The 286102-nt window shown below is 33.2% G+C and overlaps 19 protein-coding genes across 30 annotated transcripts; 11 read left to right on the top strand and 8 right to left on the bottom strand.

Annotated features, from left to right (window-relative positions):
* Positions 1–16468: 16468 nt before the first annotated feature.
* Positions 16469–36557, bottom strand: LOC144840862 (uncharacterized). 5 transcript variants are annotated; one of them, XM_078696923.1, is made up of 22 exons: positions 36237–36557; positions 34449–34562; positions 33515–33849; positions 31504–31617; positions 30917–31144; positions 30254–30367; positions 27132–27245; positions 26574–26687; positions 25732–25845; positions 25213–25326; positions 23753–23866; positions 23458–23571; positions 22838–23179; positions 22444–22557; positions 21105–21218; positions 20485–20826; positions 20091–20204; positions 18752–18865; positions 18132–18473; positions 17737–17850; positions 17434–17530; positions 16469–17220 (listed from the first exon to the last, which is right to left on the bottom strand). In XM_078696923.1, the coding sequence occupies exons 3-22, from the start codon at positions 33531–33533 to the stop codon at positions 16950–16952; spliced, it is 3123 nt and encodes a 1040-aa protein (XP_078553049.1). In that variant the 5' UTR covers positions 33534–33849; positions 34449–34562; positions 36237–36557; the 3' UTR covers positions 16469–16949. The 5 variants fall into 5 exon arrangements, with proteins under 5 accessions (XP_078553049.1, XP_078553047.1, XP_078553050.1 ...); XM_078696921.1 differs by lacking the exon at positions 36237–36557 and adding an exon at positions 35060–35156; XM_078696924.1 differs by lacking the exon at positions 36237–36557 and adding an exon at positions 35060–35156 and having other exon boundaries at positions 33515–33846.
* Positions 36558–40564: 4007 nt separating this feature from the next.
* On the top strand, positions 40565–42682 carry LOC144839447 (uncharacterized). The gene is made up of 2 exons (XM_078694806.1): positions 40565–40802; positions 41315–42682. The coding sequence occupies exon 2, from the start codon at positions 41327–41329 to the stop codon at positions 42308–42310; it is 984 nt and encodes a 327-aa protein (XP_078550932.1). The 5' UTR covers positions 40565–40802; positions 41315–41326; the 3' UTR covers positions 42311–42682.
* Positions 42683–44400: 1718 nt separating this feature from the next.
* LOC144840104 (uncharacterized) lies at positions 44401–47685 on the top strand. The gene is made up of 2 exons (XM_078695766.1): positions 44401–44528; positions 45915–47685. The coding sequence occupies exon 2, from the start codon at positions 45929–45931 to the stop codon at positions 46880–46882; it is 954 nt and encodes a 317-aa protein (XP_078551892.1). The 5' UTR covers positions 44401–44528; positions 45915–45928; the 3' UTR covers positions 46883–47685.
* A 9734-nt stretch (positions 47686–57419) lies between these two features.
* Positions 57420–59945, top strand: LOC144839597 (uncharacterized). Its single transcript, XM_078695029.1, has 2 exons — positions 57420–57551; positions 57789–59945. Exon 2 carries the CDS (start codon positions 57795–57797, stop codon positions 58746–58748), a length of 954 nt encoding a protein of 317 aa, XP_078551155.1. The 5' UTR covers positions 57420–57551; positions 57789–57794; the 3' UTR covers positions 58749–59945.
* A 5583-nt stretch (positions 59946–65528) lies between these two features.
* LOC144839339 (E3 ubiquitin-protein ligase TRIM45-like) lies at positions 65529–67649 on the top strand. Its single transcript, XM_078694654.1, has one exon. The coding sequence runs from the start codon at positions 65529–65531 to the stop codon at positions 67647–67649; it is 2121 nt and encodes a 706-aa protein (XP_078550780.1).
* A 7374-nt stretch (positions 67650–75023) lies between these two features.
* LOC144839446 (adhesion G-protein coupled receptor G7-like) lies at positions 75024–89803 on the top strand. The gene is made up of 17 exons (XM_078694804.1): positions 75024–75214; positions 78324–78449; positions 79359–79628; positions 79844–79954; positions 80455–80706; positions 81800–82042; positions 82477–82725; positions 82967–83068; positions 83230–83357; positions 84053–84199; positions 84728–85037; positions 85249–85418; positions 85723–85875; positions 86434–86555; positions 86670–86932; positions 87123–87189; positions 87298–89803. The coding sequence occupies exons 1-17, from the start codon at positions 75121–75123 to the stop codon at positions 87833–87835; spliced, it is 3345 nt and encodes a 1114-aa protein (XP_078550930.1). The 5' UTR covers positions 75024–75120; the 3' UTR covers positions 87836–89803.
* Positions 89804–90661: 858 nt separating this feature from the next.
* On the top strand, positions 90662–96061 carry LOC144840355 (ankyrin repeat family A protein 2-like). Its single transcript, XM_078696144.1, has 8 exons — positions 90662–90788; positions 91593–91789; positions 92532–92620; positions 93225–93288; positions 93797–94089; positions 94691–94838; positions 95155–95213; positions 95799–96061. The coding sequence occupies exons 2-8, from the start codon at positions 91624–91626 to the stop codon at positions 95802–95804; spliced, it is 825 nt and encodes a 274-aa protein (XP_078552270.1). The 5' UTR covers positions 90662–90788; positions 91593–91623; the 3' UTR covers positions 95805–96061.
* A 27999-nt stretch (positions 96062–124060) lies between these two features.
* Positions 124061–129801, top strand: LOC144839707 (hairy/enhancer-of-split related with YRPW motif protein 1-like). The gene is made up of 5 exons (XM_078695172.1): positions 124061–124517; positions 125911–125959; positions 127244–127327; positions 127721–127793; positions 127999–129801. The coding sequence occupies exons 1-5, from the start codon at positions 124429–124431 to the stop codon at positions 128664–128666; spliced, it is 963 nt and encodes a 320-aa protein (XP_078551298.1). The 5' UTR covers positions 124061–124428; the 3' UTR covers positions 128667–129801.
* A 3478-nt stretch (positions 129802–133279) lies between these two features.
* Positions 133280–165561, bottom strand: LOC144839794 (uncharacterized). 7 transcript variants are annotated; one of them, XM_078695292.1, is made up of 20 exons: positions 162486–165561; positions 153658–153726; positions 152867–153269; positions 152030–152596; positions 148017–148333; positions 147224–147403; positions 146844–146948; positions 145527–145742; positions 144855–144992; positions 143314–144285; positions 142505–142876; positions 142013–142180; positions 141539–141793; positions 141171–141350; positions 140400–140477; positions 139545–139742; positions 137781–137866; positions 136333–137560; positions 135890–135942; positions 134701–134828 (listed from the first exon to the last, which is right to left on the bottom strand). In XM_078695292.1, exons 1-19 carry the CDS (start codon positions 164640–164642, stop codon positions 135922–135924), a joined length of 7710 nt encoding a protein of 2569 aa, XP_078551418.1. In that variant the 5' UTR covers positions 164643–165561; the 3' UTR covers positions 134701–134828; positions 135890–135921. The 7 variants fall into 7 exon arrangements, with proteins under 7 accessions (XP_078551415.1, XP_078551411.1, XP_078551416.1 ...); XM_078695289.1 differs by lacking the exons at positions 135890–135942; positions 137781–137866 and adding an exon at positions 137905–137939 and having other exon boundaries at positions 133280–134828; XM_078695285.1 differs by lacking the exon at positions 135890–135942 and having other exon boundaries at positions 133280–134828.
* Positions 165562–167120: 1559 nt separating this feature from the next.
* On the top strand, positions 167121–264365 carry LOC144839799 (ATP-dependent 6-phosphofructokinase, platelet type-like). 2 transcript variants are annotated; one of them, XR_013611784.1, is made up of 23 exons: positions 167121–167322; positions 168234–168307; positions 169110–169187; positions 169459–169648; positions 169915–169970; positions 170060–170169; positions 170460–170613; positions 170979–171074; positions 171356–171448; positions 171744–171869; positions 172526–172590; positions 174264–174354; positions 174705–174851; positions 175170–175240; positions 175758–175845; positions 177043–177195; positions 187371–187535; positions 188079–188140; positions 188280–188391; positions 189080–189182; positions 190437–190542; positions 191757–191996; positions 264350–264365. XR_013611784.1 is itself a non-coding variant. In XM_078695297.1 (22 exons), exons 1-22 carry the CDS (start codon positions 167157–167159, stop codon positions 191875–191877), a joined length of 2427 nt encoding a protein of 808 aa, XP_078551423.1. In that variant the 5' UTR covers positions 167121–167156; the 3' UTR covers positions 191878–192914. The 2 variants fall into 2 exon arrangements, 1 of the variants encoding a protein (XP_078551423.1); XM_078695297.1 differs by lacking the exon at positions 264350–264365 and having other exon boundaries at positions 191757–192914.
* LOC144839801 (lathosterol oxidase-like) lies at positions 199657–202924 on the bottom strand. The gene is made up of 4 exons (XM_078695299.1): positions 202882–202924; positions 201309–201527; positions 201055–201187; positions 199657–200736 (listed from the first exon to the last, which is right to left on the bottom strand). The coding sequence occupies exons 2-4, from the start codon at positions 201516–201518 to the stop codon at positions 199796–199798; spliced, it is 1284 nt and encodes a 427-aa protein (XP_078551425.1). The 5' UTR covers positions 201519–201527; positions 202882–202924; the 3' UTR covers positions 199657–199795.
* Positions 206611–214423, bottom strand: LOC144839800 (adenylyl cyclase-associated protein 1-like). Its single transcript, XM_078695298.1, has 12 exons — positions 214215–214423; positions 213371–213580; positions 212740–212840; positions 211956–212177; positions 211485–211561; positions 210896–211001; positions 210502–210679; positions 209874–210064; positions 209026–209146; positions 208450–208532; positions 207933–208076; positions 206611–207790 (listed from the first exon to the last, which is right to left on the bottom strand). Exons 2-12 carry the CDS (start codon positions 213534–213536, stop codon positions 207707–207709), a joined length of 1473 nt encoding a protein of 490 aa, XP_078551424.1. The 5' UTR covers positions 213537–213580; positions 214215–214423; the 3' UTR covers positions 206611–207706.
* Positions 215534–219651, bottom strand: LOC144839795 (uncharacterized). Its single transcript, XM_078695293.1, has one exon. The coding sequence runs from the start codon at positions 219517–219519 to the stop codon at positions 215692–215694; it is 3828 nt and encodes a 1275-aa protein (XP_078551419.1). The 5' UTR covers positions 219520–219651; the 3' UTR covers positions 215534–215691.
* On the bottom strand, positions 219768–225938 carry LOC144839337 (phenolphthiocerol/phthiocerol polyketide synthase subunit C-like). The gene is made up of 4 exons (XM_078694653.1): positions 225638–225938; positions 221940–223387; positions 221319–221415; positions 219768–221146 (listed from the first exon to the last, which is right to left on the bottom strand). Exons 1-4 carry the CDS (start codon positions 225936–225938, stop codon positions 219768–219770), a joined length of 3225 nt encoding a protein of 1074 aa, XP_078550779.1.
* On the bottom strand, positions 231031–240902 carry LOC144839336 (mycocerosic acid synthase-like polyketide synthase). Its single transcript, XM_078694652.1, has 4 exons — positions 240590–240902; positions 238701–240175; positions 236865–236958; positions 231031–236477 (listed from the first exon to the last, which is right to left on the bottom strand). The coding sequence occupies exons 1-4, from the start codon at positions 240900–240902 to the stop codon at positions 231031–231033; spliced, it is 7329 nt and encodes a 2442-aa protein (XP_078550778.1).
* LOC144839335 (patched domain-containing protein 3-like) lies at positions 247847–250417 on the top strand. The gene is made up of 2 exons (XM_078694651.1): positions 247847–248678; positions 248769–250417. Exons 1-2 carry the CDS (start codon positions 247847–247849, stop codon positions 250415–250417), a joined length of 2481 nt encoding a protein of 826 aa, XP_078550777.1.
* LOC144839633 (coiled-coil domain-containing protein 60-like) lies at positions 252068–262986 on the top strand. The gene is made up of 17 exons (XM_078695076.1): positions 252068–252201; positions 252782–253130; positions 254494–254669; positions 255130–255199; positions 256072–256196; positions 256541–256588; positions 256999–257196; positions 257731–257841; positions 258210–258318; positions 259067–259268; positions 259386–259479; positions 259832–259904; positions 260478–260581; positions 260753–260890; positions 261129–261284; positions 261494–261683; positions 262074–262986. Exons 2-17 carry the CDS (start codon positions 252849–252851, stop codon positions 262176–262178), a joined length of 2181 nt encoding a protein of 726 aa, XP_078551202.1. The 5' UTR covers positions 252068–252201; positions 252782–252848; the 3' UTR covers positions 262179–262986.
* Positions 264110–268422, bottom strand: LOC144839804 (small ribosomal subunit protein eS8-like). The gene is made up of 6 exons (XM_078695303.1): positions 268330–268422; positions 267811–267917; positions 266442–266541; positions 265597–265772; positions 264773–264902; positions 264110–264287 (listed from the first exon to the last, which is right to left on the bottom strand). Exons 1-6 carry the CDS (start codon positions 268331–268333, stop codon positions 264178–264180), a joined length of 627 nt encoding a protein of 208 aa, XP_078551429.1. The 5' UTR covers positions 268334–268422; the 3' UTR covers positions 264110–264177.
* Positions 268423–268443: 21 nt separating this feature from the next.
* On the top strand, positions 268444–283449 carry LOC144839796 (gamma-tubulin complex component 5-like). Its single transcript, XM_078695294.1, has 22 exons — positions 268444–268587; positions 269969–270075; positions 270256–270364; positions 270701–270797; positions 271018–271103; positions 271807–272021; positions 275500–275589; positions 275842–275935; positions 276139–276349; positions 276981–277183; positions 277582–277697; positions 278276–278457; positions 278807–279020; positions 279430–279592; positions 279852–280006; positions 280876–280966; positions 281122–281242; positions 281371–281522; positions 282257–282471; positions 282862–282962; positions 283060–283158; positions 283432–283449. The coding sequence occupies exons 1-21, from the start codon at positions 268513–268515 to the stop codon at positions 283128–283130; spliced, it is 2868 nt and encodes a 955-aa protein (XP_078551420.1). The 5' UTR covers positions 268444–268512; the 3' UTR covers positions 283131–283158; positions 283432–283449.
* Positions 283450–286102: the final 2653 nt, after the last annotated feature.

The raw sequence follows: 286102 nt of genomic DNA, 5'->3' as shown, positions 1-286102 counted from the left end.
AAACTACTGTACCATAGGCCTACTAAAGAACAAAAACAAAAATGCACTTTCTACAACTGAGTGATAGAAAAATTCATAATAGTGTTCACATAAAAACGGTTCAATCTTTATAAATGGAGTTTTCCCCTTTCGAAATTAGTATTTTACAATGTTTTCGCCGAAACATAACTAACCGTTGCACTGTGTCTTTCTATTAACACATATAAAAAAAGGATTAATTGATTGAATTTAGAGGACAGAACCCACAATATAGTATCGAAATTAATATTTTTACAATTAATAAACAGTAATATTGAATTATTTAAAAATTGAATAGCAAAGTTACCTTTTAGAACATCCACAGGGCCTGTAAGTCGTAAGAGCTCCATTTTAGCAATGAACGGTTCCATATTTCCTTCACGGATTTCTTTTCTTTTCTCAAGGTCCATTATCAAATGCCATGTATCCTTATAATCCTGGTCTGCGTCATTAAAATGTGTATTCATTTTCTGCATATTTTCCTTGGTCAGACAATCACCAAATTCTATCAACATCAGTCTGTGTGGAGTAAACTTTGAAATGGCAATATCCCCAACATTTGGGAATGCTCCGATATTATATTTAATTTTAATTGCCAATCCAAATTGTTCCGTTACTTTTATGGTTTCATAAAGCAAAGTTAAATCTTGTATTAGATGTCCTCTGTCCATTAAGAAATGTAGTAGCTTAGTTGTGATACGTGCCTCATCTAACTCACCAGTTGGCAGGAGGTCTGTATACAACAGTTTAAGCTTATTGAGTAAATGACGTTCATCATACTACTGTGAAAAGGTTACTTTGACACATTTAAAGTTAAGCGGATGAATTCCTATTAAAATAATAAAGATAGAAACACACTACACACGAACAGTTACAGAAAAAAAAGTAGAAATACTATTTATATTCACACTATTACTATTAAGAAAATACACCACCCAACAATAAGAATATGATTACAATAATACGTTCATTATATTTGACTAATTAGTTATGCTATTGGTAACTTTAGGCCTATAGAACAAATATTCAAATCATTCACTCAAATCCAATTGCCAACACAAGTATGGTCATCAATACATTTACTAAGTATTGTAAAAGGTACATCCCAATAAACTTGTTTAAAAAAAATATTTCTGCAGTCAAATATGTTGTAATATATAGGCCTATTACAAACAGTCTATTCGTTTATTCGAATTAGAATTAGACATCGAATTATATGAGTAATATTTAGTTCTTCTTACCATTATTAGTTGGCTTCTTGGTAGTTTTGTTCTCTTGGGTGTTCACTGAGGTTGTAGTTTGATAACTAACGACCGGCATACTGTCAGGAACAATTTTTGGGCTTTCTGGTGATCTAGAATCCTCAACAGTCATGTTTTCTAGGCCTAGTTGTTGAGAGTTGGTTGTACTGTTACTAGCATTCAACGACTTCTTTTTGAAATAGTAATATCTGAAAGAAAATCATTTTTTGTGAAAGTCGAGCCTGTGAGACTCAAATAAAAACTAATAGTCTGATGATAAAGCAACGCAAAAGTACCGCGCTTGGCTATAAAATCTAATACAAATAAACCTTCGGCATTTTCACAACTGAAATTGCTTTAAAAATTGTAAAAAATATATAAAAGTATTCATCACGATAACACATACGTAATAAATGCGATTGTAAAGTACCAACAGAAGAATGATGCATAGAATAATTGAAAGCAAGGACCAAGTGAATGATGTATCATCATTTGCGCCAACATCATCATTGCCAATAACGTCGCCAATACCATCTTCGACGTCGTCTTTACCTAGGTAAACAAAGAGCAATAACAATATAATTAATCAGCGAACGTGAAGAAGAAGAAGAAGAAGAAGAAGAAGAAGAATGGAGATACAAATAAAAAAAGCGAAAAGCTAAATCAAAACGATAAAGTAAACAGCCAGAAAAGTTAGCAGAGCTTTCGGGCAACACTAGCCCTTCATCAGTGCAAGTGAGGGAATTTGGATAAAGTCATAGCATATGAGTGCTGCCTGGGTGGACAAGAATAAAAGAAATATAACAATAGAAACAGCGTGTTGAATAGTGGGTGGAGACTGAATAAGAGTAGAAAACAAAGAAGGTAGCTTGGTAGAGATATAAACAATTTTGGACTGGAACTAAAAAAAGCTAAAATGGTGGTTAATATTGAAACTTAAATTTTGGTAGTCAATGGAATAATTTTACCGATCTGGGAGTATGTTCCTAATGTTAAGTCCAAAAGGTTTTGTGGTTTTAAGTAGTAATTCCCAGTGGTTTTCTTTGTCTTTGCGAGTTTTGTCGCTCCATTTGACGTCGTGGTCTATTGCAATAACTCTGAAATTTGCAATCGAGTGACCAGCTGAATTAAAATGTTCGGCTACAGGTTGATCAAGCTTTAATGTTTTGATAGCTGATCTGTGTTGTGTCATTCTCATACGGAGAGTGTTTTTTGTTTCTCCGACGTACTGTTTGCCACAAATATTACAGTATATGAGATAAATGACGTTTTTGGTTAGACAATTAAGTGATTGTCTTATCCAAAAAATGCGGCCAGTTTGGTTACTCTGAAATTTTTCAGTAGAATCAACCAATGAACAAGTTTTGCAAGATTTGCCGCAAAGGTGACTGCCCAAATTTGGGCTGTCATGAGAGTTAATTTCACTCTTAAATTTGGATCTGACTAATATATCACGAAGGTTGGGAGGTCTACGAAATGCAATAATGGGTGGTTCCGGAAAAACAGTCCTGAGACGTTCTGTGGACTGTAGAATGGGCATGTTTCTCAATAATAGCCCGTAATGGAGGCAACCTAGGGTGGTAGGTTGTGACCAATAGCACTCTGGTCGATTTTTTTGGCTGACGTGGTTTGTACGTCAGTGTTTGACATCGAGGAATATCTTTTGCTTTCTTTATAGCAGTTTCGATGTATTCCTTCTTGTAATTTCTATTCCGGAGATGTCCGGTTAGTTCTTCGGTACGATTCTGAAAATCTAAATCTGAAGAACAGATACGTCTGATACGTAATGCTTGACTGTACGGTATGTTTTTAGTACAGTGTCGGGGGTGACAACTGCTAGGAAGCAGGTACATATTTTTATCCGTGGGTTTACGGAACAGGTCAGTTTTGAGTGTACCATTTTCTATGGTCACTATAGTGTCCAAAAAATCAACGCTACTAGTGGATTTGGTAGCTGTAAATTTGATAGTTGGGTGGGCTGCATTAATATTGAGAAGAAAAGATTCCAAATTATCTTCACCATGGGTCCAGATCATGAAGATGTCGTCAATGTATCTAAACCAAACAAGTGGTTTGTTTGGTTGGAGGGACAGAAAATTGGCCTCAAATTGTCCCATAAATAAATTTGCAAAAGATGGCGCCATTTTTGTGCCCATCGCTGTGCCATGAATTTGAAGGTAATGGTCATTTCCAAAAATAAAATTGTTGTTGGTTAAAATCAACATGACCAGTTCTCGTAAATGAGCTTTAGTATAGTAGGCGTTTTGCCTGGAATTTGTATGTAATTTAAAATACATGCGTCGGCTCCTTCTTCGTGAGGGATATTAGTATACAATGATGAAACATCTAATGTAGCCAGAACAGAATTATTAGGTAAATTTTGAATTTGGTTAATTTTGCGGATAAAGTCCGTGGAGTCCTGAATGTATGAAGGGAGATCAGTCACATATGGTCTAAGTAAATCATCCACATATTCAGAAATTTTCTCTGTAGCAGTGCCATTGCCCGAAATAATGGGTCTACCAGGATTGCCTGCTTTGTGGATTTTAGGTAGGAAATAAAATCTGCCTGGAACTGGATTGACCTGTGCCAAATGAGGTCCAATCTTAGGATCGATGGAGTGTTTTTTTACCATCACAGAAACAGATTTGGCCACCTTATCCGCAATTTCCGGGGTGGGATCCGTTGTAGTTTACGATAATGAAGAGGATTGTTTAGCTGTCTTAAGGACTCCTCTTCATAAAATTTAATGTCCATGGCAACAGTGGCAGAACCTTTATCAGCGGGTTTAATGATAATATCATTACGCTGACGCAATTTGGCAATGGCCAGTCTCTCTTGTTTTGAGAGATTGTCACGTTTATCTGGACTCGGGACGTAGTTTTGTACATCCTCCTCAATAGCCTGAATAAATGTTTCTAAATATATATGGCTGTTTACTTTATCGTTTTGATTTAGCTTTTCGCTTTTTTATTTGTATCTCCATTGAGATCCAGCCACTGATACCCACAGCATTGTCATTTTTTTCAGTAATTTGCCTTTGGATTTCTAAATATATATATATATATATACAATAAAATAAAAACTATGAACTTGGTTACTTTATGGTGCTTTATTACTAAAAATTTGTTTCATAAGTTCACACTCATCAGGTAATGTACAAAGTATGAATTTGTATATATATAATGTAAAATTAATGTAATAAAAATAACGGGGCAGCCACCTTATATAAGTAGATTATGGTATTGATATTACATCTAATATTACGTATTGTAAAGGCTGCCCCTGTTGAAATTGTGTATAGGCCTATAACATTAACAATTAGCATTCACCATTTGTTATTTTACTTTAATACATACCAACAATATGCTTATAAAATAACCGATAATATATAAAAGTTATGTCTCAACAAAATCGTAACTAAACATATCGTAGAATTAATATACATTAACAAATTTAGATATAATTATTCTGCGCCTAAAGCTCGTATTGCAGAGAGGGTTCCGCCCAGAAAAGTATATCGAAAGCCCAGAGCTTTCCTCAATAGGTCTGCCTGAACCACGAATGTTGTAATGAAGTACATGCGTTGTGAGCCACAGTTCGAACAAAATAATTTTGTGCATGGTGTAAGTGAAAGCTAAATAAAAATCTGACATGACGGGACGATAAATGGAATTGGATTGGTATAAGATCCGCCAAAACATTATCGACGCCGGGAATGTGCATTCTTTACGCATACGTAAGCCTGCTGTGGTTTGATTCATGTACTATTTTCAGTTATATATTTTGAATCCGGTCTAACAATTGGTTTTTGTGAATTGTTATGGCACATGACAGCCAGATGATCGACAAAAGGTATGAGTAAGTAGATTAATTGGACCAAAATAGTCAATAGACCTATTCATATCAAGTAGACCATGAAAGGAAGTAAACTACAACAAATAATGAATGCCAAAGAATTGGTGTAAAAACCGCGATGCGACAAATACAATATAAAAGAAAAAGCCTCAATACTGTATTATGTTTCATCCACGATACCACAGTACGTTATGCAGCGTTTGGAGGTTTAATAAGGAAAATTATTGGGTTAATGCATTCAACATTGTTATCATACCGTAGTCCAAATGCAATACTGTACACACAATTTCTCATAATAAGGCATATTACTTGAATACATAAAAATGATTTAAATGTCCGAATAATCTTCTTGACTTCAGATATGCAAAATAATACACATACACTATAGTATAAGGGCATAATGTTAAACACTCGACTTTTTTTTTATAATATCATTATAAATCAATAAGAAAGATAGAAACTATAAATAGTAGGCATATATACAATCTATAAGTAGGCCCAATACGGTTGCTTAACCAATTTTGTAGTTCGCTTTCTATTGTCGAATTTGTTCTTACGGTACGTTCGTAAGTGCTGTAGTTTGGTCTGTTAGTTTAGTTTCTAATTAACTTATAGTGTCACATTAGTAGGCCTATCACATTCTTCTCTATTTTCGTCTTCAATTTGCACGTGACCAGCTCTTCCATATCCATTGGTTTCCGCGTAATTGAAAACTTCGTGCCAAATGCGGCGTTTCTCGGCTTCCTGTTTTGCGATATATTCTTGAGTTGTAAAAAGTACTGATATTAATTTAGGAAACGCTCCCATTACTAATGTTAACATAGACTTACTAACTTCAGTAAATTTGTTTACATCATCATAAGTTAAAACAATGGTAAAATATGAGAATACAAAGAAAATTCCAACAATCACGTTCCGCAAAATCAACTTTGCCTTCTCAGCACTCGTATCTTTGTATTTATTGATGACGTGAAAGAATAGTGTTTCTGGAAGTGTTGGAACCAATTCTATGTAAACAACGAGCGGTTTTGTTACAACAGGAGCGTTTCTTAAAGTAATACAATGGTGCCTTTGAGCATCTAGTTCACTATTATTCGGATTGTAATCGCGTTTATCTTGACCCGACTGCCAGGCCTCTCCTGCATCAACTACGGTACGCCAAAGTGCAGCGTATGAGTTGTAATATTCTTTAAAGCTACTGAGAATGTACCAACCAAACAAGACAATTGTAATAAAGTGTAATACAACTTCCTCGTCTTCACCGTACTTACTTACTATGCCTATAGTTGTTAGAACAATCATCTGCATGATAATATATGCAATGGCCATTACTTGTAGTGAGAGAATTGCTACAAAAACGGTAAATAGTAATGCACGTATGACAGACCATATACAATACAATGTAGTACACACTATAGGAAATCGTCTAGTCCTATGCGGTTGACTGTAGAATAATTTGAAGATTGATAGTATTGGTGCTGATATAAAGTAAAAAACAGGAAATAGGCACCTTAGCAGACGAAACACAGTGACGAAACTATTGACAATAACATACAAAAATTGAATTCCTGAACTATTCGAGGTTGTCTCGATAAATGGCCTGTCCCTCCAAATCTTCCAGTTGGTCACAAGTTTAAATCGATGTATTATCTGAAGATAAAGGCATGTGTATCGGTTGCTGTCAAATTCAAATCGACAATTATTATCGCATCCATCTTTAAAAACTGACAGCGATGCCGGATGAAAAGTAATGATTAACAACGCAACACACGACATGTACTGTGGTATAAGAGATAAAGTACGTAATTCAGTAACAAACTTTTTATCATAGACCATTGATTGTACAACAGGAAATACAAACATAATTACTGCGCATAATACAAACACACGAAACCTCAATAGGTATTTACGTGTGTTACCCCAATGCAAGATAGCATATTTTACACCAACAGGTAACTGAGTATCCAAAGCTAATCTTGGTTCATGGGTATTATCTGTTATTAAATTTACAGATTCTTCTTGCTGAGATAGGTTGTTTATACTTGAATTTACATTTGAAGGTTTGCGATGGGTATTCCTCAACAACAATCCCATTAACAAGGGGCAAAATAACATCACAACAGAGCCGATTACATTAATAGGGATGGTCCCGTAAAACATGTTCAGCTGTGGTTGGCAACCTAGTCCATCTATAATTGTAAAGCACGAGTGATCATTATGTCCTTGAAATGCATTGTATATATATTTGTAGGCTGTCATAATCGAAAAATCATCAATACCATTGTTGAAGCAAAATATATCGCTTTCGCTACGATTACTTATTATCCCTTTAATTGCAAATATTATGTTGTCATAGGTGAACCTACAGGAATCATCTGTATAATTAAATTCCATCACCACATTTATACGATTAAATGTTATTGTTCCGATAGACAGCAATTCATAATTTTCTGGATAATACATAATAGTTTTTCCAACTTTATTGCTCACCCAAAGCACTTCGGCATTCACATCGACAGTACCAACGATTAGTAATACAACATCAATAGAATCCATTTTAACACGATATTTCAGTTGTTCTGGGGTGATTGGTAATAATGTGTCAATGTCTTTCATTGTTGGTATTTGTAGCTTGCAGAAATTATCAGGTTTATCAGCAGGTACTTTTAGCCAAGAACAATTTACAGAAGGTTGACTCTCAGTAAGACAATAAACATTTCTACCAACAATACAAAGATATAGGGCAAAGAAAATCAAATACGGCGCCATGTTCCCAATTGCTGTTATGTTCCCGATTGACGGTTATTCTTGTCTTTAGGTGCAGCAAAGTTAGATAGAAGGCAAGAGGGTTTCTTTGTACGTATGTCTGGATCTGTCAACAACTATATGCGAATCTGACCATATTATAGTTATATATATATATGATCTGACTTATAGTCACGCGATATCGTAAAAATACACTGTATTGTATTTCATCAATGACACGTGATCAATTGCGATTGCAAGGTTTTAAACTGCTTTGAAAACCACCACTTTCGGAAAATGGGATTACATATCTGCACATCATACTATATTCATTCACCTCATTCTCCTTATAAACTGTCTTATTGTTGTAACCTCCTGCCACACATAAATACTCTAGGTACTGCAGCGTTCCATTTTTTATGTACGTCGGAAGGCTATAGGGGTAATATACTTTATTCGGCTTTCTGGCGGTGTCCTTTTGTACGAATCGCTCGCTGTAGTTCGGTATTCGCGTCAATATCCAGGAACCAAAAATTTGTATTTATTTTTCAGGTGAAAATCGTCAATTCACTTGCAACTCTTAGAAATTTAAGACACGTATCGCTTGACATACGCTCTTTTTCAATTTACGATTAACCCTTTGTACTGTACTTTGGGGCACGTATTTGGAGGAATTTCAGAGTTGAGGTGAGGGTATTGGGCATGTTAGGGATGGGGGTTCGCAGTCGTTAAGCGGTGGTCGCCTAGCCTAGGCCTATATTTAAATAATATGCAATTAAACTCACTTAAATAGACATAGACTAAGCCCTAAATCACACAGTGCATCTTAACTGGGAAAAAAAGTAAAGTCAATCCTTGACTTGTAGTAAAAGTCCTGTATCCAGATCTGAACTGATCAGAGATGAATTAAAAACAAGGCAATGCAACATTTGTCATCATTTTAGCTAGTATTTTAAAATAATTGTTATAGCTAGGTGATAAGTCAAGAGCAGGCTAGCCTAAGCGCCCTTATTGCTGGCGAACAGAGCGGTGATGACCGGTTAAGGCTCAGCATAGGTTGCCTCTTTTGTTATTTCGTCGGGTTAATTAGGATTTATCTCATGGCTTCAATCTTTTCTTTCAACGATGCTTTCAATATACTGCTCATGTCATGCTCAGGAATAGAATAAGTAAATGTCAGAGAGCTTTCTATGCATTATTGCAAGGAACTGGCATGTGTAAATATGGTTCGTCTACAGATGTAAAACTACATGTCTGTGAAAACAGTCCTGATACCAACTCTAACGTATGGCCTACAATGTGTAAATCTGAGCAAGAAGGATATTCTTGAATCGCTATTTACTTTGTGAAAAAACACAAAGTAAATAGCGTTGGGTTTACCTAAATTCTGTAGAAACACTGCTCTCCTTCACTCTTTAACATAAGTTGTCCAACATTATTAAATGTAACCAAGTGAATTTATTAGTGATTCGAAATCTAGGTCTTTTACTCGTATCTATTAAATAGAAATTTAGGACATGTAAAAAACACCCTAATTGATAACATACAAAGCAATGACTACCGCCATAATCTTTTAAAAATGTATAAATCTGTGGATTGTGTCAATCATGGTATCTATCCCTTTCTCACAATGATGTTGACACCTTATTTAACTTGTTTAAATCATTTTAATCTTTTGATTCGTGTGAATCTTCATTTTGATGTGTTTTATTTTACAGTTTTTATATGTTTCTCCTAAGGGAGGTGAATAAATTTGAATTTGTATTTTGAAGTCATTACCAAAAAAAGTGTGTTGGTGCCATATAGGCTAGAACATTTATTTATTTATTTATTATTATTTATTTTTCTAATATTAGCAAAGGGTTGGTATAAGACAAGTTCTTTTATTTCTTTTTCCGATCACTGAAACAGTTCCCTGTTACAATTTAACTTATTGTAAAATGTATGCTCGTTTCAAATAAATGTTAATGAAATGAAATTTGTTGATTTAGCAAAAAGAATTGGAATACCTAACCTGTTTTTTCTAAATATTGTGTGCCTATAATAAGGACAATACAATAGGTTTGAACAACTCAAATTCCAGTATGAAATTTTTATAATAGGGCCCAGCTTTACTATATTTCTTTATAGTAATTATATTATAAAACTGACTAACGAGATATAAGAAAAGAAATAATACAAAGTAATAATACTACTGTACTAATGTTAAGGTTTAAGTGAAACTCATACAGTGCTATTGATTTAAAATAAATGTTACAAAACATGCTTTGAAGATGCGTTAATAATAAAAATATGACAATCAATAAAACTGTTTTTAATCACAAAATTCATGTTTGCAATTTAATAAATAATTTCTGATGATTTTTCAAAAATATAAATGCATTTTAGAAATAATAGTATATGCTATTGGTCTGCCACAATACATTTTTCAATTATATGATTTTATCCTACGGAAACATGTAAATGCATTTAATACTGAATACAGAAAATACAATTTGTTTTATAATAATGTATTTTATACTGCATTTACATGCAAATTAGTTACATCACAATATTATAGAGCCAGATTTGGATATGCTTTATGAACAGTGTAAACAAGCAAAACAGTAAAGTGGCCTACGTTACTGTTTGTTTAAATAATCCAAATTACGAATATCAATGTAATATCAAGGTAATAATTAATCAATAAAACAAAAACAACTTTTAAAATGTGTAATGGATTAGTAAAATCTTTACACACACGCAAGCCTGTTGTGGGGTTGTTCATGTACTATTTTCCGTTATATATTTTGAATCCGGTCCAACAATCGGTCTTGTGATTTTTATGCCTCGTGGCAGTCAGATGATCGACAAAGGTATGGATTAAGTAGATTAATGGCCCCAAAATAGTCAATAGACCTATACACATCAACCATGAAAGGAAGTAAAGTACAAAAAATAATAAATTGTCGTATATGCCAAAGATTTGGTGTAAAAACCGCGATGCGACAAATACAATATAAAAGAAAAATCCTCAATACTGTATTATGTTTCATCCACGATATCACAGTATCTTATGCAGAGTTTGGAGGTTTAATAAGGAAAATTATTGAGTTAATGCATTCAACATTGTTATCATACCGTAGTCCAAATGCAATACTCATAATAAGGCATATTACCTCAATACATAAAAATGATTTAAATGTCCGAATAATCTTCTTGACTTCAGATATGCAAAATAATACACATACACTATAGTATAAGGGCATACTGTTAAACACTCGATTTTTTTATAATATCATTATAAATCAATAAGAAAGATAGAAACTATAAATAGTAGGCATATATACAATCTATAAGTAGGCCCAATACGGTTGCTTAACCAATTTTGTAGTTCGCTTTCTATTGTCGAATTTGTTCTTACGGTACGTTCGTAAGTGCTGTAGTTTGGTCTGTTAGTTTAGTTTCTAATTAACTTATAGTGTCACATTAGTAGGCCTATCACATTCTTCTCTATTTTCGTCTTCAATTTGCACGAGACCAGCTCTTCCATATCCATCGGTTTCCGCGTAATTGAAAACTTCGAATACGGCGTTTTTGGGCTTCTTGTCTTGAGATATATTCTTGACTTGTAAAAAGTATTGACAGTAACTTAGGAAACGCCCCCATTGCCAATGTTAACATCGATTTACTAAGTTCAGTAAATTTCCCAAAATCATCATTAGTTGAAACAATTGTAGAATAAGCGATTACAAAGAAAATGCCAACAATAACGTTCCATAAAATCAATTTTGCCTTCTGAACACTCGTCTTTTTGCATTTATTGATGACGTGAACGAGCAATTCTTTTGTTGGAATCAATTCCGTGTATATAACGAGCGGTTTTGATATTACATGAGCGTTTCTTAACGGAAGAAAGTAATGCCTTTGAACATCTGTTTGTCACTGTTGTCACGACCTGACTGCCAGGCCTCTCCTGCATCAACTATGGTGCGCCAAACTGCGGCGTAAGAGTTGTAGTATTCTTTTTAACAAAAATCGAATTCCTGAACTATTCGAGGTTGTCTCTCCAAATAAACGGTTTCTCCAAATCTTACGACTGATCACAAGTTCAAAACGATTTATTATTTGGAAATAAAGACACGTGTATCGGTTGCTGTCAAAGTCTAATCCACAATCAGATCCATCGTTGAAAACATACAAAGATGCAGGATGAATAGTAATGATCAACAATGCAAACAACTGAATGTACGATATTGGACCAGCACAATAAAAGTAACACCAGAAATTACATAGTATGTAACCAAAGTTATTTCCCTCATACATGACTTCCTGATATACGACTTTTGATTGCACATATGGAATTAAAAACATAATTACTGTGCATATTATCCCCACTCGAAGGCTTAACATGTATTTACGTGAGTTACCCCAGTGTAAGATGGCGTACTTTGAACCTATAGGTAACGGATAATTCAAAGCTAATCTTGGTTCGTGAGTAGCTGTTATCAAATTTAGAGATTCTTCTTGAGTGTATGTACTTCGAATAACATTATACATTTTACGATGGGTATTTTTTAATAATACTCCAATTGACAAGGGACAAAATAACATCACCAACAAACCCGATTGCATTAATAGGAACGCTCCAGTAAAACATGTTCAGCTGTGGTTTGCAACCTCCATCTGTAATAGTTAAACACGAGTATCGACTATGTCCTTGCAATGCAGTGTAAATGTATTTGTAAACTGAAATAAGCGGGTCAGTATCATACATAAAATACGCCGTCTGAAGCAAAAAATATCGCTTTCACTACGATTACTTATTATATTTTCTATGGCAAAAACCATATTCTTATTGGTGAGCCAACAGCCATTCTCAAAGTGTAGATAAACTAAGACTCTTTTATGTGTTATTGTTCCAAAAGACAAATAATAATAATTCACTGGATAGGACATTATACTTTCTCCAACTTTATTAACCCAAGTAAATGGAACATTCGCGTCTTGACCTTGAAAGCTATCAACTGAAAACTCTACAACAGAAACATAATCTTTTTTAACACGAGACATCTGTTGTTCCGGAGAAAATGACGTCATATTGTATGTGTTTTGTAATTTTATTTATTGTAAATAGAAATGTTTATGGTGTTACCAACAGTACTTCTCCCATTGAGAGGTGTTCATGGGCACAGGAACCCGCCGAAAAACCTGATGATCCTAATTGGACATTATGTGAGATGACTATACCAACTATTTTAGGATTTGATTATTCCTTGGAAAAGAGTTTTGTGATTCTTACACTTGCAGTGTTCAGTTTATAAATTAAAGTACAGTACAACTATATGAAAGCGGTTTTCGTTGGAGAATTGTTTACGTGTGTTTGAATCCGTCAAACGTTTTATGACCAATAATTTATAGTCACATGATAGCAGGATAGTTCAATTCAATACATTGGTCTTTTGAAAATACTGAATGCTTGTCAAACAAAACCTATATCAAACATTCAGACTATGAAAGTTAAATCAGTGAGGTATGACCTATTATTAAAAAAATAACAATGACAACTATACATTTAAAGGGAAAACAGAAACGCATAGAAATTGGGACCGATTTCGAACTTCCTCATTCCTTATTAGTGTCATGGGGATATGTTTAATTGTCTTTGTATTTGACAAATAGCCTGGGTGCAGAACAGTTAATATACACATTTGCGGGAAAAAAGTATAGGAAAATTTTTTTTTGGTTTTTCTGATAGAGTATACCATATAGAATGTCAGAAAAAAAATCCCCATCCCAGGGTCTTGGGGAAAAATTTTTACGGCACTTTTAAATTTTGGCCTATATAACACACACAAATTCCTATTAACACACACAAATACCTATATATAGGGGATAGGGAAAATCAATTAACAGTTTTTATTACTTGGAGTTGTGTTTTAATGATTAAAATTAGTAGAGGCTTACTTTAATAACTACTTCTCATAGTAGTTGATGAATCAAGTCGATACGATGACATCATCATGCCAGAATCCAATATGGCGTCCAATTTGGCGGGAAAAATAGGGTATTGCTAAACCCCGCAAACCTCCAAAAAAACATAGCAAACCCCACCGAACCAACATAAAAGTGATTGAATCATGAAGTGTACGACCCACTGGGTATATAAAATATTAAATTTCTACCGTTAACTACTTATTTTGGGGATAAAACATCATTTTTTGGTTAAAAATTAGAAATCATTTTTTACCAAAAAATGATGTTTTACCCCAAAAATAAGTAGTTAACAGTAGAAATTTAATTTTTTTTTTTACATGGATATACCCAGTGGGTTGTACACTACATGATTCAATTACTTTTATTATGTTGGTTCGGTGAGGTTTGCTATATTTTTTTGGAGGTTTGCAGGGTTTAGCAATCATTTTTGACCAAAAAATTATGTTTTACCCCAAAAATAAGTAGTTAACAGTAGAAATTAAATTTTTTTTTTACATGGATATTATCAGTGGGTCGTACACTACATGATTCAATCATTTTTATTATGTTGGTTCGGTTAAATACTTATTTTGGGGATAAAACATCATTTTTTGGTTAAAAATTAGAAATCATTTTTTACCAAAAAATGATGTTTTACCCCAAAAATAAGTAGTTAACAGTAGAAATTTAATTTTTTTTTTACATGGATATACCCAATGGGTCGTACAATACATGATTCAATCACTTTTATTATGTTGGTTCGGTGGGGTTTGCTATATTTTTTTGGAGGTTTGCAGGGTTTAGCAATCATTTTTGACCAAAAAATTATGTTTTACCCCAAAAATAAGTAGTTAACAGTAGAAATTTAATTTTTTTTTACATGGATATACCCAGTGAGTCGTACACTACATGATTCAATCACTTTTATTATGTTGGTTCGGTGGGGTTTGCTATATTTTTTTGGAGGTTTGCAGGGTTTAGCAATCATTTTTGACCAAAAAATTATGTTTTACCCCAAAAATAAGTAGTTAACAGTAGAAATTTATTATTTTTTTTACATGGATATACCCAGTGGGTTGTACACTACATGATTCAATCACTTTTATGTTGGTTCGGTGGGGTTTGCTATGTTTTTTTGGAGGTTTGCGGGGGTTTGCGGGAAGTTAGCAATACCCTGTTTTTCCCGCCAAATTGGACGCCATATTGGATTCTGGCATGATGATGTCATTGTTATCGACTCGATTTATCAACTACTATGAGAAGTAGTTTTTAAAGTAAGCCTCAGCTAATTTTAATCATCATAACACAACTCCAAGTAAAAAAAAAACGTGAATTGGTTTTCCCTATCCCCTATATATAGGTATTTGTGTGTGTTAATAGGAATTTGTGTGTGTTATATAGGCCAAAATTTAAAAGTGCCGTAAAAAATTTTCCCCAAGACCCTGGGATGGGGATTTTTTTTCTGACATTCTATATGGTATACTCTATCAGAAAAACCCCAAAAAAATTTTCCTATACTTTTTTCCCGCTAAATTTGTACTGCACCCAGGCTAAAAGGCCTATTTTTATTATTCATTTAAACATCTTTAACGATGGTGGTCAGTCCAGTTAAAACATGTAAATTGTTATGCTTATGTATGCTTATTCTTTTTGGTCGAAATAAAATAATGTTAATTGAATTGAAAACAATCACATGCTAATTATATAATACAAAATAAACACTACTGTGCAAATGCTACTATTTGTTTAGATTTTTTAAATAACGCTAAAATAATAGCCTTTACACAGGTAAATATACATTATATCAATAGTTGATATCAGTTGATTAAATAAACATTCATAAAAATTGACAATAAAGTCAGGGGTTCCACTCCAATTTGTGCAAATTGGACATTCCTGAACTTTTTCTAACATTGTAATATAAAGTAGGATGGATAGAGTATTCATGCGCATAATCACACGAATAAACAGTAGGCCTACTAAAGCTGAACATTTAAAGAGAAAGTTGAAGAAAGAGTATATCAAAGGACGTAATGAATACAAAAAACTCACATTCCTCTGTCACAGTGACTGGTATATTTGGCAGATCTGTCTGCTTCCTATATTCCAGAGAAAAGATAAGGAAATTGAACGAATGAATTATACTCTGATGATACGACAGCATACAAACCAAGCCTGCATACCACTTAGGTTTTTTTTAAACAACTAATGCTATGCATTACTATATCTTATTACAGTATTATTATTTTAAAAGATTAATCAGCTAAACTAAAATTGAATGAAATGACATACCTTCTTAATATTCATTCTCAAGCGCGGAACCAGTCTCTAGCCGATAACAAGACAACATCCCAGGACGCATACAATGAGAAATGTAACTCTTATAATCAAATCTTTAAATTAAAGAAGTTATTGTTCAGTTTATTTGGAAATAAGTTATACACAAAAAGTGGTACTGTTAGATCTTGAATATTAACTTTCCATATTAAAAAGTGTTTTTAAAAATAATGTTTTCTCTCCATATTATGCTGATCAAGTTTCTAACCCATTTAAGTATGAAAGAATATAAAGCAGTGAAATACATACCATCATGAATGCTTTGACACGTGTCATCATAAAATCTAAACCAATCATAGATACTTGTTATGATTTATGAAGACCTCACAATTAAAGACAATTTCACTCAAATCAGGACCGTTTTAATATAATATGTAATTTATTTATTTTAAAAAGCGAAGATCATTAATTACAAGTAAATATGAAATGAAAAAAATATACAAATAGGCATAAATCCATGTATTCAACCATATCCAATCAAAGTAATATATTCCATATACCAACGTCTGTGTAAAATAACTACATACCTTTTCAATTCATTATGAAGTTTGGATTATGATAATTAGGTATAATTTCTGTTTTCACAGTTTGACAAAATAACTAAATAATACGCCTAATGGCAAAACATCATTCCCTGTAGGATTCTAAATAATTCTAATTAACACAAGTGTAGAAATGTGGGGCCTATACCACATGTAAAAGTTCTTATAAAGTTTACGATAATATGATTTGGGCACGGAAACCTATAAACAAACCAATGATCTGTTTCCCTAATCTTTTTGTAATTATGAATATTCAAACTAGTGTAGGCTCTGTTACAGTAGTCGAGTAGTATAGACAGTCAGCAAATATAGATTGTTCTTCAGGGTGCCAGTTCACGGAGACGGTTGTAATTTGGGGTTCATCTTTACCAACGCTAGCAACAGCTGCTGAATTTTCGTTGATGGTCATGTAGAAATGGCTGTTTTCACTATTTACTGTTGCATATCCGGCTATGTTTTCTAAGCTTATTGAGTTGGCTGCATTTGTATCATTTGAAGACTGCTTCTTATATAAATAGTAATATCTATATATAAAAAAAAAACAGTTTGTAAACTTTTATCAACTAGATAAGCAAAAGAAAAACAACAAAGTTACTAATCATTAGTTTTAGGCCTATTAGTCGATACTCTTGAAAGTTGACATAAAAACAAAACTATTTATATACCACAACCTCATTAAGAATAAAGTTAAGGATTAAATTGTATGTGAAAGAAAACTATATCATTATAACACGAACCTTTTTAACTTTTTAACATGAACTAATATCCAAAGAAGGATGCATGGGATGATAGAAACAATAATGAGCGTCCAGTTGATCAAAGAATTGTCACTTTCTACATCACAAAAACATAATATACACATATACATATCTAGCAATTTAAACATAAATCCAATCTCGCTAACTTGATTAATTAACAAAATTAAAACACTAGAAATAATCTGTAACAAATTATATGTTAAAGTTACTAGAAAACATACACACGCCAGAGCAACATCATGGTCATTATTTCAATTAATGTTTAAAGTAATAGTTTTTTACCTTGGCCGCAAACAATGCCAGTGTAGCCTAATGGACAAAAACATTCAAAGGTGTTGCGTCCATCATTGCAAACTCCTCCATTCAAACATGGTTGGCTAATACATTCATTTACATCTGAAAAAAAATGAAAAACATTCAATTTGTTGTTATGTTATTTTCTCTAAATAAAAAATGTAATCCACTCTCCTTATAGTAGGAATTATAACATACACACAAAATAAATCGATGGAAACATCACATATGCCTTGGGAAGTTTACTAATTATAACTAACACAACAAATCTACTAAAACTTGGTAATCCTATATTTTAGACAGTACACCAGTAAATGTTGGCACTGGTCACTAGGTATTAAGCCTACTATCAGTTGTAATACAAATAACATAACATACAGTACCTCCATCACAATTGTATCCTTCCCATCCTGGTAGACAGTCACATGTGTAATTGTTGGCTAAATCATTACACTGACCACCATTTCTACAAGGGCTACTACTGCACTCATTGATGTCCAGCCCACAGTTATATCCTTCCCAACCAGGTTGGCAACTGCATGTGAAATGGTTTAGATGATTGAAACAGGCTGCTCCATTTTGGCAGGGGGCACTTTGACATTCGTCTATATCACTTTCACAGAACTCCCCTGTGAAACCTAACTCGCACATGCATGTGAAATGTTGTTGTCCGTCTATGCATGTTGAACCATTTTGGCATGGGTTGCTATCACATTCATTAACATCTAAATGCAAAATAGTTTGTGTTATTTTTTAAAGGACAACTTGACCGAGAACCATATTTTAACGTATTAGGGATGTACTGTACATATGATTTCAGAACAATCGCAACGCAAGTTGCAAATCGCGAAAATTTCTAGTAAATAGTTTGTGTTATTTTTTTTTTATAAAGTTGAATAATGTGCTTATATGTACTCTGGCAAAGCAGAATAATCCTGTATTATATTTTATGGCAAATTAAATAATTAAATACATGAATATATTTTATAATGATAGGACTTACCAATTTTACAATCTGGGCCATTCCAGCCAAGTACACAAAAACAAGTGTATTGATTTTGACCATCCAAACAGGTACCACCATTCAAACAAGGGTCACTTGCACATTCATTAATATCTATAAAAATAATAATAAAAATACTTCTAAATGTAAAATGTATCACGCAACATTGAAATGTTAGCAATTTACAGGAAAAGGTAATTTTTTAACTAACATCAACAGGAAAACAGGCTTTACTCAAAGACATCAAATATTACAATACACCTGATTTGATTGGGTTATTACGCATCATGTGCTGTTTATAATGAACAAAGAACAGCACTATTTTTTTGAACATTATCTGTCTTGTGAGGTTGACTGATCTGCATTTAAAAATCAATCTCTAGTGCACACCAATGTCCTACTTTGCATCCAAAATTAGAACATTGTCTTTTTTAACGGTCTAGGTTCCTGGCCTAGTTGGACAATGATTTAACATGAATAAAATTTTATCTTAGAAGAGTAGGTGTGTTACAAAACAAATGATAAAAATTCTGTGTATTTGTTGAATGTTGAGAATCAATCTTTCAACTCATAAACATTCAATATTTGTACACTAATTTAATATCTAGGATTGTCGCCTCTCAAATATGATCTCCGATTGACTCAAGTTATTCAAGTAAACAAAATACATACTTAGTTGACAGTTTGTGCCTGAATATCCATCTAGACATGAGCATGTATATCGGTTCACTTCATTTGAACAAATGCCACCATATAAGCATGGGTTGCTATCAAATTCATTAACATCAAAATGCAAAATATTTTAGAGAACCATATTTTAACAACGTATTAGGGATTTACATAATTATGATTTCAGAACAATCGCGAGTAGGTCTGGAAAATCACAAAAATTTCTAGTAAATTCAAAAACATTTTACTCTCTGTGAAAACTTTCTTTCTATTTGTATTTTCTTATTAATAGTTGCCCTTGTGCCTTTTTTTCATATTTCTATTTATATATATTGTTTTGTAACAGGGGTTTTCTACTTATTATAAGCTGTGCTTCAGAGATTCCCCCTTCCCATTCTTTTGTTTTGTATTATGATTATTTATGTATGTTTATGATTGTGTGAATGGAAATAAAGAAAGATTTTTTTTTATTGTTACTTTTGCTTATCTGGATATTGAAGTGTTTCTTCAAAATACCAAACTAAACATTTTGGCAAATTTAAGCCTAATACAGGTAAAATTAGCAATAGAAGTGACGGTACCTATCCTATTTTTTAATAAAGTTGAATAATGCGCCAGAGCAACATCATGGTCATTATTTCAATTAATGTTTAAAGTAATAGTTTTTTACCTTGGCCGCAAACAATGCCAGTGTAGCCTAATGGACAAAAACATTCAAAGGTGTTGCGTCCATCATTGCAAACTCCTCCATTCAAACATGGTTGGCTAATACATTCATTTACATCTGAAAAAAATGAAAAACATTCAATTTGTTGTTATGTTATTTTCTCTAAATAAAAAATGTAATCCACTCTCCTTATAGTAGGAATTATAACATACACACAAAATAAATCGATGGAAACATCACATATGCCTTGGGAAGTTTACTAATTATAACTAACACAACAAATCTACTAAAACTTGGTAATCCTATATTTTAGACAGTACACCAGTAAATGTTGGCACTGGTCACTAGGTATTAAGCCTACTATCAGTTGTAATACAAATAACATAACATACAGTACCTCCATCACAATTGTATCCTTCCCATCCTGGTAGACAGTCACATGTGTAATTGTTGGCTAAATCATTACACTGACCACCATTTCTACAAGGGCTACTACTGCACTCATTGATGTCCAGCCCACAGTTATATCCTTCCCAACCAGGTTGGCAACTGCATGTGAAATGGTTTAGATGATTGAAACAGGCTGCTCCATTTTGGCAGGGGGCACTTTGACATTCGTCTATATCACTTTCACAGAACTCCCCTGTGAAACCTAACTCGCACATGCATGTGAAATGTTGTTGTCCGTCTATGCATGTTGAACCATTTTGGCATGGGTTGCTATCACATTCATTAACATCTAAATGCAAAATAGTTTGTGTTATTTTTTAAAGGACAACTTGACCGAGAACCATATTTTAACGTATTAGGGATGTACTGTACATATGATTTCAGAACAATCGCAACGCAAGTTGCAAATCGCGAAAATTTCTAGTAAATAGTTTGTGTTATTTTTTTTTTATAAAGTTGAATAATGTGCTTATATGTACTCTGGCAAAGCAGAATAATCCTGTATTATATTTTATGGCAAATTAAATAATTAAATACATGAATATATTTTATAATGATAGGACTTACCAATTTTACAATCTGGGCCATTCCAGCCAAGTACACAAAAACAAGTGTATTGATTTTGACCATCCAAACAGGTACCACCATTCAAACAAGGGTCACTTGCACATTCATTAATATCTATAAAAATAATAATAAAAATACTTCTAAATGTAAAATGTATCACGCAACATTGAAATGTTAGCAATTTACAGGAAAAGGTAATTTTTTAACTAACATCAACAGGAAAACAGGCTTTACTCAAAGACATCAAATATTACAATACACCTGATTTGATTGGGTTATTACGCATCATGTGCTGTTTATAATGAACAAAGAACAGCACTATTTTTTTAAACATTATCTGTCTTGTGAGGTTGACTGATCTGCATTTAAAAATCAATCTCTAGTGCACACCAATGTCCTACTTTGCATCCAAAATTAGAACATTGTCTTTTTTAACGGTCTAGGTTCCTGGCCTAGTTGGACAATGATTTAACATGAATAAAATTTTATCTTAGAAGAGTAGGTGTGTTACAAAACAAATGATAAAAATTCTGTGTATTTGTTGAATGTTGAGAATCAATCTTTCAACTCATAAACATTCAATATTTGTACACTAATTTAATATCTAGGATTGTCGCCTCTCAAATATGATCTCCGATTGACTCAAGTTATTCAAGTAAACAAAATACATACTTAGTTGACAGTTTGTGCCTGAATATCCATCTAGACATGAGCATGTATATCGGTTCACTTCATTTGAACAAATGCCACCATATAAGCATGGGTTGCTATCAAATTCATTAACATCAAAATGCAAAATATTTTAGAGAACCATATTTTAACAACGTATTAGGGATTTACATAATTATGATTTCAGAACAATCGCGAGTAGGTCTGGAAAATCACAAAAATTTCTAGTAAATTCAAAAACATTTTACTCTCTGTGAAAACTTTCTTTCTATTTGTATTTTCTTATTAATAGTTGCCCTTGTGCCTTTTTTTCATATTTCTATTTATATATATTGTTTTGTAACAGGGGTTTTCTACTTATTATAAGCTGTGCTTCAGAGATTCCCCCTTCCCATTCTTTTGTTTTGTATTATGATTATTTATGTATGTTTATGATTGTGTGAATGGAAATAAAGAAAGATTTTTTTTTATTGTTACTTTTGCTTATCTGGATATTGAAGTGTTTCTTCAAAATACCAAACTAAACATTTTGGCAAATTTAAGCCTAATACAGGTAAAATTAGCAATAGAAGTGACGGTACCTATCCTATTTTTTAATAAAGTTGAATAATGCGCCAGAGCAACATCATGGTCATTATTTCAATTAATGTTTAAAGTAATAGTTTTTTACCTTGGCCGCAAACAATGCCAGTGTAGCCTAATGGACAAAAACATTCAAAGGTGTTGTGTCCATCATTGCAAACTCCTCCATTCAAACATGGTTGGCTAATACATTCATTTACATCTGAAAAAAATGAAAAACATTCAATTTGTTGTTATGTTATTTTCTCTAAATAAAAAATGTAATCCACTCTCCTTATAGTAGGAATTATAACATACACACAAAATAAATCGATGGAAACATCACATATGCCTTGGGAAGTTTACTAATTATAACTAACACAACAAATCTACTAAAACTTGGTAATCCTATATTTTAGACAGTACACCAGTAAATGTTGGCACTGGTCACTAGGTATTAAGCCTACTATCAGTTGTAATACAAATAACATAACATACAGTACCTCCATCACAATTGTATCCTTCCCATCCTGGTAGACAGTCACATGTGTAATTGTTGGCTAAATCATTACACTGACCACCATTTCTACAAGGGCTACTACTGCACTCATTGATGTCCAGCCCACAGTTATATCCTTCCCAACCAGGTTGGCAACTGCATGTGAAATGGTTTAGATGATTGAAACAGGCTGCTCCATTTTGGCAGGGGGCACTTTGACATTCGTCTATATCACTTTCACAGAACTCCCCTGTGAAACCTAACTCGCACATGCATGTGAAATGTTGTTGTCCGTCTATGCATGTTGAACCATTTTGGCATGGGTTGCTATCACATTCATTAACATCTAAATGCAAAATAGTTTGTGTTATTTTTTAAAGGACAACTTGACCGAGAACCATATTTTAACGTATTAGGGATGTACTGTACATATGATTTCAGAACAATCGCAACGCAAGTTGCAAATCGCGAAAATTTCTAGTAAATAGTTTGTGTTATTTTTTTTTTATAAAGTTGAATAATGTGCTTATATGTACTCTGGCAAAGCAGAATAATCCTGTATTATATTTTATGGCAAATTAAATAATTAAATACATGAATATATTTTATAATGATAGGACTTACCAATTTTACAATCTGGGCCATTCCAGCCAAGTACACAAAAACAAGTGTATTGATTTTGACCATCCAAACAGGTACCACCATTCAAACAAGGGTCACTTGCACATTCATTAATATCTATAAAAATAATAATAAAAATTCTTCTAAATGTAAAATGTATCACATAATTTGTAGATTAGGTTAAATTTAGAAACTTTTCCAACATCTCATTTTGTCAATATTAGCTCATTTTATAATTTTCATCTTTTCTACTACATTTTTTACCAATTTACGATTGTTCCTATAAAGTGTAACTTGCCATTATCACAGTTAGCTCCTGAGAATCCAAGTAAACATACACACGTATACAAGTTGTCTCCATTGATACAGGTTCCTCCATTTTGGCATGGGGAGATGTCGCATTCATTAACAGCTGAAACAAATAAAAAGCTGTTGAAATGATGATTTAAAATCTGGGCTACATATAATTGTTAAATAACAGCATTAAAAAATCTCCAGAATTGCCTGATAAAGCATGTTTTTCTTTCGACGTTATCGTTAACAATAATCAGCGATCTTCTACGCAACATTGAAATGTTAGCGATTTACAGGAAAAGGTAATTTTTTAACTAACATCAACAGGAAAACAGGCTTTACTCAAAGACATCAAATATTACAATACACCTGATTTGATTGGGTTATTACGCATCATGTGCTGTTTATAATTGTGCAATAATGAACAAAGAACAGCACTATTTTTTTAAACATTATCTGTCTTGTGAGGTTGACTGATCTGCATTTAAAAATCAATCTCTAGTGCACACCAATGTCCTACTTTGCATCCAAAATTAGAACATTGTCTTTTTTAACGGTCTAGGTTCCTGGCCTAGTTGGACAATGATTTAACATGAATAAAATTTTATCTTAGAAGAGTAGGTGTGTTACAAAACAAATGATAAAAATTCTGTGTATTTGTTGAATGTTGAGAATCAATCTTTCAACTCATAAACATTCAATATTTGTACACTAATTTAATATCTAGGATTGTCGCCTCTCAAATATGATCTCCGATTGACTCAAGTTATTCAAGTAAACAAAATACATACTTAGTTGACAGTTTGTGCCTGAATATCCATCTAGACATGAGCATGTATATCGGTTCACTTCGATTGAACAAATGCCACCATATAAGCATGGGTTGCTATCAAATTCATTAACATCAAAATGCAAAATATTTTAGAGAACCATATTTTAACAACGTATTAGGGATTTACATAATTATGATTTCAGAACAATCGCGAGTAGGTCTGGAAAATCACAAAAATTTCTAGTAAATTCAAAAACATTCTACTCTCTGTGAAAACTTTCTTTCTATTTGTATTTTCTTATTAATAGTTGCCCTTGTGCCTTTTTTTCATATTTCTATTTATATATATTGTTTTGTAACAGGGGTTTTCTACTTATTATAAGCTGTGCTTCAGAGATTCCCCCTTCCCATTCTTTTGTTTTGTATTATGATTATTTATGTATGTTTATGATTGTGTTAATGTAAATAAAGAAAGATTTTTTTTTATTGTTACTTTTGCTTATCTGGATATTGAAGTGTTTCTTCAAAATACCAAACTAAACATTTTGGCAAATTTAAGCCTAATACAGGTAAAATTAGCAATAGAAGTGACGGTACCTATCCTATTTTTTAATAAAGTTGAATAATGCGCCAGAGCAACATCATGGTCATTATTTCAATTAATGTTTAAAGTAATAGTTTAACTTTTTTACCTTGGCCGCAAACAATGCCAGTGTAGCCTAATGGACAAAAACATTCAAAGGTGTTGCGTCCATCATTGCAAACTCCTCCATTCAAACATGGTTGGCTAATACATTCATTTACATCTGAAAAAAATGAAAAACATTCAATTTGTTGTTATGTTATTTTCTCTAAATAAAAAATGTAATCCACTCTCCTTATAGTAGGAATTATAACATACACACAAAATAAATCGATGGAAACATCACATATGCCTTGGGAAGTTTACTAATTATAACTAACACAAAAATTAAAAAATCTCCAGAATTGCCTGATATTCTCAAGGATTTAAACATTACATTTGCTTCATCACAGTTGAAAACAAGTTGGGTATTATCTATAACAAAGCTTCATATTTCATAATAACCAATACTGTACAAACCATGAGACACCCATTCAAATGACTACTGTCATAATCAAACACCTGACATCCATAAACTGACAGAAAATAAGAATTTGGAGTGTTAAAAGTAATTTTCATTTATTCTTACTTATTTGACAGTGTGTTCCTTGCCATCCTTGTGCACATGTGCAGATATAGCTGTTGATGAGGTCAACACAGGTCGCTCCATTCAAACATTGGTTACTTGCACATTCATTATAATCTGAAATTAAAGATAAAATAAAAAAAAAACATTTATTGCAATTAGTTACACAAATAAATATTGATGCTTATAAATCTATGCTGGGAAATCTACTGGAATAAACCAACATATACAGTACCATTGTGGAACAGTGCAGGTGAAGTTTATATAAGTATCTAGGACTTATTTATACTTTATATTTCAAGATCCAAGGGTTGAAGCTGTTTAATTCCCTCAAAGATGATGATTGTTATAAATTAAACAGTTATGATTGTTATATAATATAGTGATGATAGTAGTTGATGGTTATGATAGTGATAATAGTCATAGTGAAGGTTATGATTATGATGATTTTGATAATAATGATATTGATGATGATGATGATGATGATATATATATATTTATACAAACAAAATATTTTGTTAAAAACATACGAACAATTTCTCACAATTGTTCTCTTCTATTGTTCCTGAACTTTGTCTAACCTTTTACCGTATCATATAGGCTTATATGATGATGATGATTACTGCCTCTCCGCTGGAAAGTCTGCCGACATTTCCGCTTGGTCTGCTCCGGATATCTCTTTTACCAGTTTCTTCCAACCGGATCTTTCATTGGCTAGTTGTTTAAGTTGTTTGATGTCTTTATAGGCTTATTATTATACTGTAGATATACAGACTCGCCCAAAATACAGTGACAGTATGATAAAACTAAGCCTAAATATGTGTAATAGAATATAAGATACCAACCTTCATCACACATATCTCCTTTCCATCCAGATACGCAGGTACAAACAAATTCATCGATCAAATCTGAACAGGCTCCTCCATTCTGACATGGGGAACTATCACATTTATTCATTTCTACAAAGAATAAAATAATATTGTATTGCTTTAATTGTGTCATTAGTTAAAACAGTATTTTTAACACTTGTGCAGTTAAAAACTTTGTTTAGTACATGTTCCTCAATTCAAACAAGGCTGAATCAAAGAAATTAATGGTCAATTAATCATTTTTTCTAGCCAGAAATGTTGTACCAGCTACTAATGACTGTGGTCCGTGTGTTTTGAGCATGTAGTATTTGGGATTAAATTTCTGAATTGCACATTTGTAACACAAAAAATAAAAACAACATATTAACTGAAAAAGAATTATATTAGTTTTTTAAATTAAAATTTTAACCAGCTTGTTAGTGGCGATGATTTGCTGTTGGAATGGATTGAAATAAATAAATAAATTACTTAGTTATTTTTGTGTTAAAATCCTATTGCATTCTATCATTGTGTATAGTCAATAACTTGACTTACCAACTTCACAGTTAATACCAGTATAGCCAGGATTGCATTGACATTCATATCGGTTCTGCATATTAGTACAAATACCTCCATTTTGACACGGAAAACTTGAACATTCATTGAAATCTATTAATCATAATCAAAATAGAAATTGTATAAAAACATTATTAATAGTTAGGACAAAATAATAATATCAATTCATGTGCGGAACATTTTTAAGTTAATTTAATTTAAATGTTAATTGCATAAATACAAAATTATGCAAATGAATGTAAACATACCGTTTACATTCATATTATATTTCAGGGGCATATCTAGGATTTTGATAAAGAGGGGGCTGATATGGGAATTTTTTAATTTTCAAATCGTTAAAGTTGAAAATAAATAACGATAACGATGATCGAGCAGGACCGTGAATATTTTCACATTTTTACGTGATCGTTAATGGTTTCTTAGTTCTTTCGAGCGTTGCTGGACATGAAGTTTTGCAAAGCCAAGGCCGGTCATACGCAGATGGGTCCGCGGAAAAATTGATGCTTCAACCTAGCCTAGGACATGTTTTCGATGATATCTTACTCTAGGCTTTACACTAAAGACAAACATTAAATTAAATTGTTTTTATATTTAGGTGATCATTTAGAATAAAATGATCACCTATTGTTATTGTATCAAATCTTTATTGTTATTATTGTTTCTGGGCACTATTTTGTGTAACAAATATCTAAAAAAGTTTAATGTCAATGATTACCAAAATTTCACAATGTCTTTCAAATACTTTAACTTAGTCCTAATAAGCTTTTCAGCGTGATCACTCATCCGTGACGTCATTTATACGCCATTTTGTGAAATCACATTATCAATCATATCTCCATAATTCATTATTACATATTAATGAAATTTATTACACGTAAACTTCAGGTCAAGGGTAAAAATATTAGCAAGTAAAAACGCACGCGCACGTAGGGTCATGCGCGTAAAATCGCGCGTTCAAAATTTAAAAAGCTCAAAATTAAGTTTTAATCAATTTAGAGCATGAATTAGGCCATTTGCGTGTTTCAAAAAATTACTGCGCAAAAATGCGTTTTTGAGCGCGCGATTCTTAAAAAGCGTAAAAATACGATTTTTTTGTAGAAATCGCATTCTACTCACCATCCTTAGTACATTCACCGAATTTGAGTTCGTTACGACTTAAAATAACGCTATACGAGCATGTTAAAAATGACAAAATGCGCACATTAATTTCACAAAAGTTCTGAAATTGGTGAAAAATATGTCTTTTTTAAAATGAAAATAACTCTTCAGAATGGACGATGACCCCTAAATTTTTTAACTTATTCGGGAAGCCATTGAGTTGTAGATATAAATGTATATACACATTAGACGTACAAAATGGTATTACGTCATCACATGGCCACTTGAATTTAAAAATTAGGTTTTTTTCTCTTTTGTCATAGATTATCACATTCAACTGAGCGCATCTCGGTTATTTTGCGCCCGATTTTCGCTCAATTTTTTGTATATGATTGCTCATTTAATTATCTTTCTCATGAGTTGTCAACATTTTTATTTCGATGACGTCATCACGCGTAAAAATTTGAATAACCTAGGTCGTGTAATTTTAGCTACACCATACATTTGAATATCTAATAGCTCTTCAGAATTAAAGGTGACCTTGAAGATTATAACTTATTATGAAAGCTGTTGAAATGTAGATATGAATTCATATAAAAATTAAGCCTATCGGATGTTGTGATGTTATCATATGGCCAGTTGAAGTTAAAACGTAGTTTTTATATTTCTTTAGTCGAAGTTATACAAATTTCAATGAGCGCGCATTGCGCTTCTACGTATCAAATTCTCTTCCAATCCTTATATTTATTTGCTCAATTCATTATCTTTCAAAATTGTCATCTTCGAGTTTATTTTGATAATTCCATCATACCAACAAATTTGAACATGATGTGGGTCCAGTAATTTCACCTATGCTACACTGTATATAGATATACAGTATATACTGTACATAATAGGTACAACTCAGCACTCACTATAAGTGTATATGCATCCTGTCATAGGATGGCGTACATCAGCTTTTTACGATCGTATGTTAACGTACGTGCATGTTTAAAAAATGTTAATTTCATTAAAATGATAAAAATGATCACCTATAATTCGTCAAAGTGACGAATTAAATTCTAGTATAATTTAGTTTTGCTTACACTTGTTATTTTGAAATATCAGACTTTAAAAGAGTACAAAAAACATTGTCGCGTTGTAAAAATTCAAGAATTGTCAGCATGTACATATTTTTTCACAAAATACTATGACATAATTTATGAACTATTTGATTGGTCAGTCAGTTTTAACGATCGTAACGTTGAAAAAAAAAAATGAAGATTTTAACGATTTTTAATGTTGATTTATACCCACTTTTCCCGATAAAATCGTATGTAAATGGAGGCATAATCTATATTATAAGTGAGAGAGTTTGTACGTTTGTTTGTCTGTTTGTTTGTTCGTTATACAAATTTCTGTTTCTGCACGTAACCTTACATATGGGGTATCAAAATGACCGCAATTGTACCGGGAATGTTCTAAACTATATTTGAACATCATCCGCCATCTAGGATGAGGGGGAGCAGAAATACTGGCGTAATGAAGTATATGATTGGAATTGTACTAGGTAAGGTAAATTTTGAACTGTCCTGGGGTAGAGTTAAGGTTTGTTAATTGTGGCTGGGATGGTTAGAGGAGAAAGAAGGCTGGGGGGCCCAAAAATTAGATATTTCAATTATCAGCCAATATGACACCTATTCATTTACACAGTTTACAACATACTTAAACCATAGCCCTATCATAGCTATGTATACCCCTCTCACTTTGAAGCTGAAGTTGAATTAAATTTGTCCTGGGAAGAATTTGTTTTTAAAAAATGAGTGTTGGGTGTTATTGAAGAGGGTGGGTGTTGGTAAGTATAGGGAGATACTGGGTACTGAGAAGTCTTTAAACTAATTTTGAAACCCGCCCTGGGGCGGGTATAATTACTAGTATATATATATATATATATAATATATTACAAAAGGGGGGGGGGGGGGCAGCCGGTAAGATTTAATGGCTACTATATATAATTTGCATACCTTGGTCACAATTGGCACCTGTCCAGCCAACTGCACACTGACATGTGTAACCATTGACCTCATCGCTACATGTACCACCATTATAACAAGGGTAACTTTCACATTCATCTCGATCTGAAGCAAATTTAAATAGGTTTCACACAGTACACATATTTTAATCACTTATGCACAAAAACATTCAGAAAGCAACTAGCCTGAGCACATATTATAACATACCTGAATATATTCTTCTCATTTAATTGAAGGAGTGTGTGTAACGTAATATTTAATAAACCTATACTGTTGAACTCTTAATTACGTCATTGAGAGTGCAATAGTCTTCTTCAGCTTTTTTGAACAAAAAAAAAATCTCAAGCCAACTATACTGTTATTCTTAGTTTTAGTTGCCTAGGAATGTGTTGTTTAGTTGTTGACATAAACCTCAAAGTAGGTGTGTTATGAAACAAATAATGAATGTTATATATTTATGAAATGGGGCAAATAATTTCATTTGGCCCCATTGCCCTCATAAACATTCATTATTTGTATACTATTCTCTATATTAGTATTAGAGTTTTTAGTTTTCATGATGTGGCACTAAGACTACCGAGTCTGTCAGCCTGTGCTCACACACAAACATGTGATTGCTAATTATTTAACTGTTTATTGACTTATAAAACTAACCTGTTTCACAGTTGAGTCCAATGTAGCCAACAGCACATATGCAGCGGTAGTTGTTTTGTCCATTTAAACAGTTTGCTCCATTCTGACAGGGTGCGCTATGACACTCGTTGATGTCAACGTTACACAATGTACCAGTCCAACCAGTGGTGCATGCACAAATGTATTGATTGATGCCATCTAGGCATGTACCATGATTATGGCATGGAAAACTAGTACATTCATTGACATCTAACAAATTAATATAACAGTACAGCATATAAATATTATTATTAAAATACTCCTGTGCTATGTATACTCCCATTCAATTTACTTATGTCAAACTGTTCCCTACAAACAAAATATGCCCACTGTATGTAGGAACCCACTCTAACCATTCACACCATGTGTTTCCAAAAATAAAACAGCAAGTAGCATAACAAGATGTTCATTCACAACTTAGTTTCCTTTTTGGAAACCCATGGTGTACTGCATACATACACTATGCACATTAATAAATAGTAGCAACAACATGCTTATATATGGTAATCACATGACTGTTGTATACAGAATAATAAAATATTTCTGTTATTCACTATTCATGTACCCACCTTGATCACATCGCAATCCGGTCCATCCACTTAGACATGAACATCGGTATGCGTTAATATTGTCACGGCAAACACCGCCATTTAAACATGGGTTTGAAACACACTCATTATCATCTATTGAGAAAACAAAAGTTTAAAAAAAACTTATTTTGTTGTTTGAGAAAAAGGCCTTTGCTAATATGGGTATGATAAATTGAGAACTGACAACTAGTGTGAACCTATGAAACCAAAGATTACAGGCGATCTACTATCTGACAGGACCTGCTTTCTGGACTAACTATTCTATCAATAGAGAGAAAAGTCACAGAATCTATCAGCTTTTGCCACGCTATACAAACTTTTGCAGAGATGCGACCATGCAGGATAAAATTAAACTAAAGAGGGACAGAGGGTTTGTAGTTCAATATGTCACATAAAGCATACAGATTTTTGTTACTGTATTACATTTGTGCAGTATACGAAATCCGTGCACAAAACTGAGGTTTTTATTTTTAAAAGTTAACCATTATTGTTGTACTCAGCAGCAGTTGATTTTGTTGTTGATGTGGGTACAATTTTGATTGTGTAAAAAAGGAAAAGAACCTAAATCTAAAACCTAAAGAAAAAAGGTAGTAGTTAAAATCATGTCTACAATTCAAACTAGTGAACTCCACTGTAAGACAACATGAACTATTATGCAGTCCTAGAACATAATTATATTGATCACCACCATGTATTGGAAATGACAGTAATTTTGTCGGCAAATTCAAAATGATCCTGGATACGCCACTGATCAGACGCGCTGAAATGAGTCACATGTTAACTCTTTATTTGTTCACTATCATGTGCATGTGCATGCAAAAAGTGCGCAGCAAAAAAGCATAATTGTGAGTACAGGGGCGGACGCAGGGGTGTTGCCCCGGACTGGGCAACACCCTTAATTTCATACTAAATGTTTTTTCTGCCACTAAATTAAAATTTAGATCCCCTTTCAACATATTATATATTAACTAATAACGTTATACAAGTCCAGGGTTGGAAAAGACTATATTTATCTTCATATTTCCCTACGTCCGTAATATTTGGGCGAATTTCCCTAATTAAATTACGGACGTTCCGAACTTTGAAAAAACAGTATTTAATTGCTTCTTTCTGCAAATTTCGATGGTGGTTGTACAGTTTATAGTGGATAAATGAAAATGGAAATTGTGGTTTTACTGACTTATTTACCATTTATTTCAAAATAATACAATTTAACGTTTTGCTCAATATATTTATAGCAGCAGCTTCACATTTTTTTCTAAATTGTTTTAATTATTAATTGATAATAATTAATTTGTATTCATTGATTTTAATTGCTAGAATTTATTAAATTACTGGAAGTACCTACCAAAAAATGTTATCCTATTGTTTTTCGCTTGTGTTTTACCGGCGGAAAAAACAGGCGTGATACAATCTGTTTGCTACTGTGTAGCCCGATATAGTGTCATTTCTATTTATCGTGAATGTTACGTGCTAGCGTACCATTTCCAGCCATCTAGGGGTGTCATTTAACAAAAATGTTTGTGCAAATACTCAGTATCTACGGCCCTCTGAGGACTCTTGGGCAACCCCCTAAAAATAGTTCTGCGACCGCCCCTGGAGTAAATCGTATTGCAGAATACCGATCACGTTTGGCTCTCTGCAATTATTTAAGAATACGAACCATGTCAAAAAAAAAAAACACAAACCATTCTCAATTCTGCTACACGACTATTGCTAGGCCTAGGCTAGGCTCTGATTTTGTTGCCGAGCAGTAGTGCTTGCCGTGGTAGGCCTAGCTTCTTTGTAGGCTAGGCCTAGTCTACATTAGTATTCACCCAAAAAGGTTGTGAAAATAGACCCATGTTATAAAATAATGCACAAGTCAAGTTGTACATTAGTGGATATGCGGCGCACTCGCGGGTATTCACACACACGCACTCTGACTTGTGCATTATTTGTATAATCACAACATAAAAATGCTTTTGAAAAATAACTATACTGTACCTACATTGTATGTAAAATTCCATCCAGAAAGAGCAATTGTTGGATCCGAGCTGAATTGCAGCCAAAGTTGATCTGTATTATAGGTATATGTAAGCACAGAAGGAGACCCCATTAACTGCGTGACCATTGATGCATCCGATTGCGTCGGTCCAATACCAATCGATAAAATATCTTTTAAATTTTCTGTCTCAAAGCTTATAAACTGTAACTCAATTGTTGTGGCACCATGTGCCCGTATAAGGTAAAAGCATGTTTCTCTCACATTATAATTGTTCGGAAAATTTGAGCTGCTAATGCTTCCTGTCAGGGAATAGTGGTTTGTACCACAAATTACACCTGCTAAATTAAAAAAGATAAACATTTATTAATATTGTTAAAAAGAAAGAAAAAATCTCCCAGTCTCCCAGTGACAATGATGTAAAAGACACAATTTTTAAACCCAGCTTCTTAAAATTTTATACAGTGGCCTTACCATGAGACCATTATAACAAAATTCCAGTAGTTATTGTTTATTAAAACATGGTTCCCATTAGTGACGCAATGCAATGAAATTGAAACACAGCGACGTATTGATACAAAGTGGGAACGTCAACGCAAGTGCTGCAAACATCGCAGATTTAATTTCACACAGACAGGGGCAAACACAATTACTGGAAGGGCATTTTCTTACGTCTTCTGTATTTCAGTTAAATGATTTTTTTTTTTTTGACTAATTTTTGGTGAAAGTTAATAACTCTTATGATACTTCAAAATGACCCAATTTTTTTCGAAATTTTTATTTTTTTGGGATTAGTCAAATGGACAATACATCTTTAATTTTTTTTAAAATGAATAACAAAATATGCTGTATTTAAAAAAAAAATTAAAAAGGTGTATAAACAGTGTACAACATCACTCTACAATAAGTTAATGTAAAATAATATTGAAATATAACATACTTTTTTGTATTTCACAATTTGTACCTTCCCAGTAAGTGGCACATTGGCAGGTGTAATATCCATAGTCCTCGTCTACACAAGTTGCCCCATTCATACAGGGATTGCTAAAACACTCTGAAAAAATAAGTCAGGCCTATGTATACTATTATGTCCTAAACCACCATTCTGCAACCTATGGGTCGCGACTCATTGCTTGGGTTGTGTAAAAAAAAATTGACCAATCGCGAAATTGTCTACAATACTTTATCAATCATACACATCTCGAAACCTGTCGCTTAATTTTAAGACTGCCTGTATCATTATTAAATGCCTTGTTATATTCATGATCACTCGTAAATTTGGGGGCATTGTAGATGGTTAACAAATATAATCAATAATTTATATTATAATTGTATAACAGTATTAAAATGAATTTGTATACATATAATTTATATATTAACTTCTTACAGTGTCAATCACAATCTCAATGGTTATACATGTACTATATAAACTTACTAGTAACACAAAGAAAAATATCAATAACATTAACAAGAACTTGAAACAAATTTCTTCCCAGAAAAGTGTAAGCGAAAAATGTAATGATCATTACAATTAATGTAGTTTTTACCTACCATTTATGCTTGAACAGGGACAAAAGCTCAAAAGAAAAAGCAAAATTAACACAAAATGTATTTCAAAAATCATGACAACTAAGAAACTTCCTTATCATGTCTACTACCATGGAGGAAATAATTTTCATTTTCACACGATTATATTAATTCCAATTCCATGCTTCTATTGAATTTCTGAAAGCAAACCATTTAATTTCAAAGCTTGAATTATTATAAATACATATTATTTAGTGTTTTAGAATGTTTAATGAATCATACAAATTCTAATTCTTTATCACAATTTAAGCATAAGATGACATTATTGCATAGAAAAAATAATAACAATATTATATGCCAATACAAACAATTCTATTATTCTATACCACTGTCCCTGAAACTTTCTTCTTGACTGGAACCCAGACCACAATTTCTATGCTACCATATACCTTACTGTGCAACAGAATGTATGCACATCTACATCTACAGTACCATAACACATTAAGTTATGTTTAAGCATTAAAGGACTAACCCTTTCTTTACCTGCTCAGTAGCGTAATGTTTAATTTTATGAGCGCTCACAAGAACAAATTGAGAATACAGTAAAGTAAAATAGTTTGTCTGTGAAGCTCTCATTTTTTATCAAAATTTTGTAAAATCACAAAATGGATAAATTTTTAATGGTAGTTTTTGCTTTTTTTAAATTTTCATACCTTTATATTAATTGCAATTAAAGTTGTTCCATGTAAATAACCTCAGCCTATCTTTTTAATTGTCTGCCTTTGTTTGTTAACAGTAATCTGAACTTAGACGATAAGACATCGAACATGTTAAAAAACCAAGTAATAAAATAAACAGACATTTAGCCATTTATTTCTAAATAAAAATTATTTTTATTTTAAACAGAAAACAAAATTCATTAATGTGTGTTAATGTTAAATGTTAGTGTTAATATGAGGCAAGGTGGAAGGCTTTAAAATAAGCTTTAATCTCTTTCTACACTATCAAACTAGTTTGACAAAAAAGTGTGATGTGTCCAAATAATGGTAGTGATGTGTCCAAATATGGGCACATTGCATTTGAAACAAAGTTGATAGTGTAGACAGAGCTTTAGTTTATTACAGAGTTGGAAGAAACATCAATTGCATCCACAACTAAAAAATATGCTTGTAAACCATTAATTAAATCCAGTTTTAATTACCCTCCTCCAGCCTGGAGTGTCTGCCATGAGGTCCAGAATATTCAGGTGCTTGCAGTCTACTGGTGGATGTATCAAAATAGCCACATGGCTTGTTACCTCTCTATTACACTGCTGGAAGGCTGGAGCCTCACTGCAACAAGCTTCTTGGTGTTGCAGAATGTACTGGGGTTACACCTGCAAATGATTTCCATAGTACAGTAGTTACTCATGTCGTTTATTGACATTTTACTGGGCAATTTAGAAAAAAAATGTAAAATGAAATTGTCATGTTTTCTCATCATAAGCGCAATCTGCATTCTTTACTTGTATTTCTTTTAGTCTAAGTTCTGAAATAAAAATAAGAAAATGCAAGCCCTTTCTGGGGAAAATTGTTTTTTCTCCTAGGCTAGTATATAGTATTATTAATGGATGGTTTTTGCATCTTTTAAAAATAGGGCATAGCCTAGCTAGTAAACAAAGAAATAGTAAATTATACATTAAAAGTGATCATATTTCAGAAAATTATATTACATATTTAATGATCTATATAAATAAATACTAGGCCTAGGCTAGGCTTTTGTACATAATATAAACTTATAGATAGGAGACACAACCAAGAGAGGCCCACCCTTGCAACCAATCTGATCACCATCCTAGATTCAGGCCTCTACACTTTCCTATTCCTACACTGCAGGAGTCGAGATAGTTAGCCAGAGTGGGCGCCCCTCATACTAGGTAGTAGGCCTAGGCTAGGCCTAGGCTTAAAGGGATCCAGTCAAGTCGCCCCATCGCAAAGTCGCCTCATACAAAGTCGCCCAATACAAAGTCGCCCCATCGCAAAGTCGCCCCAAAACAAAGTCGCCCCGGCACAGTCGCCCCATCGCAAAGTCGCCCCATTACAAAGTCGCCCCAACGCAAAGTCGCCCCAACGCAAAGTCGCCCCAACGCAAAGTCGCCCCATCGCAAAGTCGCCCACGGTTTTATTTCGGTATGATTATGAAGCGCCGCCGCTAGTAGTACGCTGTAGTCGGTTGCGTTTGATATCGATTGCGTTGTTACTTTGGTCGCGCTAAAGTAAATGTCGTATATACATTATAATGTTTATCCTATTATATACATAATTTGTGTTTTAATTTTTATTTTACAGGTTTTAATGGAGTGATGTGCTTTTTAAAAATCATTAAAGAAATAGTCCCTTGTTTGAAAGTTCTAAAAAGATTATCCCTGATTTATAGTTTCGAAAATGTTAATTTAATATGATTTTAAAATTAGTTACCAGAGCCACTATTACGAATCTTTCTTCAACCTACGCGTGGATACCAGCTCATTTTTAGGATAATATAATAAATGTGTAGTAGGCCTTCGTATAGATTTACAGTAGTTAAAACAATAACAGTGTTGTAAGACAATGAGTGTTATAGGCTACTTATTGATCATTTTGCATTTATTGACAAGTTATGTGTCTTAATTTTATGACTTTTCAAAATGAAGAAAAAAAAAAAAAAATTTCATCACCGATATGATTGTTTTACATGCAGGTATTTTTGTAAAATTCAAAACGCTACATTTTGACCATGGAATAACCATCGTACAGTATCGTGTGCGTGTTTTTTAAAAAGGGGAATCCCCGACGGTCAGCAGAAAGACGTAGCAGCTGTGAGGAAACAGATACCAGAAGGCGCAGCTCCGATTGGTTTCAGAGAATGTTTCAGATGGCGAGTCGCCTTTTATTCAACAGCACAATGATCATTTTACTGAAGAAATTCTTTTCAACCCTTTTGGTTATAGAACATTCTAATTATCATGCCTAATAAATATCCTCATATCGGGTGTTTATTTAATTTTAAATTAAACAAGACAGTGAAGAGGCACGGAATAATACGTACACGGACGTACGACGAATACACACACGCACGTACACGTACGTCATCATTTACGACATATAGTGGTGATATGATGCAATTTTATAATGGATATAATGATGGGATTGCCTTTCCAGGCTTAGAATCAATGTTCATTGTAATACTATGTATATAATAGTAAACTGAATGTTTATTATACAGATATTGACTGCTTAGAGGTTAAATATAAGATTTGACATCCCCGAGGGAATGATATTATGTTCGAGGGAATATATATTTCCCGAAGCGCCAGCTGAGGGAAATATATATTCCCCGAGAACATAATATCATTCCCAAGGGGATGTCAAATCTTATATTTAACCGATATAAAAGGCAATATCTGTTATATTATATAGCCAAGAACAAGTCTGCTGGTGAAGCTAGGCTAGGCCTCCTATTCTATAGTATTTGTATTGTATGTAAACAAGCCTCCTGCCTAGCTAGACACCTTACCTTGCGAAGAATAATATACAGATAATTACTAATTAATGATTCCTTGGCAATAAAATATTCACTTAGGCCTAGGTCGTTTAAATTAACAGAAGAATTTCCATCAATAAGCCTATTAATAATAATATTATAATCAGGTAGGCCGAATAAACAATTCATCGTCTTCTCTTCGAGAAGCCGAATCACCGGATGTTCAGCGCGTACTAGTTACTAGGTTACTACCGTGAGTATTGACCAATCACAAACGGTGTTTCATCACATTTAGGGAGGACTAATAACAAATGAGGGCGCTATGTATGCATAGTTTAAATAGTTTAGATGAATAATTTCTTGAAGCAACTTCCGTGGCGCAACGGCGGAAGCGTTGTCTTGCGATGGAGTGACAATTCCCACCCGAGTTCAAATCCAGTAGATGACTTTTGTTTATTTATCGGCGAACGCGAGTGTTGCCACACGAAAATTACACAGTCAATATCATCGAACTCGAGAATGTATATGATTAATGACAGGGGACACGATAATTACGCGAAAATTACTCAGTCAATATCATCGTTCTCGAGGATATATACGATTTACGATCCTCGAAGCGACAGTCATGTGACGCAGTTTCAACCAATCACGTTCACGTATTTACATAGGCTATGTAATATAAATAAATTGTTTTACGTAATTTGTTGCATATAAAATAAAAGACACAGACGCAGCCTACGTTTCCTATAAAATATTTCACATTTAAATAATTATGTACTGTTAAATGACATTATGCTGGATAATACTATAATCTTAAACTATGTTTACAAATTGTCATTTTTTAAGGCACACATCTTTCTCATCATACTGACCTGTAAAATAAAAACAAAAATCAATTATTAATATAGGCCTAATAATAATAATAAATATTCATCGACCAAAGTAAAAATAATCTAGATCGTATAACATCATTTTATCGCGACCAAAATTAAACGCGACCGATTTCGAACGCGACTGATATCATCGTAAAACTCCGGCGGGGTTTCCCCATCTTCAGATGGTGCGTTGTAGTGCGACAACGGCGGAGTAATTACGGGGGTTTCCCTCTGGTAAGCTAGCACGTTAGTGCGACCGCGGAGTGATTAGTCGGGGTTTCCTCTCTGATGATGGGGGTGCGTGCCGATTGTGTAACCTGAGACTACATGGCGGGGCTTCCCCTTTTATGCATACACGTTCCGTGTTATTTTGTGTATCATTGCGACATTTTACGCACTTGTAAACTATTTTTTAACGTTTTGGGGCGACTTTGCGATAGGGCGACTTTGTGATGGGGCGACTTTGCGATGGGGCGACTTTGCGTTGGGGCGACTTTGCGATGGGGCGACTTTGCGATGGGGCGACTGTGTCGGGGCGACTTTGTTTTGGGGCGACTTTGCGATGGGGCGACTGTGTAAGGGGCGACTTTGTATGGGGCGACTTTGCGATGGGGCGACTTGACTAGCATCCGGCTTAAAAAGGTACTACAGGCCTAGCCTACGCTATTATTTAGGGGATGATCGATTCAGGTTAGTTTTACGAACACAAATTCATAGATTCTGAACGAATAATACATAACTAAATTCAATATCGAGATTAATAAAACAAAATGTATGTTTCATATCATGTGTAGCTAGCTCGATGTCGAACTACAGTACAAAAACAACAACATACGCTGGTGGTGGGTGGTGGCGTCGTCTGCTTCTCTAGTTACGAATTTTCAAGAAAATAGTTTTGAAACATTTTTTTAAAAATATTGTTTTAAAACATGTTTTCTCATGAGTATAGTGGACAATCTAGCGTAATTATGAGTCATGAGCTACTGTACCGGCGGCGAGGATGTATACTATAGGTCTAGGCCTTATATAATGTGTTTTTTTAGTGTTTAATTATTATATGTTTCGGAAATTCCTAAAGTATAATTTTAACTTCTACGTCACCAAAGCGGGAATTCCCAAACTAATTTTAGATTTCGGGCTCTTGCAGTAGTCAGGTGTATTTACCGTCCAAAACGGAAATTCCAGAGTCTAAATTTACTCACTGGAAAGTCGAGACGCGACTAGATACATAAATACTGTCTAGCAACGAATGCAAGCATTATTTCCAAAGGATATTGGCGGCACACACCACAAGAAAAATGTCCCGGGGTTGGAATTGACAAAGGTTTTAGTTCCGGCGTATTCGCGAAATTGTCAGCAGATACGTTCTTGAAAACCAGCGGCAGACTAAGGTAAGTTTTGTAAGACATTTATTTAGGCCTCGAGGATCCGAGGCATAATGGCATTTCGGCTGAACGAGCACTCACAATCCTGTGTCGACTAGGAGCGCTGCATATAATTGATATTCTGTCAAAAATAGATAGGCCTATCAAAACGTAGTTCTAATTTCATTCCTCTGGGCATTGCTCATGGACCCTATAAGCTCCGGGCCCTTGGGTTTATCCAGTGAGCGCGCGCATAGCCGTTACGCCACTGGTGGTAGGGGTGCGCGGCCCATGCACAACCCCCTGTGTGATCCGCCCCATTGTTGTCAGTAGATTCACACCGCCTTAAAACAACCTAGCAAATTAACTCATTTAATTTTCCTTGTCAATAATTTGCATACCATAAATATATAATGTCTCCACATTTCTTTTCTCCATCTAAGTTTTCACTATGGATCCATGAATATTAAGATGTACGCTATTTAAAATATGATGTTTTAGTGATCATGAACTATAACAATATTTTGTTTTTATTATAGAATAATTGCATCATGAGTTGTAGGCCCGGCTGTAGACCTAATAGGCCTAGACACCTCTACTCACGGTATGAAACTCTGGTGTGTCATTGGTGTAAATCAGAAAAGGAGTTGTGCCAGAAGGTGACGTCGTTAGCTTATAAAGGTCTTACTAATCCTTTGAGTTTTCTTCCGTCTGGCGAACTTAAAAATGAAGTCCAGAAAAAAATTGAGCAGCTTGGGTTGATCCATGATATCCAACCGAATATGAAAGAAGTAACGGAAGAATTTCGAAGAGTCTTTAAAGAGTGGTCAAAATATCGCTTGGAGGTTATTGAAGAGTTGACCAAGTTTATTGGTGAAGTCATAGTAGCTAATACTGGGAAAAAAGTAGTAAAGGTCTGTGGTAAGGTTACCAGTATAATCGGAGGATGTTTGGCTATCGGGGCTCTTCTACTCGCCCCCGAGACTGGAGGAATTTCATTGTCTGTTTGGGGAATTCGTGTAACCCTAGCATCCAGAATGATTCAGATAGGAGCAGAGGTTGTAGACGGTGCCTTCACTCACATCCAGAGCAAACGAGTGGCAAAGTTGCTAGAAAAAGATCGTAAAATGACAGAAAAAATGGAAACTGCTGTTGAATCTTTGATGACAACCAGTAAACTCTTCAATGATGCTGTCGAAGAGTTTGAAAAAAGACATCAGTGGTTTGGAATGGATGAACTTGCCGAAGGAGTCAACAATCTAAAACTGGAGTATTCCGAAGCGAAATCAGCTCTTGATGTTGTGGGAACAGCTCTGAAAGCAAAACCGTTCGAAATGCCTTCAAAGACAGTCCGTGGCGTAACTGGATTTCTCATTGGAATTTACGTAATAATGGACGCTGTAGATTTGATGAAAACTATAAAGGACATTCAAAATGGATCTAAATCTGACCTACAGGAACATATCACGGCATTGTCAGCAGTGCTGATACGTGAACATGAAATATTGCAAAAACAATATGAAAGTTTCTCATAATGTTTGTCTGAACTTGTTTGGGAAGTCGGGGGTAAGCTAGCTATCGACGCATATTAAAGACATTGGCAGCCTGAACTTGATTCAAGTCAGGGTATAGCTAGCTATCGACGCATATTAAAGACATTGGCAGCCTGAACTTGATTCAAGTCAGGGTATAGCTAGCTATCGACGCATATTAATGACATTGGCAGCCTGAACTTGATTCAAGACAGGGTATAGCTAGCTATCGACGCTTATTAAAGACATTGGCAGCCTGAACTTGACTCTGAAGCCAGACGATGCTATGACATTGCGTTGTTGAATTAAACTATCCATAAACATGGTTCTATGACCAAACAAATCAGGAAAAACTAGGGTATTTCCGAGAAAGAACTTTATTTTAAATAAGGATCTTTTTTTTTATATCAAATGTATATTAAATGTGTTGTACTGTTACTTTAATATTGTTTTTAAAGTAGTGTAAAATTGTAATACTTTATTTTAATTGACATTCAGCTACTATTACCCACAGCTACTATTTTCCAGTATAGTTTGCCATTTGATTATTTATATTGTATATTTTATATGTACGTTCATACGAGAAACAATGTTCACCAGCAGCAATAATGAAAATAAACAAATAATGAAAGTGAAACTAATCGACCAATATTGAAAATCGTGACTAAGATCAATCATTATTTAGGATGTTAATATTGTATTATAATTAGACGTTAATCGATACAGTAACAAAACAAATAATATAATTACACATAATAGGACCTAATTAAGAAACTGGAAATTACAATAATTTGATAACTGATTTAAAAATGTATTCATGTACAGCACAGACCGTGACAGCATGTTTGTATATAATTCACCGAGCAATTTAAATAGTGTTGTTATTAACACAGGAACAATAAATGATAAGTTTGTTTGAAACATGATTTTGCTTTATTTGTTTTCACTACGCGCACACAAGTACTTTTAATTGTTATAGCAGTCCTCTATTTCTCAACATTGTCTTAGCTCAGCCCTAACCATGCAGGCAGGACTGGTCCAGTTGGAGACGTATGCCTAAAATATTTTGTTTCATATTTCCAAGTCATAAGAAGTCCAATTTCCAAGTCCAAATTGTTGTATTTCAAATCATTTCCAATTTTCGCACGCACCCTCCCCTACGCCTCAGGTTACGTTAAGGCCAACTCAGACAGCGTCGTACGACTAGGCCAAACGAGTCGTCTCGTCGGGAAAAAATGGAACAATCATGTTTAAAGTTTTCCCGACGACCTAAAAACTACGCCCGTCGCCGTCGAAAGAGGACTCGTCTCGTAGGGATTCAACTCAGACAGCACCGACGAGTCGAGTCAAGACGTTTCGTTGGCCTCGTCGAACGACGCTGTCTCAGTTGGACCTTATAGAACAAATTACTAAAACCGGTTTCAGGGGCCTGTTTCTGCTGGCAGAAAAACGGTTTTTTCTCTGGCACTGAAAATGGCCCTATATGGTAAAATGGTTTTTCTGATTGAAAATTGATTAAGCTCAATTGTAAAAAACGGTTTTGTGGAAATTTTTTTAGCTGCAACACATAACAATTGACGTGGTCTCAATTTGATCAATCAGAAGGTCATTGACTGGCGGGAACATTTGATCTCTAAAATATGTATAGTATAGTATAGTATATATCACATACAAGTGATTAAAAAAATGGTTTTATTTTAAGTAAAAAGTAAGCTGCAACATATGGTCAAAAACGTTGTTATAGGATAACATTGAATTAGATTAAATAGTCCTCTAGTCTTCATCGTAGTTTAATTAATACATTTTGTTTGTTACCGACTACGAAATTGATGCCGTACCTCACGCCCGTCATTTCAATTAATTTCCAACCACCCTATACTTTTGACATTAAAAAAACCCCTGATAAATTCCATTTGACTTATTTAAAATAGGACGAACGGAAATTCCCCGTGCACCTATTTTTCCGTAGGCCTACTGGAAATTCCACAATCTATATAAATTTCCCCTAATCTATATGAATTTCCCCCAATCTATATTTTGACTAATGACATTATAAAAACGCGACACACAAAGCGCTGACTGTATTTGGCTGCTGAATATTGATAGAGCTGTACGGTACGTAAATTTTCAACAGACTGCTCTTCGTGACGTTTATCATATCGAATACTAAACGTGAGAGACAAAAGGTTTTTGGAACCAACTTCTTTAGTCCAGCAGAAAGGTATGTGTCACAGCCTAGTTAATATGCAGCCGTGGATCTAGGATGATTTTGGGGACTTTCGTAAAAATAAATAATTAAATACTAGTAGAGCTTCTATCATAATACGCATTTTCACGAAACGGAAGACATCTTCGATCGATCGATGACTCGACAATGCTGTGCAGGGAAGCGTAACCAACATAACAGCGTTTTCAGGGGGATTTCAGGACGTAACTAACTTCTTAACGGAAATGGTCGTATGAGAGAAAAAAGATTTGCCTACATTACTGAATGATTACAAAACAATTTTGTCACCTAAAATTCAACGGAAAAAAGGACACAGTGTTGAAGAAGCGCATAGACACACTGTCCATACCGTTTTACGCCGCGGTGCCTATGCCTGTGTTTTACTTATCATCTTTGTTACGTTTTAAATCATACAGTGATGTAGGCTAATATTTTAGGAACATTTTACAGTAAAAATTGTGTCCATATAAGTCTGTCTGTTAAGGAAGTACGAATTTTTAATAACTTGTCCTCCGAAAATAAGTTCGACGCGCTATTATTATTTCTGTCGGTTACGCTTCCCTGCACATCATTGTTTGTCATCGATCGAAGATGTCTTCCATTTTGTGAAAAAGGCTTATGGTCTAGCTATTGATTATGAACAACATTGTATAATAATGTGTATAATCAAGAGAAATTAGTAAATTCCTCCATGGTATAAAACTGTGATCACATGTCTATCAGGCAAAGCATATAACTAATTTGCCTATTATTATGTTCCACCACACAAATTACATTTAGATGTCATGTGCGAGTGTATCAGGACGTATACCTTTTCCCCCAGAATGTCCTACATTGTTATGAATTGTTTACTCCAAAACAATTGCGGTACACAATTGGTCGAAAGACCACACACATTAAGACCCAATAACCTACTTTTTACTCCTATCAAATTCTTACCTAAAATGCATATCGAAAATTAACCAGATTTATGTGCCCGTCGTAAACTGATTAAAACGACCTACAAATCTTGGTTCCCACTAGGACGTAACGCAAGGACGTAGACGCAACCCAAGCGAGTTGACCAATCACACGCGACTGTTCGAATAATCCACCGCTTGAGATTGGTCAAATCACTTTGCGTTGCGTTACGTCTTTGCTAGATCCGTCAGTGAAACTGATCATTTGTTTTTTCTTTCTTTTTCTCTTTCTTTTATTTATTTCTCTAATTGTTTCTTTTGCTTCTTTTGGCCCATGTGATAGCGATTTTCATCTTGCACGAAGTCACGTAAAGCTAACATTATAGATTGCCTTAGAAATGTGTCCATCTATGAATTAAAAAATAATTCAAAATCAAGAGGTTAGGGTTATAACACTTAATTTTTCGTATTTTTATTTTAGAACTCAGTAGCATCATGAGTAAGCATCTTTACCCACGATACGAGACAATGATGTGTCACTGGTGTAAATCAGAAAAAGAGTTGTGCCTGATGGCTACGTCTCTGGCAGAGAGTGTTATGAAAAATCCATTAAGTTTTTTTCCATCTGGAGAACTTAAGAAACATGCCAAAAAAGAAATTGGGCAGCTTAAATTAATCCACGATATCCAACCACAAATAAAAGAAGTAAACGAAGAATTTCGACGTATCTTTAAAGATTGGTCAAAATATCGCTTAGAAGTTATTGAGGAATTGACCAAGTTTATTGGTGAAGTCATAATGGTAAAGACTGGAAAAAATGTAGTAAAAGCCGGTGCTAAGATTGGAAGTATAATTGGAAGTGCTTTGACTATTGGGGCACTAGTGTTTTCCCCCGTGATCGAAGGAATTTTGTTATCTGTTTGGGGAATTCGGGTCCTACTAGCATCATGTGCAATTCAGCTTGGAGCAGAAGTTGCAGACGGTGCCTTCACTCACATCCAGAGCAAACGAGTAGCAAGTTTGCTAGAGAAAGATCGTGAACTAACGAAAAAGATGGAAACTGCTGTTGAATCCTTGATGACAACCAGTAAACTCTTCAGTGACGCCGTTGATGAGTTTGAAAAAAGACATCAGTGGTTTGGAATGGACGACATTATTGAAGGAATTGTAAATCTGAAATTGGAGTACTCTCAGGCTGAGTCTGCCATTGCTGGTGTCGGAAAAGCCCTTAAAGCAAAACCATTTGAACCACCTTCAGTAATGGCCCGTGGTGTCTCTGGATTTCTCAACGGAATTTACATAATTATGGATTCTATAAATTTGATGAAAACTATACAAGACATACAAAATGGATCTAAATCTGACCTACAGGAACATATTACGGCATTGGCAGCAGTTCTGATACATGAGCATGACACATTGCAAAAACAATATGAAAGTTTCTCATAATGTTTGTCTGAACTTGTCGTGGTAAGCTAGCTATCGACGCATGTTAAAGACATTGGCAGTCTGAACCTAATTCTGAAGCCAGACGATGCCTATGGCCTTTGAGTTGAACTATCCAAATCAGAAAAATAAATAGAGTATTGTCAAGAAAGACCGTCCGAATATACACGTTGTTTTAAATAAGGATCTTTTTTATTGTACAGGATTTCTGTTTTAATTTGATAATATTTGTTGTATTTAATATGGTTTTAAAGTAGTGTAAAATTGTAATACGTCCATACTTTATTTTAATTGAGATTCAGCTACTATTACCCACAGCGTTATTTTTTTCCAGTAGTTTGCCATTTGATTATTTATATTGTATATTTTATATGTACGTTCACACGAGAAACAATGTTCACCATCAGCAATAATGAAAATAAACACATACTCAATGAAGTGTAACTAATCGACCGATTGCAACTCGTGACTAAGATCAATCATTATTTAGGATGTTAATATTGTATTATAATTAGGCGTTAATCGCAACACAAATAATATAATTACACATACTAGGACCTAATTTAAAAAACTGAAAATTACAATAATTTAATAACTGATTTTGGAAATATTTATCATGTATATAAAAAATATGTATTCATGTACAGCACACACCGTGACAGCATGTTTGTATATAATTCACCGAACAATTTAAATAGTGTTGTTATTTACACAGGAACAATAAATGATGATGAATAACATGATTTTGTTTTATTTGATTTTACATACGCGCACACAAATGCTTTTAATTGTTATAGCACTGCTTTATTTCCACCCGATTCTGTAGCTGTTAGTACACTCAGTGTGGAAGACTGTCGACAGTCTGCCAGAGACCTGTCTGACTGTATTAAGTACTTTTAATACACGATATCGCTGTCATTAGGTTCATATCTATAGACAATTTGTAACGTTATAATATGTATTCAATATAAAATCCACTCGGCAACCAGAATAGTATTAGCAGGTTTATCGTATTGCCATGCATGGATAGGTGTTTTCCGCCGCTTTTAGGTTTTTTAGGCCTAGGCTAGTCAATTATTGTTATTGATTATACGAATTACGTAATTAGTTTAGTAGCTCATCTACCTTTTTAGCAGGGCATAATGAATATCGTAGCTAGGCTAGGCCTACTAGCGTCAAATCAACCAATTATTTGGGTGGTACGAGTTTAGGGAGTTAAGTACGAGTTGGCATGTACGAGTCGACCAGGGGGTGAATCGACAGGGTACACCTACTAGAGCATAGGCTATAGTCCTGCGAGAATGGGAAATCTGGCCTAGATAGGCATAGGCCTACATTGGGTATGCCCAAAAAAAAGCTATCCTATCATATCCTATGAGCATAAAAAGGCCTCGTAGAGCCAGAGGTGTTAGCCTACTATGGATCACTATTATTTAGGCCTAGCTAGCCTAGGCCTAGGAGTTAATTTTAAATTAAGTAGGTAGGCCTAGGCTCCAGTAATTTCGGTCGCGTTTTCGGCCTATTTTTCAGGAAATGTGAGAGGTGAGGTGGGTTAGCCCAGCTAGGCTAACCTAACCTGTAAGTAGTATTCTAGACCATCCATGATGGGTACGGGTTGGCATTTGTACGGGTTGACCCGTATCTGTATTCTAGCTAGGGTGCTGGTCAACCCGTACCCATGCCAACCCAACTTGGCTAACTCGTACCCAAATCATTGGTCAACTCGTACCCACTTGGGCTAACCCGTACCCAAACCAATTCGTATGTAATATAAATATACTTTTAATAGCATTCGCCATTAAACATAGGTACGGGCCAGCCCATGATTAGTACGAGCCAGCCCATGATGGGTACGAGTGAGCCAAAGTGTTGGGTACGAGTAAACCAAAATTTGGGTACGGGTTGACCTGTACCCTTCTAGCTAATCGTACTAGGCCTCGAGTAGGTCTACGCTAAAGTCCGGCTACAATAATAGTCTATTCTGTTTATAGCTTTATTGATAGCTGGGTTCAAATCTGGATTGGGACGGCTTTTCCTCATTCTAAAACAGATTTATGGAAGGCAATCGCCGCCAAAAATACAAAAGTAAAACAAACAACGTACTTTCACGATTTCCTTATCATAATAAAATAATATATGAATTTAACTGTAATTATTGTATACATAGTAATTGCCATTGCATATATTATTATTATATATTATACGGTTTGGCTTTATTTGCTCTTATGCTTATTTCCTCCAACGTACAGAGTACGTAGGGCTTCCAATTTGCTTTTATACCTGTTAATTTAAAAATTGTTTATGCCTATTGTTGCATAACGTTCAAATTTAGACTGTAAATACTGGGATGATCACCCTAAATTTTCTTTTTCAATTAACAATTTTATATTTCACAGCTAGAAAAAAGCATACAGAGTTTTTTTTATTCATAACTGTTGAATTGCATCCCAATACATGGTACCTATTGGTATTATATCTATCAATATAAAGTACTCTCTTATAAATAGATATCCAAACTACTCCAACTACCTAATCTAATAATAGTACTATTAGCATACTACTGTACACTTTGTAGACAAGAAATAAGTTGTATCCACCTAGAGGACTTATGGTAGTACTGTGTACAGTCGATCGTCCTCTCACTGGCCCGGTCAACATAATCTACGCCTAGATTATTACAGTAATTAAAATACATATTTACAGAGATTTTTTTATTTTTGCAGAAAAGTTATGTGTAGAGAAAGCAGTACTCGTATTAAAAACTAAGCAGGTTGTACTCTTGAACGCAAACTGGCAGGATATTTTAAATATTTTTTATTGTTGAAATGATGGAATCCTAACTTCATTTTCCACGAATTGGAGACAAAGACATATTACGATCCTTTTATTTAAATTTATTTGGATAGACCTCCATGTAAATTCATTAAAGGCTATATGATTGTTTTATATTTTAATATGTGATAGAAAATCATTGTGCATAATGAGGACTAAGAATCTAATATTTACTTGCATTCTCATCTTTTTAAAATTGTATTTATAATGCTGGTAATGAGTTTACTATTGAAAAAGTCATGTTTCCACTTATCTCAAATTGTGGCACACCTCTAACCTTGTTAGAACTGACTGTGTTCTACATTATTCTGCTATATAATAGTGCTTCCACCATACTTCAACCTGGTAATTGAATAAATTTCACCGGGGTAAAATTTAAACTAATTATCATCCTTTAACATAAAGTATCCTCCTGAAACATGTATTTGTACTGTACTTCATCTAATATCCATTACTTAATACTAATTTGGGTGATTTATGTCTAACTTCAGGAATGATCTGAGGCTAGAAAAACGAATTTCTGTACATATAATTTATATAAAAAATAAACCAATGTTTTCCTAATAACTTAACCCCTAGGTTGATAACTAACAAAGAAATTATTGAAATTGTGTTCTTACAATATAGGTGTACTGTATCTACATATGCATACTGCGTTGAAAAGAAGAATGTTTTATAGTTATTATAGGTTACTTCCAAATATTAAAGGTCTGATATCTAACAGAAACTAAATGTTACCAAACTATGTTTTTGAAAATCTTTATGATATAATAATTATAATAATATGAACATAATATTAAATTATATTGACTATTTTTGATAATCATCATGTCCTTATAAATTCATTTATATTTATTTTGTGGTAATATAGTTCATATATTATGTATTAAATAAATTGGTAAGGCCCTATACTGTTTATATTTAAGGAAAGTTTATAATACACTATTATTTTATGCCTACCAATATTAGTATTAATTGTTTATGTAACTATTTTGTCTAATTGCATTGAATTTGTGTATAGGCCAATGGCATTAATGTTTTTCTCAAAGTAAATTAGCCTAATAATGCCATATTTAGACACATAATTCATTGATTTCTGATATTCTGTACTTGTGTATGCATTACTAAAATAGTAGTTATTTTATTACTTTTTACTCTTATAATGTATGTATAAACATTTATTCATTTTTTTTTACATTTTTAAATTTAAAAATTATTAAAATACCTATCTACCTTTCTGTTATTGTTACTATTATAATATTTTTTGAGGCAGATTGATTTCAATAAAAAAAATTTAAAACAATTAATTTGACTTATACTGTACTATGTTAGTTCAGGAGATGAAGTGTGTGTGGGCAGAATCTGGTGTGTTGGGTGTTGGTGATGTGAGGTGTATTTTTGTCACTTTAAGACCTAAATTAGATGTTTTCTGAAGAAAAGAAGTAAGCGGATAGGCTTTCAAACAACTTCAAGAAGATTCACACAGAAATAATTACTTCCCAATAAAATAGTATGTAACAGTTTATATTACAGTACGTTGAATAAACTCGAGCGGAAAAATAACACACATAAAAAAACATTCATTTTCTTGTCGAAAAGCGCCCTCTCTAGTTTTCTATTAATTTATTAATAATTATTATTAATTAATGAGTAATATAAACATATTTTTAACATTTAATGCTTGAAGCTGATTCTACTCATAACAAAGTTTCATACCTCCAAATTTCATGAACGTATTCAAAGCACTTCAATAAATATCACATTGAACATTAAAAATTAGGGTTATGATAGAATTTTGCTTAAAAACATATACAAAAAACATCGATAAAAAATACTTTCCGAATTTAAAAACATTTGAAACTTTTTTAATATGTTCAATATAGGTTGCTCTATTCACAGAAACAAAATTTCATTCATGAACGTTTTTTTTTTCGTTGTTTTTTCAAAATCGTTATTAGGTTTAAAAAATGCGTTGGAGTTGTATGATCTTTCATAAGTGTACATTTTGTAAAAACGTAAATTTAAAAAATCAGTGATATGGCTCGATATTTATTTATTTTTTGCAATATGGATGGAGCAACCTATATTGAACATTTCTACCAAGTATCAAATGTTTTTGAATACGAAAAATATTTTTTATCGATGTTTTTTGTATATGTTCTTAAGCAAAATTCTATCATAACCCTAATTTTTAATGTTCAATGTGATATTTATTGAAGTGCTTTGAATACGTTGATGAAATTTGGAGGTATGAAACTTTGTTAGGAGTAGAATAAGCTTCAAGCAATAAATGTTAAAAATATGTTTATATTACTCATTAATTAATAATAATTATTAATAAATTAATAGAAAACTAGAGAGGGCGCTTTTCGACAAGAAAATGAATGTTTTTTTATGTGTGTTATTTTTCCGCTCGAGTTTATTCAATGTACTGTAATATACACTGTTACATACTATTTTATTTGGAAGTAATTATTTATGTGTGAATCTTCTTGAAGTTGTTTGAAAGCCTATCCTCTTACTTCTTTTCTTCAGAAAACATCTAATTTAGGACTTAAAGTGACAAAAATACACCTCACATCACCAACCTCCAACACACCAGATTCTGCCCACACACACTTCATCTTCTGAACTAACATAGTACAGTATAAGTCAAATTAATTGTTTTAAATTTTTTTTATTGAAATCAATCTGCCTCAAAAAATATTATAATACTAACAATAACAGAAAGGTAGATAGGTATTTTAATAATTTTTAAATTAAAAAATGTAAAAAAAAAAATGAATAAAAGTAATAAAATAACTACTATTTTAGTAATGCATACACAAGTACAGAATATCAGAAATCAATGAATTATGTGTCTAAATATGGCATTATTAGGCTAATTTGCTTTGAGAAAAACATTAATGCCATTGGCCTATACAAAAATCCAATGGAATTAGACAAAATAGTTACATAAACAATTAATACTAATATTAGTAGGCATAAAATAATAGTGTATATAAACTTTCCTTAAATATAAACAGTATAGGGCCGTACCAATTTATTTAATACATAATATATGAACTATATTACCACAAAATAAATATAAATGAATTTATAAGGACATGATGATTATCAAAAATAGTCAATATAATTTAATATTATGTTCATATTATTATAATTATTATATCATAAAGATTTTCAAAAACATAGTTTGGTAACATTTAGTTTATGTTAGATATCAGACCTTTAATATTTGGAAATAACCTATAATAACTATAAAACATTCTTCTTTTCAACGCAGTATGCATATGTAGATACAGTACACCTATAGTGTAAGAACACAATTTCAATAATTTCTTTGTTAGTTATCAACCTAGGGGTTAAGTTATTAGGAAAACATTGGTTTATTTTTTATATAAATTATATGTACAGAAATTCGTTTTTCTAGCCTCAGATCATTCCTGAAGTTAGACATAAATCACCCAAATTAGTATTAAGTAATGGATATTAGATGAAGTACAGTACAAATACATGTTTCAGGAGGATACTTTATGTTAAAGGATGATAATTAGTTTAAATTTTACCCCGGTGAAATTTATTCAATTACCAGGTTGAAGTATGGTGGAAGCACTATTATATAGCAGAATAATGTAGAACACAGTCAGTTCTAACAAGGTTAGAGGTGTGCCACAATTTGAGATAAGTGGAAACATGACTTTTTCAATAGTAAACTCATTACCAGCATTATAAATACAATTTTAAAAAGATGAGAATGCAAGTAAATATTAGATTCTTAGTCCTCATTATGCACAATGATTTTCTACTATCACATATTAAAATATAAAACAGTCATATAGCCTTTAATGAATTTACATGGAGGTCTATCCAAATAAATTTAAATAAAAGGATCGTAATATGTCTTTGTCTCCAATTCGTGGAAAATGAAGTTAGGATTCCATCATTTCAACAATAAAAAATATTTAAAATATCCTGCCAGTTTGCGTTCAAGAGTACAACCTGCTTAGTTTTTAATACGAGTACTGCTTTCTCTACACATAACTTTTCTGAAAAAAAAAAAAATCTCTGTAATAATTACTTTAATTACTGTAATAATCTAGGCGTAGATTATGTTGACCGGGCCAGTGACAGGACGATCGACTGTACTACCATAAGTCCTCTAGGTGGATACAATTTATTTCTTGTCTACAAAGTGTACAGTAGTATGCTAATTAGGTAGTTGGAGTAGTTTAGAGAGATACATCTATTTATAAGAGAGTACTGTATATATCAAACTATCTGTGTTGGCCACCTTTGTATTTTTAGATATAATACCAATAGGTACCATGTATTGGGATGCAATTTAACAGTTATGAATAAAAAGCTGTGAAATATAAAATTGTTAATTGAAAAAGAAAATTTAGGGTGATCATCCCAGTATTTAAAGTCTAAATTTGATACAACAATAGGCATAAACGATTTTTAAATTAACATGTATAAAAGCAAATTGAAAGCCCTACGTACTCTGTATTTGGAGGAAATAAGCATAAGAGCAAATAAAGTCTTGACCACAGGGTGTAATTCACTATTTTAAATCAGTAGTATGGCTGTACTTATGTGTTGGACCATACTGTAATGTGGTCCAGGTTGACGGGCCTGGAATGATGGTAGTACCAGTATACCGTGTACTGTAGTTTAGCCTCAAGAAAATACCATGTAGTAGTTGGAGTAGTTTGGAGAAATACAGTAGAGATTTACGAGACTTGGTGTGTGATGATTCAGTATGATAATTTGTGCTGTGAAAGACAAAATTGTTGAATTGTGAAGAAAATATTGTAAAATATAACAAGGAAATTATAGTTTTATACAGTACTATAGTATAATCAAGGGGTAACCATATAATATATAATAATAATAATAAATGCAATGGCAATTACTAATATTATGTATACAATATTACAGTTAAATTCATATATTATTTTATTATGATAAGGAAATCTGTTTTAGAATGACAAAAAGCCGTCCCAACCCAGATTTGAACCAAGCTATCAATAAAGCTATAAACAGAATACCATTATTGTAGCCGGACTTGGTAGCATAGACCTACTCTACTAGGCCTAGTAAGATTAGCTAGAAGGATACAGGTCAACCCGTACCCATGCCAACTCGTACCCAACATTTTGGCTCACTCATACCCTCATGGGCTGGCTCGTACTCATCATGGGCTGGCCCGTACCTATGTTTAATGCTATTAAAAGTATATTTATATTCATTAAAAAGATTCATTCGGTTGGTATTCCAAATAAAATATAATAGTTAATTATATCTCAACCGTAACAGTAATAGTAATGGTAAATAAAATAATCGTTATTTACTAATATTACTATTACGGTTGAGATATAATTAACTATTATATTTTATATTTATATTACATACGGGTTGGTTTAGGTATGGGTTAGCCCAGGGTACGAGTTGACAAATTATTTGGGTACGAGTTAGCTAAGTTGGATGGCATGGGTACGGGTTTACCAGCACCCTAGCTAGAAGAATACGGATACGGGTCAACATGTACCAATTCCAACCCGGGCGTACCCATCATGGATGGGCTAGAATACTACTTACAGGTTAGGTTAGCCTAGCTGGGCTAACCCACCTCACCTCTCACATTTCCTGAAAAATAGGCCGAAAACGCGACCGAAATTACTACTGGAGCCCTAGGCCTACTTAATTTAAAATGAACTCTAGGCTAGGCCTAGCTAGTAGTAGGGGTGTAGTAGTAGTGATGCGTAGTAGGCTAACACCGCTGGCTCTACGAGACCTTTTAATGCTCATATGATGGCTTTTTTTTGGGCGTACCCAATGCGATGGGGCGACTTTGTATTGGGCGACTTTGCGATGGGGCGACTTGACTGGATTCCTGTAGGCCTATGCCTTCTAGGCCAGATTCCCCATTCCCGCAGACCTATAGCCTATGTTCTTCTAGTAAGGCTAGTGGTTGTACCCTGGTCGACTCGTACCATGCCAACTCTTACTTAACTTGAGTGTAGTAGGCCTAGCCTCTACTATATTGAGTATGCCCTGCTAAAAAGGTAGATGAGCTACTAAACTAATTACGTAATTCGTATAATCAATAACAATAACTGACTAGAAGGCCAAAAAGCAGAGGAAAACGCCTATCCATTCTTGCATGGCAATACGATAAACCTGCTACTATTCTGGTTGCCGAGTGGATTTTATATTGAATACACTATTATAACGTTACAAATTGTCTCTAGATAGGAACCTAATGACAGCGATATCGTGTATTAAAAGTACTTAATACAGTCAGACAGGTCTCTGGCAGACTGTCGACAGTCTTCCACACTGAGTGTACTAACAGCTACAGAATCGGGTGTTATTTCTCAACATTTCTCAGCTCAGCCCTAACCATACAGGTAGGGCTGGTCCAGGCTGGAGACTTAGGCCTATAATATTTTGTTTCATATTTCGAAGTCCTAAGAATGTTTATGTATTGTACATATTTATTTTTATTGATCAGGCACTAAGTTATGAATATATTCGTATTCGAAGACTGAGCATGACATTTATCATAGGCTTAACAGGTTGTTGCTGCATATAAATACATTTTTTTTCTTCAAATTATTGGTATAATAATAATCAGGGGGCTTACCACCTATCTGATAGGACAGAATATTCTCTGTTTAGTAGGCATACAAGTCTTATACAAATTTGAAGTAAGTTTAGTGACTCTGCGCGGTCACTACGCGTTTTCACCGGAATGACGAATCAAGACCGATTGGTGGACAACGTATGGTGTGAGCGAGTATTTTTATCAACATGACTATGCATACAAATTATCTTTCGCAGCAAACACATTTTGTTTTTAGTCGCGTGGACGCGACTCTATAGTTCACTATGTCGGTCGGTCGGTCTGTCGGTCTGTCTGTCGGTCCGGTATCACTATGCGTTTTATCGCTTTTCTGTACTTTTTGAACTGTTTTGATGTACAGAAAAGTTTTAAAGTACATTACTTTTTGAAAGTTCATTTTTTTCTGAGAGCACGCGACTTATGGCTGTTGGCCTTGTTCTGTCTCACTTTAACCGACAGACTATGGGAGAAAATATGATATGGTACACCTATATAAGATTCTGTAAACAAGCACTGAATATATACAGTATATAATTCATAAATACAATAGGTATAAGGTGATCTAAATTCCATCCGATCACACTATTTATGATCAATACTATAATATACTTCATAAACTGTCATCAATACTTAATTGATAATAACGAGTGTATTTATATCTGTGCTGACAGTAATCCTAATTTCACGCAATGCTTATGCAAAGTCTTAATAGTTTAAAGTAGATTTAATAATAGGAATATAAAAATACCGTTACTTGTCTTACAATTTCTTTCTGTAAATAATGGACACTAAAATAAATCATTACTACGATGCAAACAAGGGTAACGATACGAACGTCACACAATCGAAATTTTCTTTAAAAATCTAACTACTGGATGATAACTATTATAGTGGATTTTCCCGACACACACATAACAGCTGTTCCGATTACTGTTATCTAGACTCTACATTCAAAGGTAGGAATTACAGTTTGTTTATGCTAAACTACATAACAATAGGATACTTACTGATAAACCAATCATATCAATGCATTTGAAGTTGAAGTCTAAACTAAAAATACTAACATTCTATGGAAACTACAGCACTAATTATAGGTGGGGACGAGCCAGTTGTTCCAACAGAACGGACATTCTTATACACACATTTCCAAGTGTACAGGCTCTGCTAAGAGTTCCGAGAACTATTGTACTACAACAACTATTTCATCAGGTCAGTTTAATTTTGTTGACAAATCGAGCGTACAAATTAGTATTATTAGGTTAGGTCTATAGAGCTAAACTATGTGAATCACCCAACACTATACAAACTTGCACAGCTAACATTGACTGGACCGCTAGGCCTAATGTGCTGTTTACTATTCAACCGGGCACTAATGTATTCGATAATTATACGGTACCCCTCTCCTACTGGATTTTTCGATTAATTATGTATTTGATTATTTTGCAGAGCACTATGAGTAAGCACCTTAACCCGCGGTATGACACACTGGTCTGTCATTGGACGTGTAAATCAAAAAAAGAGTTGTGTCAGATGGCAACAGTTTTGATAGACACTGTTCTGAACGATCCCTTAAGTTTTCTTCCATCCGGGGAACTTACAAAACATGCCAACAAAGAAATCAAACAGCTTGAGTTGATCCATGATATTCAACCGCAAATAAAAGAAGTAACGGGAGAATTTCGAAGTGTCTTTAAAGAGTGGTCAAAATATCGCTTAGAGGTTATTGAGGAATTGACCAAGTTTATTGGTGAAGTCATAATGGTAGAGACTGGTAAAAATGTAGTGAAAGCCGGTGCTACGATTACCGGTATAATTGGTGGTATCATTGTTATTGGGTCACTTTTGCTTTCCCCCGTGACCGGAGGACTTTTGTTAAATGCTTTCGGACTTAAAGTAACCCTGGCATCCAGTGCAGTTCTTATCGGAGCAGAGATTACAGACGGTGCCTTTACTCACATCCAGAGCAAACGAGTAGCAAGGTTGCTAGAAAAAGATCGTAAACTCACGGAACAAATGGAAACTGCTGTTGAATCCTTGATGACAACCAGTAAACTCTTCAGTGACGCTGTCGATGAGTTTGAAAAAAAGCATCAATGGCCTGGAATAGATTACTTTATCGGAGGGATGTTAAATCTAAAAATGGATTACTCTCGGGCTGAATCAGTCATTGCCGATGTAGGAGAATCTCTTAAAGCAAAACCATTTAAAACGCCATCAAAATTGACCCGTGGTATCTCTGGATTTCTAAACGGGATTTATGTAATTATGGATTCTATAAATTTGATGAAAACTATACAAGACATACAAAATGGATCTAAATCTGACCTACAGGAACATATTACGGCATTGGCAGCAGTACTGATACATGAGCATGAAATATTGCAAAAACAATATGACAGTTTCTAATGAAAGCCTGATCTTGATACCACGAGTACACTGAAATGTAAATTCGGGGTAATTATGCACGTCTCGCAGTATTCTTTTTCAAAGAACAAACTATGAATGAGAACCAAAACGAGAAATAGATAATTAACAGCAAAAAAAGAAATTTAAAAATCAAATCTATCATTTTTGTTACAATTTTGCTTAAGCTTGGTTCCCACTATCGACGCAACGTAACGCAATCTACGCAACGTAACGCAATCTACGCAACGTAACGCAATCTACGCAACGTAAGACAATGCCCTTCTAAAGCGTGGTTCCCACTAGCGACGCAACGCAAGGACGTAACGCAACGCAAGTGAATTGACCAATCACAAGCGATGGCTTATTCGCTTGTGATTGCTAACTGTCTATAACTTCGCTTGTCATTGGTTAAAACGCTTGCGTTGCGTTTACGTCCTTGCGTTACGTTCTAGTGGGAACCAAGCTTAATAATTGTGTGAAATCAAATCTGCGATTGCAGCACTATTGCGTCGTCGGTTCCTATTTGTGATTACGCAATACAGCACTTTCCGTTGCGTTCTAGTGGGAACCACGCTTTTTTCTAGGCCAATTTGCATTTAGATATAATAAATATTGATTATTGTTATCATTTCATCCTATATTGGACGACGATGAAAACATCTTTTATTTTGTAGGTAAATTATTTTGTTTCGAAAAAGAAAGTATTATTCCTTATAAAACCAAATACACGTATTTCTATATATGAATGTTTTGTAAGTAAGTAGTCATTAAGCTCAGTTAATGTTTATGTTTATATATCCCGGATGATTGACCCTTTCTACAGACTTGTCTGCCATACCTACTGCCAGGAGGATAAGTATAAGTAAGTGAAATCTTAATATACAAGAGAGAAATAAAAATATACTGTAGGCTATTTTTCTTTTATAAATTTATATTAAACTACCCTACGTCTACATTATCAGGCTATACATTACTAAATAACATATCGATAAACCTACACTGTGGAAATACAATTGAAAAGTTAATGAGTAACGAACCGGATGAATTTTGTCTCATCAATTCTTTTGGTAAATTCCAACTGTATAATTGCACAATGATTTGATAATCGTGCATTTAGTAAAATGCGCATTGAATTAATGTTCACACTATATTTGTAATCCAGTAATTATTATTAAATGGTTTTGAGTTTGTTTATAATTGTCTTGTATTGTTTTGTCAATGTTCTAAATTGAACAAATATACATTGGTGCGGTCAAAATACGTGTTGTCCTAAAATCTTCAACTTCCAATAAGAACATGTAAAGAATTTATGGAAGAAAATGTGTAACTGGTCAGTAGAGACTAGTTATAATATAACATACTGTACATAATTATGATTGGAATGGAAAAAAAAATAAAAAACGCATTTCTATAAAATAAATCCAAATGTAGTTCAATGTAGACATAAACCGAAATAGAATTATTAGGGTTTTTCCCAAATTACTCTAACAGCGCTATATCAGCAATTTCACAATACAGTATTTTCAGAATGATTAAGTATCAAGAATCTAGATTAGGCCTACTTCATCTATGGGATGGAAAAACCGAAATCTAACAAAATGCGAAAGAAAGAGTGTATATAGTATCAACAATTAATATGATTATATATTGAATTAATAGGAACACATTAATAATGTTGTCTTTCCATGCCTGATTGCATGTGTTGGCCTAATTTTATTTACTTCTACTATTACCTTATGTAGCTCTGACATACCCACCCACCACATCTACGTCAGCAACTCTAAAATACCAGGGTATAAAATTAACCTGTTTAGACTCGTGTCTAGTCGGCAAAACCGTTGGATATAGGATATGTAGCAATAATATATGTACAAATATACATTTGAAGAGATACCGGTATCTCAACAGATCAGTACAACTTGTCAATACACACAGATTAGATAGGCCTACACAAATGAAAAGTTATGAGGATGTACTTTGTTTGATCAATTCTTGTTGTTAAATTCCCACTGCATTTCATAATCGTGCATACTGTAGTAAAATACGATTGAATAGTCTGCACTAGATTTGAAAAACAGTAATTGTTGTTAAACTTTAAATAATATATAAATTTACGACTAGGCCTACTAATATAATTAGTTTCTCAGTGTTATATGGTGGGCATGCACTCCGCGTTTTCTTACAATTACAATGTATAGGCCTAACTGATCAGTAGAGAGTGGTTGATAATATAAACATAATGTACATGGTTGGAATTGTAATGAAATAAAAATACCATGTTATAGTTAATAATAATAAATAATAAATAACATTTATAAAGCGCAAGAGACAAAGGTTTCAAAGCGCTGTGTTTTCCAAGATCTGTGCAAGTAGTAGCGTGTGATTATGCTTCTCTGAAGAGATGAGTTTTGAGTTTAGTTTTAAATGTGATTACAGATTTTGATGAGCGTATTTCGAGGGGTAGAGTGTTCCAGAGTTTTGGGGCTGCGACAGCGAAAGCACGATCACCGTAAAACCGAGTTCTGGAACGGGGTCCAGGTTTTAGAAGAAGTCTGCAGGATGAACGAAGCGAAGAGTTGGTTGACGGAGTAATGATGTCACACATGTAGGCTGGAGCACATCCGTTGATGGCCTTATATGTCAGCAACAGGATTTTAAAACGAATGCGCTGAACTACAGGCAACCAGTGTAAGTCTCGAAAAACGGGAGAAATATGTTCATGTCGTTTAGTGCCAGTGATAAGTCTTGCGGCGGAATTTTGGATTCGTTGAAGAGGAGACAGATAAGAAGCTGGTAGGCCGTACAGAAGCGAGTTATGACAGTCAAGACGAGATGAAACAAAAGCATGAACAAGACGTTCAGTTGATGTTTTGTCAAGGTACTTACGAATCTGGCCGATCTGGTAAATTCCAAAGGAAGCACCACGACAAACATTACGAATGTATTATTTTAAACCGAGGCTGTTGTCTAGTTGGACGCCAAGATTTCTGGCTGAGCTGGAGGTAGAGACACTAGTATCTCCGATATGGACCAAAGGAAATGATGATGCCTCACGGAACTTTGAATGAAAATGGATCATTTCAGTCTTGGAGTCGTTGAACATGAGTTTATTTTGAATGGCCCATGAGCGAACATCAGTGATGCATAATTCAAGGCTGTTAACAGATTCAGAATGATGTGTAGGTTTCATGATTAAATATAGTTGAGTGTCATCTGCATAGATCATATGACGAACTTCCGGGTGGGAATCAATGATGTTGCTGAGTGGTCCAGTGTATAAGATGAAATCGAGTGGACCTTTTACGGATCCCTGCGGTACACCCCAGGGTAGAGCGAACTCATCAGACATCGAATCACCCACAATGATTGCTTGTCTACGATTCTCAAAATATGAAATAAACCATTTCAATGCGGTTCCGCTTATGCCGTATCTTTTCTGAAGACGTTGAAATAATAAATCATGATTGATAGTGTCAAATGCGGCGGAGTAGTCGAGTAGAATAAGTACCGCTTCATTACCTTTGTCTAAAGCAAGTAGTAGATCGTTTGTAACACGTAATAAAGCGGTTTCAGTTGAATGGAAGCGGCGGTAGGCTGATTGGACTTTTGAAAACAGGAAATGTTCATCCATATATGCTTTTATCTGAGCAGTTGCAATTCTTTCCAAGACTTTGAAAAGGAAGGGAAGATTTGCAATTGGTCTATAATTTTGTAGGACGTTGGAGTCGAGATTTTGCTTTTTCAACAGTGGAATAACGAGGGACAATTTAAATGCAGATGGTACAGTACCTGATGACAGCGACATGTTGACGATTTAGTTACGGAGTATTTCTGTACAATAAATCAAATAATGTATTGTTTGAATGAATCAGTATGTATGTCAATGTAGACTTAAACCAAAATAGAGCTATGTGGGATTTTACCCAAATTACTGTACAGTGCTATCAACAATTTCACAACACAGTATTTGCAAAATGACTAAGCTGCAATACATCTCCTCTATGGAAAAACCAAAATCAAAAAATAAATAAATAATTATGCACAAAGGATTTCAAAGAAGAAACATTGTAGTATAATAAATATAGGAATTATAGCAACAAATTAATTACATTATTTATTTCAATGCCCGATGCATATAAAAATAAAAGTCGGTGACAATATCTGTCACCCAATTAAAAGAAAAAATTAGGAGTTAATTTTCGTTAGAATTATTGATTATAGAATTTTAAAGGGCTTTATAAATATTCAAAGTCAAAACGACAAATATGAAAGGGGAGGAGCTTCAAATTATTGTCATAAATCTTAAGTTCAAGAACGTATAGGCATAGTAGGCTTAAATAACATTTTCTTTCTATAGGAAGACCATACTAATACTAAATACTTCCACCACCCGATCTTTGGAGTCGCGTCAATGCAGTTTTGTGGAAATGAATTTTCACAAAACAAATGTTTAAAAATGTTGATGAATAATTTGTACTCCGACAACATTTTACATTTAACATAAATAACCAATCACGTACACGTATTTCAAGTTTGATTCTAAACTAACGGATACTTATAGATAGTAAAAAATAAAGTAAAAATGTATGCGAAGTATCACAAACTATACTGATACTGGTATTATTTTATTGTCCATAGTAATATATAAGTTACTTGCCGATGATTCTAAGGAACTATGTTATAATGGTACTTACGAAAACTCACAACTTAGTTACAGGTGGTGGCGAAGCCACTGAAAATTCATAGATATAATAGGATTAACTTAGCAGAATTCCGTACTCGTTTACAGAAAATCTGTCGGATTCGTTTCTTCAAGTTATTCCTGTTGTTATCATAATTTAATCACTGGTTAGTAGCCTTTAGAGAACATTTATTTTGGTTAAACAATTAGACAATTATTAGTTTTAGAGAAGGTTTTAATTGTTTAAATGCACTAGTTATTTTTATACTACAATAATTGGCATTTGTAATGAGCATACATTATTATTTCGTAAACATAAAAAGGCATTAACTATAGTATAGCGACAAAATCCTGATTTAAAAAGGTTTGGTGTTGAAAATGAATATACTAGATATTAATGCTGACAATGTGACCTTCATAATAGTTAATTAGGCCTACGTGTCAAATGAATCAATTGCACCGTGAACTTAGTATAGAGTGATAGATACACAGTAAATGTTTTTGACTTTTGAACATAAATAGTGATAAGCATATCTAAAATAAACCTAGTAACAAAAACTGTACATGATGTAAAAACCCTGTTGCTGTTTTAGTGGGCCTACGTCATTACATTCAGGATAATCAGCAGTGTCAACAAACCTACTGATAGAATACAAATACTATTTCAATGCTTTATATCTATTGAGATTGGTACACATTAACTCTGACTGATAACGCAGACTAAATATCAGGTCTCATGATTGCAAAACCTCACTTTTCATTTTGCAACGGCCGCATCAATAACTATCGGGAAAACTTGTCTTCTTATTGACGGTAAAAACAGAAAGCTCCGGAATTTGTTTCAGGTAAATTTAAAAAATATTTTCTCCTCTTTCTGTGTCTTGCCTTTGGTGAACGTTGATTTACTATGGCCATGTCTGTCGATTAGCTAAAGTCCTGAAAACATAGTGATAGATATGATCGTTTACATGAATTGGATTCTTTGTTTTCTACTTCTTTTATTTCTAAGTAACTGTTACATGTTTATTTTCTTATATTACATAGCCTATGTAAATACGTGAACGTGATTGGTTGAAACTACCGCTGCGAGGATCGTAAATCGTATATATCCTCGAGTACGATGATATTGACTGAGTAATTTTCGCGTAATTATCGTGTCCCTGTCATAAAACATATAAAATCCAGCAAATTCTCGTGTAAGTGTAATTTTCGTGTGGCAACAACACTCGCGTTTGGCGGTAAATAAATAAAAGTCATCTACTGAGTCTTGAACGCTTCATCCGCTGCGCCACGGAACTTGCTTGAAGAAATTAATCAACTAAACTATTTAAACTATGCATACATAGCGCCCTCATTTGTTATTAGTCCTCCCTAGATGTGATGACAGACCGTTTGTGATTGGTTAATACTCACAGTAGTAACTCGGTACGCGCGCGACGTGGCCGGTGATGATTCGGCTCGAAGAAGACGAATTATTATTTATTCGGCCTACCTGATAATAATTATTATTATCAATGTAGACTTATTGATGGAAATTCTTCTGTTATTATTTAAACGACCTAAGCTAGTTAATATTTTTTTGCCAAGGAATTATCTGTATATTATTCTTCGCAAGGTAAGGTCTAGGCCTAGGCTAGGCAGACTTGTTTACATACAATACAAAAAGGAGGCATAGCCTAGCTACCCGACCAAGCAGATATTCTACTTGATGTTGGCTATGTAATATAAGATATTGCCTTTTACATCGGTAAAATATAAGATTTTACATCTCTCGGGAATGATTATGTTCTCGGGGAATTATATATTTCTCTCAGCTGGCGCTTCGGGAAATATATATTCCCTCGAACATAATATCATTCCCTCGGGGATGTCAAATCTTATAATAATTTAACCTCTAAGCAGTCAATATCTGTATATTATTTTGTCCAATGGATATATAAGTTCGTATACTTTCGTTCAGTACTGGCTGTCTGTTAGCAGTACATCTTCATTTTGTGTGAATGATCTATGTTATGTCCATTACATTTTATAAGAGCATCACTACACCACATGACTATTCTTACTCATTTTACTATCTTACAGAATAAATTTGTTTGAAAATGGCAACAAGCAAATTAAATCAGTTTTTTCAAGTTGTAGATGAGGACTTAGTATGTGCCATTTGCCAGGAAAAGTTTCAGGATCCTAAAAGTCTGCAATGCCTACATAGTTTTTGCTTGTCATGTTTAGAGAACTGGATAAAAACAAACCATGGCAAACTAACATGTCCAATTTGTTGCAAATCACATCCTATTCCAGATGGCGGGCTTAAGAACCTTCCACCAAATGCATTTCTAAACAACATGTTAGAAAACATTGACAAATTTCAAAAGAAAGGTAACATAACATGTGTTTGTGGAGAAACAGAACAGGCAACGCATTACTGTAAAGAATGCAGACATTACTTGTGTTCTGCATGTAGTAAACATCACAAAATGTTGCCAATGTCTTCAAGTCATACGCTACTTTCTGCAGAGGAAATGCAATCAATGACGCCACAACAACTTGTAGCATTAAACCCGCCGTTGTGTTCTACTCACAACAAACCACTAGAGCTATACTGTACAAAATGTAAAGAACCAATATGCATCCACTGTGCAGTAACAGAACATCAAGCAGTGGACCATCATAAAACAATAGACATTGAGAAAGCATTTACATGTTTTAATGAATCTGCACAACAACTGAAATCTGCAGCCCATCATTACAAAGCTAAACTAGAAAATGGACTCAAGGAGCTCACAGAGAATGCTGAACAACTAAAAGAAAGTAAAGAAACAAGTATCAAAGATATTAAAAATCAAGTTCAAGAAACAATACAAATAATCCAGAAAAAAGGAGATGAAATGATAAAAAAAGTTGACACAATTTATGAAAATGAAACGAAAATAAATGATGTAGACATGGAGAAATTAAGGTCAATCACCTCTGAACTAAACACAAATGTGAGTTTCCTTAATCAGTCACTACAGAGTGAACCAGCAACTGCTATGATGTCAAGTGAGACTGCATTGAATACACTGAAAGAACAAATGAATAATTCTGAAGAAATGAAACAAAATGACAATGGACAAATTAACTTCTTTGGAAACAAACATCAAATAGATTTGTTAAACCAACATGACATTGGGACTGTAACTCAGATTAATGTAAAGGTGCCGGAATATGTCATCCAAGGTGAAACACTTGTTGCAAAAATAAAACAAGCACATCAAGTTGGTCCTAATCAACTTACAGCAACATGGGCACATTCAACAGGAGAAACCAACATAAATCTTGTTAAAGAAGATAATGAGTATGTTATAAGAGAAGTATTTGAGACTACAGGATACTGTACATTAAATGTGTATATCAATGGGAAACCAATCAAACAATCACCTTTTACTATCAAAATAGAAAAGAAAGGACTGGTAAATGATTTTAAAATTGATAAGAAGCCTACAGGAGTAGTGAAGTGTGATGATGGTTGCTTGCTGGTTTCATTTATCACAAATGAAATTCACAAATACAAACAATCAGGAGAACGCATCAGCAAGATTACACTACCAGCAGGTGTGAAAGTTTACAGAATGTACAAAATGAAGAATAATAACATAGCATTCAGTGATAGGGGTAATAAATGCATTAAACTATGTGATATGAATGGTCATGTGATCAAATCAATTGGTAAGGATGTATTGAAATACCCAATAGGTATTCACATAGATGAGGCAACACACGTTATTTATGTAGCAGAATGGAACACTGGATGTGTGTTCATGTTTGACATCAATAGTGGTAAGGAACTGATGAAGATAGGATCACAGGAAAAAGTACAATATGGATACTTGGATGTAACACTTACACAATCTGGAAAAGTGCTTGTAGCAGATTGGGGAAATAGTCAAATTGTATTATATGATAATGAAGACAAGTCATTTAAAGTAATTATCAATAAAGGTGATAAAGATGGCATGGTGATGTATCCACAAGGAGTTGTAGTTGATGAGGATGACAACATCATTGTAGCAAGTCACTACAAACTACAACTATTCAGTAGTGATGGACATTTTATCAAAAGAATTGATCAGAAAAAAGATAGAATTAATGGTCCATTTCAGTTGTGTATCATTTCATCAAACCCACGTAGAATTGCTGTAACTAATTATGAAGACAGCAAAATTAAAATATTTAACTACTAAAGTTGCCCACAATTAAATGACATGAATGAATTATTCATTTAATATTGGGAGTTTTACCTAAACTTTTTTCTACAAATATTTCTTTTGCATTTTTTTGATATAGAGTATTTTTATGTACACAGAACATGGTATTTACTATGAAAAAATGTTTAGATTCGTTGAATTCTTTGAACATCAAAAGTATGAAATGAACAGACGGAACTTTTTATTTAAGAAAAAAAATGTTTATTAAAGATCAGAAAATAGTTAGTTAGATCACAGAGAAATAGTATAGTTACGTTGTTATTGCATTGTTTTAGATACAACCTTTAAGTAATTACTTTCTTGGAATTAGGTAGTATATTCATAGTCATTTATTTTCCAGAAGACATATAATACATATAATACAATCAAAATACAAACACAAGAAAACTAACACCAGTCTGGCGGATTGTAGAAAAGTGACGAAGTCACTATGTTAGTACTCTCCAGGTTAATTTATCCAGTAATACAAGAAATCTCTGAGATTATAGTAACTGTAAGATAGATATGGTACATATTAAGGTGTGAGTAGGCCAATACAAAGTACCAGAAAAATGGAAATAAATGGTTTTATAAGCTTACTAATAATGTTTGTTGAGCCTGATTGCGTAAGACCCAGTTGCTAGGACTCCAGACGACATTGCCAAAAGTGCTCCATCTGCTTGACTATGTCCCTGAAAGATTCAAATGATTTAAAAAGCTAATAAAGAATGTATTGTAAGAAAGTACGAGTACAAAACAATATGATGAACCCATGGAAGGATCCAATTTACCATTTTACACACTATCTCAACCACATAGTGTACTTATTTTATACCTGCAATGGTAACAAGATGTGACCTACTCCAATCTCAACCACATATATGAATGTTACGCTTGAATGCACTTTTGTTATGTGACTTTTGATACATCTCAAGAAATTCTAATTGACATTTTCTAATTTCTCTCACGACAGCTAATTCAACTTGATTGCAATGGGAATTATTTAAGTACTGTACTTATATTACTGTATATCTTTTCAATATTTAAACAATAAGAAATAGACTGTGCTTGATAATATCGAGAATTGGCAATCAGCAACAGTAAATCAACACATTTCATGTCCACACCAAATGTTGCAATTGATTATATTTTTATAGGAATTTGGTATGAAATAATATTTAATATCTAGATATGTAAACACAATAAACAAAGAAATTATTTGTACATCCTACCAACAAAATCAACAGTATGGCGATCTAAAAAACCTTTGCATGGAAAAAAGTCTTAAATGTAGTATTTTGCACAGTATATTTATTGAACATGGTATTTGCAAAAAAATTACAAAATTAATTATTTCTGTAACTTGTCAAACAATAATGTTCAATTTTTTTTTCAGACTGTCAAGACATTTCCTTAGATATCTTTCTGGATAAAGTTTGTAAAGTGTGCAATATCTTTCTCTTATCGGCTTCGTAATTTATCAATTGTTTTCTTCCTCATCATCTGTTTGCTTATTTCTCTAGCATGGTGTGAATTTAGAATTAACAAATGTTAGTTGAGTTGAAAAAGGCCTTGAAGCATGAATGAAATGTATTATTTAAACCTGCCTAAATAACATTTTTAGTACTCCAGTTCCTGCTGGTCTCTATTGATCTAAACAATATAAAGTACAATACTGTACCTACATAAATACTGTATTGATAAAATGTTTGATTATAATATAAATACAGGACAGATGAAATCGGTCGCCCTTAAAATCGGTCGCGTTTTATTTTGGCAGCGATAAAATCAATGGTGACTACTTCTTCGCATGCAGCTAAAGTAAAATGACGTCCCGTGGCACTTAGAGGGTTAAAGTGGGTCGTCGCAGAGTCTCATGCATATTAATGAAGCAAACTTGATGAGAGTGTTTTCCACCCCACCACACACGCGACGCGAGATTTATGGAAACCGAGCCGGCCGGCCATCATCGACTGACGATCATGTTGTTGACAATTAAAATCACGGCATATTCAACAACAAAATATAATTTTTGTCACTGCTGAGGAAAATAAATAATATATTTAATTTTAACATAACATGAAAGCCTAGATACTTCCAGTGCGAATAAAAAATAATAATAATGTACAGTATTTTAGTATGTTATTTCAGATGCTGCAAGACATGAGACCCGAAATAGGCTAGGCCTAGTGGCAGCACAGTGCATACCTAGCTAGTGGGCGGGGAGTGTAGTTAGCTAGTAAGCTGGGTAATGTTTCGTACACCTGCGATGAAATAAAAATTCAATGTCATTTAAAATTGAGGGCGCCAAACAGAAAATTTACGAGATCGAATACAGGTTGAAAAAAGAAATTAAATAAAAAAGATGGTAAATGTGCTCTCCCTGCCTCAGCACTAAGGCCCTGCCACAGCCTTTTGGGGTCGTTTCCACCACATCACCAGATGCATTGATGTTGTCGCCTCATGATGTGTGGTGGAAAGGGGGACGTATGATCTGTGAACCCCAAACACAGTGGCTCGCATAGCCTTAACTCTATTCCACCGACCAGCGTGGGAATCGAACCCACGACATACGTGTGTTAACACGACGCTCAGACGACTGAGCTAACTGATCATTTTGGTTATAGCAAGGTTAATAGGATATTAATGACGTAATGATGAATTACATAATACACGTATAAATAGACTATTATCAGCTGTTCCGTCATGAACTTTGTGGCTTAACGGGTAATGCCCAGTTTTGAGTGCTATCGGCTGGGGTTCGAACCTCTACGGATATTTTTTTTTTTTTAATATTGGGTTTTTTTAAAGAGAGATTTGTGACACTGTATTGTCGAACATGTATGGTACCATACCGGTAGGTATTCAAATATGCTTAATCGATGTAAAATACTTTTAAAATAATAATTCATCAATTCTCATCTTTTATTATCCTGTAAAAACTTTTATTACAATTCCTTGGAAGTCATTCTAAGAAATAATACATCATCTGAAACCTGTAATAATTGTATATTACACACTTTCTGTATGAGTAGGTTTAAGCGTATACACACATTCTCACGTGCATGTCATTGCGTACACATTATGAAGACGTGTCACATCAACTTACGGCTATTCACAATCTTATCGACCTGCACATTCAATGTGTATACTTTTTGTATAAACGCACCGTCACTGCGTACGTATACGCCCATGAATGACAGCCTCGTTATGAAGACGTGTCACATGACAAACGTAATAAATATTCAAAAATATTCCACTAATCAACTTAAGGCTATCCACAGTCTATTGGCCTGCATAGTCAATGTCCGACCTTTTAATAGAACGCAGCCAATGCGCACACATTATATTGACCGCCTCCGCCGTTGTTATGCAAATGAGTTTGTGCAGTTGTATTGTGGAAGATGACTGTTAGTCATTTGCGGTCAACATGCCACACTGTTAAATTTTGGTTTTGTTCATCTTTATTAGAAATTCAAATAATGTAAAGAAACAATTTTACGAGCGGAAACTTATACAGCTTCCCTCCTTTAATTTGCAAAAGTAATCTCGAAAAGAACCCCATGTGGAAAAGAAGCCTATCCGTTGAAAGAAGCGCACTTAAGAGTACTAAAAACATGAAGGAGCACATGGGCTTATTTTCGAGGTTTTATGGTAGTCTATTTAATGGAAAAATGAATGTGTTTCTGATTTTAAAAACGGTCCATTAATTCATGCTTAGTCCTGACATTTTCAACCCTCCAAATAACTCTCTTTCACAATAGAAAAAAAAAAGTATCCGTAGAGGTTCGAACCCAATCTCGAGAGAGCTAATAGTACACAAAACTGAGCAGCATTACCAGTTACGCCAAAAAGTATACATGAATGAAAAGCTGATAATAGTCTATTTATACGTGTATTACGTAATTCATCATTACGTCATAAATATCATATAAACCTTGTTAAAACCAAAATGACCAGTTAGCTCAGTCGCCTGAGCGTCGTGTCAACAACACGTATGTCGTGGGTGGAATAGAGTTAAAGGTATGCGACCAACTGTGTGACAACATCAATGCATCTGGTGATGTGCTGGAAACGACCCCAAAAGACTGTGGCATCTTTTTTTTTTTTTTATGTTATGTTTATCGCTCTCAATATATGGCTCTGCTGTTGTGGCGATCTCTACACACTGCCCTCTCTCTGCAGGTTCCTTTTAAAAATGAAAATAATAAAGTCACCCCCATAAAATATTATGAAAATTATATTTATATTATTGTTACATAAAGCACATTGTCATTTTAATAAGTGTTATTAGGAACAAATAATATGCATTATAATATGTTTACCTAGGTTTAAATTTATTTCACAAATACACGAATTCTGAATTTTAATTTTAAAAATACAGAGGGTGTGTGTTTAAAGAATGGATTTATATAAATGCCATTGTGGCGCAGCCATTTTTGCATCCGGTATCATGTCATCTTGGTTCTTTTTGGTGACGTCATTTTACTTTAGCTGCATGCGAAGAAGTAGTCACCAAAATCAACATCCGGTATTTTGTATGGTGCGCCACTAGAGCTTTAATTTTCTAGAGGGGACATAATAATAATAATAATAATAATAATAAATTAATATCACGTACGTACGTGTTATTTAATAGGTACATACGTGTTAATATTACGTACGTACGTATTATTATTACGTAAGTACGTACTATTAACACGTACGTACGTATTAAATAAATATTACGTACGTACACGTAATAATAATACGTACGTACGTGTTATACGTACGTGTTATTATCACGTACGTAAATAACATGTACGTACGTGATATTAATTTGTTTTAATTATTATTATGTTCCTTCTAGGGCTTCGTAAGTATAACTTACCTAGAGTAAAAAATATTCCTTAAAACGTGTAGTAGTTTGAACACAGAAACATAAATATTAGAAAATAACTAAAAGGCAAATATTTGTTGACATTCTATGTTATATAGAGGGAGCACTTTTGTTATACACAAGAAAGACTTTAACCCAGACACATTTGGGTTTTAGAAAAAATGCAATTAAAAAAACAACAAAGAGTTTATCTGCTATGAATTGCTTGTTATTTGAGCAGAAACACTCCATGTACTTAAGATGAGTTGGTATTACTATGCCATTGTTTTGTAAATCGAACAACACTAACCTAATTGTAAAGAAATTTCCGTCTGTCTGTGTCCAATCATTAGGCCTACATCCATAAACCAGAACGGTGCAACACTGCAAGATTAATATATATTATTTATAACATATAGACAATATAAGAAATTTAAACACTTTAAAAAAAGACAAACCTACACACAAGATATTCTCCATAAACAATCTCATATCATCTGGTCAACTGTACACTTCCTGTACGTCCAGACCAAGAGCTTCATTTTTTCCTGTCATCAAAGTCATAAACCCATGTATGATTTCACTGTATACAAGTGTTCCTCATGTTATTATTTATATTGATCACCAAGCTGGTACTATTTCAATGTACCTTCACGTATGACAAATAAATTTAATCTGAATTTTAACTCTGGTGGGAGTCAAGTTGTTTTGTTTGACAGGATTTGAATCCAGGATCCTGGCGCATAAACCAAGAACCAAGCCAATTCGAGGGCAAAACAAATCCAATTTTACTTATTTTGTTAAACCAGATTACCTTGGTTAAATCTAACATCAATCAGGGCAATTGAAGGTAAAATTTAACAGTTTACACATTTGGAACCTGATGAATTTATTTAATACTAAGAAGAATGTTTGGTAACTGCAAGACAGATATGGTACATATCAGGGTGTGACCAGAATATTATAGCTTTAATGGGTAATAAATATAGATATTCTGGCTTCTGATAGAATTCAGGGATATGTTACCGTCGTACAAATCCATACGTACTAGATATCCCAGAAGTTATGCAGGCAATGGCTTGGAGAGGCGTAGGTGTAGGACTGAAAGACTAAACAAGTCAACAATACCGTACGAATCTAGAATGTTGTAACTTTTTAGGTTTACTTGTAATTTGTGTTTCTCATATTTGTTTTTTGATGGAATAATTTGTATTGTAATCCACCATTTTCAGCTTTTGCTGCTGGTGTGGAAGTTGTTTTAAACCATAATAAATAAATAAATAAATGGTTTTATAAACTTATCAAAAATGTTTTGTTGATCCCGATAGACCCAGCGCAGACAGTCACATGATATTGCCATAAAAGTGCTTAGCTTGCTAGACTATGTTTGTATGTATTCGAATAATTTAGAAATTATGTAATGAAACATTAAAGTTCAGTTTATGAAACCACATAAAACTAGCATTTTTTCGGGGAAAATTAAGATTGAGGGCGCTGTTCACATAAGTAAAAATACACTGTTTTCCCTGTACCCAATGTTATTTTCACCAGAACAAACTGAAAATTAATTGTTGATAGATAATTAAATTTGTTGTATATTAAGTAAAATGTTGTTATTATACAACATATCAATATATATTTTTTGAACAATTTCACATAGAAACCTTTTTTACGGTCAATAGTTTTTAGACATGGGAATGTGTACTCCATGCCAGGTCAATAAAAAGAGTTTGGATCATTTTCTTCGAAAAGTTCTTATTAGTAAATTAATTTGATCTGAGCCCGATTTAAAGTTTGTCCAACTGTTAGTTTTCCATTAGAACGAATATTACCATGCATCTCCCAAATAATTGAACACTAAAATTAATTCATTTAATCTAACGCTGCAAAGATATGACCATTTCGTTTTCAATGGGTCAAATATTAAAATTATATTATATAAGGCCCTATAGCGTATAACTATAAATTGATATTTTTAGAGACGGTCTGGACAGTAGACTTGACATTTCCGGAATCTTGTAGGTGGTACTAATAACCCGGTAAAGGGTCAAACCTTCTGAGTACAGATTGGGGGGAAACCATAAGCTGTTAAACATAAAAAACATAAAATCTATATCTATACCGCCCGTCCGCTCCGCGTTGTGTGTAAATGGTCATAAGGAATAACATTGATTCTATTATGTGTATTACCGTTACCGCTCGACGTCTGTGTAAATTGGCCTTAATAAGTAGCGGTAATACAAATTATTGACTTTTCATGCAAATAAACATACAAAGCAAGAGACCTGTCCTCTTTGCTAAGTAACAAACATTCACAACAACAAGTAAAATACTTGGTATTTTGCCAAGTACAAAATTTAAGTAACAATAATCTACTTTTTCCGACTATTACAATCGCTATTATGTGTTTTACAATAGAAGTGATTTGATTTGTGTTTGGACGAATTGTGTATAGTGGATTTAACATCGGAACAATACTGACATGGCCACTGCTCAAGTGGAACGTCGTTGCTATTCACTAAACACACACCACCACTCATCGAATCATTTGAAATATTTCAGTACAAGGAGCTGTATATCCGTTTCTCATACGCTACGCTTTAAGGATTAATGGCATTTGTTCAATTACATGTTCATGGTGGCAAAATGATACAATCAAAAAAGCTATTGGCAATGACATGTTTGTTGTTGACTTTTCAACAAGGTAAGTTCAGTTATTATGTAGTAAATAAAGTAAAGTAATTGTTTTGCCTATTTGTCGTGTTATTACACTCTGGTAAAATAACAATGTGTTTCTACTGTAGTAGTAGATTTTCACAAAACAAGTAGGCCTATCATAAAACAAACATACCGTCAACACAAAACTCCACTCAAAACCATACTATTACATTAATTGTCATTTCATTGATTAATAGCTGGTAAACTCAGTTGCTGGCTATCGGGTGAAGACACACAGCTACAAACCACGTTTCGTTCCGATCTCTGGATATCAGTAGGCTATCTACAATTAAAATGGGTATGAACAATTTGTACCTCCCTCCACAGGGCCTTCTAACATTTAAACCTTCTAAAAATCGTTTTTAATATTTCAAAATAATAAACTAAATTGACAGATTATGATTTGAGAGGATGTAATTGGTGTAGTGTATTCACAGTAGGCCTACTTGTTATCGTTGTTGATGTTATATTTTGACCTTATTCTCAGAGTACTGTATTATTTGTACGCGATAGGCTATAGGCTGTGGTCAGAGGTTTTTCAGATAATCCCAAATTAAATTTATTTTTTTTAGTCAGATTTGCCTATACAACAATAAGGAGGCGTTGTGACAATTAGTGCTATTGTATACATGGTTTTTCACATTTTATACATATTTTTTTCGTTTACAATTCGTACCCAACTCGCAAATTTTTAGTGACGTCATTGCGGTTAATAATTTCCTCTATTGGGACCTGTTTGTTGTATAACTCCTCCCACTCAAAAACGATCCCTTTGAACAATTATAGTATCAAAATATGTCACTTGAATCATTCTCTTTAAGCTTTGTTTCTAAAGCAAAAATATATTGGGGTTTTCTTCCAAAATTAAAGGTCGGCTTTATTTGAGACGCCGCCGTCTAAGTTGGTATAGACGCACTTAATGTTTTGCTTGGGTGAGTTTGTCGGATGTTGGGATATACAGTATCGTAACTCCCCGCTTTATGACCCATGACGACTTGAATGTGTTATATAAATACATTAACATTGCAATAACATTACCGTTAACATTACAGGTAAGTGTATAACCTACGTACACGTAAATGAACAAAGTTACGCTTTTTGGTGGTGATATGCATTAGTTTAGTTTTGTTTTTCATTTGATTCATATTTGTTCAGTTTGATACGTAACAATATCAGCAACATTTTTTTCTTGTTGTGCTCTACTCTTCTTAAAATCATTATTCGTCTATTTTATCCACATTTCAAAGCATGTATATCCAGTATATCAAGTTGATCATGATTTTGTTTAGGCTAGAGTGTATAATATATTTCTGCATCAAATTATATAGTCTTTTTTGGATAAGAGCTATAACCCGTGTACGCATCTAGCTCATGTGCACTTTAAAGAACCTAGTACACCTTTCGGTACGAGTAGGGGGTTACCCCGGTGTACTAGTACATCACAGCCACTGATTATAACTAGGCCCTCTGATATCAACAAGATTTTTTGTTGATTACGAAGTTTCGATTGTCGACAAAATTAAACGCGTACTAACCTCAAAGATGTATTGTCCCCAAAAACATGAAAATTAAAGATTAATTAAATCATTAAATTAAATAGGTTATTTTGTAGTTCTAATAAATAATCACTTCCATAGAAAAACAAATAATGTTTTCACTTATAAATGGCATAATAAATATCAAATTAATTTTATAATAATTGGTAGGTTTACCTACTATATTTATTATTTGGTATCTTTATGTTTGTGTTTTTCAGATCAAAGAAATGTTTCTAATGTTTATAAATAACAGATTATAAAACCACAAAGCTATTATTAACTGTACAAAATAAGAGATAATCTATTTATAAACCCAATGATTATTAGTTTAGAACATGGAATGTATGTAGAGTTATAAGATTATTTTTTATTCAATATGATAATTACGTACTATTATGAAAATTAATTAATTTTAATGCCAAACTTCATTATCACCACGCATTCACATAGCAATCAAAAGATCCGACAATCACAGGTAAAGTGACCAATGACTAAAATATGAAGATTCCAACAAGTGGTGTATTTTGATCCTCAGATTATAATATCCGTCATGTTAGGTACTTCAAATCTAAAGCAATACCAAAAAATGAACTTGAAATACAATGTATGTTATACGTATTTAAGACAAAAAGATCGTCTTAACAATAGGTTTTAACTTTTAGTATTAAATAGACACGCTATATTATTATTTTACAGTGTCACTCTATAGGCCTCGGATACTTAAAAAGAAAAAAAAATATGAATTTTAATTTAAAATACTGTAAAACCTCGAAAATAAGCCAATGGGCTTCCCTTTTTAGCAGGACAATAGGGGACATGAAAATGAATGATGTAAACTTTGTGAATTGCTGCTACAATAATACGACTTTTTAGACATTACCTCCCAATTTTACCTCGGAAAACAATCCCCATGTGCTTCATTTAAAAAAGAAGATCATCTCACAAACACTACTATTTATTTTATCGAGACACCATCTCTAAAGAAACTTTTGATCAAAGAAGATGCAGCTAACTGTTTCCCTCTCCTAAGATGGCTGCCTAACCAAGGCAGGCTTAGCCGAACGTGTCAGCTTCTCTGAATAACTAGAGGTGCTAAAAGTATTGTTTTTCTATTCATGGTTTTATATTTTACACTATTTTGAGTAATTTCTTTTAAATATTGTAGACCGACATAATTTTCACCTCTACTATCGTTCAGTTTCTTAATAATTATAGAGTTTATAGTCCGTTTCCAAAAGGTCTGTCTGGTTATACGATTTTACTTGGCAGAGGACTAAGATGTTCGTAGGAATCACATAAAATCATGCTAGAAACAGAAAAATGGTGATAAAACACACAGAACAAATCCAGATTTTACAACACAAATAGAAATATAAAAATGAAACTTATTTCGTAACGTTTAGGCTATAAGCATATTGCTTAAGATGAATAGCCAAAAGTTATAATACATATTTATAGATATTTCTTTTGTAAACCAAAGACTACGTAGTAGCCTAAACCTATATAAAACAACCTTGTGATAATAAATAAAGTACTTGTATTGTTATGTTACTACAGGATTAAGTGAGAGTTGTTTAAATAGATGCGGAAAGTATGACCCCGCAAAAAGATGTCAATGCGATCATCTATGCGGATCAGCAAATGTTGAAGACTGTTGCTCTGACTATACTTTACAGTGTCTAGGTGAGTTCAACACGTTGCAATCAATTAAATTCCAACTTTAAACTGAACACGTTAGCTTCCATTCGATATATTTATAAATTTATGACACTTTCAACTTTTAAAAATTCAATCCAAAATATTACTGATTAAGTATCTTTTACCTCGAATTCCATCCATTATTTATTATATACTGTATGTTTTGTAGATAGTTACCTTATTGTAAATGTGTGTGCACTGATGTAAAATACTGTGTTAGTTGTCTTTGAATTATTTTTATTATATTGTTAATGTTCCCTACTGAAAACTTTAGAAATCAATGCTTTAGCACTGAAAGTGTCATTCAATATAAAGACAAAATAAATAAATAAATATTTTTTATAAAAGACAAAATCGTTGACAGTCGTTCTATTTTGAGAATAAGGAATCATACTTCATCGCAGTATATAGGGTATTCATTTGTTAATATTATAATAATAACAAAACTAATCCAATGCGTAGGCTGAATAACCAAAAAATACTATTACTACTTACTATATTACATTTTGAAGTGATTACATTTTGTAAAATTTTATTTCAAATCTGATTTAAAATAATATGCATGCTTTGTCTATAAATATTCAACCATTTTCATTCCTATGAGACTTTTTTTAAAGGAAGGTCACAATAATGGTTAGAATTCTTTATGTAGTCTTTTCTGCAGGCTCTAAGCATGTGACTTTATTGTACATTGCAATATGCACTAGGCCTCTATTTAGTTTTTGTTTTAGTTTTAACACTCATTGTATTTTAAAAAGTATGAAAGAGGATCACAGAGGAAATATCGCTGATTATATATCACTACTTATAACGAATAATTTATATTGAATGTAGGCCTATTTCTGTCAGTTATGTATAATATATAAATATAATAATATTATGTTATAATTAAAGATATTAGCCTATCCTGTCCAGAAGATATAAGAATAACAGTTACAGCTGATATAAATACAATGGAGGTTGGTTGGGAGCCAGCTATAGCGAAGTACCAGACAGAAAAGGAAGAGCATATTCCCTGGCTAGAAACAGCTTCCATTCAAATCGCATTAGTATGTACACATAGCCCAGGTGAACATTTTCCGGTCGGGTCAACAGTTGTCCGATATACAGCTACTGATGTTGGCGCTAGGAGCGTGAACTGTTCGTTCACAGTAACGATTGAAGGTAGACTGTTTTTATGTTTAACGTTCATATGAAAATGTTAATATTATGATATTCATAAAGCCATTTGTGTAAATGTTGTGCTAAATATTTTGGAGGTACAAACTCCTAAGACTACCACACAAAACCCAGCATATTGATACATGAGCTGATAAAACGCATTCTGCATTCAGTTCAGTGATGAATACATGCATTTTATTATTTTTCTTTTATTTCAGTGGATTATTGTATAGATGTAACTTGCCATCGGAATGTATCATGCGTAAATGGTGAAAACACCTTCACGTGTGCTTGTACTCCTGGATGGGATGGTCAATACTGCAATGAAGGTATGACATGTACACATTACAATTACAACTATACAAAAACGAACAAGTCATTGGATAGAGATAGAATGTTTTTTAAATGTTAGTAGGCTACAGTACCATCCAGGACACATCTACCCTTGCACGCGTATTGTTCGTGTGTCAATATTCCGAGGGGTCCATTACGTAACTATACATAACTACTTTATTACTCTATCTGTTAATAGTCGAAATTCGCGATAGAGCGTGCTGAATCGGTCGATGTCCACTCACAATTCAATTAAGTATTTACATTTAATATTACGGATTCTACTAAAATTATACTCTAGTAATGTTATCTAGGGTCTTCATCTACACCACCATCTGAACTGTTATGATTAGTCAACTCATTCGACGTGGGAGCCAAACTTTAAAAACGTCGTAGCTTTGTAACTATTTGTTTATTCAATTAAACTCTGTAGAATATAAATTTAAGGTATTGTTGTGTATACGTATAATTTCTTACAATATTAACTTATTTACAGATGTACAGGGACCTATCGCTATTTATTGTCCGTCAACAATTATGAGCAAAAATGAACCAGGGTTGAATTACAGCGGGGTGGTAAATTGGAAACCACCCAGGTTCTCTGATAATAATGGAGATGAACATATTTCAATTACTTCTACTCATCAACGTGGTGATATATTCTATCTGGGAACAACTCAAGTACGTTACGATTCAATTGATAAGTCGGGAAATGTAGGATCGTGTACATTTGATGTTTTTATTGACGGTATGTCTTTTTGGTAATATGAATTTAATATTGAATATTCGAAGTTGTGTTAACCGAAAAATAATTGAACTCTTATCTGATTTTACTACGATTTTATGTCAAGGAAAGTCTGTGGTACCCATAAAGTAGGTCACAACAAACATATTAACCTAATCAAAGGTTAATGTTACCAAGGAACTCTTCACGTTTAACAATCTATATATTTCCGCCCTAAACAACAATACCATTATCCCGACTGCTGTTCAATATGCTACTTCATTGTCGGTGACCTTATCATTCAGTTATTATCATATAGTTATCCAGTGTAATAAACGGAAGTATAATGATGGGTGGGATGCGATAGCTACAGTCTAGTCTGCCGCAGTAGATTTAACTGACTGAATTATATTCAAACATTTTGATTAATATACAGGCATGTTGGAAGTTATGCTATGTAAATTAATGAGTTATATTGTATGAGTAGTTGTTATGTGGTGGTAATGTTTGTGATATGTCTTACGTGTGGATTTGTTCTTTATCAGTTTCGGTAAACGAGGTCTGTGATAAATATAGGCCTAATAGTAGGAATGAGAAATAATAATAATATTTCATTGAACCCATGGAAACATAAGAATATTCTTAACATCACAAACACATGTGTGATCGATCGAGGGTTATGGAGTGTGTTCCTCAAAGCTTCATTACATTATTCTATAATTAACCGCACCCTCTAATAAAAACAGTTGTTTATCATACCATTCAAGAAGTTCTACAGTAGAAAACTATAACTCTTCAATATCTTGCATTTGGACATAACTAATAAACAACATTATAGGATTTCGAAAGTGCGTAAAAGTTAAATTCCAAAACAAGTCGTCGTGCTTCACGAGTAAAGGTTAATTTTTTCAAAAAAGTAGTTACACTATTTGAGAAATATAACCAGATCTTTCAAAATTAATTCTGAAATTTGTAAATTCACCATGATTTAATTTTATAACATAATAATAGATAAATCATTCTGAAATATAATTCGTTTTCCAAACAATGATGTTTAATTTAACTTACTGTGTTTTTTTATGTTTACTTCAAACATTTTATGTGATGGAAAAAATAGATGTTGAGCCACCAAAAGCAACCAATTGCAACAACTATCAAAGTGTAAATGTCAAGCATAATAGAGACAAAGCACGTGTTTACTGGCCGACTCCAACATTTACCGATAACTCGGGAAGTGTGAACGTGCAGCATACAGCAACTCCTGGTAGTGTATTCAAGATTGGCTTACACTATGTATTCTACAATGCTACTGATAATCATGGACATACTACTACGTGTATTATCAAAATTGAAGTGAAAGGTAATAACACGTATTATGATATTCGTTTTGTAATCATTAAAGATGTATTGTCCCCCAAAAACGAAAAATGAAAATTAATAAAATCTTTGAATATGTCATTTAGTAGTTTTAATCAAGTTAATCACTTCCATAGAAAAAAATTCCATAAAAAATAATGTTTTCACTTATAAAAAGACAGAGTAAACAGTTAAATTAAAATAAAAAATCCATTGACTATTTTTTGCTTTAAATTACAGTTTTTCAGGTATATGTCTTTGATCCAATTTTTGGTCAAAGTGAATGTGACATTAAAATAGAATATTCAGCAAAAAAATGTTGATTTTTTTTCATTGGGACAATACATCTTTAAACGATATAATTCAATTGTGTTTTTGATTTTTATAGATATATCTGGAATTATTTAAGTTTATAACCATGCAGTTTTTTGTTTTTAGATCTTACGCCACCTGTATTTACGTCATGCCCAACTGATATCTATATCCCCACTCCTAGTTCAGAAGATGTTCATCCAGTTACATGGGAAGAACCAAAAGTGACAGATAATGATGGAATAGCAGTAAAAACTATTAACTCAACCCACTTTTCTGGTGAGGATTTTTTTGTTTGGATAGAACAAGTTTCGTACACTGTTGAAGATTACTCTGGCAATAAGGCAGTCTGCTCATTCATGGTTGAAATATACGGTAAGAAGAATTGTGTGTAATTTGAAACCTACATAGTAACTTATGTGAATAGTTATGAATGAATGAAATGAATGAATGTATAAGAAAGCAATTTATTTATTTAAGTATTAAGATATAACGTGAATAATCTAGTTAATTAACACCTCACAATGAAAGCTAAGAGTCTGCAAAATTCAGTTCGTAAGATTATGTTATAATGTTAAGTATAAATATACGAAAAATATTGGTGTGTTTTTTACAGTCGGTTGCCCCGAGGTAGACGATGGCTTTTACCAGTTTCCCAATACAAGAAGTGGAAAATCTGCAAATTCAAAACAAACATGTCCGGTATACGCAAAACACAGTAAGTATAATATTCATATAATCTTCGTGTCCTCTGACATTGTTGCATTTGAAATACTAGGTCTAATCTTTGTATTAATATTAATTTTAAAGATGGAAGCACAATATACCATATATCTACAGTAAAAAAGTGTAAATTGTTTTTTAAAAATCTTTTTTCAGGTGGTACTTCTATGGCTACTAAAGTTTGCATTGGAAATGATGAAATTGCGCATTGGTCAAACAAAGTCATTGCAACAGATTGTTTTGGTAATGAAAATGTCGACGATCAACTGAATCGACTTAGTCAGGTAATGGATGAAATAAATAACATTTTGGTGAAATAGTAAGATGATAACAATATATTTCTAAATTTAGAAATATGTTTAGTTTGTCAGATGTATTAAAAAGGAGACCTTAATATACGAATTGGAAGACCTAGAAAGAAAGTAGACTGTAGGCTTACACGATGCAACAGTACTATGTTTGGGTTGCCATTGTTTGGGGTTGTTAATAACAACATCATGGGAAAGACAACATTCCAATATAAAGAATTATAGTCACACTTTTTGTATATTGGAGTCTCTCCTTTTTAATATCAGGGTTTTCTTTTCAGTATATCTGTCTTTTCATATTGTAAGGTCTCCAATTTACGCAGGGTCTCTTTTTTTGTAGTGTGGGGTCTCCATTTTCCTATTGTATCAAGTTTCTTGGGTATATCGTTTCGAAACAGCCGTATCATGTATTTATACTATTACGATGTATATTCAATCCCATTTAATAGCGTGTTGTTATAGTTTGAATTCGTCGTGTATGAACAAATTCATTTTAATCGTTTGTATATAATTTACTCCATGATTGGCCTATATATTAGAGTGAAACAATAATTGTCAGTGTCTGAAACGGAACAATACCCTATAACTGCATTAAAAACATATTAAAGTAAATATTTTAATATTGAAAGTACAGTAACTTTTTACATGCAAACCATTTTTGTTTAATATAGATTGTAGTAACTGAGTCTAACGTTCACGAAGTGTCCAATTTACTTGAAGATTTAACATCAGGTATAAACACTATTTCTGGTAATGCTATGGATTCGATTGCTGATGTATTGGAGAATGTAGTTCTTGTTCATTCAGCATCCTTCGAGGTAATTATGCTATTTCTAGCACTAAAATACATTAGGCCAAGGCAATTTAACATGACACTGACCTCCGGTAGATCAAAAGGTGCATCTGTGGTTGCGATACGATCAGGTCAGAGCTCAGCATCCTGTTGCCTTGATTGGGCTTACTTTATAAAGCATTGGAATCAAACGATATCAAATTCCATTTTTCCTAATTATTAACGGCTATTCCAACATTATTTTATGGCATTCATTTACTGAATTTGTAACATTAATAATCGTCGCACTTTAATACTTTTAATATAATATTTTTGTAACAAAACTGTCATACTTTGTAATAACTGTCACATTTTGAAATAACTGCTGTCGTGGTTTAATGTAAATCCAAAGTTATTTCTTCATGATTATTCAAAGAAAATAAACGTACTTTAGCGTGAAAGCCATTTCGAATTCCTAATTTAGATTATCTAAGTACAATCATAATTAATTTTACTGATACCAGAAAAAAGGAAAGTTAAGAAAGTAAGGTAGTTTTTATATTTATATTTTAAGGTAACTTCGTCTGTATCGGGTTCTGTTCGTAATATTATAAGAGATAAAGTAAAATTTGATTCGACGTCTAATCGCCCAACATCTACTTCAAGGATTGTGCAATCGTTAGAATCACAATTATCATCTACGGGTGACGAGTTTACTTATACTAGTAAAGAAATTGATGTATATTCATTTAATGTTGAAAAAGAAGAATTCATAAATGGGTTAACTGTTCAAGGAGAAAGTCGAGGATTGTTCGGAGAAAACAAAACTCAATCTGCTGATGATGTCACTATCAGAATGCCTGCTGAAGTTGGATCATTATTAGGTGAGTAATACCTACATAAGATGTTCACATTATGCTTGTATTTTGTTTTAGGCGAGCTTAAAATCGTTATCGTATAATCTTTATTCTTTTTTTTCTCTCTTTTGTGAGAACTTTTATTTACATCAAATATATCATCATTTTTCTTTCTATAAAATAATAATAAAGAATGTTTCTATTATAAGTTTAATTATTGTTTTTTGTCATTAAATAGGTGATAATGTATATTTGAATCACATAGTGTACCAGAATAACAAACTATTTGCTTCAAACTACGAGTATCCTCAAAGAAGTCTACATAGCACTGTTGCATCTCTATCAGTTGTTGGAGTTGATGTGAAGAGTCTCAATGAACCGGTGGTAATTACCTTTAAACAACCAAAAGTAAGTACAAAGTCAAGCAATAAATGTAAAGTTACCCGTCTTTTACGTTTTTACTACTGTAAAGCAATACAACGATGCAACAAACAATCCAAATTTACCCTAATTCCACATACAATGATAGTTGATAACGAGAGTATCCATCGCCACCCCTTCCTGATTAGAACATACCATAAATCGAATCGAATTTTCTTATCTTATAAATAGTAGAATATAATAAATTATTGGTACAACTGTTTTTGTTTGTTACTACCTACAGTACATGAATTTTCTTATAAAGATGCTTTACTTGTTCATTTTTAAATAGTTTTTCTGGGATACTTCTAATATTACAAACTGTGTATACTGGAATTTTGGAATTGGAGACTGGGCCGATGATGGATGCGAACTTGTAAATGTGTTTGAAGATGGTAGTGTTGAATGTCACTGTAATCACTTGACAAATTTTGCTGTTCTAATGGTAAGATTGTTGTTACTTTTCAAAGAGAAAAAGAATCAAATGATGCCATATTCATTCTTATAGTATTTACGATCTCCATCTCATAAAGAACGAAGTCCAAATATTATCTGGGGTAGTGGAAACAATCCAGTATAGGAAAAAATATATTTGTGTTTTTTAATTCAAGTTACCTTTCAATTAAATTAACATATTTTTTGTTTTGTTTATTTATTAAAGTATAATGATGGTTTGTTTATAATTCATTTGCACTTTTTTTATAATATTATTTTATAGAAGTAATATTAGTACTTACAGTAGCTAATAAAATATGTTCTATTTGATCTTCTAGTTCATTACAAATTATTAAACGAAATATATCTGAAATTAAAAGATATGGTTTAACGGTTCATTAAATAAAGTAATTGTATGCAACATGTGGTTTTTACATTTTTGGGAGAAAATGCAGTAGGCATGTTTGTTTAAAATATATCCTTTTGTTTCCTGATTGTAAAATTAATTGCTGCGCATTATTGTACTCGTTTTTCTGAAAAAGTGTTTTAATATAATTTAATTTTGTAGGATGTCCACGTCCAGAGTGTCAACACACAACTAGATACTGCATTAGAAATAATCAGTATTATTGGATGTATCGTGTCGATAGTTTGTCTAAGCTTAACTTTAATAACACTTTTATATTTCAAGTAAGTACAAATCTGAAATAATACTATTCTATTAACAAGTTACAATTCAGTCATTTAAAAAAAAAAATATATACATATATAGTATTTGTGATTGTGATTTCTTTTTTTCAACAGACGTTTGAGAGCAAAGCGACATCATCAGATTCTAATCAACCTAAGCATTTCGCTAATTTTACTTTATCTCACCTTTATTGTAAGTTTGTATGTTACCAATTATAAGTGGGTGTGCACTTTAATTGCGGCTCTACTTCATTACTTTGTGCTGTCCAGTCTTCTGTGGATGGCAGCCGAAGCTGTAGGGATGTATTATAACTTGATCAAAGTTTTTAACTCACACGTTTCAAGGTTTATTCTCAAAGCGAGTATGTTATGTTGGGGTGAGTACCGACAGTTAATTTATTTAATGTTATCTTCACTATTATATATATAAATGTAAGTATACCAACATCCCAGAGATGAAAATTACATCGATGATGAAAATTACATCCACCATAATGAAAGATTGCATCATATTTATACATTGGCACAGTATTAATATTACTATTATGAAATTCAATTTTATTACAGGCTTACCAGTATTTGTCATTGCAGTAACAGTGGCCATAGACAAAGAACAATATATGAATGATGTCTAGTAAGTAAAAAAGTGTATTGATATTTATCACAAAATCACATCAGATACATTATGCCTATGGTGTAAAAAGATTATTTGAAACAATTGTTCTTTTTTTTTAAATTTTAGTTGCTTCATGGTGTCTGGTCCTGGACTATACTTCGGATTACTTTTGATAATTGGAATTATTTTGCTTTTTAATCTTATCGTTTATGCTCTGGTAATGAAGGAATTATTATTTTCCCGCATTCAGCCAGCTGTACAGAAGACTGAACATTCAAAGACTAACAGAACAATGAAACGGCTTCAAAATGCATTTGCTGTCTCCGTACTCTTGGGTTTAACTTGGCTCTTCGGCTTTATATCAATGAATTCCGCTGCTTCTGTTGTTTTTGAAGTTTTATTCTGCATTTTTAATTCTTTCCAGGGTTTAATTATATTTATATTTTTTTGTTTGAGAAATCAAGAGGTTCGTAAAACATGGAAGGCGAAGTGTCTTTATGGTTCAGATCGATATATAAACTCTTCATTTCTCAGCTCTCAGAAAGAAATGATGGGTAGAAAATATAGCACAGTTGTTAAAAGTAACATAACGAGCACCACATCCACCGTCAGATGTTCTTCAATTGTAGAGTTAGATAGAGTAAACGGAACCATTAAACACTAGAAAGACAATTACTAATAAAGCTTTATATTCTATTTGCAAATTTAAACATGTGTAGAGCGTTTTAAAAGCGGGCTATTAAAACATTCTATAAATAAAATTGCTTCTATGTTACAGGTAGAAAGAGGTCCATTTATGATTAAATTCAATTTATTATATAGTACAAACAAATAAACATTCCCTCTTTTTATTCTTTAATATCATGATCATTACATAATTAATGTTACCGGTATTTGTTAATTCTACATCTTGTTGGCACATTGTTATCCTCATATCCAGAGTGGGTATCCAGAGTGGGTATCCCAAACTCATCCAATCAACCTCTCCAGTACAATTCCAGTCGACATATGGAAGAGCGTATACCTAAAGTATGAAATATTTGGATAATGAACACACTAGCCTGGGTTCCAGACGGAGTTTGTACTTAATAGTAGTAAAAAGATAAATATTTTGGTACATACGTGTACTACTTATATTATTGATTAATTTTGTTATTTATTGTTAGAGTGTTCTTGGGATGATATGCCATGCCCCTTCACGCTTTCAATGTAAAATTCACTTTCATATTTTTTTTGTATATGATATAAATATATTTTTCTATCGTTCAACAAACCATTGAATTAAATATTACTATAAATCTTGAATCTAAAATGGCCTATTCAAATTTTAATATTGTTCATGCCTCGGGGACAAATCATCTTTAAAATGTATATTTTCCATAATGTGCTATTCATTATAAATTCAAATTTTTCTTCAATTGCACCACATTATGTTATATTCATTATTCTTTTACACATTCCATTTATATAGTTTTTATTAAATATTTTGTAAATAATTTTGTTAATTATCTGATCTTTGTTTTTACAAATATCACTCCAATTTGTTTAATTTAAGTTTTGCCTATAATATGAGAAGGAATAAATTGTCTTTACTAAAGATAGTGTATGTTCTTTAGTCTACTGCGTCAGTAGAATACACTCATATTTAATATTTACAAGCATGTTATTTTTAATATGATTCATGGTTATGTTTATGCAATCTTTTGGAGCATATCCCACTGAGAGCCAGTTTACTTTTACTACGTGACTTTTCTGGAATTCCTTTAGAAGTTTAATAGTAAAGATAAATTTATTTATTTCTTTCCAACTTCTTGTTATTTTGTTTTCTTCTATTTATCTTTACTATTAAACCTCTAATGGAATTCTAGAAAAGCCACGTAATAAAAGTAAACTATAGTCTATTTGTAAATGTTAGGCAGGCTTTTGACCGTGTAGATAGATCAATTTTATTTTGTAAATTATATAATTTAAACCTTCGTTGAACTATTGATATCTATGTAGGGCCTACACGAACACTGAAAACAAAATTAAAACACCGCATGGTTTAACAGATGATATAGAATGTCACATTGATAAAAGCAAGGATGTCTCCTCTCTCCACTTCTTTTTACCCTTTTTTAAATGATTTTAAAGACACTTTATTGAAAGAAAATAATCATTATTGTCATATTATCATAACAATTTTATTTCACACTTATTATTTGCAGATGATTTGGTCTACAAAAGCAAATACATTATTATAAAAATAATTGTAATGTAAATAAGTTAGAAATAAATAAGTTATAAACTAAAGCCATGGTGTTCACAAATGGCGTAACTAGACTACAGGGGACGATAAAATTAAGTGGTGCATACACGGAGTAGATATAGTAAAAGAATATAAATATGTGGGGTTGTATTGTAATAGTAAGACTAATTTAAAAGTATACACCTTAAAAATATGTTTGTAAATAATACAATTAAGTCTTTTTGTAATTTACTTATGTAAAGCTTATGAAAAAAGAAAACCTGTATGTCCAATTGTATAGATTTTATTATGTGAAAGGGAGCGGAGGCCATGTTTATTGAAATAAATGAAAGAAAGAAAGAAATTGAAAGCTCATATAAACTTTATCAATTTCTAGGTAGTGTACATTTGTTTTGTTTTATTTATATTTATAATAATCAAATATTAATTTTGTCAAACGTTAATGAAATATGCATATTTTTCACAAAATCACTCACAACATTGGATAGAGCTAGCTGTATAGCATATTTTATGGCGTTTAATTTGATACCACATAATGTCATCGAAGGAAGCTTTAGAATTGTATAATATTCTAAACCAAAATAAATTTACACAATAGCTACTGTATACTCTACAGTATGGTAAATATTTGGCGAATGGTGTGTAGAGATGAAGAATTCTTTGATTGATGAGTACGTTTGTCGACGGTTCTACGACGAAGTTTCTGAGAAATTAAATGCTGTTTACTGGATTGTTTTGGGTATGTCGGTAACTACACGACCTTAAGTGAGTAATGCCACAACCCGGAATATGCAGAGTACATAGTTTAGTTGAGGATTATATTTTTATTCTGGCCACGGACTTTGTTCTGAAATAACTCAACTACAGAAGGAAAACTGAAACCAATAATAATAATAATAGGTCTATACAAAAACAGTTATTTAATACCCGCTGGTAGGCCCTGTTTTACAACTAAATAGAGCATTTCAGACTACATTTACGTTACAAAAATGTTTACTACTGTTACGTCAAAAAGTCGAGCGGCGTATTTATTCAGTAAAAAGATAATATAATATAATAGAATAAACAAGAATATAGACATATTTCTTACAACAAACGCCGCTCGACTTTTTGACGTAACAGGTTTAATTGAACGTAATTTTCAACAACAAGTTGCTCTAAAAATAATGGATTCCACAGAGTTTTTAGCCATCTTTTTATTGCTCTTTTGGCGTTCCATAGAAAATATTTGAATTGATTGAGCTGAGAGAGTCGAGAATGCGAAATTGGCGAACAGTGCGAGAGAAAAACCGTCTGTAAAATCATCAATTTAAAAGTTTCATTTCTTACTTTTTATGTGATTCTTCTTCATAAAAGTACTCATTCTAAGGTGTGGTATTCAGGATAAAGTTGGTTAACAAATTTGGAGTTAAAATTTAAGTGCAAAAGGGAAAACTTGCTAGGCCTAGCCTAGAGGCCCTCTAGCCTCCTACCTAGGCCTCCTAGGCCTAGGCCTAGCGCCGACCTGGGTTAGCTAGGGGCCTTGGCCTAGCTAGGCCTACTACTAAACTAAGACGATTCGGGTCTTGGACGATTTGGTCCGAGACGATTCGGCCATGAGACGATTCAGCCCACTAGGCCTATATTTTTGGACTTTGATGCATTTTTTAACATAACCATAAATAGGCCTAGCTAGGCCTAGGTAGGGCCTAGGCTAGTTTAGGCCTAGGCTAGGCCAAGCCTTTTTTCAAACTTTCTTTTGTTTTCAGAGACACTATTTGGGTAGCCTATCTCCTAGGTCTAGGCTAGCTACCTAGTACAGTAGTACTACTCTAGGGATAATGATACACTAAAATATTTTTAAAATATAAGGCCTAGGCCTAGGCCTAAAACATTGCCGAAAAGGATAAATTTTTAGCCACTCGAACGAGGTAAACATTATGCCCTCTGTTGGCCGTTTGACTGAATCATCCCCTGCCGAATTGTCTCGGCTGAATTGAGAGCTGGGGCCCACCCTGATCATCTCAGCGTAATATAATAGAAAACGCAATATAATATAGTACTGTAATAATGTCGCAGTGCCAGAACTATATAACTACAGCCGTAATTTTAAAACCACTGCAGTGTAATGTTTAGTAAAACTAGATTTATTGTTGATTCATATAGCAATTGTCTTCTGATTGATTTGTTAAAGGTGGAGCTTTACAGTTTAAGATTTCTTTAAGATGAGTGAAAATGTAAAAACAGAAGTTTCATTTCCGCAAGTTTCATTTGAAGTTGATGGATCAAAACCAGACATGAAATTATGTTCTAGTGTGGTGAAGTCAATTCAGGAGAAAGACCACTACCACGAACAAGACAATTATGAAGTGCAGTCTATCTTATTTCCAGGTAAATTATCATGTATGTAATTATAAATGTTAATGATTATTTTAAATAGTGAGAATAAAAAAATAATAAGAGAAGAATTGTATATGTACTGCAGTGATTACTTAGAATTTGATTTCAGTCTTATTCGACTGCAAAATATTATATATTTAAGAAGTATGAAACGGATAATGACAAAATTTGATATGCACATGATAATGATAGTTATTCGCAATTATAACGTCATGGGTTCAAGGATGTAGCCAATCAGACGCGCTGAAATGAGTCACATGTGCACTCTTTATTTTTTCACTATCATATCATGCACTCGAGTGCAAAAAGTGTGCTCTTGTAAATCATATTGCAGAATACCGATTGCGCTAGTCTCGCTGCACGATTTAAGAGTACGAACCAGGTCGTCGACTTCACCACGACCCCATTAAAAAAAAACAAATACACACCACTTGTATATGTTATGTCAATTCTGCACATGACTGTTTTGCTAGGCCTAGGCGGTAATTTGATTGCCGAGCAGTGAGTGGTGCTTGCCGTGGTAGGCCTAGCTTCTTGCAACATGCACTCGGCTGCGCCTCATCTCCACTAACGCACTCTGACTTGTGCATTATTTGTATAATGTACACCTATCGTCAGGGCCAATACAGAAAACCTAAAAATTACAAAACAGATAAAAAATAATAGGCATGTACACTATTTGAAATGATGTATCTGTTATATATATTTTGTCTGCCATTCAAAATCCAATTAGAAACTCGAGATTCATTGTCACTTGTAAAGCGGCCATGCATGAGTCGGTCATCATCCTCTGGTAAATCTTCAAGTTACTCACCATTGAGGGTAAGTCTGAAATCTTCAAAAAGTTTAATTTAATATAAAATCAATTATTACTTTTGCAATTGAATTTAAGGATGATAATTGTATTTACTAACTGTGGAGTAGCTTTGTGTCAAGAAGTTGAGTAAATTGGGATGTTTGCCCTACTCTGACTTAACTTTTGTACTTTATAGAAAGTATTGAGAACACTCAGGTGGGACTCGTACCCACGACCTCCAGATCTCTAGCCTGGCGTTTAAACATCTAGTTGTAATCTTTGTTTATGTTATGTTCAAATGTGAATATGTTAGTTTATTATGTTTAACTGTTAGTGGCAGTTTTCATGTCTGTTGAATATCAACTGAATAAAATATAAAATATGTGGAGTAGCTTTGTGTTAGAGAATTGAGTAATTGGGTCGTAATATTTGTAATTCTGTACTATTAAAGTACATTAACAATCCAATTTACTACTCTAATGCAAGGAGATAAGCCAACTCTAATGAGTTATGATTTCTAATAGTGAATCTTAAGTATACATTGCTTTTGCAATGTTTTTACGTAGTACAGAATACTAACATACATGAGATTACTATATCTTATAGTTTTTTTTTGCATCTTTTTAACAGTCTGTCACGTTTACGAATACCAAAAGAGGAAACAGGCAAACAGAAACGCCCTCAATATCAGGTGGTAAGTATATACTGTAAAACTGTGTTTTCATATGTCACAGCTATTCACTATAATGATGGCCAAACAAAAGCTCTTTACAAATAATGTAAATAAAGTTGTTATGGCTTGTTAAGAATCCTCTCAAATATCTACATACAAACACACACGCTAAAGCTCTGTCTACACTATCATACTAGTTTGACAAAAAAAAGTGCCCAAATATGGTAGTGATGTGACATAATCATGTCTATATATGGGCACATCACATTTTTTCGTCATATGAAGTTTGATAGTGTAGACAGAGCTTAAACAGAAAAGCATCATGCATGAATCAAACAAAGGAAAGACTTCTCATTATTAGTAGGATCAGCTATTAACCCTGTAATTCAAATAAAGATCAAAGCGTTGAATCATGGCTTGCCTCTCGTTATTTGGAGTCAGTTTTATATATGTTATTTAAATATAATCAGTGCATCTATTGGTTTTTGATATTCTTGATTATTGTATTTTAAATGTTGACATTTTACAGCGGATTTAACATTGCATCAACTAGCAGCCCAAGGGGATTGCGTCTTACTACAGGAGAGGTTAGAGAGTGGCACAGATGTGGACCAGTTAGATGATCTTAAGTATACGCCTCTCATGTGGGCTTGTGCCAATGATCAAAGAGACATTGTCAACATTCTTATACAAAATGGTGCAAATCCAAGGCGTTGTGGCCAGGACGGTGAAACCGCTCTCTCATTCGCTGTCAATGCTGGTAGCCTAGATATTATAAACACTTTATGTAAATTGAGAGTGGATGTTAACGCATATGACTGGGTAAGTTACTGTAGACACTAACATTTTTGTTTGAATAAGTTGCATTTTTATGAACCAATTTTGTGAACCAAACCCATAGGAAAATTAATATCACCATGTCGTTTTTCATACATAACAGGTTGCCTACAGCAGCGTTTGGCAAGCTTTTTATTTTGTGGCCTAAAATACGGTTCCCCGTACCAATGAAAGTATTTAAGGGTCAACCACCTCAGCCCTGCCATGGTTGAGGCTGTATCACCCACTAGCGAAACAATCAACCACTAATGGCCTGGGTGATACAGGGGCTGAGGTAATAACATTTTGGGAATATATAAAGTCTAACTAAGTTATCATTGAACTTAGCTATGTCTTCATGGCATGTAGTGACCATCGGCCATTTGACTTTAATCGCAATAAATTTGATTACAGTGTTTACAAAGCCAATTTTAACTCTAACTTGTTTCTAATTGCACTGATGGGAAAGTTGTCATGTTTTAAATAAATTGAAATATATGCCCTTCCTTCACCTCCAAGTTACAGTATGTGACTCAATTTGGAGTTTAAAGAGGAGTATGTTTATACCTTACATGGTATCAATGGATTTTTTTTTTATGTGTTTTAGAATGGTGGAACTCCTTTAATGTATGCTGTACATGGGGATCATGCAGAGTGTGCTGAGTTGTTACTTAAGTATGGTGCAGATATAACACAAGAGAATGAGTCAAGTCTTACACCATACAGCCTAGCAGTAACATTGGGAAGTGTCAAAGGTATGGTACAGTGCAATCAATTATGTATAAATATACCGTATATTGTGGCTGATGTGTTTTCACATTTGTGGTTGTTTTCACATTTGTGGTTGATGCGTTTTCACATTTTTGTGGTTGTTTTCACATTTGCGAGTTCAACAACTCTCTCACAGCGGTATTTTGTTGCTATTTTTTTGTTTTGTTTATTACAGTTTAGTGTTCATTAAAAGTTGAACCATCTGAAAGTAGTACACTTTTTCAGATATAATACTTGTTTTGAAAAGACAAGATTAAATGTTTTTAAAATTTGAATGAAAATTTATTGTTTTATTTACAGTATTGAAAGTACTGGAAGATCACTTATTGTCATTATTACAAAAAAGCTGTAAAGGAAAGGTAAGCCTGGATTTTAATCGATTCAAGTGAACAGTTCGATGCCAAATGATATTATTTATCAGTGAGAAAATCAGTAATCATTTTTACTGTGCTTATTCCTGCATTTCAGGGTACACACTAAAACATTTTGTTCACTTAAAGTGTAGCTCTACCCACAAACTTTCAAATCCCAGTAGTGAACAGCAGATGCAAGTTGCTACACGAAAATTACACTGTCAATATCAAATTCCTTAAGAATTCACTTGATTTTATATGTCTAATGACAGGGACATGAAAATTACACAGTCAATATCAAAATCCACAAGGATCTATAACTATTACGATCCTTGTGATGCCGTTTCAACCAATCATGTTCACGTATTAATAGGCTCTGTAATAATAAATATAAATTAATATATGAACAATTTGATACTAAAATGAAAAAAAAACTTGTGTCATTGGAAATTTATTTTAATTTAATATTTTTCATGGACCGAGGTTATATATTGTCAATCTCTGGATCTCCGTTTTGACCAATCACGTTCTCAGATTTATTATTTAACTGATATTGAAAAATACAAGAAAATTTATCTTATCTTATTCCAGTGTTGATACTGAAGAGGATGCTGATGTGCATTGAACTGATCAAATAACAACTTTTCAATGGATATATAACTAAACAGTGAGAAATGCAATCTTGCCGGATTATTTTAAGTGCAATTTTTATTTAATTCTAATTATGTGCATAAAATCAGATGGTTTTTATACTCACTCATGTTTCCCCAACAAAGTGCCTCTCATATACAATACATGAATGAGGGAAGGGTTTTAAATTAAATCAATGCTTTCAATAAAGTGTACGGATTATGGATGGTACTGTTTATGGTATTGGTGTCTGTTACTAAACTTTTGAGGAAGCCAATTGTCCAATCAAAAGTCAACTTTAACTTGGCAAGCAGCTGTTATCTTTCTTACCTCCTCTACTGTTAATGGGAGGTTCTTCGTTTTAACAAAATGCCACATCCTAGTAATTCCTAGATGGCACAACATATTGTGGAGCTCGACAAGGCGATCAGTTACTTTACTCGCTGAGCAGTACGCTCTAGTCATTGTGTCTGGCGGAGTATTTTCTGTACCTGGGCAAAGGTAGTTATGATGCTGTCTTGTAAAACAGACATTTGTAGGAAGCTTATCCTATATCCGTTTGATTACCTTTGGAACAGTCAGGTCATTGCAGTTATTTGGGATCTTGTGTTTGTCTAAAATAGTCTTTCTCTTTTCCAACCTCATTCTGTTAATGTATAAAAGATTACGTTGGCCAACCTTTTATGCTTAAGCAGTAATCCATTTTTGAATGAAAACAAAAATGGGATATAGACAATTTCAAATTAATTCAAACACTAAATGTAACATTTATTGTTCCTCTTTCTCTACAATACAAATTGTTCCTAAAACTGTTTTTGTAAACTTAATTTTCGCTGGTAAAGGTACGTCACAATTGAATAATAATAAAATTAAAAAACAGATTATACTCCCACTTTTCTAAATCCAATTTACTTGCCAAAATACAATTGTCATGTTTTTTACCAAAGAAAAAACTTTCTCTTTTTCAACCCCCAAAGGAAATTTCCATGAATTATCTGCGCTAACTGCTCTGCAGATGTTGGGGCTTTCATATTGGAGGCCTCAGCTCATCATCTAGCATATCCAGTAGACTAACCATTCCAATATTGCCATTCTCTTTATCAGTGTAATATCTTCTCTAAACAAGAGATATTTCTTTTTCCGTTGGTTGTTCAGCGCTTAGAGGCGCCCTGCATTTTGCTCTATATAAGTTGAACATTATTGTTATTATTGTTATTCTAATACAACTCAACATCAATGTTATACAGAACTGTAATCAACGATTAGAGTATGTATATACCTACTACACATTTGTATTTAAATGAGACAATAGATGTATTTGATTCATTCTGATTGGTGGTATCAGGTGCTGGCCGGCTATCCATGATGCTGTGTAGTCTGTTTTGCCTATAGTTAAATAAATCAGTCATAAACTTCAGTCGTACATTTGTAGGTATTAAAGTTTAACATTAGAAATTCACAGATGTTTTTCATTGTGCTGCATCCGTAGGCTTACAGCTTTTTACTTTCACGGACACAAAATCAAACAGCTTAGAATTGCTCTTGTTAGGTATAACCGTTTATTCAATGATTGAATGTATAGATGTGTGTGGAGTGTTTTTCTGTTGTTGTGCAGTGTTTTTTTGCTGTTGTTGTACAGTGTGCATTGATGATACATGTTTTGGGCTGTTACACTCACTGCATTTGACTTCTGCTTTGCAATCTCTGGCGAGGTGGTCAGATGATGCGATGCATCGAAAACACAATCTGTTGTCTTTTATTACCTTTTTCTTTTCCAGATAGGGTTTGTTTAGAAAGACTCTACATCTTTCAAGAGGATGTGATGAACCAGAATGAAGTGGCCACATTGTAGACTCTTTGCTGTTTTTGTCTTGGTCTTTAACACTGGTCTTTGTAACTCTCGCTGTTTGATTTTGTGTGTGAAAGTTAGACAGTTTAGTGAGCAGCTTGACCAGTTTGGCTGGGTATTCTTGCACAATGTTACCAAAGAGATTGTTCTGTGAAATTGGGGGTTGGCATTATTGCAAATTTCTTGGCCATACAGTATTCTAGTACTTAGATCTAGTTGTGCGCCTGGGTTAACTTAGACCAGCAATTCATCAAGATATAAACGTATGGCCTTCTCTGCCATGTAGCCTTGAATCTTCTATCCATATGTAGATGACAGAAACTGCTTACTTGCAATATCGTTGCTCATTTCAAAATGTAAGAATCAAATAATTTCGTTTTATAGAGATATGCTTTCCTTTTCTATGCCTTCATCATTTACTTTGTATTTACATCGTTTGAATGTTCTTAAGAAAGCGTGATAGTGATTCTTTCTCAATATGTTCACATTCATCCTCATCTTGATCGCAGCACATACAAAGATCTGTACATGAAAGACCAGCATTTTTGCAGCTGCATCTCTTAGTAGAGCACCGCCTCTTTGTGCAACCACATTTTACCAGATGAAGTATGGCTTCTGGAGCTGTTTTGTCTGTGTTCATAACTGGCAACCATTCATTGTTGGGTCATGTTCCAGTAATATTCTCTTATATGGATGTCAGCTCTACATTAGTCACCATATAATTATTCCATACCATCATTTGGTAATGCCTCATAATGGCATGGTACAATGCATTTTGTGTTGGGGGCAGACTTTCTGATTGTGCCTGATTTTTTCTGAACAACCACCACCCCACATCTTTGACTTTGTACATCTTTGGAAAATAAAGTTGGCTGATTGTTGATTTTCATGTTTAGCAATGCACTATGATGTTATCTGATGCGTTCTGGAATGTCTTCCAGAAAGCCTTTCCTTTTCCAGCAAAACTCCCGATGTTATCCCCTTCTCTGAGAGCGTATAATGCTGGAAAAGCTGCTGTGTTTTTTGGACCAATAGATTCCATGTACTGTACTAACCAGTATAACCACATAAATATATTGAAGGCTATAATTAACAAAGATATATAACTTTCTCTTTCTTTCTTCGTGGTTGTCATGGAAAAGACAGTACCATAATCATTTCTTCTGTAACATAAGCCCTTTCTGATTGGTTCAAAGTTTCTCAGTTAAGCATCTGCATGCATTAATATTCATGAGTTTCTTGGCATTTTTGGTATTATGACACCGCTAAACATGCACTGGCATTGACTAGGCTTAACTTGACTAGGCCATGGTCCTGGAGGTAAAGCCTGGCTAGAATGAGCATCCTACCTTTGCTCAAATAATAATAATATGCATATCTTCTAAGTAGCCTTTTGTAAACATTCCCTATTTCAACATTTGTTTATTGGACAATTATAACAAAATTGAATAATATCATTGTGTTTTGTCTGGCTGTACTGTTGTTTATTCCATGGAGGTCTCCCTGATTTTCTCTCGCAATGTATTTTCATGAGCTGGGTCAAATTGGATAGAAAGCAAACTTCCTAGCTACTGTATGGAGGTCTCCCTGATTTCTCTCGCGATGGTTCAAATTGGATAAAAAACAAACTCCCTAGCTACTGTAATTTTTGCTATTTAAAAATTTTTCTGTAAAAATGAGATGATTTCATAAAAAAGGCCATTATAAATGTAAATATTGGTTAAAATTATATAAGAATAGCTATTCATTTATATGTTTTATTGTATAGTTATTTAATGCAAGTCATTTAAAAGACGTTTTTCCCATTCTGTATAGGACTAATGGCATTTACTGTAGGCCTACTCTCTGTTTCTTGGTGACAATTCGGAATGCTATTCATTCATTCATTTCTTTTATTTCAGATAGTATATATATATATAAAAAAATCAACCAATAAATTATCCAAAAAATCTTCCACATGCACAACTTAAAAAGTTTGATAATATATTAACTATCATTAATTCTGTTAACAACTTGAGTGGAGTTCCTCCTAATTTTAAGAATAAATTAATAAGCACATGTTATTTACAACACAACAATCATTTTATACTATGTTATATTATGTAGAAATAATTTGTATTATTTAATAAAACTATTTCGTTAACGAATACTAAAACTGATATTGTAGTAGTGTGTTTATATTTACTATTTGTGCAGTTATGTAAATATTGAGTTTGAACCAGCCATCATAATGCATGTCATGTAGCTTTCGGTTATATCCCAACATCTGTTGTTTTATTTAAACTTAAGCTTACCCGCTTCATAGGCCTATTCATATGTCAACATTACAATTTTTTTATTAAGTTGTGATTTAAGCCTATATAATATTGGTTATAAACTTATTATTTGATATAAATATGTTTTCTATTTTGTTAAGGTTTTTTTTTAAATCTTGTGTGAGTTCGTCCCACTTTTATTTCCATAGACCTATACATGTTCTTCATCTCTTTACATATATTTTTTCTCTAAACACAATTTCATTTCAATACATTATACTATTATTTTATTGGCTAGAACAATAAAAAATTCCCTAAACACATTTCGTTTATTCCACTATTGATACCGATATCCTTTATCGAGTTCGTTATCGTGTCTGGTCAATGTTTCATCATCTGTTTACATACACTTTTTTTGTTGTACAGTATTCATTTTCTATACATATCACATTTTCCATTGTTTTCATTTTTTACCTAGATACATTCTACTAGAGTACTTCATTCTTCTTTTTATACATATTTTCTCGTAATCATCATCAGCGAAAATTGTAAGTGCGGAACTAAACCCCAGGCTAAGCAACCCCCTCCTCCTGGGGCTGACCTAATACAAATTTGAAAAATAGAGCTTTAAGGTATGCCCCCTGGAAATGGTACTTTACATGATTTGTTGAAATATGAAACAAAATACATTATAGAAAACCATGATTGGGACTAAGCTAAGAACAATTTGAAAAATATAGCTGATAGGTCCCTGGAAATTGCCTGGTTGGGGAGGGGTGCGGTCGGTGGGAGACAGCGGGTTATCAATTAGTAACCGGGGAACCAAGATCCTGTTACGCGGCTGACTATACATTTGCATCTTTCGTAATTTTATATATAATCTAGAACTTGGAGATTTAGATTTAGAGGTTACGAACTTTCTCAGTTATCATTGGCAATTAACTCCAGCTGCAGTTTGAATTTTTAATTTATGCATTTTCTTTTTATGATTGTTATTCAGGGATAAACGGCTAACGTTTATATTTGCTACATGTCAATAATGAATGTAGCTCCAAGGTAAAATAGTTAGGCTGACCCTGAACTTGGATTTAAGGCATCACCCTCGTAACGTATGAACCGTGAACTGTAAACTACAGCAGTAAAGAGAAGCTTAAGACAATCAACTCATCCCAGATCAAATATTATACGCCAGACTAGTGTTTCAGTAATTCAGTGATGTTAGTTTGAGTTCGGATGAGCGCACCTGTACGTACTATACCAAACGCTTTAAAGGACAATAGTCGCACGAGTAACAGCTCGGGGTAAAACAATCACAGCGTGTTCTCTATTTGGTGCAATGTTACTATTGACAATACGCTGATTTTTAGTTCGTAGCCAACAGGTATGGATGGATAGTGCGGGATAAATCTCCAAACTCGATGCAAAAACAAAGCGAGGTCATATTTCAAACAGTGTTAGCTAACAAATGCAACCTTAATCTACCAAGCTAGGTTTAGGCTCCGAGCCACACGTGCGTGACTTATGCCAGTGCTTTTCTGCTACTCTATTTTTTGCAAACCATCGACCAAACGCACTTGTCTTGTGTGTACATACTTTTTAATGAGTGCATTCAGTGCACGTGACGTGTACCTGCTGCTATACGAACGCGCGCACCTGATTTTTGTAATTTTGTTGTGGCTATACTGTTCCAAATTGGCATACGAGTCTTAGTCACAAAAAAAGTTAGGCCTATACTTCAGTGTGTGGCATGCAACATGGTGATTTGAAGCAGAATAAATAGAAATCTAGATTTTAATTCATCGTTTTCAACGAAAACGCAATATGCACGTACGTTAAAATGACCTGAATCGTGTACGTTTATAATGCTAAATTGTGTCACGTCAGATAGACTGAAATACACAGTAACGGTACATTAATAATATACAATATAAAGCTTAGTTGAAATTAAAGGAGCCACATATAAATAGTATAATAAAAATGTAGATTAGTCTACAATTTCGGAAAATATTGTTTGAGAAATAATATATTAACATTTGGAAGAATTTTGGATGCGGGCGAAAGTAATGAAAATTCTACTTTTAAAATTTGCTTATCGGACTTTGTGACGTCAATTTACCAATTGTCTATTTAAAAATGTATTGTCCCTCTTTTTAAATTGTTTGTTGTTGAATATGCCATAAGTTAAGTCACAATAATTATTCACTTTGACAAAAAATTGGATCGAATTATTTACCCTAAAAACAGCAATTTAAGGCAAAAATAGTCAATTAAATGTTTTCCTTTTTTTCTACGGAAGTGATTACTTTTATTAAAACTCCAAAATGACCTATTCAAAGTCTGTTTTATTTATCTTCTTTTTTCTACGGAAGTAATTACCTTTATTAAACTACAAAATGACCTATTCAAAGCCGGTCTCCTTTTGTATATATGCTCTATATTGTTATTATCGATGTATACATGTGATTCTGGATTGAGCAAGCTTGACGACGAACATTTAGTTGGTATTATACTCGTAAAGTGCGCCCTCTTTTATTAATAAAAGTTGGTTGTTTGTGCATATTGTATAATAATCAAAATAATAATATCAGAAGAATAAGCATCCTCGGTTTTCCCCAAAGTTCGTATAGCGCCACGTTCCATCATGTTTTCCTGTCGACGTAACGCTACGGCGAGTTGAGTTGAATTGACCGGATTCTACGATTTTACAGGGTAAAAATCAACGTTAAAAATCGTTGAAATCTAAAATCGTTGAAGTTGAACCGAGTTTTAATTAATTTATTTAAAATAATTACGTGAGATTTTGAATATTATAACGAGGATATATGAATTTTTTTTTTTATTTAATTAATTTTTTATAATTGGTTGAAAATAAAAACTGTTGTGTTATTTATCATCTCGTAGATTTGAATGCTTACGACTTCCAAACGCTCTATATATAGGCCTAATAATAATGTTTACACTTCATATAGATAGTTTTTGTGTTAATGTGTTATCTATCTTATTCACGGAATGTTCTTTTTCCGTACTGTAATAAGGAACCAACAAACATATGTTAAGAATGTGAAATTGAGGTTCACCATTTTTGAAAAAAAAAAAAACATTCAACAACAACATCAGCTAGCTCTGTCACATTTAATGTCACCTGCTTGATTCCAACCACAGTGATTTTAAACGGTGCTCAATGCGGCTAAAGTGGGTAATTAACGGATTTAACGTACTTCATGTCTAGTTGACGACTTACACGCGTGGACATAACAAAAGCTTAGAGGATTAACGTTAACTCGTTGGTTTTGTTCTTATTTGTTTTTAAACGAAAATCTCGACCACTTTGTTATTGTGTATTACCGGTAGTCATTCAAGAAAGTTTACCGCGCGCGCGTGTGAAGAAGATCTCTCTATTCATAACACTGACATCTGCCCTCTTGGACAATCGGACTAAAACCGACAAAATGATTAATCTTTTTATAGTTTCACAATTCACAGATACCATTAATTGATGTTAATTACTTAAACTTTAGGCAAACAAAACTCGCGACTAAGGATACCTTAAGTATATTATTGACTCATTCAAATGCTTATAATTCAATACTAATGAGTATTAATCTGTTTTAAGCTATCTATTTTGTACCAGGTACAGATTCCTCTCCTTTGTACACATAATAATAGTTCATTTTGGGAAGCATTCCTGTCCATTGTTTTATGTTGTTAGTGTAAGTTAAGTCGCAGCCTACATTTGCTTCCTTTCCCATCCATTTTTAGTCGCGTGCGTGCAACGCGACTCTACAGCTCACTATGTCGGTCGGTTGGTCGGTTGGTAAACACTATAATGTTACTTGGATTGCATCTTGTATCTTCTTCTTGTCTGCTTCCTTGAAAAATAAGTAAAATTGTCAGGGAATGTCTATACAATCATATTAAATTAGTAGCAAGTTACAGCATTCGTTTTGAAAATATAATTGTTGTATGTGTAAATATTGCTAGATCGCATAACGTAAATAACGAGATATTCTTTAGTATAATGTCTAAATGACAGTTTAAATTGTTAAAACTGTTGATAACACATGCATGATAAAGTAAACGATATTGCGTCGCTAAACCTAATTGAGGTAATCACTTTTAAATTGACACCTGTAAACCATTTGTGATGGTTTCCATCATATCGTGTAATGCATTAATTGATTGGAGGATTGTAGGTCACCATTATAAATAAAATTAAACTTTATTCCCCAGGGAATTTATTTAATAATAACTAATACAATCATGGGTATGTGGCCCTATACAAAACACAATGCATTTTAACTTAAGAGAGGTATTATACCAAAAGCAAAGCACTGTAGAAGTATTTTCCTAAGTAATAAACAAAGTTTAGGTTTAAAAGTAATAAAATTCGTCTTCAACAATGTTTTTATGTTAGGGAATATCTCTATATTTTCACACTTGCAAGTATCTCTAAAGGTATACTTATTTTTTTTTTAATTAATGATAATTATTGGTCAAATAGTAACTTAAACAAATATATTTTAAAAAAAAGATTCAACCCCACCCATACACTATGTTTTTTTATGTTTACAAAATTTCAGATTCATTTCGCAAGATTCAACCCACCCATACACCATTGATTTTTTCTATCGTTTACAAAAAATGCAGATTATATTTCAACCCTACGTACTACACTATTTTTCAAACAACAAATTAGGCCCGACGAATGTTTTTAGATAAATGCAGCAATTCATCAGAATGTGTTCGTTGATAGCATGCAGGTATCCATGTTGATAACGATCACTTGTTGGTGAGGTAGACCAAGCAACGTCGATGGCGGACGTCTGACACGTGGAGGCGTGCGTTGTCCACTTGTCAAATACATTAGGCCTACAGTCCGTCATTAGTGTGTAACTACCTTCGTGAGGTGGTTTCCCGAATGATCGTAAAATCAAAACGGTACTGGGTATGACCAACTAGCGTTATTGTCACCGACTAGTCATCCATTCATAGAAGTACTGATGTAGTAGCCTACCTGTACGGTGACCATAGAATGTGACCCGAGGCATGACTAACTACGACTTTTAGTTGATAGAGAGATTGAAAAAATTGTTAAGAAGAGTTGTACTGTATGTGGATGTTTAATGAAAATATGTCAATAATGTTTACACACTAGCCTAGGCATATAAATAGTAATGTTTGTTAGTAAAAATAATTTTGAGTTAATAAGAATAAGATATAAGGAAGAAAAGCAAAGAGACTATGGAGCGGCTATTCCTGAATATACAATACAAAGTATCGTAGATTTAAATTATAAATTTTAGGCGATCTTGTCAAAGGTCAAGCGCCTATAGCCTGCCACGTTTCGATATTCAATATTGAACTTGACCTGACGTGGTTCCATGGTATCTTTATATGAAAATGGTAGAGTGGATAGAAAAAAATTAATTAAAAATTTACCTTAAAATGGTTTTGAACTGAACCGGTGGATGTCTTGTTGTTGTATGGTTATAGTTTAAAATCAGGCCCGTAACCAGGGGGGGATCGGGGGGATCGTACGATCCCCCCCGCTGAACAGCGAGTTCCGCTTGGCCTCCCACTTTTTTTTTGCTGGGCATACTAACACAACACGACGATTGTTCACTACAGGCCTAGTCAAGCCTTAATAAATTTAATTAATATATATATATATATTTTAACTAAAATATAAAAACCTAACACTAAAATTTACAAGATAAGTTCTATTTGATAACTGCTGAACATCGTGGTTCTGGAGCTAGCGAGCTGTACACAGAGCATAGTTGTTTGCTTGACATAACAGGGTATTCCCCTACACAGGTCTCCGCGTGCGTGTGACGTGCCCAGCCAGCTGCTTGATAGAGAAAGCATGCAGCTCACACGCAAGTGCAAGATGCAACGGTTGAGTGAATTCAGAGATCATCTTAATTCCATGGTTTTTTACCTAAACACCACATGATGGTGAATATGCCTGTTAAAGTCTCAATGATACGATCCCTAATGTACCATGTTGTTGCTAGGAGGCTTGAAAGGAGGAGGGATCTAGCCTAATTTCGGTCGGCAAGAGAATGCCGTCCTCTGACAATATAAGGTCGGCAATTGAAATTTGTGGGCTGGAAATTACACCAACTTATACTTATAGTTCATATACAAAAGAGAATAGCCGGAAATGCGATTTGCGGCCATAGGCCTATAGAGAAAAAAAAATCGAGGGTATGGTTCCAGTGGCGGATCTAGCGGGGGCGTATGGGGCGATTTTTTTTTTTTTTTTTTTTAAATTAAATAGATTTTAAAAACACGTATCGTTTCGACGGTCATCAATCACCGATGGTTTGCACATTTTCATATTGAAAATAGTACGTCGGAGCACATCGTCAGCTTGATCGCATTCCACCAAGCATGTACGTCGACATCCTTTGTGTACTATCAATCTCTAGCGTCACAGTTAAGTGTAAAAAGAGCAAGTTGATAAAAGCCACGTGGTGAGCTTGGTCGCGTTCCACTAAGCAGGTCGGCATCCTTTGTGACCGTCACTCCCGTATTGTAGAATAGCGGTACCTCAGACGATCAATAGAGTTGATGAAGCCACATGGGGTCTGTTTCTGCTGCATAACGCAATTTAACCGGTTATTTTAAAATAGATTAAAAATAGATAACAATAACATGGTCAGTGCTACTATACTACGCGCCCATTTATTAAGTACAATAAAAACAAAGGCTAGGACTGTATAGTGCCTATGAAAATTATCCCGTTAGGGCTACATTTTATTAAAACGTATTACTATTAACATATTAACAATGCTGCAGCATTTCATGACCCATGTTGTTTTATTTGCTTTCCCGTCGATGATTCTCATAAACACATCGCGATGACATCATGACAAAAGAGGTGTTTTTGTTTTTTTCAAATCACTAAATATAATGTAATCGAGCCGGACCGCTAATTTTTAAACGATCGTTTAAACCAGGTCGTTGAATATGCCGTGATTTTAATTGTCAAAAACATGACCGTCAGTAGATGGCTCGGAGTTTCGATAAATCTTGCGTCGCATGTGTTGCGTGGTGAAAACACTCTCAGCAAGTTTGCTTCATTAATATGCATGAGACTCTGTGACGACCGCTTTAACGTGACGTCATGTTACTGCTGCATGCGAAGAAGTAGTGACCGCGATCGACCCGGCGCGCGTGTAAGAAAATAATACCGGCCTAGGCTAGGACAAGTTTATAAAAGCTGAAAAACATCGTCGCGTTGTAAAAATTTAGATGTAAAGTACAGGCAAGTTGTTAGCTTGCATTTGGTACCCTAGGTAAGTATCAGATGCATGTTCCACATGTCGTAATTTGCGAGCTTTAGAGTGTTTGGTAAATGACATTATGAGATGTTTGTAAATCGTTTTAAACGACTTACAATGCGCTAGAACGCCAAAATTTCCCCGATATCCTGGATCCGCCCCTGGGTTCCACTAAAGAACTTAACGATCCACCCCGCCGTCAAACCTGGTTACGGCCCTGAAAATACTCTATGTTCGATATTAGTGCGTGTGCGTAATAGAATGAAATGCTTGCGTACGATGTGCGTGATGCAGAGTTGTACAATAGTGTATGTTTAAAGTGTATCGTACATAGTAGTAAAAGATCGAAAATATAACATAGGTATATAATATGGTAGAATATGAAAAAGTAGTATAGAATGTAGAAAAAGGAAATGTTTGTTAATTAAAAGAATAGATTTTGAATGTGAGGAATGACTTTATGACGGTTAGATCCCACTAGAGATCTATGTCGGCTCCTAGGCCTGTATATCGTCGTGAGGTGGTTTCCCGAATGATCGTAAAATCAAAACGGTACTGGGTATGACCAACTAGCGTTATTGTCACCGACTAGTCATCCATTCATAGAAGTACTGATGTAGTAGCCTACCTGTACGGTGACCATAGAATGTGACCCGAGGCATGACTAACTACGACTTTTAGTTGATAGAGAGATTGAAAAAATTGTTAAGAAGAGTTGTACTGTATGTGGATGTTTAATGAAAATATGTCAATAATGTTTACACACTAGCCTAGGCATATAAATAGTAATGTTTGTTAGTAAAAATAATTTTGAGTTAATAAGAATAAGATATAAGGAAGAAAAGCAAAGAGACTATGGAGCGGCTATTCCTGAATATACAATACAAAGTATCGTAGATTTAAATTATAAATTTTAGGCGATCTTGTCAAAGGTCAAGCGCCTATAGCCTGCCACGTTTCGATATTCAATATTGAACTTGACCTGACGTGGTTCCATGGTATCTTTATATGAAAATGGTAGAGTGGATAGAAAAAAATTAATTAAAAATTTACCTTAAAATGGTTTTGAACTGAACCGGTGGATGTCTTGTTGTTGTATGGTTATAGTTTAAAATACTCTATGTTCGATATTAGTGCGTGTGCGTAATAGAATGAAATGCTTGCGTACGATGTGCGTGATGCAGAGTTGTACAATAGTGTATGTTTAAAGTGTATCGTACATAGTAGTAAAAGATCGAAAATATAACATAGGTATATAATATGGTAGAATATGAAAAAGTAGTATAGAATGTAGAAAAAGGAAATGTTTGTTAATTAAAAGAATAGATTTTGAATGTGAGGAATGACTTTATGACGGTTAGATCCCACTAGAGATCTATGTCGGCTCCTAGGCCTGTATATCGTCGTGAGGTGGTTTCCCGAATGATCGTAAAATCAAAACGGTACTGGGTATGACCAACTAGCGTTATTGTCACCGACTAGTCATCCATTCATAGAAGTACTGATGTAGTAGCCTACCTGTACGGTGACCATAGAATGTGACCCGAGGCATGACTAACTACGACTTTTAGTTGATAGAGAGATTGAAAAAATTGTTAAGAAGAGTTGTACTGTATGTGGATGTTTAATGAAAATATGTCAATAATGTTTACACACTAGCCTAGGCATATAAATAGTAATGTTTGTTAGTAAAAATAATTTTGAGTTAATAAGAATAAGATATAAGGAAGAAAAGCAAAGAGACTATGGAGCGGCTATTCCTGAATATACAATACAAAGTATCGTAGATTTAAATTATAAATTTTAGGCGATCTTGTCAAAGGTCAAGCGCCTATAGCCTGCCACGTTTCGATATTCAATATTGAACTTGACCTGACGTGGTTCCATGGTATCTTTATATGAAAATGGTAGAGTGGATAGAAAAAAATTAATTAAAAATTTACCTTAAAATGGTTTTGAACTGAACCGGTGGATGTCTTGTTGTTGTATGGTTATAGTTTAAAATACTCTATGTTCGATATTAGTGCGTGTGCGTAATAGAATGAAATGCTTGCGTACGATGTGCGTGATGCAGAGTTGTACAATAGTGTATGTTTAAAGTGTATCGTACATAGTAGTAAAAGATCGAAAATATAACATAGGTATATAATATGGTAGAATATGAAAAAGTAGTATAGAATGTAGAAAAAGGAAATGTTTGTTAATTAAAAGAATAGATTTTGAATGTGAGGAATGACTTTATGACGGTTAGATCCCACTAGAGATCTATGTCGGCTCCTAGGCCTGTATATCGTCGTGAGGTGGTTTCCCGAATGATCGTAAAATCAAAACGGTACTGGGTATGACCAACTAGCGTTATTGTCACCGACTAGTCATCCATTCATAGAAGTACTGATGTAGTAGCCTACCTGTACGGTGACCATAGAATGTGACCCGAGGCATGACTAACTACGACTTTTAGTTGATAGAGAGATTGAAAAAATTGTTAAGAAGAGTTGTACTGTATGTGGATGTTTAATGAAAATATGTCAATAATGTTTACACACTAGCCTAGGCATATAAATAGTAATGTTTGTTAGTAAAAATAATTTTGAGTTAATAAGAATAAGATATAAGGAAGAAAAGCAAAGAGACTATGGAGCGGCTATTCCTGAATATACAATACAAAGTATCGTAGATTTAAATTATAAATTTTAGGCGATCTTGTCAAAGGTCAAGCGCCTATAGCCTGCCACGTTTCGATATTCAATATTGAACTTGACCTGACGTGGTTCCATGGTATCTTTATATGAAAATGGTAGAGTGGATAGAAAAAAATTAATTAAAAATTTACCTTAAAATGGTTTTGAACTGAACCGGTGGATGTCTTGTTGTTGTATGGTTATAGTTTAAAATACTCTATGTTCGATATTAGTGCGTGTGCGTAATAGAATGAAATGCTTGCGTACGATGTGCGTGATGCAGAGTTGTACAATAGTGTATGTTTAAAGTGTATCGTACATAGTAGTAAAAGATCGAAAATATAACATAGGTATATAATATGGTAGAATATGAAAAAGTAGTATAGAATGTAGAAAAAGGAAATGTTTGTTAATTAAAAGAATAGATTTTGAATGTGAGGAATGACTTTATGACGGTTAGATCCCACTAGAGATCTATGTCGGCTCCTAGGCCTGTATATCGTCGTGAGGTGGTTTCCCGAATGATCGTAAAATCAAAACGGTACTGGGTATGACCAACTAGCGTTATTGTCACCGACTAGTCATCCATTCATAGAAGTACTGATGTAGTAGCCTACCTGTACGGTGACCATAGAATGTGACCCGAGGCATGACTAACTACGACTTTTAGTTGATAGAGAGATTGAAAAAATTGTTAAGAAGAGTTGTACTGTATGTGGATGTTTAATGAAAATATGTCAATAATGTTTACACACTAGCCTAGGCATATAAATAGTAATGTTTGTTAGTAAAAATAATTTTGAGTTAATAAGAATAAGATATAAGGAAGAAAAGCAAAGAGACTATGGAGCGGCTATTCCTGAATATACAATACAAAGTATCGTAGATTTAAATTATAAATTTTAGGCGATCTTGTCAAAGGTCAAGCGCCTATAGCCTGCCACGTTTCGATATTCAATATTGAACTTGACCTGACGTGGTTCCATGGTATCTTTATATGAAAATGGTAGAGTGGATAGAAAAAAATTAATTAAAAATTTACCTTAAAATGGTTTTGAACTGAACCGGTGGATGTCTTGTTGTTGTATGGTTATAGTTTAAAATACTCTATGTTCGATATTAGTGCGTGTGCGTAATAGAATGAAATGCTTGCGTACGATGTGCGTGATGCAGAGTTGTACAATAGTGTATGTTTAAAGTGTATCGTACATAGTAGTAAAAGATCGAAAATATAACATAGGTATATAATATGGTAGAATATGAAAAAGTAGTATAGAATGTAGAAAAAGGAAATGTTTGTTAATTAAAAGAATAGATTTTGAATGTGAGGAATGACTTTATGACGGTTAGATCCCACTAGAGATCTATGTCGGCTCCTAGGCCTGTATATCGTCGTGAGGTGGTTTCCCGAATGATCGTAAAATCAAAACGGTACTGGGTATGACCAACTAGCGTTATTGTCACCGACTAGTCATCCATTCATAGAAGTACTGATGTAGTAGCCTACCTGTACGGTGACCATAGAATGTGACCCGAGGCATGACTAACTACGACTTTTAGTTGATAGAGAGATTGAAAAAATTGTTAAGAAGAGTTGTACTGTATGTGGATGTTTAATGAAAATATGTCAATAATGTTTACACACTAGCCTAGGCATATAAATAGTAATGTTTGTTAGTAAAAATAATTTTGAGTTAATAAGAATAAGATATAAGGAAGAAAAGCAAAGAGACTATGGAGCGGCTATTCCTGAATATACAATACAAAGTATCGTAGATTTAAATTATAAATTTTAGGCGATCTTGTCAAAGGTCAAGCGCCTATAGCCTGCCACGTTTCGATATTCAATATTGAACTTGACCTGACGTGGTTCCATGGTATCTTTATATGAAAATGGTAGAGTGGATAGAAAAAAATTAATTAAAAATCGTCGTGAGGTGGTTTCCCGAATGATCGTAAAATCAAAACGGTACTGGGTATGACCAACTAGCGTTATTGTCACCGACTAGTCATCCATTCATAGAAGTACTGATGTAGTAGCCTACCTGTACGGTGACCATAGAATGTGACCCGAGGCATGACTAACTACGACTTTTAGTTGATAGAAGATTGAAAAAATTGTTAAGAAGAGTTGTACTGTATGTGAATGTTTAATGTAAATATGTAAATAATGTTTACACACTAGCCTAGGCATATAAATAGTAATGTTTGTTAGTAAAAATAATTTTGAGTTAATAATAAGATATAAGGAAGAAAAGCAAAGAGACTATGGAGCGGCTATTCCTGAATATACAATACAAAGTATCGTAGATTTAAATTATAAATTTTAGGCGATCTTGTCAAAGGTCAAGCGCCTATAGCCTGCCACGTTTCGATATTCAATATTGAACTTGACCTGACGTGGTTCCATGGTATCTTTATATGAAAATGGTAGAGTGGATAGAAAAAAATTAATTAAAAATTTACCTTAAAATGGTTTTGAACTGAACCGGTGGATGTCTTGTTGTTGTATGGTTATAGTTTAAAATACTCTTGTTCGATATTAGTGCGTGTGCGTAATAGAATGAAATGCTTGCGTACGATGTACGTGATGCAGAGTTGTACAATAGTGTATGTTTATAAGTGTATCGTATATAGTAGTAGTAGAAGATCGAAAATATAACATAGGTATATAATATGGTAGAATATGAAAAAGTAGTATAGGCTAGAATGTAGAAAAAGGAAATGTTTGTTAATTAAAAGAATAGATTTTGAATGTGAGGAATGACTTTATGACGGTTAGATCCCACTAGAGATCTATGTCGGCTCCTAGGCCTGTATATCGTCGTGAGGTGGTTTCCCGAATGATCGTAAAATCAAAACGGTACTGGGTATGACCAACTAGCGTTATTGTCACCGACTAGTCATCCATTCATAGAAGTACTGATGTAGTAGCCTACCTGTACGGTGACCATAGAATGTGACCCGAGGCATGACTAACTACGACTTTTAGTTGATAGAAGATTGAAAAAATTGTTAAGAAGAGTTGTACTGTATGTGAATGTTTAATGTAAATATGTAAATAATGTTTACACACTAGCCTAGGCATATAAATAGTAATGTTTGTTAGTAAAAATAATTTTGAGTTAATAATAAGATATAAGGAAGAAAAGCAAAGAGACTATGGAGCGGCTATTCCTGAATATACAATACAAAGTATCGTAGATTTAAATTATAAATTTTAGGCGATCTTGTCAAAGGTCAAGCGCCTATAGCCTGCCACGTTTCGATATTCAATATTGAACTTGACCTGACGTGGTTCCATGGTATCTTTATATGAAAATGGTAGAGTGGATAGAAAAAAATTAATTAAAAATTTACCTTAAAATGGTTTTGAACTGAACCGGTGGATGTCTTGTTGTTGTATGGTTATAGTTTAAAATACTCTTGTTCGATATTAGTGCGTGTGCGTAATAGAATGAAATGCTTGCGTACGATGTACGTGATGCAGAGTTGTACAATAGTGTATGTTTATAAGTGTATCGTATATAGTAGTAGTAGAAGATCGAAAATATAACATAGGTATATAATATGGTAGAATATGAAAAAGTAGTATAGGCTAGAATGTAGAAAAAGGAAATGTTTGTTAATTAAAAGAATAGATTTTGAATGTGAGGAATGACTTTATGACGGTTAGATCCCACTAGAGATCTATGTCGGCTCCTAGGCCTGTATATCGTCGTGAGGTGGTTTCCCGAATGATCGTAAAATCAAAACGGTACTGGGTATGACCAACTAGCGTTATTGTCACCGACTAGTCATCCATTCATAGAAGTACTGATGTAGTAGCCTACCTGTACGGTGACCATAGAATGTGACCCGAGGCATGACTAACTACGACTTTTAGTTGATAGAAGATTGAAAAAATTGTTAAGAAGAGTTGTACTGTATGTGAATGTTTAATGTAAATATGTAAATAATGTTTACACACTAGCCTAGGCATATAAATAGTAATGTTTGTTAGTAAAAATAATTTTGAGTTAATAATAAGATATAAGGAAGAAAAGCAAAGAGACTATGGAGCGGCTATTCCTGAATATACAATACAAAGTATCGTAGATTTAAATTATAAATTTTAGGCGATCTTGTCAAAGGTCAAGCGCCTATAGCCTGCCACGTTTCGATATTCAATATTGAACTTGACCTGACGTGGTTCCATGGTATCTTTATATGAAAATGGTAGAGTGGATAGAAAAAAATTAATTAAAAATTTACCTTAAAATGGTTTTGAACTGAACCGGTGGATGTCTTGTTGTTGTATGGTTATAGTTTAAAATACTCTTGTTCGATATTAGTGCGTGTGCGTAATAGAATGAAATGCTTGCGTACGATGTACGTGATGCAGAGTTGTACAATAGTGTATGTTTATAAGTGTATCGTATATAGTAGTAGTAGAAGATCGAAAATATAACATAGGTATATAATATGGTAGAATATGAAAAAGTAGTATAGGCTAGAATGTAGAAAAAGGAAATGTTTGTTAATTAAAAGAATAGATTTTGAATGTGAGGAATGACTTTATGACGGTTAGATCCCACTAGAGATCTATGTCGGCTCCTAGGCCTGTATATCGTCGCACTAATATCGAACAAGAGTATTTTAAACCACACGCACTAATATCGAACAAGAGTATTTTAAACTACACACGCACTAATATCGAACAAGAGTATTTTAAACTATAACCATACAACAACAAGACATCCACCGGTTCAGTTCAAAACCATTTTAAGGTAAATTTTTAATTAATTTTTTTCTATCCACTCTACCATTTTCATATAAAGATACCATGGAACCACGTCAGGTCAAGTTCAATATTGAATATCGAAACGTGGCAGGCTATAGGCGCTTGACCTTTGACAAGATCGCCTAAAATTTATAATTTAAATCTACGATACTTTGTATTGTATATTCAGGAATAGCCGCTCCATAGTCTCTTTGCTTTTCTTCCTTATATCTTATTATTAACTCAAAATTATTTTTACTAACAAACATTACTATTTATATGCCTAGGCTAGTGTGTAAACATTATTTACATATTTACATTAAACATTCACATACAGTACAACTCTTCTTAACAATTTTTTCAATCTTCTATCAACTAAAAGTCGTAGTTAGTCATGCCTCGGGTCACATTCTATGGTCACCGTACAGGTAGGCTACTACATCAGTACTTCTATGAATGGATGACTAGTCGGTGACAATAACGCTAGTTGGTCATACCCAGTACCGTTTTGATTTTACGATCATTCGGGAAACCACCTCACGAGGTCAAGTTCAATATTGAATATCGAAACGTGGCAGGCTATAGGCGCTTGACCTTTGACAAGATCGCCTAAAATTTATAATTTAAATCTACGATACTTAGTATTGTATATTCAGGAATAGCCGCTCCATAGTCTCTTTGCTTTTCTTCCTTATATCTTATTCTTATTAACTCAACATTATTTTTACTAACAAACATTATTATTTATATGCCTAGTGTGTAAACATTATTGACATAATTTCATAAACATCCACATACAGTACAACTCTTCTTAACAATTTTTTCAATCTTCTATCAACTAAAAGTCGTAGTTAGTCATGCCTCGGGTCACATTCTATGGTCACCGTACAGGTAGGCTACTACATCAGTACTTCTATGAATGGATGACTAGTCGGTGACAATAACGCTAGTTGGTCATACCCAGTACCGTTTTGATTTTACGATCATTCGGGAAACCACCTCACGATGCAACAAATTAGGCCCGACGAATGTTTTTAGATAAATGCAGCAATTCATCAGAATGTGTTCATTGATAGCATGCAGGTATCCATGTTGATAGCGATCACTTGTTGGTGAGGTAGACCAAGCAACGTCGATGGCGGACGTCTGACACGTGGAGGCGTGCGTTGTCCACTTGTCAAATATATTAGGCCTACAGTCCGTCATTAGTGTGCAACTACCTTTTTGATGTAAAAACTGTTCATATAAGTCGATTATAGGATGAAGTTAAGGGAGACTTTAATTATGGTTTAATAGATTTGAGAAAAAAACCAAAACAAACATGCACCGTCTTTCAATTTAACGTGTTACTTTTTATCATTTTCATTTCATTTATCTTCTCTGCCAATGTATCTGCTAAGTGTCTATTAAAATCTTGTAATTGGACAAAAATCAATGAATAGGCATATTTTTACAATATAATACATTTTTTTAAACAAATTCCATCAAACTTGAGTCCTAAAAAAATAAGAAAATATATTAAAAATGTAATGTTTTTTTAGAATGTTTTGAAGAGTATTATTATTTATTATTATATATTTATATTAACAAAAGTATGTATTTATTTAAATAACACAACACAACAATACGTGTTTTTGTATGGCTGTTATTGAGAGAAACTTAAACATCGTCGTTTTGTTGAGATACATTATACTATATAGGTCTTACCAAAAGCGATTACTGTATTTAATTAATTGAGAAGGTATTTTAATAACTAGCGGCGTTATGGATTGAATTTAAATTCAATCGTGTCATTATCGACCAATGTTGTTTGAGAGACTAATGCTATCGCATGTACAATGCTTATAATTGGCTGTAACGTATTTAGAATTAACTTAGAGATTCACAGGTGAGATATCATTAGTAAATACATGACTGCTAGCATACACGTGTGTGGTGTAATCAAAGTAGATAGGAACACATCGCGCAGTTCGGTTCTCATCGAAGAGTGCTTTTCTTTACCTCGTTAGGAATTGGCCGCAGGCTGCAGATATTCATCACTGCTCGGTGCTCTGACTGTGGGAAAACTGAATGTACAGCTGTGTTAGACACAAAGCCATCAAGAATCTGTCCACTAATCGCTTTGTGTTGCGTTACAGACATTGGTTTCTAAAAGAACTAGCCACGCGTGTTAGCTTCGTTCCCATGGAGAATCAACCAAGTATAAGGCCTTCGTTGCTTTACTCTGGGGTTATATACCCTAATCGAAAAGATGATATTGTATTGTAAACATATTTACGACTTTTTCCGCAACACGTGCATCGAATAAGTGCTGAATACGAGGTTTATTCTGTGGTGTAGAATTTTTTTTAAATCTTATTTTTTTTAATAGGCCTGATCATCATAATACTGTTCGAGAGTATGCATTGTTAGCACTAGCAATAGTTTCATTGGCAGCTCGCTTTACAAAAAGCCTTAATAACCAATCGATTATTAATAAAAGAAATTATTGCAAATTAATTAATACAGCATTTGTGTGAAGCACAGTCCTCTTCCACAATCTCGTAGTAAACATCGAAACTACGTTAGTCGTTATCAAAATATGAATTTTGTCGTGACATTTATCGAAATACATCGCAATGTGAATAAAATTCAGTCAGTAAATAAAAATCAATAATGAAAATGAATCGTGTAATCTAACATATTTACCAGTCAAAGTAATTCGGAACTGAAAGTGTGCAGAAAGAACAATGGTCGTTAACTTCGTTAAGAAATATATACTGCTGGCGGACTTTAAAAATTGTCCCCAAAATCATGAAAAATAGAAATTAATAATAAAAAAAAAGGACTTTGAATAGGCTATTTCGCAGTTTTAATAAAATTAATCACTTCCGTAGAAAGCAAAGAAGACAAAATAAATAGATTCAACCAAAAACTCTAGGCCTAAATGACTATTTTTTAATTACTTTTCAGGTAAATTTTTTTTTTTTCGATCAAATTGTTGATTACTATATGACATTAAAATGACATATTCAACAATTAAAAACAATTTTTTTCAAGAGGAAAATATATCTTTAACAGCGTAATGCTTGGTTTTCACTAGGACGTAACGTAAAGACAACAAGTGACCGTTCGATCGTTTGTGATTGCGCTTACGTTTGCTGGGGTAGTGGGAACCAAGCTTAATTGGCGTTTGAGAAATAATAAATACGTCGCTTGTTTATATAGTACATAGTGTAAAACAGACGATTGTATGAAAATTGTTTTTGACTTTGAATGACACGGGCTGTGCTTCATTCATTACACTGCTATAAAAGGTATATTTATCTTAAAATCCAACTCCCTGTATTCTACCCCTTACAAAATGTATTTAATAGAATGATGTTTACGAACCACATGTCTTTCAATCATGTTACAGTGTCATTTTGTTTGCATAGTAAGGCTTAAAGATTTGTTTAAAATATAACCTTGCAATATATATATTGATTAGTCATTCATAAAAGTTAAAAAAAAATACAATTACACAAATTATTATAAACTGTGATAATGTTTTTGTTGTGTGACAGGCTATTATTAATACAAAAAAGCCACAGGTTATTAAGTATTATATTACAACGTGTGACGATTATTACAAAGTGCTAGTAGACTAGGCCTACCACACTGTTTGCTAGCCATATATTATAACCACATCGGCCCATCTCCAAAGACAAGAGAGGCAGCCAACAGAGGATTGAGATTACCTTGCCTGGCTTTAGCCACTGTAGTCTAATTACAGCTGTCTTGGAGGGTAACCCCCTGGCCTCTATCGGTATTTATTGCCGTGTTATAACTGTCTTTTGAAGTACTTTCCCACACACTGAAGATGTTCCTTGAAATTATATCACCGTGCGACAGGCGCTTGCCAATTATGCAAAGTTCGTACATACCAGTTAATATACTCTCCCGCGAGCATAATAAAATGATATGATATTAAAAAAGAAAACATAAAGTGATAATTAGGCCTATGAAGTCATTTTGTTTTCTGAAACACTGCTCGGCCAGATATTCAACAAACACTCTTTTTCTGACGTCAATTAGCTTTAAAACTCCACTGTCAATCAATCACTACTAAATAAGTTTAAGTTTACATCAGTCTTTATCAAAGATTCTCATAAACTTTATTATTTGAATTATGTATTATAGTGTTACTATATATTCTCACAGTTCAAGCATGTTGTAGGTTTGAAAAGTCTTTCTGATAACCAATTTAAATGAATAAAGTTAAAACATTCTTAGTTTTGGATATTTAATAGAGTTTTAAAATATTCAGTAGTACTTGTAAAGGATTCTACTATATTGCTATTGTTTTATTTAAATTATTAAAGCATGTATATGTAAATTACAATACTAAAAAGAACGTTGCACTCCTTTACATTCGATCTGATGTTGAATGAAGGAACAGCTTCCCGATATCATGCAAAATCTAGTCGTATAAATTTGGGTTTATCCCAGACTAGTAAGTAAGTAAATAAATAAACGATCGTCATAATATTGGTAACTGGACCTACGGTAGCGTGTTTTGTCAACGAAACTTATAAATACATACAATCAATATGGTTTGGTGTCGCTCACAAAACGAATTTCACGTGTTCAAAATTCTAAAGCGATTGGTTAGATGGAGGTCTCGTGGCATGGAGCCGTTCGCCCATCAAGGGCATCATGGAGCACCATGCTTACGTACGTATCAATGTCGTCAGCAACAATCTAGTTTACAGTAGTGTCTCAAAACACAACACAATCATTTAAAAAGGATGTTATTACTTATTAAGTGATTAAAACCAAGCAATTTAATACTAATGGATACTTTATGTTGTTTTACACCAATCCGGTATTCATGATTATTGGATAGACTTATAAAGTAAAGATACTTAATATTCAAGTTCTGTTATCTGAAGATTTTGGCCAAATGGATACACGGCAAAGGGGTTTTAAAAAAAGAGCCCGGATGTGAGAGTCCACAAAACATTTTACATTATTTGTATGTTATAACTGGGTTATGATGTGAACGAAAGTCTCAGCATGATCTTGATTGAAACTATCAGGTTAGCACACTGAAGACAGGTGCAGTAGAGACAAGCAGTGGCTACAGGTAGTTACACATCGTCACCTTTATCATGCTGATGAGAATAATAACTATTCATCGAAATATAATATTAAGTATTAAAAGCTATTACTGTTAGGCTGATTACTGAGTATTTAATTAGGTTATAGGCCCAATGCAATTAATTCAATTCAAAGTGACATTTATTTATTTTAAAAAAAAGACAGTTAAAAAGATGTAAGTAAAAAAACAGTTCAAGAAGGCATGTTGAAAAAAATTCTTGTGGAAGACATGCCTATAACAAAGATGATATTTAAACAGACAGATAAAAAAAGAAAAGAAAAAAAATCATATACATAACATATTGTACGGTATTGATTCTCGATTTTAAAAAAAATACGATTTTAAGTCTTTTTTATGTTGTGCGGCGTTCGATATGAACGCGATTCATAACAAAACAAAATGACACTGTTGCTTATCCAATCAGGACACTGCGTTATGTATCTTTACAATTCCTATTCTTGTTTTTTATTGCCAAAACATCGTAAAACACACAAAAATCAACCACAAGTAAGTGACAGGAAACACAAAAGCGAACTAAATCCCTATTAAGAGTCTGTGCTGTTCCCCTTTTACCGAGTAGCACATGAAGATATCATTTATTTCAATAAATATATATATATAAAATAAAATAAAAGAAAATATCACAATAAAAACCTAAAATGCATTCACAACACAAAAAGTGGCAGCACTTTGAAGAACAACAATGCATAAACGCTACTCAGAGAAGAAATTCATTTTAAGTTTAAACAAGAATTTTGGGAAATAGTTATATAATAGCCTAAATGAGTCTTTAACAAGTTAATCAATTTCTTCTCACACTCGCAGAAATGTATGCATAACTGAACGATGCAGACAGTTAGTGTATATTATAGTCCGTGCATAGAAATGCCTAAAACGTAATAATATACGTAACATATTTGCAGATAATCGATCTATCAATATCAATTCTTTCTTTCTTTCCTGTTGAAATTATATTCCTATTTGCAAATTACTGGATTAGGCTATAATTCCAATTTCTTCCAAGAAATAAAAGTCAAACTTAAAATTCTGACGACTTCTTTATTAGTCTCCGGCTCACTGATAACTACTTATCGTGCAAGTGCTTTTATACTTGTTGACATAATCCTGACTTGAAATTTATATACGAACAAATTTATTTTATGTACTTTTATTTATCAGTCAAAATAAATATATGTTAATAATAATTAATAATTAGGCCTATCGTCAAACTTTTTAGACATTAAAATAACATTATTTAAGCCTATTACTTCCATTTAGTAAAAAAATGTATTATGAGGCCAAGCTGGACAACAATTATCTGTTGAACAAAGAACACAATGTTTATTATTGAAAACTGATTGAGCCGCCATAATCATTATAATCCTATATAGTAGCAAGATGCACTTCGCCGTCCAAACATTCGGCCCAACGTCCATACATATGTTATCCTAATCATTATATTGCTTCCGAGATGTATCTTAATTAAATTTGGAAATAGTGTGGCATTTCAATTACAAATTGTAAATAAAAATAGCGAATGCCAATAAAGAAGGGTGACAGGCGAATGTTAAAGTGATGATATAACTAAATATGTTTATACCTTATTTGAAAAAAAAATGTACTTAAAAAAAATTATTTAAAAAATGTATTAAAAAAAACTACAGTTTACACTGGTGGTTTTAGCGATCATACGGAAACATTTATGAACAATAATAAAGCTTAGTAAAGATAATAATATTGGAAATCATTTGTATTACAAAATAAATAGTAATTCCAAACGAATGTTTATTGCATTTTATAATGTAATTATTTGACCTTAATTTTAAAACATTTGTACTGTAGGCGTATTGTAAACGGTGGCGTATCTTTTCTGAATTGTAAGTGCCATTAACATACTAAACATCCATCATCCAAATGTAAAAACATTATACAGATACTTATTTTATTACAATATAATAAATGAGTAATTAAATGTAATTTGAATCAAGACACTACATGTGGGCGACACGAAAGACAAGCATTAATTAAAGATGTATTTTCCCCTGAAAAATCCTACATTTGATTCATACTGCTCTCCATAACTTTATATTTCTATCAAGTAAATAATCAAGTAGTAAATTCTATAAATCACATCAAAGCGCAACGAATCTTCTTCAATTTGATACGCATGCTTTTGTTTAGCACTAGCTTTTGTTTAAGGTTAACCGGTCAGGCCCATATAACCAGCTGAAAGCAAGTAAACATAGAGAATCGTGGGAACACCAATATAAATGGCAAAACTACTGTATCTTGCACGCTGTTTATTTCGTGTTTTTATATACTATACTGTAGGCCTATCTATCATCTTGTGAGTTGGCTCATTTCAGAAGGCTCGTTATATAGTCCCAGGGCCGCGACACGTACCGAAGTGATTGGAACTGTTTCTTGTATTCAAACATGTCATATCAAATCCCAATGATTAGTATCATACTTCAATTTTTAGACTATACTTCAGTTATCCAACTTTCTGTCGATTAGTTATAGTTATTTGTATCTTCATTGAGATCCAGCCACTGACACCCACAACATTGCCATGTTTTCAGTAACTTGCCTTTTAGTTAATACAATAAATATATAGATAATCAATAAAACTGTGATATGATAACATGGTGATTGAATAATAGAAATAACATTCAAAAGGTATAGACTGGGTCGGCTTTCTTTTCTTCATTCTCACAGATTTCCATACCTTTATAATTTATAAATAAATAAATTGTCAATATATCATCACCGGGAAGTTTAGAATTATCTGTGCCTTTAAATTTATATTAGGCCTATTTATTATTATTTTTATTACTGTTTTGTTATCATTATCACCGTTGCTATTATATATTATTTCTTTTAGTAATTTACGGTATTATTAGGCCTATTGATACCTTTAATATACTTGATACTTTTAGTATTTTTACTTTTATAGTATTATTGTTAATTGACTTTTAGTATAATTATTAATAATTAATATTATTATTGAATAATCTTATTCCTGAAATTCCCTTTTCCGTCGGATGCACACACGTACACGATGTACATTTTCCACCAATTATGGAGTAATAAATATAAATAATAAGTATTATTACTCCATGGTGAAGTAATAATAAGATACTTATTAACTGATTTAGGTTCGTTGAAGTTACCAGCCTTCGTCACGTGTACACGCTGGTATTCTTGACATAATTTCACAGTAATTGTTCTAGTCTAAATGCAATTAATCAAACACTGGGTTGTTTGCAAATCTCACGCTTTATTACGCCTCTGATATTATGTACATCGAATGCGATCGATGAAATTCAAGACCATTTCAAAAGGTACATAAAAACCACTGAAATTAAAATAATCGATTATGTTATTGTTAACCCTGATTTATTTCCGGTGGTCACATCATTATTTTACGAACTTTATATTTCAACATAACTCAATTTAATTAATGTTCCATAACCACATAACAATCAATAATAATAATAATTGATTTTGATACACAATAAAAGTTACTCCCAATGATCAATTTATAGTATTGTATTGTTGTTGCTTATTTTTGTTATTTTTGTTTTTAGCTTAGTTATAGCTTAGTTATGTCTTTTTAATGTTCAATATGTTCTGTTCTGTTTTGTTTGTTGGACTCACTCACTGCATATTGTGAGTGCCACTGATTCAAAGGTGGATGGTCAACAAATAAATAAATAAAATGTAATTGTAATACATAAACTAATATTTGGCCAGGAAAACTAGGCTATACAACATACATAATAATAATATGTTTGTATGTGTATAAAACTGCATTTCCTGTATTTTTCACTCTTTAATGGTTGAGAAGCTAATCATGTAGCTACTCACAACAACGCCAACCAATATCCCCATTAGCGGTATGTTTTAAAATAAGTTAAGAAAGGGAAGATTTGCCTGAAATCGTTTAATCAAGCAAACGCCACCATTCACACGGTTTCTTCCTCACAGCAATCATTCGAGCATAAAGATCAACTTGGGGGTTTGTTTATCAACGAGAGAACGGCAAACTTTCCCACGAAATATCGCGTGTTTGCAGTACGTTCATTAGCCCCAAGAATCAGCTGAAGAAGTGTACAAATGGAACAGTCCATTTGTGATACACGGTATGATTTAAAGCTTTTTAATCGAGAAATATTATTAGCTTGAAAATATTTTTATTTTTAGTTAAATTTAGTAACGTATATTTATATATGTTTTGCTTTCTGATTAGAAAAATGTATAAATGTTTTTATATATACTTTATAAATTGTGTAAACATAATGGAATCGTCCATAAGAGACACGCGACCAATGGCCAAAGACAAGACCATCTCACCACCCATTAATTATACTGTACTGTCGATTGACCAATGACACGAGCGTGTAGAGGAACCGGCTGTCTGTCTGACACGTCAATCACTCTTTGTAACGTTTGTCGTGTCTTAATTCGTTTTACCCCAAGAAACTTTAAATATCAAAATCTATTAAGTTTGATTTATTCGATCATCTTAATCAATACGAGCAACATCTCTGATTGTTGGAAATAATCTTCAAGTTTTAAAAGCAACCACTCTTATTTCGTTTATTGAGCTGTGTTTGCATCGAAAGTCTCTATGGTTAATCATAACAACAACATTGCAATGAAGAGAGGATTAAGCGAGTCGTCGGATAACGATGATGTGTTCGATGAGTCCATGAAAGGGTAAGCATTTTTATTTATCATGTAGCGATATATAATTATATAAAATCGTTTTAATTTAGATCAGTAACATGCATACATTATGACTTTTATATTTTAGAAACTTATCTTATTTTGGTGTCATTTTGTTCGTAATTCGTATGAAAAAAGAATACACGAAGGACTTTTGTAGTATCGTGATTCTGTTTAATATTTTGAATTACTTCCGACATGTGCCTTGTCTATTGTTAAAATTCTAATAAATTTTTAAAATATTACACAATGATTGAAACTGGAAACGAAATATACAATTATTTTGTTTATGCGTTGGGTTGTAGTTTTTAACACAGTGCTAATTTATCGTTATTAACTTTTATGACGTAATGATGTATAGGCCTAATCCTAAACCACAGACGATCAGTAGTTCCTATAATTGCATTCCTTGGTTTTTGTGAAAATTTAATAAACTTCTTGTAACATTAAACATTAATATTAAGTTGCCATAGTTAATTTACTTGGTTAATTCAAGAAGAAAATTTTAAATGTCAAACAGATATGACATGGGAACTGTAGCTCTATGCATATACCTGTTTTTATTGAGGAGAAAATAGTTGTCAGATAGAGGGAGCTCTGAAGCAGTTTCCTGCCATAGCTTCGTACGTGATGTTTGGCGCAAACGACAGCAGATGTCGGCTATGTAAAATCAATTAACTTTTTTTATAAAAAAAAATTACATTCATTGTGAAAGGGTTGATGACCTATTTATTTGATTATTATCATTATTCGGCAGTAGTCTACAGTGATAGCTGTCATATCTTCTGCAAAAAAGAGTTCAAACTCATGAGTAGGCATTCCCTTCTGCTGCTAATTAACAGTACTAATATTACAACCTATTAATGTATGCTACGGAAATAAACTTAAACTGGATGATGGGCAACTCAAATAAGAATTATGCATTAATCTAATTAATTTTTCATTAGTGGAGTAACAACAATCTTAGGATTGAATCTTTCAATTCATTGGTTGATTTTATTTGAAATTAATTGGAAATAACTTTTGCTTTTTAAATAAGATATGATTTCATTAAAAATTATTAAACAGAGACTTATTTCTAAATAACAATAATATAATTAAAATACGTCTATATATAACAACTATATAACTCTAATAATTAACAAATTGAAAGGATGTCGATGTAAAAATAATAACCATTACGCATTAAAATAAGATACAATAACTAGGCTACTTTAATAGTATAATAATAGTTATCATGTTTATCATAAAAAAGGTTTTGAATTTTATTGATTGACAGAAATTTAATTTTTAAAATGAAATGACAAAAAAACAAAAGTAAATATTTAAATAATGTATTGTATGTACAGTAATTAATGAACTATTACCATTATGTCTCCCTTAGATCACCAAGTCAATCAAGTCCTGGTGAAGCACGGAAAAAGCGTAGAGGGGTATGTATGGTTTAAACACTATTTAATCATCATTATTTCATTATGCATGATCTTATCTTATCAACATCATCATATCATCATCTTTATTATCATTATCCGTTCTTATCAATAGCCTAATCACTAAGATGTTTATATCATGGAGGAATTATTCCTCCATACATTATATTTGAAACATTGTTATTAATACTGTATATTACCAATAGTTGTATTGATATGATACTTTTGAAATAGATTTGGGAAATACAGGTATTTCAAAATAAAATCAAATAATATTTATCCCACACACACGGCTCACTAGTAATTTCCACCGATGATTGTAAACATTATAATTCCTTTGAGGATAATCGTGATTGATTAGACCCACTGTACTACAACAATAACATTCATACATTTAAGTAAAATGGAGCGTGTGAACTAAATATTCAAAACAAAAACGACCATGTAAACAAAATAGATATACAACAAGAATGTGTAAGTTGTTACAAATAGTTACTCTGATAGACTTCATTGAATAATAACATTAGTCCATAATTGCCTTTTTAATACAATAATTCCATGCCTGTTTTCTGAATTTTGTCAAGTTTATTATACACTAAGAATTAGATAAATAATAATAATAATATTTATTGCATTTTTTAAATGTAATTATTTCATTTTAATAATTTATAAATAATAATAATAGTAATAATAATATTGATATAGTAATTTAGAAGTCTAAAGAACATTGAATTAAAATGTATTCATAACTCATAGGACATGTTTCTGAAAGTACTTATAGCCTACACAATTATTTTAATATTACTTAAAATTAATTTTAAAAATGTAAATTGATAAAGTTTGTGGTCTCTTTTCTTTAAAAGCCGTAATTAGAAAATTAGAGCACACTATTGAAAGTGTATAATATTGTGAAAATATGCCTATTGATACCAGGAATATGAGACTCGTTCAACGAACTAGTCTCATGAGAATTGATTTGCTGTATCGAAGCGTGGATTATTACCATTTAGTAGAGAACAAACAGTTGGCCAAGTAAAATACACTACCAATAACAATACTCATGGTTGTAACAAAGGCTCTACCAAATGCGCCTTTTCAGGCCCACATGACAAAGGCCTAGGAAATGCTATTATCGAAAGCTATTGTAACCATATTGTGACTGTAAACAGATATTACTATTCACAATAATATCTCTATGCTGTAAAGAAAAGACGATCCTTGAATCATGTGTATTTAATGTTAAAAGAGTATACTTAGTAATAATTATTATTATCATTCATTTAACAGATAATTGAAAAACGAAGACGGGACCGAATTAACACGAGTTTAACCGAACTTCGTCGTCTAGTTCCTTCGGCATTTGAGAAACAGGTAAGTCGCGTCGAACTGTAATGCAAATGGTGCTTGCACCAAGTCTGTAGTTATTTCGAGGCTTTTTGATGTTTGTTTGAAATTCAAGCGCAAGTAGTACACGTATGAAACGTCATATGTGCCAAAATATTTATCTTTAAACTAATATTAAGTCAAAACTCTGTCTGGAACCCAAACTAATTGAAACTCTGCACAGACCGCGGACCGACCAAGTTGCCATCGTATAGGCATAACGGTTCGGTTTAGTATAATTGCACCCTTCTGAATTCGAATACTTAAGAAGTCCTAAAATATTGTTTTTTTTTTGCTTTTCTTTTTAAAAGTATTTTATCATATTTTATTTTCTGTCACTGTAACACCTCACTTTATAATACGTTTTCATTATTCCAACAGGGTTCAGCAAAGTTAGAAAAAGCAGAAATTCTTCAGATGACTGTGGATCATTTGAAATTTCTTCACGCTAAAGGTAATAATTTAAATTAATCAATTTTTGCGATGATATTGTTTACAGAAGCAATGTGGTGGGGATTATTTCCATGAGACATGAGTTATCAAGCGTACGCACGTACAACAGAGACGCACGTACGTTTCAGCCCAAGTATGTTTAAATGTGATGATATGGTGACATATTTTCTAAATGTTTAATAATGTCTTTTTTTTCTCCCTTACAGGGCTAGACAGTTCATTTCATCCGTATAGCGATACACCGTACGCAACCGACTACAGAAGTATTGGCTTTCGTGAGTGTGCTTCGGAAGTGGCACGATATCTCGTGACTGTAGAAGGTATGGATATTCAAGATCCATTACGACTGCGCCTGATGAGTCATTTGCAGTGCTACACGGCTCAAAGAGAGTTACAGTCACGACAGCATTGGAATACCGTTAGCAACCATCCTCACACTCACAACCATCATAACCACGGACAGTTTCCCGTTGGACATCATCAAACATCTGCAGTTATTCCACAACCCAGTGACCACCATATGCCTGTCCATACACCAGTATCAGAGTCAACTAGGCAGATGATCCCGATGATTACTAGTTCTACCGCGGCCGATTCAAGTCACCAAGTATGTCATACAAGACTAGCCATGCCACCGTCAACGTCTGCATATCCATCTGTTTCGTCGAACTCGGGTACGACACATTTTACAGCCACCAGTGGTGGCGGTACGGTGCAAACTGTTCACTCACAATATCCGATTCCTTACAACTCATTGCCGATGCTCTCACCTACTGGATTCAGTCCAACAAGTAACGGTGCAACGCATGCTTCAACGCATGCGCCGATTGTCACTAAACCATACCGACCCTGGGGAACTGAGATGGCTTATTAATTAGCAAGCTTCTTGATTCACAAGGACATTTGCAGTGAATTTAAGAAGTCATAATGATTAACCGGATTAATAATGGTGGCACATTATTATACTTGACCTTGCTTTAGTGCGCAATATTAGAATAAATTGTTCCGTTTAGTACAGTTTGCAAATAGGAAGGTTAAACAATGCATTCAATTCCTATAAAGCATGTGCGTTGAATGATACAATTAGGGCACAGCTGGTATCTTAAATTTAAAAAAAAGCTCATCTTTATTATTGTCTAAAGAGCATAATTTATTTCTCTTCTGCGCATGTGTAAAATCGAGAACTTACTGTAACTGCACGCCGAGAATGTATAACGAGTTGCTATCCAATCGGATTTGAATACTGTACTATTGAATAGATAATGCTACAATTTATGACAAACAAAAGATTCCAGAAGATTTTAATTTTTCAATAAAGTCAAGTTTGCGGTACACCATCATGTGTTTCCACAATAAAGTAATATTGTGGATGCAACCATATTACAAGTTCTGTATAAAATTAGGTTTTGTATATAATATTGAGAAGGAAAACAAACTGTACATTTGAATTATTGATTGCACGATACTGCTAATGAGTAATCACTGTAAGTCACTGGAAAAGAAATATAATTAATTAATTAATTGATTTTAATTAAGGTGGGATTAAAAAAGATTAAATTTTACAGGTGGGTTGAGGGGACCAAAACAAAGATATTTGGAATTGATGTTTTTTTTAAGTTTGAAGGGGACCAAATCAAAAATTGGTAATGAGCCAACGATGCAATATGATGTTGATGACAAGTAGTGATGAAGGATACATTGTTTAAAGTTGTACCTTCCATACTATTATTAGCATTATTATTTACCGTTTTCAATTATTTAATTCATTTATGTACTCATTGTTATTGAGAATAAGTTATAATTGTTGCTACTCCGTGTGCTTTTGAAAATTGAAATTTTTGGTGCAATAATAATAATTTAGGCAAAAATATAACTATTAATACAAATGGTTAATGACACTTCCTCTGAATTATCAATTATATTATTATTGTTATGCATGTGAATAACATTAGGCCTACTTTGTGCATATCTTCATTATTACTTTGTTTGTAATACTACATCAGTGAAATACTAACCTTACTTTTATTGATGTATGATATAAGTTATTTTTTAAATATTCATATTTCTACTTTTATAAGCGATCAGTTTTGTATAAAACTAAATAATAAAGATTGTTCTAAATGTGAAAAAACAAATCTAAAACTCTCTGCGTTTGTATTCATATTCTTGTTTACCATATGTTTTCGTATGTTTTATTAGTTTGAAAGTTAAAGAGAGCAACATGCGATGGAAGTGTAACATTATTGGAATTTTTTTGTAGTAAACAACAAAACATATACAGTAAGCGATTACTAATTACCGAAACCTATATGTATAATTTGGGTGAGGGTGTTTGAAGTAATATTAGAGAAGAGTGAAATTAATGTCACTCTTCCGTGGTAATAGTGAAGCAAATGGAGGTAGGCTGTGGATTTGGAATTCAGATAAACCTCCGCTTAAATTGGCCTTTCTCAGTAGTACCAAGCGTACAACCTAATAAGTATATATAAGTATAGAAGCAAGAATGGAACCTTTTTCTTATACTCGATTCATACTCACAAATTACAAATTGTATCTCGTACGAATGTGTGAAAACGTCGGTAATCTTTACGGGCACCTGTAAGTACAGGGCGACGTTCAGGGCAATTATAAACTAATAATAATAAATAAATAATGAAAATAAATTAATAACTCTAGTGCGTTATGTACACCTACCCAAAAAGCGTCCACGCAACTCATTAAAATGTATAACTGCTTATCGGATTGCATTATGTTAGCTACCCTGTTTGTATTGAATAAAGTCTGTCGTATTTTGTAATAATTTTTACAGAAAATCAAAAATTAGAGAAGTGTATGTACAATTAGTGTCAACAATAAGATCACCACAAGCAAGCAGAAGTTTTTGAACTGGCGCCCTCAACGTTTAAAAATATAGGCCTACATTAACTTTCAAATAGAGTACAAAATATTTTAAATACTTCAGCAACAAACATACTTTTGTAAATATGATAGCTTTACAACATTATTAACAGATATTAAGACACCTAAACCATTCGAAAGGTACCGTAGCGCTCCAATTTTGAACGCGGAGTAGAAAAATAAAGGTTGATTTTCGGACGCGATCCGTCAATAGAACCCGTCGCAACATGGTTGCTCATTGTGTAACAAGACTGAACACACATATAATGAAATCCAATGGAATATAACGAAATTACACTAACATTATAAACAAAATTACATTCAAATTTAACGAAATTGCACTCTTGATGCCGTAAGAGTTAAATGAAGGATTGAAGAGTATGTGAACCACAATCCACCAATAAAATCATATAAGTATCTACTCAGGTTTTTTATAATACCGTATGTCAGCACAGTAATATAAGTGTGGTACGGCGGTAAGTAACATGCTATGATACTACATTTTATCTGAGACACCTAGACATTTATTATAATTAGTAAGCTTACTACTGTTTTATCTTTTATAAAAAGTAAAAACTTTAATTTGTCAATGTTATCATTCTTTTCACTGAATAACATGCGTTAAATTGTATTAAAATTTAGTCAATTAGTTTTACACCATTTCTAAATTGTATTTAGTTAATTTTTATTTTCGAGTCCCACACTCGAGAAGGACTTGCGAAGTGTTCTGAATAATATGTTTTATAAAGTTCACTGAATCAAATCGCGTAAAAATGCGCTAACCTACTTGCCTATCTTCATTTCTTTTTCAATGATATTTATGCTAAATAAAAACACCTCATAAAACAAATATTCGTAATAACAATTCCTTTTAAATAGTTTGTTATTCGGTTTATTATATTATAGTAGTAGTAGTCTAGAATGATGGTGAATGTGTCCAAGACAAAACCATGATCTCAGTGGTTATAAAATGTAAACCATTTAGTTTTAAAATCCATTTTTAGTTTTTCTATTCGAGTTAAACTTATATTAGTTTATGTTTATGCATTCCTTTTAATTGTTAGGTCCTATAGGCCTATGAGCAGTTTAATGGCAAGAAAAATAAAATACTGTCTAAGCAATATTTAATTGATGAATTATGTAATAACTTAAGATTCATGCTAAAAGGGGAAAAAGAATGTAAAAAAAAAAACTTGATATGGACATCACTTTAATTGCGGTAAGTTGCAGCTGTGTGTACAACAATAGCAACCATCGAAGTAAGAGATCAGCGAACCAAGACGATACAACGATTAACAAAGCTTCGTAATATTTTTTTCAAGGATGTTTCATTCTATAACTGCCATCCAGACACAAGACAAAGAAGAACAATCACGATTGACCAAAACAGATAATGTAACAATGAACGTAAAGTAAATTTAGGGATTATTATAAAATAGGGGTTTATTTTGTATAGATTTAGTATCAAACTTAGTTTCGTCCATACGGAGTCCGTAAAAGGAGAGTATTTAATAATATATACATTTTAAAGATGTATTGTCCCCCAAAACATGAAAAATGAACTTTGAATAGCCCACTTTGTAGTAAATCACTTCCATAGAAAAAAAAATACGAACAAATGTTTTCACTTATAAAATGACAAAATAAACGGTTAAATTCAACCAAAAACACATTGGATGGCAGCCAAATTGACTATTTTTTGCGTTATATTACAGTTTTTTCAGGTACCGTAAATAAACAAAATGACATTAAAATGGCATATTCAACAACAAACAGGTAAACAAATTATTTTTTCATGGGGACAATAATTATACGGTATCTTTAAGGGGACAAAATATTATTATTATTGAAATTGTATTTTCTTCATGCATGTTCCCTTTCGAAATATTAATTCGTTCTGTCGAAATATTTCTTAGGTCGCTTAAAAAGTATTTATAAATAATGTTATTTCCTCTGGTAAGGCTATTTGACATTTAATGTCAAACAAAATTATAAGATTCTAAAAAAAATAGTGGTTATATACCTCTCATATTTTGATATCCACTAGGCCTATAGGTTAAGGATTCCGTTTCAGTCAATTCGAGAATTATTAATACTGAGCTTATGTCTTGAATAAACATCATAATTATCCTGTAATGAAGTGTGCCGATATCATATCAGGCATCTATTAATTACCGTATGCGTGAAATCGCAATATTATGTATAACGAACAATCTCTTTTATATAATAATTATATAGATCAAGTTCCAATTAAATGGATGCACACGACGCGCTTTAAGTGTAAGTATGGTACAGAGATAGTCTATCAATAGGTTGAAAGAGACTGTATCCACAGTGTATAAAGACAATATACTAACTAGAATTTAATTCGTCACTTTGATGACTTATAGGTGATCATTGTGTTAAAAGATAATTTAAATTTAACTTAAATTTAAAATTTTAAGAAAATCGTAAAATATGAACGCAATAAGACTAATAGGCCTATACTAAATGATTACTACGGAAGATTTCATCTCAACGTATACGTACACATATTATAGTTATTACTTCATAGTTAATTAAAAGACAAGAACACTTTGTATAAACTAATAAGTTACTAATGTCATTTGACTTTATTAAATTGCGGGAATAGTAATGTAGGTATGGAAGGCTCTATCATCCAGGATAGACCTCATTCATATTATCCACATATGCCTTATATAAAGACTACAGGTTCAAGCAAGCGGTATACGTAATGCTTACTTATAATATATTGCTACACACAATTTTAAATTCTCACATAGGTACATGCTCGTTATAAGACATAAAACACATCTATTATCACATACTGTTCAATATTGATGGTAAAGTTTAATTATAATTCCCATAGTTAATGCACTCAAATAGTGTTTAATATAAAACAACTTATGATAATAAATAATTTACTATAAGGTTTAAATAAATAATGTCTATATAAACTGTTTTATATTTGAATTAATATTTAAAGCTATTTAACTTAAGTTTTACAATAAGCAACCCAGTGGCTAACGTACATTGTTAGTATTATACCTAAATCTTTTATATATTTATTTAGTAATTAATCAAACCAACTAATGACTTTTAACAGATTCTTTCTCCTTTGTATAGGAAAAAAACTTCTAATGCTTTGGTGGCTTTTTATAAGCAAACTAAACAAATAAATTTACGTTTTTTAAAAAATAAATATGTATCAAACCGCTGAGGCTGTTTCAAGAACCAAGAGAAACTGTCAATTGCATAGTTTACGCTAACCAACGGTATGGCATTTATCAATATCAAGGCTGCTGATCACGATCCCATATATGATACCGATACAGGGATTGCCTTAATGTAAAGCTCACAACCAGGGGCGGATCTAGGACGATTTTGAGTTGTGGGTGGGGGTGGCCGGCAACTGATGTGTTTACAACAACCCTCTCTACCCGAACAACAAGCAAGAAATAATAATATTGTTGTATGTTTGGCAGGAATATCAAAAGTTAAGTAATGAAAATGCGAGTCGGAATTATCTAGATTGCCATAGAACGCCGAAGCTTCCAGGGGACTTCCCTGGACCCTAGCTCGCAAAATATTCAATTATTGGTTGACGTCCGGCCTCTAATGATAATTAATTACTGTAGAATGTGCATCAATTACATACTGGGGCGTCAAAGTATAAATTAAATCATAATAATTTATACAAAATGAAATAATTACAATTACGTAAAATTGGAACTGGAACAGAGACAATATATTATTATTTATTATCCCACAGTTCTTGGCTAGTGCTATGGGGTTAAACGGAATAGACCTTTATTTTAGGCAAAATAAATATTGTTGACAAGAACGAGTTAGAATACTAAACCTCAGTTTCACAACTCTGAGACTGTCGGTATAGTAGCCTCAAAGCACGCTCGTCTTGATTTAATACTGGGTACTGATACGCTGACATAATATTTTTGTATTTTTTCTTTTCGGATTGTCGTTTTCTTAATGGTCCTACTCCTCCGGATGAAACTTCAGAATCGCTACAAACATCACCACACGAACGCCGCTGTAGCCATCGAGATGGTGGTCGTCGATTGGTTGGTTGTGGTTTAGCGAATCGTGACGTCAGTGGTGGAACCATCTGTACATTCAGCTGTCAACAAGAAATAAAATGTACAGTGCTATTAATAATTAATTAATAATAAATGAAACGAATTTTTCAAACTTTAGCATCCAAATTAGATTGAATATAATAATTGACAACGTAAGAACTCACGGTAAAGGATTTATTGTAGAAATACCAAATGGAAAAAATGGAGTAATACACAATAAATGATTTACTGCGATGGTCGGTATATATATAAAAAACCCAAATGTAGAACATATCTATCTAAATATATAAAATCTTCGAAGATAATGAAAAATACAAAACAGATTCACAGTCCAAAGAGTTAAGTACCCAATACAGTATTTTGTTTTCATTTTTTTCTATTACTATCTCAACAAAAGTAACGGTAAAACTAAAGAAATAATATATTATTATTGTTTTTTTTTATAATTTTGTAATATTTTTAATAAATCTCTTTGCATAATTAGAATATTAACTTCTTCATTCATAAAAAAAAATGAATATGAGCACATCGTTTGCAACAATGATTGTATCGAATAGAATTCAACACTAGGCCTACATTAAATGTTGGTTTATTATTCCCTCCATGGTTATTTATAGAAATAGCCCAATTACAAAAAAAAAGAACCAAAACACATTGACAGTTGTACATATTTCATGCAAAAATCAACGAATGTAAAACAGGGGAGTTACGGTATGCTATAATCAGATCTAAGTATTGATACAAAATAATCACCGTCATGCAAAATAGACAAAAGTTATAAAAGAGAATGCAAAAACAGAAATTAATTAGGAAGAAAGGAAGGAAGGAATACGGTCGTGTGAATAAATGTTAAGAAAATCGTTCACATCATACACTTTTATCATTTAGATTTATAGAGGTACAGTAGCTGGCCCACTGGTAAGCCAAATATATGTTCATGGTTGGTAGTTAAAAAAAACTACGGTCGCATTTAATACCTCAGGCCTATTATAAGTTAACAAAACTATAATGAACACATTTTACAAATTATTTTTAAAGAAAAGAATAAATTAAGAAATACACCTATTAAATATACAACATAGCGCATGCGTATACCACGTACTAAATATAGTTGTCATCATCACAATCGAGGTGTTAGTGTTTAGATTCTTTGGACTGCATGTGTTTAAAAGAATGGAGAAAAGCAGAATATATTACAAGCAAAATGCAAGTACAGTATTTTGTAAACATTTTGTTTTCAAATTGATTGATATGCATAATACCTTACATAGTAAACAATGCTTTGCAAAGTAATTTACATTTTATCAAAACTACCGAGTATATGCAAAAACTGTATCAATATTATTTTTCAAAATAATCAAAAAGCAACAGAGAAATGGCCATAATATTCACAGCATAATTGAACTATTGTCTAATTCTTTAATGAATGCATGAACCAATTTTTATTTATTTTTAATTAAACATATACATTTTCTGTCCAATTAATACAAAAACGTAGCCTTATACTTTTTCAATGACGTGACTATTTTTAAACCATTATCTTACCTTGCTCTTAGTAGCTGATTTTGAGGACACGACTTTAGGTTTTAGTGGAGATTCTGTCGTCTGCATTGGAGCAGGTGACTTTTCACTTCCACTATCAAATCCTTCTTCAGAAGCTATTGGTACCGTTCGTCTCTGTGCTGGTTTCAATTGGACATCTGGCTTTGTTTTACTTCTATTTGGTTGTGTAGTCAACGAAGTCTTTGATTGAGATGTTATAGTCGTTCTGGTTTCTGATCTCGTAGTTACGTTCGATGTAACATGTTTTTTTGGTTGTGGAGTATAAACATTAGAAGACATTCTAAGAGGAGAAGAATGTGTGGATGATTGGTTTGACTTGGGTGAACTTGTCCTGCTGTCATCGCGAGGAGATTGCCTACCAAAAGAAACCTTATATCCGTTACCCGTTGGAGTGCTAGGTGAATTCAAACGTTCTTGGTCACGAGCTTGCATTTGGCTTTTCGTTTTAGGCAATAGACCCGGTGTAAGGCACGTTCCCGATTGGGATGGTGACACTGTACCCGAGGAGGACCATCCTATACTGCTATGCTTTTTAGGAATCAGAAAGCTTGGCGGTGTACTAGGAAGTCTGGAATCAGATCGCATTGGAGACAAGCTTGGAGGAGTAAAACTCTGTGGACTTGTTATACTACGTTTTCTTATATCTTGTCCAAGTAGACCTGAGCCGGATCCAAATCTAGATGGACGTTCTAAAGTTCTCGAGGGTCTCGAAAAGCCATTTTCAGGATCAGTATACCTTTTTTCTGAATCACTGTCACTGCCACCTCCACCAGTTGTGATTTCAGAATCAGAGTATTGCCCTCCACAGCGGCTTCTGTTTCTATTTCTTCCTAGTGGAGGGGTTGTACGAGATGGACTGTGGTTATGCTCTAGTGCCTTTCTAACTGTCTCCACAAAACCTTCTTCCATCTTGTCTGCAATGTATCTTGGATCATCCATAGGCAATGATGTCGATTTTCTGTCGGTTTCCCGAAGCATACCTCTAACACTAAATCGACCTGGTGATGTGATTACAGGTCTGTTTTGACGTCTTCTCGGTACACACTCATTCTTACACACCCAATCGGTCACTGGACGTTCGGTGGATCTGCTCCGTGTGTACCGCTGCCCTTCTGAACCTCGGTTACTGGGCCGTCCAAGGCTCGATGACTTGTACGGAGATATTTGTTCACGAACCATTGAGTCTAAGACATCTGGTTGAGATCTTGCTCTAAAAGTAGAATAGATATACTATTATGTCAATCGGATGCGTTTATATCCGTTTTGTATCCATTTGTGCATACTTTAAAAACCTTAAGATCCCCCCACCCCTCTTATACCAGGGTGACTTGCATAAACAAGTCAGAACCTTAAGATCCCTCCCCCTTCTCTTATACCAGAGTGACTTGCTTAAACTATGCAAAAACACAGACTTAGCCTTAGGATAATACCTTTTTAATTTAGCTGCAAATTCAGTGCGAATTTGGCCCTCATAGCTTGTTAGATCCATTTTGACTTGTTCTAACTGTTCCAGAGCCTAGAAAACAAGGGACATAACAAGTGACAACCACCTACCTTTCAGATCGATCTTTTGATGTTAATTGTCCCCTCTGAAGCGTTAAGAATGTAGGATTAAAAGAGGAAATGTTGTTAGTTTGATTAATATCAAAGAAATGAAGCAATGAAAAAAACCACAACTATTATAGAATAAACTATGGTAGGCTATAGTAAAGCAGGTTGAATAGTATACAAATAATGAATGTTTATGAGTGTAATAGTACAAATAATGTCATGAGGTGAAATGATCGCCTTTCAGCTTTCACCAAATGAAAATGATTTGTAGGCCATAACAGGAAAATAAAAAACCTTCATTAGTTTTGTACATAGATTAAAAAGATTAAACGATTTAAATAGATTCCTGTCATGTGAACTAGATTGAATAAAAGATAAACAATCAAAATCATACTACAAATTATCTAAAGCTAAAAGTGCTTTTTGGTCTAAATCGAGTGCGATTTTCAATTAAATGTTGTTATTGTTTATTATACCGAAAAGGTCGCAAAACGTCAGGCGCGTTAGGCGGCGCTATTGAATTTTATCGGGGATTTTGTTTTCGTACAAAAATCACACAGATCGTTTAATAGAAACATCTATTGACCCACAATCGTCCAATCAAATGACAGGAATTTATTTAGGTGTTATAGTATATATTATTATTAGTATTTAGTATAGTATTCTGATGAATGTTTATGAGTGCGATAGTGCAAATAATTGATAAAAAATCGAGTCAATGTGTGTGTCTAAATTATCATTTTTTTACGACACGATACAGTTTCTCACGGTAGCCCAGCTATCATAATTTCAAATACAGCAGGCCTTTATTAATTTAAAATACGGTACCACGAAAACAGCTATTATTTCCTACGACCATTTACACAAATCGTCGCGGAGCGAACAGTCGGTTGAGCGGAAAACCGACTGATTGATTGACAAACCGACCGCGTGAGCCTATAGCGGTATAATTATACTGCAGACTATCGCACCGCATCAGTTATCTAGTTCCATTCATCTATAATAAGGTGGAATATATAATATTAGTTCACAAAGCTACAAAAACGTATTATAACAGCAAAGAATGTATAACATGCAAAATAAAAGTACAAGCAACGCTTCTTGTTTCTATAGAAAACGGTGTAAACATGCAAAATTGAGTATCACATTTACTGAACGACGAAACAACGACAGGTGGTGATTATGGTAGTATACGGGATTCAATCCAAATTAAATAAAGATGTTTCGTAAAATATGCAGAATGTTTAAAATAACCTACAGTATTAATAATTATTTAGTTAAAACCTTCCTGTACATTGTTGCAACCCATGTAAGCTGATGCGGGCCTTTTTTGATTGTACAATTTGGATTGCCTGTACTACTTGTTTAATAATGTCCAAAATGTTAAATAATTCAGAAAATAACACATAGAAAATAGCATGGGCGCGCTACTATTTTCCCCTCTATTTATAGAACCTCCCGTACACTTTTCCAGACCAAAGAGTATCTACTTAGGCCTAACAAGTTTAATCGTAATTGACTGTAATTGCAACTGTATAATTTAAGATTACAAAAGCTTGTCTATTTCCGAGAATGTGGTGGTGGTAATAGCAATCAATTACAAACAGACGCCAAAACGAATCACTAGTCTTAATTGGACTTACAAGGGATATCTCTATACAATAGTTAGAAGGAGAAACCTTATCATAAGATCGTTCCATATTGTATTTTCTGTTAGCGCCCCCTATCGAACAGGCTCGATCAACACTTTTGCTACGTGCATGAGAGGTGGAGTTTCTCACTTTGCTTTCACTGACGTTGGTTGAAACAATCTTTCCGTTTGTTATCAAATCTTGATGAACCTGTCATAAAATACAAACGGATTAAATTCAAACGCAAACAAATTAAGATAAACAAAACTATAACGGAAATAAAAGGAGAAATAGGAATGAATTATGATTAGATAGATGCGGGTAGATTTAAACTAAACTAAAGTTCGATCAGTATTGAAAGTAATGTGTGTAGTACATCCATAATTTTGAATTTTTTTTTTAATGACAACAATAAATATTGCGCTTGTTAATTACACATTTGGTTTTTAAGGCAACATTGTGAAGGAAGAAAATGATTGATATTAGTAGTAGTATGTTCGCAAGGAAGTGGAAAGTTTCAGTGGGAAAGAGTGAGTTACAACGTGTAAAACGTTAAAGTAATTTCCAATTAATCAATTCATTTCAAAAATTTAAATGTAATTCAAACAAGGTCAGCATTGGCTATTTTAAAAAAAGGATGATACAGTAGCATTCTTTATAAAATATTCCATTATCTGATCATCGCTTTAGAAGCAATTACAATTTAAAATAAAATATAACATAATTTCAATGACTATTAACCAAACCAAAATGTGAAACAAAACAGCACAATTAGAACCAAGTATGTTTGGATGCAACCATTTATTTGTATGAAGCTAGTGCAAACATGTGGAATTTCAGTGCATTCCGAAGCAGATTAAAACCTACCGACATTGGACTAGTTCCACTAAAATCTGTGTTTGACGTTGGCGACTCGAGTCCAGTTCCTGATCGTATTCTTCTCATCTAAAACAAATTACGGTTGGAGATTTAAAACAAACAAAATCAAACATGTATTAAATTCCCTGAACTTAATATCTTGGAACTGAGGAAACTGTGCGTACAGTACACTACCCTGACTTGAGAGACGATCTTTTTAGGTCTTAACGCTCTCATCCAATTAAGCTCCTTCTTGACAGAACACAGTTCCGGTAAAATATACTTTTAACCAGTCGTGCGGGCAAAGGGCGGACCACAGGAGCCTTTTTCTCACGGGCATGCCGGCAAATCCTGTATAGATGCCTGCATTGTTACCGGCATCACAGAGGATGCTTTGTAGACATTTCATTTAATTTGATTTAGACCAGCTTTGTTGCAATATTGAACCTTGTGCATCTACATAGGACTATCGTGCCGAGAATATAACTATGTTAGTGTATATGTTTTCCATATAGAAATGGCGGTAAAATTAAATTTTAAAAATTATAGTCTGTTTATTGTCTCTTCTTGCAATAAATATATGTACATCATTATATATTGCTACCAGCTACATGTTTTACACACGTTTGTTATTATATCATCGAAGTTAATTACACATCCAATAGTTAAGACTAACACATTGCCATTGTCAGGTCACATCATAAATGTTATTTAATAAACAACGAATGGTAATGTTTGTAATTCATTTCTACATATGATACAGTATGTACATGATTTTACCTCAGAAAAAAGGGCCTCAATTCTACTCAACTCGAGTCTTCGTGACGTCATGTTTTCTTGTAATCGTTTTTGTAGATCGTATCTTTCAACTGTCCATAAATCACGTTCCTGAAGTAACCTGGCCTCCATTTCAGACGTTCTCTGGTAAGACTCTTCAACAACTGTATGCTTTCGAAGAAGCTATATAAACATTATTTTGAATTAGTTTTAATGATAGCATGGACATTCATTTGTCATTCACGATCATGATTAGCATTCATATTATGTTATGAACGTACTTTTTAGGCGTTTTAGGAAGGAATAGCAAGTTTGTCATAACCTAAATGACCAAGATTAGTCTACAAGCCTTAATTTTACTCTTTGCATACCTCACTTATTCGACTTTCAGCCCTTTGCCGATCATCTTCAAGAAGTTTTCTTTCTCTTCCGAAGTTTTCTTGAAGAGCAGCCCTCTCTCGATGCCACTTTACTGCGCTATTCTCTACCTGACGACGAAGCTCAATGGTTTTATTATGAAGGTCCGAGATGACACGGCGGTGCTCGGTACGCTCTTTATCCCATGCCATCTTCAACCTTGCTTCAAGTTCTTCGTGTTTTAACTTTTTCTTTCCTTGTAGTTCCAACTAAAACCAATAAAGTTAATTGAATTTACTTGTTTATACATTAGTGTCTGATTGTTAGATGTTATGTTACTAGAGTGTTTATTCATGTGTGGTACATATCCTAGCACTATTGCATTGAATAAGAAATACTGGATTATGATATAAGTTATTGTTTTAATGTATCTATTATGCTCTAGATTAGACCGAAGTGAACCAGAATATCATTAATAAATAGCTTACTCTCTGAATCTTTGCTTGAAGTTCATTGCGCATAATGTCCCATCCTGATTTTTCGTCAACATAATTCTTTTGAATGACCTCTGCTCGTTGAGTTTCAGATGTAAGTTGAGCGTGTACCTCTCGTTTTTCTCGTTGTATTTCTTCCAATAGCTGTTTACTTCGTTTGGCCTAAGTACAGAATTTAACTTGTTAGTATAAACTTAAATGCATTAAGTCACCTCTCTTAGTTAGAGTGGCATTCATTTAGTTGTAATTGATTCTCAATCATGACCGTTTTGGTTATAAACTACATAAACTTAAAATAATCGAGATACTTAATACGTCATGATTAGGCCTAGATCTTTTTAGAGTAATGATGACCATGGATTTCATCATGTCTGCATCTTTTAGAATGATTATCTAAAGTGTTTAAATTAAATATTATAAAAATTATTTAATTCACACGTTAAGCCTGTTAGATTATGTTAGATATTAAACTTAAAATATATTTACTATTAATGCTTCTCTTTCATGATCAGCCTTTGCTGCTGCTAGGTCTACTTTCAAAACTTCTAGTTGACTTTTGATAGATCCAACTTCTCTCTTTGCTTCCAATGAAGTGGTTTCGTAAAAACACCGCTGCCTTATTTCGTATTGCATCTGATCTTCTAAATATTTGCTTTCTTCTCTGAACAGTTTTGTTTCACTTTCAAGTCTAAACTTATGGGCTGCAGCTTCGGTTCGAAGTAACTTCTCCTCTCTCTGATGCCTATCCAATATCTCGATCTTAGTATTGTTTAGTTCCTCACGTTGGGATTCTAAGTTTACTCGTAAAGTCTCTATTTTCTTATTCGCTTCTTCGATTAAATTATCTCTTTGTTCAATCTGTAAAAAGAAATTCTCCATTAGAAAGCAAGTATATCCTATATTCAACGATTATGTGGAACATTCGGTTCCGGTTGAAGATAAAATTCTAGGCCTACAGTATGTATTTGTATGTTTTTCTAACACATCCAACTCAGATAGATAAACTTTACCATGCTTATAAAGTTTAATTCGAGGTACATCCTAGCTGGTAATATGTCAGAATTGAACCCAGGATCTTAGGATTGGAAGGTAAACATGCAAACCACCATTTACGCTATAGTTAAGTTCCTATTCACATTCCAAGAAGAAGAATTAATTTTTCTAATTTATTGAGATCAGTCAGCAAAGCATTATTTAGCTTTGTACATAATTGGTTTAACCAACTCGGTTAGATCGACTGGGCTAATCCTAAATAAGTTTTAAGATAACATGCATATATATTTATTGAAATATACCTCTTTCATTAGACGTTGACGCTCATCTTTAAACGAACTCTCACTGGCTTTCAATGATTCGGACATTTCGTTGGCGGCTTCAAGTTTTGTACAAAGTTCTGTATTTCGTTTTTCTGTTATATCATCAATAGTACGAAGTTTAAGTCGTAAGTCTTTTATATCACTTAAGTATTTAACTCGTTCGGCTTTCCAAGATTCTTCTTTATTAGATAACGTAGATGTTAAAGATTTGATATCAGCTATTAATTTAGATCGTTCGCTCTCCCATGTTTTTCCTTCAGACGCCACTTGCGAATTATCACATACTGCTGCCTGCTGAATATTTTGTTTCTCTGCGTCCGTTTTGTGGGTTTGATTGATCAGTTCTTTTCGTTCTCCAGCCCATTTTGCCTCTTTTTCATTTTGCATTCTTTCTAGATCATGAATTAGATTCAATTGAATTGCATTGTCTTTGTCAAAATCTTTAATCTTTTCTTTAAGTTCACCAATTTCACGAACCTTGCATCGAATTTCAAGCTCTTTTTCTTCCAAATCAATTTTAGTTTCATGTGCACGAAGTTTTAATTCTTTTTCAAAATTGTCGTTTATTCTCCTTCTTTCTGCTCCCCAGTCGTCTTCCATTTGTTTCAGCGTCTGTTGAACTGACGCAATTCTTTGTTCTCGTTCCAACACTTTCTTCTCAAGCTCTTCAATTTTGATTTCCATCTCATTGATCTGGAATTCAAGGTTGTTTTTTTCTTTCTTCAAACGTTCAAGTTCCTGATTATATTTAAATTGTTTAGCGTTATTGTTTTCATTACAGTGCTTCAAATATTGTAATTTCTCAATATCCCATTCTTCACGTTCTTTCCTAATTTTTATATCTGTTTCTCGGTGTTCAACCTGCAGCGTTGATAACTTATTATGTAGTACAGTTCTCTCTTGCTTCAAAATATCTCTTGCTGCCTTCAACTCTTCATTTTCTACTGTCAGCTGTGGGTGATAATACAAGTCTGTTGTTTTAAAGAGTACTTACATGCAATTTGATTAGACATACCTCCCATAAGGTTTTACAAACAAGCTATTGAAACGGTGATAATACGATAGCATTGCTTTACATGGTAATGTACAGTGAATGAGATATTGCTTGCTGACGTTTTATTATAGATAGTGAGACATGTGTAATTTGTCAACTTCTAAGTTGCTCGCGTTAAGTTTTGAGGTTCGATTCTATATTATTACCTGTTATTTCTTGATTAATTTTTGTAAAAACCAATAATACAAAATGTTATATTGCAGAAATTTGGGTGTGGGAAATACAGTTAATCAAAATCAAACAACAATGTACACACATTTAAATTATAAACGGTTTTAATAAGTTTAATAGTTCAGATACCTTCCTCTAAAGATGATATGACAATGACTTATGTGACAACAAATATGATGTGCCCATTATATGGAAATGATGAAGTCATATCACTACCATATTTGGGCACATCACACTTGTTTTGTCAAACTAGTTTGATAGTGTAGACAGAGCTTTACAATAATTTTTACATTACCTTTTGTATTGTAGTTGCGGCTGAAGCTGCTTGGTCCTTGTACTTCCAACATTCTGTGTCAATCGTAGCGAGTTGATTTTCAAGCCGTCTACGAACGTGCTGTAAATCTTGCATCTGCTTACATAGGTCATCTGAAGACTTTACAAACAAATAAACATGGTTAGTTCAGTACCGTATAATAACATACATACATTTAATCGTGCGTACAATCGAGAACTTTGATTGTTCCATCGTATCATACTGAGGTCAAGCCGCCATCCCATCGGATTTCATCATTAAGCTATTGTATGATAGACCTATTTGCACATCAAATATGTTTGATTTGAATGTATTTGGAAAAGCATTATTAAAATTACATAGGCCTACAAAGTGAAAACGTTTAACTAGTGCAATTACAGATAAATACATTTATATAAGATTTTCCAGAATAGCATACAAGGATTTTTCTAATTTTAACAGATTTTATACAACTTCACCGATTCAAAATGAATAATTCCCAGTGGATGCTTTTTGATTTATGTTCATGTTGGCTAAATTATATATCTACACAAAGTATTTCTTATATATATATTTCTTATTTTCATAGATATCATGATCATCAACGTCTATTAATTGATTATTTGCAGTATATCTCTCGGTTTGGAATTTATCCTAAATAAAATGTATAAGTACCTGTTTTGGATCGGAATGCTTGTTTAATTTTTCTTCTAATTCCATTGCTTTCTTTTTGAAGGCCTCAATTCTCTTCAGCAAGTCTGCCTTTTCTTTCTTCCAATTGAATCCCTCCATTTTTCGTTGTAATTCCACACTTTCTTTCTCAAAAATGTATTTTCTTTCAATTCGTTTCTTATCTTCCGCCGCCTGTGACACAAAACTCGGCTTATAATACTGTTCGTAGGCATTATTGGAGTTAGTGTGAATTAGCAAGTTGGTGATGGCGAGTAGTTGTTATAGCAACCAGTACACGCGATGACGTTAGAATGAATGCGTAGTGAGAAAGAAGAGGTTATAAGAAAATCGTTAGTATGTTATTACTACATATTATAATGTACAATGTTAGTTCCTAAACACGTTCGTACTAAACTAAGTTAAACAAAACGTATGCCTAACGGTTTAACACAGTTTAATGTTATCTAACACTACTGCCAGTCACAACTGAATATTGATATATGAAACGCCTGCAATTGTAGGCTCATTAACGGTGGAGATATTGGTTTGTTTATTGACGTGTGCTACACAATACCATGCTATGCTATGGCATTCTTGCATTAGTATTCAAATAATGGTAAGCATGGCACTAAATGCATTAGAGGTATACATGCTGGCATCTACTTTACTACACATGCGCCAAAGAATGTGCATAGCAACGTGCACAATAGTTTGAAAGTTGAAAATTAGTAATAGGATATCATTGTCATGGTTCCCTGGTATATAGTGTACGATTGAGAGAGATGTGTACGATTGAGAGAGATGTGTACATTGAGAGAGATGTGTACGATTGAGAAATGTGTACGATTGAGAGAGATGTGTACTACGATTGAGAGAGATGTGTACTACGATTGAGAGAGGTGTACTACGATTGAGAGAGATGTGTACGATTGGGAGAGATGTGTACGATTGGGAGAGATGTGTACGATTGAGAGAGATGTGTACGATTGAGAAAAATATTCTTAAAGAATCAGATGTAGGATTGAGAGACTGTGTACGATTGGTAGAGAAGTGTATAATTGAGAAAGGTGCATGCTTAAAGGAGATGTAGGATTGAGAGAGATGTGTGGACCTATGATGGAGGAATGTGCATGCTTAAAGGAGACGTAGGATTGAGAGAGATGTGTAAGCCTATGATTGAGAAATGTGCATGCTTAAAGGAGTTGTAGGATTGAGAGAGATGTTTAAGATTGGTTATTGGTGTATCATTAGGGCAATGTGTTTTTCCAGAGAATAAAGAAATTACATAATTTCACTATTCTCTGGTATAATTGTTCAAACCTCAGCTAGCCTCTTTTCAAATTCAGCTCTCTCTAGTTTGCGACGTTCTCGCTCGTCATCCAGTTCTTTGCGCATGTCCTCCAACAACATACTGCTCTCGTTCAGCTTTGATAAAACAAACATTTGTATGATTATTCCATCGAAAAAAATGGATAATAAATTTAATGAATAACATAATGTTTAGTGCTAATATGCCTCACTAATTAAGTGCATAAATAAGGGAAGATAATGGAAGTCAACCCCGACAAAAAAGATGTGACGCCCCTGCAATTGATGCAATAGGCTTAAACACATTGAACTGTTCTATTCGAATATACAAACATATTTACAAATGTTTAGCAGAACAACTAGTTTTAAAGATCATAACTGGCGTTTCATACCTCGAATTTCAGTAACTCTCTTTCACGATCTCGACCCCCTGGGCTCCTATCTTCGTCATGGTCAACTGCATCGTTTGTCTCACCTACAACATCGGGTTTACTATCGAGACCCGAGCGTGTTCGTTTTCTCTCCTCTTGTAATTGTTTCTCGAGGTGTGATATTCTCTCTTTTAAACATCTCTAAAAATCATTAAATAAAGCAGTCAATCTTTCAACTCATGAAATATCCTTACCATTCAACGAATACAGAACATTTACTAATTGTTTTAACACACCTACTGTTTCTAAATTAAACTGTTATTCAATTAATCCATCCAAGTCTAGCTCGGGATCTGGTAATCATCAAAGGCGGCTCTCCCGATTTGGACGCGGAATAGAACAGTTATCCACGTGAAGCATCACATTGTTTCAACAGCCTGGCGCGTTGCGAATTATTTTTTAGAAAAAGCTGAACGTTCAACAGTGCTGTTCATCGTTCATTAGTGAAAAATAATTAATAGCACACGTAATTAACCAACCAAATAGCAATAATACAAGCAGGTGTGTTATGTTTTATAACACAACTACTGTTCTAAAGAAAGTAAGCCTACATTTGTATTCAATTAATTTGTTGCTTCCATGGTTAGTCAGTGACGAATAAATACTAGGTGCATTGGTCGTTAAGAAAATAGGAAAAGCAAGCGTTTGGTTTTTGGCCGCCGGACCGGGCAGAGGTGGTTTAGTTGCGAACGAATACATAATATAGTTAATTTTAATTTAAAGAATTTGATAAAATAAAATTATTGTATTTCACCTCAAAGTTTAGCTTCACTTCTAAAGAGTGTGTCTTGTCGGTGAAAACATCATCTCCCGTTGAATCTGAGCGGCTAGATGTTGGATGGTTCAGTTGTTCAATCTGGGCGTTGTTGACTGCGATCTGAGACTTTTGCAAGTCAACAACCTGTTTCAGATCCTCATTTTCCAATGCTAGTTGTCGCATTTTCTCCTGCAAATCAACTTCTTTAGACGTCACCATTTTAGATTTAGTCATATCCTCTTTTACCTTTTGCACCTCAATCTCATATTTCTCCTCGTTCATCTCCTTGCTTCTTACAATACGTTGAAGTTCGTCTGTTTAGTAAAATGTTGATATTTTAACCATGCAATTAATAAGTATGTGTCTATATAGAATGTATCTACACCTTTCTTAAAAACTGAATATTGACTGACCGATACAGTGTCGTCGTTGCTATCAATGTGAATATGATATCAAATAGTTGGACCACTTGTGGTGAAACTAGTTTGTTTTGGCGGGACCATTAATGGAACTCAGCAGGCGAATGACTGACTGTGTCGTATGATTGCATTATGTGCTGAAGATGAGTCACATTCAAACACAAAATGATAATCGTATAAGAAAATGTACTGGGAACTGTTTTGAACAAAATACGGTAGTGTTTTAGTGAGTTGAAATACTACCCTTTCCAGTGGGTTTGGGGAATGTATAGGCTAATAGTATATAAATTAAAGTTTATGAGTTGTATGGGGAGAATATTGAACAATTGATTGCTCTATTTTTAACGAGGCGGAGCCGAGTTGAAAATAGAGCAGTCAATTTTTCACTGAATGAAATATTCTCTCCATTACAAAACATTAATTATTTATACACACCTATAGTTTTATTCAATTCAACCATCGTAAATCACTGATGAATGCTAGGCCTGGAAGCTATTAAACTTTAGACGCGAATCAGTCAACAACGTCGCGTGGCAAAACTTCTCAAAATATTTACAAAAGGATGAACCTGCTTTAGAGCGCGTTAATTATAACCATATAATATATCACTTTTTTAGATGGGGCTAATGCCGAATGACACGTGATCCGTAATTAACCAATAAAATTGCAAGAGTATAATCAGCTGCGTTATAAAGGTCATTAGTAGCCTACGCATGGGCTTCAAGTACTGTATGACACTTTCTACTAGTACACTGTAGGCTGTTGACGATAAACACTGGCATTGACTAAATTTAGGCTGTAACTAGGACTAAGTCTAGGCTATGGCTAGGACTAAGTCTAGCTAAAATCCTACCTTTGCTAGAATGTATTCATTTCTTCTCTGTAGTTTGTCAATTATTTTATACTGGACAATATTACTAACTTTAATATCAATATGCTTTTGTACTTGTCTGGTTGTAAAATGTTTCAATTCAATTCAATTTAATTGAGCTGGACACAATTGACTCAATTTGAAAATTAATCAATCAGAAAATCAATTAGAAAAGGAACTCCCTAGCCACTGTAAATTGTGCTGTAAAAAATGGGCCATTTCCAATTTTCTTGTAACAAATGAGATAATTTCATGAAAAAAGACCCGGTCTAAATATTAGTCAAATTTGTTTAAAGATATAGGCCTATTGTTTTTGTTTTTTCTGCACACAAAATCAAACTCAAAAGGACTAAATACGATGATGATGATGATGGAAATACGATGATGCTCAAGCAAACTCATTTTCGCACAACGAAAAGAACAACGAACGACAGGTCGTGCGGCACGATCCGTTGAGATGCGACCTGTGCGTACACGAACGCCTTGAAGAATGCTGCATACAATTACTTACTACATAGTCACCGGTCACATAAAGGTTATACTAATAATTGAGAATATTATTATTACGTTTGTGGTATGAAATGCATGTTGCTGGAATTGTTATTTTTAACCATTTAGAAAATATCATACACCATAATAGGATTAAAATGTTGTTTGTGACCTTAAAATAGACCGAACAACTAAAAAAATATATATTTTATTTTTTAAAATCATTTTGAAATGAGTAAGTATTATAATTTCTTCCACGGGAAGAGTGATCATTGCATAATATGTAAATATTCCATATGATTATCATAAATTGGATTGGTTAGTAATTAATTAGGTTAGGTATATTCTTCAATATTAGTAAACAAATAAAAATACTATATCTTAAATATTCATATGAGGTGCATGCATAATAATAATAGTGCAAAACAGCGTGAAGAGACAAAGTTTACTTGCGTGTCATACATAAGCCGTATTATTATGACCATTTAAACGCAAGAGTCAAACTTTGTTCTTCTTCGATCACTGACATAAATAGAAAGATGTTATAAGAAATAAGCTAAAAAACGGAAACATAATAGAATCAGCAATAAAATACATAGAAGAAAGAAGGACAGGAAAGTGTATGAATTAAAAAAAAAACACCGATATACAACAATAATACCATGCAGAACATCTATTTATTACGTAAACGTTAACCAAGTATCAGTTATTATTGCTTGGTTCCCACTAGAAACGCAACACAACGACGTAACGCAACGTAAGGGATTTGACCAATCACAAGCGATGGATAATTCGAACTGTCGCTTGTCATTGGTCAACTCGCTTGCGTTGCGTCTACGTCCTTGCGTTGTGTCCTAGTGGAGCCAATCATAAAGTAAAAACATAGTTTATCTAGCAGTACTTCCAAAACAGTTTGACGTCTATGCTTAATAGCCAATCAACGCTGCACGCGCTCCATGCTTAGAATTCAATGGTGGGACCGTAATGAGCAGTAATAATAATAAATATAACATATACATAAAACTTAACAAAATTAACTAAAACACAAATTAGAAAATAGTGCTTACTGAAACAACAATCGTTTTAAAAGTAACACGGATTTGTCCTGTGGTTTTATGGAAATCAATACTTAATCAGTTAATTAATTAAATGTACAGTCCCATGGGTACAATCGAGTTTAAGTTCTATTGAAACATAGCACACCAACCTACACTAAACTATCCCATTGACTTTTTGAAGAAGTCAATTTTGTATGGCATGCGGTGTACAAATTGTCATGATACTAGTGTCGATAGGGGTCAGCGATGAGGAATAAAATTGAGACCTGTTGTAGACCTATTATAATTAGTAAACCTTAAAATTCTGATTATGTAACTAAGATATTAATCGATTTCATTAAGAAGGAAGTCGTAGTAATCTTTGGTAAAGCATGGCGTCCTTAGATTAATTAGGTCATCGGTATCAATAAATCTGGGTCAGTTTTCAATTGAACGTGACTTATTTTCTTTAATGTTATGTACACGCAGGTTACACTTTGGAACATAAGATTAATCAAAACTTTCAGAATAGGAATTATTATTAGTCCTATAGTTATTAATAGATGTTCTATTCTTATATTTAGCCTTCCATATATCTTCGTGATTAGTAAGTCATACATTAATACTACTGCAGGTATTGTGGGCATTAGTATTTTCCCCTTTCCACTTTCATACTTTTACAAGTTTAAATCTTTTCAATCGATTCATTTGAGTGTTTCGAAATTTGAAGTTTGAAATCTAACACACTAAAAACCATTCGTTTTAACGTTCAACAGACATTGATTAAGATAAGATTACAAATTAGATAGATCTATTCTTAAAGCACTTATAATGCAATAATTAAACCTTCGTATTGTTAGCTATATTATTGTTTACTGTAAGTTGTCAGCGATAACTAGATCAAATAGAAGTTACAGAAAAGTACATACTGACTATAATGCACCATACAACATTACTTGCAAACGGAGTTACTTTTAAGCGCATGCAAGGTTACAATAAAGTAGAAGTTAGGAAGATAGAGGTAATTCTTCGTGGTAGAAGGTAGTAGAAAGAAGTAGAGTAATGAGTATCAGCTACATAGGTTCTGTCAGTAGTAGTAGACAGTGTTCAGAAGTTGAACAGCGTGATAAACGATACAAAGAGAGGTATACATCAAAATGTGCGTGTACGTGCTGAACCAAAGTCACTACTAACCTAATTGCTCTTCGAGTTCAGAGACGTTTTCTTGCAGTTTAAGTAATTCACCAGCTTCTGGTGGGTATGTCTGTGCGTCCTTCATATCAGAATCCTCATCTGGTGTTATTGGAGATTTATCAAACTCAGTCTCAGTCAAACGCTCATTTTCAACACGCAGTTGACCCAGCTGTAGGCGCATGTTGTCCGCCTCAGTTCGTAACACAGCGATCTGAGCTCGTAGTTTATTCTCCGTTGCCTTTCCTTTGCTCTTTGACCCACCGCCACCACTTACAATTTCACTTAGTTTCTTAAGGGTTTGCACTTCAGCTTGTAAGACGTGATTTTTTACTTCAATCTCTATTGAATGGTTCTTCTGAAACAGTAATTCTTTCCTGAGAGCAGCCATAATCGCGTCCTCACTTTCATTTACATTGCAATCTTTATCTGGTGAAAATACCTTATCAAATTCCCGCCATTTTGTAAGTTTTAACTGTAATTCTGAGTTTTCTTTCTGCAATTGTTCAAACTCTTGTTTTAAAGAATCGTTCGATGTCGATGTATCCATTATAGTCTCTTCGCTGCGTCCTGAAAAGAACAACAATAAAATATGCTTCTATATTCATGTATACATTTGAAAAACCAAAATAACTACATTGAGAAGACTTGATTCATTATTACACACTAAGTAATTATCGGGTGTGACTCGAACCCACGACCTCCAGATCATTATCCTGGTGTTAAATACAATCATCATCCTGTTGGTGCAGTACCCGCTGCTTACTTGGGCTAGCTAACCACTAGCCATAAAATCTACCTTTCACAAGATGAATTGAATGATATAAAGCCAAGGATTACCTCTATTTTGTTCACGGCCATTTCCGAGTTCTTCATTTTTAGTTTCTAGTTCTAGTATCTTTTTCCTCATGACTGTAGCTTCTTGTTCTGCTACCATTAACTGCAAACGCATCTCAGCCTCTCGTTCAGTACTCACACCTCTGTCATTGTCCAAACGCTTCGGTTCTTCTAGAGTTCCAAAACGCATTTTAAAGCGTTCAAGCTCGAATTCTATTGCCTCCTTGTCCAACTCCAACGCCGAAATGCTCTTACGGACAGAATCTGCTTCTTCTTCAGCAAGTTGAAGTTGGTTCTGGAGATCTTTTTCTCGTTCAGATGCATTTTGAAGGTCGTTTATCAAGCGAGACATGTCATATTCTGCTTCGTCATCGTCAGATGTTGTTGATGTCGTTAATCGTCGAATCTATATGCAAATAAATATATTAATGTAGGCCTACATATATGATGATAAATTTCCCTACCACTTTCCATAATTGATTGTAATGAATTATTACATTAATTAAATTGGCAGACAATGTTTTTACACCATGATCCATATATTTTATATACTTGAACGATGTTGATTGAGTGGCTAGTCGGATTAATAATAGTCGTTTCATACCAAGTGTCATTGTCATGCACCTACCCGGCTGGTGAATACATTTTGACTCTCTGAAAAGCGGGAACTTAACCAAAAACTAGACTTTTCTTGAGGTCGAAAATGTCCTAAATTCTGTTTTATTACACCATTAACATCGGAATTAAATTGGGCCAGCCCTAGAATATACAGATAAAAATGAATAAACTCTGACCTTTTTTTTAATATCATCGGATGTTTCTTCGCCAACTTCTTTTTTTAGTTTCCGTCGCAAAATTTCAACCTGTAAATTATGAGAATGTTATTTAATAAGAAGAAAGAAAAAGAAATGAAGAAAGACAACAAGATTGTGAGTTTCAAGAAAAACGTTTGTGTTGTGCAACATAATGAAATTGAATGCAAGCAGTTCCCTCATGTTTTATTTGCACAATAATAACACGACATTATTATCATAAATGTTTAATATGAACTTAACAGATTGTACGAATTGTTTCCTTACAATATATTACACAATTAACAGTTACAATAGTAGGATGATAGATAGAAATGTACATATAACTGTAAGGTCTATAAAGAGTGACACAGTAGTAAATAGAAAGATAAACTTAAACAATGATTTTTATTTCACTTTTACAAACTGTAGAATCATCACGAGCATGCCAAATAACATGCCAAATTATGTGAACAAAATAAATATAAATGTAACATCGTTTAATTAAAATTAAATTAAATTAATTGAAAATAATTTTGGAGAATCAGCTTGATAGAATTAAGCAAACATGACACAAAATATGTCTTTTAATTGAATAAATGACATTGAAGGTAGTATACTAGTAGAAAAAAATGCAAGGTAATACAATTTAACTAACCAATAATAAAAGGACCTACTTTTTGAAGGGTTTGAACCAAGGTTGTGGTGGATATGTTACTTACCAAACCCCCTCAACCCCCTCCCTACCCCATGCTAAATATTGGCAAAAGGTCATGGGCCATTTAAAAGAAATATCTTGGTATTGTACATGCCTATCAGCCTTCTACTTTCCTTATTTTAATATTTGTTCCGTAAACAGGAAGTGTTTCATCTGAATTCTAACCCTTTTTAGTTACACCGAAAAGGTTGAGAATGACGTAATTTCATTCGTAATGACATGTTTTGATCCAGTCAGACACTTTGTAGACACTGATAAAGTTTAGACTTGTCTATTAAGTTTGTTGTAAATAACATTTTCCGCAAATAAATCGCTAGATAAACTTTATTCGTTTTTATAATTAACACACATATGGCACGACAGGTCGCGTGCAACACTGTACGAACATGTTTACAATGAAAACTCCAATGAGAACCGTTGCCTTCGAAATGAAGTCGAACAAAACACATTCCAATGTAATAAATTTTAATAATGTTAGTTCCGTTCTTCAAATTGCCTGGGAAAACGACAAATGAATGAAACAAGATTGCATAATTCCGTGTTCTGGTAGTCTTACAAGTAGGCCGGGCATAATAGTCTTATTTATTGCATTTGTACCATAATAGCCATATCCAGTACGGTTGGCTATCGTTTTTAGCACATTGCCATAATATCCCCGTGAGGTCTGAGTTCGACTGTTAGGCAGGAAACCCACCTAACATAAACGTCTAATTATGAAATAGTTTATAATTCTAAACAGAAACGGCACCATGTATATAATAAACGCAAACATTGATGGAAAGTGAGTTTCCATACAACAAAATGGCTTATAACAAAACACAAGAAAACATGCAAGTAAATATACTAACAATACTGACACAATACAGAAAACACTTACTTCTTTGCGATATAACTGACGCGTGAAGGGAAAAATAAATATTGATAAAACAAAATTGTTAATAATTCAATTATTATTTAAACATGAATTGTCATATAGCAATGTAAAAGCTTGAATATTATCAAACACATACAGCACAGATACATATATTTAAATGAATTAATTTTCCCTTTTATTTCGGATTTCTCAAACATTTGTTGATTGAAATTTGGTGGCATTACAATTACCAGTTTTATGCACTGATTTATTTCGGAAATTCAGCTATTAAAACAAGTATTGTAGACGGCGATGTCCCTTAGCAAAACACCCTCGTGAGGGCATGTTTCAGCATCGACAACCATAGACAGTGTGTACCACATTCGAAAAACACCCCTATTTGGGGCATTCGTTTTAAATGTCAAACTACATTGAAACACTTTACTTAGAAATTGTCAAAAATAACGAAGACGTGACGTATTTATAAATCCTTACAATAGTAGACCATCGTTATAAAGGGTATAAAGTATAGATAAATTGAAATCATTATAAATTACAATTATTATCAAGTTTAGACAAACGTAAATGAATGGAGAGTAAAAGGAGAACAGTGACGTCACAGATGTCAACGTGATTATCACTACAATAATGATCCTAATTAGTCTTGATGCTGACAATGAAAAGTGAATATTAATAATTATAAAACAATGATTTTAAACAGCACATACCGACTATAACATAAATATGTTCTCGCCAATTTAGATTATTAATCAAATGCTTGTTTTAAATGTATGTCAAGCTATATCTGATTTGCATTATGCTTGTGAGGATATGAATAACAACAAGCGGGTAGTATTTAAATTGCTACTTGTATGCATAATAGACGTCGTACATAAATTATGTATCGTAGTATATTCTGCTTGTTATAACAGCACTTGAATTAAGCTGACCATTAGGAGTACGAAAAGTAGAGTACACGAGTATAGCTAGAACTCCAGGATTTGGCACAAAATAGACTTGAAAATGAAATTTGTTTTAGGCTTTTAATTAAAATCATTTCCTTTATTATTGTGAAATAACCAACGGAGGTCAGTTCTGTATTTTATTTGTACGTTTAGTATGTAGGCTACTTTGACGTTTAATATAGAATGAATGACGGTGTTGTTTTAACAAAAATCTGTTCTAATCCGGGTTCCAATGCGTCAAATGACTTTTTTAAATTTCAGATAAAATGCTAAATTGGGCTTTCGCAGGCTAACGAATTGATAAAGACTACCGGTAGTTATTTTGCCTTTTATAAAATTATAAAATATACCCGACTCAGAATGGATAGATCACCCACCCCACCCCTACAGCACTGACATAATAATACATAAGTCAGAAAGGTTCTAAGTCGTCACAAATCCAATGCTCCATAATATCGTACAATGTACCGAGTGTCATTTCTTCAACCGATATTTGGCATTTCGATAATTGCATCTAATGAACCAACGGAAAAGTCTCCATAGGGGAATTGCGCACTCAGAAACACGTAACGTAACGTAAAGCAGCACGAAGAGCTCCAAATAGGGATACTCCTACTATAAGCTGGTTGGTTCACTTTACACATGTAAGCGTACATCAGCAATATCCATATTAAATTATAATTTAAACACTACGACAATGCATGTAATGATATGCATATTTATAACACAATAATTGAAACCCAAATAAGCAGATGTTAATGTCAACGCGAATAAATTGTCAATGATTATAACAGTAGGCCAACAGATAGCTTGTTTTTACATGATAATTGTCAACATCACACAATCAGACGAAGAGAAAATACTTATAACCTTTGTAGGTCCTATAGTGTAGGCTGGTATGTCGTTTATATGAATGTCGTGTATATTTTTTGTTAAAAGCAAACTTTGACTTTATTTCATATCTTGATAATATAAGGTATGAAAAAAAATATGTTGCCATTTTTTCAAAAGACATTTAAAGGACCAAATTCAAGATGGCCGCCAACATTCAAATAACCCTATTAAAAATCAGAATATCACCTATAATACAAATTATGAATGTGGAACAAGTCCGTTTTGATGGTATTACTGTACCCATTATACAATCCTAACTATGTAAAGCGATAATCTGTCGGCCATCTTGGATTTCAAAATGGCCGCCACTAAAAATTAAATTCTTTAAATAATTTTTGTTAAATATGTGTGCATAAATTGTTGTTTGTACACAATGTTCTAAAATTGTCACTTCTCAGGCGATTATTATTCAAAGTGATGTTTTATTTGGGAGGCGTTTATTCAAATAAATACCATCATAATACATTATTTAATTTAAACATCTTTTGAAACTAACTTCCGCGACAGTGTAGGCCGTTTCGGCCCAAGAAGGAAGATGTTTTAGACGGCTTGCAATATGGGCCCTAATGGGACACAGATAGCCTACAGTTATTCCTGCCAGCTTACTCAATAAAACTCGGCTATCGGGATTTTATTTTTTAACAACTGTACCTTCACACGCGCGGTCCGATCCGAAAATAAACAAAAAACTAAAATAGCTATAGCCACTAACGACCAACTTAACTGAAACCAGGTAGTTGTTGCAAGGTGAACCTGTGAACTCATCGTGAATCCGGAAATTACTTTGACCGCGTACAATTGAAATTGAGTTGAAGATCTACCAATGAATCAGATATTTTGTTTTAAAACTCTTTATAATATATTTCTAAGATAGAAATATGGAACAATATCGTAATAGTGAAAACTGTTTTACATTTTGCGGTACACCTAAGATAGTTCAGGTCCAAGGCAGAAATTTGTTCCAAAGTTTTTCCATTGTGCTCGCCTATGTCAGAATTAACCATAATTTATATATATATAGATTCTAAATTACAGATCTCATTTCTTTTCTTTAAACTGAAACTTGACAGGAGACAGGACCACAATATAAAACAAGTGCATTTATACCTTATTGTGAAATCCTGTATAAATATGTTAAATAATAAATGCGTTATTGCTATGTATTCAATGTCTGAACCTTCAGGGCCATAGTCACCAGTATGGTTGGTAAGTTTTCAACCTGTCAAGTTTTGGTAGAAGCTTGAAAGAAATACAGATACAGCTCTGCCTATAAATAACCTTGTAAATGAATGAACTCCTACTTCTCATCTTCTACAATCTCAACCAATTTCATTAGATATGTAGGCCTACCCCCTTCAGACAGACCAGCATTATACACTCGTTTGATGAGTGCACATGGTTGTGGTATAAAAACTCACTAGGGAAAGACAAGAATGCCTGGTGATGACTCTTGCCCGAGATGAGTGGAGGTGGACAGAGATGACATCAAAAAGCAATTATTATGTCGACCCGGTGAACTATATGGCTTTTGGACATGTATCATTGTGAAAATAGTGTTGAGGCAAGTGCTTTTTTTTAAACTGAACTTGTATTACCTATGCCACAAATATCTTAAATGGAAAACATCTCTAAAGGACAGAAGCACACTAATTCTGCTTTCTCTCTACAACTTGCTTCTACAAATGCAGACAGAAAAAGAGATTCTAAGTTAAGTATCATTTTGTTTGAAAGAGGCTGATCATAAAGATATTAACTTGAATACTGAGAGTCGACGAAATCTAAATGATGTGGTTAAACTATATCCCTATATATGTATATGAGAAGACATGTATGTGTGGGACTTGCTGGATTTACATCAATTGATCAGAGTCATTGAGCGTGGTATAATTGGAATAACACAAATTAATGATTTCATCAGAGCTGGCAAATCTAGTTAACATTTAAAGAGAGATGATATCCCGATTAATGAAGAATGCTGCAATTCGCACAAAGGTGTTTGTTGGCCATGGCATGATGAAATTGGACAGAAAATGTTTGAGGCATTGGTAAAAGTCTTGTAGAAGGCAAACTGTCTATATGGTATCCTAAGAAAAAGACGAACATTGGAAAAAAATATATATGACGGTGAATACAGGTCACAAACTTATCAAAGTAAAAGAGGACTCCTATAGAGATTATTTGCCGGTGAAATGAGGTATTTCAGTTATTTTGCCAATTTGTTTCTGAACAAGGTTGTTGGGAACGCAGATCAGTCTGTGGAAGTTTGATGGATACAGTAGTAAAGAACGAAGGAAGGTCAACTTACTGTATCGCATTCAAGATTAGAAATATTTAATTGAAGGACTTTGGCAGAGTTAGTTGTCATTTAACTGAAGAAGTTTATAAGATGTTTTAATATGAAGAAGTGTACTGTCAGTACTGTAGACCTCCTGATGGTCAACATTTGTGTTAATCACCATGTTGTTGTCATAAGCATATCATTTTGTGTATTTCAATCTAATTTTATTTAACTTATACAAGTTTTAATAAGAAATTTAACCCATTTTTTAATAATGGCGGCCATTTTAAAATTCAAAATGGCCGCCATTTGTGTTAATCACCAATGTTGTTGTCATAGGCCTATCATTTTATGTGATTTCAATCCACGTCATAACTTGCACATGTTTTAATAAGAAATTTAATCCATTTTTTAAAAATGGCGGCCATTTTGAAATTCAAAATGTCAGAATACTAATGAATATAGGTTTATAATAATTCTTATATAGCAGAGAACCCATATGAACTTAAAATATTATTCATAATGGGTGTTACTTTGTCCAATATGGTACATTTATTGGATATTTTACGTATTGGCGGCCATCTTGGATTTGACACCCTTAAGCTTTTTTAAAAAAATGGCAACATATTTTTTTCATTACTTTACATCCTAAAGACACTAAATCAGCTGGAATTTTGCTTTTAACAAAAAAATGACACGAAATTACATAGTGGCCTACACTACTACGTCATTAGTATTTTGGGCACAATGGGGACGATAGACTATAGCTCTGTCTACACTATCAAACTGTATGTGACAAAAAAATATGATGTGCACATATAAGGACATGATGATGTCATATAACTACCATATGTAAGCATATCACTACCATATTTGAGCACATCACACTTTTCTTGTCAAACTAGTTTGATAGTGTAGACAGAGCTTTAGACTTTTCTATCAATAATAGGGTATATATTCGTCTCATTTCCATTACGAAATGTATAATACACCATGATTTATTACTTCCACTATGCAACACTGCATTAAGGCGCTTTGATGACTCATCGTTGCTCTGAATCATCAAGCAATCACTGTATTAAGATTCAATAATTTAATAAGATGATGTTGTAGCTTATCTAGCCAGGTGTAGGCCTACGTCACGTGATGAAAACAAATTACAATAACTTCCTCATTATTCTCCCAAATATTAATATTCAATGTTCTGAATGTACCACTGCATTATTTGATAAGCAGCAGTGTATTCTTATTATATTATGCTTTTCTTATATTAATATGATGGTGTTGTAGCTTATCTAGCCAGGTGTAGGCCTACGTCACGTGATGAAAACAAATTACAATAACTTCCTAATTATCCTCCCGAATAATAATACTAAATGTTCTGAATGTGCTACTGCATTATTTGGTATGCAGTGTATATTCTTATCATATATTATGCGTTTCTTATATTAAATAGTGTCACAGGATAATGCAATAAATCTGGATTGCGGTTGATAAGTGGTCCAATTCGGTCCCTTCAACAAATGACAACACTTCCAATTCCCCGAGCCCTTACCCACATTCTTACATTGTCTATGTGTACAATAATCAGCGAGCTTTTGTCTTGAAAGGAGGGGGAACATGGCTTAATCATACAGCGATTTTTAACATGGCCATTCAAACGAAGATTAAAAGTACATTAATATTGTTCCATTTCTAGTTCGTTTACTCTCACTCAATACCAAAACTAGATGAAATTCCGTATAATTAGGGCTATTTTTTCATACTGCAACATGATAATTGGGTATGGCTACAATGCAGTGAAGACTAGCGCTGTTTACTGTAAATAATAATCATCATTTAACCTTCTAATCAATGTATTGATTTATGGCAGAATATGTAATTAGTACGTTACGAGTCCACCAGAGGCTATGTTAGGCCAAAAATGTTATGTTTAAGGCTGCTTAGGCTAAGGTAGGCCTATGATGATATGTGATGCTGTATTACGGAATTTCCTATGTTACTGGGGTAATATTGTCGCATTGATACTTAGGCCTATAAATGATACTTATTAATGGAAGCACTTATAATGAAGGCTTGTGATTACGGATTAGAATAAACACGTGATCGGTTATCGCACTGTGCTCTGTCTAATATATGTATTGATCTTAACTAACATGTGTATGCATGAGTTCAAGATAGGTCAGTCATTTAAATTACGATAAGACATCATTAACAAATCCACTGAGTTATTTAGGCATATCACACTATTACTGCGCCGCAACATTTCAAGAAAATAAATAATATATAAATAAAGCAAACCTCAGACACGGAAAATGTTAATTAGTTTTTCAGTTATTGTACTTCTAATAGCATTTGACCTTTAATTTCACTATAATGTATGTACGCAGATACATGACCTTATATATGCATATATCTACATGAAAGAACGTATATACAAAATACAAACGTACAATCATTACGTTCTTTCTGATTTTACTTTTAAACCTTCCAAGATAAAGATGGATTTTGTTATATTATTTGTTACTGCTTTGCCATGCGCCTGCTAAAAATGTTTAAATAATATCAAAATAATAAGGATTAAAATCATGTTTATTAATATTATCAATCACAAATTACGTAATCATCAATGTCAATATTATGGTATACGCATTAAACAGAAATGGATGAACCCGGTTTTATGAAATAGGCTTAGTAGGTAGTAGGTATAGCTCTTGTAACAAGAGCTATACCTACTCATCTCAAAAAACTATTCACGTCGCATTCAATAAATGCACACTACACAACACAAAAAGCACAGACACAATGAATGTTGATTAAACAATTCATTATTAAATCCTACATTAATTATGTTTAATTTGAAATAAAGAAAATACTCATTGCGCATGCTCGTAATTAATCGCAATGCAGACTCCGCTCGAAATAGTTAATGTAATTAAAGGTGAAATATTCAAACATCTGCATGACGCTCGCTCGCCTGTTTAAAACATAAATTCATCTTTGCACATAATTTAAGGTCATGAGATATATAGTCAACACAGGATGAATATAATAATAATCTTTATAATAATAATAATAATAATAATAATAATAATATTAACAACACAAATTTAGTAGCCTTACCTCTGTTCTCATTTTTTGTAGGTCCCGTTTTAGTTGCTGCTTTACGCTGTCAGAATCTTCCATTCTCTTTCTATATAACTGATTTTCTTCTTCTAGTTTGGTACGTTTTTCTTCGATCATTTCCAATTCTTGATGTAGACGAACCGATACATCTTTGGCAACGAGAAGCTGCTGATTAAGGTCGCGTATGTGGTCGTTATTAGGGTCTCCATCTGCTAGGTCTGGCATTTTACCTTTATTCTTATCATTATTATCACTTTTTGGTAAGCCATCCTCTTCTAGTTTCTTCTCCGCTTTTCGTAACTTAAATTGCATGATTCTGCAATTTCTCGAAGCCTGCTCCAATTCTTTTTGGATCTCTCTGAAGTCGTTCACATCTCCTTCCCTAAATCGATCTTGCGACTCTTCTAACTCACTCATAAGTTCCACGTTCTTTTTTTCCAAGCTTAAATTAACATCAACTAGGTCATTAATTAGTAAACGAAAACAAGCTAACTGGGCGTGTAATTCCTCCAGAAATGTCATAAATGATTCGTTTTCTTTGATAGCGGTATTGTCAGCAAAGTCTGCCAACCGATTCGTTAACGTATTATGTAAATCTTCCATATTTGATATTTGTTTCTTCATGTCGATGTTCAATTTATTTTCTTTCTCATCAGCCATATCCTCATTAATTTCTTCTACACCATTTGATGATTCATTAGAATCGAGCCGACTGACGTTTGAATCTTCGCATGCAATACCTGGCTGTTTTTCTGCACCCTGAGTCACATCATCTTCCCTCTCAATCACATTTGTGTCATCTTTCTTTAAATCATGATTATCAGCATTAGTATTATGCTCAACAATATTCGCCTTCTCCTCTGCATCCCCCATCTCTGACTCAACAGTAGCCATCTTAGCCTCTATATCTTCATTTGAGTATTCGCATGATACAGATCGAGTACTCACCTCGTCCACGCCTTTTTCGACGTCGACCCCTTGATCGTCGTCGTCGGAAGTGTCCGACAATATTACTCCTCTCTGTTTCGAAATTAACGGCGTAACGTGTATTTCAGTACACAAAGCGTCATCTAAGCTCTTTGATTTTGTTAGTATTGCATGTGGACTGTTTTTTCTCCTTCCGATGTAAGCGTTTATTTCATTGCTAGCCAGCAATATTGATTGTAATGCCCGACTATTCGACGGATGTGTTGAGGGTATTGTAGATGAATTACTACGTAACACAGCGCGTTGATGGGCCTGGCATATTAATTCATCTTCACGTCGATCGTCTGTTCCATTCTCATGCGAATCAATAGCAAGCTTACTCAAATCCCCATACGTTGCATAAAGCGATTTATGCTGCCCTCTTTGTTCAAGCTTTGCCGTAAAAGCCGCTTCACGTGCTTGATTTCTCGTCTCTGCTATCTGCCGCTCTTTTTCGTCGTCGTCGTCGTCGGATAATATAGTATCATCATTTGTTTCATGTCTGTCGTATAATACTTTCTGTAGTGTTACTAAATCGTTCTTAAGCAAAGCGGGAAGCTCAACAGATCTTGAAAGACGTTCAACGAACTCAAAATCGTATTCCGTTCCGTCAAAATTGTCCAAGTATTCTAAAATTCTATCTTCTTCTTCATCGTACGGAATTGTTTGATTTACATCAACACTCACTAATAATGATCTCGAATCGTCCCTATTTTCATTCAATAGAATCAAATGATTAAATCCTAAATTATAATCGTCACAAGTGTCGTCGGCAGAATCACTTACGGTCGGATGCTCTTCTAAATCAGGTACTGATATATTCCGATGTTTGTCATTGCCGTTCACAGTAGTGTTATTACACTCATTGTTCATAGAATTGCTTGAATAAATGTGGGGTTGTGAATTTCCGTTGGACTTAAGTCCGTCAAAACATGTTACGACGTTATCGGTACCTAAAACCGAAGTACTATTGCATTCTCGGTCATTATCCTTGTATTCAAAGTGTGTAGGCCAACGCCTTTCCAGTAAAGTGCTATAGCCCTCGTCATCATTTGTAGGTATATTGCTATTCTGATCCCCTTCACATACAGCATATTTTGGTTCGCTATTATTAGTCGTCCGGTCAGTTGGAATGTTATTTTCCTCTAGATAGGCCGATGGGTAACTGACATCATCACAGCTTGTCATCTTAATCAGCTCAGGTGAAACGTTCAAGTAGACTACTAGTAGTTTTACAATGAGTAGCTTTACTTTTTACCTCTCCTTGTATAATGATAACGGATCAGTCTTGAGTGGATCTTCTTATGATCAAACAACAATTTTAGACTCTTAGGCCTACCTATTGGCATTTCAAGCGCCAAAATAACTTCCTCAAACTATGCAATGCCTGCTGCCAGTCATCGTCGTTCTCGTTGTTGTCTTTCGGTGGTAACAGCTGAAATCCGAAGTGTATTTTTACGATCACAAATCCCAGTCATGATCATTATTTCGGCATCGTTTCACGACTAAAACAACGACACTCCATTCCATCGCACTACATTAGCGAATGGTTGGAATAATTCAACGTCCAATTAAAATATACATAGTGAACAGGAATGATCAGTACGTTTGCGGTTTATTTTACGTTATGAAATTGAACCAAGTGTCAACACATCGCCTAAAGGGCTTATTCAAGGGTTTTAAGTTGACAAAAGCCTATCACAGGCCGGCTTAGCTGGTTAGACTGTAATCAATTCACTCGCTTTCATTCCACAAATTCCAGAGTCTTTATTATAATATAGTCCGGTCCAGGTAAACAAAACACTAAATCCGACGTGCTTCTTCATCATTACTGTAGGCCTATCAGTGTATGTTCCTGGCATGTGAGCCTCGACTCTACTATATGTTTACATTTGCAAGTCATGTCGAAGAGTGAACTTTCTTACGAAGGAATCTCTTCTTTCACGTTGAAATCAAAATTTGTTCAATTTCCCGTTCCGGAGTTTAAATCCCAGATAATCAGCATACGACGACAACTGTAGCTCGACTCTACTTTCTTTCTAATTGATTAACTATTTCGTATTTCTTTTTTGTCAGGATTTCTAGTGCTAAATATAAATATTTGTTTAGTGAGAATATCAATACTTGATAATTTGCTACAAGCGAAACGTTAACAGCACATCATGTTCACATCACATCGATAGCAATAGCATGATTCATAAAAAGGTGTGATTGCACCTTTAAGCTCTGTCTACACTATCACATTTATGTGGCAAAAAATGTGATGTGCCCATATATAGACATGATGACGTCATACCACTACCATATTTGGGCATATCACTACCATATTTGGGCACATGACACTTTTTTTGTCAAACTAATTTGATAGTGTAGACAGAGCTTTACAAAGAAAACATTATAAATATCTCATATGTTAGGCCTACTGTATACTAAAGCTTGGTTCCCACTAGAACGTAACGCAAGGACGTAAACGCAACGCAAGCGTTTTAACCAATGACAAGCGAAGTTATAGACAGTTAGCAATCACAAGCGAATAAGCCATCGCTTGTGATTGGTCAATTCACTTGCGTTGCGTTACGTCCTTGCGTTGCGTCGCTAGTGGGAACCACGCTTAATGAATCCAGTAATACATACGTATTTAATTATGTTTGAATTGTAATTTCGGTACACTTTTTTACATCCTTCGATATTTTTTATGGGAAACAGTTGTTTCAAATAATGCATCCTGTACTGTGTGTGTGCTAATAGTAAGTCTCATTATTTGTAAACTCGGATTGGGCATGCGCAAACCCCAGAGCACGTCTAGGTGAATAGAGTATAATGATGTATGCAGGCAGTAGTCTTCTATGGTAAATATTGTTGGCAAATGGTGTGTATAGATGAACAAGTTGTTGATTAGTGAGTACGTTTGTCGGCGGCGGCTGGAAAATTAGAAATTTACTGGAATATGGGGGACCTTAGATTAGGGAGTAACGCCCCTTAATATGTACAATACATAGCCTGTTTAGTTTTGATTATATTGTTGTTCTATACAGTAGGCCATGGACTTTGTTGTTATGAAATATAAGTTTTTATCTTTTGTGTCGTGAACCACTTTTATTCACATTCATTATCTTTCATGTCATCAAATAAAATCATATTTTTTATCACATTTTTGTGATAAATCATTATCATATCATTACAATTACAAAACAACTCAGTAACATTTTTAAATCTTTGTATTCCGTATAGGCTACCTCCTTTTTTCATTCATTTTTCTATACTTACAAAAGAAGTTTAAAAAGTTAATACAAAGACGTTTGGTCTAAATAACCTTTTTGTTTCCAAACATCGTTATAACTTTAGAACTCTCATTATACAATTTTAATACATCATAAAACGAATACAAATTATAATAAAATAATGAAATAAAAGTTATTAGTGTTTGATTGATTAATATTGATTGAAATAATTGATAATAAATCATTATTTTTTAAATTACATTAAATAGAACGTAATTAAAAAGCATCATTTAATGAAGAAAGAACAATAAATATAAGTGTAAATCAAAATAAATAAACAACTGAAATCCGTTTTTGCGCGTCGTCGAGGTACGTCTCGAATTTAATTTCAGTGGCGGCGCACTTCACATTGTTTGTTTTTCTCTGGTGTGGTGGTACCGTATCCTCGATCCTCCTGTGTCACACATCTATCGAAAAGAAGATGGATAATTCCCTAAAAAGGCGGCTAGAAATGTCGCCATTGGGACGGATGAGCTCAGAAGACATAACAGATTCAGTATCTAAGTTTGTAGCCCATGGACAAGGATTTGGTATGGTGGGCACCGGTCGATCTCTGGCCTTGTTTACAAGTGGTGGAGACTCGCAAGGTACATATACCGGCATATTATTAGGCCTAGCTACTGTAGGCCTAGTTAGCTAGATAGTTTTTAGGCTTAGGCCTACTGCATGCAGCACGCTTTGCCTAGCTCACAATAATTCTCATCAATATCAAAAGCGGTCAGTCTATTAGATTACCGAAAACAATTGGAAATAACCGAAAACAAACCGAAAATAAATACAGAATAAAAATAATTTGTTAGTAACGCCGCCCTCTATAGTATTACAGAGGAATGTGGACGTGACTTAAATCATGTTCATAATATAAGTTGATTAATAATCCCATGATGTATAAAATAAGTAGAAGGGATAGGATATCGATGTTAACAACGATTTTCCACCGCGCTCACCTATGTTAAAGCACTGACTGCAAATCAAACAAACACGCTCTTTGAACTCGACATGTCAACCGCAGCCCTCAATAGAATGTTGCAAAAGAACTTTTCTTTTTAAATTGGGACGTACCCATGTAGAAATCGTCTGTGCTCTATTGACATGTCTGTGTTAAGGATTAATTGACGACAAGAACAAAAAACACACGGCAATAACCATTTCAATCTTACTTGTATGTCTCTTTTGAAACCAAACTGACATTCGTTTAATTGGTTGATTCGAAATCCATACATACCAAAGTTAGCCAAATACAGTATGATAACCTTTACTACGTCATTCTTATCTGTCTTGTTATAATTCTTATGCTTTCACCCCTTTTTTTGTGATTTGATAAATTTATGTTAAAGCTTCAATTTGTATTAAGTTACTCATTTGTTGTATAATATACCGATTACAAAAAAATATTATTTGATTATATTTGTACTGAATTTTTCATTTTATGTTTAAGAGTGTTCTGACATCAAGTTGTTATGACAATTTCATTTTTTGAAATGGTACATTTTTTTAGGTATGAATGCTGCAGTGAGATCTGTCGTTCGAATGGGTATTTATGTAGGTTTCAAAGTCTACTGTATACAGGAGGTAAGACATTGACTGTACAAATTATTTTAACTGTAAACAAATGTGTAATTATGTTTGATAGGATAGAATTCATATTTCATTTTTGGATTATACAAGAATATTGCCAAAATCATTAAATTGGAATTGTTACAACGTAATTTTACAAATTTTAAAGCACGGAATTCCATTTCCTTATAAAATATGAGCCATGACTGTCGCCCTCAGTTTTTACAGTAACACTAACAGCAGTATACAAATAATGAATATGAATAATTTGTTTGTATAGCACCCTCTTTTGTCAGTAACTATAGTCTGATTCTTTACTAATAAAGTCTTAGTTAAGACCACGATATTGCAGTAGGCCTAATCGGTAGGCTTAACTTAGACTTTCTGGAGGTCTTGGATCTTAGATTAAAACAAAAACAGATATTTTTTCATACTTATAAATAATTTGTACTTAGATATATTATCTGTATTTGACATGATTTTGTATTTTCTGTAAAAAATTTGCACCTCTAAAGATTTTGCTCAATAGAATTGCATGTGAATCCCGTCCATAACAGTCCATAAGAGCGAATATTGAATTAACAATTAATAACTATAAATAACTCATACCCAGTTTGGCAAACTTGTACCTGAACCAATTTTTTCAAAATTCCTAAGAAATTGTAATGTAATAAAATATTTTGTCTGTAATTTTCCCAATTGTTTTTGTATATGCACTTTCAATTAAACATCTTAAGTAAAGATGAGAAAGTCTGACTAGCTCCACTTAAAAAAACACTTGAAAGTAATCATTTCTACCTTTTAAAAAATAATATAGGGTTACCAAGGTATGGTGAATGGAGGAGACTGCATCAAAGAAATGGCCTGGAACGGTGTATCGAACATTATACAACTTGTAAGTGCATGTTATAAATCTCATACCCAAAAAGAAAGTCAATGCTTGTTCTAAATGCTTTAACATACATGCCTTTGATTTACATTATCCACAGCATCTTCTTCTACACTATCAAACTTTATGTTACAAAAAAATGTGATGTGCCAATATAAGGACATGATGATGTCATATCACTAGCATATTTGGGCATATCACTAGCATATTTGGGCACATCACACTTTTTTGTCAAACAAGTTTGATAGTGTAGACAGAGCTTTACTGTTTCATTTAGGGTGGAACAGTTATTGGTAGTGCAAGATGTAAAGACTTCCGAGAAAGAGAAGGTAGAAAGAGGGCAGCATTTAATCTGATAGAGAAAAATATCGATAGCCTAGTTGTGATTGGTGGAGATGGCAGTCTGACTGGTGCAAATCTCTTTCGTCAAGAATGGTTTACCTTTCTCCAAGAGTTTGTGCAAGAAGGTACAGTGTCATTGAACAATAAACCATACCATTATTAATAATTGAATTGAAATATTTTATTTATACTGGGCAACCACTTCAGTCAAAGACTGGTCTCCTAGAGGGCCCAGTTATGATCAGTGGCTGTGATGTACTAGTACACCGGGGTAACCCTACTCATCTCAAAAGATGTACTACTAGGTTCTTTAAAGTGCACATGAGCTAGATGTGTACACTAAATCGAACTTAATTCTAACTACATAATTATTTTTTTGTCTACATTTTAGGTAAACTGGATTTACAAAAAGCTACACGATTTAAACAGTTACATATTGTTGGAATGGTGAGTTTTGTAAATTTATATATAGATGCCTATTGTCATGAAGTCTACACACTACTTGCTACAATTTACAATGTTTATTTATTCTGTAGGTTGGATCAATTGATAATGATTTTTGTGGAACTGACATGACCATTGGTACTGATACAGCCTTACACAGAATCATAGAGGCTGTTGATGCAATTAGCACTACTGCCCAAAGGTAACAAGAATGTATGCATTTTACTTAACCAATGGTTTGAGAATATGGTCTATTTCATGCCTGGCTTACCTGGATAAACCGACAATAGCCCGTGCTCTCCAGAGAGAGGGCTTAGATACGAATGTAAAATGATGACGGTGGTACTTTCTCACATGATTGTGGACTAGTCCATTATGGTACAGGGGTGTTCTAGAAACTTTTTACTTTCATAGGAGTAGATGATGGAGTAATACTGTATGATGAAGTAATACTGTATGATGTGTCAGTGAATTGTTTATATTTTGTTTCAGTCATCAGAGGACATTTATTCTAGAGGTTATGGGACGACACTGTGGTTATCTTGCTCTAGTGGCTGGATTAGCTAGTGGTGCTGATTGGGTATTTATCCCGGAAAAGCCGGCAATGGAAGGCTGGGAAGAAGTATTGTGCAATAAATTGTCTGAAGTTAGTAAAAACTGTATATATTTTTATTGTTTTATTATGTTACATATAGTCACAAATCACAACTTTATGTTATTTTATTAGCCTCAGTATTAAACATCTAATTTACAAACTCTTATGAATTGCAGTTTAATTGTAACAGTAAGTGCTCATATAGCAAATAGGTACAAATTGTTTTTTTTTTCAAAGTTGCTCAATTTATGAACAACTCTAGATTCCGTGGAGTACATTTTTACTGCATACCTTGACTTTCACATTACAGACTTTTAAAACATTCATGTTCATCTTTTTTCTGATATTAAAGAATATATACTTTTGATTGATTTGTTAATCTTAATTTGATTAAATGTGATTTCTGAATTTCTCAGAGTCGTGGATTTGGTCAACGTTTAAACATCTTGATTCTTGCTGAGGGTGCAATTGATCAAAAGGGCCAACCAATCACTGCACAGTATGTTAAAGAGGTTTGTCATTTGCAATACACATTTGAAATTCTCATAATTGGTTTTAAAAAAAATTGGGTTTTTTTTAAGCATCCCAGTTATCGGGCCAAAATGTCCCATTTTCAGCAGAAACGTGAAATTCAAGTATTATCAATTTATACTATTATTATTACAACCAAGTTTAAAATTATTGTTTGAAAAATGAACCATGAATTAGTGTCGAGTGAAAGCTAATATTGTAACATTGTAAAAATGAATTTATGTGCAGTCTTCATATAGTATTTCATTTGTTTTTCTTTCAGTTGATTGTTGAGAGATTACAATTTGATACTCGCATTACTGTACTTGGCCATGTACAAAGGGGAGGCAGCCCATCTGCTTTTGATAGAATTCTGGTAAGTGGTTACTGTATGTCAATTCAAGTAAAGTACAATTTTAGTCAATTAAAACATGGCCATCTAAATTGTACAATCTCTCTCATCACATTCATAAGCATAACTTACTTATAATCTGTGTTCTAGTTTCTCACAAATTTCAAGATAAATAGTATCACCTTGTTGTTTTTCTACAGTAATTTTTCTGGCTTTTGACAATTTAATCACAAAAATAACTTACAATTTCTGTAAATTTCCTTCAAACTTTGATTAATTTGTTTGTATTTGTAAATCTGTTTTTTGTTTGTTATTGAAGGGGTGTAGAATGGGTGCTGAGGCAGTATTAGCACTAGCAGATGCCAAGCCTGATAGTCCTGCTTGTGTTGTGTCTCTAGATGGTAACAAAGCAGTACGTGTACCTCTCATGTCATGTGTAGATAAGGTATGTTTGTTACGAAAATATTTTTCCTACTGTGAAGTTTCCACTTTGTATAAAGTAGAGGGCTCAACACAATGGCCTGTGTAATTGTTGCTGTGTTATTTAATATGTCTGTACCAAGGTGTGCACAAATAGGTGTGTACAAGTCAATGCTCAAACAAGATTGTAACAGGCAACAAATAATTGTTTAAATGCCAAGGCTGTTTTTCTACCACTTAGTTTTACCGAAAGATGACATGAAAGGACGGAAAATCAAAGGAAAGATTCTCCTTGTGTTTATTATATTTGTTGAATTCACATCAAAACTAGTTGTTCAAATATTTATGAATACAGACGTACTGCAGTCGTCATACTTTCATAATACCTACTTACCACAGACTTTTCTCAACAGGACCTGTTACCCCAGATCTTTTGCCACCTAGCCTTTTGCCACTGTATGTCTTTAGCAACCTAGACCATTTTGTCATCTCAGTCTTTTGCAACTTACAGAATAATTCTGCACTCATAACTTTTACGTTTTACTTTCATTACCATTTACATTTTAATTTAGGAGTTAAAGTGCTTAGAAAGTACATAGAAGCCGAGTGTTTCATTTTATAATAGGATTATTGGATATTTGTGGAAACAAAAACAAACATGTATGTACAATATTATTTCAGACCCAAGCTGTTGCTAAAGCTGTGCAAGAAAGAAATTTTCAAAAAGCATCTGATCTTAGAGGAAAGTAAGTAAAGTCTCTGATGTTTAATTATTTTATCAAAGTTTCCATCCATGATAATGACATTTTGTATTATAGCCGACATTCCACATGGCCATATTTAACTACTACACAGACTATCAATTTGGAAAAATTAAAAAATCAAGAGGTTTATGAAAGCATGTCAAAACTATATAGAGGCACAATAATTAGATTATCGAAAACAACTGGAAATAAACGAAAAAATACCAAAAATAAATATTTTAAAAAATATAGGCCTATACATAATTAAAATAATTGTGTATCCTCGACACAGACATGTAAATAGAGCGCATACGATCTACATGGGTACGTTTTGTTGTTGATACCAATTTTTAAAAAAACAAAAAACAGTTGATTCATAAAGTTGGACATTTAAAACCAGAAGCTCTAGATGTATCCCCACTGCAGAATCCTTCATACCCAGTACTCTTAAATAATCAATGTTTATGAAAAATCTCGGTCAAATTATCTTTAAAGAAAGTATATAAATAATGTTGTCAACAAGATCATTTATATATTAAATGAGACAGAAGGTTTTGATTGTTATCATTTCCTGAGTGTGTAGAACATACTGTAAAGCACGCATAAAATATGTAAGAATTAGATAATAAATTGCATATTTGTATGAACATAGACAACAATCACTTTAAAATGAAGACTATTACCTGATTGAATTTGATAACATAAGATTGCAAACTAATAATGATTCAAGATAACGCAAAAGCTTGGGAAACGTTTGTATATCTAATTTGCGAGGTAAATCAAATAAGACTATTTCATATGAAGCTGGGCAAAAAATAGTTTTTAAGTGACATTTAATTGGCCTTACAGACAACAGGATTAGTTAATAATCCTAATGATAATGAGTTAGGCTTAAGTTTAAGCTGAATGTGATTGTGATGTAGTAACATAATGATAAACAGCCATAGGCCTAAACACAAAAATATCTATATATGTTGTCATAACATTTGAACTGTAATACTACATATCTCTTTACAGAATTGTTAGATGTATTTGTCCCCAAAAACATGAAAAATTAATAAAATCAGGTTTTGTTTTAGACCATTTTGCAGTTTTTATAAATAGTAATTTTTTGTTTTTTATGTATGATAGAAAAGTAAGAAATAATAATAAAAAGTACTTTTCGTAAATGTTACAATTTCTTTTTCAAGCTGTTGTTTACTGCGATATTGACATCGTCGCACCCCTTGTTTTCCTGGGTCTGAATAATGTCATCATTTCATTGATTGATTGAAGATTGTGTTTTTTGTCATCCATGTTTATTGTGTCTATCTTTGATTCTCTAACTTTCCTTGCAGTTTTTCTTTTGTAAAATTGTCCCAGTTAGGTGTGTAGTTTAATTGAATGCAGATTCAATGTATTGAAAGGCTTGGAAAAATGAAAAGGAAAGAACTGTAATTTAGTATAGTAAAGCTTGGTTCCCTCTAGGATACAACTCAAGAACGTAAGCACAACGTAAGCGAGTTGTCCAATCACAATGCGATGGATTATAGAACTGTCGCTTGCCATTGGTCATCTCGCTTGCGTTGCGTCTACGTCCTTGCGTTGCGTCATAGTGTGAACAAAGCTTAAGGAAACAGAACCCAGTCAGGATTAGTAATAATATTAATACTGTAGAATATTTTGTTTTTATCTAGGAGCTTTAATAATAACCTAAAGACATACCTTACTCTAAACAAAAGGAAGCCAAGTGATGAAGCATGTACCATTGATGGAAAAGTGTGCGCTGTAAGTATATCAAATTTATATTTTTAATGGTAGTTAACATTTTTTACCTTTGACCTACATGTCCTATAACTCCATAACTAACAGTTGGACAAACTTTAAATAGGGCTTAAAATATTCCTAAAACACAATGTAGTACACTTTCCTCATGATTTGCACACGAAAATACATAGGGAACTGGACTAAATGGCCTGCATAGTATTCTGACCATGATTGCCTTCTGCCTTCTAAATCCAAGTTTGCTCATTTAAAATTTATTTGATCTAATAGATAATATTCCATACATGGTATATTTTTATTTCTAACATAGTTGTTTAGTGTTTTTTTTTACCCTCTGACATTGATTTTTTCAGAGTAATTTTAACATTGCCTTAATGAACATTGGTGCACCAGCTGCTGGCATGAACCCCGCTGGAAGGGGCTTTGTGAGAAGCTGTATGCTAAAAGGATACCGTGTGCTGGGTGTAGCTGATGGTTTTAGTGGTCTTCTCAATGACGATGTAAGTGGATATAATATGCCTATTATGAATCAGCTCCTAGGATGAAAAGTTCTTTTTCATGCAAATACTTCTTTTTATATCTTGTAACATATTTTTATTGTTTCACTTTTATATGTTTAAGGTGCAGTATGGGGAGACCATTCGATAGTGCTTAGCACTCATGGCAATCCCCAGGGTGCTGCACCGCTGTCATGTTTTATACGTTGTTATTTGTGCCTGAAAATTGAATAAAATTTTTAAAATAAAATAAAAAGTATAATTATATCTTTTCTGTCTGTTGATAATTGTGAATTTTTCATGCTTTTATACTATAATCAGGTGAAACCATTGGGATGGATGGAAGTTGCATCCTGGGTATCAGAAGGAGGATCCAACCTTGGAACAAACAGGTATGTACACTAGATAGCAAATCATTATTATCTTCGTTTGTAACACAGTGACCCTTGCTATTTGATTTGGTTAATTATGCATCACATGCCACATAAATGAATGATAAGCGTTGCTAATGTTCAGCAATTTTCTGCCATGTGAGGTTGTTGATTAATGCAAAATCAACCTGTAGTGCATTCCATCTATAACTGTTCTACCCCACCTCCAAAATTAGAGCGCTGCCTTTCTTTATTTACCTAGCTTCCCGGCCTAGACTTCAAAATGATTGGTTGATTGGATTTAATTGAATAGGTGTGTTATAACATATACTGAATGTTTTATATTCGTTGAATAGAGAAAATTGAGTTGAAACATTGACTGCTCATGAAATATTCTCACTATTTAACTCATAAACATTCATTATTTGTATTCTGTTTTGAGTGATTATTTAAACCCATTTTTAAAATATTTCATACAACATTTTTGTTTGTTTATTTAACCTGTTCAACTGAAATGTTTTTTGTTTTGTTTTGTTAGGAATATACCAGATAAAAACTGTAAGGAAATTGCTGATAAGTTCCGACAACATAAAATACATGCTTTGATGATATTTGGCGGATTTGAGGTTTGTCAATTAAATTATAATCATCAAACAGGCTTTAGCCCCCGCTATAATTTAACACCCATGTCTTTTTAAAATAAAATAATTTTATTTTTCTGCAACCCGGCGGATCATTTTTATCATTTATAAATCTATAGTGCTGGATCCGCCCCTGTCCAGTGTAAAAAAAGCATAGTTTAAAAAAAATTAATAGGAAAATAATGGGAAATCCAATATATGTCACATCATGTTATTTTTATTTTGTCCTCCTTGGACCAACCTCTTACAAAAGTAAAACATTTTAAACCTGTTTTAGTGTCTTTTTTATTTATTTCAAAATTACCATTTTTCATTAAAAAAAATATACATAGAGGTAGGATTAACACTGCAGAGTGAAAGGGTTAGGACACTAGTAGTTCAGACATTTTGAAAATTTGGATTTCCCAAACGAAAACGCAGATACAAATTCAAATGCAAACTTAAATTAAACTTATATTTGATTGCTGCATAATTTAATTGCTAAAAATGATTATTTGTTTACAATAATCAAGGTGTGAACACACCCTTAATACCACAGATCAATCAATTTAATTTAAGTTTGCATCCTACAATGAGAAGGCTGCCATGACCTTTGTCACTACAAAATATTAAATCCAATTAAACCAAGAGCTGCCTTCTTACCTACCCTATGAAAATAAATCATTTCAAACTTTATTTATTTTAAATTGCAATGTGTAAAGCTTTGTGAGGTAATACGTCACCTTTCATATTGTACACAGATTCATTTATGACTTTATTGCTGTACCCTATCAACCTCACTTCCTCTCAATGTTTATTTTTTCTTTTTGCCAAACTTAAGTTCATTTTATTGTTATTTAACTGTCGGAAGCATACACTTTGCAATAAATCATATTTGCTTACATATATAATGCATATCCTAGTCAAATTCAAGACAGAGCTGGTGCTGTAATGTTACTGATAATATATATGATTTATATAGCACCTATACCCACTAAATGGGCTCAAAAGGAGAATTTTTCATTCATTGAAATACTGCCTTTTCTATTTTACTGAAGCAAAACCAAACAGACAAAATTTAAGTGCATTTGATTTGACAATAAACAACAAACAATTAATTCCCACTTTAGATTAAAACAAATGGATGAACATTAATTATTGCTTTGAATTAAGTAATTAATTTTTTTTTTACTAAAAAAACAGGGGTATCAAAGTATTTTAAAGCTATCAGAAAAACGGAGTGAATTTGCAGAATTCTGCATTCCAATGGCACTTGTTGCAAGCACTATCAGTAATAATGTTCCTGGCACTGATTTCAGTCTTGGATGTGATACTGCCCTCAACGTCATAACTGAGGTAAGTTTTACATAATTACATTACAATCAAGAGTTTTCATCCAAGCTCCATAACAAAATGATGGAGATCCTGAGATGATCTGATACCAGGGTTTTTTTTGTGTCTGCCTTTTTTATCTAAACTTATTCATGCAATTGATTTTGTAACTATGGACGTCCGTTTCCAAATCAAAAGTAAAAAGTAAAGTTATTTTTGGAGAGTTACAAATTGAGCATTAGGAATTAGAATTTTTCTCCTATTCCCATTCACTATAATCTAATTTATGATAATTATATTCTACAAAGAATGGGATTTAAGTTAAGTAGCAAAATGTAGAACAAAGTGCAATATTACCTCATTACTGTGCAACAGTAGGTCAAATATAATAGTATATTAATTTTGTTATACAGTACTGATATTTATCACTTACCCACTCAATGTTTACAAACGTAAACATAAATCATTTTCTCAAAACAATTTACAAGGAGGCAGCAGCTCCCACATGAAGATTGATTTTGAAGATGTTTGTTATTGTTTCTGTATGAAATGGATATGTAGGTAAAGTTCATTCTTGAAGAAAACTAAAAATACACTGTACATTTCTCATTTGGTTTAAGGCACTTTGCAAGATAAAATAAACAAATTTGGGTTTTCTGTCATGATTCTTGTTTACAAATGATAATATATCTGAACATGATCAGCGTAATAGTCAGTGGAAATCATATTTGAAATATTTTAGTAAGAAATGACAGCGTCATACACTATTTATAATTTCTGTAGCTATCACAATCACATTAGTTACTTTCAAATACATTCCAATATTGTTTGAATTGACAGTTTATGTTGATGCATGTTTTGTGCTGAAAACATTCCAAAGGTCACCGAAAACACTGATTTTTCACACTAAATTGGTAAAGGTATCACAACTTCGCTGATACTTATCCAACTTTTGTCAGGAAAAGTCAAATTTGTTCAAAATTTAATAATCTTTACAGCAATAAATAAAATAACTATAAATGCTACGTAGTTTTCCGACTTTTAATTTAAAAGCTTGACGTGATATTCAACATTAAAAAGTTTCAAAATTTTACCACAAAATACTCTTCATCGTATGTGTACACTGTTGCACATATTGATTTGTTTGTATTGCTATGTTTTTGAAAAACAAATATTACTTTACAGTGTTTGAACCATCAAGAGCAATCCAAATTGCTGACATTAATTTGCTGGAGTGCATTCAACAAAAATGGCAAACTAGATATAATGCCTATCTGCCAAATAAAACAATAAAAACGGTTGATAAATGGTGTAGTAGCAAGAACAGTTACTCTAATTTTATCCTTAAAATCTTGACTATTATTGCTAATACATCAGTCATCAGTGATTGATAATATATGTTTCAATTAATGAATTCATAACATTACTGATTTCCATTGATAACATTATCTTGATTTTTGTCATGTAGCACGTAATTGATATAATGTCTTCCTTGTTTTTCATTCCTAAATGTCACCAATTCCCAAATGAATGGATACATATTATTTTGTAAGCTCTCAAACCTTTCTTACCTCAATTTTACTTCATTATTATGTTTTTAAATTTCTTGCAAATGGTGATACCGTATTGTTAGATCTTATAAAAGGCATAGCACAGTATTGCCACATAAAGTTAAACATTTTCAACTTGTATATTATACATAAAGTTAGACATTTTCAGAAAATGGTTGGTGACAAAAATGATTGATGCTTTATAGAATATATTTCAAATGAGATTAAAAATTCCAATTTGCTTTACTTTTAAATTTTGCTTAGGCCTATTAAAAATGAAAAAAGTACTGTATATATTCGATTAAACACTCTGGGGCGTTTAATGTTTTTAGGTATATAGTATAATCCTGTAGATACAAATATATTTTTATCTGCAAAGTGTTTAAAAAATTATTGAAAATGCAAACAAAGCTCATGTTTGTGGTTCAGCTTAAGCTTGCCAATTATCAAGGTTTAGTATTTATCTGAGATAAGTTTTATTGGAAAAAGACCAAATTCATTTCAATTATGAACATGTTATCCTTAATATTATTGAACATGTTAAGGTCAAGGTTATTTACATAATCAACCACTGGAATTCATTTTAAATCCTACTCTTTAAAGGAATACACATTTATTTATTTATAACAACTACTACATTTTTGCCCAGCCTCAAAAATTAAATGCATACAAATCTTACTCAGGTCCTAGACTAAGATCTATCAAATGTGACGAAATAGGAAAAAATCCTATATGCAAAATGCAAAATCAATCTTTCTATGCTATTTATCGAGTGTAATGTGAAAACAATACAGCGAGTTTTTGAAGCGGCATTGATTACAATTAATTTTTCGTAGGGATAACTTTTAAATGCAGGCACATATAATTTATTTTATTGCATGCTATTTTTTTTTGGACAGAAAGTTGACCCTTTCTTAATGTTACTTTCTTACCTTTTGCTTTTTAATTTAATGATCAATTATAGAATTTAAATTGTGTGCATGTTATTATAGTGATGTGCAACTTTTACGTAATAAAATTCAGATGCTGGGATAACTTTTAAATGTTACTTTCATGCCTTTTGCTTTTTAATTTAATGATCAATCATAAAAGTTAAATGCTGGCAAAGTTACAAAATGTTCTGTTTACAAACAAAACAATCCTTTACACAAATGCTTGTTTAACCACTGTCACTTTAAGTGTACAGTAAAGTAGGAGGCTACAAATAACCAGCACCTTGGGCTTTTGCCAAACCACACCCTGGCAGGCACCACAATTCTACCATTTTAGTGTCATTCACATTCACAAGAATTTATGGATTTAAATCAACTTCATAAAAACATAATTGTCATCTAATATGAGACTTGTTTTGGTTTTTTTTTCTGGCCTGGTGCCAAAAGAGTATTTGCAATATCAATGTTTACTTTATGTTAGCTATCTTTTCCAATTACTATATTAGCTAGAGGGCACTTTAAAAGTGCATAATAATAATTTTTTTTAAATTCATAAATCATGTCGTAAGAGATGGCTCCCACTAATCTTTTTCTGGTTGAGACCTAGTTTACTTTATGTTAGCTATCTTTTCCAATTACTATATTAGCTAGAGGGCACTTTAAAAGTGCATAATAATAATTGTTTTTTAATTCATAAATCATGTCGTAAGAGATGGCTTCCACTAATCTTTTTCTGGTTGAGACCTACGGAGTTGTATGGTGCATACAATATGACAACATAACTCAACATAAAGTGCTTGATCATTTACTTAACAGTATAAAACTCATGTAGGTTTTGAATGTAGCACAATGACAAATGGCGGCAGCTTGCAAAAGTTTTAGCCCTATTTTCGGTGGCGTAACGGCTATGAGTGCTCACTAGTTAAACCCAGGGCCCCCCGGAGTGCGCAGAGGAAAAAAACATTAAAATATGTCGAAAAAGGCTAAAAACGTCTGAGGCCTCCAGCGTCAGAGGGCCACTTAGGGTTCCTAAACCAGGGGCCTCAAGCCTCTGCGTTACGCCACTGGCTATTTTTAACGCAATACAATATAATGTTCAATATTTTTTCTATTTAATCATTTTGTCATATCATAACTGTTGCTATCAGTATCACTCTCGTCTGGCTGGAGAGTAGTGAGTGACCGTATGTTTATTCACAGCAGGAACCAAACTTAAACATTGTATAAAGTACTGTACACTCCCTTAAATGTTTGTGGTATACATAAGTGCCAATGTGGGAGTTTATGTATTTTTTTGCTTGTAAATCAGTCATTAATACTGCAATAGTGATGTCAAATTAAATTGACAAATAGGTCTCTGTTCTATTTTGCAAAACAGTTTCCATAGTGAGTATCTATAAAGTTCTATCTACACTATCAAACTTTATGTGACAACAACATGAGATGTGCCCATATGGACATGATGATGTCATAGTACTACCATATTTGGGCATATCACTATCATATTTGGGCATATCACACTTTTTTTTGTAAAACTAGTTTGATAGTGTAGACAGAGCTTAATGTATGCTCAATTCTAAGATATAGACATAATGTAAAACATGTTGTGATAATATGGCCTAACTATCTTGTATGCCCTATTATATCCTATCTATCTCGGATGTTCTGCGAAATGTAGATTTTTTTTATAATATAAACATTATAGTCAAACATAAAGAACACACTGATGGTTGCTTTTCACATTTACTTCTGGATGAATCGCGCCCTCTTGCGATAATGTTTTAAATTATGTGCAAAATAGAATGTGGTACATTTGAAATTATCAATGCTACTAATGTCCCAGTTGTATAACAAATTGAATATTTCTTATTTAAATTGCCACTAATTGATATTGAGTGCTAGGCCTTATAATATTCTGATTCATTCCAAATCATTTGTTTACTATTGCAGCTCAAGAAATATCATAAATTAATATTTGGTATACATTGTGAGGGGCAGATGACTCATTTGAGTTAAAGTGATGTATTTTGCTTCAGCAACCCCTGCCCAGCATTTTGTCATCTTTTTAAAAAAATTTTATATTTATATCGTATTTATTTTATACTGGTCGAATAAATAAACAAAACGAAACATGCAGTTGCTACTAATATTTTGCTATAGTAATTGATATTGTTTTGGTTCAACTGACAACTAACTCATCCTAGCCAAATCTAGTTATGAGGAGTACACCAAAAAACATAGGCTTCATTTGTCTTTGTTGAAATATTTTACACCAAGGAGAATCAGATTTTCCCCCATTTTCACAAGTCAATTTAAAGCCAGTTGTCATAGTACTGTGTTTAATAACAATCTCCAGGTTACACCAGTTTGCGGTGATATAGTAAAAAAAGTGAAAGTCACATTTCCAGTGTTGAGCCAATAAAGAAAAGGGTATCAACAAAATATCAACAAACATTAGAACACTTAATAAAGGTAATTTATGCCTACCAAAACATACCAACTGTGGTGTTTATTTTATTGTCAAGCCTTTGGTCAGAGCTGCACTTTTACAAATCAGGATGTGTCTGTTTAGCAGTCTACTTTTTTCTTATGTTTATGGAACGTTTCCAAATTACTACCGGATTCATCGTTTTGATTTATAATTCGTAATGTTTTCCCTTTTCAATCATGTAATGTTGGACCAGGAAGCTTTTTCCTGTTGTTAGCACAAATCTTGTAGTATCGTTATTGCTGAGCAGTTTGGAGACAAAATGTATAGAAAATGATGAGAAGTTTAATAATGAGCGATGCTTTTATCTATATAAAGATAAGGGCGAAATTAAGTAAATCATGTGTAACTTCTAGAATCTTTACTGAAAGTTTTACATGCAGTAGATTTTCTACTGTTTTTTTTTACCACCTAATAAAATCCTAATTTTAAATTATTATTGGAGGTGGATAATTATTTATTTACATTTAAAACAAATTTATGTTAAACCATTTGTTCCGAATCCAAGTGTTTTCTGATGTATGGATGTCGATATTGAAAACACCCAAACAATGTAAGGATGCTTCGTAATTGCTAAAATTTGGTACACATGTTGATAACAACATCGTAATGTTGACCGGCAAACATAACACATAAACATTATAAAAATTACAATTTGACCTTATTATGGTATTATTGGTATTTATTCGAAGGCACTAATTAATTGTGATGAATGGAACATTCCAATCTTTCTTCCAAGATTCAATTCCCACAGGATATTCAAAAATAAATCATTGCATAAGTGTACATGAACAAATATTTGACCACAAACAAAATGTTCATATGAGTAATTAAAGGAAGTTTTTTGTTAAATCAACCTTCCATAACCCACTCTCGCACTATCATAAGAAAATCCAAATTGTAAACGGAAGTTCAGCAGCCTCTTAAGAGATATACCAAGGTGTCTTGTGTCTGTTTACAAGAGATGTCCATAAAATTTATATAAGATATTGTTAATATAGAAGCCAATAAATCATGAACACACTTAATTATTAACGATTTATGCCAACCAAAACACACTAACTTTGGTGTTTATTTAAAGTGCCAATCTGTTAGTTAACACTGCACTTTACTACAAACAATAAAACTTGGTCAATAAAATGATATTACTAGCAAATTTAAACCAAGTAGAGTGATTACCAAATAGTACTCTAGAAAACTTAGAGTTAAAGTCAATTTTTTAAGATATTTTGTCCCATTGAAAAATAATTTGTACAATGTTTTTGTTGTTGAATATGTCATTTTAATGTTACATAAAAGGTATTCACTTTTACCAAAAATTGGATCGAGGAAAACATTATTTACCTGAAAAAACTGTAATTTAACGCAAAAAAATTGACTTGAATTGAAGTCAATTGGTTTTTGGTAAAATGTTTATGTCTTTTTATAAAGTAAAATCATTATTTTTTTTTTTTTTTTCTATGGAATGAATAACTTCATAAAAACTGCAAAATGGGCTATTAAAAGTCTGATTTTATAAATCTTTATTAGATTATTATTTTATTTTCATAATTTTGGGGGACAATACATCTTTAAGGGGAAAAAATGTTTTATTCAATTATACCATATATAGATTGGTTTTATAAAAATGTGTGTATTCTTGATACTTGGAAATTACTGAATTAGTTTGTGTTTTTCAGTAGAATCAGGCTCTAAATATGAATTATAGTAAAAAACATTACGAGGAAAAAGTTGTTCATTGTTTGTGGCCAACCACAACTTTTCTACACTTGTATTTTTGTTTATATTTCCCCTGAGGTATGAGTGTAATTATAATTTCTCATTACATATCGTTGTTGTCATGGCAGTAAGCCTGCTGTAAGTTTTTCATTTTCAATTCCTTTATTGCATCAAGTAAACAATGATGAAGTTGACATAATGATTCATAAAAAATGAACACAGAAAAAATATACACAGTATAACAAAAACAATCAAGTTAAATAAAACAAAAAAGAACAATACCGTTAAGCTCATGTTATTCTTTACTTTCACAGAATAGATTTTGCCTTAAAGGAATACATTTATGAAAGCATGTCCAAATTTGTTATTGGTTTGAATTAATGGGATATCAAATATAACATTATTACAACATCATCTAAAAAACAAACCTGTTTCTGCTATTAGTACATCTTGGAACGGAAATGGAATTCCTAGAATGCTATTTGACTGTGAACATTACCACTGATGGGTTTTGTGGTTTCATAAAGGAAGTAGTAGAATGAGGAAATCCTTTTATTAATTAATATTTTACACTGCCTTATACAGAGCAGTTTCTGTGGTATGCCACTGAAATAATTTAGAAACATAAATATTATTACATATTTCAAACATTGACGTAATCTTCTTAAAAATTGAAGCTGCTGTCGGACTTTCCAAGTTTATATTATGTTTGGATAGACACTTTGCATATAAAAAAATAGGCTTTTTAAACATGTTATATAAGGTATTCCTGCAGGAAGAAAATATGCGTAATTTTCAATCAAATTTTAATTTTTATAAATTCATATGAAATAGTAGTAGTCATTTGATTTCATTTTTCTAGGAGGAGCTCCTAAAAATCTAATTGTGCTTATAATAGCATCCACATAATGGCATACACATATAATGGCATAACTTTTCAACAGTCAATTATATAATCATTCATTTTGAAAATTGTTCTTATAACCTTCAACTGAATCCAACAGAGAACTTGAACTCAAGATTCACTTTTCCAAGGACTTTAATCAGTAACTAATATTGAAGATGTGACTAATGCTGGCATAAACAGCTTATTCTTAAGTTTGTGCTGATAAAAACAGCTCAGTATAAATCCATATTGGAATGTCTTTCTAGGTGCTTACCCCTATTCTACCCATTGGTATGCAGTTATTGACCTTCTATGGGTGGTCCTCTTCTTTGTTCTGGGTACAACAACATTTAATAGAATCAAAACAATAATAAAGTGTTTAGTGTAGTTTAATTATTTTTCTTTAGCTCTGGAACTCTGTAACTAAAACTTTTCTTAATTCAGTTATAAACGCTTTAAAAACTCGCTTTTTCCAAACTTGCAACTCGCATTTTCTAAGTCTCAATCTCCGACTCGCAACTCACATTTTCCAACTCGCATTCTCTGACTCGTAACTCGCATTTTTCGACTCGCAACTCGCATTAGTAACACTCCCCTCATGATATGTATTTTCTTGCAGGCTAAACAGCAGTGCTTTGGGACTCCGCTGTGTACTAACTGTATAGAGTACAACAAATGATTTTGTTAGATATTATGCAAATTATAAAATGCTACTTTTGCGCAAAACATTTTAAAATGTTATCATCGCTTACTTTTTAAACGGCTTATTTATTAGATTCAAGGATATGTTGTCTCTGATGCCAACAATATGTCAATTGAATTTATCCCAGATTTCACTCACATATGACAGAAAATGATTTGAATGATAAGGTATTGAAACATTGTATGATGAATTATAGATGCCTAAGTAGCCTCATTCGATAGTATTCCATTGCAATTTGTCAAACATTTTTTTTATAAAATTGTACATAATATAAAACAACCAACACAATTGTATCATAGCCACATGTACCTTTCACCAGGTACCTTTTTGTTATTTGTTATAAACAAAAACTTGAGGAATGTAAAAAATCCTGGCTGACAAATTAGAATAACTGTGTTTATCTGTTGACTGATTATTATCACAAATTATGTTATGTACAGGAAACATGATGATAATGATAATTGGCAGCGATATTTCTTTTCGTACCCCTCATGAAACGTCACAAAATAAACATGAATATTTATTAGTCATATCCATAAGGTATGACGTAAGAATTGAACTAACTACAATTCGCTAATGCATTAGTAATATTCATAAGGAGTGACGTAAGAATTGAACTAACTACAATTCGCTAATGCATTAGTAATATTCATAAGGTGTGACGTAAGAATTGAGCTAACTACAATTCGCTAATGCAAATGAAACGCTTTCTGTCGAGCTGTCTGTGTTGTCGAATGGATTAGACTATGGACTTTACATTACGATGTATGGGGTTCGGATCCCATGAGCAACTTCTTTTTACTTTGTTTGTAGTGAGAGAGAGAGATTATTTAGAGGGTTAAGTTTAGTTATACTAGAAAGTAGTTCGGTTATCTTTCACATAAGGGGTCCCCAACCTATGTACGAAAAAATAAATTCTGACTGGCAGATATTCACAAATTTACCATAACATTGTCAAATTAACTATTTACAGTAGGTCCTACATGAAAATGATCCAACTAAAGTAAACTTTGTGACCCACAAATAAAACATGTGATGAACAATATGAACACCTGTTGATGTTTTGACACTGTTACACAATTTAAAATACATTATGAACCACTATTGTTGTAAGTTTTTTTTTGTGAGCCCCTAGGGGAAAATACTACTGTATTAGATTAGAATTTCTTTCTCCTTTCTTTTTACTTTAGTATTTTTTTTTTTTTTTTTTTTTTTTCATACTCATCTAACAGCGAGTAACTCGCCAATTACAGGATAGATAAACTATTTAATAATTTATCGTGCTTATAAACTAAGTCTCATTTGAGGCTTAGGGAGTGGAGTTGAAAGAGTCATGAGTTACAACCCTGCACTAGGTCAGGATTGAACCCGGGACCTTGGGATTGGAAGGCAAGCACGTTAACCACCAAGCTACAGCTCCACTCCACTCCACTTTTCTTAAATGGTAATTAGGTAAAAATAAAATGAGGGTAGAGGGATGGTTGCCCTAAAACTACTAATAGATGATGAACATTATCGTTTCTTTTGTGAATTATCGTTTCTTTTGTGAATATCACCAGCTTTCTTAAAATGATTTAACATTTACAGTAAAACGTGTATTTTACGAACGTTCAGTTTACAAATCATCGATTTTACGAATGAGTTGTGACATCATCAACAAACAAATAAAAGATTTAAATAATTGATTTCTGGCTTGTTCAAATTGATCCGTATCAGTACTATTGAATTTTTAAAAAGCATTTGAAATTTTTATTGTATAATTTTAGAATATTTTATATTGTACATTCTGCATCCTAATATTTAAATGGGTTTTTATTAAACTTGTATATAGTTTTAAAATGCTTTGTTTTTGTTTTTTCATGTACCCCACTGTTACAAAAGTGAAATTGTAGTTTTTTATAACCATTATTTTTTTTTCCAGACACTGGATCGCCTGAAGCAGTCGGCAACAGGTTCTAGGCGTAGAGTGTTCGTTGTGGAGACAATGGGAGGTTTTTGTGGTTACTTAGCAACAATGAGTGGTTTGGCTGCAGGAGCAGATGCAGCCTACATCTTTGAGGAACCATTTACTATTAAAGATCTTGAGGTAAGCTATTATATGTGAAATAAATATTGGTGATATTTTGTTAAAGATTCTTTGAAAAAACTTCAAACATGATAGTTGGTTATCCGCAACAAGAATTGGGACTACCCCTTGTGGTTGTCAAGAGCATAAGCCTGTTCTTACTGTCAAGAAATTCAGTTATTTTCCACAATTTCCTGTCTCAGTTCTAGAAAACGATATGCATAGCATATGTACATGTCTATAATATATCTGATTCTTAGTTTGGTGGTCATTTATGAGTAATATTAATGTCATATTTATAGTATTGTCCACACAGAGTACTAGAGTTGTTTAGCTGAGTCAATTTGTAAAGTTTATTGCATTGCGGTTTAACCACATAAACTTATATTTCCTTTTCAATAGTAACTGGCCTAAAGTAACTTTACTATTTTACCAGAACATAGAAACATAAACAATAATAGCAATTCAAACAAAAAACAAACATTAACAACAAAAATGATTGTAACTTCTGTCTGAAGTTGCAACATTGAATTATGAATATTTATATGAAATTGCTCTTTACAGGGAGATGTGCAGCACATGAAAGCAAAGATAAAAGACAATATTTTGCGGGGAATTGTTCTCAGGTTTAGTAAAGTTAAATTGTCTTGTATAAAACAGATATAAAAAACAATTAAAATGTAATAGGAATTCTGTTGCCAGCAACATTACATTTTAATTTGTTTTAAATACAAATAACTATTTGTGGATTTTCTGGGATTTCAGAAATGAAAAAGCAAACAACAACTTTACAACTACGTTTATTGAACATTTGTTTCAAGAAGAAGGAAAGGACGTATACGTATGTCGCCAAAATGTCCTTGGTCATGTTCAGCAGGTGAGTATGGGTTTAGGAAGTTGATTATAATTACAATCAACTGATTATTTATCAGATGATATGCTAGTTATAGTGGGAAGGTGAATATTAAACAATCAATTATTTTGCTTGCCAATACAATTAAAATGTAATTGTTAGAATTATTCTTCTTTCTTATTGAATTATTAACATGTTATTGTCGTTAGATCAAATGCTTTTAGACCAATTTATTTTTGTGACAGGAGTTTGAACTTAGATTAGCGAAATCTATTTTTTGGCTCCTTTTCACATATTGTACTGTATGTATTATATATGTAAATAAAGTTGAATGAATGAAAGAATCCATTTTATCACAGAATATATTTGTAGCAAATTATATTAAGTATATTGGAATATTCAGCACTTTTATAAATTCTATAACAAGAAAACATTGAACATTATATATATTTTTTTTTTGTACCATATTTATTGAGGGTGATCCATCCAGCAATTGCTGATCATTAGGGACCCTCAGAGGTTCACAAGACAAACATATGCACAAAGATAAACAAAGTCTTATTACAAGTCTTTGGGAGTGGAGTTGTAATTTTGTCCTTGGAGTGGTAGCCAAGCATCATAACCACCAAGCCACAACTCCACTCCTAAATTTTATTTATTTCATGTTGAAAATTCAAGTAAGTACATTTGTGCGTGTCATTTTTCTCTGCAGGGTGGTGCACCATCGCCGTTTGATCGTAATTTAGGAACAAAGTTGGCAGTTAAAGCAGCAAACTTTTTAATAGAACAGATTGAGGAGAACAAAAAAGATAATAGTAAGTAAAACATGCACTTTTCACAGATACATTACTGTACCTATTCTGATAAAAATACAAAAAGACACTTTTCCAGCAATTGTTGACGTTTTGTAAAAATAATTCATGTTAATTTAATAGCAGACCAGGTAATTAATTGTCTTAAATGTAAGCGTAATGTTCGATGGTTATTTGTTATAAAAAAAAGAAAAAAAATTATCATAGATGTAGTTTCCCAGTTTTTTCATATTTTTTTTATTACCTAGGTGCCCTTAGGCTAGTTCGTAACTTCAGAGCTATAGATATGCCTAGCCTCGCATTGTCTCATTCCTGAAATGTCTTTATTTTTTGACAGCATTCGTTAATACAAATCAGAGCAGACCCAGTATTCTCGCTGAAAAGTTGACAGTTCTTTCATTTTTTTTTACATGATAGCACCAAAAGAAAAATGGAAATATCAATCTGTGTGCAATGCATGTTGGTATTATAGCAGGCTGCCTAAAATATTAAAATCAACTAAACTTACTTTTGATCAAACATTTTTCCATTCCAAAAGAAATAATACACTATTGTAAGGATCATAGGGGTCATTTTCAGACATAGCAATAAAGTCAATGCTCCCACGGGCTACAGCTTATATTTCAACCTCTATGATATCAATGCATTCAAACAGCAAAATATGAACAGTATATCATTTTTTGTTTTATTAGTTTTAATAGAAATTGCTTGTAGATGTGTTTACTTTGTTTATATGTCTTGGGTCTCACTAACAAGTGTGTTTTGTTTTGGGTGTCCCACAAAAGACCACTTTCAATTCTGACCTCTTCATTCATCAAGGGTCATCACATGATGTGTTATGATTTTTTCTTAATGTACTGCCACCTGTCACATAGTATCCTATATCTGATTTGGTGTAGGTACATTTCCCCAGGTTCTTAAAATCATAACAATGATCATTTGGATTCCTGGGAGGACTTTAACAATCTCAATATCTTCTCAAGGTTCAAGGTTCCATAAATTCACTAATATAATTCTCGTTAATCTTCCCAGGTACTGCACTTATATATAGACTACTGACCTGTTTCTACTGAAAATGGATAACAATAATTTCACAATACTTTTTTTAATTGATTATATTTGGGTAGTACACCTGTTGAAAACAAACGATTTGTTGTGTTTTTGTTTGTGTTTTGCAAAATACTACTGTAACTGAGCAATTTTTAGCATAAAAATTAAAATAGCCATGTTGTTATTTTTTTTTCTTTTTTTATGCAGATACCGTGTATACTAAATCTGATAAGTCTGCTGTGATTGTTGGAATTTGCAAACGTGAAACCAAGTTCACGCCAGTTAATTATCTACTAAAAGCAACAGATTTTAAGTAAGTATATTCTGTTATTATGCATTATAACATGGGTTCAAGGATGTTAGCCAATCAGACACACTGAAATGAATCACATGTGCACTCTTTATTTTTTCACTATAATGCACTGGAGTGCAAAAAGTGCGAATTAATAAAGCATAACAGCACTCTGCGTGTAAATCGTTTTGCAGAATACCGATCGCTACTAGACCAACAGTTCGGTAATTCTCGGCCATTTTCCCACGTCACAATTAGGTCACTCAAGTCATTAGCAATATCGAGACAGCAAAACATGTGATCATCAGTGCAGCTGCAGTTAAAATTGCTTGCTTTTAGAATTAAAAATAGACACTGAAATATAAAGAAGAATACAGTATGCCTTTATCTTCTTTCTAATATAAATGCTGTATAATGTGTACCGCTCGGCACTATACATCCATTTATAGATTTGTGTATACTGTACATTGTACTATATTACTGTACTATCTTTTTGATTCCTGAACCTTAAAATCATTATACGGTTGTGTCCATACCTGCTAGTATAATACATTTAAAGTAATGGTGATTTAATAGCCCCTTGAAGCTACCCTAGATGCAAGGTGCTCATGCCAATTCTACTCATCAATTTAGCTTATGGGTGAACTTTTCATCTTAAAAGATAGAAATCAAAGTTTATTTTTATAAGTTAAAAGTGTACTTACGTACATCATCATCATTGGTATTTTAATATAGCATGTCCTCATGAGAACGTGGCATTAGGTGTTAAGACTTTTCTTGATTTGAGCATAATTCTACATTTCTACTGTATATGCAACTATACTAAATACCGGTAGTTGAATAATTGAGATTCCAAGTTTTAAAACTGGCTGGGAGTTAGAACCTGTCGTCCAAGCTGTGTACACTGGACCTACGGTTTATAATCCTTATCCGTAAAGACTTGTTATACCACCACAACCATGTGAGCTAGAACCCTTGCCAAGACCACTTACTCACTCTACAGCAAATGTTGAAACATAATATATTTTACAAACTAATGTCTATATTTGTGCAAATGCATCTCTTTAAACTATTCTTTTCATTTCATATCTCATATCACAATTGCATTTGGTTGAGAAAATTGAACTGCTCTGTGTGCAGACAATGGTTGTTGATAGCCTATTTTTGTTCATCCTATCTATAATCAGTACATTTGGTACCACCTCTCATAAGTGACTAATAACATTCAATTTCAGGCATCGTATTCCTGAGAAACAGTGGTGGATGAAACTAAGGCCACTATTAAGAATATTAGCAAAACATGAGAGTACATATGAGGCTGATTGTGAAGAAGTATTCAACCACCACATGACTTAAATAGCAAGATTACACTCTCTACCTGTTGGTGCTTTGATTATAGATGAAGTTCATTAACTTTTCATTAATTGTGATTTTAGTAGTGGAAGTAGCAACATTTGTACATAAAGCTCTGTCTAAAAATGTGATGTGCCCATATATGGACATGATGATGTCATATCACTACCATATTTAGGCATATCACTACCATATTTGGGCACACTAATTTGATAGTTAACTAATATAATATGCAGTGTTACTGTTATTGTTAGTGAAACAGTGTAAGCAATAGTCTTTGATATGTGATGGCAAAGTTGTGTGATTGTTGTATCGTTGCAGCTCAGAGATTAAAAAGTTAACCATAATAATTGCAGTGCTATTATTCATGATTGTTTGAAAATGTGTTTTGAAATGTTCTTGAAATAGAAAAGTATTGTTTCCATATTGTGCAAATAGATATTTATATAATAATAATAATAATATATTTATTTCCTCAAAAGGACATGACAACATATATAACATGATATACAGAAAAGAGGAGGCCAGATGAAAATGTACCTAAGAGGTATTGGCTACGTTTTGATATGACATAACTATAATAAGAACCCAATAATTATGACATAATTTGAATAAGAAAACTTAATAATTTAACTTAAGACTTTCAATAAAAAAAGTTATTAGTTGCAGAAGAAAAATACAAACAGGATACAGATAGTAGAGAAATGATTTCTTTGATTACAAAAGAAGTAATTCCAGTAAGATAATTCTTAATAATTTAGAAGGTTGTTTAATAAATATACTAAGTATAGTAAATAACTTGCTTGCAGTGACTGCTGTGTAAAACCAACTTGTTTTTGCCATTAACTACATTCATTCTTTCCAATTAATACCTTAAATTTATATCTAAAATCGTTATTCTAATATTATAGTTGAGACTAATACTTTTTAAAATTTTAATTATGCAAATAAACCACATAATAAATGTGTATAATGCTTATTTTTATGATAATACAGAAAATGTATGAAAACCACCAATGGTACACTTTGATTCAATAAAATAAATATTGCAATCTATCGAATTGATATATGGTTTTTTTTTATCTTTTGAAAAATAAAACATTTCAAAATACAACGTAACAGACGCCTAAAAATTAATCGTACATAACTACAACCCAGAGGAAATCTATTCGATATAATTTCTCTTTAAAATTCTTTAATTTAATCATGAAATGAATTAAATATTTGTTATTGTAATTATTCATTTATCTCTAAAATGTGGGCGTGTGTGCGTGACATGTTTTGACATTAATATCCTAATAATTACAATGTTTAATGAATGTTTACATAAATGCAGATTATTATGGTATTATAATGTTATGTGTGTTTGTAATTTGGATTAATCCCATTGGAAAGGTTGATCATGATTAAGAGATTAACATGATCCACTTTAGTCGAGATTAGCGAAATTGTTTATCTATCTACCTACGCCACCTACGGTCTAGACTTTATATTGCCACTAACCAAGTGAGCAGCTACAAATCGGTATGCGCACACACACGCCTTTAGGCGTTTACCTGTGTGATATCCACACCATAGAGGCAATCAATCCAGTTAGTCGTGAATAAGTAATATAATATAATTTAGACCTACCTATTTTGTTTTTAATAACTAGAAATAACGTCAAACTGTTTGTCTTTATGCACTATCAAACTGTATATGACAACAAAAATGTGATGTGCCCATATGATGTCATATCACTACCATATTTAAGCATAGCACTACCATACTTGGACACCTCACATAGTGTAGACAGAGCTTTATGCTCTGTCTTTTACTTGTTAATCTACTCCTTTAATTGATCAGCAATTACTATTAGGCCTACAAAAATGAATAGTCAATTTTCATCAAAAATAAACTTTTTATCGAAGCAATAGTAATCATAAACCATGGACTTAACTTTTCCAATACTAAATACCAGTACTTCACATCTGAAGCTTAAGTACGGGTTTTTAACCGATACTGGACAAATAATTTGTAGGAATCGGTAGTTCTCCTTTTATTTATTTGTTTATTTATTTATAGAGGTGAGACACAATTTTTGTTAAATACTTTGACGTGTATTATATATAATGATCCCGATGTGTAGAGAAAACAAACATATGATCTACTGATCTTTTTTCCGACGCCAGATAACACTCTGAGATCAGAAATTAAACATGAAAACGAAACTAGTCCTTACCTTGTGTTTTGTAATATATATATATATATATATATTTTTGTATGTTTTTCTTTTTTTTTTCTTGGTGGGGGTGGAGGTTGGGGTTGAAATAAAGGAATGGATGAGCTTGCATGTAGTATTAGTAATGAGTAATAATTACGACCGTAGTAAATATGACCTTGGCTTATTACTCATTTCGTTAAGTAAACTAACCACGTGGGGTATTTAGATATTTGAAACTTGGCTTGCGAAATGTTAACAACAACGCTCATTACATTATTTTGGTTTTTGTTTTTTTACCTTCATGATAAATGGTGTTAACTTGAAACACGTCCAGCATCTATACCAGTCACTACTATTATATTGAATGTGTTACCTGGTGGTATAGTAGCCTACACCTGACATAACTTTAATTATCAGGCTTTAACATTATTCATTTAAATTTATTATTTTATTTATTTTAAATATTTATGTAACTGGTATTGATATTGTATATATATTTTCTCTATCTCACAGATTTTCTCATCTTATCGTTTCAAATTAATTAATTCAATGTCAGTATATCACCGGGGGTTTTAGAATTCATGTTCTGTGCCTGTTGTTTTTATATCTATCTATAAATGTCTTCTTTTATAAATTTTCTTTTGGATATTAAACCAACATAGCAGTATTAGGCTAACTTTGTTAATGATTCTCTATATATTAAATCATCGACCACATGATGCAATGCTATGCTAAATTACACATGGCTGCTATATGAAATTAATTATCCGCAAGCAATAGGGCAGAGTTGACGTCATCTTACTTTCAACGACATTTATATACACTATTTCCACACTGTAAATCAAATAAACACAACTGTTTCATTGATAGGCTTGTTGCACATGATTTCCTTTTACATCAAGGGAATCATTGTTTGTCCTACATCTACCTTTCTTTCCTAGGAAAATATTAGGATATTTACGGTAATACATTATTTACGATGAAATAAATGAATGTGTGTTACATAAAAGTCTTCTTTTATAAGCAACATAAATTAACTTAAAGAATATAATATACGTTTCCTTTTTTACTTGTCAATAATAAGTGTTTCTGCTGTGGAAATAGTCAAGTAAATGGTGGAAGTAATTGTTTTCTTAAATAGCATTGTGTTATGTAACAACATATGTGTAGATACAATAAGATAGGATGATGAAGGCACAAATACCGTAGTACTAGCTGAAATTGTAACTTCCTTCCCCCAGTACACCCCTACCTTGTTGATATAGTATCTAAATGGACTGTATGTATAGAGCGAATCCGTCTAAAGTTCATTATGTAGGCTTATTATAAACCTCACCACAACAGACAGAATACTCATCCAGGTTGTGAGGAAGAACCTGAAGCGTGCTTAAATGATTATTTCCTCTTTTTTTTCCTACTGTGTGTAGGCCTAGTTACTTTATTTTTAGCCGAAGTATCAAATGATTTACATGGGCAACGATTATGTCACATGTTGGAGACTGAGTCACAAGTTTAGTAGTTGACTTCTCGGAAAGAATTTGATAAGGAACAAATAACCACTTGTCAATTGATGCTAAAGGCAACATGTGTACACAATCGGAAGTTTATTAAAGGAAATAAAAATAATGTAAAATATCTTTGTTTGCAAAGACTTGGGTGGATTTGGAACTCCTTCGATGAACGTTTTAATAATCGCACATGTAATTAACGAGGCATTGCGGATGGTGTAACTTTCTCACCACATCTTACTGATCCATGTGTTCATACGATGGAGACAAAGCAGGAAATGATAAGAATTAAAAAATATATATAGGCCTATATAAAGAAGATTGAACTTACATAGTCACTTAACACTGTGTTGTGAGCAAAGATAAACAATCATTACATTTAGTGTAGGTGTAATATACCGAGAGTTACAACATGCAATGACGTACAGGGCCCCCTGTTTATTTTCTTTAAAATTTAGATTGTCCCGGACTACAACAAAAAATAATAATAATAAACCATTTACATAACTTTCAAGGTTATATTCTTACACTTTCATAAACACGTGGTGTATGTTTACCCGGTTTGACGGACGGAAGTAATCCAGCACCTTTATACGGTATGTTTTATAGGCCTATCGTAATGTTCATTCTAGTTTTAGCAGCTGGTGGGGAGCTGTTTTTAGTGTAGGCAAGTAAGGGTGAAATTACACTCTTCCCTGGTGTAGGCTAGTAGTAAATTTCCATCCGATTTGTCAGCCACAAATTATCATAGTTGAACTCAAAACAATCTGTATTTCAAATAATCTAGTCTCAATCATAAAAACATAACTAAATTAAAAAATGTTCCAAAGATTTAATACCATGGAGCGTGTATTATTATAGTTGGTTTCAGATGCACAACGATACTAAAAGTTTTCAGGCCGAGGTGCATGTCAGCTATGTGTCGCCTATGCTGTTTAAAGTTCGTATTTAATTGTACTAAAAAGTTAAATGAAATACTCACTTTCGCGGGTGGCGGGTGGATGCCGGATTTCAGGTGAGACGATTTTGAGAAAAGACATTGATTGAGTTGGCCATAAATTTACCTTAGAACCTGTAGGTCTATAACAAGATGGTTCAAAATAGCAACCAATAATTGTGTACATTAACCGATGTCAGTAAAATCGTTACCCCTGATGCAAAATTTGGCAACAAAGATTACGTCAATATCTGAGACAACAATTACTTTCGTCTCAGATATCATAGGTCTTATCAATTTTTTTCCTATGAAAACCAAAGTTTTAATGGTTGTATACGGTAGCTTGACAAACTATAAATCACATAGGCCTAGAAGTGTTTATAAATATAAATACCCAATTTTCTAAGAAGTGTTTGTTTTCAGCCGTTACAATCAGCTGTCATTAAATCACTAGTTAGCGGCGCAATTCACTTGAAATGTTTACTTACAATACGATCTCTTCCGGATTAACATTTCTTTAAATAACCGCTATGATGTATGCTGTTTTATTAAATAAACACATAACGACTTGTGAGATTATGTGTAATATGAAACCGAGAGCTGGTCGATCTAAGATCCTCTCACGTAACAATATTAATATCATATAATTATATATTTAGCAATTCAAATAAGAAATGTCATATTATGTGCAAATCCCCTTTTCCATTTGCATGTGTATTTAATACTATCTAAAGTAAACCTAATATTAAAACAGGACATATAGGCCTATATTATATTTTATTTTGAGTGTAGGCCTAAACCACGGATGCTTTAACAACTAATGTGTTAACATTTATAAATGAATATTGGGAAATTTTATATTCATGATTATTATGTAAGAATAAGGAGTACATAAACAAAATGTCTTGATAAAATGAACCATGGAGCGAGTGTTCCCCTTGTCGATATTATGGCTATGAATTACGGTTCCAACTGTCATAACCGCTCTACCAAAAGTCTCTGTCATCTTATTAAAATAATAACAATACCATAACCAGTACACCTGTAAATAATAGTAATTTTAAATACAATCGGAGTTAAACTTACGTTTAAATTGATTCTGGTTTAAGTGCTCTAGAAAAATGTTCTTTAACTTTGATCTTATTAACTTAATAACCCGATCATGTGAAGTGGGGTTTGATTATTAGAAGAAATTAGGATGATGTTTGAGTTGACGTAATATAAAGTGTACTTGGAACAATTTGTGTTTAGTTTGTCATCACCCGGACCCGAGATACCAAACACGTAACGTTTACAATTATGTTATCAATTTCCGAAACACATGTATCCATAAATCTCCATTCATGTTTATTTAGAAACTGTCGCATCAGCGATTAACAATGATTCTGGAAACTAGATGGTAACGCAATATAATGTCATGTGATAGTCGTCAGCAGGAGGCAGGCCGACGTGTAAACACGGTTTATTAAACCAGACCAGATTAAACAAACTGTATGTAGGTGGTGTCTCCTGGTTCCCGTGGGGAGATTATTCAGTTAGGCCTACTGAATGTCAGGGGTGATGCTGTAAGCCTGAGTTACATTTTATGTTGTGGTGTGAGCGGTGGTCATGATGCTCGGCTACCAATGGTTTCAAGTCTTGTCATGTTTCAGGTTGTTCTCGTACGACCTGATTGTGTATAGGCCCCTAATCCTAAATAAATGTTAAAAATAAATAAGACTTTGTTTATGTGGAGAATCTTGTGTAGGCCTATAATATATTTGCCACCTTGGACAGTGATGAATTCGCTTATCCTTAGCAATTCGCCTAAATATAAAAGAGAAACAAACAAAAAGAAATGTCCATGTGCAATTATTTTGTTATACTGATGTATGGGGGATAGGCAGCAACGTTTTCCATAATTCCAGTCAATTCTGCCTCTTATTTTTGTGTTTACTGTTAAACAGACAAACATAATGATATAATATTACCGTAGTTATTTGTGGTCAGATAGTAATTGACTGTCGTAGAGTTGATCCATGGGAGATTTTGTCGTTTTTCGTGTTTATTTCTGCAATACGGATCTTGCAACCATTTTACTGGTATCTTATGTGATGTTACCGTTGGTTGTTCTAGGAACCTTTTTATATTCAGCTGGATTGTTTTGCATCCTATTCTTTTTCAAAATATGATCGTTATAATATCAAGCTTTAAGTCTACAAATGCAAATGACAATTGTCAGAATTGAACAATGTTCCTATGAAATACATTAACAAGACTTTAATATATTTTAAAAGTACAGTAGTATGATTTGAATACCAACAGGTTGCAAAGTTTGTCAAAAACTCTGTATTGTTTTGTAACATATGTAAGGTTTTACAAGTATCGTTTATTAAGTCGTACGTAGTTGTCGTAAGCAATACCTGTCGAAGTAAGGACACTCGCGATTGAATGTCTTTACTTTTCCTAAAATCAAATCCACAATCAGAATTTTTGTTTTAATGTAAGTACAGTATGATACCGTGTGAATGTCAAAGAATAATAAGGTAATAAGGCAGGTTCACTGGTCATGCCGATGGTGGTTGAGTCTGTTTTACACATTCTTTATTTCTATGTTTTGTTTTGATGTATAGCTAGATTTCTGAGCTGCAACAAAATAAATTGACATTGTATGATACTTATGTTTTCCTTTTTATTTCTCACTCATATTCATAAATTAGTAAAACGTTTAATATGAACGTTAATATATCATAAATAATCAATTAGATAAATATTTTAATATTATACTTATACTACTTTATTTACATAATATAACTTAACTCGAGATGAAAGTATACGGCGGACTTAAATTAAGTATATAGGTAATAATATGATTCCAATTCATTATGAACTTCGACACAACGTTTCTATTATTGAAAATTAACCATTGATAGTTTAAAATGGAGGTTGGTGTTCTAAAACAATTACGGTAATAAAACATCATTATTGCTATGAGTATGCAAATGTATGTATATTTTACCAATAAAACTGAAAAAAAACAGTCGTTACGAAATACTATTGGTTAAAATGTAATAAGAAACCTTATTAGGAATAATTGAATATTAATATTGCATTGTTTATCTGAAACATTTCTTTTAAAATTCTTTAAAATTTAAAAAATAAGAATCTGGAATGTTTAGAGTGTCACATACATCACGTGACATTTACTGACAATCCACAAGAAATTAAACAAACGACCAGTCGCGCATCAAAAACTTGTGTTTGGCAGTGTAGTTTAATTTTAAGGTAAATTTATCAACCTCGAAAACTAAATCGTCTTCGTTTATTCCTAAATTCGTTCATTGAGCTATTTTCAAAGTCTACACTAAAACGCCTTCGAATCAATGTTTCTGTGGAATTAGTATTAGGTATACTATTACTATTATTCAGTGAACTAATGATGTCGTTACTTAAAGTATTGCTACTGTTCGACACAAATACGTTTTCTTGTGAAACAACTTGTTTGTATATATGTATACATTTCGAATCATTGTAACTTAAATGATCTAATTCAGTATTTAAAACATTGTCAATTTTCGTGCAGTTTTTACAAATACCAGTTGGTGCCACAACATCATCATCAATGTCTTCTTCTTCGAACGAGCATACACTTCCATTGAAGTCCTCGTCTGCACTTTCAACGCCACTGTCTGTAGGCAATTCGCACACATCGACATCGTATTTTGGTGGTGGTTGTGGTGTTGTTTTCGTTTCTTGTAATTCTAACTTTTGTACAAAGTCAAGTGGTCCTACGCCTTCAAATGTGCTTGGGTGACGGTAAGAACCACAAATGCGGTCCCACACGGTGAAGAATTGTCCGTAGTTGTAATTAAAGTACATGTGGTGGTCAGTGTGATGTGCTGGACCATTGATGACAGATTTCATCCAGTCCGGCATTTCGAATTCACCGTCATGGATGGTGACAGCCCAAATGTTAGCAAATACGAGAAACACCACAAAAAGGTACTTATTGACAGGAAAGAGAACGACACAGACGTGGTAAGGCATCTGTTGCAGGAATCCATCTACTGGATGAAAGGCATGGGTAGCGAAAGGTGTTGCTACTTTCCATTTGTGGTGCTCTTTGTGAAGATACTTGTAGACAAACTTGTGATGCATAACACGGTGAACTGTGTAGCTTAAAAAGTCAACGACTAGTATCATACCAATCAGTTCAGGCACCATGTTGAAATAACCTGTAAAAAAAATAATATGATTATAAGTCTAATGTATCAGTTATACTGACTATCATCACAAATCATCATCAAAATTAGCTGCAATCTTATTCATATTATATTATTAATTATATAATTAATTAATATTCTATTACTGTGTTGTCCAATCAAATCATTTCTTATTGTATAATTATTTGGTTTTCTCATCAATCTTAACAGTAAAAGTCAAACACATATCTTAAAATTGTTAGATTTTGACAATAAAGTTGACTTATATCTTGTACAGTATCTCTCAAAGAGTGTGCAAAATAATATTTGTTATCAAAAACGTCAACTCACCTAGATATGTGTCGTCGTAGTTGTTCCTGAGACGAGTTTTTCCAGAAATTTCAAGATAGTACATTGGTGTGGACATCATAAACATGATTGGCATTGCGTAACTTGATTGGAAGATTTCTTGACGAAGTTGGTTCTGAAAAAGTAAAATTTTACAAACTGTTAGAGACTTATGCATTTTTTCTTTCAGTGGGAAAATAGAAACACCTTAACATAAAAGACCACAGTTTAACGAAATTAATAATTACTATGTTTACCTTTTTAAAATGTGGGTGTTTCATCATGTCGTGATCGAATATAAGAAAGTAGCTTGGAACAGCTACAAGAAGATACGAGATATAACCCATCGACCATGTGATGAAAAATAGACTGAGGCACTGTCTCATAGGATTGTTTTCCTCCCACGAAGCTGGGTAGATGTAAGGTGTAAATACATATTCGTCTGTGTATTGCAAGATTATATCCATTATGGCAGTCTATAAAAGAAAATATTCATATCACATGAGTATTGCTTAAAATGTTAAATGTTAAATGTATTCTGGTCCTAACTGAAAACTGAAGAAATTCGGATTAGGCCCTCCACGGACCCAGGCAGACAGCAGTGCAGCGTCTACCAGATCAGTACACTGGGAGACGATCCCCTATTCTTTTCGAATAGTGTACCAAATTCTTTATACAATGTTTGTATTAAAACCCACACAAATTGTTTAGTTGTAGCCTATCGAGACTTTGGATTATAAGCAACGTTTGTAATTGGATTTAAATGATTCACTAATTATTAAACTGTTTGTTTTGACAAAATATTTAATGGTGATTACAACCACATTCTGCGATGACGTCTATGATTGTATTAAAGGTATAGTGTATGCTTTATTACACTCATTTTCGAATTAACAAGCAGAAATCTACGAAATCATGTGGAAACAAGTAGTAAATCTGCAGGTCACCATGTGGGCAGCCTAAAGTTTAAAAAATTATACTATCTAATATTTTCAATCAATGCTGTGGTTTAGTTCTGTGGTTTTAATGATTAAGGATATTGTTAAAATATATACAATAACATCGTAAGATAAATTAATTAATTTCCAATATACAATATAATCTATTTGAATGAGAAAAATAAACTGTTTCAACCGAGATTGGAACCAATAACCTTCTGGTCCCAAGCACATATGCAGAACAATTTAGGTCTATTTATTTTACAAAAGGTAGGCCTAAAGTTGTTGAGGAAAAATAATTCAGTGAGAATAAGAAAAAGCCACAATACAAATAAACTTATTATTTAATCTATACCAGAAAAAACTTTTAGAAATAGTAGAGAAAATAGAGCTTCAACTTTAAAAGCCAATTCACCGTTCACGTGTTATTTATTTCCTGGTATTGTAGGGGTTTTCCGTGTTGGTATACAGTAAAAGTTCAATGTGACCGCTCAACAATAAACATTTATATTAAAACTAGTTCAATAAGCATGGCATAAAACTAACTCCAAATAACGAGAGGCAAGCCATGATTCAATGTTTCGATCTTTATTTGATCATCATCAGGAATAAGCATATTTATTTGATTACAAAAAATCTTATGTAATATATTTGATTTACCAAACAATAAATAAACAATAACGGTCGTACAATTAGACATGCCATTACACGTCTTATTGTGTGGTCATTTTAAATACTAACATTCAAAGGTGCACACATTTAATTTCAATATTTAAATAATTATTAAAAAACCTCGATAATTTACAAACAAGTAATGACTTTTTAATAATAATTTATAAGAATGTAAATGACGTTTGTTTGACTAACAAAACATAAGAAGTGTTACACTTACCGTGTATCTGTGTGCTGTGTTATCCTTGCTAGTTGAATGTAGAAGAGGCTAGGTATATCACAAGAGACTGTATGACTTTCTTTTCCTGAGCACTTGTTGCTATCTAAAGTTTTTCAAAACGGGGGTTTTCTTATATCATTATGTTCACAGCTAGATAACGTCATACTTTTCCGATGTCGTCACCGCGACACGCGCATGAGCAAAATGTTTATCCAATAAAATTAGGTATATAAGCGAACACAGTTTGACGTCATTGAAGTTTATGACAGGTGATCAGTCGTAAGCCTTCCCCAGGTTCCGAAAATTTACCCATTGAGTGATTCCAATTGGACGTCAACTTTATGCATGAATTGGATGTGAGTGAATGTTTAAAAAATGTATGGTGTCAACCTACTCGGGACTCGTAAAAATACTAATCATTTAACTGTTAATGCGAGAATAAGCGGCGTAAGAATTCATCTAAGCCCTAAGTAATCAAATATTTACAGTCCTGTTCCCTTGTGGATATAACCAACCTTTAGGCAATGCGAATTAAATGACTTGGAAACATTCATTTTCTCTTTATACTGCTTACGATATTGTTTTACATTATTTTGCATTCTTGCCTTACTTCGGCATTCTTTGATTTAAAGATAGATATACACAAGAAAATTGGAGAACACAGCAAAATATTGTTTTTTATTACATGATACAATTAGCTGTTAATTATTAAAATCATTTAATGTAATTATGGATAAATAAAACCAAGTTGTGTGTAGTTCTTTTTTTTATGATGAATATGATGAAAAGAAAAAGCATGATTTCTCGGTGGAGGATGTCCAGGAGGCGATAGGCATCATTAATTCGAGTTTTGAAGAATTACATAAATACCAGCATGATGTCACATGCATTCCACCTCGCATAGAAACACTCATCATCCAAACTAAATACTTGATATACCTGATGTACTGTAACCATGGAGGTAAAAAATAAATATTTTTTTACCTCCATGCTGTAACTGTAACAAAATAACACTGATATGTATCAACAAACAACCTTTTACACATGTGAATTAAACAATCGGGGTCTTGAATTGTTCCAGGAGCTCGGAAAGAATATATTACAATGTATATTATTTTCTTCCTTTATTGGTGAATTTAGAATCATTTCTTGGAATTATAGCCTCAAATGTTTTTATCTCCGGTCGGCACTTCATAAGATGTGACCACGTCATAATTATTATTCCACCCCAAAATTGAGCAGCATGTTACACTTGTACTGTAACTATAACAAAATAACACTGATATGTATCAACAAACAACCTTTTACACATGTGGATTAAACAATCCGGGTCTCGAATTGTTCCAGGAGGAAAGAATATATTAAACTGTATATTATTTTTCTTCCTTTATTGGTGAACTAAGGATCATTTCTTGGAATTATAGCCTCAATGTTCCTATCTCCGGTCGGCACTTCATCAATCGAACCATGATCGAACGGTTCTACGTACAGGCCTAAACACATCAGTTTTGCAAAAGACTTACATGACGGAAGATAAACAAAAATATATAGTAGTATGGTAATGATACACATTATCGAAAGTAATCATGTTTATAGAGTAATATAAATGTTGAACCTAGGCTTACTCATAGTATACATTCTTAACGGTATGTAGATGTGACACCACGTCATAATTAGTATTCCACCCCAAAATTGAGCAGCACAATCTTAATCTTCTTTTCCGGTAATTCCTATCGGGCCTTTGTTGTCCTTCTGGGTAAAACGTCATATGGGAATGTCCCTGATTTGAAGGAAACATTTTAGGAAGGTGTGTGCCGAGATGCACGTGACTCTTTGCATATCCAGGATTTCTAGCAACTTATCTTGGTATTTTAATGATTATTATGGATATACAACGTGTTAATTTACTAAGAACCAATCAATAGTTACTAATACGCAATGTTGTTTCTTTATATTATTATTATTATGTCTGTAACCGGAACTTGGAAGTTGTTGAAAGAGACGATTTTGAATTTCTGAGAAACCAACAGCCTGGAATGTTGTGCGATTACCGTAAATGTTGTATAAGAAATTGACAATTTTCCAATAAACCATTTTTTTTTCATTTATTTATTTTCTTTTTAATTGGAAAAGGATATGGAAAAGGATACAATCATTCGCAGGGGATCGGTTCCAATTGGTGACATTTAGCAGAATTAGGAATGTATAAATATATAAATCAACCTATTTTAATGATGGTAATATGACATTGCCAATTTGGCATACCATTCAGGTACAATCTCTACATCAAATATGTCTTATCTGCTTCCAACTTTATGTTAAGATACTTGACTCCCAATTATTAAAACAAAAATATTTAATGAATTTTCTACAAATTTCAACATTTATATACAATATAGGCCTATATACTATCTTTTGCCAATGCTGTACCTTTATTTTGTCTGAAAATCAAGCTTTATTTTTTCACAGTTGCAGGCTATATTTATATTGTTTTATTTATTTAGTGTTTTTATGTGCGATACACTTAGGCCTATGATACCAGTGAAGGTTCAATAACCAGCATTAAAGTATCCAGTATTCAGTATGTCTATGAAGTTAGCTAGTTCCTAATTAATATTATGTTGTTATATTTGTTGTAAGTTAACCTTTCCTTGAATTGAATTTGAATAAGGAATCAATAGCTAACTTCAGACATAATCAAATAATATGGAAATTAAGATTATTAAATTGCTCTTCTCAATCGTATTGGAGAAAGGTTTTTAATAGAGGGGGCTACGTGTATTTTTAATCTTGTAAGAAACGGCTGTGCAAGTATATTGAAGATATCGATTTAGGTCTAAATTAATTTGTTTTTATTGAATATTCATTTTTGTAATTTAATTAATAGTTATTATTCAGTAGAATATGTCCCGTAATAGTTTTTATACAGCATGCTATTAGAGCACTGGAATATACAAGAATGATGTGACGTAGGCCTATTATTATTGCGTCGATGTTTTGCACGGTTTTTCTGTATGTATTTGTCAAACTAGTTTGATAGTGTAGACAAAGCTTTAGTTTCACGTCCAGAATTTTGGGGCCGCATTTTTTTTCTTTCAATTAAATGGTCTATTCTGTTCTTTTTCAATACAAAAGTTGCGTGATCACAGTCGTTTAAAAACATGATAAATATTAATACAATCAGATTTTGAATAGACTATAATTTTGTAGTTTCAATAAAGTTAATCACTACTCGAAAAAATAATGTTTTTACTTGACAAAACAAACGGTTAATTTCAACCAAACCCCATTGGCAGCCAATTTGATTATTGTTTGCTTAAATTACTATTTTTTCCGGTAAATAATTAATTTTTTTCGATCCAATTTTTGGTCAAAGTGAATAAATTTTATATTAAGATCAAAATAAGAAACAATTATTTTTTCAAGGGGAGAATATATCTTAAAATGATGGGTCATTATTAGTTTTATTTAATTTAATTGTTTAAACAACATGCCAAAACATAATATTTATCTTTCTTTTCTTTTTTTTTTAAATATCAGCATTTTTAGTTGAAAAATAGCTTCCGTCCTCGGACGTGACGCTAACAATTCGTGTTTGTTTTACTGTTTATCTGCTGTTTTAATAAGGAAGAGTTACATTACAATCTTCCTAGTCATCGTTGTCGTCACGATTTTGACTCCCACGGCTAATGAGTCATGATCCAATCAATATTAAAAACAAACAAATCATCAGATTTTACTACATTTTAATTACTACCTTAGTTGTTTTTTCTAACAAATGGTATTATGAAAAAAGTAAAAAAGAAACTGCAAAGATTAAGTATTTAAATCTCAGTTATGATAATGAAAACCTTTTAGTTAAAGTTTAATAATATTTAATGATATATTAGTAGCAATAATTAGCAACGATAGTTTTAAGCAAATTGTATAAAAACATCAAGTCTAATCATTTTTTAGCATAATTTTATGAACACTCGATGAGACCTACACAATAATGATTTACACAATAATGATTTACACAATAATAATGTACACTGCAACATTGTGAAATAGAGTGATAGCAGTAACACTGTGATACTGTATTGAGTATGTAGCACTATAACATTGTGAAAATGGGCATAGTAGCATATTAAAATAGAATATTGTGACCATTAAAAAAAGCATAGAGTCATTGTAAAATAGAGTAGAGGATCATTGTAAAATAGAGTAGAGGATCATTGTAAAATAGAGTAGAGGTTCATTGTAAAATAGAGTAGAGGATCATTGTAAAATAGAGTAGAGGATCATTGTAAAATAGAGTAGAGGATCATTGTAAAATAGAGTAGAGGTTCATTGTAAAATAGAGTAGAGGATCATTGTAAAATAGAGTAGAGGATCATTGTAAAATAGAGTAGAGGATCATTGTAAAATAGAGTAGAGGATCATTGTAAAATAGAGCAGAGGATCATTGTAAAATAGAGTAGAGGATCATTGTAAAATAGAGTAGAGGATCATTGTAAAATAGAGTAGAGGATCATTGCAAAATAGAGTAGAGGATCATTGAGTAGAGGATCATTGTAAAATAGAGTAAAAGGTTCAATGAGTAGAGGATCATTGTAAAATAAAGCATAGCAGCGACTACATTACTATATATACAATGTCAATGGTTAATTCATTGTCATTTATGGACGACTTAATTTAAAAAAACTAATTAAACCCAAATATATCTATCAAATAATATCAGTTTTATATTGCTAAAATCATCATGTATAAAAAGTCTCGAATGGAGCTATTTGTACATGGAAATTAATACGACATTTTGTTCGGCTAACATTTTTGTAACTGTCTATGCCACTTGATCGTGGAGTTCAGTGACCACCTTTTCACCGTTGTATTTGGAAACAAACTGTTCGGCAATTGCATACTCAGTCTGAAAAAAAATATATACAACAATTCTTATTAAACAAAATGATATAATAACCATAATTTTTTTGAGAAAGCACACAGCACCTCAAAAATCTGTTTTTTTAAAAAGATAAGTCTAAGTGAATATAATCCAAAAATAAACTTACATAGTCTCCATCCCCTTTAGGAATAAGAACATTCATTTCTGATGATTTTGCTGTGATAACCTGAGTGTCCAATGATTTCTCACTCAAATAAACCATACATCCATCAGTCTTGTCAATGTTCACTGTTGGAACACGTCCTGTTACCTATAACATTCAAGAAACACATGTAATACAAATTCAAGATAGAAATAAGAAATATATAAAATCATTTACTACTTATATTGCCTAAGTAAAAAAAAGAAAACAAAAGTATGTGTTCTCCCAAATTTCCAAGACAATCCTTTTATCATTGGAGTGGTTTAGATGCTCGCCTTCCGACCGCAGGATCCTGGTTCAAATCCTGTCAGATGTCATAATTTTTTAAACAAACAGCTCCACTCGCCAAAAGACTTGTAACAAGACTGTTTTTATGTACACTATCTTGTGTATATAGGACTGGCACCTTTGAGGAAAGTTAATCGTTGCCAATATGCAATTGAGAATGAATGTATTAAATACAATGTAAAGTATTACCAACCTGAGCTTGCATACTCTGGCAATTAATGAAGTCTAGTGAAGATAATACATCTTCAAAAACAATAGCAAACTTCTTACATCCATCTACAAAAATAAACAGCATTTAAGTAAGTAAGTAAATTGTCATTTGTAAATATATAAAAAACATTTACATTGAAATGAATAAAGATGCATATTGTACATGCACAGCAGAGAATACAGACTTGATTGCAGTATGCTTATTTCATACATAGCAATAAAATAATAATCCATTAAGGCACAATCTAAAAATTATTCCAAACGGCAGAAACGTGTTTAGAAAACAGCATATTTTGAATGCATTTAGGAATTCCACGACCTGAATTAAAAAGCCTCATGATTATTAGTTAGGTAGCTATCCAGTCAAGCGATGCTTCAGCCCAAAGGTGTTCCAATGTGTTTGTGCTGCCCAAACACATTTGCCAGTGTATTCAGAAACAGCCTACCGTTTTGAAAATTGAATAAAATTCTATTTTTGTGTTAAACTGAAGACTGGACTGGAAGACCATGATTCATAAAATTGGTCTTGGTAGCATAGACACTTTCTTATATTGCATACCTAAAGTGATGGAGTTGACCTTTCCTTTGATTTTTAAAACACTGTTGGTACATTTATAAACATAAACTGTATGTTTCATCTCGCCATTAATTTCCAATTGCTGATTGTTTTCTTGGTACTCCTGCAATGCAACAACAATATTATTAGGTTTTGTTTTGAAAAAGAATATAGATAAATATACAATGGATTTTAAAATGGTGCTTGTTATTTAAATGTATGCCTCAGAGTGAATTTTACATTTAACAATAAATTAATAATCTTAAGTTATTCTGAATTATCATTTGAAAAAAAATCATTTAACTTTTTATTTACTTAACCAACTATTAACTATTTAATTTACAAACATGAGGAGCGAGAACAAATGCATATGCTGTTTTTGAGCTCCCTACCATACTCTACATACAAAGGCAAGGCAGGGCTAGGCTACTGAACTGTATGGTTTATTTCATATTATGCTCCTGCGTCGGGGTGGGTACTCAAATAATTTGCACTCTCTCGATTAATGAGCTAGAGGGTTTGACGTCACCTTTAATTTATTACCTAAACTCATTTCGATTCATTTTGCATATAATTATGCAAGATCTTGTTTTTACAATAAATAAAATAATACATTTTTTATCTTTTGCTTTTTCCAAATTTTTGACAAGAGTTGACACCTTTTCCGGCACGGTTCCGGTGCGGCGTATCAATCATCCATGTTTCGCTTTCACGACGCTCCACCGTAGCCACATGCAAATGAAACATTGACGTTCGATAGGATTTGCCAGTGGCAGACTGGAACCGTGCAGGAATAGGTTTGAAATACCCTTAATAGACAATATAAAACAAACATATCTGATCATACTTACGACAATCCACTTTTTAAACCCTTGCAATTCCAAAACTGGTGGTTTTTTGGCAACAGGTGCCTTGACAGAGGAAGTGACTTTAGCGGCTGGAGCTTTGTATGGTTTAGGGGTGGATGCGGATGCTTTTGGTGGCTGTGATCTTAAAGCAGGATTTTTATGAGTTTTCATGTCATTACTCACATGTTTTAAACCTGTACAAGAAATGACGTGTACACAAATCTAGCCATTAATGAAACATTTTTATTTTTATATTTTATATATATATCTGTTTTTTATCTGTTTTTTATTGTAATAATATTTGCCAATCTTTAAGAAGAATTTCTATTGTTATTTTATTATTATAATTGACAAATACAGTAAAGCTTTTCGGTATTCAGTATTATTTAACAAACAAATTATTTAAAAACATGGTGGATTGTGTGATGATCAGGTTGTACAAATAGCTACAGGTCATAATGGTGGTTGTGATTACTTCCTCACACTATCGTACATCGTAAAGAAGTGCGATTGTGTTTAAATGTATTATTTTGGATTGTTCCTCCTAAATTTATATATGTAACAAATCATACAACTCGAAATATTTTGGACAAGTACTTAATCACTAGCAAACTACAAAACAAATACGCACCACTTGAGATACCGGTTCCCTGTTTAATTTCATCAAATAAGGCTGATCTAACATTTGATCCACCTGGGGCAGGAGCTCCGGATGGAGCTGGTGCTTGGACTGGTGGTGGTGGTGGTGGTCCTGGGGCTGGTGGACCAGCAGCTGGGCTACTACAAATAGCTGAAGCTGGATCTTTTCCCTGTTAAAATGGATAAAAAGTTTTATATTTATAATGATCTATTGCAGGATTTTTTTATCTATTGCATATCATGTTCACATTGTATAAAATGTCACTCATTCATTTATGAGTATAAATTGATCTATTATCCATTATTATTATTTGATAGTGTAGACAGAGCTTAACAATGAGTGACAAACAAACAGTGAGCCTTGACTAGCCTACTGTAATACATACCTGAACATTCCATTGAAGTCCAGCACTGAAAAATTCTTGGATGTAACTTCCCAGGCCTTTGAACATGCCTTTCAATTTAAGTGTCCAATCCTTTTCTTCAGGTACTCTACATTATTATACAGTTTAAAACTTAATATTCATGATTGATGATAACATTTTTACCACAGAATTTGGATTCAATGATTTGCAATTTTTGACGTTTTGTAAAAAAAAATGCATATATTAATAAACATTAAACAAGGTCATTCCTTGTTTTAAATGTACGTTTTATATTTAATTATGATAAAAAGAGAAAACCATGCACAAAGAAGTTTGCGTATAATGTCCTCTCATTGACAGTCTTATGCCTAACCTAGATAAGCTTAGTTTTGTAGGCCAAGCCTAGCTAGGCCTAATTTTGAAGGCCAAGCTTGTAAACATCGTACGCTAGCTACAGGCCTAGCCTGGCGTTTGCTACATTGTCTTTTTGACAGAATCCGGGAAAGACCCAGTATTTTTTCTGAAAAGTTACAGTTCTTCCTTTTGTTTGCATTCACGATCAATCGAAAGTGGGTGCATCACAGAAGCAAAACAAAAATATGTCACTCACTTTTCCTTAAGAATCCTGTTGGTATAAAATTCTGCTGCGTCTGCCATATCCTTTGCAAACTTTTCTGGGTTTTTCATCTACAAACAAATTAAATAATTTTTGAGTATTTACTGTAAAGATTTCCAATAATGAAACCTATTAAGGGTTGGTTCAGACAGAAAGGGTTTTGAGTTGGATTGTATATGTGACCAACAACTACATAGATTTAAACTAGAAATTAGTGGAAGTTGAAAGAAAATAGGAAAAAATAATAAATTTAAAGATACACTTAAAAACATTTTTAAAAATGTAATTATTTAATAAAGATTTATTTATCATTTTGGATGTTTTATGTTGTTCCTTTGTATGTTCACACTCCCTATGAAAATAAGATTTTGAGCGTATATGGTTATCTCACATTTGTGTTATTTATGATATATGTATGTGTTGTTGTGCTCTGATGGAGAGAAAAATATAAAACAAAACACTTACAATAGTCACCCATCCAAGAGCACCAATACCCTCTGCAACAGCAGACAAAAAGTTAAACTGTTTACTGCCTCGGTTTTTGTCTTTAAATTCAACGACTGCAGTCATAGCTTCACTTGTTGGTTTAATCAGCTTCATGAGTACATCTTGCGAAGGTGGTTTGCACTCTGCAACAACTTTTATGAAGTCTCGCTGTGCTTCAAATGCCTTTTTCACTAGCTCAGACTACAAAGAAAATAGTCAAATTCCTTTGAATTGTTATTATCAATCTATTTTTAAACATTTAAATGAAATTTTAATAGTAATCAACAGATTTATGAAGTATTTTTATTTTTTAGCAAAAGAAATCATTAAAAACAAAATGAAGATTGGCATGTCTATTTGCGCATTTTCACCAAATGAATTCAGTTACAGAGAGTTTTCATATCATGGGGCAACCCAGCATAGTGTCTGGTAAAAATAAGGTCTATTTTTGTCTAAATTAAAATTATTCAAGGAAATTGTAAATATATTTGAAATCATATTTTCATATCTTTTATTGTATTCAAATTATAAATTAACTTATTGACACACTAAATGTGTACAAAAAAAGCTACAGAATTCTAACATTTTCCTGTGATGGTGTAATCAATTTAGGGCTTAATGAATGAAAATTAAAAAACTATTGGTAATAAAGCACTAGGATTCATCATTTAACCTTAAGGCCGAAAAAAAAAATCTTTAGAAATATTTAAAAAGACATTTAAATTAATGCATATTAAAAATGTAAACAAACTGTGATACTTACATGGGTTTTGACATCAGCGCCTATTGCAGAACTACTTTGAATGTAATTATTAAAGTCACCAGCTAAGAACTGATCAAAAGCTTTCAGGAAAACATATGTATCTGTATAACATAATATTAATATTAAAGTTGTCAATGCACAATGTTTTCAGCCATATTCTTCATTATTTTATTTAGTTGTACTGTTAAACTGTGGTTACCAAATTTGGGATTTTGTTAATTTTTTTAATACAAGGGGCAGCAAGGCATCATGGCAATTTTTATATATTCAAATTGGCACCCAGGGAAACTTATCAAACTCTTGTTCATGAAAAAATATCACAAGTATGTGTATTTTGCAACTATTTAAGTTTCCATTAAAAATCTGTTAGGAAATTGTATTTTTGTTCACTCAAAAATCGACATTCTTTACAGCGCATTTGTAAACAAACTGCTGACCCGAATCATGTCATGTTTGGTACCTATCTGTTTGAAAATATATCAGCAGCCCAGCTACCATAATTTCTAACAACCTAAGGAATTTTTTTTTAATAACCAATGGAAATTGGTTTATTAAAGAGTTTGTGACTGTGATTGTCTATAAAGATAAAATATGACACTCTCTGGTTGGCTGACGCTTTAAATTAACTTACTTCCTCCACCAACTCTAGCAACACCTTGCAGTTTGCCGATTGCAGCTTCGATTGTTTCAACAAATTCTGCAGACAGTTCACTTGGATCTACTCCTGCACACTTGGTCTCAAGATTGGAGCTACACTCTTTTAGGCATTGCGTCAGTTTGTTTATTTCTGCCGACATGGTTAAAAGACTTTTTTTGTTGAAGACTTTGTTTGATGAAAATGCTGAATAAAATAAATAAATTGAAATTTTAAATCAATTATACAAAAATAATTACTACAAAAAACACAATTATCAACACAAATCAATGATGTGAACAACCAATAATCGGAGGTTCCCACACAGAACACGCGAGTATCTAAACGTGAATCACAGAAGAAAAACGAAAATATCAATCAGCGTGCAACAACAATGCATGCTGGTATTTATAGTGGGCAGCTTACAATTATATATTATAGAATTGAATTATATTTTTACAAAAAACAATTTTAATACATAATTAACCAGCAAAGGCTAGCCTAGATCGGGCTAGGCCTAGAGAGATTCTCCGATCCTAGGCCTATGGGCTCTAGTCTAGTAAGCTAGGTTAGCTACTACCTAGACTAGCCTTAGCCTTAGGTAGGTCCTCTCCCTCCTAGGCTAGGGCCTACACTACTACTCTAAGGCCTTCCTAGCCCTGCCTAGGCCTTCCTAGGCCAGGCCTCCTATGCCTACTTCCCTACCTAGCCTCTCTAGCCTAGGCTAGTAAGTAGGCCTACTTACTTCCGTTTAATGTGGATGTCAAATAAGCTTTATTGTACTTTTACAGTATGATGGTAATAAACACAAAAGAACAGTTTTGAAAAATAAATATCTTACCAGTTTGCTGACAGGAAAAAACTCTGCAAAAAGGATGTCACAATCACACACACAGAGTACACAACACACCTACTCTTGACAAACCTAAACCAGGAAGTGTACAGGAAGTATAACGCCTGTTGGGAAGCCGGTTACGTATTATTACTCTCGACACTCTAGGCCTACCATCCAGGCCTTTTCACAGCAGTACAGCACACTACCCACCGCTACCAACTAACTTATGATTGCCTTATTTGGTGTTATCCAGTGTAAAAAATATTACCATGTATGGAGCGCCGCAAAGCATTTGATTAGATTTTGTGCAGACCCCAATTTAGTTTAATAACGCCCTCAACATTCTCACATTTGACGCGTTTAATCTTACAAAAATCGTAGTGACTAATTATGGTGAAGATCTGAGTTTTACACTTTAAAAAGACTAGATAGCCTATATTGTCCCCTGAATATGTCTTTGTAATGTCAAATAAAATAATATTAACTTGAACCAAAATTCGGATAAAAAAAAAGATTTACCTGAAAAATTTAAAGCAAAGGTCAATAATTGTGTCAGACATTGGGTTTTGGTTAAACTTAGCAGTTTATTTTGTATTTTTATAAGTGAAACCATTTAACTTCATTAAAACCACAAATGGATGGCCTATTAAATTATTGTTCATGTTTTAGGGGGACAATAGGGCATTATTAATTACAGTCAACAATTTTTACAGTTCACATGGCATTCCAATTATCGGTCAATATTGTTTTCGGGGTCCTATGGTTCATCATTTTTAATTTGGGTTTGTTTTTTTTTTGGGGGGGGGGGGGGGGGGTGTTGCACAGGAACACGTAAACGCTCGCTAACTTTAACTCTATTTCCCAACATGCAAGGTGCTTGGCTTCTTCACTGAAGCTACAAGGTTTGGAATGAGGCTTAGGTCTATACTTTTTACTGCAGTCATTATTTTAAGTTTCACTAATACAACATTCACGACATACCTTTAAAAACAATCCGACCACTGCAATACTTGTACTACTTCAATACGAATTAAAGACGTATAATTAGGCTTATGTTTACTTAACTTTATTACTAACATGATCGCTTAATTCATTCTCGCAACACACACACATGTTGTGTTGAATCCCAAATATAAATAAAATGAATAATTGAAATTGTTATTTGATTAGGTAGGCCTAGCTGTAAAAAAAGTTTCCATCGCAAACTTTGATACAAAAGCATAACAATTTGTTCAAAGTGTAGCATGCAGTTTATAACTATACTAAAACCATACGTTCATGTTATTGATTGCAGAAAGAAAGTCTATTTACCTATTACAATTGAGCATAAGGATGAGCTACTGACTAACGTTAATAAAAGTTCAATTTACATTATAATCATATACTATATAGACAATAAGGATAACAATAATTGAAAATGCATTGTAGGCCTACCTAATTATTATTAGTAGTAGTTTAATAGATATAGTATGTAAATTAATGCTTAAGAAACAAATGCATCTGCAATTGTTGTTTGAAGTTCGCGGATAAACTTCTTTTTTTCTGACGTAATGTGCATGTGACCGCCTTGCACTATGACCTTTTTGAAACGATGATTGGGATCAATTTCTTGAGACCAATCGTCCAATGAGCTAAGCGGAATAAAACGATCTAACTTGGCACCAAATATGGTCATACCACATTGAAGTTTTGTCTTGTGAATGTTTCTGTAATGTTGGCAAATTTTAAAGCCAACATAAAAGCAAGGAATAAGACGTTTCATTAACTCAGTATTGTGCAAAACAGCATCATCAACAAACGAAAGCTTTTGTGATTGCTCGTTGCTTATTGGAATGTTATTTTTGATGTTCTGTTCAATTTGCTTTAATAACAGTGGGCCCTTTGAAAGTTCTATTGTATTGGGATAGTCAAGTGTGGGTGCATACCAGGAACTGACGATCACGTGAGCAGGATACAAACCCTTATCTTGTAGAAGATGGGCAACCTCAAACGCAATGAGTCCACCAATACTATGTCCAAACAATACGAATCTACCTGGTAAAAGCCGTGGCACTAGGTTCTCAGTTAACTTACGCACGATGTCTTCAAGATTTTGGAGGGGTCTCTCAGTATGACGTCCTTCCCATCCGGGCAGTTTTGCCATGATCAACTGCACATTATATTTACTTAATTGTCCTTGCCACGATGCATATACAGATGGGCCTCCTCCATTAGGCGGAAAACAAATCAGCTGGATTTTTGGAGAAGTAACTGTTTCATCCATTAGATACCACAACTTCCAGGAGGTATCCTCTTCTTGTTCTTGTTCATTGCTTTCTTTGCCTTCAGGTCTATTTTTGTCTAATATCTTTTTATAGACGGATATTGTCAAGTCTTGAATTGTCATGTTTTCATCTATCAATTCCATTGAAGGAAATGGAATAAAAAACGTTCTCTGAATATCCCCGCTCAACTCAGTTGCTATCAAAGAATCAACTCCAAGGGAAGATGCTGAAGAATTCGGTGAAATATCACCTGTTAGGCCAATGCGATTTGAGATAAAAGAACAGAGCTTCTGAAGGATGAACAGCTTAGTTTCATCTGGATTTGTATTATGTAGATCACATCCCAGTGAACTCATTGATCTTTCAGAAGAGAATCCCATTGTAATTGATCCTACTTCTTCATTGGTGTGTTCTTTCATAATACCTCTGTACTCTGTGATGAAATCATTAACTTGAATATTCCCACTTATACCGATTTCAGATACAAAACTACTAAGCATTACGTCAAGTCCATGTATTACATCCTTGGCCGTCAAACTTTCCATTCCCTTTCTTTCCCAATGTTCGATCAGACCTTCTCGTGCTGCAAAACCAGTGTCTCCAATCACTCCTGGGCATATGACGGTTGCAGGTAAACCTTGACTTCTACGATAATGGCCAAGAGAAGAAAGATACGTATTGGCTGAACAATAACTTGCCTGACCAATATTTCCTGCCATTTGAACCACAGAAGATACCATTACAAAGTATTTTAGTTGGACATTACTTGTGATTGATATCTGATGCAGAAGAAGAGCACCCCATGATTTTACAGCCATTACGTTCTTCCAACTCTCTGATGTCATATTTGCAATCAGTCTATCATCATACTGCGCAGCACAATGAAATATTCCTGTTAGCGGCTTCGACGAATCTTTCAAAATAGTTTCAAATGCATGTTCAACGTCTGCTCTTTGTGTGATGTCTGTCTTGATTTGTGTTATTGTCGATCCATGACTTCTTAAACTTGCCAACTTCTTCTCAGTTTCGGAATCTGGTGAAGACCTACTGAAGATGAAAACATTTCCAGCTCCATTATCCACCAACCATTCTACAAGACAAATGCCTAATCCTGTCGTGCCTCCAGTTACAATATACGAATTGTTCATACTAAATTTAGTCTCATTGCCAGAAAAATCATAATTCACAGGAACAGATTCATTGGTATCAACAGAAAAGATAACTTCATCAAAAGAAAAATTAGCATGTCTTTTCCATTCATTTAACGGGATAATTCGTGAACTGACTTGTTGTAAAAAGTGCATGGCGGATGGCTTCTCACAAATATTCATTAACTTATTTAAGTGAGGCTCCACTTGGTGAAATTCACCAAGCATTGGTAATTCGTAGCTGGTAAGTACAACTCTTACATTTACTGGAAGACCGAGGTTTCCTGTAGATGAATCATCTTCTTTCGATTTTAGCATTTCAATTGTAGCAAATGGTGTCAATCTCTCTTTAATTCCTCCATCGCGTTGTAATAGTTCACTTACGTACGTTTTTCGTCCAATTACACAGCCAACACTATGTGTATTCAAAACAACCATTGCATCTTCATCTTCAACAAATCTTAGCAAATTATTATTAGTGTTATTATTATTATTTGCATATCCTTCTGGTGTGTGTTTATTGATAACCACAGTACTGTGACCTAGCTCTACAGCCATGTGTGCAACGGCTAAACATTGCTTGTCTTCGATAGAACTCAAGCAAACAACAGTCGTACCATTTGGTTTCATTTCACAAATCGTGATATATGGAATAAAATAGGATGAGACAATATTAATTACTTGTGCAGGCGGAAAGTTGGTGTCAAGCTCAACTAGTTCATTTGCACTGCATTGCAATGTCGGTGTCATTTCACTTGATGGACAAACACCAATGACAACAGACGATTGCTTTGAATTTCCACAAAACAGCACAGCGGTTTGTACGTCTTTAGAACTACGAGTTTCAGATTGAAGTAGTCGGAAAGACTCAACATGTACAGTTATCAATTCAGAACATTTGGTATCTTCTCTTTTCTTTTCACTGTATTTTGTCAATGACAATCTTCCTGATTGAAGGCTTTCGGGCACGTTAAACTTCCACACATCTGTAGACTTTGTGTGAGAAAAAGTATAACTATCAGAAATACATAGACGAAACGCATATGCGTTGAAATGAGTTGGTTTGGCTCGTAATGCAATGATTTGTTCATAGTTATCACTTCCCCAAATGTACTTCATTAACCAATCCGACGCAGTTGTACTGGTGACATCCGATGAAATGTCTAAGATAGATAGGTCAAAATCCAAATGTTCTTGAATTGCACAAATTCCAAAACCGTAAGCAGATGCCTGATATGGATCAACTATGTCATCTTGTGTGACACTAAATCCATCTCTTGTAATGAGCCATACTTTTGTACTCACGTTTTTCAAGTTAGATATAACTTTGAAATAATTGATGCACATCTCTGCAATGTCGGATTGCTGCTCCAAAAAAGTATCTCTGGATATTTGACGAAGGCTCTCGCAGTTTCCGGGTTTAATTGTGATTATAAAATTCAACATCTCTTCATTACGTAACTGGTCTGCCTGTACATCTTCTCCAGTGTACACTTGCGAGCGAAATCCAACTGAATTTAATGTGTTCTGAATCTGTAAAGAAAATTCCGAGTCATTCCCTGCTATCAATACAAAGCCATCTGTATCGAATGATTGCTTTTCCACATCTATAGGTACCCATTTCTTCGTCCACAGCTTCATTGTGTTAGATTCACGCCCATTAACAGATCCAAATCGAATTTTGGAACATTTACCAATGACTTCAAAGGTGTCTGCATTCGCAACAGTCACGTCTGAATACACATCATCTCCGTCGTCACTTATCATGAAATGAAGATAAACATTTTCTGGAAACGTACATTTTTTAAAGCAAAGCTTTTCTATTGATCTTGGAACACGACCTTGAGGCTTCATGGTGGGATTTAAAATCTTACCCCGCAGTCGCTCAAGTCCCGCCATGCCTTGCAATATACCATCGAGGAATGCGGGATGGACGTAGAACCTGCTGGACTGTGCAGCTACAGTTTCAGGAGCTCGGAGATATATAAGTGCCTCGCCAGCCGTTTTATTATGATTTACCTTTTCAACGCACATAAAAGTTTTACCAAGATTGAATCCTACTTGATGTTTGAAGACATAAAAGGCAGATTTGTCGAGTTCAAATAGGCATCTCTCTTTAATGTCAGTTACATGGAGGGACTGCTCAGTTAGTAGGTGTAAATTTGTCTTGGGTCGTTTTGGTAACCGTTATTAATTAATGTCATTTCCGTATGCTTGGTCCAGTTATTTTCTGTTTTGTTGTTGAGTGAACAAAATCGGAAAGCTGCTGTATCACGAGAAGTCATTTCGGTTGTTGTTTCTATATCCGTGCTCTTATCAGAAACAAACATAAAACGGTCAAAACGGACGTCTTTTATAATTACGTGATGGGATTTAGAAAACAGACTATGATGTGCCGCAAATGCCGTCTCTATAAATCCAGCAGCAGGAAAAACTACACTACCCTGAACAACGTGATCGGCAATCCATGGTTCCTCGTTTGATCCAATGCTTGCTTTCCAAACCTGAACCCCGTTTTTGGAAAAGTTTGCTGAGGTATCTGGTTTTCCTAAAAGAGGATGAAAAGCATTTGGATACCGCATCACTTCGTTCCTTGATGGAGTAGCTGCTGAACACTCAATTCGTTGCCATGGGTACAAAGGTAGAGATTCTACTTCATAGTAAAAATCTTGAAACTTTGGGGTCATATCGACTGGGTAACCACTTACAAACATTTCTGCTAACGAGATGTTAAAATTTAGAGAATCATTGGTAGTAGTGCTTACATCACGTGGTCTTTTAAGGGAATGCGTTACGAAGTGAATAGTTGGCTCACCCGGCGTAGAAGCTATGATGTCCTTAATTGCTGGTGACAATGCAGGGTGGGCGCCTATTTCAACAAAGCTATTATATCCGTCTTTAAGTATAGTATTTACTGCATCTTTAAACCTCACCTGTCGGCGAATATTACCCCACCAGTAATCTGGAGTATTAGCCTCTTGTAGCGTTAGATACCGATTAGTAACAGTCGACAGCATTGGAATTAACGGCCTGGTCAGCTTACCTAAAGACTTTTTCTTTGTAAGAAAACTCGTCTTCTTGAAAAATTCTTTCTTAAGAACTTCTTGTTGACGACTATGAAATGCATTATTAACCTTGAGTAATTTTGTCTGTATACCATCTTCCTTCAATCGGGATGAAAAATCATTGATTAACTCGGTTTTTCCTGACAGCACGATTTGTGTAGGGCTGTTGATTGCGGCTATGTCTAGATATGTGATATCGGTAGTCGTTTTCATCTTGTTTTTAACAACTTCCACATCATGAAGAACTGCTACCATCGTTCCTGAACCACTTGTTTTTCTGAGAAGACGTCCTCGTTTAAATATTATTTTAACTGCCGTTTCAATAGTGATAAGTCCGGCTGCGTATGCTGCTGCTACTTCGCCCACACTATGACCGATTATGGCACTCGGAGTTACTCCATAATGCTTGTACAGTTCGACTAATCCTATCTGAACGCTACAAATACAGACTTGAGAAATTTCTGTCAAAGAAAATAATATTGCGTTTGTAAGGCACCTAAAAATTGATACAGTAGAATTCCTCCTTTGAGACGCTTTTTAAGGGGACAGTTTCACGTGAAACGAGAGGTAATATTATGTCTCTCTAAATAAAGTTGAAATGAATAAATAAATGATTAATAAAGGTTATCTAACCTGTGTTGCTGTTTATTCTGTTTTGGTCATTTTCCTCTGACAACATCTGAATAAGTGACCATCTTCCTCCACATTTCCAAAGATAACCGTCTATCAACTAAGAATTAAACAAAGAAATGTATCGTAATAAATTTAGACACTTGCCTGCAAATATTCACGTTTGGTAAAAATAATGCATATAACTTTAAAAGCATTAAACCAGGTCATTCCTGGTCTTAAATATACGTTCAAAGTTAAATATGATAAAATGAGAAAAACAATGCACTATTTAAGTAGACGGTCTTATGCCTAGCTTGGCTAGGCTTAGTTCGTAGGCCTAGTGGTAAAGGTAACGTAAGTCTTCGTATCGAAGCAATATGAAACGAATTCTGATATTTATAGCGGGCCACTTAAAGTATTAGAATCGGCTTATATGTTAAGGTAAAGTGTTATAAAATATAGTTTAAAATGTTTCTGTATTTGCAAAACGTATCAATTCTCCGGCCAACCAACATACAAACCGCTCTAACCCTACTTAGTAGACCAAACGAAAACTAAAGACCCAAACTTTTTGTTGAGATTCTTTAGATATAGACCTTTACTAAATCGAATCCTACAGAATAATAATAATAGTAATAATACCTGCATGACTTTAAAGAAGATAGGCTGTGTATTCATCAAGTCTCTTGCCATGCCCCACCACTGAGTACCCATTCCAGAGAAAACAAAAACAGTTCTGATGACAGAATTACCTTCTTGTACCTTGCCTTCAATTACAGTATCTACTCTGCTTCCTTGCACTTTCTGTTGCAGTATACTGAGAAATTCATTTCTAGACTTAGCTAAAACAACTGCTCTCTCTGCATGATTGTGGCTCCTTAAACTTGCAGTGTATAACACATTTTTAAAAGCACTATCATTAAAATCAAATGACAGAAACTTTGTCCAGTCAACATATCTTTGTTCAAGAGCTTTGGGTGAATTAGCCGAAATCATTAACAGGTTGTATGATTCCAATGAATCAGTTTGCTTATTGTAGTGTTGGTCTGACGGTGCGGCCTCAAACACAACATGTGCGTTAGCACCACCGAAGCCAAATGAGCTGCACCCTGCAAGAAGATTCGATCCAGAAGGCCAAGGAATGCTTGTTGAAGGAACTCTTAAATTCAGATCTTCAAAATTAATATTAGGATTACCGCAATTGAAATGCACAACACCCGGAATTTCTCGAAAATATAATGACAATGCTGTCTTGATAACACCTGCTATTCCAGCAGCACCCTCTGCATGTCCTACGTTTGACTTTATGGAACCGATATACAGAGGTGGCATATCGTTTGAACGTTTTTTACTCATGACTTCACCAATAGCATTCGCTTCTGTTTTGTCGCCTACCTTAGTACCAGTTCCATGTGCTTCGATATAAGCAATATCACATGGGTCGACTTTTGCAGCTGTACAAGCTCTATACACAAGATCAATCTGGGCATCAAAACTTGGGTTTGCAATACCTGGAGTTCGTCCATCATTTGTAAGAGCTCCTCCTCGTATCACTGCATAAATTCGATCTCTATCTGCTATTGCTGTTTTGAGTGGTTTAAGGATTACTGATCCCACACCTTCACTTCGACTGTAACCATCAGCTGACTCGTCGAAACTTTTACACTGACCATCAGGAGACAGCATACCAGCTTGACAAAACCCAATTGTAACAGATGGTGTAAGTATGATATTAACTCCCCCGGCAATCGCTGTGCTGCAGACACCTGTTCTGAGAGCATCACAGGCCAGTTGTACAGCATAGAGAGATGACGAACATGCTGTGTCGATGGAAAAACTTGGCCCTCTTAAATCAAACTCGTACGAAATACGATTTGAGATCATGCAAGAGTTGGTTCCTGAATTTGTGTATTGACTGATGTTGCTCAATGGTAAGCCAGTAAGAGCAAAATACTCATTAGCCGTTACTCCCATATACACACCAGTGTTAGAGCCTCGAAATGTCGAAGCAGGAATACCAGCATCTTCAATCGATTCCCAAACAACCTCAAGAAGAATTCGAATTTGTGGATCCATATGCTCAGCTTCAACTAAAAAAATATAAAAATTATTGACTTTCAATAAGATGTAGGTCATGTGGTAGAGACATTTATTCTAGAGTTTTGGGGGTAATAGGTATAAAAAAAATTGATGAGAAGGGTTTAAAATACATTTTAACCGGACATTACCGGACGAGTTCCCAAAATTACTTTGTAAATTCACGGTCATTTAAGTTGATATTTGATACGAAAATTATATTCATAACAGAGCCCTAAAATAGTTTGTTTGCTTTCAAGTTTTAAATTTTCTTTGAAGTTCGATGTATCGGATGAGACGAATAAATAATTAATTATCCTTTTCCTCATTCAAAACTAGACTTATGACTTTTCTCCAAACTATGTAATCCTTTTCCAGACTTTAAATTGTAAAATATTAGATCTAAGTATATATATATATTATTTTTGCTTAATTTAACATATCAGTTATTTACTATAATCCAAATTTTCTTTCAGATTTTTAATTCTCATTTAAGTTATTTTATTTATAGGCTTTTGTTTTTCTTTAACTTTACTGTTATTGTGTATTGTATCTGTTCTGCGGGTCCCAAATGATCAGCAATTGCTGGATGGATCACCCTCATTAAATATGGTTGAAATAGAATAAAATAAATAATAATGACAAACATAATCTAGCAGCATTACCCTTCCTAACACTAAATATAAATCAACCTGGCCACTGAGAATACTGAAACTTGTGTTATTAGTAGGCCTATTTCTGCGGTCTCATTAAAAGGGTCGTCCTATACAGCTACAGAGACCTCGAAAATAGAGACCACACCCCCGGTACCTCGAAAATAGAGACCACAGACCCGGGACCTCGAAAATAGAGACCACAGACCCGGGACCTGTTTTCGAGAAATCTAGAAAACAGAGACCGGAACAAAAATGTATTACATTATATGGGAGTCTCTGTTTTCGAGAAGAGAACATTTCCATAACGATTAGTCAGTTACTTTTGGGATTTGTTAATTATTTAGAGATTTAGTGATTTTCTAATATAAATTTTAAGTCATTGTTATTGTTGTACCATGCGTGATACATATTAGGAAAAGAGTACAATGGAAGTGCAGAATAGCTCAAAATAAGCAAATTTAAGGTCATAGCCACTGGATTAAAATATCAAGCAAATGAATAAGAAAGATATAGTAGTCCGGGTTAAAAGAACAATTCAGGTTACACTAAGCATATGATAGAATAAATACAGAATGAGATTATATTGCCATAAGCTGCAACCAGATATGTTTAGGGGGTGGGGAAAGATAGCTAGGACTATTAAATTAAGACTATTAAATGCTCAAAGCTCAAATTAAGTTAAATACAATTCATGAGAATGTACTTAACTCTGCTACGTCATACTTAAATGTAACTTTAAGAAAGTTTGTGATAGATTTTAGTAAGGCTCAGTGGGTAAACAAATGGTTGCTCAAAGGGTTCAGCCTAAATATTTCAGAGATTTTAGCACCGTGACCGCAGTGATATATTAGTGGTTGCTCTACGGTTTTATTTAGCCTAAACATTATTTATAGGTCTTCAAGAAAAAGAAGAGCTAGGCCCTAAAGGCTTTACTAGTGAGGGCGTGTGGCGCAGTGTGTTGGACGTTGGACTACTGATCGTGAGATCGGGGTTCGAATCCAACTCTCGCCGCATTGCTTGTATGTACTTATGTTTGCCTCTCTCCACCCAGGTGTAGATCAAGACACTTCTTGCGCTGATTACTAGCTGTATTATGGGAGTATGTTTCCATACGTGGTTGATAAAAAAATTACTGGGGTAATGTTTCATAAAATAAGCAAAGTAAAAATCTGACAATTTCAAAAGCCAGTTTTCTCGAAACACAAGTGCCTTAGTTTTAGTTTTTGGGGAAGTCCATTTTTATTTCATATCAACTACAGGTAAAATCAGTATTGATATAATTATTTATAAACAAATATCTATACTATTTCTACTTTTTATAAGAAAAAACAAAATGAAATTTAAAAAATTAAACTTTCACTTAAATTTTGAGAAAATAAAACAAAGAATGTTTAATTTTCAACATTAGTCTATTTATCAGATTCACATTAAATATTAAAAAGTGTACATGCAAACATAACATGAAATAGAACCGGTTCAAAGAACAGTATAATAAATAACAAACTATAGCTCTACACAAAAACATTAAAACAGAAAATAATTGGATAAGTGGATACCAATTATATGCTCGTCAAGTACTGTAAATATATTCGAAATATTATTACTTACTTGGTGACATTTTGAAGAATTGTCGGTCAAACTTAAACGGATCTTGCTTAAGGTAACCACCACGTTTGGTGTACAATTTACCTTTCTTCTTTTCACCAGGATAAAAGAAAGATGATTTGTCAAATCGCTCTGCCGGATGAGATGTTGTGCAGTCTCTCATCTCCTTCAACATACTCCACATTTCTCGTGGACCTGCCACACCATCGCCGTACCTACACCCAATTCCTACAATAGCAATCTTATCATCATCGCTTAAAGAGTCACCGCTGATGGCCGAACGGTGTATATTTTGTTGGCTCATGTTTACAGCTTAGTATTATTCTAAAATACAAAAGAATAAAATATAGTTTTTACAAATACGGAAGATTGTTGGTTAGAATAGTAAATATAAAATAAAAATCAGCAGAATGTGTTTTTGTACTCTGCCTATTCTATTCAATAATTCATATCATCTAGTTAAACAAAATTACCATAGCAAAGACAGTAATTTTAAAACAGTCTAAAGCATTGTAAAATCAGAAAATAATCATATAAAAAGTATTAAAGCAAATAAGCTAAACTTTCACAAAACAAATCAGTTTCAAGAGCTAAACAAACAGCCATAGCGAAATCAGTCTAAAGCCAACAACGAAAAATCACCAAGTGAATTCAATCAACAAAGTTCCAAGGTTCCAACCATGTTTCAGTCAACATTATTTTATCCGTAGGCCTACATGAACGTTCTGAATGTTATTGAAAATACTAAAATACTACGGGCGTTGAAAATAGCACTTGTGTAGTTGGTTACTATACTGTGCTGTTACGTAAGGTACGTGAACCAAAAATTCCTTCATTTATGCGTTAATACCAGGACCACTAATTTTTGAGAACCGTCATCTGGTAGTCGCTAATTGTTTATCTAACGACTGCCACTTATACTTGTATTAATTATGTGACCACCAGCCATTACATGTTCTTATAAAGCCTTATCCTAGTGTTTAAGTTACGGACTTACCATGTCTGCAACATTGTCCTTCTGGAAAATTCTAGTAAATACCATACAAACTTAACGATAAGTTACTTTTATTCAATTTGCAGCCTTAAAGTTTGAGATGATGTCATAGACAACCATGACGTGAGCAATTAGAGAATACAAAACACTGAATAGAGGGTCAACAAACACGTCACAAATAAGAAAAGAAAATCAATAAAATGTCTGACCTCACTCATGGTGTTAAAGGTACTATTGTTGTTTGATCACTGTATTGAATATTAAAACACTTAGGGAATTTGGGAAATAAAAAAGAAAGAAACCAATCACTCACATTCATCAACAAATACCAGTACCACACCCGAACGCGAACTAGTTAAAATATAAACATAATTATTAGCATTTAAGCGTAGGCCTACGTGATTTCTAGGTATATAGTGTACCTGTATTTACCCTGTACAGGTTTTTGTTTTCTTTCTGTTTTAAATTTATTTTACTGGCACCTCTAGCACAAGCTAATTCGGTTTTTAGTCGCGTGCAACGCGACTCTACAGCTCACTATCGGTCGGTCGGTAAACACTAACTCAAATTTGAGCACGCGACTGCAGTCATGTATAAGGCCTTGTTTATATACTTTTTCATATATTTCTTTCTTAACTAACAATACTGTTCATTTGCTCAATTTCTTTGTCACATTAATTTTATTTATTTTTTTTTTTTTCGTTTTACTGTTAATTGCATAGAGACTGGATATGAATGTCTGTGTGCATTATATTTGTATTTTGTATGTAAATCAAATGTAAACCAACCAACCAAATTCATTTCATTTTTACCTAGTTAAAAATGACAATAAATACTATCGTATCGTAAGAAAGTTGAAAATTTGGGTCAAATGTGGAATATGTTTTTTACTACATTTATTTTGAAATGTATTTTACACATATTAAACAAAATATAAAAAATGCTACTGCCAGCTTTTGGTTATATGCTACTTGAAACTTATTATGTGAGGGTATATATTACATAGGCTAATTTGCCTCTTGTGACTCACAGTATGTTATGCTTCAAAGCCCAGAATGGTATTAGAGTGCTTTTTTGACCAATAATAGCCCAATTTTCCTTCAAAAACGTTCACAGATGTTTATTTATTTGATTTAATTTAATCTGATTTGTAAAACTTGAAAAAGATGATGAATAAATAGAACTTTTAATAGCACAATTTTTATTGTATTCACTAACAAAATTTAACCAGAAACCCGTTATATAATAAAATTAATTATTTAGATCCATCCAAACCTGTTGTCATATTCAACAAAAACAAGTTTTAAATTATTTTTGCTGTGCAATACGAATACGAATACGAATAAAACTTTATTGCAATCAAACGAAAGATTGAAGTTTAACAAAAGCGTTTCACTCAGAAAAATAAAATGCAATATACAAATATAAAAGACATTCAGAAATGTAGAACATACAATCAAAAAATTAAAACAAAATTACAATTAAAAATCACTTATTATAAAAACAATAATCTTTTCAATTTCAAGGTGCTTTTGTTGTTGTTTTTTGTTGTTGGTGGGCATGGCATTCCTTTCTATTGTCATTAGGCCTATTTATTGTCACGTAAGTCGGTAGCATAAATTTAATACCTTTTATTTACATTTTCTTGATCGGCCTTGGCAATCTTACAATACTTGACAATCTTGCATTAACTAAAGACAATCATAGTGTCAAGTCACTTTCATTGGTAACTGTTTAGTTTTATTATAAGAAAAGTAGCCTAGATTACTTCATTGTCGGTAAATCCACACGTCCGCTCTAATAGGCTACCCTTATTTCATCACAATAACGGGCTTAACATATTATTATGGTCGGTGACGTACTTTCGACGATTACTTTTTCACCAATTTTCCTGTGTAATTGTTAGATTTTAGGAATAGAATTTACGATTATTAATCACACTGCTTTTTCAAAAATAATAAAACATATAGTAGGCCAAAGAAGAAGATGGTCTCAACGTAGTTATTAATGCTACCAAATTGGTCGCGTAATTTGACGTATTTCCTTCGAAACCGCTGAATGATACGTGCGTGAATTTTAGTGACAAGCGTATCAACTACACAAACTCCTGTTTTGTACCGCAGCAGTGGTCGGATATTCAAATACCATGCCGAGTCAGTACGTTAAAACAATAATTATTTAGTCTCGGCAGTTATAAATTAATTCACCGCGTTGATGTTGAAAATCGACTGACGCTAGTAACACGTCACATTCGATTTGATGTTCACACTGAAATCGTTAGTCGCGTAAAAATTACGGTTTAGATTGACGCATGACGCGTGTCCTTCGCGTGTGGGTTGCTCACTCTGCATCGACAATGCGTCAATAATGTCTGTATTGCGTCAACAAGTATGTTTTCGTTCACATATGAAAATACATTTTTAAAAATACAATGTTGACGCCATTATTGAAACATAGATTTTCAATTTTTGACAAAAAATCTCTCTAAAAGTATAATTGCAACAATTACTGGTAGGGCTTGGTTATGCTTGAGTATGGCCGTGGGCCATGGCTTTATAATAAGAACTTGTAATGGCTGGCAGTCACATAATTAAGTGGCGGCCGTTAGATAGTGGCCCGATCGGGCTTTCTTAACCCGAAAATCAAGGAATTCTTGGTTAACGTACACGTACCTTTGGTTAACAGCACAGTATAATACACAAGTTCTATGTTCAACGCCCGTAATATTTTAGTATTGCCAATAACGTTCAGGATGTTCAAGTACTGATAGATATAATGTTGACTGAAACCTGGTTCGAACCATCCATAGGTAGGCCTACGTCTTCCCGTTAAGAAACGAAGCATAGACACATTATGTTTTGTTGATTGAATTCACTTGGTGATTTTTTGTTGTTGGCTTTAGACTGATTTCGCTATGGCTGTTTGTTTAGCTCTTGAAACTGATTTGTTTGCTATGGCTATTTTGTGAATGTTTAGCTTTATTTGCTTTAATACCTTGATATGGTTATTTTGTTATACTGTTTTAGACTGTTTAAAAATTACTGTCTTTGCTATGGTAATTCAGTTTAATGTATGCCTTATTTATTTGCTTTATACTGCTTTAGAACAACATTGGCTTTGAGAGACACGGTGGTGGTGTACGGATCGCATGAATACACTCCATAGATGCATCACCTACGTCACAATACACAAAATGTTTGACGCCGTCACTATTTAAATGCAATGCCAATCAATTGTCTTGACACAGACTTAAAGATGTGGATTGCTAATTGCTTTACAGCTGAGAAATAAAAAAAAACAATTTAAATTTAAAACTGGTTTTATTCTTTACAATACAAGGCATAAAATATGTACATACATAGCAACATTATCACCAGTCAAGTTAAAAATGTAATAGAAAACGTGTATTCGTGTGAGTCAATTAAAGTCAACGTCAGAATTCTAAAACTACAACTCTGCTAAATTGGATGTCATGACAATGGTAAGCATATAATCTTATATATAACATTAATTATTATGTATATATTTTAATCAATATTTTTAAAAATATCATTTCATACCATATATATTTAAAATATTTTTTTTAAATGTTCATTAAACAATATAGTGATTGATTGCATCTTATTTTGAAATTACACGATTGTCAGAAATTAAATGATTGTTTACCACATCAGAGAAAAAACAAACTTCACCAACATGGAATACCCAACCCATATCTTCAATGATGGTTTTAATTTAATCAATTCCGAATAACTAAAACTAAAATTTGTTTGTCTTTCCACAAAATTAACAGCTATAAAATGTAAGCCATGTTGATTTATACTATTATTTATTACTGTTACAATTACATTATAATTTCCAGAATACCAATAGAAATCATATAGTAACTTCTAGATAATGATAATTCCTGTCTATTTTTCTATTTTGTTGGCACATTGTATATTTAAACATCAATAAAATCATTGTTCATATTTCTTGTTTTATTTGAGCTAAATAAAGTCTAATCTACAAAGTATTATGAGTCTATACCTCAACCGTTTCCCTCCAAATATACCTATAATTTATACAATATATTTTATAGTTATTTAACTTATTTATTAAAGTTTTATTTGAGCTAAATAAAGTCTAATCTACAAAGTATTATGAGTCTATACCTCAACCGTTTCCCTCCAAATATACCTATAATTTATACAATATATTTTATAGTTATTTAACTTATTTATTAAAGTTTAGTAAGAACAAAATAATAGTAAACGGACACCATAATCTGTACCTTATTCAAACGATTTAAAAATATGATATCAATACAAAAGTGTGCTGTTAACTATAAACTGAATGGTAGTACTTAAAGTCTTACTTTTGTATTTAAACTGTTTGTACGTTGGAAGGAATTTGGAGAATTCTAAAAATCAAATGCGTCTTTTAACACACTCTGCATTTCATTAAAGAATTTCTTTTTAGCTGATGTAATATGCATATGACCTCCAGGAACGATTATCTTTTTAAAAGATTGATTAGATTCAATTTCAAGACACCATGCGTCCAAAGAGGAAATTGGAATAAACCTATCCGACTTTGCACCAATTATCGTCATGCCACATGGAAGTTTTTCCTTGTGAGTATTACTGTACATTTGGCAAATCTTGAAGCCCACATGGAAACATGGAATGAGGCGTCGCATCAATTCATTGTTGCCCAAGACATCATCATCAACAAACGAAAGCTTTAATGATTTGTTGTCCACCACTCGAATATTGTTCTTGATATCTTGTTCCATTTGTCGTAATAGTTTAGGGGCATTTTCAAGTTCTGTCGCGTTAGGGTAGTTTAGTGTAGGCGCATACCAAGAGCTGATTACTAAATGAGCCGGGCGGATGTTTCTTTCCATCAACCGATGTGCAACTTCGAAAGCAAGGAGTCCACCGAGACTGTGACCAAATAAAACAAATTTACCGGAAATGAGCCTAGGAGCAAGATTTTCTGTTAAGTGACTTATCATTTCTTCGATTGTCTGAAGTGGCTTCTCGTGTTGGCGCCCTTCCCATCCGGGAAGTTTTGCCATAATTACCTGAACGTTGTATTTATCGAAGTTGTTTTGCCACCAAGCGTATGTAGACGGACCACCTCCATTCGGTGGAAAACAAATGAGTTGAATATCAGGGGTAACTCTTTCATCCATAACATACCAGGCCTTCCATGATGTGTCATCTTCCTCTTCATCATTATTTCCATCGTCTACAATCTGTTTTTCTGCTAATACATTCTTGTATATTGAAGCAGATATTGCTAGTAATGTAATATTAGCATTCATTAACTCCATTGGTGGTACAAATACATCAAATGTACTTTGGATAAACCCACTGAATTCAGTTGTCATAAGAGAATCTACACCAATCGAGGATGGCGATACATCTGGTGAAATGTCACCCGTTATACCAAGACGTTCTGAGATAAAACCACACAGTTTATTTAGAACAAATGACTTGGCCACTTCTGGAGGATATTGAGTAATATCATTTTGTCCACTGTCTCCAACTTGCAGTTTTATATTTTCTATATCAAATTCTTTCAGTATAGAAAAACGACCACTGGGAATGGCAATGTGTTCTTTGGCAAATATTTTATTCTCTCTGATAAAATCTCTTTGTCTAAAATTTCCACTTAATCCCATTTCCTTAACTCCGCTTCTTAGAAGTATGCCCAGACCGTTTAGTAAGTGCATTGGAGACAAAGCTTCAACACCTCTTCTATCCCAGAAGTCTACGAGGCCCGCCCTTGCAGCATATCCATCGCTTTTGATTACTCCAGGACAAAAAACTGTTGCAGGTAAACACTTACTTCTACGGAAATATCCGAGGGAAGATAGAAAGGTGTTGGCTGCACAGTAACTTGCCTGACCCGAATTTCCTATCAGTTGAACAATAGACGAAATCATAACGAAATATTTCAAATCAGTATTGAACTTCACGGACATCTGATGTAACAGAAGAGCGCCCCATGATTTAGCAGCCATTACTTTCTTCCATACTTCAGGTGTGATATCATTTAACAGTCTATCATCATACTGTGCAGCGCAATGGAAAATTCCAGAAAGTTGATAGGACATATCACTTGAAATCCGTTTAAAAGCCAGTTCTACGTCGGAGCTGCTTGAGATATCAGTTTTAATATGAACGATTGCCGTCCCAGACTTGTTCAGATAATCTAACCGTTCTCTTTCTTCAGCATCCGCTTCTGACCGACTAAGGATATACACACAACCTGCTCCTTTGGCAGATAGCCATTCAACTAGACACAATCCAAAGCCTTTAGTACCGCCAGTCACAAGATATGATTCTTCATTTTTGAACACAATTTCTCCTTTTAAAAAGTCATATGAAGTTGAGACAGGTGAATTTCCAACAGCAACCGTAACGTTACTAAATGAAACATCTTTCATGACTGCAATGTTTTCCAGTGGAATTACTTTTGGAATCACATCCTCTTTCAATTGATTGATCATAGAGGAAGGTTTTTCAAATAAACCAACTAACTCATCAAGGACAGGTTTCATTTTCTGAAGTTCGAGTTTTGAAGAAAACGCGTAGGAAACCTTTTCAACAACTGCATGCTTGGGCAAACCACAAAGCTTAGAATTGGTAACAGTAGACGAGTCGGTGTCAATAATAGAAATTTTAGAAAAGGGTTTTAGTTTGTCGTTCATATTACACAACTGGAACAATTCTGTAACTACTGATTCACAGCCAACTACGATACCCACGCTCTGTGAGTTTAAGGATGACATGACATCTTTAATGTCTAAAACAGTTGCTCTATGTTCACCATGTAGATGAACTCCGTTGTTTACTGATAGATCTTTAACAGCTACAATAACATTATGTTTCAGTTCTGCAGCAATATGTGCCATTGAAAGCCCAATCTTGTCCTTGTTTGAAGACAGACAAACTATTGTTGTGCTTTCTTTACAGGGTCTAAAGTTACGAATTACACCGAATGGTATTATGTATCTTGATACGATATTGACTATCTCGTCTGCGTTAAGGCTGCTCGTCACTTCAACGACGTCATCTTGGTGACATCTTATTGTTGATCTTAGTTCCTCCTCTTCACAGAAGCCAATAAATGAAGTATTCTTATCAGATTGACCACAGAAAAAAGCAACACTTTTATCTTCGTCAGAAGTATTATTCTCCTTTGTTGTCATTAAATGGAAAGCCGCCACATGTATATCAACATTATCTGCACAGTTTATAATGTGATCGCGTATGTCTTTAGTAAGAAACACTTTCCCATTCTGCAAACTTTTCCCAATATCGAATTTCCAAATAGAAGATGCTACTTTTAAAGGGAACTCATCAGGTTTGCTTATAGCAAGTCTAAGTGAAAACGCATCGTATGGCCGGTCTAATTTTGACTTACGTAAAGCAACTATGTTGTCACATGGATCTGTCTTCCAAATATAGTCGGTCAACCATTTCGATGCAGCTTGATTATCAAGATTTGAAGGTAGATCTACAATGAATACTTTCATAGTAGGATCTTCTTGCATGACACAAAGTGCAAATCCGTAAGCAGAGGATTGTGTTGGATCAACTACATCGTCGTGGTTTGCAGGAAAAGCATCACGTGTTACAAGCCACATGTTTGGTCTTTGTTCTTTCTTACGAGAATATTTATTATATTGGTCTAAGCATGATGTTGCAATATGTGCTTGTTGGTTAAGTAAATCTATCTTAGATATTGTTGTGAGGTCTTTGTCACCAGCTTTAAAAAGCAAAATAATATTCTTCTGTTCGTCTGTATCTGACTTGAAATCGGAACCTTTGGCGATGGTCATTGCCGATATTCCTTCTTGTTTAAGCAACTTACTTAGGTGTTTAGTAAGATCACTATCGTCTCCCATCAAGATATTCTGACTTTTCTCATTATAAGATGATTCACCAGGGTATACTTGTATCCAATGTTTTTCCCAGAGCCGCAGATTCTGTTGTTCGTTTGTGGCAGCAACTGAGCCAAAACTAATTTGTTCAAATTTACCAAGTACAGCATATGATTCTGCATCTGCTATGGAAATATTTATTTTAAGATCATGTGTATCACTATACGCATCCGATAGCTTATAGTGAAGAACCACATTAGTTGGAAATGTGACGTGGCTTAAGATGACGTGTTTTACACCTCTTGGGGCACGCACAATAGGTTTTTCTGTTGGATTTAATACCTTTCCTTGTAGGCCAACAAGACCACCGACGGCCTGTAATATCCCATCAATGATGGCTGGATGCGTGTTGAAACGAGAAGACTGTGCGACAACCGTGTCGGGTGCGTGAATATATAGAAGTGCCTCATCAACCGTTCGACTGTACTTTACCTTTTCGATGCACATGAAACTGTTACCAAGACTAAAGCCATGTTTTGTCATAATCTCATAAAAACCAGATTTGTCCAATTCCCCAAGACACCTTCCCTTTATCTCAAAAATTGGAAGAAACGATTGTTTCTCTTCTGAATTGTGTTTTTCTTGTTTTAGATGCATAGTTGAATGTGTCATCCATTTGTTTTCTTTTGTGTTGAAAGATCGTAATGCGAATGTTGCTTGTCCATTCAATTCCATCTCAGTCGTTGTTTCTAGTATTGTGTCAGCTTCAGAAACAAAAAGAAACCTGTCAAAGCGAAGATCTGACATCACTACTGGGCGAGAATCTGTAAACAACTCACGATGAGCAGCAATGGCTGTCTCTATAAAGCCAGCAGCTGGAAGTACGACACTTCCTTGGAGAATATGATCGGCAATCCACGGCTCTTTGTGAGTTCCAATGTTTGATTTCCAAACTCGAAGTTTCTTGTTTTCGTGATAGTTTGCGGATGATTCTGACTCCCCTAAAAGAGGATGACAATGATGTGGATATCTCATATTTATATCAGCTGCTTCAGTTGCTGCCGAACATGTAATTCGTTGCCATGGATACAGAGGTAAAGACTCTACTTCGACCTTAAACCCTTGAAAACACGGTGACAAATCGACTTTGTAGCCACTTACGAATAATTGTGCTATTGACATATTAAAACTCAGAATATCGTTGGCAGAGTTACTAACATCACGAGGTCTTTTGAGAGAATGAGTAATGAAGTTAATAGTTGGTTTGTTCGGTGTAGAAGCTATGGTATCTTTAATTGCCGGTGCCAATGCAGGATGGGCACCTATTTCAAGAAAACTGTTGTATCCATCCTTGAGTACAGCATCCACTGCGTCTTTGAATCTCACTTTATGGCGAATATTATTCCACCAGTACTCGGAGCTATTTGCTTCTTGCAGCGTAAGATACCGGTTTGTGACGGTTGACATCATTGGGAAAAGAGGTCTGTGACAGTTAGACGACGACGACTTGCGTTTCTTTAGAAAGCGTGTTTCTTTAAAGAATTCTTTTTTAAGAATTTCCTGTTGACGGCTGTGGAAGGCGTTATTTACCTTTAGTTCTCTTGCTTGTATACCATCTTGTTTAAGTTTTGAAGTGAGCTTGTTAATAGATAGTGTTGTACCAGAAACCACTATCTGGGAAGGACTATTAAGAGCAGCTACGTCCAAATCCGTGGATTTTAGTTGATCTTGTATATCATCAACATCATGAAGAATTGCTGCCATTGTTCCTGACCCACTAGTTTTTACAAGAAGATGACCTCTTGTAAAAATTATTCTAACAGCAGTTGACATAGATATGAGTCCGGCTGCGTATGCTGCTGCTACTTCGCCCACACTATGACCGATTATGGCACTCGGAGTTACTCCATAATGCTTGTACAGTTCGACTAATCCGATCTGAACGCTACAAATGCAAGTTTGGGAAATTTCTGTGAAAATATAATATTTTTTATGTAATTAACAATAATAATAATGATGTTATAAAACGGAACAAAAGCATAAAATAATATAAATATTTGCATTATTGCTTCTTTGTGTCTTTTCTATTGTGTATTACAATTAATCAGAGACTAAATAAAAAGAATTATTATTTTTTCATTATCAACGAACAGAATTAATTAAATGAAATAAAAAACTTGTTTAACTTTTAAGGTTTAGAGTAATTTCGGGTCAACTAGAGGTTCATATTCCCATCATTTTTTCACCATACTCATTCAACCCAAACCACCGGCCATTATATGTGTATACTTCAAATAGACAAACAACATTAAAAAGAAAAAGTTGATTTTGTGTAATCGTTAAAACAAGTAACTTACCCGTATTGTTGATTCTGTCTTTGTCCTTTTCTTCTGACAGCATTTGTACAAGTGACCATGTTGCACCGTATTTACCAAGTATTACGTCTATTTTCTACATTAAAAATAACAAATTTCTTATATTCAATATATTTGTTTTGGGAATTTTGATCATTTTGACTAAATATTTTAACAAATCATCAATTTTAAACGGACATCTATACTATCACTCGTGATTTATCCCTAAATTCTACATGGACATCAACTAAACGTTTCTTATATCAAAAAATTAACTAACAAATATAAATTAACAGCCTGAATGGATTGTACGGTAACCAGTAAAAGTGTAAATGTATTTATAAAAAACATACAATTTGTTACGAGAGAAGATGTACGTTAAGGTTTTTTAGTGACAGTCTCTTTACTAAGGTAGGAAGTTTTACATCAAAATTCATTCATTCATTCATTCATTTTATTTATACAAAGCAAATTTCAAAATATGTTGACAAAATATGAATCAAGTTAATATAAATGCATTGTATCTGGAGAAAACACAAATAAGCTCAAAGAGCTTTAAGACAGGTTCCACCAGGAAAAAAGTTGTATAAAAAAATTTGGATCAATGTTCATAGACAGAGACAAACAGGGGTTACAGACAGTACATACACTACGCAAGAGACAAAGTATGGACGAAGACAAGACAAACAAACAAACAAATAAATAAATAAGGGTAAAAGAGGTGTTTGAAATAGGTCAAAATTTGGGTGAAATATTAAGTTGGTTTGTATTTTGATATTAGGTATTTTTTGTATTTTGATTTAAATATGATGAAACTATAATCAAATAAAGACTTGTTAAGGGAGTTCCATAGTAAGGGGCCTGTGTGGATAATTGAATTTCGGGAAGAGTTTCGATTTAGGTTAGATTGGACGTATTTGTTTGAATTTCGGGTATTATATTTGTGAAGCTCGTTATTTTTTTGAAAAAATCTTTTTAAGGTATTAGGAAGTGTGTTATTGGAAAGTCGATACATGAAAAGGGCTGTCTGTAATTTGTTTATGTCAAAGATATTTAGGGTGTTTAGATCATGGAAAAGTGGTTTAGTATGAGAGAGATAATTTGATTGGGTACATATACGGACTGCCTTCTTTTGGAGTTTGAATAGTCTGTCAAGTTTAGTTGTTTCAGTACTAAGCCATGGACAAAGAGTTTGATGCTTTGAATCTGTTGCTGCCCAGACAGTGTTACAATAGAAGAGGTGAGGCAAGATGAGTGTGTTGTACAAAGAAGTGATGATTTTAGGAGGTAATGTAGATTTCAGTTTATTTAGTACACCAATGGTTTTGGAGATATTATTGGAGATTTTAGCTATATGAAGCTTCCAGTTTAATTTGTTGTCTATTTGAACACCAAGAAATGATGTGCTTTCAACTTGTTTGATAGGGGTGTGATCGATGTATATATTTGCATTCGGATTGTTATTAGTTTTTTTGTTAGTGGAGAAGTAAATGTAGTTTGTTTTACTGATGTTAAGGGATAACTTATTTAGTTTGAACCAGTTTGAAACATTGCTGATTTCATTGTTGAAGGTTCTTGTAAGAGTGTTGAAATCAGGATGGGAAAGGAAGATATTGGTATCATCAGCAAATTGAACATATGAAAAAGAGTTTGAAGCATGAATTAAGTCATTAACATAGATTAAGAAGAGAAGGGGGCCCAGAATGGATCCTTGAGGAACGCCGCATGTAACAGGAAGAAGTTCAGAAAAGTGGGAGTTATAGGAAGTAAATTGCGTTCTATTATTCAGGTAGTTCGTAAGAAGAGAAAGTGGATGGATGGATGGAACCATATACTTACGTTTATAACACTGTTGAATATAAGCTGAGTGTTCATTAACTGCCTAGCCATGCCCCACCATTGAGTGCCCATACCAGAAAAGACAAACACTATTCTGATGAATGTATTTCCCTCTGGTGCCTTTCCTTCAAACGTCATATTAGAGTTTGAATTTCCTTTCACTCTATCACGAAGAAGTTTTACCAACTCATTTCTAGATTTTGCCAGCAATGCCAACCTGTCTGAATGACGATGGGATCGTACATTTGCTGTATAAAGTGCATTTATGAATGCATCAGATCTCATTTCAAGGTCTTCCACAAGAAAATCCACCCAGTTGGAACATCTCTCATCAAGCGCTTCTTTCGAAGATGCCGATAATAATAACGTGTGGTATTCACCGTCATTACCATTCATGTTATCAATTCTGTTTGGTAAACTGTTAAATGGTTTTAATGGTGCGGCTTCAAAAACGACATGTGCGTTAGCCCCACCGAATCCAAACGAGCTGCAACCTGCGAGAAATTTTGAACCAGCCGGCCAGGGAATGCTTGTTGGTGGAACTTTCAGTTTCAGATCCTTGAAATTGATGTTAGGATTACCGCGTTTGAAATGCACAACACCCGGAATTTCTCGATGATATAATGACAATGCTGTCTTGATAACACCTGCTATTCCAGCAGCACCTTCTGCGTGTCCTACATTTGATTTTATGGAACCGATATACAAAGGTGGCATGTCATCTGAACGTTTTTTACTCATGGCTTCACCAATAGCATTCGCTTCTGTTTTGTCGCCTACCTTAGTACCAGTTCCATGTGCTTCGATATAAGCAATATCACATGGGTCGACTTTTGCAGCTGTACAAGCTCTATACACAAGATCAATCTGGGCATCAAAACTTGGGTTTGCAATACCTGGAGTTCGTCCATCATTTGTAAGAGCTCCTCCTCGTATCACTGCATAAATTCGATCTCCATCTTCTACGGCACGTTTGAGTGGCTTGAGTATTACCGATCCCACCCCTTCACTTCTACTGTAACCATTAGCGGATTCATCAAAACTTCTGCATTGTCCATCGGGAGAGAGCATACCAGCTTGACAAAATCCAATTGTAACCAATGGTAAAAGAATGATATTGACTCCACCGGCAATCGCTGTGTCACAGACCCCTTCTTTAAGGGCATCACAAGCAACTTTCACGGCATAGAGAGATGACGAACATGCTGTGTCGATGGAAAAACTTGGCCCTCTTAAATCAAACTCGTACGAAATTCGATTTGAGATCATGCAAGAGTTGGTTCCTGAATTTGTATATTGACCAATGTTGCTTTGAGGAAATGCAGTAAGATGGAGATACTCATTGGCTGTTACTCCCATATACACACCGGTGTTTGAGCCTCGGAGTGATGATGCCGAAATACCAGCATCTTCAATCGATTCCCATACAACCTCAAGAAGAATTCGAATTTGTGGATCCATATGCTCGGCCTCTTCTAAAAAAATTAAATAATTCTTCTATAAACATTTGGGTGTGAAAGATTGTCATTTTAAGTCAGTATATCTTTTTGGAATCTGGGTACTAATTTTATATAGATATTAAGAAAAAGAATTAAGAATACAGTTTCGTTTCGTATCGTGTTTCTTTAGAATGATTCTATGTATCGCATTGCATTCACATGTAAATTAAATATCAGATCAGATTTTTTTTCCAAATCTAACATAATAGAGCAATATATTTTCTGTAATAAATTTAAGTCGTAATATTACTATGCTATTGCCTACGATCGATGTAAGATAATTTTCAACAAACATTATTGTTTCAACTGTATAATACTTGTTGCTGCAGCTTGTGTTACTTCTACGCAAGCAAATTCATTTATACCTGTATATGATTAAAATGAATTTACCTGGAGACATCTTAAAGAACTGTCGGTCAAACATCATAGGATTCTGTTCCAAGTATCCTCCTGCTTTTGTATACAGTTTTCCCTTTTGCTTTTCACCGGGGAAAAAATATGTAGATTTATCAAAACGTTGAGGAGGCGGTGGACCAGTACAATCCCGTTCCTCCATGAGCATTTCCCACATCTGACGTGGGCCTGCGACTCCATCGCCGTACCTGCATCCAATTCCTACTATGGCTATCTTGTTGTCATCGTCAAGGGAATCGTCCACTGTTACTTGTGGTTTTATAGAACGGTAAAGGTTCCGTATACTCATGATTAACTCTTACTTACTGAAAAATATAAAATCATGATTAACTAATACGATTCATTTCAATCATTTGATTTTGATCTAAGAATTCAATTCAATTCAAATAGGATTGTTTTTACCGATGATGAAAAAATGAATCAATTCAATAAATAGACAATATCACATAACACACATTTTTTCCAGATCAAATTATCCTGATAATTAATGAGCAATCAGAAACAAGATCCATCCATCATTTCATGCGACAACGCGGAGAAATGAAATAATACAAAGAAAATTGTAAACATCAACTGAGTATTATTATTTGTATTTAATTTATTTAACACAGCCAAAAACATCCACACCGCCGGCTCAGAGGAACAAAATGAATACAACAATCGTAACATCAAGCAAGTTTTGCCTTTAGATCTAAAAACGGATACATCTTATAATGACATTTTTATTTTATATGATATGAATGTTTTCAATTTTACAGTGATGATTAATTAAATAATATTATTCAAATACATTTATTCATCAAATCACATGATAAAATAATAGAATGTACAATGAGTCAAGAAAAATATGAAATGGGGTCTCAGGAAACCAGGTGTGTGATAGACACCCTAGATTACTTTTTAAAAAAATATAAAAATTGGTTTACAAAATAATAGTATTAAAAAACATAATGCGAGGGGACCAAAAAATAGACAAGCTAATTATTTACAAACAAAATAAACCAACAAATAAAAAATAGTATACAGTAAAATAGTATTATAATGTTATTAAACAAACAAGGATTTGTGTTTTATATGAATGTACAGTAGTAGTTTAAAATATGTACATTATTCAAATTTCCTATCGAGGCGGAAGAAAAAAAAGAAAACTTACCGGAGTGTGTATACATCTGACACTACAGTTCAACACTGATTTGGCGCGTTATAAAGAAGATACTAGGATGTTATAAGACCTTCTGTTTACTTTCCACCAATCACAGAATGGCATGATAATGTCGACAAAGTCACTGTCACTGTGAATACGTCATGCAGTGTGTTCTTAAGACTTATAAACAAAGTCACACTTCAGCATTTTAAGTAGTTTAATCCTCAACTAACGTCAATAGGCATCAATAAGTGAAGTATGTTAATAAAATATTATTTTGTAATTTGTTTGATATTTTAGCAATAAAACATGTTACTATTTTCTTACTTTTTCAACAATTAATAGAGCATGCATCTAATTATATCAATATAGTATTAAAATATAGTTAATTAATTAATCTATATCGAATTTTAAAGATTTATAATACTGGAGAAAATCCAATTTCCAGTAATCATGGGTTTTCCAGCCGGACACGTTTTCAAAGAAAATTAGCAATTAACCTGATTGTTAGTAATACTTCCTTGACTCGAGTAGTATTATACAGTATAATCAAGTATACTGAAACCGGACTATCATTATAAAATCCGTATTAATAATGATTAACAAAAATAGAAACGTTCAGTTAATAAAGATGTTGCTAATGTCATAAAATTTATTTATAGTGTAATGGAGTTTTGAAGTCAGAAAGAGAGATGTGTAGTCACTAAAATTATAACAATTTATTTACATTTTTGAAACTGAAAAAAAATTATATAGAAATTATATACAAATTCTATATATTTAACTGTTATATGATGTATAGAGGTATAGGTTAAATTAATAATAAATTGTATTAAAATAACTTTAGAAATAAATTTTAAAATATCTTAAGAAAAAACTTTAGACATTCTTTAGAATATCTTCAGAAATTCTTTAGAATTATGTTAGGCTGCAGATATAATCGGTCATATAGAGAATAAATATAAACTCACAATGATTGAAATAATATAGTACTTTGAATGTAAGTTGTTCCATTCGTGTACATATTCAATAATAGGGCCTATATTTAACAACATCGTCAGGACTTGAGGAATATGATTGTGCGGTGTTTGGTGGATGATGAAAGCGCAATGTTGTGATATTATACGAAACTTACAACTAAAACGCAAACTAATAAATATTAATGGTTTCTAAAATGTATTATTGCATTCCAGTTAATTTTATTACTTGTTTATGTGCTAATCTTTAGCACAGATGTTTTTATTTCCCGCATATTGTGTATGTATTATACGACAAGGAATACTCTGTTTCTTAAATCCAAGATAATTCCTGTAAATAATAAAAAATGCATTCTAATTCGTATGTACTGTAATCATCATAAAGCAAATACTAAACTTTTTAATTGAGTTTAAACTCCATACCGGAGCTTAAATCAGTCACACAGGTTAATAATTATGCATTATTATAAGTGTAATAAGCCATAAATTCATTTTAGTTAAAAAGGAAATGGGAAGCCCCTTTTCTGATTTGTTTTAAAAATATATTTATTTATAGCTTTACCTCCGGTTACAGATTTACAATTCAATTGAAAACACACTTTTGTTGGAGAAGTTAATTTCAAAAGCCTAAGCTATGGTACTATTAAATCAACTACTTAAGCTTGGCCGTTGCTTGTAAGAATTAACTGTGTACAATACATGTATTAGGTTTGAATGTAACAGGACAGATTATAGCCTACAGATAATAATAGAACTAATTAATTTTATAATAATCTTCAATGTAAGAAACAACGCCTTTGTAGTCATATAATGCCTTTGTTTTAGGTGAAAAAAACAAGTACTAAAGCAATAAGTTGATTTCCCATTACCTTTAATTTTCATTATTTCTTAACTACTTGTTTGCTGTAGCGTTTTTCAACAATTGTATCAATTAGGCATAGGCCTACTTATTTTATAAATTATATTAGTTTGTCACACATTTGATTCAAATTCGTAAAAAACATAACTTTCACCTAAAATACTAAACGGGTAATCCAACTAATAATTTATTATTAAAATCCTGTCTTTTTGTGGCTTAACTGTGAAATTCTAAATGTGTTACACAGTTTGGAGCGAACACAGAGGCCTATATGTATAGTTATTATATTTATTTGTCTTAAAATACAACCTGCTCATCATTCTAAAAAATACAGACAGACGTCATTACTATTTTCATAGTATAACCAATGATTTGTATTTATCTATTCTACCATCCTGAAAGAGGATAAACGCCTGATATTAAGTGGTCCTATAAATCTAAATAATACATGAGCAAAGGCGTAAAAACTTAGCACTACCAAGATAAAACAATACACAACAGGTTTAAGCAAAACAAATGAAAGGATTAGATGACAACATCATTATTAAATATGATTGAATTCATTGTTGATTTGATCATGTTTAAATAATTAAATGTAATGTACAACAACGGAGTTCATCAGAGAGAGAATAATATTAGAATCGAGATAATTAAAACTACTTTTAAGTAAAGTTTGGTTAGATATTCTGACGTGCTCATCAAGAAAAGTTTGAAATCAGGTTGAAAAGCCAATTACCTATAGATTACCTGTTGGACCACAGTAATCGGGAGATGAATGCAGAGAGGAAAATCGGTAAGAGGTAAGAGAAGAACTGAGAAATAATTATGAGAAGTAATTATGAGTGATGATATGAATAAAAACACTTTCAATAAAAAAAAACTCTTGAACTATAGGAATGCCGTCGTCCATCAAGGTTTAGTATTTCAAGTACTTTCTTGGATATGTGTTTCCTTGATAATACACACCTTCTTATACTAGTTGTTTGTTTTTAGGTCAATGTGTAATATTGTTATAGAAAGCTAAGCATAGTAAGTGTTGTTACCAAGTGTTTTGACAAAATATGGGTCTATAGAGTATCAAGTATAGGCCTAAGCGATTAAAAAACGACTTATCAACAACAATAATTACCCGAAAAAGGGATCACTACTTGGAAAAACAAACAAAGGAAAAATTTAACACAAAACACTAAAAAGGCATATGGTGGAAAACAATGCAACTATTAGGAAAATTTAAAGATTAATACAAATCCGAATGAAATTCTACTAGTGTTTTGGCTCTAATAAAATGATGACTAATGGTTATTTGACATAACTGTATAATAGTACAGTGGAATAGTAGTGTTTTTGTATTCAACACACTACACAGAGGTGAGGTTCTTAGAGTCAAGACACTTCTGATGATCACAATATTTCTTCAACAATAACAATTCAGTAAGGGTAAGTAAAGATTCGCCACCCGGCTTTCGGCCACCTTGCCTATTGCCAACTTAGGTCTTTTGCAACCTGACCTGTTGCCACCGTAGGCCTAGACCACAAATAAAGGTGACCTAGAAGAAAAATAACAATTGATAAGCTACAGTAATGGTTTCCTAAGCCTGGTGGTACAATATCTTTTATAAATTTATGAATGTATTTACTGTATTATGTATATATTATGTGTATAATTTTTAATAATTTTTTTCTTTTCTGTAGGCCTAGAATGTATTTACTTTTTATCGTCCTAGTGTAAACGGGCCTTAAAGATAATTGATAGTGAAAGAAACCTATATCTGATTTTATTTACATTTCAAACAATACTTACTAAATATTAGAAACATTAATGAATGTATAAAAGGGTAAACACGAAATTGCGACTTTTCAATGAAATTAATTTTTTCTTTCTGATGAAGTATAAAAGCATAGATATTTTACTTTCAATTCTAACTATTTTAAAACTCTTTCTCATTACAACAAAGTCACTTAGTTCTTAAGTACATGTTATATAGATACGGTTTTTAAAAAAAAAATATTATTTCATCAAAATTATATATAGATATGGTCTTTTTAGATATTATTTCATCAAAATTAGTTAAATTTCGTTTTAACTTTTATTTGTTAGTATTTCCAGATAAGTGGAAGTCCAAGTGTCAAAACGAGGGCATATTGTCACATCTCTACCAAGAGTAACACTGTTCACAATAGGTAGTTATGCTAGGCGTAACTATATTAAATCTTTATTCCTGAAAATAATAGACCTAAATTGTGTTTTAGTTGAATATGAACAAAACGATATTTGAATGAATGAATAAAAATTAGATATCAATGTGACAGCACTGACTATAAGTGATTGATACATATAAATGATATTGCTAATAAATAGGCCTATTGACTGCTTGTTCTTGAGTGAACGGTAAATTTGTATCATAAATACAACCCAATAAATAGTATACGAGTATTAATTTCATCCTAAAATCAGATATTCAATCCTTATGTTTAAACATTGACGTAGGTCGTCTACCGTGGCAACCAGATACATTTTTTTTAAGCACCATGACTTCATATGTATTCATCATTATTCTCTGTACTGTTTGATGATGTGATTCTGATTGTCCAATGAAAACAAGTTTTGCAATAATAATTAGCATAATGAAATAATTTACTTTTAAAAACACACACACGTTCGGGTAATATAGTAATAATATCACCAGTCATTTATTTCATGCGTAGATCTACTAGAAATATTGTGAACGGGTCTTTGCCTTGACGTCACAGATGATTACCATCACCTATATTAATCTTTTCTTCTAACAACCTTCAATTCTGCAGTTGTATTATTTTTGTGAAAATACTATGCAGATATTCAAGTAGGTGTGTTATTGTTATATTGTTATATTTAAATCCGGATGACGTCACTTACAATAGTGAAATATTCGGACTTGGCTATAATAATACGATTGGTCCAAACGACGACGACGAACGTACATGCGCAGTACATCAGGTCAACATCATAAATTAAGTTAAGTCTGCTTATAGGTTGCTGTGAGTCTAATGCTGTAATACACGAGAAAGTCAGTAGGCCTACGGTAAGTACATATTATTCATTTACACAACCATGTCTGTGGATAAAAAAATAAGACGATGTTTCAATAGAGATTTTGATTAGTAGGCCTAAAAACACCTGGATTTACCTCGTATCATATTAAACGATTAAATGACGTTGTGTCCCGTTGTCCTATTTAAGTGAATCGGTTGACAATGATATATATTATACGGTACATAATAGTACGTACGCACCTAGATGCAAAAAATAATCGATATTAGGCCCTATACTGCCTCAACAATCAGTCAAAGCTATTTTCGTAGAAATACTCCCGTGAATTAATTCTTGGTATCTCTATTAAATTTAATTAACTAGCACAGAAGAGAAAAACAAGGCTATATACATGACTGCAGTCGCGTGCTCAAGTTAGTGTTTACCGACCGACCGACATAGTGAGCCTATTTTAAAAATTCGAGTGGCCCTATCTATAATTGTGTACATGCTTCATGGTCGATAGTATAAACTGCAGTAAGCCAGAAGTACGTTATCGCTAGGATTCAAGTACAGATTATGCACAGTAAGGTCTACCTTGATAGGAATATAAGAATAGACCCAACAATATACTAAAATACATTGCACGTAATTTTTAATTTGATTTCAATTTTATAGTATAGAATATTGTATAATGCAATACAAGCTAACATTATTGTTCAACTTTCCATAATAATTTTGTTTCTTCATTTTCTATTATATCTATAAACCACCATTGTTTACACAGAGAAAAGTGAAATAACCTCTTCCCTGGTAAACATACCTATTTTATACTCCTTTACATTGTTTTTCTAATAATCAGTGTACCACTATTTTGTAAACAGTAAATGTTACTTATGGAATTAATATTGGTTGGCACTTTTCTGAATTACGTAAACTGCTGGTTGCTAACCCAAACTGACAGAATCTCCCAGGTACTGCAGGAGAGATCAATATGCAATGGTTTTCACCAGATCTAATGTATGATCACAATATGACATATTATATTCTTTTCAACTTACTCCCAATAACGTTGCGTTTTTCTGTTTGTTTTTAGATTGTTTATTTTGTCAAAATGGTACACTTTGATTGTATTGCGAAGCCACTATCTGTATTTTTTGGACGCTATGGCAGGTTTGTAGCTCGCTATCCCATCGTGTTTTTAATTATTCCTGTAATAATTACAATAATATTGGGTTGCGGTATGGTATACCTTGAGAAAACTACGGATGTAGAAGACCTGTTTACACCCAGAAATGGTCGAGGAAAAGATGAAAGAGATATTGTTGAAGATGTATTTGTCACAAAAAATAACCTTACTATCAACCGATTGACAACTTTGGGTCGCTTCGGACGGATGTTAATCGTTGCAAAGGACGGTGGAGATGTACTTCGAGATGATGTTATGTTGGAAGTCTATAGGGTACTGGAAACTGTCAACGATTTTACAATTGATCATGAAAATGAAATAGTAACTTTTAACGACATCTGCTTACAGTGGTCAGGTGACTGCATTACGAACGATATTTCCTTGATTGTTCCAAAAGGCATAGAAAGATCTATGGTCAATATTACATATCCGATATATAACGGCTTATTTATTGGTTCTGCACTAGGAGGTGTGGAATTAGAAAGTAATGCAAAAACTGTTAGGACAGTCACTGTACTTCAACTCAACTTCTATCTTAGAGTTGATGATGAAATAGCTAACAAATGGGAAGACCAGTTTCTGGAAACCGTTGAAATGTTCACTAGTGATGAAATTGATGTTTACCGATACGCCTCTATGTCTATTGAACTTGAACTTGAGAATGCCAGTGACGAGGTATTTAGTTCGTTTACAATCGCGTTTACAATTATTATTAACTTTGCAATTTGGTCCAGTATTCGACTTGACAATGTTCAAAACAAACCATGGTTGGCTTTGATGGGAGTTGTATCATCAGGATTTGGAGTTGTGTCAGCCTATGGTTTGCTGATGTACTGTGGAGTGCCATTTATTGATATTGCTGCCACGACACCTATATTGATATTAAGTAAGTACAACTTAAAAATAGTAAATACTTTAAAATTATCATTATTTTATATTGTTACTTATATGTGATCTATTTTACTGTATTTCATAGGCATTGGTGTGGATGATATGTTCATTATGATAGCATCCTGGAGGAAGACGAATATTAGAGACACAGTTGAAGAGCGTATGGGAGAAGCAATGTCTGAAGCTGCTCTATCTATTACCATCACTACTGTTACAGACGCTCTTGCTTTTGGTGTTGGCGTCTTAGCTGTCTTTCCATCAGTACAGATTTTCTGTGCCTATACAGGACTGGCCGTTCTCTTTGACTATTTTTACCAAGTAACTTTCTTTGCAGCATGTATGGCAATAAGCGGTAAACGAGAAAGAGCAAATCGACATTATGGTACGTGCCTAAGAGTTAGACCGAACGACGAATCACCAAGCAAGTTTTATGCAATATGTTGCTCGGGAGGTCCATCTCGAAAAAAAAGTGATAATTCCAGGGAGGAATCTCCTCACGCCGTGATGATTTTCTTCAGAGACTTCTTTGGTCCATTTATCACTCACCCAGTCACTAAAGTTGTTGTAATCATCTCATATATAGCTTACATTGGGGTATCAATCTGGGGTATGACAGAGCTTCAACAAGGTCTAGACTTACGGAACTTAGCTTGGGATGATTCATATGTGGCACCATATTACGATTTGGAAGAAAGGTACTTCACAACTTATGGGCCTAATGTGTTCATTGTATTTCCAAAAGAACTGAATAGCTTAGAGCCTAGTAGTAATGAAAACTTTCTGGTCACATTAGAAATATTTGAAAATTCAGAATATACATATGGAGACAACTTTACTGACTGTTGGTTAACAGCATTCATGGGGTATCTTAATTCGCAAAACATATCTCAAGATAGCAACACCGATGTATTATTAGATGTCTTGAAGAACGAATTCCTTGCCAATCCTTCATTCGAGCGTTTCTCTTTAGATGTTGTGTTTGGAGATGATGGAGCTATCACTGCATCAAGGTGCTTACTTATAACTCGAGATATAGATTCGTCGAATAGACAACGAGATATGATGACTGAAATGCGTGACAAGGCCGATGATTCAGATTATGACATCACAGTTTACCATCCAGCCTTTGTTATCTATGACCAGTACACGGCCATTTTACCAAACACACTACAAAATCTTGGTATTGCTCTAGCTTCAATGTTGCTAGTATCTTTGATCTTCATCCCTCAGCCTATTTGTTCTGTGTGGGTAGTGTTGTGTATCCTATCTATAGAGGCAGGGGTTATTGGGTTTATGAGCCTCTGGGATGTCAACCTGGACTCAATATCCATGATCAATATCATCCTATGCATTGGCTTCAGTGTCGACTTTTCAGCCCATATTGCTTACACATTCACAATTACAGAGGGAGTATCGAAGAACGCACGTGTTATAACTACACTATTTACATTAGGCATGCCGATTTTACAAGGGGCTCTATCCACCGTGGCTGGGATCTCAGTTCTATCAACTACAAATGGATATATCTTTCGTACTTTCTTTAAAACTCTGTTCTTAGTGATAGTGTTAGGTTTGCTGCACAGTATGTTTTTTCTTCCAGTTGTCTTAACATTACTTGGAGGCAGTTCCAAAAATGACAACAACGAAGTATCATCAGTTGCAAAAAGCAAAGAAAAATCACCAGAACCCAATGTTGTTGCTCATCAAAACCAGGCGTACGATGCACGTGAATGATATATCAAAGCGGTAACAATTTTATAAAATGTAACTTTGTAATGTATCTGGAACTATTTTTGAAACTCGGAACTTCCAAATTAAACACAACATTAGAATTGCTATGTAACGTCCTATCCCGTGAGATGAGACCATGGTTGGGATGGTATTTCTAACAATGAAAGGCCCATGTATCTTAGTGTATATAACATATTAAAATTATTTTCGAGATGTTTTTTTAACAACATTGTAAATTGTATATGATGACTAATCTCACTGTTCACTGTATATAAATATATATATATATATTAATTTTATGAAATCGGCAGAAAAATGGAATAATACAGTTGTTGGGATACTTACGGTATTGCGCCGAATATAAATTGAGAATTTAATAGCAAATTACATGCATGTAATGTAAATAAGGCTCAACAGAAGTGGGATAATTTGAAATAAATAATTATATTTTTTTAATTGAAATGTTTTTATTTTTTATAGAGAAAAAATATTACTATATTCTATAGACTTTTTGTTATCTTTATCTTAATCACCTATTTTATCTGTAATGATGACAGTTTTAAATGAAATAAAAATTAGTTTTGCCCACGAAAGGCAAACAAATTGTATATGAAATGAAAACAATTATTATTAGAAATTATTTATTATTACGTTTTATACTATCGCCCCTCTTTTTCTTTTTCATAAAATGACTTTGTTTCAGAGTTGTTTTTTTGTTAATTAGCAACTAATAAACAACTCCCGATTTCGAACAGAACAGCCAGATCATCAAAGATATATACAAATATTAAAGAAGGTCAGGGAATCGGGTTGCGGACTCGTCGCCGAAATAGTCAATACAAAAAAAACATCGACAAAAGATAGGTAAAGGCCTAAGGAAACTTCTTCCCATTTCGAAAAAAAGAATGTTAACACGTGTGTTGCAATCACCCAAGATAGTAGGCCTATCCCTACTTCTAGCAGAACGAGTCACTATTATTTTAATAAGTCAAGTTGACTTATCCTTCAAAACTTAATACTACTGGATATGCAACAGAAACTATAGATCGGTAAAATTGGCCCAAAATGATCGTATGTATAATAATTATACATACGATCATCTTGATAATTATAATATTAAATTGTAGGGGTGAAGACCAAGCGGGTGGGATCTCATCGTGAAATGAAATTGCTGACTCCAGTAGGCTACTGTACGTAGGCCTACTTTAATTTTTACTATCACTTGAGGCTCAGATTTCTTGATATTGTGTCAACAAACACTAACCCGACCAAGCATGCGTTCAGCCAAGTATACATAACCAGGGAGTTGCAACAATATTGTTGTAATTCATTTGTATGTAAACAATCAGCCTTTAAAATTCAATGGAGCGAAACATGACATTGTTTACTATTACCTAGCAACAAGTTGCTCGTTAACTCCGGAATAATCTACTTACTCCCCCAACATGAAAATATAGTTAAAATAATTTAAATTAAAATATCACAAAGTAGGCTAAAACTTTAGAAATAATAATAATTAAAGAAATTTAACTTCAATGGTCTTTATTATTAGCACAATAATTTAGGTAAACTATTCACAACAAGTTTAACTTAAATGTGAAATTAAATTATACATCGGAGGGTGTAGGTCTTCTAAATCAAATGGCTAATTTTGTCGAAGTACAGGACTTTTGAGCGAGTGGTAGCGGCTAACTTTTACTGTGGGACAGCATGATTGTGAACTGGTAAAACCCGTTGTTTTTGTACATTTTTGAAATTCATTGAATACGCACAACCTCAGTAATAAGGTATTTTCTTGGAATCCGTATTTTTGTTTTTATAATGATCCTTGTTGAATTATACTGGAGTAAGTGACTGAGTGACTGTTAACCCGACCGATGACTTGTTAGTTAGCCTACTGCAAACATACCATGAAGCGTCAATTCAGTGTTCGGCGGAGTCTATTGACCTAACTATTATAGGGCCTAACTTTGTCTGATTGCTGGATCCGCCTATGTGAATAGATTTTTACTTCAGTTTTAATGTTTACTGTAGGCCTACAAATACTACAAACATTTTATTTTTACATAAAAAAGCTTGTTTTAGTTTTTAAAGTTGTTATGCCCTAATTTATGGTAATGAGTGACCAAGTCAGGATGGTTATTTTTGTAAGTGCAAACTATTTTTGGGCTGCGCAGCAACTAAACGTGTTGAAAATTATTAAAATGCTGGTTTTCGGTCATATTAATCTACACCACGTAGGACACGGTATCGCCCTGTAGGGTTGTATACTGATATATAATGTAATCATATAATATATTTGTAATTGATAATATTCAAACTAATGTTAATATTTATGTTAATTTTTTTTTTATATTTGTAATCTAGATACAGTGTTGCATAATAATCATAAAGTATGAATATTGTAAAGAAATCTGTTAATTGTTAAACAATAATGGCACCTAAGCAAAAAGACCCAAGAACTTACATTCAAGTGAAACCGCTTCCTACTGAATCAGACCAGGGTAAGCATGTCTTAGCCCGTTCGGACACACACTATAATTGCGCCGTTCCAACAAGGGAAACCGTTTTTCAGCAAAATTTTACAAGAAGAAAGAAACAGAGAAATGAACAAGGTTACAATTCTGTTAATTATGAAGCATATAAACTTCTTGGAGAGCCTCTATACTTGGACGAGAAAAGGTTTATTCTGCATGCATTAGGACAATTGGATGAGGTAAAGCAATTTTGAATACAGTACAGTATATAATATAATTTTAAAATTATATATTATAGGTTGAATACATGGTTTCCTGTTAAGTTTTAATACAAGAAAACAATAGATAGAAGAAACATGTAGACATTATTCTTACATTTTCTTTATTACTCATTAGTTTTTGTTTCAGTATATTTGATTGTCTAGTTCGTCAAACTTCAAATAAGAAACTTGTCTAGTCTGTATTATTATATAACAAACCATTTTGGCATTTGATTGGTTAAAAATGTGTCACATCACAAGCCGTTCATTATTTGCACTAATGAACGATGAACAGGACTATTGAACATTCAACTTTTTTTTAAATTGTCGATACTTTTCACCACACATAGTTGTTGGCACATATGTAGTTTGCACCTTCATTAACTGTTTTACTCCGCGCTGTCTTTATGAATAGTCTAGCTTCACTGTCTAGACTATGATCCGGGTTCATTAACAATTTTAGTTTAGAAACAGTATTGTGGGTGTGTTTGAATAATTGAACACATAATGAACATTGATCTGTATGTGGTGAATTCCATTCATTGAAAGATTGACTGCACTCTATTTATTACTCATAAACATTCATTGTATGGTAATGCATGGTTCTATAAAAACACCATGTTTTACAGGTGGTGAATTGTGCAGCAAATAAAATAACAATGTAATATATAAGAATTAGACAGCCATTAGAAACCGTAGGCGAAGAGAATGTGATAATAGTACTTGATTGTGAAATTGTAAACTGCATGAATTAAACACACATTAGACAAGTAATCTCTAATTAAAAAATGATCAATTATTTGTGAATTTAAGATAGCAATCAAATGCTTCAACAAGCATCATTGTCATATTCATTATCGTTTTTTTTTTTATTTATCGAGTGAGTTGGATTAGAAAGAGGTATTCATGCTGCTAGGCAACTCAACCTTGGGGAATTCAATTTAAATAAATTATTTAAAAGCGAATAGAGTAGTTTGTTAATCTACAGTAATAGTAGTCAATATGTTAGTTGTAATTGTAAACAATTTATGTGATATGAAATTTGTGGTAGGTCTACATCCCATATTATGTAGTTCTCAAAAGAACTGTTGAGTTTCTCGACGTTTCGATTGATATACTTTGATCATCCTCAGGAGTGAGGGGTTGTAGGACACACACACACTGTAGAACACACTGAGTACGATCAATCGAAACATCAAGAAACTTTCAGAATTATAATACGTCATGTACCGTAAACTTTATATCACATATTGAATTCGCAATTCTAACCTTCAAACAATATAAATAGTTTATATTGATGGTAACAGGTTTTTATTTGTTTAATATATTATTTATGTTTTAGAATAATATTGAAGACTCGGCTAGCAGTACTGATGAAGAGGAAGAGAAAAAGAAAGACAAAGAAAAGAAAGATTCAACACCTGGACAAAAGGAGACTTTAGCACCAAAGAAATTTGTACTTACAAGACGGACAAATAAAAACCAGAAATCGTTATCAAAAGAAGTTGCTTCTGGAAGGTTTGGAAACAATTATTAATTATTAATTTATTGTCATGTGGTTCACTTATAATTATGTACAGCTGGTCATTCAGTAGAAGTGGAAAACCGTGTAGCTTGTCCCACATAGAATCTGTATATATCCTGAGCGGAAACCGCCCGTCAGCTCCGCATTGTGTGTAAATGGTCAGAAGGAATAACATAGATTCTATATTTTTATTACCGTTACCGCTCGTCTGTGTAAATTGGCCTTTTATATATGCAATATCGAATGTTAAGACGATCGCAAAAAGTCTGTCAACAGAAGATCATAATTAATACAGTACCTATATTGTGTTCACATGGCATGAAACAGACTCTGCTAACTGCCTTCAAACCTCATGTTTTTTCTTTGTACCTTGTTTATATGATGGATTATCCGCTCACAAGATGTGAACGTGGTAATAATGTTTAAATTAATGCTTATGTTTTTATTCATTAGGAAAATGGTACAATCAGCAAAACTTGGGCACGGTGTATTTAGTATAATTCGTCAGAAAGATGAAGAAAGGGTGAGTAAGCATGTACTCAATTGATATTACACATCATACATTCTATTGAAACAAGCTATCCCTAGTCTAGATAAATATATAGGTATAAACAGGTGGACCGCTTTCAGAAAAAAGCAGATCTCTGACAACCAAAAGAATACAACTCTTTTTTAATATGGCCCCAGCTCAATTTAGGATAAGATCTGACCTCATCCTGTTTTAGTACATTAAGAACTATTAAAATAAAACATGAACCTCTCGACATTACAGTGACTATAATGTTTAAGAGTAAGCTTTATTTGGCGTATAATTGTTGAAATGCTTATGGCTTATAAAATGAAGGATATAGAAGAGAAGAACATTCAATAAAATAAAGATTGAAACAGATTAAAATGTGCAAGATTTTTGTTAAGTGGCTTGAGTTTGAATAAAAAATAATTGATATATAAAGACTACTTAAAAACTACTTAAGTTCAATAATTCAATTAAATATTTATAAAGATCCTAGTTACTAAGCCAAGAGGCGTCCACAGAAAAAAAATTATAAAAAATCCCAAATGCAAAAATAAATCTTTAGTTTAAGCTGTTCAGATTTTGATAAAGCCTGGTTTCCATTGTTTACTTTATTCTTTACTTTGGCTGAATTATATTTTTAGTAACTTTCAGTTTAAATGTAATTGAATGAGTAACTTATCAGTATTATTTCGATTTAGAAGCATACTCCTTAACTTTGCCAATTAATCTTCTACTTTATGTAACAACTACCAACTATCGCTGCATCAGTGATGATGCGTACGTGATGATGATGTATGCAGTTTTTATATGGAAATCAGGCTTAACAAGTTTGTAATGTAACATATTAAATTTTATATTCATTTTTGTTGTTAATCCAGAGGAATGCAAAAGAAATAGAAAGGCTAAAGAAAGAAGAGCAAAAAAGACGAGAATGGCAGCCAGCATCGCAGGATAGTTCTGAATATGAGACTGATGATGATCTTAATAATGACATTGAAATTAAGTAAGAATATATATAAAAGTTCTCTAAATATATCATCTCTTGTTTTTTTAAAGTCCAAGGTTCTAAAAAAGAAAGTGGAAAAGGGTTCATTTTGTTATCGCCACATGCAATTTAAATATACCAGTAAATTTAGTTTAGATCAAAAAATAATTTGTCTATACTATCTTCTTTATATTTTATATACAGTAATCACACCAACACTCTAGTTGTTTATTATGGAGATTCATATCACAGTGAATGACCGTCACCAGTAGCCGACTGTGCCATGTCCCTCCTAATCAAATAATTATTTTTATTTTTCTTACTATTATTATTTTTGATAAATATGTGGTTTTAATTTTTAGCAATTACTTTTTAAAAAGCGGAAGAAAAAGTGTAGTTTTTTCATCAGGGTAAGTTTGATATTTTTAATGTAGAACAAACAAGTTTTGTATCCATTGTCAAATAAGTATTTATGTAGTTATGATGTGTGTTAATTTTTGTTTTGTTTCATACAAGCATTAAGCTTTCTGTCCTTCTGTTTCTTTGTCATATTTAAAAGTGCTATTCAAGATTTTTATCTTTGATATGTAAATGTCAGAGAATAGCAGTACTGTAACTGTATTGGCTGAATTGCGCAAACTTGGTTGAACCTTGAACTTGTGCCAACTTGGTTTACAATACCCTGTTTTACCACTATATTATTCACCTAATAAATGGGTGTGTTTCAGTACATGTCCTAGTTATATTTGCCAGATTCTTATATATTTCTATTGTAATTATAGTATGTAGATATATTTATATATTCATTATTTATTAAAAGTTCCGAACAAGGCAATTTTGAAGAGAAAGAAAATACTTCTGAAAAGTCTTTAATTAGTGATATAGTGGGCAAGTCACCTAAAACAGTTCATAAAAGAAGAAAGTTTAAAAAGAAAAAGTTATCTGAGCCTCCTCGTCCGTACACACCATACACTGCAAACATCAATTGTGAAATGCCACATACAGATTCTTCTGAAAGGTAAGTTGCTACACACACAAATGGCAACATCAAATCATCTTTTGTTATATCATTATTTATTAATATGGATGATATAAAAAGAAATTGAATTGAATTATTATATCATTTGGTGAACTTGTTCATCATTTGGTGAGCTTGTTCAGATTCGACTGCTCTGGCAGAAAATACAAAGCTTAGGTTTCTAATGCAGATTTAGAACATGTGACTTTCAAATTCAATATTGAATAATTACAATTCAAAATATTAGCAAGGAAAAGATTTCTCACTGTAATAATGAATTCCCTTGGATAAAGTGTAGCTAAATAATTAACAAAATTATAAGTAAAAAGTTTTGTGTACATTTTTAAATATTTAAACTAGAATTCCAAAAAAGTCACAAATTCTGTTTAATTAAAATTCACTTGACAACCGTGCTTTATGGAAAACCAGACATTTTTGGTTCAGCCTAAATGATGTCCAGTTTATAGACGGTGAACTGTCGTGCCATTTAAAAATACCATATATTATTAGAAAGAACTTTTAATAATTCCTTAGGAGAGCAATTTTCCGTCAACTATGTGCTCTGAACTGGCTACTAGAAGCAATGATGAGTGAGCCTCCAGGTGCAATGATGCCAATCTCCTTATGTTGGAATATCAAATATAAGTAAGTGATGCAATTTTTATATTTTGTAGTCATATGCAACTTAATGTTGTGCTTAGAAATGTGACCCAGGTGAATTGACTATTTTTGCCCCAGGTTAAATCTGCTTTCACATCGCACTGGATTTGGTCCAATGCCCTGAGATCAAAATCGTGGAAAATGGGTTCAGTGGTAAATTTGTACGATTTGAATCCGTACCTGATTCGAACTCCGAATTCGTAGCCATGGATCAAGAAGCCATTGGTTTTTTTAATCGAATATTTAAATTTCAACAAATTGTTTCATTGATGAAGAAGATTACACTCGGTCACAATTTAATTTAATGTTTTAAATGATAATTACTAAAACGTTGATATTCATTTTTATTTCAGGGAACTTGAACATAGTACATTTTGTAAAACAACTGTAAAAAAATTGAACAAAGATAAAACCCACGAATCCAGATGGATGCATTTTGTTACTAGTCCTGTTGAAAATATTGTAAGTGTAAAATTTTTTTTTTTAAATGAATTAATATTGTATCCTAAAATTTAAGCATTCATAGATGTTAATATTCTGTGAATTATATACAAGATACAAGATAACTTTATTGTCAAAGGCCAAAGATGTGACAGTTGAAATTCTTCTTGCTTATATAGTAAATATATTGTATGCTTTTTGATTTAACTTGATCTTCAATTGGAATTTTATATTTAGTTTCCCAATATGGATTTTACTACTCGAGCAAAAGTAAGCAACCACAAATATTGAATATCTAGTTTGAAGTGGTGGTTTGAAATAATTTATTTGTTTTGTTTTCCTAAAATTAAATTAAAGTTTTCTTATGTTCGACACAATTTGTAATAACTTTATGCAGGAAATGCCAAAAAAAAACCAAAAACTATAATACTATTTTGATGTGCAAGTAATTAATAATTAATTTCTGTTAAAATGTTGTCGATGTTAGATAAACACATTCTTTCAAATTCAGCTTTATTGTAAGCAATATGCCAGTATACAAATAATGAATGTTTATTATTAAACGATTGTTTAATAGTGCGTACTATTGCACGCCATGTGACCCACAATCATCGAATCAAATGACAGGAATTTATTTAGGTGTTATATAATTATCTTTATATTATAGTTTTAAAGTAGTAACAATATCAACAAAATCATATTTGAGTAAAGGAAGGCTTGTGGTATATTACATAAAAATACACCTAAACCTAATTATTGTTTTATTTAGGGAACAAAGACAGCTGGGAGGTTAAGTACATTAACAGCAACAACTCGGTTTTATCGAAGTGCAAGACGAGTGTCTACAAATGGACCAATCCAAGCACCTAGTAAAGCTCTGTCCGTTGTTTCAAGCTCGTCCCCAACGTCAAACATGTTTGCAACAGCACAGCCAGAAGAAACTACAAAAAAGGCTGTAGAAGATGAAAAGGGTAGGCTTTGATTTACATACATACAACAAATAAAAACAACAAATGCCGTTAATTTGACATTTAAAAGCATTTAGAGAACTGAAGGTTTAAACTTTATTTTTTTTATTCCCTGTGCAGCTATAAATAGCTCACTGATAAATATTCAAGAAGACACCAAATATCACGATGAAAATGACCCTGAAACTACTAGCCGAATTGACAAACGGGAAAGGTAAAACTATTATTCATTATTTTGAAAGCACCTTTCCAAAGATGATCAAAGCACTGTAATTAACAGAATCAACAACATACACAATTTATAAATGTCCTACTTAGGAAACAAGTATTTGAGGTGTTAAAAACACAAGAACTTCTAGGAACCTGTGGCCGTATTCACCAATTATTATTATTAAATTGTATTAACTCAGATATGAGATTTTTTTAATTGTGTGTGTTTCCCTTAGCCTAAGTGTGAATGGTGATGCTATCCCATAGTTTAAGACCCTGTTATTTCTAATAATTGGTAACCATTTAACAATCACACTTTATCAGTCACTTTAGTAGTAATTTGTTGTTCTCTGTAGGTCAGCTTCAATGGTTAGTAATAAAAGTAATCATTGGAATCCGCAGAAAAATGTCTTCAAAAAGGAATTATCTGTAAGTACAAATGTAATTGTTAACGTATCAATTATAATAAGTTTAAATTATTTTTGGCCAGTTTTCAAACATACCAAAACTGTTTAAAATTACTATTTTTAATTTTATATTTATTTTGTAGGAGCATGTATTTGTGATAAAATAAGATATCATAGTTTAAAACTAAATTATTTTTATTTCCGAGTAACAGCTTGGAGCACCATACCTTGACACATTTATTCCATATATTTAAAAATTGTAGAAATGCCAGTTAAAAATAGTATTAGTAGGCCCAATCCCATCATCTTGACACCCTGTCCCATCAAGGTACATCAACTTGCTCATTATGTGCTCATATTATCATCTATACTTACCTATATATATAAAAATGTCTGATTCTACAAAAAAAAGAAATTCAATCATTTTATTTCACAATGCATCATATATACAGATTGTCAGTAACAAATAAGATGTTCTTTTTTGTCAATTGTGGAACTGTGATTTTCATGCCTAAATAAAAATATCAGGATGCATTCTGAAATGGTAGCTTACTCTTCTGCTATAAACTGTTTAAAATACATTGTAATTTTGTAGAGGCAGCAATTAGAGGAACAGGATAAAGTTTTGAAAAAGAAGACACCTAATGTGCAAGTTGAAAAATGGGTAAAGTCTACTAACTGGAAGCGGAGGTCAACTAGGTCAGTAATACACGTTGTGTTCAAATAATGAATGTTTATGAGTTAGATGGTGAGAATATTTCATGAGTTGAAAAATTAACTGCTTTATTTTTAACGAGGCAAAGCCGAGTTGAAAATAGATTATTTGTTTTTGGTTGTGTTGTTAGTAAATTAATGTTTTTCTGTATTTAGTGCACCTGCCCAAGATTTTAAAATGTTGCTTCCTAGCAAAAAATATTCTTACCTTCCTGTTGACTTGAGGTTGAAGTTTGGAGATGTTGCGGAGGATAAAGATTTGATGCTCCATGATCAACTTGAGGCGATGGAAAAGTAAGTCATTTATGAAAGACTTCGTTCATGAGCAGTGGCGTAACGGCTATGACCGCTCACTGGCTAAACCCAGGGACCCTGGAGCTTATGGGGGCCCATGGGCAGTGCCCAGAGAAAAAAAAAGAGGCATTAAATATGTCGAAAAAGGCTAAAAACACTTTCAAACATACATAAAAAAACAAAAAAGTTGTGTCCTGTAAATACAACTACCACTTGAAATGCTTTTGACTATTTTCAGAAAAAGGCTTTGGAGAAGTGAGGAAAAATTTAAAGCTATCAGTACAAAGCTTCATATAAGTACACAACTAGATGAACTTAAGAAAGCAGGACAAGACCCTGAAGAAACAGCAGAGGAGAAGAAGAAAAAGAAAAAAGGAGAAAGTGAATGCAAATGGTTAGGTTACAAAATATAGTTTAGGTCATTAATTGATTGGAGCAGTGTAATGAAAACAATGTGGTCTCTGCAGATTTTTGACAGAGGAATGGGTCCATATACGCAACCTGAAAAGAAAAAAAAGGCAAACAAAAAACCACAAAAAAGTCCAATGAGAAAGAAAAGCTATGTATTAAAAAGTTCTAAATCATCTACTTTTAAATTGACAGGTTCCATGCTTTAAAGGAAAACCTTTCTCAAGATATAATAACTGAAATGCAGTGCAGTGCAATTATTGACAAATTGGAAAGTATTGGTAATATTGAGAGTAGAAAGGTTACACCACAGAAGTTCCTTAGTGTTCTATCAGGACTTAGGCACTGGGAAATGTGTTCACCAGATATAAGTGCAGCAATAGAGGTGAGTTTATAACTGCTGTAAAAGGCCACTTTGTGTTACGTTTACTTCCTTCATCCTGGGAACCAAGCTTTACAACATAAACACTTAGAAGCACTGTGTATAGCATGGGATATTAGCACCCTCAAATTCATACCAAAATCAATAATAACGCAGAGGCCTGGGGCCCATGGTTTAGGAACCCTAAGTGGCCCTCCAACGCTGGAAGCCTGGGGTGTTTTTAGCCTTTTTCGACATATTTTAATGTCTGTTTTTTTCTCTGGGCACTGCTCAGGGGCCCCTTGAGCTCAGGAGCCCCTTGGTTTAGCCAGTGAGCGCTCATAGCCGTTACGCCACTGTGTAAATGTCTGTTCGCCATTTTCATCTATTGATAATATTTGTCTTTATTTTCAGTTTATCAGGGAGAATGTTGTAAATATGAGTATTGAAGATTTTGAGAATTGGTTTCAGTCTGAGATGCCGAATATATTAAGATCCCAGAGTGCTCCACCAATTTAAAGTTGCACGAAATGTTTACATACCTATTAAGGTCAAACTCTATAGAGGGCGAACTCCTGACAGGGAAGTGATTCTAACAGGAAGTTTACACTATCAACACACGCAATACAGGTGTAGTGATGTGTGACTGCGTAGGACGTGTGATTAGCGTATTGATTGTTCAGTGGTCTCCTGGCTCTGTATGGCAAATCTCGTTTTGATCTGCAGTAACATTGTAGTTCGCTCTCTATCCAATCTATTAATACCTCAGTGACTATACCTCAAATACCATATGCATAAAATCTATAATTACATATATAGATACTTGAAATGATAATTGTCACAATTTGAAGTGTACCTGCTGCCAACATAAATTGCAAATGAAAAGCAGTAGAGTCCGTAACCCATCAATACAAAATGATTTAAAAATTATATTGACACATAATTTACTAGCAAAATAGTATAACGTATTCAGAAAGGAAGAAAATAATACATATACATACATATAAATCAGGTTGGATTTGTTTACTAAAAGAGAAATGAATCGAGCACTGATTACATTATGTTTTAAAGTTTATAAAGATATTTCAGCAGAAAATGATTTGTCTTTTATAGATCCAAGATCAAATTGTATTGCACAAATGTTTATTTTTATAAATATTCCAAATATGTAGAGGCTTAAAGTGTTAAATTTAGAGGTTTTTCAATTTTTAAATTTAAAGACCCCATGATTGGGTCCTGGGCCGCTCCAGGATCATCACAAATTAACATTCTTCATACGTTAAATTGAAATCCATGAACACTGGTTTATATTTTTAAATAATGTTAATTTATAGATTATTATTTACAGTAGGATAGTACAGACCACAAAATATAATTATCACTGTGGGTGGTAGTAGTACTGTACTAGTATATTTTTTGTAAATTGTATGTTTTATATCATGATACTACAAATTGAAACTATTCAGGGAGTTGTGTTCTCAAAGTAAAAATATTTTCTGTAAATATTCGTCAAAGTTCGCCAAACTAAATTATCAAGTTGTATTGATAAGTGTGTGATTTGTAATACTACTATACTACTAAATGAACATTCCAACTGTAAATCTTTTAAATGAGCCGACTATTTTTCATAAGTATAGTTGTAAATAAATGTTATTAAAATGGTGATATATATTATGCAATATTATACAATATGCAATTATTTCAAGATTGAATTAAATGGTAATAGGATATTATTTATATTTTTTATTTTGTTTGTGCGTCCAAATTTGAGTTTGATCCAAAAGAACAAATTAAAAGGGCGACGGGATGTTTTCCAAATGCCACTTTGCAGACAGAAAACTGGTTGACAGACTATTCACTGACCGAGTATTTGACCAATCAGCCATTTTGTTTCTATGCTAGGGAGAAGTGGTTGTAATTGTATTAAACTACTGTGGAGTAGGGAGTTGTGTAATTGGTCAGATGTTTTTCCCTGACTTAATTTGTAGTTTATACCAAGTACATTTGAGAAGTGGTTGTTACTACAGTAGAGGTGTTTGAGGGAAAATAAAAAATACCTTGGTTTAATAAATGGGTTTAAACTGGATATTTTTAAATTTGAGTAAAAATAATTGTGGGCCATACATCAAACAATTATATTATACTGTACATACACGAGATGCAAATCTTCGCTGCTGCATTATTAAAATCATCATCTAGACTCATGGTTATTGTAAACTGTAAAGAATGTAGGGATAACCGACGAAATAACAGAGCAAGGTGTGAAATTGTCTTGTCAGCAAAGTGTTCCGTCTGCTAATTGTCTGTCCTGTAGACAAAAATGTCCGTCGCCAAAATGGCATTCCATGAACCCTGCCCTCAAGTGGGAGAACCCCATCACATTTCCATTCAAAGCATCACTACATACATTAACACAAATGATTAGAAACAAAATGAAACATGAAAAGACATACTGTATCACCATCAGGGTATTTTTAATATGAACATTTTTTTTATCAGAGTACAGCTGATTAGTTATTTACTTTCCCTTCTTTGCTTTGATCTTTCTTAAGTAGAACTCAAGTTCTTTGCCCTCAAGAATGTAACCATCGGCTCGTCCACATTGTCCTGGTCTAGAAGCAATACAAGCTGTCAAGAAAAATAAAAGGACGTTACTTGCAACAAATTGACAACATTTAAAGCTCTGTCTACACTATCAAACTTTATGTGATGTGTCCATATATGGACATGATGTCATAATATCACTGCCATATTTAAGCATATCACACATCACACTTTTTTTGCCTGAATAAATAATAATAGTGTAGATAGAGCTTAACATTTACCCCTACATATACAATACAATATTTTCGCAGTCAGCGTAACTATGATAAAATCATCATCAGGGCGACAAAGAGTGCCAAAACAACACTGAACACGCCCATCTGAACATTTTCAAATACTCATCATTCTGCCTTTTCTAAAACAAAGTATTAATAATAAATAAATATTTAATAGCAACTGAATTTTCCAATTTCCTTCCTTTTGAATTATTACGACATTATTTCAAAATACATTGATTTGTGATTGAACCCAGCTCGCATATTTTTAAAAACAAGATACAAAAAACATACCAAGCAATCTGCCAACACCAAATTGTTCTTCAAGATGTTGGTCAATTTTGGCTTCCTTTCGTCTAAGTTCGTACTTCTTTGTTGCCTTCTTTGACCTTTTCTTGTGTAAAACTTCTTCCTCTGCTTCATTCTAATATTTAAAATACAAGGTAAAATCAATCTATTTTGCAATTTGTATAAAAAATTAGCGAAAATTTGTGCAAGTGTTGTTCACTGGATGATTTAGAAGTGAATAAAAAGTGTCTCTGTAGTGTTCTACTTTTGTGATGTTAACAAATGCCTAACTAGTTGGAGCTCATGCAAATTAAAATTGCAGTTACAATAATAAATGAAGCGCAAATGTTTTTCCTCCAAATGTTTGATTCGTTAAGTGAGATCAAGGACAAAATATCATATTTTTTAGAGCAGTCAGTGTAACTATGACAAAAATCATGAGGTGCATTGTGCAGCCTTCAGCAAGACTAATCATAAGCATCATCCTGCTCTGCAAAATCTACAGTACAGTAGGTTCTGTATTTATTTAACCCGCTACATTGGTTTTCCAATCCTTTTGGCTAACATGACCCTAGATAATGATTAAGTAACTGAAACCTGTAATGCCAATTTTGTAGTGAAGCTGTAGCTTGGTGGTTAACATGCTTGCCTTCCAATCCAAAAGTTCAATCCTGACCTAGTGCCAGGGTTGTAACTCACGACTCCACTCCCTAAGCCTCAAATGAGACTTAGTTTATAAGCACTATAAATTATAAAATAGTATATCCATCCTGTAATTGGCGAGTTACTCACTGTTTTATGTGTATGAATTTTTTTTTAAATGTACTCACTAGTTTTGCACTCTTTTTGCGAGCAAGCGGAAGGACATAGTGGGATTCGTACCACTGTCTGAATGGTGTTGAGTCAATGTACACGATACAATTCTTCACAATGGTTTTAGTTCGGAGCAACTCATTGTTACTGGCATTGTAAGCCACATCTATGATACGGGATTTCCGCGTAACCTCTGTTAAAAACATACCAATAAAATGAATACAACATTGTTAAGACATTTTATATTTAGACACAGCATAACTAATGAAATAGGTTGTATACAATTGACCAGTCTGATTAATTGTGACAAAAGTATTATTCAAAGCATTCATTAAGTGCAAACAACTTGTAGGCTATGGCACACATGGATCCCAATTATACAACTATGGGGTAGAACGTCCAAAAACTTGGAGCAAGAAGAATTCAAAATTGAAATATTTACATGTTATTCATTCATTCAATCTTTTACTTCGGAATCTCTGGTCCATAGAAAGTAAAATTACATATAAATGAATTAAACAAGACTGTACTAATTTCTACTACTCATCTCAGGATGGCATTCCACCTGGAGAGCATCACTATAATTTAGGACAAATTTTGATGAAACCATTAGAGCAGTCAGTGTAACTATGACATTAAATCATAAGGAGCATTGTGCAGCCTTCAGCAAGACTAATCATAAGCATCATTCTGCTCTGGTTTTTTTAACATTATAATAAAATTATATAAAGTTTAATTTTTTTTTTCAAGTTTTATTGATCTTTTTTTAAGGATGTGCTAGAAGGTTTTTTTTAAATTTAAATAAAAAATGGACAATATTATGACATAACCTTTAGTAGGCAATAAAATTGTAAATATTTACGCTCAGATCCCCAAGAGAAGTTGCCGGTATCAAGACGAAGAGCACGGAACTTGATGTTTCCACCTCTGCAACGTACTATGTGAACACGTTTGGCTCCAATCTAAATTTGTTTTTAAAAAGCGTATAACACATGATTAATTATAATTTCACAATAGTCAAATAGAAAATTAACAAATTGTATGTTGCATTACTATTTTATATTTTGTTATTAAATACTTATAGCTACTAAAGGTTGGATAACTTTTTTTTTGCAAAATTGGTTACCCAATCTTGGCGAACGGCTAGCGCAAGTGTATAGTAGTCAGAGCAAAAGAGTAAAACTATTATGCTTGCCACACTATGTTATTTCTGTTGGGTAAAATATGGACTAGGCTAGATCTATAGGCCTAGTGTTATTTCAGTTGGTTACGCTTCCCTGCACATCATTGTTTGTCATTGGTAGGGACTGGCATATATTTTTCAATTTATCTTTCTGCATTTGAATAGTGTTCAGTTTGAAAGAGTATATAATCATAAGCATTTTAAACTTTAAATCAACAAAATTGATTGAGTATTTCGAAAATTATGAATAAAATAAGGTGTAAAATTTGGCACTCATCACTATGCTTTGTTTACATAGGAATCCCCACCCCGCGTTTGTGACCTTTGTACACAAATAGTCACTGGGTGAAAATACTACTAAAACACATATAAATACATTTTATGAACATATTTTTAATTAGAAAGTTGATGGTGACAAATATATATTTGCATAGTACCACATTTTGTTTGGAAATTGTGTCAAAATCACAAAAATAAGATAGAAAGTACTTATTTTATGTTTACCCTCTCCCCGGACTGCGCGAATGTCCCAGAGGAATACCCCCACCTCAGCCAGGCTGTGTGATGACGTCATCAGGGACTTCGCGGCCTAGAATTGCTTACTCACCTAGCATCAGGTGATTTAAAACCTTTTGTGATCCAATATAGGTGATATTTATGTAAAACCAAAGGCGTACACTGTTAAAATATAAATATATCTAAAATATATAAGCAAAATCCCAAAATATTAGGCATGTTTTCGATTTTTTCTGATTTTACTAACATTTCGAGCCCAAAATAAAATGTCATCGCGAAGACATGTGGGCAAAGGAATTTCAAATTATTTATCGGAATTTTCCGGAGAAGATCGTACAGTCATTCGTTTTTTCTGAATAGCCAATCAGAGTTCGTAAATTCATGCGCAAGTTGACCCCTTTTTAACAGGTTAAGGGTCACACTTGTCTATTCCCTAAAGATGTCTGCTGCCCTCTAGCGGTTTTGCTAGTCGCTATCATTGGTCAAAGATTTGTAAATAGTTAAAAAACCCAGATCCAGTAGCAAATTGTACCTTGGTCATTGCTGGAGCACGTCCCAACTCATACTTGCGTTTCTTGTGGAGTTGCTTCCTCTTTCCACCAGTCTTTCGTCTCTTGTGCCACCTGTCTCTTGCGATACCTACAAATTAATAACAATAATTGATAATTGGTTAGCCTAGCTAGGCAATAGAATTATAAATTATTTAAAAAATCATTACTATAAAATGTGTGGGTAGCCTATCTTTCGGACGCAAGTCATCTGATTTTTGTATTTACCATTACGGCTAACCTAGGCCTAGATTTAGGCCTCTGTAAATTTTAACCGTACTGTACTGCAGGCCGATGCTTGCCAGGAATTACCCTAAAATAAGCCTACAGACAGTACTGCACAAACATCATTTTTATACTAATTTTTATCATAATATTGGTAAAATGAATGATACCAATTTATTCCAAACTTATAAATGTTACTGTCTACCAAGTTAAAGATTATGATGAAATGTCTAAAAGGAGATTTAAGTTGGTAAAAGTTTACTTAAAATTTCACGTACCCATGATTACTGGATTGCTATAACGAAAAGGCCGTGCATGCTGGGATCGGAAAACACAAACACACAAACAGGTTTATGGAAAATTAGAGGGCGACAAATTGTGGAAAATGTAAAAATGTCCGCCGCGCGCGACGATCAAAATCCGATCAAAACATTATCATTATTTATCTATTCTTAGGTCAAATGGCTCCAATTTTTATGACAAATGAAATAGAATCCAATGTTAAAAAACTAATACAATCACTTTCAGGTTTTCAGGTAAGATTTGTTATCTAGATCCTAGGCTAGGCCTACGAATCCAATTCCTAGTAGGCCTAGTAGTAGCGGATTTACCTCCACCCTCTCTCTCCTCCTGACCTAGCCTAGGTAGCAGGCAAGCGGTTCTGCTTGGGATGATTCGGCCCAGGCAGGAGAACGTGTAGAGCCAGTGACTTTTCGGCCTATTTAATAGGTACAGTATGTAATAGTAAATAATAATAAAGTCCTGGCTGGGCCTCCCTCTAGTCTAGCCTAGGCTAGTACTAAATTTCAAGATGAAATTCATTCTATTTTCACTAAACCTGTATTAAATCACCACCACCAGTCGATCTGAAAAACAGCAGCAGGCTATGAATGATATTCATTGTATTGTATTTCTCACAGATTATTAATTAAAGCTCAGGTACAGGCATGAATTTTAAATATAATATTTGGTTAATTGTACATAAATCAAATATTTGTAACAGAAATCAAGACGAAAAAACATGAATTTCCCTTAATATGGTCAAATACAAAATTTGGCAAAAATCTTCCACAAAAACCAGGAAGACTTTTTTTTAGTAGTTAGGTAGTTAACCTAATGTAATAACATGTCTGGTGACTCCCTAGACGGTGAAAAAAGATGGTGGATATACGGTGGATAATTTTTGCTATAGCATGAAAATAAAAATGTGAAGTTGAATAAAAATATCAGAAATGTAATATTCAAGTTATATTACCTATATTTAGTCATTTGATAAAATTTTTTACCACACCGTTTATTTTTCATAGCTTTTTAAAATGCCCCTCTATTTACAAAATTTGTGTACAAAAGAATACAGATTTTACTGTGTAATTTGAACTATCCCCCCACTAATAAGAAAGTGCTTATTTTCAACAAGCTCGTGTAACACAAATAAAATCTCAAAAATTATGAAACATAGGGGAAACTATAGATCGATAATTATTGTAATGTATGATCAATAGAAATTTTTTGCCCGCACCTGGCCTTTAAAATTAAAATAGTATAAAAACAAAACATTAATTTTTTTATTTTATTCAGTTTATCCATCGTAAATCATTGAGAATGCTAGGCCCTAACTTAGGCCATTAAAAAAGGCACTGCCCCAACTTTAGTTTAGATGTGAAGTTCATTTCCAAAAGTGATCAGTCAACAATGTTGCATGGCAAAAATTCTCAAAATGTTTACAGAAAGCTAAACGTGCATTTAGAGCATGTTATTAATTATCACCATTAGATATCACTTTTTCGTTGGATAGAGCTAATTCCAAATTGCATGAATACAATCGGTGTGTTATAAAGGTCTATTGGTAATTATTAATTCAGTTAATAATCATGTACTGTCTCCATAAGCCTACATATGATTGTTTTGATTTTTCAGGAAAAATCTGACAATTTTCAAACCTGTCTTCAATTTGTGTTATCAAATTTCCGATTTCATCGTTTCTTAGATGTTGACAGTCACAAAGTTGAGCGGCAAATCAAAGGGTAATCTACTGCTATATTTAAAGAGTATATATTTACACTGTACAAATTGCAAACAGACTAGGGTGTAATAAGTCAGTTCAGGTAGTCTTTATCTTTCTCCTATACACACAACTAAATATGCATTTTTATTCAATTCAAATCATCAATATAATTTATTTAATCGCAGATTTTTTTTTTCAGAATATGTCAAAAATTATCCATTCACTCCAGAGGCCATAAAGCAGATTGTTTGAAATCTTTATCTGAAACGTTTTTAGAATCACCAATTTTAGGAACTCCGCACCCTAAGGTAAAACATTATCTCATGTTTTAAAAACAAATCACCTGATATAGTACATCTTTAAGCTCAGTCTACACTATCAAACTAGATTTACAAAAATATCCGAGGAGGATGATCAAAGCATATTGATCGAAACATCAAGATAACTCAAAACTACATGCCTAACATCAAGATAACTCAACAGTTCTTTTCAGAGTTTTATGCCTGGTGTACTGCAAACTATATGTCAACTTTATTTCTGATGACCTGATATATTTTTAGTATGGTTGTGAATGTTTATTTAAATGTGGGTCACAAAATAAAAAAGAGTTTGCATCATTCTTAACAAGATCTTTTACGTTTCAGACTGACGTACATTATGGTCTTCTATCTCTGCTGATTTGTCTGGCAAACACGCCAACTGAGAATGATTATCAAGAAACAGAAAAACCTGTGGAAATTGGTAAATTTATCAATCATTTAATACAAAATTATATAAAAAAATAAGGATTTGATGAAAAGTAAAAATACATGAGTACAGTAACAGGTTTTGGCTGCAAAAAAATAGTTTGGTTTGGTCATTAAATAATTGTCCCATCAAAGGTGTGGCACAATAAAACTAATTATGTAAATTGTATTTTTTGCCAAATTCTAAAATAACAGTAATATTTCTATATTATAAGTTGAGGAGCCAGAATTTGATTGGACTAGCTACCTGTTGGAAGGAATAGAACTTGATGGACCACACCTGTATCCTGACTCCCCTGAGGTAAAGATAATACTATTGGCCTATTCATATGTTACTGTACTATAGCAGATATTCATATGACTTTTAAAATCTTCATAATGTACTGTACAGGATTGAATATTAGTATACAAATAATGAATGCTTATGAGTGTAATGGTACAAATAATGGCATGAGGTGAAATATAACCTTTATATTATTTGTACAATTACACGAATATAAAACATCTAAATAGATTCCTGTCATTTGAATCAGATTAAATAAAAGGTCAGTAGGCCTACAGTATGCCATATGCCTACATTTGATTCATATGGAAACAGTAACATTTTGGTTTTTAAAAATATATTATTAGGTTATATGCATTATCATGCATATAACCTCTTGATTCGGTCAGAATCTTTATTTATTTATTTATTTATTCCTTTATTTATTCTTTTCTTCACTACTTTCTGCACTATTTTGTCCATCAATTATCTTGATATCAGTTTCATCTAGCTAAGTCAATTTTTCAGAGTATATTCCTTATGGCCAGGAATCGATGTGGTTATGTTTTCATGGTGCGCAATAAAAAATTATGCGGTCTACGCGCGATTTAACAAAATCACGTTTGTAATCATATCTTCACAATCATGAATCACTTTTAAACAAAATTTGGTACTCATAAATTTAAAAAAAATGTATATTTGTAACCCTCATATTTATAATTATATTATTATAATAACATAGGAGTGGTCTGAGGAAGATGAGGATGATAAAGATGATACTAGTTTAGAAGATGTATCTATCACACAAGCAAGCCATATAGAAACTGAGCTGAAGCCTGACACAGTACACAACTGCAGAGATTGGTTAGAAAAAAATGTTACTGTTCAGTACTGGAAAGATGCAGTGGATATCCCGGTACCTAACTGCTACATGGAAGGCAACTTAGCCAATATTTGGTAAACTAACAACATTTTTTTTTTGTCAAACCAATTAGCATATAAATCTGTTTCAATTTGAATCAAAGTACTCAATTCAAATTCAAAATGTACAAAGTATTTTTCAGTATTTAATAAAACAAAATCTTGATAATCTTACTTAGGCCTACATTTCATTTCATTTCATTTCATTTCAAAAGACATTTATTTTCCTCCATAGCAATACAGTACAAAATAATAAACAAAAATGGTAAGGAATATAAAAAATGAAATAGATGTTTGTTGGATAAAACAACAGAAAAGTGAATTTAAGAAAATTGGCTATGGAGGAAGGCATAATCCCGAGAAGATGAGGAAATCTTGTGCTGGGTATGCCATGCAAATAAAATGGATAATTGAATAAGAGTGGAAATAAAGAGAAACAAACAAGACAAAAAAACGCACAGAAAAGGAAAAATAAAAAATAAATAAATAAATTAATTAATTAAAAAAAAATAAATAAAATAAATAAATAAATAAATAAATAAATAAATTGATAAAAAATAGATCAATCAAATTGTAGAATCAGAAAATAAAACTCAAAAACCACAGTAGATCAATGTTCAGCAGCATAAATCAAATTGCGACATTCGATTGTTGTCTTTTTAATACTTTAACATTAGGTGTTGTTTTATTTTTTGGAAAATAAAGAAATTGAAACAGCATTTGTAATTGGGGGTGGTAAACTGTTCATCATTGATGGACCGGAGTATCTAATACTGTTTTGAAAATAATTGGTGTTGTGGATAGGTATGTGTATATTAGTTCTAGAACGTGTAGGGTAATTGTGAATAGAAAAATTCGGAATAAACATATTGTTTAAATGATTTGGAGAAGTGGAATGCAGGGCGGAGAATACAAATTTGCCTTGTTGCATTATGTTTATATCAATGAGTTTGAGGAGATTAAGTTTGGAAAATAAATGGGAAGAATGGGACCGCGGTGGAGCGCCAGATATAATCCTGATAGCCTTCTTTTGTATAATTTGCAGTTTACTGAGGTTGGATACGTAAGTATTGGCCCAGACAATGTTACAGTAGCTCAAATAGGGAAGAATGAGGGAGCAGTAAAGGGTTCGAAGAATATTAAGGGGTACAAATGAGGATAACCTAGAAATGATACCAACGCTTTTGGAAGTTTTATTCTCTACTTCTTTAATATGATTTTTCCATGTTAGATTGCTGTCCATAACTACACCTAAAAACTTAGCTGATTGAACACAAGGTATATCATGGTTGTCAATGGTAATTCTGTTGGCTGATAAGTCAATAGATTTTAATAGTTGTGGGGTCCCAAAGAGGATGAAGCTACATTTTTTATGATTAAGAGAAAGTTTATTAGCTGCAAAATATTGGGACAAATTTATCAAATTGGAGTTGACTGTATTGAATAAGGATTGGACATTTTTGTTAGAATAAAGAACAGTAGTGTCGTCAGCATAAAGGAAAAAATTAAGGAGCTTTGAAGAGAAGTGAATATCATTGATGTATAGAATAAATAAGAGGGGGCCAAGTAGAGATCCTTGAGGGACGCCGCATGTGATAGGACTAAAAGTGGATATGGAGTGAGAGTATTTGGTACATTGGGCACGATTGGAGAGGTAACTATTTAAGAGATTAATTGTAGATCCACGGATTCCATAGTGAGATAATTTGTGTAGAAGAATACTGTGGTCAATAGTATCAAAAGCCTTGGAAAGGTCTATGAAAATGCCGATTGCAAGATGGCGGTTTTCGAAAGCGTCTATAATTTTATTTGTCAGGTCGATGAGAGCCATTGACGTGTTGTGTCCCTTTCTGAAACCGTATTGTCTGTTGAAAAGTATGTTGAATTTGGTAATAAATGAAAATATTCGGTCATAAATTACTCTTTCCAGGGCTTTTGAAAAAATGGATAGAATGGAGATGGGTCGATAATTAGAAAGATCAGATTTTGGACCAGATTTGTAAATAGGGGTAACGCGCGCTAGCTTCATCCTCTCTGGGAACACACCGCTGGATAAAGCAAGATTAAAAATATGACACAGGGGAAGGGAAATCAGGTCAGCAATGTATTTAATGGCCTTGGTATGAAAGTCATCAATACCTGGAGATTTATTATTTTCAAAAGAAGTTATTATTTTGACTATTTCAGACTCATCAACTGGGTTAAGAAATATTGAATTTGGATTTGGATTCGGTAAGAATTCTTTGAATGATTTGGTAACACGGGGAATTTGGTTTGCAAGGGTGGGGCCAATTTCGACAAAGTATTTATTAAAGGCATTAGAAATTTTCTCCTGATCTTCGGTCAATTCGCCATCGCAGTTAAAGCGAGTATTGGATTGTTGTTTGCTGTTGTTTTTGTTAATCAGAGAATTAATTGTCTTCCAAGTTGCCTTGATATCATTTTTATGTTTGTGAAATATATTTTGGAAGTAATTAGCTTTAGAAATTTTGATTACAGAATTCAATTTATTGCGGTATAGTTTATAAGCTTTTTCATTTATGGGAGTCGGACGGTGAAGAAATTTGGCATATAATTTCTGCTTATATTTTATAGATTTGAGCAAGCCGTCAGACATCCATGATTTAATTTTTTTGTCTTTTTTAGTGTTGTATTGGAGGGGGAAGTTTTTGTCGTAAAGGGACTTTAGTGTGTTTTCAAAGTAATTGTATGCTATATCGGGGTCCTGGTTATAAAATACATTGGTCCACTGTTGAGAAGCCACTTCTTGACGGAAGTGTTCTAATGTAGAGGGGTTAATTCTCCTAAAAGCCGATTTATCTTCCCTGTTTGAGCTAGTAGTAACATTGGACAAAAATGAAATATTAAACACTGGGAGATGGTCAGAGATGTCACTGTAAAATAGTCCACTCATGTTTGGAAAGTCAATTTGATTGCTTATGATATTGTCTAACAGGGTAGCTGTAGTTTTGGTAATACGAGATGGTCTGTGAATGCGGGGAAGGTAGTGATTGCTAAATAAGGAATTAACAAAGTATTGGGCATCGTTGTCTGATTCATATTTGAGGATATCAATATTGAAGTCTCCGAGAATGTACACAATTTTGTTTTCATTGATAATAATGCAAGTAATAAAATAACAGACTGTAACAGAATAAAATGTTATAAATATAAATAAAACGATTGGGCCTACCTAGACCTATGTTTTTATGAGAGAGATGATAAATTAGACTGCAAAAACAGCGATCCTCTCGCCGCCACATGGATGGGTGTTGCCGATGAGTGAATACTGGGCTTTCCCTTCTATGCTTAGGCCTACTACACTACGTTTCTTGTTATTAATATTATTTTGTGTTCAACAAATTGCACAAGGAAATCTGCGCAATTTCAAATTGATTTAATTATATCTATTGTGAGCTATACTAGGTGAAACCCTTGCAATTTGAAACTGTATTACTTTTGTTTTAATCTGTCTTATAACACAAGAATGATATAATTATAATAATTTTTAAAGGAATGCATACGCCAGTGAAGTTAACCCTATACATGTATCAAGCAACTTCCATACTGTCACAGAAACACAGCTCATCCGAGAAACATTATGGTAAGTTGTCATACACTTTTTGTGTGAACTTGTACGAAGTTCATGTGACACCCATGAACGTTTCAATTGAAGTGGACATTCACATTGATGTAATTTAACTTTGTAATCTAGCATGCGTGGTGCCATTCCACTGCAGGGCTGGTGGGTACATGAGTATAGGCTAGGCGCCATGTATATAGGCATAGCTTGTAGTTTAGGCCTAGCGTAGATCCTAATTTCTATGCTTTGTAATGTTTTCACTCTTGTTCACAGGATACTAATGGGAAGTTCATGTTCATTTGCTTTTGAGGTCAAGGGTTATATCGTATCTCCTAGAACTGATATTAAAGTCTCACATTTGACACCTGTAAGTTCATGTTCATTTGCTTTTGAGGTCAAGGGTTATATCGTATCCCCTAGAACTGACACCTGTAAGTTTAAAATATATATAAATAAGATTGCTAATCATAAAGGTGTAGGCCCACAAAGAAAACGACATTGTTCAATTAATAATGTTTTTATATATTATTATGATATAATTATATGCATTGCTTTTTAAATGTTTTTTAGGCATGCTTATATAATTTCCTTCAACTGTTTGCCAAATATGGTAGTATAGTTCTACAAATTCAAATGTTTACAAAAGAAGTGACAGCGGAGATTGGCAATGATGAGAATAGCCCAAGTGAAACATACCAGGCATACGCTTGGTCCATGTCGGAGGTCATACATAAACTACAAGCAGATTTAACATCTATCGAAAAGGAAGTCATCAGCCAAGGTAACTAAAACGACACTCATGTATCAGTATTTTCTTATCAGTCAAGAAATTCAAAATTGAGATAAATATTATAGAGATGCTAAAATAGTCAGTTTTAACAACAATGTAGCAAATAATATACAAATAATGAATGTTTATGAGTGTGATAAATATATGGTATAAATATGGTATAAATATTTTCAAAGGCAAATGTACCCTATTGATAAGTAGTGCCCAGTGACCATGATCATATTATTGATAGTGTAGCAAGTTTTTATCATGCACCCGAGCAATGCATACAGGACCAATGTCTGTAAGTCCCATTGCCTCATGTGAAATAACATTTTGTTAAATGTATACATCCAAAATGGTTTCTTTTTTTCTTTGTCTTGTGTGGGTTCATCCACTTTTATTAAGATACTCTGTTATAGATATATATGTGTACATTTATATTTTTTTTAACCTTTTTTTTCTCTCATATACAGTGTTAAAAGTAGGTCCAATAGATTAATATAGCTTATACTGTATATACATAAGATGATTGATTTCGATGTTAAAAACCACATTTGCCTTCATTTACTTCATATACAATTTATTAAAATATATAAATGACAATAAACAATAAAATAATAATTTTTGTTTTCTTTCATAGATGGTACATTAACCTTGGCTCAGTTATCCTATCGTTTACATCCCATGTTTGTTGAGCTTGATTGTCTGTTTGCCATCTTTAATCACGGCATTTTGAAGTGTCCTTCAGGAAGCAGTCAAGCGCAGAGGTCGTGCCATCTTCTTGAGATACTTTATGAAAATTTATTAGAGAAAGATACCATTGGATTGGAGGTGGAACAATCTGTGAGTTGCAAATGTAAAAATTTGATGTGATAAGAAGAATAAAAAACTGACTGATAACATTCTGAGAAATATCGTCTACATAAGGTTTATCACAAATTGCGTGCACGACGCACAGTTAGGATTTGGAAGCAAACGTCACAACGCACATGTACATGATTTGCTGTTTGTAAGTACGCGTCATGACATTTGCTCCCAAACCCTTCCCATCATGCATTGTGCAATGACGTTCCTCACGAAATCAAGCTATTTGCGATAAACCTTATTCTCCAAATCTGCATACCATAATTACCATAATACATTATTCACTGGAGTTGTGTCTTATTCAAATTTTTTTTTAGGAATAGTTTATTATTCAATCATATTGATAATTGTCATTGAAGTTTTCTTTTTATTTACAGAAAAATATCATGATGTGTGTGTGGTTGAAGTCTATCAAACCATACATGAATATGATTGACACTTGGATCTCACAAGGGGTGTTGCCAACTCACTCTCAAGAGTTTCTCATCAGAAGGTAATGATATTATGACTACTGGTAATTGTGTGTAAATCCTTTCACAATTATATAATATACAAATAATAATGAATGTTTATGAGTGTAATGGTACAAATAATGGCATGAGGGGATTGATGAAAGTTGCAATATATATATATATATATATATATTCAAAACACGATAAGATATTTTTCGTACATAAAAAAAAGTACTATTGAATGACCGTTCAATAGTGTGTACTATTGCACGACATGTGACCCACAATCGTCCAATCAAATGACAGGAATTTATTTAGGTTTTATATAATTAGGGCTTATTAATACAATAATGCCATGTAGTTTGAATGTAGTACAGTGTTAAACGAGTTGGTTGTCTCATTTTGGTACTCAATAATATTTTAAGGTAACATCATGGCAACATTTTGTGAGCAATGTGGTGAGACAGTCTATATATATTATACTACTATTTTATTTGTTATTTATTAAACCTTATTTAAAGAGGGTAACCCTAAACAGCATATGCTGACAATCAAGGGGCCCTCATATAAACATATAAAAAACATGAAAAAAACAGATGAACTATGTATTATTTTATAGAAACCAAGAAGTTGAAATAGACAGTGAATTATTTTGGTCTAAGGGTTTTATCCTTCAAGCAAGTGATGTTAACCAAAGTGGTGTTCCAAGTTTCCTCCAGCCTATAATTCAACAAGTACTTGTTGCTGGCAAGTCCATGCAACTTATAGAAGCCTTGGGTAAACTCTCCGGATCAATTAAAAGTAAGTGCACTAGGTTTTCTTTGTATTTCTTGAATTTTATTTTTAAAAATAACTTGTATGATCATAATATGTGTAGTAGTATTAGTGCAGTTGGCCACTTAAAAATGTGTATGTTTCCAAATGTCTGGATTCAACTCTCATACAAATTTGAGATTTGAATGAAAAGTGTACTATTGTAATGTATATTTCTCATTGTTTAAAGTTGTGGTTTGTGCTAATTTTTCTTTCTGTAAAATATACTTTTTAATTAATCACTTGAGGTTTTTTTGTTTTGAGAATTTCATCATTATTTTATGAATCAGTCATCAGTCAATTTTGAGAATCTGTCGTTGGCTTTTTAATATTCCAGGTAGCCGGCTTTCTATTTACTCAGATTTTATTGATTCACTTCAACAAAAGTTTGGAGTGAACATTAGTAGGAGTGACTCGCACATTGAAAAGACAGAAGTAACACAGAGAGATACCTGGACATCAACTTGTGATGACATATTACTTAATCAAAACTTCATGGAATTGTTCTCATCCGACTGGTTCAAAGTAGAGAAAAATAAGAAAAATGAAAGGTATAGAATGGTTAATTTTGAATTTTTATATTAAGTCCAACTTACACAGCACGCGGAGTTTGTGAGCGGTGTGGTGGAAAGTAGGTGCTTGTAGGTCTCGAGGCTAGTGCATGTACTGCTGGCCTGGATGAGATGTATTATGACTGACTGACGCCATGCCTAGGCCTGGTTTTAGAGGGCCAGTATACAATCATGTCATTGATTGGCCAGAATCCAAAAATGACGGCATAGTTTTTATCCTGAGATGATTTCTGTCCGCTCCTCATTTTGTGTAAATGGTCATAAGAAATAATAATTCTATATTTTTGTTTTCCACTTACCCTTACCGCTCACTCGTCTGTGTAAATTGGCCTTAAGAGTAAACACTACATTTCAATACAATATATAGTATGAAATACATTAATTTCAGAGACATAACTGTATCGTCTGCGGTGAGCCTTCAACCTATACAACTGATGCTGTTTAGGTGTTTGTATCCCTACATTGAAGCCAAGTGTACAACAGCATGCCAATCACTTATTGACTTGTTAAAGAAGGACTACAGAATTCTTTATTTTCTTACATCTCTTAGGGTAAGTATATAACAGATTTATATATTACAGGGTTAGAAATTAACCAGTAAATCTAGTATCCAGCAGGGCTACCAAGAAATAAAATTCAGTTGCCCTGATTAATGTCTAGTGGCCCTATATTTTAGCATAAATAAAGTCCACACATGAATTAATTAAATATCATAAACATTTATTTCAGCCTCTCCAAACTGATAATATTGAGTTTATGTGGTTCATTTATGTAAAAAAAAATAATACTCTTTGCTTTTTTCCATTATAGAATTTTTATTTACTAGAAGCTGGTGATACAATGTATGATTTTTACTCTGATTGTTTTGATAAGTTGCGATTTAATGAACCATGGCAAGATTTGACGTATTTGAACCTTCAACTGCATGAAGCCTTACAAGCAAAGTATCCAGAAGAAACAGAAAGGTATAACAATGATTCTTGTCAACTATACACCTTCAATTATGTCAAGCAAAAGTGAATTTATAAGTTGTTTTTATGTGAAGTTGTAAAATAGTAACGTATGATTTATTGAAAATTGAATTGAATTTGTTGAAAAGAACATCTTCAGAAATATTTATCTTTTGAATGGAAGATTTAAAGTCCTATTCCTTATATTTTTTAGATCTAATTTAAAGTCCCAAACTACATTTAATGTAAAAATAAATACTATATGGTCCTATTGAGATAACTGTTTTTGTCTTTAAACTGTTAAAAATGTGAAAAATAAGTTGATTCAGCCCGCTATAAATCCCAACGAGCTACTTAGGTAGTGCATTGTACATTTAAGACAAGGAATGACATGGTTTAATGTTTTTAAAGTAATATATATGCATTATTTTTATAAAACATCAAATTGTAGGGAGTATTCCGAATTAAATACAAACTATCTTTTTTTTTCTGATACGGAATCGGATATTTAAATGTTTACAGTTTGTGATCTACCTAAGCTAGGCCGGCTTATAATTTCTATTGTTGACTTCCATGCTACCATATTTGGAGTGGTGCTTGTGTCTGATTGTCTACCATAAAAGGAGGTTACACTCACTGGCATTGTAATGTAAAACAAAATATGTGAACAAGCAGGTTTATACAAAACTGTATTAAGCTCTGTCTACACGATCAAACTAGTTTGACAAAAAAAGTGTGATGTACCAAAATATGGTAGTGATATGCTCAAATATGGTAGTGATATGACATCATCATGTCAATATATGGGCATATCACATAACGTTTGATAGTGTAGACAGAGCTTTAGAATATTGATGTCCTTTTATACAAATATATTACTACAGACTAACAGCAGGAATAGGAGAAAAACAATTTATGAGTAAGAAGTTGACTCAGCCTATTTACGCTCTTGATGGCCTTTCCTTTCATTACAAGGTATTACATTATTTAATACTCTTTTATAAATAGGATGATATGACATTGTCTTGTTTGTATTGTCTTCCAAAAACATAAGAATTGAAGATTAATAAAATCAGATTTTGTTTCTTCCCCTTTTTTTACTGTTAAATAATTGCTTATTTTTATAATAGGTTCCATGGCCTGTTAATATTATAATTAATCCGGAATGTTTGAAGATTTACAACCAAATACATACTTTCCTAGTTCAAGTAAAAAGAGCTAAATATGGTTTGGATCAGTTGAGGGCTGTAGGTATGTATCTTAATTTTATGTTAGTGAGTTTTCTACTTGATAATTTGATTCACTTACATCAAAATCAGAAATAATCCAAATTATTATGTTGCTTGATTGAAAATGACTTTTTGACTTATTTTGATTAGATTTGAATAATTCTGACAAGCCTCATCCTGTCGGCAAAGACAGCAGCTACAAAATGCACACGGATAAATTGGATCTTTTTCACAAGATGTTTATAATGAGAATGAAATTATTGCATTTTGTCAACAGTCTTCATGTCTACCTTATGACCAGGGTTTGTATTGCTTCTTACCTCTTATTTTCTTTTCTACCGAAATCTCTTTTTCTCCTTTTTAACTACTATTTTTAGACTATTTTGGCACCTTGGACGCACGTTGTCATTTAATTCCGTGTTTGCAGACAATTTGTTTTAAATTTTTGAAAATGTAGCTGAAATTTAAATATTTTTAACTATTTACATAAATTTTCAGGCATTATATAATGGATTTTTGCAAAATGTATGTCTTTTATATCAGCATTCTTACACATGTATGTCGCCCTCTAGAGATATAATATTTGTTGCCTTTCCGTCAACCACACAAGTGTTTTATTATTATTAAATCATAATTAAGTATATAGATGTCAAACATTTTTTTTAGATAAACTTTTTTATCAATAATTTTCCTACAAACTAATCATCAAAGTACCATTAAAAAGAAAGATTTTTAGAAACATCATTTTCCAAAATGTATTAGAATGGGGGCGGGGAGGTATCAATATTATTCATAAAGACAATTGTAAAATGTATGTACAAAAATGGTCTAAAAGTCTTTCTACACTATCAAACTAGTGTGATGTGTCCAAATATAGTAGTAATATGACAGCATCATTTTTTTTGTCACATAAAGTTTGATAGTGTAGACAGAGCTTAACACTTACCTTGCTTACCTAATAATTTTCCAGTTTTTTTTGATCAGATATATTATCGTTCACTATAGTCTAAGTTTTGTTTCATCATTACATTTTAAGATATTACATGGCACTGGGTTAGAGTACCAAGGTCGTCTAGAGAAAGCTGCCGACATGGATGAAGTCATGGACGTTCACCAGGAATACATGATGGTGATTTTTGAGCGATGCCTTCTTCATAAAAAGGTTGGTTTTGTAAAAGAGGCCATAATGAAAGTATTGAATCTTGCTGTTGTTTTCCAACGTACATGGGATGCTGGCATTATGAACTTAAGGTGAATATTGAATCTTGTGCTTATTCAAATATTTTATGAGATCAGACTGCCATTAAAAAACATATTTTTTCAGTTTACATAAGAAAATAAGAATGATTATTTATATTTATTTTTAATATTTAGAAAGAAAGTTTTTTTTTGTATGTGTGTGTTTGTTTGTGTGTGTATATATATATATATATATATGTATTCAGGTTGAAATTATCAGACCGTTAGGATAGAGTGCTCAATACCAAGGTAGAGCATAAATAAATAAATAAAATAACAGCAGAAAACTTGGTTTATTATTATTTTTATAATTTTATCAGAAAAAAAGTGAACTAAGTATATAATAATGGTATAGCAATGTATGTTTCCTAACTGTATGATGACATATTTTTTGTTTTATAGTCATGAACGCTTTTTAAAGATGGCTGATGAGTTGAAGAAATGCAATACATTCTTGATAACACTTTTAAGCAGTATAGTGAAGCGAGGTGCCTTTCCACATCGTAAGTACTGACAGTTAACCACAATAATAATAACAATAATACAGTGAATCAAATGTAATTGTAATAAATGTTTTAATGATTGTTTGGTTTTTTTCAGTGGAAGGGTTAGCTCTGGTTCTCACCTACAAAAATGAAAGAGAAGAGGATACTGCTATAGAGAAAACATGATGTTCTATGGAGATATCACAATATACTATGGAGATATCACAATATACTAGGCATCTAGAGAAAGCATGATGTTCTAAGGAGATATCACAATATACTAGGCATCTAGAGAAAGCATGATGTTCTATGGAGATATCACAATATACTAGGCATCTAGAGAAAGCATGATGTTCTATGGAGATATCACAATATACTAGGCATCTAGAGAAAGCATGATGTTCTATGGAGATATCACAATATACTAGGCATCTAGAGAAAGCATGATGTTATATGGAGATATCACAATATATAGGCTTGTATCGTTCACCATCTAGAAGTAACCGCAAACTTTATAGATGAGTGTTTATTCAATAACATTCAATAAAGATCAGTAAAGAATGAATATAAATCGTAATCAATCGGATATAACAAACTTCATAAAAAGATATAAGAAATGTCAAGTCATAAAATAATAATTAAGTTTCCGTAATAAATAATCATTAAAATATCAGTATATATCTCATTTAATTTGTTTAGTATTAACAAAACATTTATACAAATAGGCACAAAAGTTACTACAGTAAATCGGACCTTAATCACCTGGGATAATAACCTGGGATAAATAGACTCTTGAATTCTTATGTTCTCTACGCTATCAAACTTTATGTGCCCATATATGGACATATCACTACAATATTTGGGCACATCACACTTTTTTTTGTCAAACTAGTTTGATAGTGTAGAGTGGTGGAGGACAATGTTGGGTTGGCTTGTTGTAGCTGTACAATAACAATATAATAGGCTGCATTGTTCGGAAAGGTACACTGTGTTACAGATTGATAACCATCAGTTATTTAATTTTGTTAAAACCATTTGATTTTCTTTTGATATACTGTTTTACTATGTTTTCTATGTTAACAAATAGGCATTATGTTGCCCATGAGAAAAAAAATATAATCTTTGTGCAAAATCGGTCTTTACGTTAGTTACGTGGTGTACGCGTAGACATGCCCGCGAGGACCGAACAATATTCACAATTTTAAAATGGTTAGAAATCGATTTTTTCCTATTTTGATTTTTAAATCACAATTAATTTTAAAAATACTTTTGAGAATTGTAACCTTGACATCTGAGTCCTTCATTGTAGCCTACGTTTCGTAATAAATTTGGCTAAAAAATGAGCATACCCACAAACGTACACAGGTGCGAAAACATATAGGGCCTAGGCAAAGGTGGGAAAAATATCAATGCAGTTCAAAAGTATGATATGCAACTCAACGTACGTGGAATGGGATATCCCTTTTGTGGTTTTATGGACAATAAGGTTGTTTTTACAAGAAGGGTATGCACACTCATTCAGCCATATCATGAAAAATAATTTGACGGACCATAAACTATTCAGCATCGACATCCGAAGGCCCTTTGAGACACATTACGTAAGGCAGTATGAATCTGGGTATGTGCATTTTAACATGCCTATTTAGTACATAATACCAAAACAAATATTTTTAGGTTGACCTCATAAATTTGCAAAACACAAAATGGACGCCAAAATAAATTTGTCATGATTTTTGCAAAAAAAAGAACTATATATAGCAAAATGTCAATATTGGTGAAATAGGAAATTGACACCTGTTTAATACCGCCGATACCTGAACACCACCCTACCTGAACACCGCCCGATACCTGAACGCCGCCCGATACCTGAACACCGCCTGATACCTGAACACCACCCGATACCTGAACACCACCCGATACCTAACACCGCCCGATACCTGAACACCACCCGATACCTAACACCGCCCGATACCTGAACACCGCCCGATACCTGAACACCACCCGTACCTAGCACAGCCCGAAACCTGAATACCGCCAGATACCTGAACACCACCCGATACACCGCTGGCCTTTTATACACTTTTTTTCAAATATTTTTTTTTCTAAATCAAATCTTAATTTTACAGTTCTTGAAGATGCGTGAGTGCGTATTTCACATTGTAACCTAATTGTACTGTAACGATATTGTTTGTGACTTTATTTACAGTTTCTCAGTTACTATTAATTAAGAATCTTTTAAATACTTTCAAATGTTGTGTGAACAATCTTGTCAACCTATTTTAAAAGGCATTGGTAACTTCTATCTTTTGTCTGACTTCACAGACCGTAAGACCAAAAGACACACCAAGATGATGTCATTTAGTATCCCATCATTTGTGCCTCGGAAACTTTAGGCCCATAGGCCTACTCATCTTCACAGACCGTAAGATCAAAAGACACCAAGATAATGTCATTTAGCATTCATTTGTGTGCTTCGGAAACTTTAGGCCCATACTCATCTTCACAGACCGTAAGATCAAAAGACACCAAGATAATGTCATTTAGTATTCATTTGTGTGCTTCGGAAACTAGGAATTTTCATTTCATTTATTTCGTCTTTTCATCAAAATGAAATAGATCAACTTGTCACAAAGTGCAAAAACACTTTGGAGGTAGACAAACGAATACATTTAATTGATCTATATCCCCAATTTTTAGTCGCGTGGACGCGACTCTATAGTTCACTATGTCGGTCGATCGGTCTGTCTGTCGGTCCGGTATCACTATGTGTTTTAGCACGCGACTTATGGCTGTTGGCCTTGTTTTTTCGCAATCCCATTCCGAGAAACTGGTTAACAAAGTTATCACCCCGTTCCGCACTTAAACCTTTAAAACGGATCAGCCCTCTGTTTAACAGGAGGCCTGGTTCTTCTTCAGTAGGCCTAGGCCTAAGTATCTAAACATTTGTTCCGAGACATTCGGTGATAACTGAAAATTATCATTAGAAAATAAAAATTCTTGACTTATATCATAATCAATACTACTGTAAAATTAAATAATTACATAAATCAAATAATAGCATTGATTTTGTTAATTTTCCCGTAATTGTTTTAAAAGTGTTTCAGTCAACCTCCTCATATCCGTCCCGATCGTACCTTTTCAATTTTATGATCGCCGTG

The sequence above is a fragment of the Antedon bifida genome, chromosome 4, assembly GCF_963402885.1.
Source record: "Antedon bifida chromosome 4, ecAntBifi1.1, whole genome shotgun sequence".
NCBI classification, from domain to species: domain Eukaryota; kingdom Metazoa; phylum Echinodermata; class Crinoidea; order Comatulida; family Antedonidae; genus Antedon; species Antedon bifida.
Note: the sequence above shows the minus strand (reverse complement) of the source record. Positions and strands in the feature narration are given on the sequence as shown.

Excerpts from the sequence above, each read along its gene's own strand:
- LOC144840104 (XM_078695766.1), top strand. The coding sequence starts at position 45,929 with ATGAGTAAGCATCTTTACCCACGATACGAGACAATGATGTGTCACTGG.
- LOC144839804 (XM_078695303.1), bottom strand. Across the intron at positions 265,773-266,441 it reads CTTCTCTTGGGGATCTGAGC|AGGTTACGCGGAAATCCCGT; the intron begins GTAAATATTTAC and ends TGTTTTTAACAG. Across the intron at positions 264,288-264,772 it reads TGGTGTTGGCAGATTGCTTG|CTTGTATTGCTTCTAGACCA; the intron begins GTATGTTTTTTG and ends TTTTCTTGACAG.
- LOC144839801 (XM_078695299.1), bottom strand. The coding sequence starts at position 201,518 with ATGGATATAATCTTGCAATACACAGACGAATATGTATTTACACCTTAC. Across the intron at positions 201,188-201,308 it reads AACACCCACATTTTAAAAAG|AACCAACTTCGTCAAGAAAT; the intron begins GTAAACATAGTA and ends TTACTTTTTCAG. Across the intron at positions 200,737-201,054 it reads CTACGACGACACATATCTAG|GTTATTTCAACATGGTGCCT; the intron begins GTGAGTTGACGT and ends TTTTTTTTACAG.
- LOC144840355 (XM_078696144.1), top strand. The coding sequence starts at position 91,624 with ATGAGTGAAAATGTAAAAACAGAAGTTTCATTTCCGCAAGTTTCATTT. Across the intron at positions 91,790-92,531 it reads GCAGTCTATCTTATTTCCAG|AAACTCGAGATTCATTGTCA; the intron begins GTAAATTATCAT and ends AAATCCAATTAG. Across the intron at positions 92,621-93,224 it reads CAAGTTACTCACCATTGAGG|TCTGTCACGTTTACGAATAC; the intron begins GTAAGTCTGAAA and ends TCTTTTTAACAG.
- LOC144839336 (XM_078694652.1), bottom strand. The coding sequence starts at position 240,902 with ATGAGTATACGGAACCTTTACCGTTCTATAAAACCACAAGTAACAGTG. Across the intron at positions 240,176-240,589 it reads GTTCTTTAAGATGTCTCCAG|AAGAGGCCGAGCATATGGAT; the intron begins GTAAATTCATTT and ends TAATTTTTTTAG. Across the intron at positions 236,959-238,700 it reads TATTCAACAGTGTTATAAAC|AAAATAGACGTAATACTTGG; the intron begins GTAAGTATATGG and ends TTTTTAATGTAG.
- LOC144839633 (XM_078695076.1), top strand. The coding sequence starts at position 252,849 with ATGGCACCTAAGCAAAAAGACCCAAGAACTTACATTCAAGTGAAACCG. Across the intron at positions 256,589-256,998 it reads AGTGTAGTTTTTTCATCAGG|TTCCGAACAAGGCAATTTTG; the intron begins GTAAGTTTGATA and ends ATTTATTAAAAG. Across the intron at positions 259,480-259,831 it reads CGAATTGACAAACGGGAAAG|GTCAGCTTCAATGGTTAGTA; the intron begins GTAAAACTATTA and ends TGTTCTCTGTAG.
- LOC144839446 (XM_078694804.1), top strand. The coding sequence starts at position 75,121 with ATGGCATTTGTTCAATTACATGTTCATGGTGGCAAAATGATACAATCA. Across the intron at positions 80,707-81,799 it reads ATTTGATGTTTTTATTGACG|ATGTTGAGCCACCAAAAGCA; the intron begins GTATGTCTTTTT and ends TGGAAAAAATAG. Across the intron at positions 82,726-82,966 it reads ATTCATGGTTGAAATATACG|TCGGTTGCCCCGAGGTAGAC; the intron begins GTAAGAAGAATT and ends TGTTTTTTACAG.
- LOC144839796 (XM_078695294.1), top strand. The coding sequence starts at position 268,513 with ATGGCTCCAATTTTTATGACAAATGAAATAGAATCCAATGTTAAAAAA. Across the intron at positions 270,798-271,017 it reads AGAAAAACCTGTGGAAATTG|TTGAGGAGCCAGAATTTGAT; the intron begins GTAAATTTATCA and ends CTATATTATAAG. Across the intron at positions 278,458-278,806 it reads ACTCTCCGGATCAATTAAAA|GTAGCCGGCTTTCTATTTAC; the intron begins GTAAGTGCACTA and ends TTAATATTCCAG.
- LOC144839597 (XM_078695029.1), top strand. The coding sequence starts at position 57,795 with ATGAGTAAGCACCTTAACCCGCGGTATGACACACTGGTCTGTCATTGG.
- LOC144839795 (XM_078695293.1), bottom strand. The coding sequence starts at position 219,519 with ATGGCGGGACTTGAGCGACTGCGGGGTAAGATTTTAAATCCCACCATG.
- LOC144839447 (XM_078694806.1), top strand. The coding sequence starts at position 41,327 with ATGAGTTGTAGGCCCGGCTGTAGACCTAATAGGCCTAGACACCTCTAC.
- LOC144839799 (XM_078695297.1), top strand. The coding sequence starts at position 167,157 with ATGGATAATTCCCTAAAAAGGCGGCTAGAAATGTCGCCATTGGGACGG. Across the intron at positions 171,075-171,355 it reads CTGCACAGTATGTTAAAGAG|TTGATTGTTGAGAGATTACA; the intron begins GTTTGTCATTTG and ends TTTTTCTTTCAG. Across the intron at positions 174,355-174,704 it reads TTGATGGAAAAGTGTGCGCT|AGTAATTTTAACATTGCCTT; the intron begins GTAAGTATATCA and ends TGATTTTTTCAG.
- LOC144839339 (XM_078694654.1), top strand. The coding sequence starts at position 65,529 with ATGGCAACAAGCAAATTAAATCAGTTTTTTCAAGTTGTAGATGAGGAC.
- LOC144839794 (XM_078695285.1), bottom strand. The coding sequence starts at position 164,642 with ATGACAAGCTGTGATGATGTCAGTTACCCATCGGCCTATCTAGAGGAA. Across the intron at positions 152,597-152,866 it reads TGGCCGTGAACAAAATAGAG|GACGCAGCGAAGAGACTATA; the intron begins GTAATCCTTGGC and ends TGTTCTTTTCAG. Across the intron at positions 148,334-152,029 it reads TGAACTCGAAGAGCAATTAG|ACGAACTTCAACGTATTGTA; the intron begins GTTAGTAGTGAC and ends TTTACTAAACAG.
- LOC144839337 (XM_078694653.1), bottom strand. The coding sequence starts at position 225,938 with ATGAGCCAACAAAATATACACCGTTCGGCCATCAGCGGTGACTCTTTA. Across the intron at positions 221,416-221,939 it reads TCTTCTTTAAAGTCATGCAG|TTGATAGACGGTTATCTTTG; the intron begins GTATTATTACTA and ends TTTAATTCTTAG. Across the intron at positions 221,147-221,318 it reads CAGAATAAACAGCAACACAG|AAATTTCTCAAGTCTGTATT; the intron begins GTTAGATAACCT and ends TTTCTTTGACAG.
- LOC144840862 (XM_078696923.1), bottom strand. Across the intron at positions 22,558-22,837 it reads AGGATACAATTGTGATGGAG|ATGTAAATGAATGTATTAGC; the intron begins GTACTGTATGTT and ends CATTTTTTTCAG. Across the intron at positions 17,851-18,131 it reads AGGATACAATTGTGATGGAG|ATGTAAATGAATGTATTAGC; the intron begins GTACTGTATGTT and ends ATTTTTTTTCAG.
- LOC144839335 (XM_078694651.1), top strand. The coding sequence starts at position 247,847 with ATGGTATACCTTGAGAAAACTACGGATGTAGAAGACCTGTTTACACCC. Across the intron at positions 248,679-248,768 it reads GACACCTATATTGATATTAA|GCATTGGTGTGGATGATATG; the intron begins GTAAGTACAACT and ends TGTATTTCATAG.
- LOC144839707 (XM_078695172.1), top strand. The coding sequence starts at position 124,429 with ATGGTTAATCATAACAACAACATTGCAATGAAGAGAGGATTAAGCGAG. Across the intron at positions 124,518-125,910 it reads TTCGATGAGTCCATGAAAGG|ATCACCAAGTCAATCAAGTC; the intron begins GTAAGCATTTTT and ends TGTCTCCCTTAG. Across the intron at positions 127,328-127,720 it reads CTTCGGCATTTGAGAAACAG|GGTTCAGCAAAGTTAGAAAA; the intron begins GTAAGTCGCGTC and ends TTATTCCAACAG.
- LOC144839800 (XM_078695298.1), bottom strand. The coding sequence starts at position 213,536 with ATGTCGGCAGAAATAAACAAACTGACGCAATGCCTAAAAGAGTGTAGC. Across the intron at positions 211,002-211,484 it reads AACAGGATTCTTAAGGAAAA|AGTACCTGAAGAAAAGGATT; the intron begins GTGAGTGACATA and ends ATAATAATGTAG. Across the intron at positions 210,680-210,895 it reads GACTTCAATGGAATGTTCAG|GGAAAAGATCCAGCTTCAGC; the intron begins GTATGTATTACA and ends CCATTTTAACAG.